This window comes from Lagopus muta, chromosome 12 (genome assembly GCF_023343835.1).
Source record: "Lagopus muta isolate bLagMut1 chromosome 12, bLagMut1 primary, whole genome shotgun sequence".
Lineage (NCBI taxonomy): Eukaryota > Metazoa > Chordata > Aves > Galliformes > Phasianidae > Lagopus > Lagopus muta.
This window is the reverse complement of record NC_064444.1, coordinates 12,193,967-12,418,797: the sequence shown is the minus strand read 5'-3', so window position 1 is coordinate 12,418,797 and position 224,831 is coordinate 12,193,967. Positions and strand designations below refer to the sequence as shown.

General features: G+C 36.2%; 2 protein-coding genes and 2 long non-coding RNA genes across 15 annotated transcripts; 2 read left to right on the top strand and 2 right to left on the bottom strand.

Annotated features, from left to right (window-relative positions):
* Positions 1-16,711: 16,711 nt before the first annotated feature.
* LOC125699149 (uncharacterized) lies at positions 16,712-60,757 on the bottom strand. 3 transcript variants are annotated; one of them, XR_007379457.1, is made up of 4 exons: positions 60,564-60,668; positions 31,176-31,226; positions 23,834-23,918; positions 16,712-16,766 (listed from the first exon to the last, which is right to left on the bottom strand). It is a non-coding gene; the product is annotated as an uncharacterized LOC125699149 (long non-coding RNA). The 3 variants fall into 3 exon arrangements; XR_007379458.1 differs by lacking the exons at positions 16,712-16,766; positions 60,564-60,668 and adding exons at positions 17,383-18,561; positions 60,675-60,757; XR_007379456.1 differs by lacking the exon at positions 16,712-16,766 and adding an exon at positions 17,383-18,561.
* A 45-nt stretch (positions 60,758-60,802) lies between these two features.
* Positions 60,803-71,671, top strand: LOC125699147 (uncharacterized). 4 transcript variants are annotated; one of them, XR_007379451.1, is made up of 4 exons: positions 60,803-60,916; positions 62,627-62,728; positions 64,429-64,583; positions 67,027-71,671. It is a non-coding gene; the product is annotated as an uncharacterized LOC125699147 (long non-coding RNA). The 4 variants fall into 4 exon arrangements; XR_007379452.1 differs by lacking the exon at positions 60,803-60,916 and adding an exon at positions 60,936-61,075; XR_007379454.1 differs by lacking the exon at positions 60,803-60,916 and adding an exon at positions 61,059-61,075 and having other exon boundaries at positions 62,624-62,728.
* Positions 71,672-80,957: 9,286 nt separating this feature from the next.
* Positions 80,958-149,497, bottom strand: PHKB (phosphorylase kinase regulatory subunit beta). Of its 6 annotated transcripts, none has more exons than XM_048958746.1 (33): positions 149,282-149,394; positions 146,650-146,762; positions 142,599-142,616; positions 140,860-140,949; positions 139,853-139,991; positions 137,253-137,352; positions 134,248-134,355; positions 131,897-131,977; positions 126,337-126,452; positions 122,774-122,837; positions 119,860-119,955; positions 118,015-118,212; positions 117,340-117,397; positions 114,856-114,933; positions 112,951-113,109; positions 109,405-109,499; positions 104,195-104,250; positions 103,937-104,030; positions 100,830-100,913; positions 100,273-100,377; positions 99,386-99,468; positions 99,216-99,306; positions 96,451-96,512; positions 96,199-96,361; positions 95,369-95,450; positions 92,950-93,007; positions 91,652-91,742; positions 89,783-89,985; positions 86,648-86,782; positions 85,702-85,831; positions 85,253-85,360; positions 83,438-83,578; positions 80,958-81,993 (listed from the first exon to the last, which is right to left on the bottom strand). In XM_048958746.1, exons 2-33 carry the CDS (start codon positions 146,702-146,704, stop codon positions 81,856-81,858), a joined length of 3,279 nt encoding a protein of 1,092 aa, XP_048814703.1. In that variant the 5' UTR covers positions 146,705-146,762; positions 149,282-149,394; the 3' UTR covers positions 80,958-81,855. The 6 variants fall into 6 exon arrangements, with proteins under 6 accessions (XP_048814703.1, XP_048814704.1, XP_048814706.1 ...); XM_048958747.1 differs by having other exon boundaries at positions 146,650-146,744; positions 149,282-149,385; XM_048958749.1 differs by lacking the exon at positions 142,599-142,616 and having other exon boundaries at positions 146,650-146,744; positions 149,282-149,385.
* Positions 149,498-149,585: 88 nt separating this feature from the next.
* Positions 149,586-219,003, top strand: ITFG1 (integrin alpha FG-GAP repeat containing 1). Of its 2 annotated transcripts, none has more exons than XM_048958756.1 (18): positions 149,586-149,783; positions 152,390-152,462; positions 152,886-153,031; positions 154,643-154,700; positions 155,724-155,798; positions 157,920-158,014; positions 172,328-172,383; positions 173,539-173,623; positions 186,179-186,273; positions 188,980-189,152; positions 195,964-196,114; positions 196,596-196,704; positions 200,090-200,133; positions 202,141-202,219; positions 212,252-212,376; positions 213,242-213,324; positions 214,757-214,874; positions 218,249-219,003. In XM_048958756.1, the coding sequence occupies exons 1-18, from the start codon at positions 149,594-149,596 to the stop codon at positions 218,306-218,308; spliced, it is 1,815 nt and encodes a 604-aa protein (XP_048814713.1). In that variant the 5' UTR covers positions 149,586-149,593; the 3' UTR covers positions 218,309-219,003. The 2 variants fall into 2 exon arrangements, with proteins under 2 accessions (XP_048814713.1, XP_048814714.1); XM_048958757.1 differs by lacking the exon at positions 149,586-149,783 and adding an exon at positions 151,042-151,065.
* The last annotated feature ends 5,828 nt before the right edge of the window (positions 219,004-224,831 follow it).

Sequence of the window (224,831 nt, the reverse complement as noted above, 5' to 3'; positions counted from 1 at the left end):
AGATGTTCATTTTCTTTCTTCTCTTCTGCCCCTTTACTGGTAATCCCTATTGTTCACAAGCCCTCGCTTGTGAAGGTCCTGCAGCTATGTTCTGATACTCAATCTGTCATCAAACTTTCCCTTTCTCATATTGTTTTTAGTTTACACTTACAGACTTTGATGCAGTGGTGTTCTGTAGGAATTATTTCTTGCTAGTCTCAACTGCTATGTCTGTGAATGAAAGAAAAAAACTGTCAATTTTCTTTCCAAATTCTTCTCTACAAAAATTGAGCTTCTCCTAACAAACATATAATCTGTTTTCCCTTGCAAGAAAGTACTTAAGCATACTGCTTTAATATGTAAATTGTTGCTTTGAATTAGTCCAACCTGTATTTTTATACATCAGTTAATAGAAAGAATAAAAAATACGCAAGACTAGTGCAGATAAAAGGACTTACTGTCAGGATTTCACAATACAGCTGATAAACTATGTAGATTTTGCATTCTTACCAGGTGAGAGATTCTATGGAAGCACTGTCCATTCCCTATGCATAAGACGAACCACACAAATCAACTGTTCATTCAACTATTTCCCATTAAATTATTTTTAGTGTATGTTCTTCCAAGTGCTGCATGAACTCTGATGATTCCTAGCTTCCCTAGCATCTTGGCTTGCATCATCAACTCTTCGAAACTTTTAACTAGAAAGTACTAGAAGGTAAAATTATGCAAGCTACTCAAAGTTATACCAGAATGTAACTTAATTGTATTTAAAAGTTCATTTGTTTCTAATGTCTAATTTTTCTTCTAGTTTTACAGAGGAAATTTTTAAATCTGTTGGGTTTTTTTTAGGCTGTATCACGTATCATTAATCATTCTTTCTTCACACAAAAGAATCCGATTTTTCCACTCCAAGCTTGATCAAAAAGCTACCAGTTGGTTATGCAAGTTCAGCAGATGGAACAGATGCCAAGAATTGCTGGCAGAACATTACTGACTATGAGAGTGTGAGACCTTTTGGAAATTTCTAAAGCTGTGAGTAGGACTTTCATGGTAATTGTAAAATGCATTTTACAGTTGGTAACAGACCTCACAAGAACAACTGAACTTAGACACTTCATCTTCTACTCAGAAGTGAGAGGTCCAATGAAAAGAAGAAAAATTAAGAAAATTAAGAAGAAAATTCAAACACTGTTCAGATTTGAAACTTGGGCTAGAATAGTGTAGCCCTTGCCTGTCTGGTTAGGCAAGAAAAGATCTTCACAACAGATAAATTTCACAGAAATAATGAGAATTCAGAAGAATTTCTGCATGACAGGAAACGCCCACAAGAAATTAAAGAAATAGAGTCAGTACAGCTGTGCTGATTAACACTCACAATGTCACACTGCCTAGGTATTTTTTTTCCCCTTTAATTTGCACACTGCCAAATCATCCTTTTTATGGGAACTGTTAATGAGAAAGAAAAAAATTTCCTTTACATAATTTAACTGAATGAATGAGCTGAGCTGGACAGGTTTGAGGTTCATGTAACTTCAGCATACTTTTGTAAGCTCTGACCCCTTTTTTATTTAATTGTTACTCTAAAAGGAAACAAGCCCAGAAAGTAGCCAACAAACATGAGATAAAACATAGAAAATACTGCAGTTATTGCTGTGGCTTATTTGAAGTAAATAACTCTCCTGAGTCAAATGCAACCATATTCATAAGTCCATGTTTTAATGAAGTAACAGTTTGAAAGAGCTGTAGAATCACCTTCTTGTATTCCTCTTATCAGATAAAACATTTTCCATTTTCCAAAGGAATGTTTGCTGACTGCAATCTAAAATTAGTGTGCTAATATTCTGTAATACTTTGGAGGTTTCCCTTTTAAAAAATCCACACTCTGGGGGACAGTAGAGTTCTTAAGCCTGCTTTTCACTTTTATTATGTAGACAAAATTGTAGTATTAAGATGAATGCGAATTCTGCCTACATCTTATCAACTACTTAATATTCTGTTATGGAAGAAGACCTGAAAATCTTGCAGAGTCCAGACCAGCAGATAAAATAAATGCTCTGAATCTGGGTTTTCTACATTCTTTTATGAACCAGAGTCAATCTCATGCTATCAATTTAAGATGCTACTAACAAACTAGTCTTTCTATATTTTTGCATGTGTTGACTCCATGGGGGGCTTAGCATAGATTGAGGAACTGTAGTTTCCAAATGATGCACCCTACCACCTAGATGGTGTTTGGCTGGGTAGGCTAGCTAATTTTCCTTTTCAGCATATAAATCAAGTCTTTGGCTTTTGCTTCTAGCTCTTGTAATAGTGCTGCTTTAACAGGAGGGAATGGAATACCAGTGCCAAAAAGCTCACAAGATAGATGTGGCAGTAGGCCTGGCTGCTGGGGAAGCAAAGGACAGTATAACCCCTACAACACAAACAGGAAGAATACAAAATAGCAGGCAGTAAAGGAAATGATCAACAGAAGAAACAGGCAACTGAGATAAGAGACACAGTAAGTACTAAGGATGAAGAGACAATATAAAAGGAGAAAGATAGGAAACAAGAATGCCTTGCATTGCACCTCTTACAGTCTGTCAAATTCTGCTATTTCTTTCTGAGACCTGCTTATTGCACTGCCTCACATTTGGGTGTAATAAGTAACATGAAATATAAAATCTCCTACTCTTGTTCTTATTCCTCCTTTAACATCACTTGCAATGTTTGTGATTAAGTAGTATTTCTTGACTCCATTTACTGCCCCCCCCCCCCCTTTTTTTTTTTCCTAAATCATTTGATTGCAAAAGTACTGCTAACCAGCTTCAACTTCTGAGCTGTTCAGCAGTCTTTGCATGCATTTAATGTACTTTCAGTCCTATCTGGTATTGTATTTTGCCTTGAAATTCCCTTTTCCTCCCACTTTCATTGTAGTTCTGTTCTTCCTTTCTCCTCTTCATCTTGCAATATGATGTGCTTTCTATCATATCCATTCAGAGACAAACTCTGGGTAGTCTACCTGCCCTGGATTTAGACACTTCTCTGTGTTTTTACAGTTTGATAACACATCATCTGCACTCTGTATGCCAACTCAAGAATGTTTCACTTCCTGATCCTAAAGAGGACTTCCTACACAAAGATCATCTTTTTCACACTGGTCAACTCTTTGCAATTATTTCTTCACACATCCGTTTGGCAGAATCAGTGCTACATAAACATGCAGTTGTTCATTACTGGTTTTGGCCATCATCATAACTAGAGTCATTAGCCAAAATTTTATCCATAATTTCATGTTTACAAAAATATTTTTAAGATGCCAAGTATCATAAAAATTGTTTCAGCTGCATTGATTTAAAGCCACTAAGTAATCGTAACTGCATACTCCCTGAGGATGTTTCAAGAAATAATATACCAGAACCAATTTCCTCTCTAATACAGTTGTCTAAATTCAGGTCAAGTAGCCACTGACCTCATTTGCTTGAAATTCTGAAATCTTCTGACTGAAACATATCACAGGTATGCAGCAACCACCCACTCTTCTACTTCGTTCTGATTTCTTTAATGTACGTAAGTTAAAAACAAAAATCTTGTTTTTCATAGAAATGATTGTATTAGCTAAGCATGGCAGAACCTACATTTTAATCTAGTTGGCTGTCTAATAAAATACTGTGATATAGGATATTATGATACAGGATATAAAAAACATTGCAGATATTCCTCTGGTTATTTTTACTTATTCCCTTGTTTTTTGTTAAATTTGTGTGTAAAAATTCTTCTTTGGCATCTATTATAAAATTTGAGATGTTTATCAATATCAAAAAGGTCCCAGTTGTTACAAAAAACCTGCTGTAAAAAGGGACGTGAAGAAATGAAACAACTGCCAAGAGATATTACAATGCATACATGAGGTATCTCTGCATTTTCTGGTTGCTGGGGAGGCAAAGGACAGTATAACCCCTACAACAAGCATGAGATGGTAGCCTCCCTTTTCCTTCTCTTTTAAGGGAGAAACAAACTGTTTTATGTATATATTTACAACCCTTTACTTTTTCAAAAAAACAACTTTTTTTTTTTAGATACCAAATTTGAATAAAAATTACAGTTTTTATTCAAAGTCAGGATGCCTCACTATTTTACTCCAAATACAGGGAATACTATCCTTTAGTCTCATCTGCCTCAACAGCAGTATTTATAAACCACTTATTGGTGATGTGTCACTATATAGCGAACACTCCAGTAAGTCAATACAAAAGAACTCCTTCAGGAACAGCTTTAAAAGCCCACAAACAAAAAAGGTTTACAAAACCCAAAAACCCACACTCTACAGAACTGATCTTACTACTATTACTACTGCTACAAGAGTTTTACTTCTTATTTAGGACTAGCACAATGTGGAAGAACCTGTAGTCTGAAGTCTTTTATTTGTATGGCAGACTAACAAAAGTTGAGCAACACACTGCAGGTTAATGTAGCGTTGATATTAAAATGTCCAACACCAGGTGGCGCAAGTAGTGCTTAGAGTGAGTATTTCATGATCTTTCTGATTTAATTCCAATAGTAATTAAAAATCTTTTAAAGTACAATTGTTATTGCAAAGCAAATACCAATGCATTTTAAATGAATAATTATTTTTTATTCGTAGTGGCTACATGAAAAACAAGAAGGGAAAAAAATAGCAAAGTAGCTTTCCAGGAAAGTAGCCTACAGGAAATTAACTGACAAGACGTGACAACAGCTAAATTAAAAAAAAAAAAAAAAAAAAAAAAAAAAAAAAAAAAAAAAAAAAACAGATTCTATGAATACTGATGTAGAAGAAAGTACGCTTCCCCTGCTTCTTTTAACGCATGCAATTCAGGATAAAATATTCAAGCATTTTTTCAAAGTCTTAGCCTTAGCTCACAAAAGAGGTCACAATTAATATATATTGAATAGTCAGCTTGTTTCATTAAATTTGCCTGTGACATCTAGTCCTATTCATGAAAAATAAGTTGCTTCAGACATACTAGATTTCTATGTTTCAGGGACATTTTAGCTTTTTCTTCACAGGTTAAAATGACAGAAGCACAATATCTGATATAAAATGCTGCTATTTCTTTATAGGAACCATGCCAACTCCTCACACCTTTCTCATGAATGCTATTGTAGCGTAAATAATTTAAGACAGATTTCTTGCCTGTTTAAAAGATGGGCAGATATTTGGAAATCATAAAAAGCTCAAACTAAAGCAGTATGAAGAGATGACAATGCAAATACTTCAAACATTAATGTGACTTTTTCCATGCTGTCATCATATACATGCTCTAGTAAATTAGTGTCAATTCCGTTATTAACTCTAGTGATGTGTTTTATCAGTCAGTTGGAAGGGATGTCTAGAGAAGCCTAGTATATAAACACAGCTCAAAACAGGATCAACCAAAGTATGCTGCATCATCAATTGGATTTTGAGCATCTCAAGCCTTGTTCCACTTGCTCACTAGCCAGTCTACTCCAGCATTTGGTCACACTCATAGATTTTCTTCCTGCTTAAACAGAAACTGTTATCCCAGTTTCGCCCACTGACACTTCTCCCTTTGCTGGGCATCACAACCTTGAGTCTGGATTCATCTTTTCATCCTCCCATCAAGTATTTACATATTTTGGTAACATCTCTCCAAGCCTTCTCTTTTCCCATACTGAAGAGCACCAGACATTAGGTGCTCCAAATACTCAACCTTCACATCCATTTGCTAGACTCAAACCAGCATGTCGACATCTGTCTTGCACTGAAGAGCCCAGAAATGGACACAGCACTCCATACCTACCGGTACTGAGGAAAGGGGAAGCACCACCTCCTTGCACCTGCTAGCAGCACACCTTCCACCATGAAGTCCAGCTTCATAATGCAGCCTTGCTATAGTATGAAATCAAGATGAGAAACATGAAAATCTCTGGAGTACTGAATGCCATCCTTTTTTCCCCAATTGGCAGCTACTTCTCTTTACTGAAATGATGAACAAGAGATCCTCACAGAAAGGAAAACTGCACCACATTGAGAATTTCAACAGAGTAGGAGTCTGAAAACATCCCCTAAGAAGTCTGTTCTTCTGTCCCTAATAGCTTACAGCTCAAATTCTCCCAGAAAATAATATTTCATGGAAAAGATACCAAAAAAATTGTAAGACAAAACATGTCGCAAAAGCAAGCAAAGTAGTTTTCACATTTTCACCTTGCAGAATCACACTTGAAATTTCATGTTAAAATGTGCTCCAAATTTAGTTTTGAAGACGACTTGCTAAAACATAAAGCTGTCAAGAAGCTTGCACTTTAGCTGAACATACGAGGCCACGTGACACACAGTCAGGAATATTTCATCAGAAAACAGAGAAAGACCAAGGTAGCTCCTCTTTCCAACACTTTTTACAACACCAGCATCCTTTAGTCAGTATAATTCTCTGTTCTTGTACTATAATCATTTTCCCTACACTCAAAATCTTTGCTGTATTTTTATCAGTTGCTGTGGTACAGCCCAAAAAATCTATTTCAAGAAAAATGAACGATGTGACTTCAACATGAATACATGTGTCTGAATCAAGTAATTGGCTGCTCGTTCATTAGCATAACAATTATAAATGGTACACCGTTAACTAGGAGAGAATTTCTGGTATCTAGTCTCACAGTCAGCAACAATAGATCTCTAAATATTTAATCATTTAATTTTAATTATGATTTATATTCATTTAATATTTAATTAACATAATTAATATTTATGGAGATTGGAAGGAGCTGTGCCTTGATCAAATATGCAGATGATAAAAACTCCAAGGAGGAAAAAGATATAGAACCTGATACAAGGGAATTACAGTGACAGAGAAACACTAGAAAACAAGTAGGAAACTACAGAATTTCTGGAGTATTTGTAAATACGTGTCTGTGTATGTAGGTATGCATTTTAAAATATTAATTTTTCACATGCATGCATGCATACACACACACACACACACACACACACACACCCTTCTGTAACTTCAGCTGTTACAGAAATGAAAATAGAGAAACTTCTGTAGCCTAGGCAGAAGCCTGATGTATCACTCAATATTTTTGTATTTTAAACTTAGACATAAGAGCATTATACAACAGCCAAACCACTGACAATGTAGAAAACAGTTAGGAGCATCAACATATCTTTTAAAATCCTCAAAAAACAAAACATAACAAAAGCACTTTGTAATGCAGCTAAGCATATTTTCTTATATTCATATGCATAACACAAAGTCAAACAGATCTGTAATACAGTTGCACAAACAGGGCAGAAAAAAAATGTCTTCAAGCAGCAAGATCTACATGAAGGACAAAGAAAATAAGTGGGCAGAAAAAACAGCCTGTGAAACCAGAATTTATCCTGCAGAAAACGCAGTGTCTGACAAAACCAGAGTAATAAGAGAAAAATAAGCTAGAAAGATGCCTGACCCAAAGACTACAAGTCCTTCTTCTCCCCTCCATCCTCTCACCCCCAGAAAAGAAACAAAACAATGACATGTCAGAACTGCGGTGAGAAGCATGAAATACTAAGATCAGAGGAGAGGTGGGGAAAGTAACATCCCCTTCACTTCCAGCTCTCCTTGTTGAAGAGTTTCTAATTCTGATTATCTTGAACTCAGCAATCAGTACTAACCATAGACAGACAGGTCCACGGTTGGTTTTTTTTTTGTTGTTGTTTTTTTTTTTTTTACATTCAGCTAGTTCACAAGATTGTTAAGGAGCAACAGAAATAGCTTTCTGAATGTCCACTGCCTGTGATTAAGGACTAACCACTGGCAATGTGTACAGCCAAATGTCAGTGGAGAAAAATATTGACTGGAAGGTTGAAACTAGTCTAATTTATTGGTCCTGTACATGCTCACATCAGTGGGATTCCTAAGTCCCCACCAGTTAAGATACACACATATAAATATATGCATGTTAACATACACAATTGGAACATGTATCACTAAGTCCCTGTTAATAACATTTCCTCACAACTGGAAAAGTCTTAGGAAGTTTGCCACCAGGTTTAAATAGTTTCTTTAAAATTGTTAAAATTAATTTTGCACATTCTTAATTTTTTGTTCCAAGGAAAATCTGATAAGAAACTCTGGAAATGGAATGCCAGCATACTGATTAATCCAGTAGAAAAGAGGCAGATGGACAATTAAATAAAACCTTCACAACTAGGAACAGAATTTAAAAACTGATTTCCATCCAAAACAAAGTCAAATCTGTTTGTATTTGAGAAATAAGAAGAAGCATACAGAACAACTGAAATTTCTTTATCTGGATCATCATAAAATATTGTGTCTTGTGCACTTTTCTTAACAGGGTCAAAGCATTGTCAACATAATCTTTAACCACAGCCTGAGCTGAGTTAAACTCTTAGGATATGACATCTCAGCAATGTTGAAAGGTAACGTGAACGTACACACTGATGCTCTCTGCGTGCCCTCTGGCGGTATGAGGGGGATTCTGGTTATTTCTAGCAAATGCCAGTTGACTTCAAGAAGCAGAAGCTTCTTCAGCTCACAGAAGCAGAGCAGACAGCATGCAATGATGGAAAGAAGTTCTTAGCCCATGAACATGGCCTTACCATTAATTACTAAGTGGTGTTTTCAGGTTGTCTATCAAAGCTCCTGAGAAATGCATGATGGTCTTTGAGCGTCCAAAGATCTTTATACACTTCAGAACACAATTCTCCCATTGTTAAAATTTATAAGATCAAGCTGACAACGACAAAAAACAAACATGGCAAATATGTTTGTTCCCATCTGTTACATACCTTTGGCTTTTACCCTCAACAAAGGATATATATGCAGCATTACCGGATAGCCTACCACCATTATGATATTATAACAGCACAGACAGAACGGCAGTACTACTTCAGTTCTAGCCAATTACTACTGCAGGATTCCTATTTTCTGGAGTTACTGATGATTGGAGATACATGCTAGCTTGAAGAATTTATATAGATTAGCAGCAGCAAAGAAGTTTGTACTGTGTTATCATCTTATTCAGCACAGGATTGACAGAATAATAAAATAAAAATGGTGGGAGGAGAAGAACATAAAAAGGCAAGTAGGAATTCTGCATAAACAGAAAAACAACAAAATAAATATGAAAGCAAAAATAAAAAAAGGTTTGCCTCATCTATTTTTTCAGTGTTGTGGAACAATCTCTAGTCTCTACCCATAAAATGAAAGAGGCTGTGAAGAATTATTCTCAAAATTCAGCAATTTGCATATGCCTTCAGCCAAAGTAGCATGTGGCCCTAATCAAAAACTAGCAGAAGCCTTAAATTGCTTTTGTGTAAGTTGAATCCAATCCAGATGTCCTTTTCCTGATTGGCACGAACATTGAAGATGACAGTAAAATATATTTATAACCCAAAATTCATGTTTATGGAGTAGGATCAGATGCAAAGAATATTATAGCATCAAGTCCAAAGTATTGCAAAGCTCTGTGAAAGGAAATGAGTTTTACATTTGGTATTAACCTGAGGAAAGTTTGGTTTCCAGTGCTGGAAATTGACATTCATTTCAACTTAATATTATCACTCTATGACTTCACTCCAGAGATTGAAGAAAAAAAAAAAACCACCATGTTTTCACCCTATTCCACTGTGGCCTACATTTAGCTCAAAAATTAAGACTGTGTCTTTGTGAAACAAATTCTCAATTAATGATTCATTTTAATAATTTCCTAAAGGAATCATTTTGCATAAAGAATTCTTTCCATGAGCTGTTGCTCTATGAAAATGTGTCCAGGCTCCTAAAGATGCCTTCACATGAACTGACAGAGTAAGGCAATAAATTTTATTATTCAAGCATTTCTTACATAAGCATCTCACATATTAACAGGACCTTTTTTCTTTTTTTTTAACCTCCACAGGTAATGTGAACATTCTGATTTTCATCAACACCCAGCCGGGACCTTCATAGCAATGCAAGAGTAAGCACTGCTCACATAATAAGCAATTATTTTACGAGGACCTGTGGACTGTCACCAAGGATCTTCAAAGCAACTCATCTTGAAATCACCTTTAAATATTGAAGTTAAAAAATCAGTTAAATTTTGCTCTCAGTGTAGTTCCATTATTGCTGAAATTTCTGAAAGCAGAATACGTTACCCATGATTTCTGTGGTGAAGATTTCCAATTCCATTGTAATAAAATCTCATACTACAAAAACCCTAAAGAAATAAAGACTTTCATGTGAAAAGAGCTGCTTCATATTTTCAGGAGCTCTAATTTTTCTATATTTGAATGCAAACCTGTTTCATATCTAATCAAGCCGTTAACACGGAGGGTCATTTGGTTTTGATTTTTTTCCCATATTCACTTGTTAGAAGACAATGACAGGTACAGAAAGGCAACCTCAACTAACATTCTTAATGACTGACAGAATACTGTTTTAAGTACAGAAATGTAATAGAAGTCACAGGAATAAATGAATATCCAATAATGAATACAGATGTGCATGTGCTTGAAAATATGAACATCAGAAGAGAAATATCACTTAAAGCATCACTAAAACACTGCACAGTTTATATCATTTCTATGTTACAACAAAATTATCTCCACTGTTGTTCATTCTTGGTCAGATATTTTAGTACTGTGGAAATAATTTTAAATCATTTTAACAAATTCACTGCAGACTAAGATGGTTAAACTCTGCTATTTTTTACTACCAGCAATTTCAATAAGTTAAATGGGTGCAAATGCTAAGATTTTAACACAGATTAAATGGATGATAAAGCACTCTTGGGAAATATCTTCAGCAACAGCAATCAAATGAAAAATTGTAATTTTGAAGTAGCATACTTTAAAACTGTGGTTGTCCAACACGAGAAGGCTCTCAGAAAGAGCACACGTTATTGCAGTTTTTTGAAACAATGGAGGTGTTGTTTGTTTTTTTTTAAAAAAGCTTCATTTCCCTATTCCAGTCAGATGATCATCAGTCCTTGAACAATCCCACTTACCTTCTCCTTGCTTTTTTTATCTGTTAAATAACTGCCAATCTTCTTGAACCACACAGGTGTTCTTTAACTAAGCCGTGCATAATTAACTCACTTAATCTCATAAATTATTTCCTTACTCTCCAAATAGTTTTTGATGCTATTTCTCCCAAATCGGCCATCCTTAGAAGTTGGTAGGTGAGGAGGAACTCAATCTTTTTGGAGCTTACTTTTTGTAAATTGAAGGAAGACAGCAAGTCCTGAATGTGTTGGTCTTAAGGAGTAAATATGATGCCTTAAAAAATGTGGTCACAAGATCAGATTGTATTAAGTTACATTTCTGGGTGAACATGAATACTTACCTTCAAATGGAGTGGAAAACAAATACAGAATGGTAGGATAAATAAAGAGATGTAACATTTTGGGTAATATGCAGTAAAGGACAGTTCTCATTTTTGGCCTAATTGGTAAAGAAGAATTGTATGTACACAGAGAGCAGAATAGTCATATAGTCATACATGTGTGCTTTGTTAAAAATGACAAAAATAGAGACATTCTGAATTGAATAAAGATGAAAGGATACTGAACACAACAAAAAAAAGGGAAATTAGTAGATCGAGCAAGCAGACGCTTGTCTCAGACTAAGTTAACTTGCAAAAGAAATAATGGCTGTTAAAACATGATGAAACAAGCAAAATTATTAGTTTGGTAAATTTGTATCCTGATCTGTAAGGCAAACTAATGCTTAATAGGAAGAAAACCTGCGCACTGTACTTCTGATAATTTTGAGATAGAAATTACATAGAATTTTACATAAAACGCAGTTCTAACATTGTAAAATAACATCAAGCATCACGAAAAGAGTGAAAATAAGTTTTCAGAAAGTTTGTCTTGCAGTGTATGTATTTGCTTAAAATATGTTATTAGTGTCTTCTTCCATTTAAAATACAAGATGCAAATTGTTTACTTATTTTGTTGTTATACAAAATATACAGTTAACAGTACACAAAATAGGAGTTCACTTCATGCATGCAAAACAATCACAACATCATGAAGGAAAATCAGTAAAGGACATTTTGCCTGATAGAATGATCAGCACTTCTATTTTGTAATGCTTTAAAAAAAAATTTCCAAGATCTTTAACTCTTTGTATTTTGCAAGTACACAAAACATAGAAAAGAACCTTTTGGAAATCACAGGATATTTACAGAGTGTAAATGTTGCTCTGACAATTATTGTGTGTAGTACTGGCTACTGTCCTGAAACTAACTGCATCAGTAGTATGGAGACCGTTAGTTTCTATTTTTTACTTTCCACCTCCAAAGAGACACCTGTTGTTTTTCTTCCTAGTCCCTCACAGGGAGGCTTTGGTTTTGGTTTTAATAAATCCCTTTAAATTTAGGTGGTTTTTGTTGGGTTTTTTTTTTTTTTGGTTTTGTTTGTTTGTTTGTTTTTTCCACTATTTGTACTAAATGATAGTTCCCAAATGGCCACAGCTTAACTACTCCCCTGAGCAGCTTGCATGGGACCCCGAAGCAAGAATGATTACTATTAAATTCTTCATGATAAATATGAAGCTGATAAACAAAGGTGATTACTAATTGCAGCAATTTCTAAATGAAGATAAACATTCTTTTTTCTTAATTTTTAATAACATCTAAGTGGATGTTTGGAATCATTGACCTTGTAATACTAATTTACAAGGTTCAGCTCTGACCAGAGAAAAATTGCAGCTATCAATTATGAAGCACTAAATCTCATTCCTGTCCTAGGAAAACACCTAATTCATTTTTAAGAGGCATTGAGCACAGTCTCACTTTGAAGCTGAAAAGAGTTAGATGCTTGCTAATACACGCTCACTAGCAAGAAACCTGAAAAGTTTACTTAAAGAAATGGCAGGGAATACTGAGCAAAACAGGGAATTGCACATGATTTACTTGTATTTTTGTTGGACTTCTTATAAAGCATTAAACAGGTAGCAAGTGAGAGTAAAAAAAAAAAAAAAAAAATACCTTAAGTAGTAATATAATAAAATGGGAGAGAATTGGCTGGCAAGAAGAGTTACGGTTAAAAGAACAAGTGCTTTCTTCATCTAATTTCACCCACATTACTTGCAGAAAGAGTTTGCCTCAGGGAATCCTAATGATCACAAAGTAATGTACCAGAAGTCTCAGCGAAAAAACTGCTGCTATTCAGATATTCATTAGGGCCTTGAAAAATTAAATGGTTACATTGGATTTAACCACAGAGGTCGCATTTCTTTAAAAAGACACACATTAATGGTATGCACTTCTGCTCTATTGTATTTTAAAATAAATACTACTTTTTTTTTTTTAAACCACTGAATTCTTTTCTCCTTTTATTTTTCTAGGGTATTTATTAAGCACAATTTCCACGCTTAACCTACTGCTAATTTTCAATTGCTGTCTTACTTTCCTCAGTGAAAAGAACAACAAAGCTTAGGTGTGTTTTCTCTGTTTTTGTTTTGTAATAATCTCCATACTACCAACTAGCTCTCAAAAAGCTAGAGATCTTGCTTTCAAATAATAAATTAAAAAAAATACATTTAGAAGTGTTTATCAAAGAAGTCCACACAGTTAAACAGACTTCAAAATGGTTGATACAGTTGTACTATTTAAACTTCAAAGGTTTCAATGAACTACTTTTAAAATTTAAACTTTGTGTGTGAGCACATGTATTCTAAGTGCATGGCAATTTGGTGGCATGTTTGTTTTTGTTTTTTTTTAAACACTGGTGAGTTTGCCTCTAAGAATCTCAAATAAGCCATGAAGTATCGATGTCTTTTCAAGGTAGCGCTACATATGAAGAGACACAACTTTTACTATCTTAATATTTTTCTTATAGTCTTGTGAATAAAGTTACATCACATACTCTCATACATTAGCTAAGATGGTAAAATTAAATCATGAAATATGCAGAGGTTCACTCAGCTTTTACAGCAAGCAGTGCCCTACAGCAGACCCAGGAGACAGACAGTATTCTCTTCTACTATTTCAGCACCCATGGGTTTGTGCAGTCCCTGTCAGCCATTTGGAGTCCAGCAACAAGGGCCAGTGTCTCAGCTGTAGTAAACCAAAGTGAACATATAGCTACACTATTTTATACCAATATCTCTCACCATACTTATGTCAGTTATTTCCAAAAGATAAGTTAACTGTAAAATTGTCTTTTTCTCTCCTGATCCTGTAAGATTCTGACTATGTGTAAGGGCAAACATTTTCAAGTGTGTTAAAGGCAGTCGCACACTTCCTTTAAGCGACTAATCCTTGATTTGCATTTAGGGATTCAAAATGCAGATGAAAAATGTTACAGTATAAAATTATACTACAGCTGATTAAGTTAATTCAGCTACTAGAAAGGTATGCATTTCAAATTATACAGCAGTTCTAATAATCAGAGTAAATGCTAATGTGATCAGTCACAAAGCTGATGCAATCATGTATCAAGATAGCACCTTGTTACACAGGCTTTTTCCACCCTCAGGATTTCGTCTTTCTCTTTCAAAAATGTAATAGAATGAAAATGACCCACTTTCAAACATCAGAAGACAGACCACCTCTAGGTCAGTTTATAATAGACGAGCTATCCACACACCTACCTTACTCTGTCTAATGTCCTCCTCTCTTAGTTGGAGAGATAGGTGTCAATAGGACACAACTACACAGAAGTTTCATAATTTTTCACCTCTAGAATTCCCTTTAAAGCTTAGATATTAATTTCTTAATGGATACGTAGTAGTTAAACAGCTGATATCTACAACTTCATTTCAGATTTGGCAAAGACTGATTTAAGCTCTTCACAGGCTGAAACTCATCCTCACTGACAGCTACATTAATTTGCCTCATACACAATCCCAGACTTCTGAATTTCTACAGCTTCAGTGGACCAGCAGAACCAGGTTTATGCTCAAATAAATATCTCAATAACAGTGAGCTATTTACTGTGCTTTAAGCACCTCCAACCCACTAAGCCACAACCTTTTTATGCCCCTGAGCACACAGTTGAAGCATAGATGTTTTAGTTCAGAACTACGGATGGAATTTCTCAATGCTTACTTTCTTACAACCCTGGAAGAGAAATATTCTCTCTGCTCCATCACTACTCTTCTCCTTCCGTATTTACATGGCAAAAAAACATTCTGTTCTATTTTTCCAAGATTTTTCTTTATAGCTTTATAAAAGCAAACTGCCAGCATGTGGTACACAAATCAACATATGCTGACTAGAAAGATAAGCTAGAAAAGACTGTTCTATACTAATCAAAAAGTCCTACACTAATCAAGAATAGGAACATATCTTAGAGTAATAGATCAATAGAGTAATGCATCAAAGGCTCAACTAATGTGACAGTAAGGTTAGAGAGATACAAAAAAAGGCAGCATCTACAACACAGGAGGATCCTAAAAGAATAATCTGCCAGCTATCTATTGATCTGGCATGATTTAATAGTTAGAAACAAGCACAACGCAGAACAATAAAAAGAATAACACATGCATAACTTGGTGGATTTAACACTGATGGATTTAACATTGATGGATTTATCTTAACTAATCCTTTCCTTTGTATTTCAGCTGACCACCTTATCATTTCTGGTTGCACTTTAACAGCAGTGCTTACTTCCACAGTGCAGGGTTGCAGATAAAAACCAGTACCCTTCATGTATTTTATGATTAAACACTTTCTCCTAAGAATACATCTGTGTTCATCTACTGCATATGTTGTCCTTCATTAGCAAAAAAACCTGCAAGCCTATCTGTATGAAGTCACGAAAGTATGAAATATGTGTTTTGGGGATGACTGTAAGAGATCTGCCACAGAGCAGAATATTAACGTCAACAACCATTCAAACAGTACGACTCAGTCTCCTCAGTTAATTCTTTTGCAAGATTTTTATTAAGGAATCAGTGGAGATAATATCACCACTGAAAGATTGTAGATTAAGGGCACTGCACAAGGGAATATAGTAGGACTACAGAAGCAAGTGGGAATGGCCTCAAGTTGCACCAAGGAAGGATCAGATTGGCTATTAGGAAAAATTTCTTTTCTGAAAGAGTGACCAGGTGCTGGAACAGGCTGCCCAGGCTGTTGGTGAAGTCACAATCCCTGGAGATGTTCATGAAATGATTAGAAGTTGTACTAAGGGACGTGGTTTAGTGGGGAAATATTGGTGGTAGGTGGACTAAATGATCTTGGAGGTCTTTTCCAACCCTGGTGATTCTACAGAAGAAAAACTATTCAAGTGAGACAGCTTTTAATTCCATTATAAAAGCAGAATCAATCACGCTTTGAAAAATTCTACCCTCTAGTTCAATTCAGAAACACAAAGGGAAAAATTGAGTTTAACTATTTTAACAAAGAACAAAACTTGGGCTGTGTATTTCTTTTTATTGACTTTTTGTTTTGTCAAGGATGAGGAAGAAAAAAAAAAAATCTAGTAGTCTGTATGCAGGCCTAAATGTATCCATCATTCTTACTAAGTGCATATGATTTAAACAATTTTTTAGTCATTCAGTAGCTATTATAAAGCTGGAAGGAGTATTTGCTAAGAGCTGTCTTACAGCAAGGGTTCTACAAATCAGCAAGTACATTTGACAAATGTTCCTATGAAATAACACAGAAGTTCTTTTTTCTCATTCTTGTGCTAAAATATGCTTAGTCTCATCAAATGGAAAGTGAAGTATTGAAAGACAAAAGTAAAATTTAGGTCAAAATGTGTTTTTTAGATGGTGAAACTAAACATGGTAAACCTTTATATAAAACACTTACCTCAAATAAACAAAAGTACAAAAAAGCTGCAGTTCAATGCAGAAAATGTAGCACCTGTACAAATAAAGATCTTTGTATAAATCCTACAGATGCAACCCTCAAAGGCTTTTTTCTACATGAAGCGCAATAAAGATACACTATGCACGAAACTTCCCAAAGCTGCTTTAAACAAACCATTTTTCTTCAGACTCTAAATTCATGTTATTGATTTTAAAAGAAAGAATTGTAATTCTGTTCCACTTCAGGGGGTCACGCCATCTTCCTTTCCTATTTACTGTATAAGTGAAGATAATAGATTCAACTCATGCGTTTAAAAAAATCTTCTTAAAAAAAAAAAAAAAAGGAAAAACAGCATTTGAGTCATAAAACGTGTGGTAAAGTACTCGAGTAACCCTACGACATACTTCTATTGATCAATCCATAGAATCAGCATGGTGGCTGTGATCACATTAAGTATCATTAAAGGCTTAATTTTTATGTTGACAACATTAAGGGATGTTTCTATATTACACAACAATTTATTTTATAAATTAAAGCAACTACTTTTAAAATTTATGTTTAGTAGAGAATATTTATTTAATATTAGTTTAGTAAGACTTCCTTAACAGTTTCTGAAGAAAAACAAACCTCATAGCTGAAATTCATCCCATCTTGAGATAAAATGCCTGAAGTATGTTACAAGAACAGTTTTCTAGAAGTGTATACTTGACTGCTTGTAAGGAGAGCTCAGATAACAGACAGTTACAGACATGTACATTACAGATACTTGAAGATTATATGAATCTAAGACTTTTTCTAAAACAATGAATGATCAGATAGGCAGTATTATCTCTAAAAAGATTTAAATCAGTTAACCTTCATAAGGACTCTAAACTTTCTGAAGCAAAAAGATGTCCATAAATAGTAACTATCACTCTGTGCAACCTACATCTGTAATAGCAGCTTTAATCTGCTGTAACTTCAGTTGCTATTATCTGTGTACAAGTCACAGTTGAGTAGAGGTAGTACAATTTTGCTATGAAGTCATCAAATTCTTGATATTCTGACCCTCATGCATTTATTTTGTTTTACTGAAGGAAAACAACAAAGACTTAAAGACATTTATTTTACTTTCAAGATCATTACTTAACTTTCAAAACCTGCTTTACTACTGATGATGTTGTAAAAGCTATAATAAAATTGTTTGCTGTTCCTGTAATTTTAATCTTGGCCAAGATTAAAGCTATTGTCTGCATTACTACATAAATTCTAACTACAATAAAAGGCAAAGACTTGTGATTCCGCTCTTTCCTTTGTCCACAGATCACAGAGTCCAACAGGCTTCTTAGATGCAACTCCCACTGGCAGGCTAATGAACCATTTTCCTAATAATATAGATGAATTGGTCATGAGCCTCCCACTTCATGCTGAGTACTTTTTGCAGGAGTTTAAAGTATTCTTTATTCCAGTCATAACAACTCATGTTTTTTCTTTTCTGCAAATCAAAGTTGCTATCAGCTATTATTTTTGTTTTGTTTAAAAGCAAGCTAATGTAAATTTCTTTCAAGATATTAAATTACTCTTTGTTTGAACAATAAAAACTTATAACTGTCTTATTTTATTCAAAAAACTTCAGATCTGCAGATTCATTTGTAAAGGCTGAGTTAGAAGCTGGAAACTGTGGAACCAAGACTCTTAAATAGCAAGCACATCCAACACAGCAAGCCCTCAATTGTTGTTTTATATAAAGGGCTCATTGAGTCGTCGGTTAAACCATTTTTTCTTAATGTAGCTAAGTCTCTTCAACTGTGGAGGATGAGATGACAGTTACATGTCAGATGTTACTGCTTGTTCACTCAGAGTCCCACAGCTAGCAACAAAGACACAGAAATATGGAACATTAGCAGGAGCAGCAAGTGAGAGAGCAATCCGCAATGCAAAAATACAGCAAATTCAAAGATACCACCTTACATTCAGCCACAATTTCAAAGAGGTTTAGGAAGAATTCAGGTCTTCTGTTTTTTTCCGTGAAAGGCAGATGCTTGATTAGGTATATTGCTATTCCTCAGCCTACTCTCCCCTTCTGACAATAATAATTTTAGCATTATAATTATTTTTCTGGTATGTATTGCCATACTTTAATGTTCATATTCCATCACATTATTTTGTGCTCTTCTGTTAGTAATACTGAGATTTCACAGGGTGAGAATCTTGCATAATCTCATTAGTAATGCATTATGCATACTGAAACACAACAGGAGATTCTGAGTACTTCATTACTATTTCTTTATGCTAAAACCTTCAGGGTGGAGTCTAAAAAGTAGGTATAAAAGTGACAGGTTACAGAATTAGGTACAGAAGTTGCCACAGTAAAACTGTCAAGTGACCTGAGAGAAATGGAAGGGAACTCAAAAGTGGTAACTACTCCTCTAAAGAAGAGATGCCATTTTAAGATAGACTGCTAAAATTAGTATTTCTGGAAACTGCATGCAAGAACACTGTTCTAAATTCCTACTGCTCTACCAAATCCAGATAAAATTGCTGTCACTGTGCCCAGGAAATACAGGGACTACCTTCATGTAGGCTTCTGGAGATGCATGATATTTACTGTAAAAAAAAAAAAAAAAAAAAGAAGAAAAAGCCACAGTCTGAATTTTCTCTAAATTGAAAGCAGAACTCAGCTGATACGAAAAGCAGATACTGAAAGAATATATAGAGTTCTGCATTCATGGACATTCAAGCCAAATTATACTGCATAAATGTGAGAGCTGTTAGCTCACATATTGAAAAGCTTCAGATCAAATTGCTTGACATGAGTCAATACTGTTACAAAATTACTGGCTGTGATTTGCACCCACTGCTTTTACTGGCACATAAGATTGGTGTACTGTATTTCCTTTGTGTTGCAGAGTTTTTCTGAGAGCTAATCAAGAACTGAAAATAATGGAAAACAGCAGATCACCGCTTAGCCTCATATATTCTTCTGTGCAAAGTAATTTGTGTTTATTACAGAAAAGATGACTATATCAAACAATCACAAATTCTTTGTTTCATTTTTTCTCCAATTTAGATAGGTAACACTGCCTTCAGATGGAGCTGATTTTAGATACTACAGGCTGGTAACCCAAGTGACTTAGATGAAACCTTGACAGGGTGATAAAAGAATGTCTTCAACAAAGTTATCATGCTGTACAAGCAGAAACAATCCTGTAGGTTTTTATATTTAGAAAATGAGAAGCCCACAAGAAAGCTGCTGGTTTCTACTACAGATCAGAAGAATTTCTCAAATACCATTAAATTCCCTCTCACTGTGCCAAATTTTAAACACAGCTTTTAAACTTTTACCTTTGTGTTTTAAGCAATTTCTAGAACTTTAAAAGAGAAAGAGTTCGGTGACTCATCAGCAGGGTCCTAACACAACCTGTACTGCTGTATTTATCACTGAGGAAGCTACCCATCCCAAAGAGTTTGAAGGTACGAGTACATAAAGGAACAGAATGCATTAGATGGGATTTGTTTAAGCTAGTAATCTAATGATCCATTAACTGATACCATTCTAATCTAAAAGGAACATACAATCAATGTGCTTTTGAATGCTTACAATCGAGCATCATGAAGTCCAGAGGCAATCGCTCTGTGCAATCTTCAGTATCCATACTCTCACAGAATTTACCTTTCAGTGTGTGTACTGAAAGGAAGGTTTATCCACCAGTCTGAGCTGGTAAACAAGACATTTTATTACTATACCAAATACTAGTCCTCTCGTACAGACTCCTGTATTTAGTAAAGAGAAAATATTAAGTATGTTCAAGAAAATTGCTTCTCAAACTAATAGCTGAAAATATAGAGAATCTTTTAGGAAACACGTTCACCAAGCGGCAAGCAGAGGTCCAAGTCCCCTGATCACATGAAAACAGAGTAATAAGAGCACCTGACCTACCAGATTTGCTTTGGAACTTAGTATTTCACTTCAAAAATGTAGCACTCTGAACTGGTTCTTTATAATTTGCATCCAGATGTGGAATTTTTAGTACAGAATACACAGAGCTGCTGGAGTGTGTCCAGAGGAGACCACAAAAACGATCCATGGAATGGAATGAGGACAGGCTGAGAGAGCTGTGGCTGTTCGGCCTGGATAAGAGAAGGCTGTGAAGTGACCTGATAGCAGTCTTTCAGTATCTAAAGGAGAGCCATAGGACAGAAAGGTACAGACTCTACAGCAGGGTTTGTGGTGATAGAAAAAAGAGAAATAGCTTCGAGCACAAAGAGGTAGATTTAGGTTAGATATAAGGAAAAAATCCTTTACAGTGAGGGTGGTGAAGCACTGGAACAAGTTGCCTGGTGTTGTGCTTGATGCCCTGTCTGTGGAGACTTTCAAGGTGAGGCTGGATAAGGCCCTGGGCAACCTGATCTACCTGTGGTGTCCCTGTTCACTGCAGGGGAGTTGGACTAGACATCCCAACTCTAAGGACTCTATGATTCTATGAACATACTTGCTTCAGTCAATTTGCACAGTATTTTGAATAAAAACATTCATGAAGCTTATGTTAAAACCAGCACTTCAACTGATGTGAAACTTCAATTATATTGAACCTACTTTAGAAAAAACTGCATCCATTTCAGGTACAAAAAGTTAAAGTAAATGCCAAACATGTTTCTTTTACTCAGCTGTGCATCACACTGGTTTGCATTTTGAACTGATATCCTCATCAGCTTTGTGACCTTGACAGGCATTATTAGTTTGTTTAGAGCCCTTTACCTATAAGCACTGCATGGAAAGGCTTCATGTTATCCTACCAGGTAAAATATTCACAGGTTGATGTCACCAAATTATACTATTAAATGTAGTTCTCTCATTTTAGCCACTGCTTATACCACACAGTTCAAGACAAAATCATCTGGGCCACCTACTACTGTGCTTTTTATTGGACAGCATCCTGCCACCGTATCAATGGAGGAATGAGGTAAAAGGCCAAACTCTGGAAAGAGCTCTTGTACAACAAAGTGTTGTATGAACTCACTTGCAATATCTTTTCAAAATTAGATTAAAAGTCTTTCATTTATTAAATGGCAAAACTAAGATTTTATTTCATTTTGTAAGTGCTTCACATTTTGTACAATATACTCCAATTTTCATTACCATCTTTATGTACTATTGAATTTTTGAAAAACTAATTATTCTAAACTTAGAGTTTATATATCCTAAATAACACTTAGTTTTGTTATGAAAAGGGTTGGGTTTTTTGTTTTTGTTTTTTTGGTTGTTTTTTTTTTTTTAAGAAAAAATTGGTTTGCTTCATAGCATAAAAGAAAACAGAAGTGCCTACTTCATAAGAAATGGAAGTGTTATTTGTCTTAAACATCACCTTTTTACAATCTCAGGGTATCGCATCAGTTACCTTTTTATTTTATTTTTTTATATATATTTGCAAGTATTTCTAATCATAATAAAATGCTGATATGCAATAAACACTTTTCTCAGACTAGCTTTCTTCACCTTAGCCTATCACTTCTTAAAATTCAAGCATATCACAAACTAGCATAAAGGAATAAACACAACAGTAACACTATTACAGGATTGTTAGAATATATATATTTAGTTAAAATTTCACAGTAACTATACTACTTACTGCACTTCATTAGCTACGCAATATCTCCTTTTAGTGAGAAGAGATGCCAGAAAAACAAAGGACTTCACATCAAACTGTGAAAGTTATTTTTCTAGCTACTGCAGCTTGGCAGTCACCACAGGCAGTTATAATAGCTTAGAAATTGCCTCGGGGTCTATCACTGAATTCTGTTGTTGATGAGCTTTATATTGCTTCATTCTTAAGCAGCCTTTTACTTTGATTAGTCACTTTTCTTACCCCAACAGAGCTATTATAGATAAAAATGAACAAAAGTGATCTTCCAATAATTACACCTGATGTTTTTCCTGGTTAAATTGTAGCTGAGCAGACCTCATCAGGTGTGTGTAAGAATAGGAACTGAATCATACAATTTTTTACTTCAGTTGAACAATGGAATATGCCCTGATAAGAGATACCTGTAGATGTGACAGTCAGCTTATACAAATACATTAAATTCTGTTAAAATATAAGAGTGTTAAAGATACAGTGCATGCATTAAATAATACACTTTTCCCCACTTCTGAGAAATATTCCTGATGTTCCAAAATATTGAGAGAAATCATATTTAAAGGTTTTCAAAACAAAGAAAAGCAGCCCATAGGTTCTCACAAGCTTAAATATCAAACATGGTGCTTAAGAAACCATCAGCTTCAGAAAGGCACGTTCTGATAAGATCCAACAAACAAGGAAGTCCTCATTTCTTTGTTTTCTTGTTCCACATAATACAATATTTCTCAACTGTATCTAGAACTGCAGGACATTATCTGGAAACTATGATTTTATTCTGTCAAGAACCACAGTACATAATGCACTAAAATGGCATACAACAACTGTAAAAATGTTACCTTAAGGAAAAAACACAGCACTGCATCTAGGGCAGCCCATATATGTTAATGAATGATACCGGGAAAACAGAGATTACTAATGTATGTTAAACAGTACGTAAATATGGCAGCATTAGCATAGGATGTCAGTGCACATAATCAGATCTGGTATCACAACGCAACATTTCATTATGCCATGTAAACAATCTATAGGATAGGAGATTTAGAAGTGCCATCTTTAATTTTCCACAAACTGAAAATAATGTTGCCTACTCAGCAAATAATGAAAATGTTATCCTAGCACATTGATATCTGTCCATTTGCAGTTGAACAAACATCGCAGGTTAAATCAGATTTTAGAATCTTTAATCGATTAAAAAACATTTAAGAATTTGTGAATTGTCATGGACATTTCTAAACTGTCAGTTCTGAAACAGCCTAACAAGCTATTGACAGTTTGCTGTATATTAATTTTATTTTGTACATCATCCTACAAGAGGGGAAATAACTGCCTCAGTTCCACTTTTATATTAAAACTACTTACCTAAAGATCACAAACCTGAGCAGCTTTCAGCAGAATTTCAAATACCACCTTTATTATAATCCCATTTTAATTTTAAGAAGCACTTATTAACATCTTCAATGTACAACTTGCAGAAAGCAAGCAGAACAAGCAAATTTCACATACCATAATACGGTACATTCCTCTCACACTCCAAATGACAGATGTGGCATGATGACACGATCTTGTGCTCAGGCCAGTTACATTTTATCTGTAAGAAAAATAAAAGTATAGATATTCAGTCACAGGACTGCCAGCACAGACCCTGCTCCTTTGCACAGTGTCTACTATGAATAACTACTTAAAACATCATTCCATGTTACATTTTCTGCAGACAAGTCTCCATTAGAAATGGAGTTAGCACAGTTTTGACTAGAAGAAGCAACTTCTGGTACAATCCTGGTGGGCAGCTCTGAAATCTGTACAGTTTCTTACACTGTTCTTAATGTTCTTGCTTTCCTGTTGCAAACTCTTATTCCTCAAGAATGTATCCAGTCCAATAATGACAGTTTTTATGATCACCAACTCACATTTTTCCCAAAGGATTAATAAAAACAAGTGTTAGTGTACACTTTAATTTGCAGTACTGTTATAGAAGCTCTAATTCCCATTATCTAAGCTCAGTTTTTTCCAATGCTACTTCAGCTGAGATCCAAACTTCATTATATGGCTTTAAGGTGAAGACTGCAAGCTATAAACAACTGAAGCAAAACCAAGGCTGGGAAAAAGTACTAGCACTCATAACAGTTGGCCTGTTTCTGCTTTCCAAGTGACTTTGTCAGGAGTATACCTCAAGTTTATACAATCTGAAGCAAAGCTGGAAACTAAATGCAAACCTCATTAGCATTTGCCTCGGCATCCACAATGAACAAGATTTTGAGAACTACTACAAAAGCTATTTCAAAATATATGAAATATCAATTTTTTTTTTAATAGTAGAAATATTATTTCACTATGGATGGGTGGGCCAGTTTCAAGAAATCTCCCTGCTTTAAGAATTATGTCACCATGTACCACAACACACCGGGTTACTGAGCTGTTATTTTATGCTAAGTATTTTCCAACATGCTTTTTCTCCTCATTGTAACTGATAATCACTCTTCTTCCATGCTAGACTAACTGAAAGGGTAAACTTACACAACCTCTGGCCTTCCATTTCAATAGTTTCAAGGTGTTCAAGGTACATGCACTTACATTCAGAACTGAGAGTAATGGCATCTAAACACAGAAGAAATTAATGAATGCCAGGTTCTCACCTCTCCCCTCTCCTCCCCCCCCTTTTGAAGTCTTACCTAGTAACTGCTAGTACCCACTTCATTTTCACAAGACTGTCAGTGTCATCTCTCATATTGTTATGCATGCTTGGAATACCTTGCTCACTTTGTTGTCAAAGTTACTGTTGCCCGTATTATGACCTTTATAAACCTACCTTCATAATATACTATCCTTGCAGAAACATTAATCAGACAGGTAAATGCAGCCATTCTCGGAAGTGCAGCAAGGATTAATTAGCTAAGATTGCTTGCAGGAAGCTAACACTTGAGAAAAAGATAGCTATTTCTTGAGAATAGTAATGATTCCTTAAGTGTTAATAGCTAGTCATTGGGAAACCAGGTTATTTTTCCTATTAAAACTCCATAAGTATTTGAGCACAGAAAAATTTGAAATAGAATGAAAATACTGTACTAAAATGCATAGCAAAGATTTGATCACTCCAACAAATCGTTAAAGATAACTTAGTACTTTGGCCCTACTATCTTGCATTTTCACCTCTCTGAAGTCTAATTCTTCATCCTTCAGATACAATGTAGTTCCTTTAGGTAACTGTATAGCTGATCAGATCTGGCAAGTACTTGAAAGAATGTTTTCTGAATTCTTTGTTTTTATTTTTGGGTTTTCAAGTCAGCTTATTTTCTGATAAGAAGTACTAAATTGAATTGAAATACTCTACTTCATGGCCTCTATTCTTATCCAAATTAGCTTTATACGGAAATGAATGGAGAAACAGGCCTGTTTATAATGAAACCACTTTCTTCTAACTTGCTGGTAGCTGAGTTTGGGAAGACATTGCTTCAAATCAAATTCTAAATGAACATTGCTTACAATCCCACACTGTAATCAGACTGAAAGGTGTTACTGTAGTGTTGCAATACATGTCATAACTCATGTAACACTGTTCTTAAACTTCCCTGTGATCAAAATCACATTACACAAGCTACCTAAATACAGAAATTGTTTAATCAAACTGAAATTCACTGCTAATTGTTCCAAATCACTTAACACTTCAAGTGCCAATATCTGTCCTGCTTCTTTTACGCTAGGGATACATGAAGTGCCAGGCAGCCCCAATAGCTGCTCAGCATCAATCACAATCTGAGCAGCTAGCACAAGAGCACACAACAAGACGATGTTTAGCAAAACCTTCCTGACGTTTCTGTTCTATTTACAGAATTTTTATCCAACCTAACTGACACAGAGATCAGCAAAGCCTCCAACTATATTTCCTTCAAGCAGCTGTACACTCTATAAATTTCATACAAACAGAACCATGATTACAGTTCTCCTGACTTTTGCTCATCTTTCCTCAGGGCTCTTCAGGCCCTTTTCAAGTTCTGAGGCTCAGCAGATATAGGTGGAACAGCCTGCTTCAGATCATGGAGATCCCTCTGCTGAAAACTCCAAATCATCTAACATTTAGTACTGCAGGACAAAACAGAGCACAGCTTTTCATTAGGGGGAAGAAAATACTATATATATCCATCTCCAGAAAACAACTCATATTCATTAAGTTGGCATTGCCTATAGTTTAACATAGATACTATTAAAGTGAATTTCTGTTGCTTGATACCAAACAGGAAATAGCATGCATGGAGCAGCTAGGTTTCATTTTATTTCGTTAATTAAGCTGTATCTTTTTCTAATTTTGTCTCTAGACTGTGGTAAGGGAACAGAGGCAATCTTTTTACACAAGTATTTGCTCTCAGAAGCCAGCACTATTGTTTTAATTCACTACAGTTTTAAAGTGTAGCTTTATTTCTGGTTTTCTTCTCCTACCAACCATCTGAAAGATGTGCTACACACAACTTACACAGTAGTTCTCTATCATAGCTACAAATTGAATGATAAAATACAAAGTCAAGAAATAGAATACTCCTCCATCACAAATCACTACCTGCTAAAGGTGAACATAAACACTAGCGGTCTGTTGCACGCACACCAACCCATGTGACCAGAGCACATACACACCACATGAAAATAATACTACAGCATCTGCCATTTCTAGATTCAAGCCCCACTTAAATGACAGATAGATTTCTCTACTAATTTATGTAAAAATGATCAGACTGATTCTCCACTTTAGTTTCTTTTTGTCTATCACAGGCTAGATTTACTTAACCCCAAACCCAAATACCCAGCATATAGAACCTTCAGCTTTCCCACAGATTATCATTCTCCACCCTTTCATCTTCCCACTTCGATCCTGCATGTAGAGATTCTCAGAAGGTAAATATGAGACAATTGCTCCTGACAAAACACTAACACAGCCAAAAAAACTTCCCAGCCTTTTCCAATCAGTCTTGTAATGCTGCTTCCCTCTGCTCATGATCAAATTTGGCAGCTACACCTACTCCACATTCTTACCTTTCACAGAGCTCACCAGACCTCTCCTCTGCTAGCACCAACAGTAAAACAAAGCTGCCCAGCCACCAGCCACTAAAATCACCTGCTCCCATCAATTTACAACACAGACTGTTATTTTATTTCTGTTTGCCCCAAGATTACAAACATGTAAATCTTCACACCACCATGTAGCACCTTCCCAGGTGTAGATCAGTATGGTATGTTCAACAATGATGAGACGGGCTGGAATTAAAAAAACTTATTTAAAACAAATAGTCAATTTCTTCCTGAGTTAAATATACTCTTTCATTAGCTAACCTCACTTGACTGGACTAATTGGCATAAAAATTACATATTTCTGTGCTTAGATCTGGCTGAATGAATGTAACATTGTCAGCATTAATTAAGTGTAGATCAAGAGCCATAGTTCCACTACTCCAAATGTAAATTTCCTCAAAAGAATTCTAAATAAGAGGTTCCTGCTTTATGCTACACATAACTGTAATTGGGCAAACTTTCAGAATCAAAGAGCTAATTTCACAGAGCCCTTGACAAGTCACAGTTGGACTAAAGAAGAAAAATATACATCTGCTTCTTGCTTATCAGTAGTCAGCATGGTACACTACATGGTACACTACACCTCATTAGCAAACTTATTTTAAAAAGGGAATCAAACACAGCTTCAAAAGTCTTGATTTGATATATTTTGTGTGTGGCTAGATTTTCAGAATCGCCAACACCTGCATCTGTATATACACAACAGGAATCAATTCAAAGAGGACAGAACTCATTTCCAGTTTCAGTACTGAAATGAGGTTAAACTTTCTCAACTCAGCACTTCCCACCATGACATTGGGAAGGTTTTTTCAAAAGAACTCAGAAAAGTTATATTAAAAATCTATTCTTAGCCATTTATCCTGCAAAAATGCTAGAAGTTCCAAGATAAAAACAGACTGAAATGGTCTTGCAGGCATTTTACTCTTGTGAATTGTTTCACAAAAATCTACAGGACTGTCTACAACCTCAAGCAGATAAGGCTACGTCATATCAGATAAAATAACAAACAAGAACAGGGTACAAGTGTCATTTTCTAGCTCTTCCCCCAGTGGAACTGCCTACATCTTTGTGAGCTGGTGGGAGATGTATAGTGACTGCATACCAGCACAGAACTGAAGCATAAGAACTTGCAAGATGGTTCTCTTTAATGTAAACAAATAGGCAGTCTAGATAAACAGGTAAGCAACTGAATTGCAACAGTCTTAACTGAGAAAAGAAATGCATTCCAAGGACAAAGGAGATAACCATTCTGAATTATAAGCAGCTCTCATATATTCCATCAAGGCCAAAAGCAGCACACAGATGTGAAGTAATGCATAAAATTTATGCAAAACTTCAGACCCAGTCCATGAACCTGGTCATCTCACCAGAGAAGATCAGGTTTGTCAGGCAGGACCTGCTTTTCTTATTTCCATGCTGACTGGATCTGAGCACCCACTTCTGCCATGCATGCCATGTGATGGCTTAACCTGATCCGCTGCTAGACCTTCCCTGGCCCTAAGGCCAGACTGACAGGTCTGTAACTCCAGTGCTCCTCCTTCCCACCCTTCCTGTTTGAGCATTATCACGTTTGCCAGCCTCCAGTCAAATGGGACCTCCCAGATAGCCAGGACTGCTGAAAAATTACTCTGAGCAGCTTGGAAAGCATTGCCACAACTCCTGGATAGATCCCACCTAGTCCAACAGATCTGTGGGTGTACAGGTGAATAATTGGTAGGTTGCTAACCACTTCTCCTGGCCTCATTCTGCTTCCTGCCTCCCTGCTTAGCCACAGGACATCTTTGTCCTTCTTCGAAAGGTCATAAACTCTTTTTCTTCCAGAGTTGCAGAAAAAACTCCGTTCAGCCAGGATGGGCTCTCTGCACTGGCTCATCTCTCAGCACACAGGGACAGTGTGTTTCTGTGCCTACATCTTATTCTGTAATAGTGCTCAACCCTTCTGGACCCTCTGCCCCTTAGAACTGCCTCTCAAGGAACTGTCAACCGTACCTCCATGGGCCAAAACCTGCCCTACAAAAATCCACAGTATCATATCACATGCAACTTTATATCTTGATTTCTAATATTACTCATATCAAGCTGCATATTGTGTTTCTTCAGATGCTGAGATATTGAGCTTAAGACTTCCTCTGGAGTTTGCAATCAAATACACATAAGATCATTCAGCAGAAAATATTATGTACTGTAGCATTTAACTGAATTATAGCAGTCCTACAGCCATCATTATGGAATTATTCCATGCTTGATCAGAAAGCCTCTCTCTCTGCCTCCTGCCCTCCAAACACCAGGACTTTGCTCTATTTTCAGAGCTGGGTATCTTCCAGCCACTAGATGTTGCTCTGGTTAGAGGAAACAGAACACTCAGAACCATGAAAAAGAACTCAGTGACCACTGCAAGGCAAAAAACCTATGGCTGAAGTATTTAATTTTCTACTCTGCTCTTCTCTTTGCAAAACAACTCGGGTATTTCTTTTTTGTGTGCAATTTCTTTGTTGCTTTATTTTATTATTTCTAGACTAGTTCACCCAGGTCTAGACAAAAAAAAAAAAATGAAACTCTTCATATATTCAAGTCTGAGATGTCACAGATCTTTTATGAGCTATTAAGAATGGCAGCATAAAACTTGATTTTGTTCCTAATTTTTTCCTCATTTACATTACAGCAAGTAAAAATATATCGAAGCCCTTCATCTTTACACTGAATTCTCAGATTTTAAGGGTCTTAACATTTTAAGCACTGAGATTATTTTTACAAAATAATTTTCTTGATCAAGTTTCTGGAATTATTTAACTACTGAGGTAGTTTAAAATGGAGTTAGCAAGAGTTTTTTTTATATAAATTCAATGAAGTCCTAACAACATGATTCCAGCTTTTTCATTTTCTCATCACAAATTGTTCCTTGATTGACTTCAGTATATAAAAAGAATCATTTCCTGGTTTAATCAGAAGATTTAAGAAGCCTACAGAAAAAAAGAAGACATTAAATAATTGACAAAGAGGAAGCAAAGAGGAAGTAATGTAACAATTAGTTCTGGGGTAAAAAAAAGCCTAACCTTCAACTCAAAATGACATTAAGCTCCACAGTCAACAATTTAAAAAAGAGGGTTGGGGTTTCCTCGCATGCAATTATCAGCATTCCAGTCTGAAAAGCAAGCTCTGGATTTGGCACTGGGAGCAATACCAGCTGTCTCAATAATCACCTCAGAGAAAGCATTTACTTCTTCATAAATAAAATGCAAATATACTTTATAAAAGGTAAAATAGGTTAAAAAAAACCAAAAAAACAGGAACAAGCCATTTTATTTATGAATGCTTGTAATATCCTATCTCCATGCTTTCCTGGGTTCAGGAGTCTTTTGTTTGTTTAGAGAACAAAGTTCAACCACTGCAGTTTTGAATTACTGCCCATAACCTAATCTGAAACCCAAATGGAGATGCAGTGGTGTGAACATACATACATACACATACATCTGTAATCATAAGTACATAAAGTCACATATTCACTGACAGAGCTAGACGTATATATCACATATATCAGTATAGATGTAACATTTATCTGAACTAACTAGTAGATAAGCATTCTGCATTCAGAGTAAATATTCCTTAGGGCTCAGATTTCATTTTGCTATGAATTTACCTTGTAAATTTACATTTACTGTGTAGGAAAACAGAATACATCATGTGAAATTTTCCATTAGTATTTGGGTAATAACACTCTGAATTCAGATCATAACTCATGGCTACTTGCCCAAAATCTACTGTAATTTGTACAAAATTGAATAACACAGACCTTGACTGAAGCGATACTTTGTGGGACTGGGCACTGAGAAAGGAATTGCACCTGCAAGAAATCAAGAAATAATGTTATGACCTAAACCGAATCAACAGTAAAACAAACAGATAAAACAAAGAACACACCAATAAATAAATCACCTAACATATTAGCACCCAAACTACTTATTTATATATTATACCAGTATTTTCTTACTAGCTATAACCTTCCCTTGCATTTTTCATGGGAATTGAAATGCAAATATTTTATACGTTATCTAAATGCAACCCTACTTTTTAACCATTCCAGGAGAACAAAGATGTAAATTTAGCAACTTTGTCTGCTGTTACCATGTCTAAAAGTATATACATTTTTGGCTCCAAGAGACCTTTGCATGTCACTAGTTTATTTTAAGACTACATTTTGGGAGCAGAAGAAAGTGTCAGATTGTAAACAGCCAAAAACCAAGAGCAAGGACAAATAACAGCAAGAGGAGGAATATTAAATGAGGACACTAAGTCTTTTTGCATAGAAACTGCATACAATACCCTTCTTACTACTACAGAGAATTAAGCAGAGCGCATTATAGAAAATAAAAATTATTCACTTGAAACACACAAAATGGAGACTCGTCCTTTTTATAAAGCTGGACAAACAAACAAACTATGGACAAACTATGACTGGGAGCTAAATTCTACCCCAACATTGTAGGTATAGTAATTCCACATCTATGTAGCAGATGATAAAATATCAGTTTTGGGGCTAGCTTTGAAGCTAGCATGTGTGATACCTGACTAAAGACTAAGCAACAACAAAAACAGGCAAACTGGTACCCAAATCTTAGCTAGGCCACCAAAAATTTTTATTTTGCCAGTTTGGAGCCTCCCAGAATGAATGACTGGGGGAGCACAAACCTCTAATGCTCATAGACTCAAGTTTAGGTTGGATATCAAGAAAAACTTCTCCCCAGGGAGGTGGTTGAGTCACCACCCCTGATTGTGTTTAAAATCCACTTAGATGTGGTGCTCGGAGACAAAATTCAGGTGACCTTTCACTAAAACATTTCACATATATCAGTACAATTTGCAACTGCTGGTAAACTGAATTCCCATTTTATTGAATCTAATACAGCAGTAATCTGGTAGCAGAGACACAGTTTTACATCAGGAAGTCATAGTTAAATACAGGAAAAGCCCTATACATGTTTTCAGATTATGAACTACCTGTTTTTAATCTCCTAAAAAAAAAAAAAAAAAAAAAAACACCCACAGACAAGATTTAAGTATTTCAGTATAACGAGGGCAGCTGCATCACACTGTCACCTAAATACTGACTGCCATTCTTGAGTAAGGTAGAAGCAGCAGCATTACACACCTATACTTCCTCTGCACAACCTTCCAAAAGGAAAACGATTCAGTGGTCAGATAAATTTCTTCTAAGATAGCTTTGTCCACCAGATATGCATGAGAACATAAGCTAGAAGACTATGAATCTCTTTCCAGCTAATTTGCCTATTGATACCTTTTTTTTTTTTTCAGTCACCCCAGAATCAAACCTTTGACTTGTACTGCGAGAGAAGCTGAGGCAGGTTGTGTTACATACACTTAATCAAGGACAGCAAATAATTTCTAGTTACATTGTTACCATGCTTTTGTCTCATTTCAAGCTTCTAAAACCAACTTACATTTAGTAATGCCTGAATATCTATCTGATATGCAACAGAGGTATAACGTGTCTCTCTAACTCACATTTGATTGATGTTGCCAAGCCTGTGGGAATAAGAACCATATGGCTGTGGATGCAGACAGCTCTATTACTTGATTTACCCCTATTCATTATGTTCAAATGGCAGCTCCACAGCTCCACGCTATTTGGAGAAGAAAACTGGAAAGAGATGCCTGGGACGCCTTCAAGTGCTTGCCTTTCCTAGCCTCAGCATTCAGTCTGTAAAGGAGTCCTCTGAGAGATCTGTTATTTTCTTGTATCCACGCAGATTTAAGTTTATTTAGGAGCAAATGAATAAAAACAAAATGAGCATGTCAAAGTCCTGCTAGGAAAAAACCCTTAATGTCCTGGCTCCTTCACCAAAGCACATGATGTGGATTTTGACATTTAATCTCAGAACTCCAGAAAGACAGCCTCCTTATGTATTTCTTGTGTTCCACCTCCAAAACTTCATACTTCCTTTATTTGAAGGAGTTCATTCTACCCTGAGTGTTTGACAAAGCCACGTACCTGCTTTCAGGATCCTCATCCAAAACAACAAAATAATGTCCACAGATGTGGTCTAGAGCTTTTGTCATGAAAGCCAAGAAAAACCTCATCCATTCCCATGACTTGTCTTGTGCTCAACAGTAATTTTTTCTTCCCATTCACCATCTACTGCAATGGGAGGTTTATGAGAGATTTTTATTTATTTTAATAGGTTTTAAGGGTTTCCTTTTTATTGTTCTTTTTCTACTTTTAAATGAAAGAACGTGATGAAGAAAAAGTAACAACCAACAGCCAGAATAACTGCAGAAAGTCATCTACAACTACAGATTGTAACTCAGTTCTCACCTTGTTTATCCATATTTCCCAGTGCCTACAAACAATCATGAGTACAGAAAAAAGTAAGGAAAAGGCAGAAGTCTTTTTCTGTTCTTTTTTCATTCTGTTTTGGTCTTGGGGTTTTGTTTTAAATAGTAATACTAGTGACAGCCATAAGGCAAGGCATTCCATCTCATCCTAGGTGGCTCAGACCAGAAGTTACATCTTAAGATAAAGCCTTCCTATTTAATAACCTAACAAATTAGGTGTTTCTACACCTGGCAATCACAAATACTATTTTTTATGTTCCATGGAATTAAAAAAATTATAATTAAAAAAAACTTGCACTTCACTGGCAAAACAAAAAGGTCAGGCAAAGAGGGAGAAAGGTTATTTTCAGACTCTTCCTTGATAAGCATACAAGCACATATATAGAACCCATGTTCATCACCCTTAGGTAAAAAAAAATATATATATAAAATCCAGATTCTCAGCAGTTTAACTTCAAGGAGCAATACTTACACAAATACTTGGCCCTTATTCAAGAAGTAAGATCAGAGAATCTCTATGCACTGCACACTATTACAAGATGAATTCTTACGATCACTTGTCTCACTAAAGCACAACGCATTTCAGATGAATTAATGATGTGATGACATAACTCAAAATATACTGGCCAACCCTGAAAGGAAGGGTCAATTCTGCACCCAAGAATGTTGACCTCAGTTCAAATCAAATTACATATTATGAGCTAGCTCTCTTGTTAAAATTATTTGGTTTTGAAATCGTTTGACCTCTGTAAAGTTGTTACATATCTCAGGAACCTGCCTACCTTCAGGCAGCAGCAGGAGGATCATCTGGAAAAGGTAGAAACCATAAAAAGGCAAACAATTTAGAGGAGCTGATTCCCCAATCTCCCTTTTTCTATTAAGAAGGTGCAATAAGGAATAGCCTGAGGATAGTTTCAAACAATACAAACCCACATCACTGTTGCCTATAGAATGGCTTGGTTACTGTTTTCAGTCTCACAAAGATAGTTCAAATCTGCCTACACTATCCTCACCAATCATCCCTACTGGCAGAAAAGTCACCTAATGCACAGCTCTGTATGTTTTTGGATCTAATCTAAACATTCAGCTTTGAAATCCTACAGAAAGTGGAAAACATTAGAATACTACTAGGGAGCTGTATTTCAAACTTAAGTGTGTTGATATTACAAATAGTCAAGCAAGATCTCTTGATCTTAACAATTTATTCTTTTATCTCTTTCCCTTAGCCTATATAACAAGCCATATTAAGTCAGGATTCTGCTTACGGGATTATTGGAAGGCAAAGCTCTCCTTACTGCTAAGATATTTGGTAGAATCTAGTTTGAGAAAACAAGCATTCCACTACACAGTGCTTCATTTTCAAAGGAGCCTTATGAAATAATGAGACATCTCTTTCCATACTCTATTCTCCAGCACTAGGTAATCAGTAAATACTCTACAGACAAGTAGAACAGAGCTTCTTTGTGATAAAGCCAAGATCCAAAATGCATAAGTTCAAATTCTAAGGACTTCCCTGCATCAATGTTCTACAGCATAAATTTTCAGCCTAGACATTTAGAATATGATACAGAGGTTTATAAAGGTTTACATCTTCCTTTCCTTTCACAATACAGCTGGAAAATGATAGACACAGACAAAGAAGAATGTGGTGAGAGACTAGCAGAGAAAACTCAGAAAATACAGAAAAAAATAGGAAAGAAATCTGTAAAATAGACTGCAAAAGAACAAGAGTTATATTTGCAAGAACTATGATTTTGAGGAGTATCAAATAAAAAGTAGCGAATCAGTAGCAGTGTTGGAGATGGTACAGCTGTTGAGTTGGACACATGCACTACAAGTGTCTGGAGCCGTGGAAGTAAGAAAGATAAGAGAAAAAACAACAGGTTCTGAGGATGCATCTTGGTAAGAAACAGCACTGTTTACTTAAATCCCTATGATCTTGATAAAAAAAAGTAGCAATATGAACTAACTGCTAAAAGAACATTCCTTCATAAAGCAGATGGTGAGACTCCAGTGGCTGAGATCCTGGGCAACATTATCTTCAAGGCATTCACCAAATTATTTGTTCAAAGATCCCTCCTTCCTCTTCACCGCTGGATTGCCCAAGAACAGCTTGCTTAGGCATCTTTCAGAAACATGACCATGCAAGTCCCCTATGATACTTCCAGGATTATGAACTATTGGAAGATAACACTCGTAAGATTATGTTTTTTAAAGCTTGATGAAGCAAAAATATCTCAACTGTACTAAAGTTCATTGTCTACACTGCAAAGCACAACAGTTGCTTGTAAACTCATTAGAGTTCCTACACTATCTCCTATCTCAGTGTATGAGATAACAGAACAACAACAGAACTTCCACTTGCAAATCTGACAGGGAAAATCATAGGAGAAAATGAATATGCATTTGTAAGCAGTGTTACAAACCAAAATAAATCAGTTAGATCACAGTGTGTGAAAAGAATGAACTCACCATGCCCTCCCTCCCTGCCTCTAAAACAACTGGTTGGCTTTTGAAAATACTGTAAGCTTCAGCTAGAATACAAATAGTCAAATTCATTTTCTTCTTCTGTGGAAAATTGTGTCAAATGCATTGAGCTTTGCCTATGCAGTGCACTGTTAAAAACAACTATCATCCATACCAATTATTTTTCTTCAAGACGTTAACATCTTGACCACCAAATAAAGATATACGCTGAAAGCCTGCATGAACATCGCTGAATGCTTCTCCTGTTTCTGTTTGAGGCATGGTGATTGATACCATCTCAAGATGGGAGAGAAAATGTTTCTATTTTTTTTCCTGATGTTACTTTGTAACTTTAAAGTACAGTAACACTGAAAAATATTTGAAACACTACGTTAAGTAAACTCACTGCACTGTACTGGCTTCATGATTTATAATCACAACAAAACCATACAATAAAGAAAAACAAAGGCACAGAACAACAGAAAAACACACCACATGTTTCTCCAGGATGTAGACGATCGCAGCACTCCCTAGGAGGTCCACAATCAGTGCAGCTGTACAACTAATGCTCCTTCTGCAATTTGCTTGCAAGTGTAGCTGGACTAACCTGCAGCTATAGAAATTTACAGTATCTGCAACAGCCACCTGGAATCACTAATCTCCATGGAAAATCTTCATCCTTCAGTAGCTGGACTGGTGTGAAGCTGTTCCAGAACAAGTAGAACAAAGAAGTGGCTTAACTCTCTCCTTAAAACAGGTTCCAGATCAGGCTTAACCAAAAAGCCACAACCTGGGAAAAAGCAGTCTCCTAGAAAAAGCTGTAAAGACTTACTGGCTTTAATTTAATATGAATATGCTTTTCATCTACATAGGCTGCCACTTTTACTAAGGACTCCTAATTATCCTAAATAGTTCACTTGGAATACTGCAACTTCTTGCAGAGAAGATGCTTATTTTCACCTCGGAAAATAGAATTTGAAAAAAAGCACTGGAACTTTAGAGTATTACTGGATCACATTCATATTCATTTATTCCTACAACAATAGATCAAATCTCTCCAAAGGATGCACATTATTCTATTATTGCCAAATCTCTAGCTAAATTATTTTTTTTTTAACTGATGCAGTAATTCAATAATAAATTTTACTAGAACAGTAGTATTTGATAGCCTTGTTTCTCATTCTCAGCTAATATGTGGTAACTGAAATCCAAACTTTTCTTTTCAAGGAAAGCTTGAAATTGTTAACAGCTATTATTCTGTTAATTGAAGTCAGATGACCTGAAATTAAGAAAATACATCACTCAGCCAGAATTGTCACTGCAGCAAATACTTATGGAAAATACCCAAGCAGCATTACTGTTTACCAATAGAAAGTCAGTCCCAACTTCCAGCCACTCAAAACTGACACTTCCAAGGTCCTCATAGGAATTAAAGTAGCATGGTCAGAAATGGAGAACTCGTTTCTTAGTGAAATAACAGAACATTACTTAAAGACCTAGCAGGATTTAAAATTGACAACTACCATTACCTACAGAGCTCTTTTCCCTAACACTCAAAGTAACAGCAGCAATTTTTCTTTTTTTTTTTTGCACAAGGTTTTTTTTATCCTTTCACTGAAATGCTTGACATCAAGTGTCAATAAGTCTCATACAGATTCCAAATCAAAATTTATTATTACTTGTATTTTTTGCTTGTACTGCTTTATTTTTTCTTCCTCAGCTTTGTATCTCTTGGAATTGTTTAGCAATTACTTTCTCTATTGTGTTCCCTTTCCTCATCTTAGCCTTTCTCAGAATGTTCAGTTATAAACCCATTGTGCTAGCACTACTGGCACTCACACTATTACATTTTGGCCTGAATATTATAATTCAAACATGCCTGTAGCAAATAAAATAATGCTATGCATGTGTCTTTATACAGGCAGTAAAACAAAACAAAACACACCAATTCCTTTGCAATTGAAAGGAGAAAGTTAATTTACAAGATTGCTGAGAACATAAAACATAATTTCATCCCTTTCAGACTAGAACAATTCTTATTTCTAAGTGCAAAAATGTATTAATTTAACTTTTTAACTCTTTAACAGGAGAATTTACTGTGAGATTTGTGGGTCTGACTATTAAAAGTGTTTGAAACAAGAATTCTGTGAGTTAAGCTTTCATCTTCTAAATACCTTCTCTACCTCTTGAGATTTCTCCCTTTAAAGTTACACTGATAGAACTATTTATAAAAGCCATGGAAGATGCATTAAAAAGTTTAAAAAGCTCTTGCAATAAACACCGTCACTTAGATGTAAAAATGAAACAAATTTACATCTTCTTACAATTGTTTTGAGTGGAATCTTTGGTATTTTTCTTTCCATTATGATGGCACTGAAGGGGATGTTACAGAAATAAACAAGAATACTTGATTTATTATGAACTCACATGGCAGATCATACTCTGTACTGTTCTTTGGGCAACACTAGAACAATAAAATAACTAAAGTGAGATATTATATATGTGAGATAGTAAGATATAAAGTGAAATCTTTTTGCACCTTTTGAAGTTGTTCAAGCTGGAAAGAACACTGAATAAACTGAAGAAGATAAAATGCTTAAGTCTCAGAAGCTGTGATTTTCCCATACAGGTAGATGAGATCCAATAAAAAGTCTGAAGTGTGTATAAATGGTTTTTATTGCAAAAATACCTTAATCAGAGGAAGCCACACTTTCATACGCCAAAAAACCAAGGTGGAAAACTGACAAATGCTTTATCAGCTATCTGTAAGACTTGTCATGTAGCCAACAATGGCAACGCCAACACCAACTACATTTGATTTTACTTCCTAGGCTACGCACCAATCTCCCTCAAATCAGAACACAGGAAAATTGGAGGGCTATGATTTTTTCCACAATAGATTGTGCCATTTGAAGAACAATAAGAAATAGCACCTACCTGAATAAAGCACTGGCTTTGCAGGACTAATCCCTGCCAGTTTTTCAGTGACTATCATTTCACATGCAATGAACAAATTAAAACTGAAATAACTGCACCATGCATAGGCTTCTGTTCATGCTCAGTGAACATGAGCTCTATGAAAGTTAATCATATATTAAACAGAAGTGAAAGGAAAGTTTTATGTGGAATTTAGACACATTTTGACATTTCTTACTTAATAATGAAGAGTTTCAGACAAAATCCAAGTATCTGTCAAGAGGTCCAACACTTATTTGCTGAGAACAAAATAGGTAATTGTTTAGGATTCACTCAAGTGCGTTACCAGTAAATAAAACAAAGTGCATTTACTTCAAATTGCGGTACCTTCAAACCTTCACACACTCCTTAGCCTTCTGTCAGACTAATAATGGCACAGCCAGACACTCCTGTTGCAAAGCTAAGAAACATAAGCTTGGAACTCGTTGTATGAGAAGGTAACGTTTCCAGAAGTGTTCCCTAAGTATGGTTAACAAATTTAACACAGTCAATACATAATTCCTCAGAATTATCAGTGCCATCCATTCTAACTAAAAATCAGCAACTTGGGATTTGCTCAAGTTAAACAGCAGCTGCTTACGGCAACACTGAGAACACATACTTGCTTTGTTTGTTTGAAAACAAAACTTCTTCCTAACTACTCTTCATGCAATGCCTGCATTTCCCACAGGCACAGTATGCTTTAGCACTTCATTAGATGGACAACATTGAGCTTATTTAAAAACAGGCAAGCAGTGTCACAGTTCATTTGCTCTGATGCAATTGTCAGAAGGTAGTTACAGCCTGCATGCCCAACCACAGGGAACATTTGGCATAAAAAGACACAGCAGGAACCATGTTTTTTAATATAACAAAACAATGGTTTGGCAGAGGGAGGTTTTCATGCTACAGGCAAATGGTAACCTACTCCCCCTGTTGTTCCTAGCAAAGCATTAGCACTGAAATTTAGATGTGACACTCAAACCATTTGGCAAGTTTTAATGAAGTCGGAGCCACCCAAGTTGTTTCTTTTTGACTAGCAGAATCTTCCTGCATGAAATGGTACTAACTTAAATGAACCCCAGCAGTGCTAACAATTGTCCTGAGCTATTTCAAGTTCCTCAACAAATCCACAAGGTAGCAATACTCAGCAGAGACTCACAAAACAATAGTCCAGTCACAATGCAAACATTTAAATTTGAAATGTCAATATTGTCAATCAGATCTGTAACTGCATCTGTAGTTTTCCTGTTTCACACCACTCTTCCCTGCTTTCACTACACAACTGACAAAATCAAGAAATAGAACCGCATACCTGAAGAGTCCTTACACTCTAGAATTATTAAGTATATAACAATACGACATGAATATGAAATATTTGAGCCTTGATGCTTCACTGAGACGCAGTAGGTTCACTGGAAGCTCAATTCCATCAATTTGATGGCAGAACTGACAGAATCCTGACAGAGGATTTATCCAGCTTTATCCAGGAATTGTAGTACTTGGGAAGATGCATGATGCACCTTCTTCAGGAAGGCATACACATGTAGTCTGCCTCCAGATATGGGTCTCTGAAATCTGCTGCAATCAGCTAACAAGTATGCCCAAAATAATAAGCCTATTAGCATGCTATTGACAATGTCTTAATGAAACTAAGGTGACACCACATTCACCAACCACCTCCATGGTTACTGGAGCTGCCAATTAAGAAACTAATAGTGTTTAGGAAGAATCTCATGAATCAAACAGTAAGATTTTCAGGTTTTTGGTTCTTTTCTGGACCACAAGCAGAATCACTGCCTCAAACATCACAGGAAATCTCTCTCTAGGAGAGTAAACAGGATTTTCTTGTCCGCTTGTAAGGCAATTAGGTTAAGTGGGGAAATATGCTTTTATGTAAAATCATATCCAGTTACACATCTGTCATCTGTGACAAAGTATATTAGTCAGTCACTTCCTGGGTATCACATGATTGAGCACTTCCTCCTCAACTTTTGGTGTTCTCAGAATATCAGCCAACATTACCTACAGGCACATGAGAAAATCTGAAGAAAAGGGTATGTGACTTTTGCTGCACTGCTCTTTTTTTATGCTTTACATTCATTGGGATAGTCACATCTCTAACTGGAATTAATGCACACCCCCAAACACATTTAACAGACCTTCACAGAAGCCAACAATACTGACATTTACTTTACCATTTCTGCATTTAAGGTCATCTTCAATAATATATCAATACAAGTCTCACACACTGATTAAATTCAGAAATTAATTCAAGCTTTTGAATTCACATCGAACTTCTTCATAAAGTTTGACATTGTATGCAGTATTTGCTTTATCACAGGAAATAATTTCTCTATTTCTGCTTCATTTTACTGATAAGACAGAAAAAAAAATATTAACATGACTCGAAAGAGCAAATAACACAAAGCAAACTCTGAGATTCTGGCATGAACACCAACACCCTGCAAATTTGAGCTGATGCTCCAAAGTCCTCCATGTAGTTTCTCTCAACCTATTAAAATACCTGAATGAAGTGCTACACAATTGGAGTGCAAATGTCCAGTGAGAATAAGGAAAGTTCTGACAGTTGCCTTTTTCTTGATTCAGAGTTGTTTCCTATGAGAGTTTCCAGAGATTAAGGAGTTTGTACATCTATAGAAAGTTACACGGTTCTGGCTTTCCAAAAACAAAAGAGAACTCTGAAGAAAAGGTTAAGTTATTTTAATAACCAGTGTCCAAAGCAATTCTGTGTCATAGCAGCTGGTGCTTAAGTTGCTAGAACAGTCATTAACATGTAAGAAGTTTCTTGCTTATGAAATCTATTATAATAAAGGAACTTTAAATCTGTCCATTAGTAACAAGAGATTTAAAACTAACTTCATAAAGAGAGTTCTCCTAGAATTTGTCTGATATGGCTTCTGTAAACAGAAGTTCTAGATAACGGGTTCTGATAACTGCTGTTTCAACCTGCCTAGGTGATTGATTTGAGTTAATCGGGAACTTAAGCACTCTTATGAAGCATATCCTAAGGAACTGACACACAGCAGTGCTTGATAACTCAAAGGTATTACCCACAGACCTTCCAAAACTTCTTCCAAAACTTCTTCCAAAATAAGCCTCCACTTACCATGTGCTGCTGTACTAAACAGATCTGGGGATTGCATTTGGTCATAGCATATAGCCTTCAAAGAATTAGAAAATCCTTGAGGTTTGTTTTTTTTTTGTGTTTGTTTTTTTTTTTTTTTTTTTTTTTTTTGAGGCAAGGGAGAAGGGTGAGGGGGATGTATGGTTACGTACAAGTGCAAACTGGGTTCCTATGTATGTATAATGAAAATTGACTCCTTGTCAGTATATTAATATTTACCCGTCTACATTAAAGCCATCTGGATACAATTCTTCAAAACGTGCTGCAGAAACATCCTTGTTGTCTATGTTTTTAGAAGCACTCAACAGTATTCTAGTAGTAAAAAGTTAAAATAATCAAGAGAAGAGGTGCATATGTAGGATACAAATCTCCATGTTTCTCTGCTCTTTGAACTACTTTGTCATCTTCACAGATCTGTGAGTAAGTGACTAAGATGGGATGACAGGAGAAGAGAAAACAACAGCAACAAAACGACCAAGAGCATTGAAACAACAAAATAGTGGGGGAAGCTGCAAGGATTTTGAATACATTTAACAAGACTCCAAGGATTAAGAAGATAAAGATTTAAGGATACACAGTGTATAAATAAATATTCACACCATGCTTGAATTCACTTAAGTGCTCCAATATAGAACAGCAACACTGCAATATCTTAAATATTCTCTTTCCTCAGGAGCTTTTCTGACTATTGCTTAAAAATCACCCTTTAAACACAGTGAACTTGCAATAAGTTCATTGGGTTTTCCATTCAGTAGTGCCAGAAAACTACTTTGCATTTATGCAGCTGACAAGCTAAATGTACAAATTGAGCATTTAATTGAGAAACAAACAGTGGAGATGTTTGTCTGCCCTACTATACATTGACAGACAGAAAAATTTCCTCCGTTTCCTAATATGATTTAGAATCTACTACAGATTTACTTTGAAATATCTATTTCACATCCTTAACATATTTTGTACAATATACAGAAATACTACACAGTAAAGTGAAGGACCAAATTCCTTTGCAAAGATAGAGATAGCTTTCAACCTCATGAAATATATATTTCTTGATATTTTAAATCTTTTGCAGATTTACCTTGAAATATCGCTCACGTCCTTCATGTCCTTTTGTACAAGGCACAGAAATACTACACAGTAAGCTGAAACAACAAATTCCTTTGCAAAGATAACTTTCAACTTCATGGAATATATATTTTTGCACTGTTTCTCACATTTTTTCCCCAAACTGTTTGATGTGTATGTGAGTTTCTTAGTACTGCAATGAGCATGAAATGTATGTTCAGAAGGGAGAAATGTGAAGAATTACAAGAGCTTAGTGAACAGTATAAAAATATAAAAATATAGCTGCAGGCAAGATTTTGCACAGAAGCACCAGTGATAATCTCCTAAAAAGAAACAAAAGAAGATTTAATAATACTGTGAAAACAGTTTTTAGATTAGATGTTTAAAAAAAAAAAAAAAAGAAAAGACTGAAACCTTACAAAATGCAGAAAGGTAACAAATCCCTGAGGTCGTACATTGTAACACAGACATAGAAACTGTCGGCATCACGGGACGAAAAGAGAGTCAATAGAATGGCTGGGTTGGAAGGGACCTCAAGGATCATCAAGTTCCAACCCCCCTGCTTCAGACAGGGGTGCCAGTTCCTGGACCAAGTACCAGAAGAGATGGGCCAGGGCTTCATTCAACCTGGCTTTAAACACCTTTAATGATGGTGCCATCCACAAGCTCTTGAGCAGTCTCCAGCACCTCATCACTCAGTAAAAAGCTTCCCCTGGCATCCGATTTCCCTTCCTTTAGTTTAAAACCATATCCCTCATCCTATCACTATTTACCCATATAAAACATTGATTTCCCTCATGTTTGTGAGCTCCCTTTAAATACTGAAAGGCCATAGTAAGTTCTCCTAACAACCTTCTCTTCTCCAGGCTGAGTAAGCCCAGTTTCCTCAGCCTGCCATCAGAGAGGCTCCAGCCCTTGGCCCATCTTTGTGGCCCTCCTCTGGACCCTATTCAAAAGCTCCACATCCTGCCCATGCTGGGGACTCCAGACTTGGATGCAGTACTCCACCTGGGGTCTCACAAGGTCAGAACAGAAGGTGACAATCACCATTCTCACCCTGCTGTTCATTCCTCTTCTGATAAAACCTAAGACACCATTGGCCTTCTGGGTTGCAAGCATATACTGCTGATTCACAAAATTTTTCTTCAACCAGGACCTTTAAGCCCTTCTCAGCAGGGCTACTCTCAATGAGTTCTTCTCCCTGTTTATACGCATGCCTGGGATTACTTTGACCCAAGTGCGAAGCCTTGCACTTTGCTATGTTGAACTTCATTAGGTTCACAAGGGCCCAGCCTTCAAGTTCATCAAGGTCCCCTTGGATGGTATCCCCCCCCCTTCTGCTTTATCAACCACACCACCCATCCTTGCATCATCAGCAAACTTGCTGAGTGTGCACTCATCATCCCATCATCTATGTCATTGACAAAGATGTTGTAACAGCTATGAATCTGTAATGCAATTAGATGACAGGTTAATTGAGGAGTATCATGTATATATACGTTTCATTGATAGTTTGAAGTTCTGAGAAATAGCCATCTAATCCACAAGGCCAGATAAAAGAAAAATACCAAGGTTCTCAAAATTAGAAGAAAGCAGATTAATCAAGATCCTGAAGTTTCCAACACAGATTTTCTTCACTGCCATCGCCGTTACCACCCCTGCCTGAAAATCTCCTGACAGTTTACAGACGAAACTCTGATAGTTCATACATTACACTGGGCAAATTTATATTGTCAGCAAGAACCGTAGCAAAGTAAACTTATTCCATGTCTAAAATGCATATTGTAGGAGCCTGTCACATCCCCAGCTGGCATACGGAAACCACAACATTGAGTGTCTTTAGACTTTTGTTCTGAATGTCAAAACTTCAGTGACTGAGTTTTCACAATTGTCTTATCAGCAGACTGCTGATGGATTATGTTTCAGTCCTGTTCCACAAAGTAAGAAGAGGGACTGCTTTATCGAATTTGCAGTTACTCAGTATTCATTCTCTAGTTATTCCTTCCAGTTTCCTTCCCCGCTTGTTTTTTCTATCTACTCTACAACTAGGTATCTGAAAAATAGAGCTTTTATAAACAGCAGAAATCAGAGACAGCACTATGTTTATTTGCTGAAGTGAAACAGTAAGAATAAAAAACAAGTCTCAAAGTGACAGACAAATCAAAATTGAGACAACGTTCCAGCAATCCCATGTTTGCTCGCAATTTTTCATTATGACAAAAGTTACAAGAAGAAACATTTACTGCCTTCAGAGTAAGGGAACAGAAAAACTAAACTTCATCCACAGACATTTCTAATGTAGAAATCCAATCTCTTGGAATCATCCACATTGGAGGAACTTTTTGCACACCATCTAAGCCCAAATTCCTGCTCAAAACAGGATAACCACCAAATTCTGACCAGGTTGCTTAGGGCTTAGTTTAACATTAGATTTGAAGACTTCCCAAGGCGAAGACTCCCCCACCTCCTCTAGAAAATGCAATCCAACTTCCCTCAGTCTCCAACCTCCCCCAAAACACAACTCAGCCATTAGCTTCTCAGTGACATCAGCCAGTTCTCTCAGCCTTCTACGATGCAACCCTATGATGGATCTTACAGGTCTGTCAAGAATTTAAAATTAAGACTAAAGTTCTAGTAAAGTGCTTTTAAGTTCATATTTCTAATAAAACATTGGCTTTAAAGATTAAATTTGTTGTTAATATTTGTACTTAGAGATAGTGCCTAAAGGCTGCAATGGTAAATGGAACATCTTTTATAACTGTAACTGAAACAACAGCACAGAATTGAGAGCCCTAAAGATTGTCCCCAGCTCAGTCAAAAATAAAATGGAAAATTATGAAGTATAATAGATACTGAGAAGTACTGGCAATGATCCACACACACTGCGGCAAGAATACTACAACTAATTACAGTCTAATGATGGTCAAGAGATTTCAGTACAACACTTCAAATGTTACCAGTCTAATAAGGCTGGATGCAGCCTTGGTAGCCCAAGAGTCCTTAAAATAGCTCATATTCTGACATTACTCTCATGAAGTAGGATCCTGTATTTCATCCACCAAATGGACAAAAAGCAATAATCATATCTGCTTACTTTACAATATATTCATTTCAGAGTGAAACTGGCCATGAAAAGTTCAGTTCTTCCACTTTTACCAAAGCAAAAAAGATTTAACAGAAAAATCAGTTCTTGCGGTTCTCACTTAAGTACAAAATATTCTTATCTATGCAGAATAAGATTATTGTTCAAATTCTGTAAGTGACTTCATTATTCTGCCTTCTTACTGTCAGTTCTCATTATTCTAATTAAGAAATTAAGTTAACAGCACCTTCAAAGAAAGGAAATACTGCAAACTAATGTGAAGAATGAATCTTTAGACACCAGGAACTACAGTAAAGTAGCACAGAATGTATTAACCTCAAACGGATGGCACGAAGACAATTTTGACATATAATCCAACATAGCATAAACTAGATGACCACTGTGGGACCAAGAAATTACAGTTCCACGTGCTTGTTATGCCAAATCAGAGATTATCATCAAGTTTGTCAAATAACTTATAATAATTTATTACCTAAGAAGTAGGACATCGCGATTCTTCAGAAAGGTGGAGAACCTACCAAAGAAGTTAAAACAAAATTAGCTCAACACCTGCTATGCTGCAAAGAACACACCATTGACATCTTTATAAATCAGTGCTGTCAGAAGATTGTATTAAATGAAATAAAGCATTAACAAAATAGGCATTGTGGGTCAGCATTACATAAACTCAGAGGGGCAAATCACTAAAATCAGTCCCTAAAACATCCAGGAATCATGGATGGTGATAAACTGTGGTCAGCTGTTCATACATTAAAGCATTTTGTACGTAACCATCAATTACTTCACCACAATAGGGATTCCTATCCAGATCTATTTGGCAACAAGGAGCGTTGAAAATAAAATTTCCTTGATCATTAAGTTAGCCTTAAAATGGCAATAGCAATGAAACTGGAGTTAATTACCCAATTCTTATAAGTCCTAGTAAAGAAATCTAAGCAGATAATCCTAAAACACTCAAAATAGAAAACATTGTAGACAACTATTTTTCTCTAAAAGATATAAGTAGGTGACGGAATTACAAAGTCTGATCTGAGAACAGCAGATGGGAAACTGGCATTTTTCAAATAAGAACATTTTAGAGAAAGTGCTAAATGGAAGCAGCAGCTCACCAACAGGACATGCAAACAAAACCCAGTGAAGTGATAGTCTGGCCTGGAAAGTGCAAATCTCAGTCATTTTGTCACATCTGAGTACCACAAGCTGAATAGGCAACAGGCTTTGATACTTCCTGCTTCTTATCCTTCCCTTTTCCCCTCTCCTAGAACACTGACTGAGCTCAATTCTTAGCTAAAATATTTCAAAAGTTTTAAAACTAAGTTCTTGCTCAAGGGAAGTCCAGATCAAAAATGCAAATTCAGTTCTCCACTGAGTGAAGTTGGAAAGAAACCAAAAATTTCATAAGAAAATCCATCTTAGCAAATTTATGTTGTGCCATCTCCTGTATGGAGACGTAAATGGTCATAAATAGGGACTACTTACACAACACTAATTAGAATTAAGGTAGAATGCTCTTCTTGATCAATACCTTCATTCAACTCAAATTAACCTAATCAATGAAGAGATGAGCACAAGCATTATAAACAAAATTAATCTTAGTGTCTTAAGATTAAATCTTAATCATCTCTGAATAGACCAACTCATAGCATTTGCATTCATTCCAACTGAACAGTTTGATGTAAATAAGACTTGAGATCACGTAATTTTATTATCTCATTTTGTCTGGAAATATTCTTTTAGAATTAGTACGCTGACCAAAAAAAAAAGGCATGCCTATGTTAATAGTTAAACTTTGAACAGTACCTTTGTCCCATCTTTCTGTGACTTCTCAAAGTACACAGGTCTCTCTGGAATTAATATTTCCTATTTATTGTCCAGGTATCTTCACCAGCTATGAACAATAGCCTGCATGCCGCACTTGTAAAAGTCTGCATGATAATCTGAAACATTGCTGTCACCACTGCTGAAACACACCACTTACCACCTCATGGTTACTGTTTGGTATCCCTAACTATGTTCAGCACTAATGAGTGCCAGTGGGTGCAGTTTTTCCCACAGGGAGGAATTCAATTCCACACCTTTGCTTTATATACACATCCATGTCAGACATTTTGTCAGACTGCCCCTTTGCCACCATCAGTTGCACGGTGATGGAACACAGGTGGGAAGGTTCAACCACCACTGCCATATCACCAACACCCAACTCTGATATCATGGGCCAACATAATAAAATAGGAGGCTTTACTTTTGGTTCAGTACAATTTATATAGTATTCTACAATTTATTTCACATTCCAGCTACTCTGACCTAATAGGGCACCTATGTTGCCACCAGCAAATTTAGTCATTTCAATTCATTTACTGGTACTCTGCAATTTCTTAATTACGTTCCTTTTTCTGCTTTTTAAGCTCCCTTGTACTAGATTTGATGTGTGTATTTAAAAACAAAACCAAACTCAATACACAACTCTCATCCAAGCACTATAAATAGCAGATACACAAACTCTATACAGAAGACAGAATTAACAGTCTTGATGTCAAGAGCTACACAATGACCTGCATGGCACAACTCATCTATTTCAACAGTCACGTTGTGATTTTGAGTCCTAAACTCTAGACTAACATAACAGGAATAGCACCACATGGACTGAAATATATAATAGCCATAAAGATGTTGATGACTCACTACAACACTCTCAGACATTGTAATTTAACTGTATTTACACAAAGTAACTAAAAAAAAAAAAAAAAAAAAAAAAAATCTGTCTCCAGCAACACATGAAAGCCTGTGAAAACCACTCAACTAACAATAGCTAGCTTAAAAGCATGCAGCTACACATCAGAATTATTTTCCAAAACATTCACCTACGATATTAACACAGGACTACAAAGGTAATACACAAAGACATGCTCAGACATACTGCAGGAATGCTGAAGAATGGACAAACTTCTGATAAATTTGCTTTAGCTTTATAAATCTAGTCATAATCTGAACACCCAGTATTTGATGCCCTGACAAACCAGGAAGTGCACAAAATGAAAAACAAAGCAGACAACAATTAAGAATTTCTGATAATGTGTAATTCATTAAATATAATTATAATAGTAGGTAAAACCTCTCATTTAAGTATTTATTACAACTGTTAATCCCACACGGCATGAACGGATGTCCTAGATCAGCATTCATTTACTTCTGCTTTAAGATTTCTTTACATTCACAAGTCTTGCCACAGGGCAAAGAATCAGACATGGAGTGACTACTGATCAGCAACGCAGCAGAGCAGATACATATCAAATCACAGAGACTCTTAGGCACTGGATGCTGATCAGAGCCTGCCAAGCCTGAAGTCACTTCTCCGTTGCATTTTGAATACTTCTCTGATCAGGAAGCGTTGGCAATTTGTTGAGTTACCTTTTATTGAGGAACTGTCAAGACTGCTATTTAAAACCGTAACTTTCTTTGTCATCATGTCCCTTCCCATCTCACCTGCTCTCAAGATGAATGACTAATAGACAAGGGTCATAAAATGCAATAAACAGCTAGATTTAAAAAAGACGACAAGATCATGGTTTGGGAAAATGAGTATATGAAAATATTAAGACTAAAACTTTTCTCTTTTCTGATCAGCAGCCTCTCAGTGCAATACAAAGCATCCTTCCAGAACAGTGCTTAGAACACACTACAAGAAATGGTCTTCACACAGGCTTGAACTTGTGCTTGAAATAACTCTTGCAATCAGACACAAGACAGTGTAATCCAGCATTTGTGATGGCAAACCAGTAGTAGAGCAAAACAGGCAAGTATGCAGAAATAGCTAAAAAATTAAAACAGATTATCAAGAGTCACCCAGCTTATATTCAACTAATTTCTTCCGTGGAGTCAGATTTCTTCTCGTGATATAATAAAGAACAAGTTAATACAGATCCCTTCAGTAATAATCCAAGTGAGCTCAGACGTTCATTACAGACCAAAAGCATCAAGGATATTATAAGATGCTGTTTGCTTTCTTTATTTACATGGAACCTGAACTGCTATTTACCCATTTCAATTTAAATGAGAGCCCTAGTGTATTTAAATTCCCCTGATTCAACTTAAGTGGAAGTATACTGACAGCAAGTATCTATTCTAACAAACAAAAGAAAAAAACCACAACACTGCCTTATTGATTCCTTCATATCAGCTCCTCAGGCCCCAAGGATCATGCAGATAATAGACAGAACACCCAAGCATCACATAATGATGAGAATAAATGAATGAAGTAGTTACTATGTCCAAAAGGAAGTTATCAAGCTTGCAGCTCATTCAAATTTGCTGTTATGAATTCCCTGCGTACGTTTCATATTTCATTAAATACAAGGGCTTAGAAAATGACCTAACGTGAGGAGAACATGCGTCTCTCCAGTGAGCTAAGTGTGAAATGACAAACTGCCCCAGTGCTGACACAAAATAAACATTCAGCATCCATCAATCCATAAATTTGTCAAGAGCTAATGTAAGAGTTGTGAATAAGAGCTTTACAAAGACTAACAAGAACTTCAGAAATAGCCCTTTTTTCTTCAACAGTCAGTATTGCACTACATCACATGAAAAGAAACATGACTGTCTTCACAGATAAACAAAGCACCACAGGTCTTAATTCCACTTGTAAGATATTGAGCAATAAATTTTCATTGAAATGAATAGGAACGCCTGCATGAAAGACTCATATGAACATTAGCAAAGGTCATTTATCTATAGTTCTGTGACAAAGAGAGTGTTTGTTGAGGAATAATCATAGCAGCCAATGCCAACCATATCAAAAGATCTCAGCCTTTTCTTGAGCTACCAAATCTGCTAATTACTATGAGTAAGTCAAAATGAGTAAGAGTACTATGTTACAGAACACTGTTATGAACCTGCTGTTCATAAAAACAAAACAAAACAAAACAAAAAAAAAACTTCTTGTTCTGAAACCTCTGCACCAATTTCAATCTGCACTGCATAACTAAAATTGAAGCCAGCAGGACCAGGGTAAGTTTCTCATCTTGAAAGAGTGCAACCAACAGAAACCCAGGCACTGGACATCACCAAGGAATCCCATGCCTGTACCTTCAAGCCAAGGTAATTTGCAAATGAATCCTCGGTCCTATGTAACGGAAAGGAATTTCTAACAATTCTTCTACCACGCCTCTCTACAGCCGCCTAAATGGTTTATTTTTCTTCATCAGTTTCAAAGTCTACCAGAATTAATGTGAAATTGTAGAAGTCCAGTAAAACTCTGTAAGGAAGAAACCAAGTCTGCACCTAAATACTGGCCTGATGTGAGCTGTGAATATGAAAAACAATGAAGGAATTTTATAGCAACAAAGAGCGTGAATACAGCAGAAAGTAAAGGATTGTTGCCAGAGAAACAGAGATAAGCAAGGACAGCGTTGCTATAGCAACTCTGTGTCTTCCTATTCAGTGCACTGGGTGATAATGAAGTGGCAAAACAGCAGTTTCTCTATCTGCCTGCCCCCTGGAAGTGGGCAGAACCCCAAATTTGATTATTTGACGATTAGAGCACATCTAATTAGGAGGTTTACAGGTTTTTTGACATCACAGTGTTAGATCCTAGTTCCTGCGTGGGAGTCCAAAGAGAGACACATTCACTCCAAAATAAAAGAACAGTCCCCTCTATCCCTCAGGAACAGAACGTTCTGAAAGAATCAGGAAAGTCAAGGAAAAGATAGAAATACAGTCCATCACAGAGATGTGTGCCTCTCAGGGATCATTAGGACACAGCTGATCAGCCAGCTGCACAAGTATAATAAAGGATAAAATAAACCAGGTTGGAAGTCCTGCCAAATTCATGCTTATTTCTTAAGTTTCTACATTTTCCAAGGATAGTGGTGTCTTTTCAAACCACCTAATCACATTGTGAAGAACGCTTTAAAGACACTTTTAGCTTCAATTGCTGCTTTTTTGTTGTTTTTTTTAAGCCTTGTATGGTATTTTGTGCTTGATGAACTCGACACCCTCAATTGCATGTCAGGAGGAAATACACGGAACATAATGGGTAATAAAATAAACAGAAAACCAAAACTGACTCAGGCTTGGAGGAACAAGAAAACACTTAGATGACAACCCCCATATTAGCACCTCAAGCAATAGACACATCTCCAGCTAGGGGGACTTATAATGTCTGTATCACAGGAATGAAGAAACTGTCCTTTCAAAGTTCCCACCTTTACATAGAACAGCCCAATTATTCAAAGAAAGTCACAGATTTCAGCAGCTAAAGGATGCACAGCATACACAATTTCCATGGGAAACCACGATAAATATAACTTCCTCTGCAATCCCTCATGCACTTCAGGATTTTACTAGCTTGTGAAAAGAGGAGAACAGGTAAGGAGAAAGCTTTTCCCTGGGACTAAGAGGCAGAAGAGAAAGGGTACAAATAGAGTGAGATTTCATGAACACAACTCACCTACAAATAGCATCTCTCCTCAAGATATTGCCTTCATACAGTTCTGAACATTATACAACTTGCAAAATAATATCGATCTCAAAAATCAAAGTGGAATTTATGGTCTCTACTAAATTCCCATGAAATCATAGGGAGTCTCAGTTTTATCTACAGAGTGGTGAGGGCTGTAAACAGTTTCTTCATTTGTTAAGCAGGTGACGTATGGAATAACTAAGAAAAGATGAGGCTCGGCATTCCCCACCTGCAAGCCATCTATATCTAATTATTACAACACTAATTAGAATCATTATCAAGCGAAATCGAAGCAACAAAACCCTGACTCTTACAGTATGCTTTGCTGTTTTAGGGCAAGAAGAAAACAAAGGCCACTTCCAATGCAGTTCAAACGAATTAGTTTCAGTTACCTCTCAAACACCTGGCATTTGCTGATAAAGTAATGTTTGTCTTTGCACCACAGCATCTTGGATTTTTTATGGAAATAAGCTATGCAGGCCATATGGAAACAAATTACAAGATATGGCATTTTTTATTATTTCTTAAAGCAGTTCAGATATTTACCTTCTGAACAGACTCACACCTAAAAGCTCTGTGATGCGCCCCTCTGCACAGCTACTGAGTTCAGTACACCAGTTATCTCCATCAGAATCACAGAATTTAGACTGGAGAAGACCCTTGGAATAGATCATCAAGTGCAATCATCAACATAACACTTTCAAGTCTACCACTAAACCATGTCCCTAAAGACCACCACCCACATCTCAAACACCTCCAAACATTACCAGAATATCATACACCATTTTTCTTGCACTCAGCACACACACACTACAGTATATTTCCTTTCTATTCCAAAGAAATCTTGCTTTATGATAGGATATCATTTCATGTTTATTAGCTCTTAGAGAAGCAGCAGGTCAGTTGATCCTTATTCACATTCTCCAATACAAAACTGTTCAGTAGTTCTATGAACAAGAGTGTACCCAGCTGGGATGATGCCACACCATTCCAATAACCAGACCCATGCTGACATACACAAAGATCTCACTTGAAAGCAAAATAACAAAAAACTGACAAAAACACACCAACATTACTTTGTCTTTTCCTAGAATCAGAACTGCACTTTCTAAAAAAGCTGAAAGAAAAAGCAAAGAGAAAATTACTCCGTTATTCACATATTTACTAGTGCCCTACACTCCTATTTCTCAACATTCACTTGCATCATGAGGAATCACTCTAGAATTAGTTAAGTCTGCCCAATTAGGGAAAATAATTTGCCACGAGAATGCTATAGAGACAATCCAGAGAAATGCAGACCTGCAAGAAAATTCTTAAAATTCAGCTATAAATCAAGTTCTAAGGAAGATAAAAACAGGAATATTCACATTGTGATTTCTGATGGCACCCCTGTTATTCTCAGAAGGCCATCTATCAATGCAATCACTGGAGAACTGCAGGAAAAAAAAAGTGGAGTTTGGTGAAGTGGTAAATCAGAACTAGAATAAAAGATTAAATAGTCACACTGCAAATATAGTATTAAAAACTCTTTAATGAAAGTTAGGCATCACCAAGCATAAAACCCATTCAGGACAACTTTCAGACAGAACAGTATAGTTTTTAATGCATGTTTCACACAGGATGTTATTTTGGGTTGCATCATTCTTGTTCACAAAGAAAAGAATAAAAGAAAAACAAAAACCCATTGGTCCTAGATTTATGAACTGTAGCAAGTCCAATGTCTACACAACCTCTACCTGTGAAAAGCAGCAGGTTTTATTGACAGCAAAGCTGTTTATATAGTCATAAAACTTGTCCTTATAACATCCAGTATAGCTTACTTAGATAACATAAGAAGGCATTTTAAACCTTTCCTTTAGTTCAAAGATCTTTTCCAATAACTACAGCCCAACAGAGTAGCAAGGACTTGCTTGTTCTTACCATGGCTTTAAGGAACTGTGAACTGTTGAGGCTCTGTGATAGGATAACTTGTCTGTGTGCTTTCCATATTAATGGCATCACTACAGCCTTCACCTCTCCTCCTTCAGAGCAATCTACCTCATGTATGAAATCATGAGAGAAGTGAATGTACATCAAGATCACATGATGAATACATGCGCAGTCAAAACGTTCTCACTGAAGAAATCTCATCAGGCATAGCTTCAGTGCAAAATATATGGCTCCAGAGATGACAGCCTATGCTGTGTAAACAACTCAAATTTGATCCAAATTCCACCAAAGATATTGACATAAGCAACTAAGATACCTGATGAAAAAACACTGTTTTTCCATGCTGTTGCTGCCATCAAGCAAGGCAGCTGTGAAAATCTTTCAGAAAGTTTCCAAAAGGAAAATCAAGGAAAACTAGAAACAAACTACATTCCCCTGCACAGATTCTTGGAAGGGCTACATCCTCCAGACATCCTAGAAATTCTCTCTCAGAAGACAGAAAACACTGAGCTTGTTTTGAGGATACTGTGAATCAATTCTGATCACTACCAAGAATCACACAGATTCGTCTTTGCCCATCCCATTTACATGAATCGAAGAGCTCAGGCAGAGGACAGAGTTCTATGCTGATAAGACACCATACACTCCTCCAAAAATATATAGAATGATAACATCCATGGGTAATACCTTGAAATACTGAGGGTTAACTGAACTATTTAACATAACCTGAACCGTCGCCAGCGTGTACTCTGGTGTGTAATTATTTAAGTCTGACAATCACCTTTCAACCACGTCCTTTTAAAAACATGATGCCATTAACTTGTTAACCCTCCTCAGAAGACTACTGAAGCTGGAATTATGAAAAGTTGCAGGTTAAAGAATTATGCAAGAATTACACAAGAAAGCAGATGGATATATATCTGATAAAGAAATAGCATGTAGAATAAGAAATTAAGAAAATGACGATAAGCTAATTTGGAAACTCCATCGAACCCCTACAGCATGCACAACCAGCTGCATTGACCTGTATTGCTTTTAAATCGTAATGAAGATGAAATAAACATGCTGCTTAATTGAATGCACTCTGCAAACAAGCCTAATTTAATATTACTGAAAGAGTAAACATGCTTCTTCCCCCTGAAAAAGCCCTCAGCTGCACAGTGTAGCTCTGCACAATGTCAGAAGAACATGCACATAGAAAGAATTGTCCTTAAAGACAAAATAACTATGCTGCACATTGCCTTTTTAGACACTTACCTTTTATCAAAAATTATCAAAGATTTTTTTCTGCATATCAACTGCACAACAAGTTGAGTTTTAAATGGTCACTTATCACTGGAATCAATAGTTCTCTTAAATACCATTGTCACATTAAGAATTTCCCTGGAGTCATGCTTGTAAGAACATTTCTCCAAGACTTTAGGTTTACGTACCATTTGTTAATGATTATACATATTAGAAGAAAATTTTATAAAAACCCCTTAAAAGACTCTGCATGTTTTGACATTTTTATACAAGCATGCATTACGAGTAGGGCTTACATTCTTCTATACTGCTTTGTATGCAGTCTGTGTTTGAAAATACTAATTCTAACCTTCCAGGCTCCAATTCAGCAGCTTTTTCTTTTTTTAAACATTTCTAGCCACATGAGTGTACCTAATGGAACAGAAAAAAACCAGCCTAAAAGTTGGTGGAGTTTTTTTTTTGTTTAAGTTTTCTTTGTTTTGGTGCTGTTTTTCTTTTTAAGGAAACAACATTCCTCTCTAAGATAACATCATTATATTTTTTTTTAATTAATTTTAACTTCACTGATGTATACCTCAATATGCCAAGCCATTTTATTGCTATAGCTCATGTTATTTACTAAGGATTTATCCACTCTAAGATAGTCAAAGATGAGCCTGGCCTCATCATCTAAAAAGCTGGTACCACGACATTTATAACTCTTGCTAAGATGCCCTCTCAGATGTCCTCATTAAACATGTTATTCCTTTAGCTGCCTCTTCAAATCCTCCAGCAATAAGGGCTGCAAATTAAAAAGCAGTTGCAACAAACTGATTTGAAGGTCTGCTTCCACACACACCCAAAAAAGAAACAACAAAGATGCAAACATTAAATGTATTACATTTGAAGCACTTTACCACGAAAGGATAAAAACTAACCAATAAGAATGCCAGTTTTCATACATCAAATAATCAGCTCAATAAAATTGCAGTCTACTATTACTGATAGAATACAATTTGGATTAAATTCTTATCCACTAAATATACACTAGCCATGAACTTTTTAAAATGTAATCAACATGGGCACTACAACAACAGAGCTCAGATGCTTTCTTTGTTCATCTTTCCAACTTCAATTTTTTAATGCCTTGAATGAGACAACTGTAAGTTATGTTAAATGTCCTTTTCCTCAGTGTTTCTATCTGCCTAATCTATGCAGTTGTTGCTATAGATGTAAAAGTAGCAGCAAGCAAGCTTAACTACAAAAGTTGTACTCAAAGAAACAAGAAACTTAATAATTAATGTTGCAGCTTTCTGTTTATTCAGATAAGATTAGATACCAGATCTCAGAGCCTGCAAAGTTGTCTGAACACTCATATAGCATCACAAGACTCAACAAGAGTCTGAACATCCTCAGCCTGCATTCTTCATTCTCTCAGCTGTACTTAAATTATACCAACAGCAGATGCAAACACAACGTGAAGATTTCTTCTTCCAAAATAGCTCTCTAACAACTTAAAAGTCTCAATCCTAAAATGAGATTCTAGGTTCCATCTAGCACCTTAATCTCAAAGATACAATCTCAAACTTGAACACGTGCTATCTGTGAGTACAACAGTTCTGAATTAACATGCAGTTTAACTGCAATAACATTATTAGAAATGTTCCAGATGAACAGTAATTTGGTAACTTGGAGATGGGGGGGGTTGTATATGTTCAAATACACCACAAAATACATGAAGTGGGTGGGTTTCTGTAGGTTTTGGGGTTTTTTTTTTTTGTCTGCTTTCTTTTTAGTCACAATGCATTTTTTCACATATTAAAATAGACACAGAATTTTATTCACCTTCACTATTAGGTGAAGGTGACCTTAGCCACCCCAACTGCCAATGAGAAAGACATCAATATTTACAAGTGAAAGAATCAATTCAAGCACACAAGTAGTTCTAAATGACAAAATAGATGACACTTGCTTAAAATAACTGTCTTTAAGTTTCATTGAAGGGTTAAATGTGCCATTCACAGGCTCTAGAGAAAATATCAAGTTCAAAATATCCAACTTCAAAATATCCAGCTAACAAGAGAATTACTGTACTGAATTCAACAATAAAAATAACCTCAAGAAAGATACTCTGTTCCTCTCAAGACTACCTGGTAATAGAAACTATCTTGCTAATATACACAGAAGAGCTGAGATCAATCTGATGAACTGATTTACATCTGCCTAACAACTGCAAGATAATTCATCCAAAGCAGCAGCAGGAAAGAGATAGTCTTGAAATAAGTTTGGAAAGAGGGGTGGTATGAAAATACAGGAGAAATAAAAGAGTTGATATCAAAATAAAGAGGGAGGGGAAAATAGTCAGTATTTCATTTCTCACATTCTATTTGTCCATACTTCTCTTAATAAAACCTGACATCCCATGAGTAACAGAGAAGCTGCTTTTATTCTCAGAATCAAGAGTAAGAAGAAAAACAGCAGTGCAGTACTGTGAGCAAGAGCTTCTCCATCAAAGCTATTTTCCATCCAGGGAAACTGACAGCTAATGGAGGTTTCTGGAAAATTACACGGTTCACATCAGATACTAACAATTGTATCTATCATTAAGCACAGCAGACACATCAGATGTTTTCAAATGTACTCCATCCAACATTTGCTTTCAAAATATCAAATGTCACATTTTTTCACTCTGCCATTCAGAAAATCAGTCTCAAACACAATAAAAGCACATTTCCACCTTTTTTTCCAGAAGTTCAAAAGCAGTTTCATACTTTCATCATGTTTTCCTCTAGGTTAAAAATCTCTCCACATCTACATCAGAAAAATAACTGTAACACTGCTTTTGCGGTTATCAATTACAAGTATTCCAAATTGCATTTGTGTATACGACAGTTCATCATGATGACAAAGAGCTACTGAAAAAAACATATCAAGATATTAATGAATTATTTCATGAATAAAGAACATATTTTCCTCTTCCTTTATTCCCTCAAACCCAAACCAGACAAAATCTAGGATCAGGAACTCTGCTAAAAGTAACACTTCGAAGTATTAACAACCTGACACCCCAAACTAACCTGTGGGTGACTTATCTGAGGCATGCTTGCCAGCAGCATCAGAGACAAGAACGTACTGGCTATACAAATGCAACTTGTTCTTAAAAACACACTGCTAACACTGGTGCAGCAAGCACTCCTTAGAATAGGTTAGTTGCTCAAAGATAAACATTCAGAAGCCTGGAAAAGAACAAACACGAAATCTCCTTAGTTTGCTTACAATTTGTGGAAGTATCTTGTATAAATGCATTCCTCAAAAATGATTAAATTCCTGCATAAATTAAAATGATAAATGCAAAATGAATATTACTTTGAGGTTCATTTCTTGATATCAAAATACTCCCCCACACTACATTTCTTTAAAATAATTGCAGGTATCACTAAGCAAACAAAGGCACGGCACTCCAAAGCACTGCTTTCTGCAGCAGATGTCTAAGGTCCCATCACCTCACCCCTCCCCATAGACCTAACAGCTGCAGTTTCTTTCTTTCTTCTTTAAATAACACAGTCATTACATTTCTTTAAATCAATCAATTACTTGAGATAACAGAGTTGGCTTCTATTATATCGGCCATAGAGGATTAAAAGCAGTCTTTACCATGCAGTAGGTAACAATTTTATTTTTTGTTTTCAGCAAATAACAATACATCAACATTACAGTTCTCCCCCCTTTTATTTCTACGGGTAACAATTTTCCCTTTGTACTTATATTCAGCAATGTTGTCTTATGAACCACTTTGTTTTGCTGACAAGTATGTCCCCTCCCCTAATGAAAAGATGCGCAATCTGTTGTTCATCCAATCCATTCTGTTTCCAGCAATGACAAAGAACCTACTTTATGTCACATTCCACTGCATGACTAGCAAGAACATACCATTTTAGCTGTACATTTGTATTCTTAGAAGCCTTAAATCAGCACAGTTTTTAATATAACAATAATCCTATTAACATAATTCCCCTGCTTTGGAATGATAACATGCTCAAACAAATTTAAATGGTTTAAATTATAGACTATGTAGACCACTAAAACTATTAAAGACACCACGCTAACTGATCCTTGATCCAAAATTACAGCACACTAGAGTCACCCTTACTGTGGTTTGAATGCAGACCCAAATAACCTGATACAATTATTTCCAATTTGCTGTCTTCCACTACTTTGCAACCTTCATACTATTGCCACAATAATTAATTTTATGCACATGACAACTGAAATTAGAGAACTGCAGAGACACTTGATTGAGTAAGATGTGTTCTAGACACTTACCATCAAGTTTAACAATTGCAGCATAGTAACAGAATCCTCAGGAACAATAATAATTGATTCAGAGAAAAGTTAGATTAATGAAAACTACTGATATTGATATTTAACTTAAATGAAACACTTTCAAATGGGCACTGAAAACATTTTAGGTTCTTACCTGTAGGTAACTTCCAACAAACAAACACAAACATTAGCTCTTTCTCTGAAGAAACGGATCATGCAAATAGCACTCCACCATTCCTTTCTTTCAGTTTGCATCTTTATTTACTGTGAGACATAAGCCAGACACACCTATTTCCTTCTTAAACAACAACTTTCTTTACAACACGAAGACGTAGCACGGGTCCCGCACCCCCACAGAGCTGATGGCCATTGCCTGGGGCCTTGTGAGCCGTTCCCGGCCCCGCCTGCCTCCAGCTGCCCCTCTTCACCTCGTCAGCACCCACCTGACTTCCCTATGCTCCGGGCACCTTCTTAACCGACCAGTGGGGCGAGATCTTCTCAGGAAAGGTGTGGTTTATCATTCTCTTCTAGGTTGTGAGTTCCTGAAGAAGCTAACTAGAAAAAAGGCTGCCTCAAGTTGCTGAGTTGGTTCTACACCCTTACTCGGCGGTTACTGAGGCAAGGCGCTTTCTTCTCTAACGTGGTTTCCCGAGGCAATCTGAGACGGTATTGCTGTTCTGAAAAAGGGACTAGAGAGGGGAAAAAATAATAAATAAAAAAAATAAAAAAAGAGGGGGAGCCTTCAATATCTCGGGATTGTCACAGTGCTCTGATGGGAGCGGGTGTGAGTGCAGCTCGGCCGCCTTGGCTCTCTCATCCTTTGAGGAGCGTTCGGAATGGCGGCGGCTCCTTGCGGCGGGAGCGGGCGTGAAGGCGGCTTCCCGTTTCAGGCAGGAGTGGTGCCTGCCGCCGCGTACTGTAAAGCCCTGACGAAGAGGGCAGTTGGAAATGTCAGTACTCTTCAGCTTAGCTGGAGCACCGTCAGTTTTGTAGGCGTTTTCCTCGGGTTTCTCGAAGCCGCGGGTCTCGCGGCGCGTGGCAGCGGGCGCGTGCCGTGCTGCTCCTCCGACTTTCCCGCCCACCTCGAGCAGAACCCAGCACCGGTGCTGCAGGGTCTTGTCTGCTAGACTGTTCTTCTATCGTGTTTCTCTTAAAACAAGCACAGTACTCGTTCTGGTGGCGTTTTAGCTTCATGCTGCTCGACGAAGTGGGCAGTAGTTACGGTTCGGTTGGAGCTTGGAGTTCCGTAGCACTGTGTCTGCTCGCCCAGCTGAAGAGCCGAGCTTGGGCGGTGCAGCCTGAAAGAAGTGCCTCCTAAGGTCCTCATACACCAGTGCTGTTCTTTCGTGTGCCTGATGCTGCTCAGAGTTGGTTTTGTAGCTAACCAGTTATGTGCATACGGGGCTCATAATACCATGTATGGCATTTCACTTTTATCGATATGTTGCTTTTTTTTTCTTTTCTTTGTTTAAGATATGTGAACGTGTTAAAATATCAGTGGTTGATTTGCATGAGGTATTATAAAGAAAGTTGTGGAATCTAGTTGTAATACTTTAGCTGCAAGAAAAGTTACTTCTGCAAGGGAAAGAGTGAGCCTTTTTTGCTTTGCAGTAACTACTGATTCACTTGGTTGTTAAATGATTCTAATAACATAATCTCCTGAGTAGGTAAAAATCTTGATTTTTGCCCTTTTTTCAAGTTAAGCAGAAGTTCTGTGCTGATAGTCATAATATTGATAAAAAGTAACATAAAAAGTAAATTTGAAGGTTTTATTATTTGTATGTTGGTTTAAGTAAAACCACATTAACGTACTTTTCATGTGTTTATCATTACCAGTATACTGATTCATTTGCAGCATTTGAGTAGCACAGTGCACTGACCTTATCATGGCATCTTACCTTGCAGTTGTGCAAACAGAGCTGTACTGTCTATGTTAGCACTGCTGGCAAGTCCAGGAGACACCTGCTCAGCTGGATGACTTCTGAAAGACCGCTCCAACACCCTTGGCTTGTCATGCTGTGGTTGGCAAACGTGCCACTTTCCTTCTGAGCTGAATTATGGCTAGATGTTGTCTACAATAATTTGAGAAGTTTTATGCTTAATAGCTAGTGATCAGTGCATGCATATACTGCCCATGATGGTTGTCTTGGGAGAGGATAAGAGAAAGGCACAGGGTCCGCAAGCCCTTGCACATCCCCATTTGTCTAAATCCAGCAGGTTCTGCAAGAGGGCTGGAATTTAACTGAAGAATATTGTGGCAAGCACTGATGAGATGGGAAGGCACAACAGTCGTGGGAAGATCAATGGTAGCTGCTTAAGGTAACTTAGGTAGCACAGTTTTTATGTCCTTTCAAGTGAGTTTGTGTGGGAGAGACCTTCATTTTAGAAGTTATTGCTTCTTAAAGTAAATGATTTCTTCTGGAGGTTTTGTTTTCTTTGCTTGTTTCTTTCCCATTACAGGAAGTTCAAGAAGCTTTAGAAAATCCAGGGTAGAATAACTATTATGGAAGATACGTTCCTCCAATTGTATTTTCTGTGACTTATTCATACTGTGCAGACAAATGCACAGAATATTGTAGCTTTTATTCTTAAATAGTTGTCATAGTAATCTCTGAGGAAGTGGATTAATACTAAGAGAGTGAAGTAAACAAGTGGAGATAGAGAATCTGGAACTGTTAAAATAACTTTCTCAATAAATAGCGGAAAAAGTCTAATTCCCTTACATAAGAATACTACTTTGCTTCAGCTAGTGTCTTCAGCTCAGATGAAATAAATGTGGGCTGTGGCAATGTTTGAAACAAGCATATATCTTGATTAATTGCTGAGAAGATGCAAACCTTGAGGAAGAGCGTTCTTCAAAGCGAATAGCTTTTCCTTCTCTAGTATTAGTAATTTATTTTTTTGGCCAGCATAATTTCAAAGAAAAAAAAAAAGTGTTTTCTCTTTCATTTGCAGGTTCTTAACTTTTATTTGCAATTTGATTTATTCTTACCTACTTGCTGTTCTGGGCTCCTTATCTTCTGTACTGTCCTTTTTGTGTGTGTGTGGAATCTTGTATTTTAAAAAGGTGTAAAGCTTTTTCTGACAATTTTTGGATGAATGCTTCTATGCAGAGGGGAATTGAACGAGATTCAAAGAGCAGGTTCTGAATTTGTTTTTTGCTTAGGTGAGCAGTTGTAGTAGTAGAAAGTGCTATTGGCTCTCTAGGCTAGATAATGGAAGAACACTTCTGAATTTGCTAAACTTCAAATATCTAATTCATTTGAGGAGGACCTCATTATGTTTTCCCAGGGTGATTCAAGTCATTTGGATAAAAAGTATGCCTGCTGTGCTTTAGATTATGTTGGAGGAACTCTTCAATTGAGAAAGAGGTTTTAAATTCAAGACCTACCACTCAGAGTCTGCGATGCATGTCTCAACTTAAGATAACAAAACCAACTTTTTCCAGGCAAATTCCATTTAAATAATTAGCAATTCAAAGTTGAGAATATTATTGTAGGCTGGAAAGTCAGTATAATTCTCATGTCAAGTATTTGTGAATGCTTACAGAAAAATAATTTAGAATTATTTGATGGTGCATGCCACGTAGCCTAGGAAGTATTAATCTATATAAAATCCTGTAATGATATTGCAAAGAGACTGATTGAAATACTTTAGACTTTTTTTTCTCTGTAGAAGAGATCTTGTTTGGTAGTCAGATGATATATAAATAATATAGCAATTGTTGATGAAATCTTTAAAGGGAAGCATGAATATTCTCTAGAACATACAGATAAAGAATAAGTTTTAGTGTCAGTGCACAGAAGTACATTCTGATGCATTTGCTTACATGTAAACAGTTTATTTTTTCCCCTTAAGCTGTCTTAGTAGAGTAATAGCCTTTAGAATTAAGCATAGAAACGGCCTGAAAAGAAAGCACTAAAATTGGGTCTGCAGAATGTGGATTCTGTCACCACTGCTGGAATGTGCTTCCACCCACTGCACCACTGTGCTCACACCACTGTTTGGTCTCCATACAGATTCAGCAAGTGTCAGTGAATGTCTGTGGGTGTGAGCTTTTCATCATGGAGGAATTCAGTGAGATACCTTTGCTTCCAGCGCACTTTGATGTCAGATGCCATTTGGTCAGACTGCTGCCATCTGTTGCACATCAACAAAAAGCAATGGAATATTGGTGAGAAAGTTCAGCTTTTACTGCCATACCACCACCATTCACTTCTGAAATTGTGGGCCAACATAATAAAACAGGAAGCTGCTGCCAATGTAGAATGAATGGCTCAGATAATGCATAATGCATAATAAAAACAAAGAAAATAGAATTCTAGGAAGAGCTGTAGTGGCTGTGGAATCATTGTGTAGAACATACCAAGTTAGTAACGTTTTTTGAAGGTTACAGTAGCTGTGTTTCAGATCTATTCACAGCACTTGTTCCATTTTCTGGGAATATTTTTTCTTTCTCCAGCATAGGGTGCTTATTCAATTCCTCTTATTTCCATTGTTCTCATCTGTATTTCTTTGATGAACATTAGTTTTTACAATACCTGCAAGTGTTTGACTTAGGGAATCAAAGAAGAGCTCTAGGTAGAAAATGAGCTTTAGGCACAATGAAAGCACTAAAGTTAAAGAAGAGATCTGATGAAGTTTGATGTGCAGCTCAAAGCTCTGCCTCTATACATGTCCAGAACTGCTTTTGGCATTACGGGCCTCCTGGTGCTTATCTCGCTTCTAAGCTTGATAAGTATCATTATAGTGGCCATTTCCCTGCCTCAATCTAACGCGTATGATCAGTAAGTGCTACAGAGCACACTGAAGTTATGCCGACAGGAGTGAGGCTATGCACAAAACCCAGAAGTATTCTTAATACAAAATCCCACTGCTGTTTCTGATTAAGTCACAGCGTTTGTCTAGAGAGCAAAAAATCAGACCTCTTCTGTCAGTCGAGTTTTAAAATCTCATTTTTTGTTTAATGTTTCAGATTGCTCTGAACAGGATAGAGCAATCTTTTTTATTTAAAAGCACCAAGATGTCTCTGCAATATGATAATGATGAGAACTTGATAAAAGTCTTTTTTATAACACAGAAAATGTTAGATAAAATAGATAAAACTTTTTCAAAATCCAATTGCTACAGCATATACGTGGAGAGAAAAACCTTTTTTACAAGGTAATAACAGAACTAGAAAATGCTTCTCCAGGCCAGAGCTGCATGACAGCTCCCAAGAAAGAGTGGAAGCAACCCAAAGCTGATTTTGAATGTGAGATACCCTCTCATTGACTCCAAAGTTTACTGATACTCATGGTATGTATAAAGTAATTCAGATACCATACTATTGCTAGTAGTGCAATAGCTGAAGTGGTATGTCAAGATCTCAGTAAGTAATGCTTCTGTGCATAGTGTAATTTTTAACTGTATAATGCAGTCCAATGTAATTTTAAATTACCTTGTTTGCCACACAAGCTAAGTGATTACAAAATAATGCTATTAGGAATAAAAAAGTAAAATTGTGAAGGAAATGTTCCCTTTCTGGATATTAGCTTATATCATTTAAGCACTTCTGCGATATAATTTGTATTGGTTTTGTGACCTTTAGCTTTTCTGTCATGCATTTAAACTCTATTCATAATAGTATAATGATGGTGTGCTATCCCTGAGCACCTCAGTGAGTTGAACATTTTTGTGAACAATGACTGCCAGAAAGCACAGGATGACTATGGAGAAAAATGACTCTAGGAAAAGTTCCAAAAGTTCCTATTGCATCTATTAGAGGGAGGTAAAAGCTTGCCTTTGCTGTATAGTTTTGCCGTGCATTTCTATTTTCTATCAGTAGCACTCTTTCAAGGGAAGCAGTGTATATCTGAACCAGCCTTTACTGGTCATTCTGCTACAATGTACTTCTATGGAGTTGTTTGGGATGTTGCCAAAAATGTAAGAATTCTTTACTGCTTTTATAGACTATGGTAACACAATACTCAAAACAACACAGTTGATTAAACTAAATACATGTGGTGATCTGGATAATAGAAGTTTGAATCACTGTTGGAAATGGTAGGTCTAAAATAACTTTTATTGTCTTATTATTTTTTCCCCTCAGTGACATTTGTTTAATTGGCATTAAAGGTTTAGCAAGTAGTATTCTGTCATTCCAACTATTCTTTCCTGGTTTAAACTGGAGGCCAAGCTCAGCTGGTAGATTGGATTTTTGGGCTTGAAATTTTTCCCCTTTCTATTGCCACTGCCATACAAATAATCCTGTTTGATTTGTTTATTCCACGCTGTTTTCTGATACTCTGTCATGAAAAGAAGTACTAGTGCGAAGTACGAGTCAAAGATTTGTGCTTTCGTGTCATAAAGAGCAAATGAGTTCTGACAACATCTGGAAGTGGTATGCCAAGAACAGCTAAGCTACCAGGCAGAGATGCCAGGTGCACTTTCCTGTCTCATATAACCATGGATTTCTTGATGGGTCCCTGATTGTTGTATCGTATGGGTTGATATCAGAGTATCTTTGAGAACTAAGCATTGTAACATCTATGTTCAGCAGATCTGAGTGTTGAACAGTCACTGTGATCTGCTGATGCATTCTACTCAATTAATCTATTTGTTTTGTGCCTTTTTAGATACGCAAGGGGAGTTTTGGAGAACACTGCCAAGCAAAAACTTATCAAGGCTTTCCATATAAAGAGGAGCCCAAAAGAGTAAGATGAAATATTGCTATATGATACATTGAGGATGACAGAGTTTTATGGTTCATATCAAGAATAAGAAAAATATGACAGCAACTAAACATAAAAAGCTGATCTCAGATGACTGGCTGCAGTTTTAAATGAAACATACTGAGACATATCAGTGCAAAAGAATAGATGGATGGCAAGGCTGTTAAACTTCTGTCGTGTATACAAAGTTGAATTAAGTACTGTTCCTCAGTTTGAGTCCTACAAAATGTTCTATGTTGATAATTCAGAATGTCAAACATTTTCAAATAATATTTGGGTAAATGTATCTCAAAATTGTGGAGAAAGAACACTTGCAATTTTTTAATGTAACAGTATGCCTGCAAGTTGCTTCATCTTCAAAATGCTACATTCTCCTTCAGTTTCTACCCATGTTTTTCTTTTTACTTTGTGGTATCTGACTTTCATTACTATTCTTTTTTAACTTGTTTCCTATTAAGTAGTGTTTGCTTTTATTTGATGCATTTCTTAATTGTTCTTCATGAAGATTCTCCTGAGCAATTATGTCACACTATAAACTTCCAAGGAAGAGGTTTAGCACGCAGCATAAGCCAGTGTTCTCCCCTTTCTCTTCTCTTCCTTTGGCTGCTACATTTTATCGGTCTTTCTGGCAGTTTCTCAGTTGGACAAACCAAACAAATAGGGCTGGGTCATTGCTACAAGAGGGGCGTTTGTGTGCATGCACACATTTGCAGGCTTCACTTCATTGTGACTTCTCTGCTGCATACTTGGCCTAATTTAGACATGATGGGGAATACTGGATTCTTTCCTGAATCAGTAGCTACAGGTTTTTTTTGTTTTTTTTTGTTTGTTTGTTTGTTTGTTTTGTTTTGCTGGACCATTGCATTAAATTGATGTTCAGAGAACTGCAAATGCTGTGACCTAAATCATGATAAAAATAGGAAACAGCACAGTAGAACAGAGTAAGATAGGGAATAAGCTGTTAAGTTGCTTACTGAATCTTCTGGAACATCATGATTTTGGAGGAGACATCAGAAATTATCTAAGTAGCTCTGGCTGTTGGTTGTCAGGAAGAGTAGTACAGCCTCCTACTTGGATTAATTCTACCATTCATCATCAGGCTCTAATTCATGTCATGAAATCAGCAGAAATTTGCCTATGAGTATCTTGAAGAAACAAACCTAATGAAGAAACCCAGATGAAGCCAATTAAGTATTTTCTTTGATAGTTTTTCTTTGCCTTAAGTACTGAAAAATAAACCGATGTAAAAAGCATTTTGTATCACTTCAGCGTAAGAAAACTACTTTTAGGGATTTCACAGATGTCAACTCAGGTTCTGTCAAGTCAGTTTGGGTTGTGTCAGTCCCACTCTGTTTCATAACAGGACATGAGCAATGCAAGGTGACATTATGTTGCAGATGGGGAATAATATCTAAGGCTTCCTCAAACTTACAGCAGAATACATGCCATTTTTTCACAAAGCAGATGGATTCAGCAGAGAAGGCTTTTAAACAGAAACAGCTCTGCTGATGTCCTTAGAACTGTTTTCCTGATTTTTTTTTTTTTTTTTTTTTTTTTCCTGTTTATTTGTCTTTAAGGTAATCCTGTCGGTAAATATAGTACAGATAGGAATAGATTTTTAAACCAAACTAAACTGCTACAGTTACCTGAAATGCTGTAGTAAACAGGTAATTACACTTTTTCCTTTTGTTACACAGTAATGTATCCTCCCAAGTGGAACAGCTTTATCAGATGATATACCTGAGGATGATGTGGCTGTAGCATTTTTTTCAAGTCACTTCTAAAAATTTCCTTGCATATTCGTATTTTTTCCCTTCATTTTTCTATTTCAACTTTTAACTCATTAGTTTAAAATAAATTTAAAAAAATATCTAGGAATCCTTATGAGTGCTTAGAGAATTCTGAAGTGTTTTTACTTTTTTATGCTGAGGTTTCATTTTCTTTGCAAGGTGTTTTTAAACTGTCTAAGAAATGCAGCCATACAAACCACTCAGTTGCTCATTTACTCTTTGTCCCTTCATATCTTTATTCTTTTGTTTATGTGTGCACACCATTAGCTGGCCATAGTCTATGACATGCATTACATGTTCCTAGTTCTTGTTCAGAGATTATTCTTGTATCTTTAATGTAATCTGTATCTTTTTTTTTTTTTTTTTGCATTGTCTTTCTGCTCATAATTCTGTATCTACTGAGACACAACTTTATTTTTTCTCTAGAGTCACCCCATAGTTACTGCATGTACTCTAGAATAACATAATTAAGATCTAACGTAGGTTATAGGTTTTCATTGCTACTGTTTGTGAACTGTGGTTTAGCTAAATATGGTATATAATGCACTGAAATAATTCTTTGAGAGCCTGAGAGATTCTCATTTTATGCAGCTGGTTTTCTAATCAACACAGAGCCCCTTCATATGTATTACTTGATTTGGATATTCTGCAAGGAATACCGCTTAGGTTTCCTATACTTCTGGATGTTATCAGGAGTTTACCTTAGGAGGGAGCATGAGAGCTTATAATTCCAAAGCACCTGCTTTTTCTTGCCCTGTCACTCTGTGCACATACAGGTGTGTACTGAGAAAGGAGCATCCAGAAGGCAGATCTGTGTAACAACTGGTGAGAAGGCAAAGAATGACAAGTGAATGTATTGGATGGATCCAGTGAAGTATGATTTGAATGGGACAGGATAGGCTTTTTCTCATTCTGTTTCTTCTTTGAACATCTAATTGATCCCTCTGATTCTCCTTTAAGAGGAATTCTTTCCCAGAGCTGCAAGGCCAGTCTCCTTTCAAGGTTAATTGCAAATGTGGTGAGAGACAGACTAGCTTGGGGCAGCTCCAGTGATACTGTAATTAGTCTCAGAAGGAAGGCAGAAGGGCAACTGCCAGGAAGAGTGTACCCAAATCTATATTGTGCTCAAAGGCCTGCGTCATAGGGGAGATTTTGGCCATACTGCAAATGTGGCACCTGTATTGTCAGAGAAAGCAGGAGTGTGTGTGTGTGCTGCTATGTGGGGTGGCCATGGCTGCCCACTTCTTCCTGTGTTTTCTTTCTCCATGAGTGTTTGGCGGCTCGGGGCTTTGCTGTGATTGCATCATAGTGTGAAGCATTTTTGAAAATAAATTATGTCAATGTAAGCCTGTTTACAGTGTGTCTCAAATCAGCTTGGGAGTAGTGATTGCTTCAGAAAATGTTTGCTCTTTGTGTTTTAAAAAAAAAAAAAGTAATTGGAGTGTTGGGGTTTAATTTGCAGTGCAACAGGTGCTGCAGTTCTGGGCCGTTTTCAATCTCTGCCATCACTGTTGGGCAAATTGACATGGTTCAGTGCTGCAGCACATTGTTTTCTCTTTTGCTTTAATCTGTGTTGCTCTTCTTAATCAAGCTGCAGTTTCCAGATTGTTTTCTGCTATATTTATCAGTTTTGAAATTCAATATTTAGTCTATGGGAGGTCAAACAACATGTATACAGACTTGAAATATTAAAATCTCTTACTGTGTTTTCAAAACATTGATCCAGGAATTCTTCAGGAATTCTCTCTCATCTTTCCAAGCTCAAAAATTATCTACTTAAATGACAATGAAAAATGACTATGTAATAAAAATACAATGTGCTGTCAGCATGCAGTGCATTATTTATCTTGTGCCATTTTTCCTAAATTATATTGGTCTCCACCCCCCTTTTTTCCACTTTTGAGCACTAATCTATTTTTCTGGTATTGAGTCTTCATTTGATTTTTATCAACCATATGTAACAAATGGCATGGAGAGAATAGGAGTTTAATAGAAGGAGGTTTTTGCTATAGTTTTTCTTCTGAAAGCCAAAAATAACTTCAGTAAGTGGATGGTAGTCCCTGTTCATAGGTTTATCTCTATGTTCCTTTGGTTCTGGGTGGTAGGTTTTTACCTCACTTATATTTTCTCACAATACGTATCTATTCAACCACAAATAAAAGTATTACTGTAATTCTGTTTTTTGTGCCAATACCTGCTGCTATCTCAACTATTACTCCCTCTATAATGATGTAAAAGCTGATGCGTTTCACATAACTTGGTTTTTATGAGCTCATTTTCCCACATAGAAGAATGGCTAAGTGGGTAGCCAAAGAGCTTATTCAAGCTAAATATTCCCATGGTTAACTGGTGTTGATGAGGACAGGTACCACGTCTGCTCAGTGTGATGTCTGTCAGTGATGAAAACAAAAATTAGAATTTGTTTACACCTTTTATCTGGTTATCACTACGCATCTCTCATGCATAAAATGCTTTTTTTCTGATTTCCCCAAAATGCTGTTAGTTAAGTATGAAGCATAACAGCTTAAATATTATTTGTAGATTTTTCTGAAGACTTATATTGGATGCCTGACTGCGCTTCAGCAGAAGGCAGAAAAAGTAACTAATGAGATTTTCATTGTAAAACTGCACTATCGGCTGTCAATGGAATTGACTGAGATGCATATAAAAATAAATTAGAATTTCTTGTACATTAAAATTAATGTAGAAATGTCAAAAAGCAAATTTGAGAAGGAAAAACAGGAAATGCAAATAAAAATCCTGAAGGCAAATTTTATCACTAAACTTGATAGAACAGACATTTAAGTATATGCAGCATTTGCTCAAATAACCTGTATTAATGTCTTAATGGCCTCAGCATCTCATTCAAGACAAGATATTATAAGATAATGGGGAAAAAAAAGACATGACCTGAAATTGGTGTACTTTCATTGGGAGTTAGGTTCAATTGTGTTGGTCTGAAAAATTCATTTCACAGCTTTAATGATTTTTTTGTTGTTCCAGGGCATAGTGTGTTTGGGGGTTTTGCTCTTATTTTTGAAAGCTGTAAGGTTATTAAACTAAGACAGTTTCTCTATTGATGTTGTACTTTCTGCTTCCAAGTGTTGGCAGTTGGCCATCCAGCTTGCAAAATCTGGGAACAAATATAAAGCTTTTGGAAGTGGTGTGTTTTTAAACATGGTTATGTTATAACAGATATTCGAGGATGCTTGTATCTGAGTTAGAAAGGGAGGAGCTTACCAAAGGCACGTGTCAATACTGAATGGACTCCAATTCCTCGAATATCTTGGATGAGGAAAATCTTTTCAGTATAATTGCACCTCATCTGCTTTATCTAACACATACCAGTACTTAATGTCATCTTCACAAAATAGTCACCACTGAAACTTGAAAGAAAGAAAATGGAAACCCACAAGTCAAGAATAACTGCAGTATTTTTAAGTACAGAATATGTCAGATCTGATGGTAAAGATAAACTTGTTGTTCCAGTGACAGTATTTAACTAAAACAGGGAATGTTCCAATTGCCTCAGTTTAGGAAATATAAGGGTTGAAGCTCCAGGAGAGGCCAGTTGGGCTTGAGAAAGAGGTCTGACTTCTATGGACTGTGAGTTACTATGTGAGTGGAGAAGAAATTATGGTGGCTTTCTGCTTGATTTGGATGGAATCATACTCTTATCTTGAAACACATTCTGAGCATTCTACCTTCTAATTCACAAGGGAAGCATACTCTATTTTTGAATTTTCTAGATGTTTGAATAGGGACACAGAAGGCAAGTGGATTGAGTAAAGCCTTAAAGAATTACCCTGAAAGGGAGTATGGTATCTAAGCATCCTAACTTCACGCTGTGCTGTTTGCCCCAAAATTCTATTTCTGTGTGCCAAAAAGCACTCTCAAAGCCTCCAGAAGAGACTCTGTAGGTTATAGGAGGTACTGCACAATATATATATGGTTATATAGAGAGATAATAGTAAATAGACGCATATGAGTTACCACAGAGTGATTCACTGAAGCATGGGGTGAAGGATGTTTGTAATGTAGTTTTTACAATTTACATATTAGAATATTAACCTATTGGGCTGTTGGCATTTTCCTGCTTCTGCAAGTTCTGAGGGGCAGCTCCTAAGAAGTCACGCATCTCTCGCGGTTCAGATGAGAAATGGAATAAGAAAATGTCAAGTTACAAATTGACTTGTTTAATTGGAAAGGCTTTTCTTTTGCTGCATCTTAAAAAATATATATATATGAGAACAGGATGCCATTGTTCAACAACTAATCAGAAATACGTTCGCTCTTTCTTGGATAATATTTCTTAATGGCTGTTAAAGTTGTCCTCTTCATACATGGCTTATGATTTTTAGTCTAAAATGCTGCATTGTGTGGAAACAATAATAAAATGACTGTTAAAGGCACTTAAATAGTTCTTCCCTGCTTAGGCACTGAAAGAAGAACGCATGCTGTCGAGACAATTTTTGGAAGTAGTAGAAACCCATTTCATTGCTAGGATATGTTGCCTTGAAGAAAAGCCATTTGAATCCACATGCAGCATGTTTAGTAAATAAATGCAGTTGCTGGCTAGCTTTACCTTTCCTCCTGTATTATGGAATATGAAAAATTCTCTCTGGAAGTGCAAGTAAACAAACAAATTTTTCATGACTAAAGTTTTAAATTCCCTCCATTTATCTAACTGATGTTTACTACTACAGCATGTCATGACAGATAAATTACCTTATATGTTCCTAGGTATCGCCAGCAATCTATAATCATAAGCTTTATAGTGACAGCAAGCTGGTAACATAGTGTGTGACAGGATTATACAGGGAAACGTATCTAGGTTACAGAAATAAATTCTGCTTCCCCAGAATAGCCTGATGCTATTTCAGTCTTCATTTAACTTCAGTAGTTCCTGTCTGGAGTCATTGACACCTTCCACGTTAATATCTTACTTGTATTTAAACCTTGCTGTGCAGACTTGTAATGAATATGTATGTATGTCTCTCTCCCTCTGGACATCAGAAAACTGCAGTAAACTATAAGGAAATACTTGAAAATTTATTAATTATGTTAGAATAATTTTGGTAGCATGTTATATATATTCTTCCTCTTTATGTGGCCTTTCAGAAAGGAAAGAAAAGATGGATATTCCCTGGTTATACTGCATGGACTGGAAAAGAAAATGCAACTGCTATTGAAGCTGTCATATTCCCCTGGGAAACAGACCTTTCCCACAGTCCTCTAGGTCTCTTCTCCTCCTGCCAATACTTGCTGACTCTCATTAACCATGAGTGTAGGGAAAGTCATTTGGAGGGGAACCTCAGCAGTCCTTATTCTCTAAAAACAAATCATGTTTGAGCCTTTTTGTCACCACAGAAATAGGATTTCACGCTTCCCTGCTCCCTTCCTAATTATTATATGCAATGAGTCAGCTTTTCTAATTCCGTTTTTGTGGTTTCCTTTAAAGTATGAGAGGCAGGAGGATTTGTTTCATTTGCCTGATGGAAGTTGTTCTGATTTCAGGTTGCTTGTCATTCCTAGTAGGAAGATTTAGTACTGTTGGATAGCACAGATTCTGCTCAGAATTTGGTCAGAAGCTATTAGAGAACAGACAATCGCCCAGAAGTGTGCCCAAGGACTGGCTTTGCATTAGTAAATGCTAAAAGAAGCCAATTGCATCTGGAGCTTTGAAAAAGGGGACAAATTTAAAATATAGTCTGGCTCCCATCCTAATGCTGAGATCCCAGAGGAGAAGTTAACAAGAAGCAGGACTTGTTTGTGTGTGTGTTAGCTTTTCTCTCTTCCTCCTCTTTCCACAGTGGACGCATGCTCTGGAGACCTGTTTGTGCAAGGAGGTGGGAAGGAGGTGAACTATCCCAGTTCATTTCATGGCTCGATCTAACAGTTTTTTAAAAAAGCTTGTTTTGCATTAATATTTAGTTACTTTTCTGTTACACAAATCTAGCGTAACTTCTGAATCTAATTTGTGTCTTAATTTAGTATGAGGCGTTCAGTCAATAAATATGCATGTTGTGCTAATCACTTCAAAATCAGTTCTGGCAGTCAGTCTACCATGTGCTCTCTAGGGCTGTTTATGCTGCCTGTTTGCCCACCATGTAACTTTGATTTTTGCTATTTCCCAACTGAAAAAGTATGCAACATTTTATTGGGGTAGTGCTCAATGCCCTAATTATGGATTATTATGCCACAGAAAACATAAACATAATTCTTATCCCAAAGAGCCTGAAATTTGAAGTGTAAGACAAGCAAATAAAATGAAAACAGACAGACCAGGGAATTCGAAGAAATGAGATTATATTCATTAACTTGCTGCCAGCCTAATTGTAGTCAGCTTGTGAAAAAGCGATAACACAATCTAAGGGGCAGATTAACAAATTAATCTCTACAGAAACATTCTGAGTATGCAGCCTTCTATGTGTGACAGTCCCAGTAAATGCCTGAGAGCTGGATGAGTGCTTTTGCTAGACTTCTGTATCTCAGCCGTGTCTGCATTTTGCCAATATTTAAGTGAACCCTCTTCAATATGTCGTTCTCATAACAAGTCCAAAGCAAAGATGATGCCCACTCTGAGTCTGAATGGTGGGAAAGGGAAGAGGCTTGAAAATAACAAGTTTACCTAATTTTCAACACAAAAATGGCAGTCAGTCATATTTGCAGGGGAAATTACCTTTAAATAACAGCCGTAGTTGGGTCAAAGAGTGTGTTTAGTGGAATTCTCACCAAGTGCCTCAGGGTAGAAAATGCAGGAGGGGCAATTACTCCAAGTCTTCCTAACTTTAAGTAATTAAAAAAAAAATCTGAAACCACTGGTATGAGCACACAATTTATGTAGCGTGGAGGAAATTGGTGTAAGAGTTTAAGACTGATCACTTATTTAGAGAGTTTATTAGACCCATGGGTTTGGCTGGCTACCAGATGTGGGCTTTAAATTTCTGAATTTCAAATTTTAAGTCACAATGGAGTTAGCAGCTCTCCTGTCATGAAGCATCTGACAAGCTCATCAGCTCTTTTCAGTGCAATTAGTAAGTGGCATATCTATAAGGTAAAATCCAGTGTAGTTTGAAATGAATTTCAGAATAATTTAGCAAATATCTCCTGAACAACTTTGCAGCATTTGTTACTCTCTGAGAAAACAGTGTCTGAGTAGAAAAACACAAACTTTCCTTCCTTGCATTAGTCATGTTTTTTGTCTGCTTAGGCATTGGTACTGAAAGAATAAAGAGGTGTTTTAAATGAAACTTCCCTGTGCACATAAAAACAAATAGTAGCTAACAAAGCTGGTAATGAATTTACCTTTGTGAATACAGCTCCTCTTTGAGATTTTCATTCTCCTTTGTCTTCAGAAGTTAACTGCTAGCAGCCACTTTTTTTGGTTACTTAATATAGTGAAGTAATTAACAGGAGTATTTCCAATGAGTCATGTAGGCATAGGAATTAAAAGTCTTCTTCGTTACATGCTGGCAGTACATTGCTTACTTTGCGTTTCATTTGATTGGTTTGTATCTTGTCCTTGCTTTCATATCCAATGTTGTTTGTTTAAGAAAGTGATCTAGCTTTATTCAGAATTTGTCACGGAGCATTGTATTCTGGGGTCACCAGAAGTGGGCAAGGTGTACCATGTATCTCTTGCCTAAAAGCTAGTTTCCTTTCTCTGTAGTGGCTTTGCTTTGTTGGTGTTTGTGTGTTTTTCCCAGAAAGAAGGTTAGCTTTTTTTTTTTTTTTGTGGTTGCAAAATCATCCATACAACTTGAAACCATTTTTCCTGTATATATTACCATTTTTCTCCTCTTAGTCTTCCTGACCTACAACAAAATGGGAAAATGTTTGCTATATTTATTCTCTTTCATAACTTTCATTTTAGCAATGTTGCAAATGTAGCTGGGCTTTCAACCTGAGAGTTTCAAGATTTCTAACACATCTACTGTCACCAGGTCTTTTGGGAGAGAGGGTGATTTCTTTTTTTTAACTATAATACTCGCTTCAAAATTTCTAATGCTTGTATCCATGGAAACTGGATAATGGGGGAATGCCAGACAGCTGCAGTTGCTCAGACTTTTCTCCTCCAAATTTTTATCTAGGTCTGTCAGCACAAAACTTCACAGGCCATTTCCTAGTCTGCAGCATTGCAGATTGGATCAAACTGCATTTGAGCTTTTCTCTGAAAGACACACCGAGTCTTTTAATGTAATTTTGTTTTTCTAACTCCTTGTAGAGTGTTATTTAACAAACTACCCATTTAAGCTAACAGCCTCAAACAGATAATTGTATGAGCATTTTAACAGCTGGACAGCACGAGGTTGAGACTTGCATAGGATCACAGATGTCAGTTGCAACCCTGAGAGAAGAAAATGAGTAATGCCTAGGGAATTGTTTGCTGTTATTCACACAGAAGCTGATGGAAACTTGACCATTGGTATTATGAGAACAGCATCAAGAATTGAACTGAATACATTTGAAAATCCTCTAGAAATAATTCTCGCTTGCTGGCAGTATGCATTTTTAATAAAACTAGCTTAGTAATGCAGTAATGTTTGTGTCTTGATTGCAACTTCGTGTCAGGTTTTTTAATGAAAATTTGAACTCTTGAGTTCAAAGTATTATCATCTTACACATACATTAAAGGGCAGTTAGTGTACTAAAACTTTTATGTAAAAGCCTTAATCCCACTAATAATTTAATACAGATTTATTGCAGATTTTTATTCAAGAGTAGTCGCAATTAAATCTGTTACTGATCTTACATTTACTGTGTGTGTTAAGGACTGCATAGACAGGATCTGAAATGGAGGTCTGCAGTGCAAACCACAACATGTACAGTCCTTGAGATATGTAGGCTCAAAAGACCAAGCTTTCTGAGGTTTGTGTTACTGTTTTTATTTGACTCTTTGGCCAAAGCAGCTGACTTGAGTGAAAATTTGGAACATGTTTGCTCTGTCTTGAAATGTGGCAGTTGTCAGTGAGGCAATATGGAGCGGTTTCTTTATCTACAAGGCTGTTTTTCTGAAGTCTAAAATTGATTTTAAATCTCCCTGTAAGGAGCTCTGAATAAAACAGATGCATGGCCTTAACCAGATCCCTGACTGGGATGCAAATGAAATGTACTGCATCTTGCCAATGAAATGAATGCAGGAATTATCTTTCTAAGACTGTACTGGAATTCAAAGCACTGATTCTAGAATTATACAGCTCTTAAATATACATTATAATTTCCTAAACAGTAAATGCAGTACTTAAGAAAAATAGATGAAAGACTCCTTTATATATATTTTATATGTGAACTGCATGAGCATTCTGAATTTGGTGATGTCTTTGCAAGATGGGGGCTTGAGTTAACTCAGCCTAGAAGTTAATGCTAAAAAGAGCTAGCCACTGTCATCTTCTGCCAGCTTAAGACTTTCTTTACATGCAGTACATGAGATCAATATGGGATCCCTAGACATGTTAAGAGGGTGATACAGTGTTCAGGCTAGCTATGTCTGGCATTCTTCAGCCCATCCTGAAATACTGTACTGCAATGCAAAGATGTGAGAAGGGGCAGCAGTCAGCTAATGTGAAAATGGGATCTTTGAAGACAAATGCTGACTGTGTGGGATTTTCTATCTGCAGTGTCATGAGAAGATTTGGTGAGGAAAAATGCAACTGAAGATAGAGATAATTTTTAGGATAGACTAGGTGAGTGCTTTTGCCAGTCCAGGTGAGCAAAGCTTGGGTCATTTAGTGGTTAGCGCTAATCTGATGCTCAGGCATTTATACTTTATCTGTGCCTATCCCTGTTCTGTCTGTGCCAAATGCTTTGAGATCTGACTTAAGTGATATGTATGAAATTTGCAAGCTTTTACTCCTGCACGTTTGAAACTGAGATATCTAAAAATTGGTTTAAGAACATGGAGCAATGTGGATCAGGTGATTTTCTTTGTCTGTTTTTCAGTTAATTCCATGTTACTTTCAGGCTTCCTTTCAGTCTCTGAACATTGCTATCAAACACTTAGCAGTTATGCTCTGGTCAGTGAAGGCATAGCTGATTTCATTTCTAAGCAATGAGAATGAGCTGATTTGTCCTCCATCTCCTCTCTTAGATGAAATATTAAAATGTAGAATTCTCACATAAATGGAACAACAAAATATTTTTGAATTTTCACTTATTGAAGCTGGGTACAAAACAGAATTCCAGCATAGTAGGCTTTCTAGATGCAAACTAAATAATAATGTATAATGATATACTAGAAGGGATACCTGGCATGCCAGCTATAAATATTTACCTATGCTTTTGCCATTTTTAGGCAGGTTACATTAATTTTAACAAACTGCTTCTGTCTTTTAAGGCTCTTCTACTTACAAACAGCACTGCAGGTAGGGTAGTGATGGTGCACTGCATATGTGAGGGGATTGTCAGTTTGCCACACAGCACTTTGTAAATGGCTCTCAACATCTGTTATTCATATTCAGTGAAATGCAAGGTATTTTTTCCTGAGTTCTGAAATAAAAGCATTTAAAGCAAATTAGAAGATCAACTACAGTAGAAGACTTGAAAATGTAATCAGATAATACTTCAGCTTGCAATGGGATGTGTAACCTAAAGGCTTCAAGATACAAAATGAGTTCTTACAAGTACATTATTAATCTGATCTCCAAGGTAAGAAATACTCCAGTACTGGGGGCCAGATAATAAGAAAAAAAATGAATTTGTGAAAAGTAAATACATTTTGTCACCTGAGGCTTGACCCAAAGCTCATGTGAACTCATGCAATTGATATGGAAGCTGGTAGACAGGATCTGAAAGCCCGCATTGTAAAGAAAGCTGAGACTTACGAGAGTTAGCAAGCTTTCTCCTTTAGTCTTGACTAATGCCATAAAAAGACAGGAAAGTCAAAATGCTAAGTCAGAATAAGAAGCAAGTTTCAGAAACCAATTTCAAACAAATACTATGATATGTTTTTACATTCTGATACCTCCTACTATCAATTTTTTTGTAAGTATAGTTTTCTGAGATTAAGTCTCACAAGGATGTATTTGAATGTTCAAAGAAAAATTTGCAACAAGCTTTGTCACTCTATGCTACAATATATAGTTCCAATATTTGTTTACAGAAGCCATGAAAAAATTAAGTACCTTTTTTGCCTAAGCTCTGTAGCTATCGGCTGAGTCCGTGCTCTGCTCATAACACCTGCTATAGCAAGGCATATAATCTTCTGACCTGAGCTGAGTGACTGCTAACTTCTGAAGAAGCTATGCCATAGCTTCAAACTGGAATGGAAAGTGTACTTGATTATTTTAGCAATCTTCTTTCAGATTTTCTAGATCTGCTCCAAATATTTTTTCTGTGCTGTGTTTTTTTTTTCCTTTGGGCTTTAGGGCATGCTGGAACAGAATTCATCCTGGAAATAACACCAGAAGTATAATAGTGTTACACTCATTAAAGGAGCTATAAAAGTGTTTCAACTCTGTGAAGAATATGTGCAATGGGGGCTGAAGGCTTATGTCACAGTGAGTAAAATCACATAGATGCTGTTCTGTTTCTACATTTGGCAACTGTTAACGTTTGCCTTGCATTAGTGTTTGGAGGTGAAACAGTGCATCATGAATAGCATTAAAAATGCTTTTGAGGAAATAAGTAGGTGGAAAATGACTAATTATCCACATAGTCTCATGATCTCTCAAAGAGAATGCCAGAAATAGGGGACTTGTGTAAAATAGCATGTTTTGGAAAACATTCTAAGATGCATACTTACTACCTATGTAATCACTGATCTGGGGTCAGCTGTAGCTTTGCATGTAGTTCTGAAAACAACAAAAACCAAGCTCAGCAGGTGGGAGATTGTTGTACCCAATTAACTCCTCAAACAGTTCTGAAATTAAATAAAAAGTTGAAGATCTGATAAATTGCTGTTACACAATATTAAACGTATCAACACAGCACTCTCTATCCAGCAATCACTAAGAGTGTTTCTGCTGCCTTCTCCTTCCCAACCACTGATAAATGTATTCCAGCAGCACAGCAGAAGGTTGCCACTAAAGTCAATGGGACTGTGTATGTAACTCCAAAGTATTTTTATTATTTTTTTTACAGGCATTTGATATTTTAACTTTTATCAAAATAAAGCATTTAGCATACAGTATTTTCACACATTTTGGAGACAGAAAAATTTATTTTGAAGTCCTTCATGCACTGATAGCTCACTTAGAGTTTTTGTCACTGATGTTCATTTTAAATAGGTTTCCTTGCTTTCTTTAAAAAAAAAAAAAAAAAAAGCTACAAAACAATGTTCTCTTACTATCATGTGTTTCCCTTTATGCAGATATTAAACAATTAGGAAAGTAGTTGTGTTTATTGCCGGAGATTAAAAAAGAGTTATTCAGATGCAGTGAAACTTGTGTATCAAGTAATCAAGTTGAAAATTAAAATCCAAACAACAAAGTGTGAATTGTGAATGGAAAAGATAATTTTTATCCAAAAATATAAATTATTTGTAATTTATTTACCTCCATTTTGTGTGTAGAATCAGGAAAAAACAGTAAATCATGGTATTATATTGTTGCAGTTTGTTATGCCTTGATTAATTACATTATTTTGTGAATTGCATTCAGAATTTACAATAAACTTCTTTGTAATTATAAATAGAGGTATAAAAGCAGAATCTTGCATTATATTTCTCAAAGATACCAGATATGGTAAATGCACAATTTAAGATCACAGGTACAATGCCTTTCAACTTAGCCAAATATTATGTGCTTTGAGTGTGCTTTCATGCTGCATAGTTGAGAAATGAAAAATAAGGAGCACTTTGTGTCTCTAATGGCACTTCTTTCAGCAAAGGACAGGATGTATCTGTGTTACTAACCAGGGTTACTATTCAAAACAGTACTTTAATGCATGCCTGAAAACGTTTAACAGTGAATAAAGCAACAATTACTACGTCGTGCTTGAAGCTTTAGCTAATAGTACAAGGATCATCATTGCTTGTTTTCACATCTCCTTCTAGCAATAAACTGATCACAGCCTTACTCAAGTAGCTGCATGTTCCCTTTTTTCCAACTGGATGAGTGTTGTAGAATGCAGTCATGTCATCCTGCAGGACAGGGAAAAGACATTTCTGTGAAATGCTGATTATGAAAAGAAGAAACAGCTAGAATATGAATACGCAAGAAATGCGAATGAGTTACACACTCTGAAGCTATAGCATACTTGTAATCAATTTTCAGAAAACTATTTTTACATTCAATCTGAACATGTGGAGAGGGATTTATAAAACATACTGCATATATTTATTTACTGAGTTTTTCAGTGCTGGACAGACAGTGCCTTTCTCATGTTTTTAAAAATATAATAGATGACAGAACTCTCTTAAAGCATGCAGACAGATGATTACTATGTGGCAACAGTGTGCTACCACAATACCATTATGATCCAGGTCCTTTGGTGTACACAGAGATACAGGCTTTAGATTTATTGAAAAATAAGTAAAATCTAAGAGGCAAATTAGGGTCAGGGGTAGCACATGAATTCAATCAGATAAGATAGGAAATAGATCTGCTTCCATAAACACCTGTTTGGATCAGTTAATGATGTTAAAACAGCTGTTTACTAAAACAGCCAATACATAATTTAAGAATAAAGGTTCATTTCTAATTCAGGAAATGTGACTTCCCAATTACTTTGTTAAATAGCTGAGATTGTGGTGAAAATATTAGACCTTCCACAGTTTTAGGGTATGTTTGAAATTACTGGAGTAAACACCTGTGACACTACATGTTAAAATGGAAAAACGTTCAACATGTTTGCAAATCAGCGTAATGGAAAAACATCATTCAGACAAAATCAGAATCTTAAAACTTCAGAGAAAATAGGATATGATCCTCAACTAATTCATCCCTAAAGAGAGTAACTGAGCAATAGGAACTGCTTTTGCATATCAGTGTTACAAATCAGTAGAACTTTCCAGTCGATGACACCTTTGAATACACTGTGCATAACAGTGCCAGACTGAGCAAGTACAGCCATCCCCAGTAGCAGGGGTGCTTTCCCACTACTTTCACTCATTTCATTCTTCAACCTGTCAAATCAACCTGTCTTTATTATAGGATTTCAGAGCTTTGAAGCATCAATACTTGCAGTGAGAATATTCAAAGGTCCTTAGAGCTTAAAACCTTTAAGGTTTCTCCTTTAATACCATCAATATTTCTTTTGTCACTGCCTTTCTTCATATCTGTGCACATAAGATTCTAGGTTCATGCTTGCTGAGCATTAGGTTTTTATTTTTTACAAGTTTCTCTTATTCTTAACTCTTTTCTGTTCTAGCTTTGTCCTGCAGGTAACTCTTTCCTCTTGTAATGAATATCCTGTTTCAGCTTTACCCACTTCAGAGCTGTGATCCTCTTACCACATGGATTTGAATTTGCAACTCAAAGTGCATGTTTTACCTCTGCTTTTGGCAAATTTATGGTGCGTTATCACATACACAGAATTAATAATTTCAGCTAACTGGAGGTAGAATAGTAAATTGTTTTACTTACTGGGTGTTCATCTCCCTTTGGCCTGTTGTGATCTTTCTGAAAGTCATGAAATGCTTCTTGTACCACTTTGTCCAAGTCTACTTTGTCTTGGAACTCTAGCTCTGGATTTCTCTCCAAAATAACAGATATAACCATCAGCAACTATAAGGCAGAAAAAGACTTAAATTTAATTTGTTAAAGTTCAGGTTCTATAAGCATTGTAAACAAACACATTTGTTTCAAGATGGAAGCAACTTAATAGTAGCACAAGTAATAGCCCACAAATAAGAATTACTGATTATGGATGAAAAAATCATTGAAAAAGCAGGCTTTCATAAAAGATTACTATTGCAGGTGGCATCTAGTTAAAGACAAAACATAAATGACTGACATCAACATCTAACTTCAGGAAGCAGGGAAGTTATTTTCCAGATTATTCATTTCAGGAAGCAACCACAAATAATAGTGGCTCAAGCAGCAGAAAAAAATGAAAAGCAGCACATATTGAACCTTAGCATTTGATGTACAATCATACATGGTATAATTGCACTACAAGCAAATTCATAAAAAGCAAAGCCAACAGATGTAAAAAGTAGTAAGTTCAAGAGAATTTACATTCCCTGTAGCTCAAAGGTTTAAATAGGAAGATGAACATGCTGAGTGACTTGCAGAAGTGGGCAGCAGAATCTAGAGTAACCATCTTTTGTTTGATAACTGTGTTATCTTTTAGCCAAAAGTGGACATATTCCAGCGAGCACCACGACCAGCAGCTGTTAACCTGAACTGAGATGGATTTAAATTATTTTACTGCGCAAAAAAACTCACAGGCACCAGAGATGTAGACTTGGGAACTGACAATGAACACAGCTGACAGCACAGGTGTCAGTTACCAAAGGTACATATGCTCATGATCTGTCCAAAAACTATCCAGTATTAGCTGTACTGAAGAGAAGGCTGCGGGGTGACCTCATTGCAGCCTATCAATACCTGAAGGGAACCTACACCCAGGAGGGGAGTAAACTCTTCAAAAGGGCTGACAACAGCAGGACTAGGGGAAATGGTTTTAAGTTGAAGGAGGGAAGATTTAGGTTGGATGTTAGGGGGAAGTTCTTTACTAGGAGAGTGGTTAGGCCCTGGAACGGGCTGCCCAGGGAGGTTGTGGATGCCCCATCCTTGGACGTGTTTAAGGCCAGGTTGGACGGGGTCCTGGGCAACCTGATCTGAATGTGTATGTTTGGTGGCCCTGCTAGGCAGGGGGGTTGGAACTACATGATCCTTGGGGTCCCTTCCAACCCGGGTGATTCTGTGATTCTGTGTGTGTGTACTGGTAAGAAAAGGAGTTAAAAGAAGCCTTTTGCTTCACATAGGAGACTTTTGCTGGCACACAGAGAGACTGAAAGTTGAGTCAGTAACAAAGGGCAACCTACTAGGCAGCCTCAGCAGTATGGGAAGAAAAATCTATCATAGTGAAAGCTGATGTTTTAGAGCAAGTTTTTTTCTAGACCTGAGAACTTGGTGGGAAAAGGTATGGACTAAGGACTTAATGGAATTAGATATCTCAATAGCTTTTGTTCCCTCTGACCTACATGGATTGGCATTATTATTAATATTTATTTCCCTATTTGCTAAGAAAGAAAAACATCACAGGCTTAGTGTATGCTGAGCATGCTGGCAGCAACTTTTTAAATCACAAAACAATCCATGGAAAAAGCACCGAAATATAAATAATTGTATTTAAAATGCTATTTCTATGAATATTTGAGCATTTAATTTTTTTTTTAATTTGTAACAAACTCATGCACATCACAAAGTTTCTTTTGTTATTAAGACACAGACCTCTACAATGATTTGCCTGTATTCTGGCTGGTCAATATTTTGCAGCATATCTTCAACTAGGAGGGAAAAATTCATTTCGTACATCGTCATATCTGATAAGGTTGGTTGCTGAAAAATAACAAATATTTGTATTGAATGAAGATCATCTGCATTAAAGCGCTCCTCCAAACCCCCCAATATAGGCTGTTTGCTTGTTGAATTAATAATACACAGCCATCAAAAAGGAAGCATATTTTAGAGTCCATGGCAGCACAGCTCTGGAAAGGGTTTTTAGTCTTATGATCCTACAGATGTATTTTAAAGTAACTGACTTCCATTCTACTCTAATTGTATTTTACCCAGTGAAGTGTACTATGTATGGCAACATACAATTAAATATTAGCAATAAAATAGTTCTCCATTAATAGTAAGGTAGAGCAGAAATAATTGAACACCTCAACATGCTTTACCTGTGGTAAAAAACTCCCTGCTACTATTAAACCATTTGGAGTTCTCTCCAAGATTTGCCACACCCTGTCATAGAACCCAGCAGGAGTTCGATTGAGAGAACCATCGATTTGCCGTCGGTTAAGCCAGCCTCTGTGGACAAAGGAAATCATTAACTGCAGGTAATAAAAGCTTCTCGTTCAGAATGAGGACGTATTCTGTGGTGTAAACCATAACATAAGCAGTGATAGCTAATGCCTCCTCATGATGCACATGCAGCGCACGTTGTGCTTCTTGAAAAGTTGTGCTCTAAAGAGGGAATAAAATCCACTTAGTGAAGAACTGCAAAAGTTAGTGTTATTATATGTCAAAAACTAGAAATTTAAGTCTATGGGAGGACTTCTGACTGTAGCCTTACTAATACTGCTAAGTGGAAGTATTGTAATTATAGCTTGTTTTCTTGCACACTAATGCACTTGGATGGGGAACAAGTTAGAGCTTGGAGAAAAGATCACAAGTTTCAGGAAGCAGAACCTCTTAAGCACTGTAGAAAAAAAAAAACATAATGCAAGAAGCTAGAAAAAAGGGCACTGAACAGCATACATGCTATTCTTACAAGTTACTTAAGTAGGTGGTATTGAGTAATTTTGGCTCCTGTCCCTTAACGAGGGCATCAAGGAATATAATGCTTCACAGTACTACCACAGTGTATACATAATTACTAGTAGGTAAGGCTTCCAAAAGGATAGAGGTGAAAAAGGAAGCTGTAATATGAAAGGAGCAATTGTAGAACTTGGTTACAGCTGAGAAAATGAAAAGGTGCATCTTTGCTACCTCTCTAAATAAATCACTACTGAACGTCCATACTTTAGTATGCCTCTTAAATGGGCAGGTATTTCAGAAACGCAAATTACTTGAGCAGTTTAGTATGAATGAGAACAGGTGCCACAAATCCACACATCTCATTACCTCCCTTGCTGCTGTGGCTGAAGAATATCCAACAAAAGCTGCTTCACTTCACTAGGGGACATCTGGTACAAGTCCTTGGCTGGCATATCCCCTGCACGGAATTTCAGTTCATACTTCATGGCATGGATAATCCATCTGAAGTGAAGGGAGGAAAGCATTCCTTAATTAAATGTGATGTTTCAAAGGAGGAAAATTTAGTCTGGTAGAATACCTCAAGAAAATCCCAAGTGATCCCGCTATTATTATTTCACAAGGACATTAAAATAGCATCAAACACACACTGCTGTTTGTACTGTGATGTGGAATTGTTCATTTGTTTGCAGTATGATATAAATTGAAAGCAAAAACGAATAATTTTTACAAATGGGTTGTGAGGCATACTTCTGAAACGATTTCACCACATACATAAAGACAAAAATTTACTTAACTTTTGATGTTGCAATGCCTACTGAGAAGCATGCTCCTGACAGTATGTGTGTTTTGCTGGTGCTTTTAAGAAAAAGCTCAATAATTTTACATTTAAAAAGATTTCAAGGCTTCTTAATAGCTCTAGCCTTTGAAATTCCTTTTTCCTGTCCATCACACTTCATTCTTTTGCTATTTCCTTTTTAAAAAAAGATTTGATTAAATAAAAACATGAAAATTGTGAAGACTTTTCAGCCCTAGGGACTAGGAAGGCAGGAGTTGGCAAATTATTAAAGGGAAAAAGATGATTTTAATTCTACAAATAAAAATAATGCTGCAGATCCTAATACAATATAAAAGACAATATTTATGAAACAGGATAACTGAATGTGGACCTCATTCACTTACCCTTCACACTGTTTCAGTTCAAGTAGCTATTACAATCAAAAGAGAAGAGAAACATATCTAGTTTTTCTTCAAGTAGTCCATCATCTAACACCTCATCAAGTCTAGGATATGTCAAAGAGCTGTTTACTCTCCATCAGAGAAAATGTGAAATATTCCTAAAAGGTTTACCTTGTCACAGTATAGCCACATTTGGCAGGCATTTTATTACTTTGCCTAGAAAGGAAATAATTGTTTCTCTAAGTCAGGTCATGGTCTTTTGGACTGAAGGATTCTTACTAGTTTCATTGGCTTCTGAGATGTCAGGCCAACTAATGCAATCTTGCTTTACATCTGTAGTTTCTAAGACTATTCATTGAAGATACAAGGTACAGCATAATATGAGGCTTCACGGGCATGCTAGATTATCCAGAACATACGTTTTATTTACTTTACTGTGTGAATAAGCATCTTGCTCTTGTTACTAAGATTAAAAGCAAAACCGCTTTGAACTGATTCATTTTTTACTGTCAGTTCAACTGTATCTTTGTGCAAGTTGTTCACTGCACTCTTCTGTTTGCAGTGGCCTATGTGACACAGCAGTGTGAAAAGTGGGCCTCTTACTGAACTCTTCTCAAATAAGGGTGGGTAGAAGTCAGTTGATTAGAAGGTTTTACAGTAATAGGACTGTCAGGAACTTGATATATTTCAACATGAAACACTGAAAACAAATCAATAACAAGACTCTAAATCAAATCATTATCAAACTGGAATGTTCCTTCTGTGAGAAGGTTAAATTTTGCTCACTGAAGTGGGTGATAACACTGGAATAAAAAAAAAATTGAATCTCCAGAATTAACCTTAGAAGGAAAAAAAAAAACTGTAAAAAGGATAAGCTGCAGCTGATGAGAAAGGGGAAGAAGATTAACGTGGATTTGTAAAGGCTACAGAAGAGTATTTAAGTGCAAAAGAACAGATATACTTAAATGTAAAAAAAAGTGATTCAGTTTTCAGTTTCATAATGACCCAAAAGTAATACTAAATTAGAATCAGGAATCTTATATACTAGAAAATAAGATGCGAGTATACAACTTCAGTGCTGAAATGCTACGTTTTCCCTATCAAAAGTATGGTAAATTCTAATCTTAAAACAATTTCAATAATTCTGTAAATCTCAGTCACTAGGACCTGCTGTCTTCAAAGAAGTGCTTATTCAAATGCATGTCTGTTCCTAACTGTGAACAAAACAGTTACTGTAGATAGCAGTGCAAATACAGATATCACAGAATATGATAACATTCAACCTTAAGCTATTTGTAGGCCACACTATCAAAGAATTAAATAGAAAAATCCAGGCTGTAAATGATCTTTCCCACTTCAACCAGGTTTGGAGTTCCTAAGCTCTGTATAGTTTACCTTGGTAAGCAGTCAGTAAGTATTTTGCCTATCCGTAGTAAGGATAGCATCACATTAGAGGCTCAATCGTTACACATTAAGTGTTTTTGTGTAGAGAACTGCTCTTGAACAATGTCTTCTTTCTGCCAGCCATCAGATACACCATCTAGGTGCCTCAGAATGTTCTAGGAAATTCTTTACTGGTATGTGCATTTGAACAACAGAAAACTTTTGTTACCTTAAGTTCCTATTACAGTCAGTGCTAGAGAAGAACAAGCTTTCTTTTTAGGTAGACTGTAGTCCCGCAACAAATATTTTAAGTACCTTGAAACCAAGGTACCAAGGGATTTGTTTCTCGTGGTTACTGGACTCTTAAGATTGATTTAGTCAAAACTGTATTACAAGCTCACTATATTACGTGCTCAGCACTTATTAGAAACACACGTAGGTACTTGCTTTAGTGAGCCAGAAGCTGTGAGAGAAAGGCTTCACTGCCTCAAGGCTGTTAGGTAAGTCAGGAAGAATGTTCTGGCTTTTGGATGCTAGCAGGACTCGGTGACCCAGTGAGAGTACAATTCGTGGAGCCCCTTCGCCAACCAGAAACCCCACTACAGTATTTATGGTTTTGAAGCCCTAACCTGATCATTATCAAGCATTTAAAAATACCACAGTTTACTGTATTAGCTTATAGGAAAGCTTCAAATGAGGTATTACAAAGACTGCCACTCCTCCACTTTACACTGTTCACTGGCAAATTTGAGAGCAGTTTTTTGTGAATTCAGTTCTGGCACACTAATTCAAAGCAGGCTTCTTAGAAATGTAAAGCTGAAGCATACAAATTTTGCTGCATCATCTCATATAAATCTTTTTTTCAGTGTAGCAACAATCTGTGTCGAAGCACATATGTTTACTTGCCATGTTAGCAGTAAGTGCAGTAGATACTGTACTGACCCAATCCGTATCTTCAGCATGCCACTGAAAAGCTCTGGTGAATTTGAGATGATCCAGCCGATATGTATGACAAGTTCCTGCTGAACTACAGCTTCTCTTTCATCTTGTAACTGACATTTTTCATAGATTATGTTCTTAATGACTGCTGGGGATAAGGGATTAGAAATAACTTCTTCCTCATGGCCAAAAGCTCCAAGTGTCACCTACGGTATATTGAAAACAGTTCAGAAGAACGGTTATTCTGAAAGGAATAAAAGCACCACAGAAGCAATTTAGAAACTAAACTTCATGAATTCTGCTTTCTACAGTACAAAAATAATTCAATGTCAATACCTGCCAATTGTTAATACTGTTAGTTGGATAATATTAAATAACAAAATTTAATAAAGACCAAAGAAAATATGGAGAATGTCTGTCCAAAATAAAACTTAAGTGCAAGTCTGCTGCTATGGCTTCAGAATCAGGCATATCATCAAGACTGTACAGCAGGCTTAGATATTCTTTCATTTCTGATATCCCAGCTCCACAGCTGGCACATAAAGCCAGGAACTTAATTCTGAACTTTGTTTTGTTATTTCTGTGAGCATTCTAAAAGCTACAGCCTTCATAATAAGAAACTATTATGTTGCTGTACTGGATTGTTTAACTGCACACACCCTCCAAAAAATCTTTCTATTTATTGTCAGTGAAACACACAGTATCACCATTTTTCCTCATACAATAAGGATCATCATTAAAAAGGACTTAATTAAGACAAGTTTGGTTAAAAACTTGAAAATAAACAGCTGTAAATCATGCTCCATGCAACAAACAAAAACAAACAAACAAAAAACATGACATTCCTCTATAGCTACAGAGCACTAGAAGCACATAACACAGAATGGCCATCAACAGGGAATATAATAAGGACAAATCTGTTACCATAGCATTCTACTTAGGTAAATGTATGCATATTTTATGATAAAAATAAATAATATTCAACTACTGTTATTTGGAGATTGCTCTTATAAACTAAGTTAAAATTCCTGTACTAGCAAATAAAAAGTCCTCCTCAGGAAGGGAAGAAACACTGATGATTAAAATCTATTTGGAGCAGAAACCTGAAATCCTGAAAGACTGTTTCTCAGCTGTCACTCCTTGTGACAAATTAATTGACTCAAGCGCAATGACAAAGAGAGCGATGCTGTAGGCCACAACATTCTTTACTTTAAAAAATCATTTTTACTGATTGATTCCATCTTCTTTTGTGAAATAAAAGAGCATATATAAGCAAACAAAGGAGCGTATGGGAACTGCTGAGTCACGGCCTGAACCTCTGATTGATCACCTGAGGTGAGCCATGAGTCAGCCAGAGGAGCACAGCTGAAGGCAATTCACCTGTGCTGCTGGAAGGGGGGGGAGCCAGGCTCCCCCCCTCCTAGACCTATTTAAGAGCTGGCTACCAGAGGGGAAGGATCTCTTCTGGAGATTGCCTCTCTTGGTGTTTTGTAGTGAGCCCAGCCGAAGGGTAAGCCTCCCATTTTACTCTCTTTTGTTATCATTGTCCACTTTGCCTAACTCTCTTGATTATATTGTAACATCTTGATATCCATTGATTATACAGGAGCTATACAAATCACACCTTATCCAGACATCAAACTGCCTTTTCAAGATCATTCTATCACTACGTGAAAAGAAATTTATTAGCCCATAGTAGATGCAAGTATTAAATATATCTTCACTGATTTTTTTTTTTTTTTCTACAGATAGTGTATTTTACAACTATTGGTTACTTTTAAAAGAAGCATTAGCAAACTTCAAAATGAAAGCAGCCATTTCTCTATTTTCTGTTATCACCCCTTAATACATTTCTGAAAAGTATAGGCTTACCTGTTTACCCTGAACTAAAACATTAGTAATAGATGGTGCAAGGCTGTCCACTAGTTTACCTAAAAGACTTGCTGCGAAGCGCACAACAGACCTGAGGGCAGAAAACAGAGCAATCCCACTACATATCAAAAGCTAGTTTAATGAATTCATGTATAGTTTTGAAGTCTGGCACAGCATTCAGAGATCTCAAAATCAACTGAATACATACATTATTTACAATGTGTTGATGAATAAGTCTTAACATTCCACAGCGTTAGTATTAAATTCAAACAGTTGATGTTGATTCCTGCAAGAACTGCTATGCACTTATCAAGAGACCACGAGCAAAGCATTTCTGAAATGCATTAGCTGACAATATCAAAATGCACATAAGCCAAAAAAATCTCACGGAGTTCTGTTTCAGACTTCTGGGCACTTTACCTGTTTCCCATGTACCAGTAAAGTAGTAATATGTGGGGTTATAGAAGAAGAAAATTTCTGTGCAAATGCAGCACTGTAGCGCAACACCAACCTATATGTATGTCAAATGGCAACCATGGGAGAGAAACAAAAAACAGTTTACGTATTTTGTTTCTAGAAATACTTCTGGTTTTTATTCTTAAAAAAAATATGACCGAGGTATTTTGATTCTATCTTATTATTGGCGAAGGCCCATTTAACTGCAGGAACAAACTAAAACGAAAAGCACCTTTTAAATTTAAAGACTCATCCCGTTAGGAGTAGTCACAGAGAGGGAGAACGTAATTCAGGACAGGCTCAGCTCATGTCTTCAATTTCTCAAGCTTCCAGGCAAAGTAATTAATAAACAACATGTGAACCACCAGTCCAGTTGCTGAGACCTTCTGAAGTTATCATGACAAAGTCAAGCTCAAAGTAAATTGTTTCAAACTGCACGTGCAAACTGCACATGTACAAATATAAACTGAATTATATTTGATCACTAGCCTTGCGACAGAAAGCTATTGGTATTATTTTGCCACACTCTGTAAGAAATAAGAATATTAATATTCTTATTTTTTCTCATTATTTGAATTTAACTACAAATGTATGTCTACATTGGTTCTCATAAAAAAAGTAGCTTAGTATTGTTTACTTTAAAAGATAATGGTAAGAAAGTACTCTTTTTTTAAAGTGTTACAGACAAGATCTTCAGTTGCAGTGAAGCAGTACAATTTTGTCAGAAAAGATGTCCTTTTTTACTCTCCGCTAAGTGCATAAAGAACCACTTTTAGTCATAGTAAGCATAGTAGGAAAAAAAAAGCGTAAACCAGAAGGAATATGTTTATCTATATACAAACCAGAGCTTCTTGCTGCCAGCTCGTCTATAGATTCTTTCAATATGTTCAGCAACAGTACCTGTGTTATAAACACATTTATTCAAGTTACAAAACAACAAAATAACAGCAAAAAAAAAAGAGACATGTAAAAGATGCATTTTCTCATTTAATATAAGGTAATATTGCTGAGATCCACTAATTCTGAATTAGCTCTAGTAAAGCACTTACCTATTGTGATTAACATCTAAAACTTAAAGAGTTTAATCCTCTGTTATTCAGTTATTCTACAAGAGGCAAAAGCCAACTTCAGTTTGATTTCCTGCCCCTGCTCTAGAGAGACTTAGCAGCACCTACTGTTCAGATACCTTAAGAGATCAAGGTGATGATAAAGTACCTCCTCATCAAACTGCAGATTTTACTTTGGATGTGGGATAGAATAGACACTCTTGATGCTCTCTTGCTACTCAGTTGAGATAAAAGCAACAGGCAAGTCTTGTGCTTGACAGCATGGTTCATTCAAGCGATGTTATGTTTGGATACAGGTTGCCATTGCTGATATGCAAGACAGGAGTTCTTTTCAACTTTGTACATAAACAAGACATCACCTGATTCATCATCTTGGACGTGAGGTTTTCAATTGATATGAAGCCAGATATGAAAGATTTTTCTGCACTGTTTTATGGTTCCATCCTGAATAACTACTGAAAGGTACAAAAGCCCTACAAAAGCGATACCAAAGCTACACTGTGAGCTAGCATTGGTTATCTAAGTGCATCACAGTGCTCAGCTAGTGAAGCAAACTATATCACATTTGCGAAGTACAGAGGATATTTGACACACAGACACAACATTAAATTACTGCATACTACTCTCCCTCTCCAAGTTGATTTTCTGTATGCCACAAATCATTTAAATAAGCACTATGCATTAATGTTGTAGAAACGTGACCTAAAAAAATATAAAGTAAGACATAAAATCAAAGCAGACAGCCCAGAATATGGAGAAGACGTGAAGTATAGGTGGATGTTACATTCATAAGAACAACAGATACCATTCTTTTGCCAGCCCACAGTTGATCACAGCGCATTGACTTGGTATACTGACATCTCCTCAGCTGTGTAGGAATCAAGTGTTAAACATACCATTATTTATGCTTCATTTAGCTTCTAGATTCTAAGTTTTCAGATGGAATGCCAGTGATTCTCATGCATGCAATACTACTGGAATTTGATTCTCAAAATCATAGCTCATGTCTATCAGCAGGAATATCTAAGATCCTTCAGCTTTTATTTTCAGATTTATTCATTATCAACTGTGATTATTTAATGTCAGTAATAGTTTCTTCTATTCTCCTGCTGTACAAGGACAGGAACTTTTAGCCAGTGACTCAGCCTGTTTAATGCAAGGTACATATTAAAAAGTTTATCACCATCTACAGCTTCATACTGGATGGTACAAAATGTCTAACCAAATTGGTCCTAAACAGTCCTAGGCCAGTGATCAAATGTGGTTATGCTGGTTGCTTACAGAGTGTAGGAAGTTTACCTCAAGTTGTTCTCAGAGCAAGGAAGAAAGGACAAAACCTACTAAGGGCTGAAGAATACGGAGATTCTCCAAGTCCAAAAATACACGCAGTGGTGACGAAAGCCTTCTTTAGAGGCTGCATGTGCTCCAGTTCTGACCATGACTTTAAACTGACACTGTATTTCAGTAATGCACTGTGAAGTGTCCAACGGATTTTATTCCATCTTACATTGTTTTCCATGACATTCTTAATCGAGTAGAGCTGATATGAATTATGAAGAGGGGATCTACAACATGGAGTGGTAAGTTATACTGATTCTGGAGTACCCAAAAGAATATTATTTATTCATAGTGTTCCTCTTTTTCTGAGAAGTGCTCATATATACCAAAGTAGCTAATAAAAAGTCTGGGGGAAGAAGGGGAGCGGGAAAACAAACAAACAAATAAAAACTGTGCAGCCAAAAGCCACAGGTCCAAGTATCTTATTCTGAATTAATTTACACAAACATAAAGCTTGTGAGCTAATACAAAGCCATAAGATAAAATTTAAGTAGAATGAATCTTTCAGATATACTGAATTAGCACCTCGGGACCTAAAACTAAAATGAAAACAAATATGCAAATTTGTCTTTAGTTTCAGTTTTATATCCAAGGTCAAATCCTCCATTTCTATATATACATATTTGTTCAGATTTAGAAACAGAGCCACTGCAATCTACAAGAGTTCATATAGTTAGCAGCTCATTCCTCACCACACTACGATTTTGCATGTCACATTTAATGCTGAAATTGCTTTAGTTGTAAGGAAGATGGCTACACAACTGCATGTATTCATGGCCCTTATTCATGTTCATTACAACTAAACATACAGCTGCTTCCAGAAATATTCAGAATACTCACATGAAAAAGCTCTTACCTTCCTTGGTGATGAAATCCGGTCCTTCTCTTTTAAGCAATATGCTCAAAAGCAGCGCTTGACTTGCTAGACAATTGCAGTCCTTAAAAAACAGCAACCACATAAGCACAAGTAGCCTTCACGTTTTCAGCAAAGCAAAATCAGAACAATTAAAAAAAATTAATCGAAAAGGCCTTGTTGTTATTGAAGATGTGTATATACATTACTAAAATTTTATTTGTAAAAGAACCTGACCACAAATGTTTAATATCATTTTCACTGCTGCTTGCAGAGACTTCTCCTTGGTTCAAATTTTGATGAAATAAGTTGGCTTCAGAAGTGTTACCCAATTTTCTACTCATGGATCCTGCCATTTACAGCTGAAATACTTATAATGTCTTAGGAAACCGTGAGGAATATTTTGTGTATTCCTGTTGAACGCTGGATCTAGAAATGATCAACACCAGTTTCCTTCTAGATATGGGAAAAATACTAGACAGGAACTTTCCCTTGATAACATTAGGAAATGACCAGTTTATCACAGTGAGTATCAACTGAAGTCTTTTGAGCATTAGTCTGGAAATAAAATATTTATTCATAAGATGCTTGACTAATTGAAGATTTGGATAGCTAGGAAAAATGAAAGCCAACAGTTAGAGCACAACAACCCAGAAAGTTCTGATGAGTATGAAGAGGCACATCACACATTTTATGTTACTAGCCGTATTATTAGCACTAAACCATAGCACTAATCGTGTTGATCTATATGGGTCACTTAAAAATAGCACCAGTAGAAAATATCTCATTTCATGACTGTGAAGTTGCACTGTGTTTTTACCAAGACTTCTTACATCAAGTTTCTGCAGAATCTCATACGTTGACTTGTTTTTCCAGTCATTAATATTTATGTCTGGTTGCTGCTCAAGTTCAGAAGCTTTTGGAGTACTGGACTGTCTCTTGACTTTTGAATGTTTTGGAAGATCCAGCTCCTCCAAACTCTTAAATACAGGAGTCCTACAAAACAAGAATTTCATTTCTTCACATTTCAGAAAACATTTTAATTATCAAAATACTTCTTCATTAGTATTTGCAAATAGCCTTACTCTTCTGCTTCAGTAATTCTTAGGAAGTCAAGTTGCTCCACAACTGCTCCAGATACTAATGTCTGAAATTAAAAAATGATAGTTAAAATTTAAAAAGATGCAGAAATGTACATGAATATATTAGTGGTTTGCCGCATTCTCAATATGTTGCTGCTGGAAAATATGTTGCTATTGGAAAATAGTATATCTACAGTTCCAAATATCCTTACACTTCCACAACATTTCTCTTTTTTCTTGAAATCACACAACTGCAGAAGTCTTAGGGCTGCTCTCTTTTTTGCTGGGGTTCTTCTGTTCCTTTGCCTGCAATGTAGAATTTAACCAGTGCCCACTCCACCATCCCCAAATACTACCTGATGAAATATCTGACATCAAGGTCTCACACTCAAAGTTCAGCTATTGCAAACCTGAAAGAGTGTTTAATTTATCTGATATAGCCCTTACAGTTATAATTCACTCCAAATTCACATAAATTTCACATCTGTATTGTTCCACAGGAAGCATTATACTACAGCATCTTTTATTTTGATTATTCTCTTTAAACAAAATTGAGCGTGCTGCGAACGTTTAAATTTCCTTTTTAATTGTACACCAGTCTGCAGTAAGATACCAATCTGCAAAGCTGCAAGACAATTGAAAATAAAATAAAAACTTGTCTTCCATTGTTAACATTATCATTCTTTCCCTGCTTGAACACATCGTGATGATGGAAACAGACAGTAAAGGTGAAAAGTGACAAAAGTCAGAAAACTGATAAGGGTACACATTTTTCACTGAAATCACATTTTGTGTATTTTACAAGAAAAAAGACCATTCATCCAATTTAAGACACATTCTATGTAAATGCACTGAGACATTATCTAAATGAAGCAGGTAAGTACAATCCACAAAGACTTTTTATATCATTTGTTGGAATAGTTTAAAAAAAACAAAACACTATGAGTTAGACAAATCCCAACTCCTACTTCATAATGAACAAGGAGTGTTTCCAAAACGTGACAGCTGTACATTTGTACTGACAGAGTACTGTAGGGCTTTTTATTTTTAAAAACGTTTCATTCAGAACTCTTATACCAAATATATGACTGTAAGAAAGTTAAATTATAGCACTGTTACATTAATGATTCTCTCGGTAGCAAATCCCTTGGAAGTGATTTCTGCATAATTCTACTCACTGTGTCCATCTACAAAAGTTACAAGCCCTTCACTTCTGGAATATTAGCTGCCATTAACCAAATCTGGCTTCACTTTGCCCTCAAATGTGACTGTTCTGTAATTTTGGGTTACAGTACAGTTATACACAAATGCATGAGAACTGAAGCAGTGACAATGACAAATGAAAATCATGAGGGTAGAAAATGCCTGTGGTGGGCCTGTTGTCAAAAGAATAATCCAAATAACTACAGGACAACAGCTAAAGTTAGGCTAACAGCAATCCTTTCTCCTCTCTCCTATGCAATTCCTTCTGCTAGCTCTGGCACCTGCCTGACACACAGACTACATATGGCTACCTCTAAGCACCTGCAGCAAGGCATTAGAGCTCTTAACTGCACCCTAGTTATTTTTCATGGTAAATCTTTAGGTAAAAAATTTAAGGGAAGTCACAGTACAAAGTTAACATCAGATCTTACACAGTCTTGGTTTTTTTTTCAGTTACATTAAAGCACAAAATTTCATCCTAGTTTTTCCATTATTATTCTTCATGGATAAAAAAAAAAAAGCAGAAGCCAATAACTGCCATCATCATCTTAAATATTTTAAAACTACTAGTTATCTAAATTGATTAAGTATGCAAGGGGAAATGATGACTGTAGCAGTGAAGTGCTCAATATAAAGACACATTATGGAGGTTGAGAAATTTCTTGCCTGGTAATATGTCAGTTTAATCAAATGCAAAGCAGGACGGTCACTGCAGTTACAGTTAAGAATACAAAAACTAGAAAAATGCACATGGACAATCATGGCATTTGCTATTGGATAAGTAAATGCTAACAGGAAACTACATGACCTACAAGTAACCAGTTAGAAACATAAATATTTGAAAGATAGCAAAGGTACTTTATGCCATTAGAGCTCCGAATATTTAATTTACAAATGACTCAGCTGTTCCTCAGATTCATGGCTTTCCAAGGTACAAGAAATCTTATCTCTGTCTTTGGTCTTGTCATCCGTCTTATGAAAAGAGGTATTATTTACTGGCTACAAGCATATATAAATACCTAAAATAGAACCTGACTCAGTAATGTTCACATTTTAATGAAGTAATGTTCCTCTTTAAGATTAATGCAAACAGAAAAGATGTTTAAAAAATAGACCTTTATTCTTCTAAAAATTTTAAAATATGTGAAACACCTTCTTCCTGTTGACTATCTAATCAAAAACCTGTATTTTTGACATGATGGCTTTTCCAGGTATTTTCAGAAGATTTCTGAACATAAAAACTTCTCCTCCCTTCTGAGAATCCGCTGCAAAGATTATTGCTTTTTGAAGTCTCATCAGAACAAGCTAAAGTAAGCCCATGTTTCTTCTGAGATAAAAGAAAAACTGTACCAGATGTCCTCGCTCTTGACTTCTTAATTTTCATCATAGAATCCTTTGAGTTGGAAGGGATCTTTAAAGGTCATCTAGTATGTGATTTTATGACACCAAGTATGTAATTTTATGATACCAAGTAAAATATTTGTAAGTCACACGGAAAACAGAAGTAATAATGCATGTACCAGTACTAGGAGAGAAGAGCACACCATTCAGGAAAAGCAGCATACCTGTACTCTGTCAACATGAACTTTCACTCCTCCAACAATTCCCTTTTTAAAGGCTGCTAGCATATCTAATATTGGATTGAATCTGCTCCCTCTGAAATTTAAACAGAACATCATTAATCTTGTAGCTAGGAAAGAACTACACTGCAAATGATGCTTTTATCTTTCTCTACCTTATATTGTCTTCACGGATAAGTACAACGAACAGTGGACGACCATGCATTTTCCAATACTGCCTGATGAACTGCAGTGCATTCTAGGTAAGAAATACATGTTAGTCACCAAACAATACAGCAGCACAATGTACAAGAATACTAAAAGTAAGCTAAATACTACAAGAGCTATCTTAAAGTAACAGCATTGAAAACCCCAAGAGATTGTAAAAACTTCAGCTAATAATGAAACCACTAATAGTTTCAGATTTCTCCAATGACAATATGTTATTTCAAGTATTCAGATTCTCTGAAAATACTGCTAGCACATACAGACTGAATTGATGGGCCAACTGGTATGTACTGAACTACTTGTAATGACCTAGGAAGCATGCAGAGGAATCCACCTCTGGAGTCACACTCCTTATCACCATCATCACTTTCTATGCACTGGGTACTTACACAGGTAAGCCGCACAATGCTGCCATCCTTAACATTATGGAAGGAAGTCAATTTTTAATAGTTGCACTAAGTCTGGTAATATTTCTCCCAGATGAGGCTTTCATATTTCCCTTAAGCAGAACAGTCTCATTCCTTCCTGCAGCCAAGAATATCTGTTTCCCCAAAGAAACTGAAGGTAGTTGGCTTGCTGTACTAAGCCTATCCCAATCACTTTCAGTTTGTTGGTTTTTTTGTTAGATACAGATACTCACTAGAATTTGTATTCAACTGACAGAATATTCACCTTAATAATCTAAAAAACTGTACTATTTTTACATTAGAAAAATACACATTATAGAGCATTCACCTTTCAGACTTGCATTTTAATCAAACTTCACTTTTTATTCTCCTAGACTCTTATTTTTGTCAGTTTCTCAAAGGAAGAATTACAGATAGATCTGACTTACCTTAATGTCATCAATCAACATCATAACATCCTGAGACATGTAGAAATCACTTAGATCAAAAATAATCGAGTAGCAAACTACAGTCTTTCCCAGTATTCGATAAATCTATTGGGAGATAAAGTTTCAGTTAATCTTTTCTTTAAAACTGTTCAAACATTAAAATAGCTGAAAAGAAAAAAAAAAAACTAGGTTAAAACTATCAAGGAAATAGTTAATATAGAACAGCTGAACTTAAAAAAACCTATAAATTTAAAATAAAACCTATAAATCTAATTCCAAGCACATAGATTTTTGTCAACTGGCTCATGTCAACAATAGCTCTGTTTTGGCCAACTACTACTTGAAATGCATGTTTAGGAAACCTGACAGTTTAATAGCAAGACAGCATGCATCTTCCTAACAGCAAAATATGTTACAAATATTTTAGAAAGTAAATATGAGCATAAAAGAAAATAACACTTAAATTATATTTATAACATTTTAGAGATTAATGCAATGTTTATCTGAAATACACATTAATAACGATATTATAAAAATATAAGTATTTCTTTCACAACCTTTGATGTTCCAAGGCATCCTACAGGCCTGTCTGGTCTTCCAGATAATCCTAGTTTATCATTGATTCCTAACTGGAAGTAGGCCTGTGAGAAATAAACATGAAAACTTAAGGAAACCTCATTACAAGACTTATGTTCATACAGGAAGTTGTGGGCACTCTACTGAGAGCAAGATCCATAAAATATGGTCTCTTTTTTCTTTTTTTAAACAACTCAAACATGCGGGAGGGACTCCTCTTGAAAGCACCACAGTCCTCCCTATCTATACTTTTTCAAAATTCAGCAACAACTTAATCATGTTGTTTTTCCCATCTATAAAATCTGTAGTATTTTTTAGTTCTTCAAATTTTTCTGTAATGCTTTTCTTACGTGGATATAAAACAGTAATAAAGGAGCTATACAAAGATTTTAATTCTAATTTTAGTAAAGGCGTGCAAAGTTAATGCATCAACAACAAACACAAGAGCAAGTTACCCCATTTTCATTGCTTGATTCTGAGTCTTATGAAATTATATACGCCTAATATTAACTCAAATAATATAATTTTCTAAGACTTGCATATTAAAAGAATAATCTTATTTTCTTACAATACAGCAAAATAAACCATAAAAATGCAATTACCTGTAGACAAAGCAATATTAATGTGTCAGTTAAACCAAACTGAAAGCTGTATTTTTTTTCTTAGATGCCTTTATACGTAAAACCCATTATTACCAAAACTTATTTCTCCTTATGATTTCATAAACCAAAATTCCAAACATTTTTCTAAGCTCAATCTTCTTTATAAGAAGATAATTTAAAAAAAAATATGTAAGTGAAGATTTGAATAAACGTTACACTCAGTAGCTTTTCATTGCTGTCAGCTTGGGGCCTTCCTGATACTGCCTATGTTAGTACATAAACATGAAGTGGTATTAAAAAAAAACAATAAGCAAAACTTCCTACATTACACATTCATTCAGACTGGGTATGAATATAGTTATTCCTGTTATCCCAATTGAATGTCACTACTCAAATGGGAAAGGAATGGAAACATCAAGCATAAAAAGCTTTAAATAACCCATCTGTGGATAACAAAATCAAAAGAACGTTAAACCTTTTCTTGTGGTACAGAATGGAGACTAGAAGAATGGTAAGACACAATGCCATAAAGACACAGCCTTTTCTGGAAGCTCACGAGAACAAGGAATTGCATCAGGTTATCTAATATTTTCATGACACGCTTTCCGAAAGTAAATTCTGGCAAGGTAGATTTACCTTCCCACCATGAGAATGAAGAAAACGGCACATTGACAGAATTCTCATCAGCTTTTGAAAATGAAAACACAGCAGTTGTCATAAATAGGAATGTAATTGATAGTAAGAAGACTAAAACATAATTTAAGTATCATCTTTTTCTAAGGGAGACCAAAGAAATGAAGGATGACACAGAGCGAACATACACACATGTATGTATATATAAATGTATGTGTGTGTGTACTTTTATGTAGTGAGTTTATATGTACTTATATGTAGTACATTTATGGGACATCTGTTGAACAAGAATTTCAGGACAAATCAGTCAGAAAAAATCAATTCTGAGAAATACTGTCAAGAAAACAAGCAAGCAAAAATAGATTGAGAAATGAACAAGGCTGAATATAAACAAGGATATTTCTTTCCTCTGTGAATACTTTCAGATGGTAGCGGCAGCCATTGTTTGGGATAATCATTTCTCTGAATAAGCTAGTAAAGTTTTGGTACATCAATCAGCAACATATTTCAGGCAAGCCTGGAGAAGTATTTTCTCTGTTTTTGGTTTTGCTCTTCCCTGAGTCCTACAAGCTTCCAATACCGATAATGGCATCAGTCACACAATCCTGACTTCAGAGGGAGAAACTTGTGTAGCTACAATTGTGAAACTAACCACTAACATCTTCAGGACTGGGATACTCCACACAGGGATTACGCTTTCCCCAAACATTTGGAATTTATCAGGCTTGTTTGAGACTATTTTTGTCATGCAAAGTTCAGCAAGAACTTCATGTACCTGGTCCACAACCAAACTTCATGTGGTGAAGTATAAATACATCAAGAGCACATCTGTGATTCTCTGTGATTCTTGATCACCTTACTTGTCTGACAGCTTCCTGCAGCTTGTTAAGGGCTATTTATGTACAGATGGGACCCTTTTCAAGGTTGTTTTGTTTTGTTTTGTTTTTCTCCCAAAAGGACCAGTTGTAACAGAGATCAAGTATTAAACATACCCAGTAATCATATGGATTTCCATAAGGGACTTTTGATGTGCTTATCTATAATTGCTAATCAAAGCACTTATCATTCACAGCAGCATTTGTCTTCTTGCTTTGAACATGCTTCTAGGACAAATAGCAGCGGATGGCTTGAGGCTCTCACTCAGCACCGTATCTAAAATACTACAAAGGACTGAACAAAGAGAGGCCACAGTAATGCTAAGAGAAGGCTGGAATAGACCTGTGGATGCTGCTCATTTTTTACTACTGGCTTCACATGGCAATGACATCTGCTGGAGTAAATGCATCCGACCTGGCATCGTCAGCTCAGAATGGATAAGAACTGAATGGTCCAAGCCCGTGGAAGTGAAAGGATATGATACTCAAATATAGGACTACGTGCCTGTATAGAAAAAGAAAAAGCTGGAGCTTCTGAACATCTCCTTCACCCCGTTAATTTTCGTCCACAGATCTTTGAACGTGCTGAATTAAATGGGTATATTCAATGAAAGGGACTTGCAGGAGAAACACCATTTTTAGAGGCACTGTCAAATTATATGATGGTTTATGCCTGCTGCCTTAAATCCTTTTCTTTCACCACTGCACGTTTGTTTCTGTTTGTCCATTGTGTTTTCTCTTAGTCCTCTGCACTATTAATATTTTATTCTTTTTTTTTCCTAAATGGCTCAGGTGAACATCTGGGCTTCTCTGCAAGCTCTAACTGACCAGTGTTGGAATATATTGCAAATGAACTAGATGAACTTAAAAAGGCAGATAACAAGCCTAAGAAAATAAAATTCTAGCAGCTTGATATAAATTTGTTTTGTTTAAAAAGATAGATAGGTAGATCGATAATTTTCAGTGCAGACTCCTTACCTTGACAAGTTCCTTCTGAGCCCATATCTGAATTGGTTCCACCTGCTGGGGGGTCTGTGTTTGGATTCCATATGTGTTCAGAAAAACTTGTAGGCTACAAACAAAACAACAAATTTAATCAAGAATTAGTTTTTGCTTTAGCAGTTATCTTGGAGACATGAGCAGCAGTACGAAGTTCAGCATACTTCCCTGAATACCTTTAGCAAATTTAGCCTTCTGAACTTCTTTACTATCCACATTCTTAATACAAGTACCTACCGTTGACTTTCTGCTATCAGGGCCACATGAACTACCAGATCATTTTCCAGAGGTCCCTAGGATATAATGAAACACTGCTTATTAGCATTGTTGCTAACAAGAAAAACATCTATTTAAACAGTTCATGCACATGACAGACATTCATTGTCTGGGTTGCTTTTCCCTACAGTGTAAATAAAATGAAAGAAAAAGTCTTATAAATCTCAACACGCATTTTGAAGAATTCATTATAAACAAGCTTCAGGTATCCATTTCTACTGTTTAATTAAAAAAATAAAATAAAAAACTGAGGTAGGAAAAATATTTTGCATTATACAAAAAATTTAGACATTATACAATCAATATATTTTCAAGTGATATGACATGATATTTTGATAGACAGTTTTGTTAAGAGTGAAGTTTGGGTTTGGGTAACTGATAATATCCAATTCAGAGTAATGATTTGACTTCAACACTGTACTTCGAAATACTTTGATCACAAAGCTACTAAGAGTTATATTCATCTAATAATTTATTTTATGTATACAATATAAAACATAAAAGATATTTAACATGAGATAATAGTATTTCCTTATGCTGTTAATAACAAAGATACTTCATTTTTGAAAACAGTACTGTTATTTTACATCAGTAAGTCATGCAAACCATCAACTCAATGTTCTGGGATCTTGAAACGGCAACTGACTTTTCAATGGCAACACACATAAATAGCTAAAAAAAAAAAAAAAAAAAAAAAAAAAAACGACATCTCTGAGATATTCCCTGTTCATGTCTTCTGTGGAGTCGGATGGCTGCAAAAATCTAAAAGAGCACACACTTTGATACCATACATGTTGGGGTTTTTCTGCCTGCTTTTGTCTAGAAACTAGCAGAACATGAATGAAATAAATAAATACATCCTCCATTCATTGATTAAATAAAAATACAGCATTTTCTAGGCAGGTTGATGGATAGATTTCTAAAAACACCGGTGTTTCTGCCACAGTGTGATGGAAGATGTGCACAAAGAGACCAGATTCAGAAATCAGTAGTTCAAGTTCCTTGTTCCTCCTCAAAATCATGCAATCCATCTTTTAGACACATAGCAAGAAAACACAAACCAGTTCCCCACCATAATCAGTTTCATACCTTTTCTCAAACTAATGGCAACAACTCAGTGACAAAATGAGACATCTCCTCCAAGACAGCCTGAGATCTAACTTGGGAGCTGTCTTCATGTTAAGGTTCAGCTTAGGTATTACTGCATCGCAAAGCCAAACTCAGTCACACTATTAATCAGCCAAACACAAATCTACATATTCCAAATCTCCTTTGAGGCACACCCTGCTTTGATACCAGTGCTAATGCCTCTCAGACACAGATGTATTCCATGACATGGTTCATTTATAGCAGCCAGTAAGTGGTGGTTCTGCCATGGGCCATAACTAAGCAAATGCATCTGCTGCACACCTGGCACATCACCAAATCTGGTTATAAGCTGCTATTCTTAAATAAAAACAAACATTTTTTACTGACTAAGCAAAGGTGGTTTGTAACAGAGTAAACACTCAAGACAGAAGTGAATTTCTTCTCAGAATTAGACTTACACACGTTTGTATTGTTTCCTCCTTGTTCTAATTCCATCATGCCAAAACCTGAGATTTACAGGAACGTATCTTGAAGTATAAGCCTAGATAGAAAGCCTCAGAGCTATGTTCAGATTTACAATGCCTGATTCTTTAAATCTCATTCAAATCTATTTTGTGTTGGGTTTCATGGACTGATGAGCTCAAAATCATTTATTAGCACCTATTGAAGTTGTCTTTTCTAGAAGACATGCAGCTTCCATCATTTTTATTTGGGAAGACATGGCTACATGGAATTGGTAGACTGAAAAATCTAACTGAAATTATTGTGAAACTACAAAAGTGCTGTAATGTTAAATGAAAAGTTACTTTCGTTGTCATTTAACACGTACAGGCCTGAAGGATCACAAGCAATTTGTGGCCTGGATAAGCACAGATAAACTAACAGTCAAACTACTCATGAAAGCATCACCCTTTTCATTAACAATAACTATACATAGCATTCATTAAATATTTAAAAAAAAAAGAGTGGAAAAGCAGACTCCTAAGTATTCCACTAGATAAATCTCATTGCTGTTGAAAGTTCCATTTTTATGTGTTCTGTTTGACTTTTGTCTCCTAACCCCAGCTACGCCGCAGTTCACACAACATCAATCACCCTCTCTCCAAGACACTGCCACAGACCCCCTCCACCCTGGGTTCACCCTTCTGCCTTGCATTTCCTTGTTGGGTAGTGCAGAGCAGGATCTGTTTCAGCTGCGTTCTGCACGCTGTGCAAATGATAAATAGACCCCGGTGTTTTCAGAAGACAAAAAAAAAAAATGACAGATTAGTTTTCCTCCTCTCCAAAAAAGTCATAGTTGTAACAAGGTTAAAAACAAGGCAGGTTGAAGTGCTGTTCCTGGCACTAGAAGAGAAAGCAGCTCAGTATTGGTCTTCTGCTGCACTCTCACTGGACAGATGCTATCACTATATGCCTTTTGCACATATTCCCAGGAAATCTCACAAATCTGAACAAAATCAATCAGTTTTGAACACACATGAAAGTGGCATAGTATTCAAAGGAAACTCAAATTCAAGAACACTGCTTGAAATGGTACGTACTGGGCTTTCTAAGCATATGGAGCAAGAAGAGGAATCTAGAAATAGAATGTAACAAATTTGTAATTAAGCCAAATAATCCACCTTGCTGCTAATAAACTACAACTGAAACAAAACACATCTGCTTCAGAAAGCCTCTAAATGCTGCCTAACAGTTTACGGTCAATGCTACTAACACCCCAGACCTTTCTTAATGAGATACAATATGGACATATGTGTGTCTTAAATTCCAAAGCAACATTTAACCATTTTAGAGCTGTTTTAACTATGGTAGGCAGCTGTACCAGTACACTGGAAGGCGAGAATGTGCTCATAAACAGCATTACAAAATGGATCATCCAACATGATACATCTCTTTAAGCCATCAAAAGTAGACAAGCTGCAATCCTAAACTGGATAATTTACATAGCTGGAAAATCCTAAAATGGCCCAGTCTACACATACTTCATCTTTTTATTTCCTTTTTACATGTTATCTAGTTCTCTGAAAACAGAAGAAATAAGCAGTCTATCATTTCCAGTAGCATAAGTGAAGCCTTCACAAATCATTAAGACTACCATGCAAAACATTACAAGATTATAGTCACTGCACAGAGGACAATAATTTCATTAATTAATTGCAAATCTACACATGTATTTCAAGTTAACCTACAAGATAAATTAGTTTTACTTGGACAATTTAGTATCATTATAACCTTTCATTGAATACAAAAAAGACAGCAATAAATCAGCTTTCATATGCTCCAGGAAAACATAACAAAACCAGAAAGTCCCTACCCCAACTCATGACATTTCTTGTATGTTATTGTTACTTTTCAGACTCTCATATACACTAAATTCTCCACAAGAGAACGCAACTGAAACTGTTATAAATGCCTCTGGATATGGATATGGAGATCCTAAAAATGTTTTTCTAATAACTGAATGCAGTTTTTAAGAGAAATCCCAGTGAAAGAGAGTACCCTTCATTATCTTCTTTCAAGAAAGTAAACGAAGCATGGATAATTCCACTTTTTTTTGTTGTTGTTTGTTTTTTAAATGTGAGAGATATTTAACATGAAACTAAACATTACAAAGCAAATTACACGTGCAAATGAAAACCTGATTGCCACAACATTTAGAGTGTTCTGGAATGAAATCTAGAAGTAACAAGAAGAATCTTCTTGCTGCACCACACTGTTATCTCCTTCAGATGGAACATACCAAGACCTCTCATTAAAATCAGATAACTAATTCTTGTGGGTATTACAGTAGGAGATAAAACATTTCCTTCTAATAGCAGACTACGCATTTCGGTACTAGTGATAACACATGAGACTGTTCTCTTTTCATCAGAAATTGAAAGCAGAGCAATGTGTTCACAGCTGTAATTACACTGATGGTTGAGGTATTAATTCTCCTTTCCAAACTACCTCTGTGGTCCTTCCAATAAACCCTATTTCTGTATGCCTGTTTTTCTATACGGTGCTAAAAGTTTATATGCAGCAAATCTTCCAGTATTGCCTCTTTAGCACAGTAAAACCCTTGTTGACACAAGGATTTAACAGAATTTTGCTTACAGATCCCCATGTCAGTAGTTTGTGTTTATTGTGCTTCACAGATAGGTTGTGCTATCTGATCAGCATCCAGATTTCCTCACTGTGTATTACTGATTCCATAAAGACAGCACACTAGCCTGTTAAATACAGCATTGTTAGCTTAGTGTCTTCTGAAGCAAGTTCAGAAAAGCAAATTAAGAAGCAGCTTGTGTTTGGCCCAAATTACTACCCAGCTGAAATGGACAGAAGCATTTCTTTAGCATGCTGACGATGAACTTTTCTGCTATGCATTCAATAAAGATAAGTATCATTGAAGTATACAAAGTTATACACTAAGCATAAAAGCCCTAGAAATGAAAACACTAATTCGTTTAAGGATAAAATGTTTCTAACATATTAACAGCTGGTAAAAAAAAAAAAACTGGTTTCATTTATTGGATTTTTTTATTGCATGTTTGTACTAAACAAATAGAAATAAAATACATTTCAGAGTAAATTCAAACTGAATTTCAATTTCAGAATAATCACTGCATACCCTCAGTATTATTACTTACTTTCTTTCATTTTCTTGTTTAGAGCTAATAGCAACAGCACCGTCACATTAATGACCACATATTCCTGTATAATAAGCCTGAGCAGTTATTGTAAAAACTGCAAAATCTTAGCAGTGGTTAAAATGCTGCTGGCATATCAGTGCTGCCAGTATTCAAAAGGCCACGCTGAAACACAGGATACCAGAATGTGGCACCTAAGATTTCTTTTCTGACTAGAGTTAAGATGGATGGTGAACAGAGAAATTTGAAGGGGTGACACTAAGAAATCCAAATTAATTGGAATGAACAGAAAAAGCAGGTTCCATCTCACATTCTTCCTGGCACATCTTACAACTCAAAGGAAACATACCTAACAGTAGCTACTTAAACAGATATTTAACTCACCATTTCAGTTGTATCACTTAATGATGATTATTTTTCAGAAAAATACTGTAATGCTAAGCTTATGCTTACCTGATTGGAAAATCTCATACTAACGTTCCGCTGCTCTTGTGGAGGGACATAACGTCCAATAGGGTCAATATCCTTAGGACTCACCAATTTGTCAGCTGAAAGTCAATGATAATAAGGAGGCACATAATCAAGAAGGCACACAAACATTTTATGTAGTCATTTCTGCTGCTACACTCTTTGTTTTAGATCAGTGATATACACATCAAAAGGACAATTTGCAAAATTATATCAATTTTGAAACTAATGACTCAAGAATCATTCTTGCTACAGCTAATTATGATATTGTAGTATTTAAAAACAACACTTCCACAAAAATGATTAAGAACATTATACAGACATCAGATTCCACAACAAGCAAAAGTCACGAAAAAGCTCTCAAGCCACAACTGTGGAATTATTCTAGAACTCCAAGTTCTACAGTTAGGTACAAAAAAATGTGTTTAGTTTTGTTAGTAAAAAGACAGCCGACCTATCTAAAGGTAATCAGAAGACTTGAGTCCTGAAAAGGACACTAGTATTGGATATCTCTCAGTACCATATCCCAAGTAGAAAAACAAACAAAAAATAGACAACACCAACCCTAAACTTTCATTATTTTAAGCTTTCTGTAGAAAGGAGATTAAGTACTCCAATGAAGGTAAGCATATTTTTTCTGAATACTGCACCACATAGTTAATTAAGACAGCAATTTATAAACTCAAAATATGCCCTGGCTCAGGCCTATGAGCTGAAGAGCCATTGCAGTGCAAAGACGACGCAGGGCAGGCATTCCAGCAGGACAGCTCTGTGAACACACCAGGAAGGGCCTGGCACTGCTGGGAGCTGTGCCAGCAGCAACCCTCAGCCCTGAGCTGGGCGAGCTAGATGCTGGGAGCCTCAGCCTTCCGCTGGGAGACTGCAGGTTGGCTCTTGCCAGGAACAGACCTGGCTCCTCTGCTCTGTACTGCTCCTGCAGAGTCAGTCTGTGTCCAGGTGGTTGCATTTTAAAAAAGCAAAAACTGGATTATAGAAAAATTACGAAGAAACATGTAGAGTTTATTAGCATGCTAGCACACGAGTTACCAAAGCACACTTGAAAGGAAACAATCATCCAAAACTACGCATGCAATCGGACTTCTTGTGCTGGTTAAAGGTATGAAGGTTAAATTATTTGCAGTGCTAGTGATGCAATAAAATCAATTAACCAAATGATGGCGAAGTGACGGCCTCTGCCTCACAGTCCTGAAAGGCAAGGGCTGTTCCTAGAATTTTTGCTCCATCTCCACTGTTTTTTACTTTGATTTGCACTGCTCAGAAATTTAAATATATGGTCAAAATCATTTCTTATTGAAGACAGGATAACAATAAAATATTATGAGGTTTAACCTAATTTTCAGTATTGATGCTGTTATTTTAAAGAAGATGCTAAGTGCATATTCATCATTGTCAGAAATACAAGTTTACTGGAATGCAATTTGGTCTGTACTCTAAAAAAAATGCCCCTAAAAACACATACCTTACCTCTAGGAAGCACTGAATCCATAAAAAGAAAGTAAAAATTGTAATAAGAAGTGAAGGAAAGGTAATACATAGCCACTCAGCTGCGTGCATTTTCAATTGCTTAAAACAGCTGAACACCTCACGTCCAGGTATTATTTTCCCTTACTCTAAAATGAAGGCCCTATTTGAAAGCTACACACATGCTCACCTACAGAAGAGAAGCAAGGAGGCTGAGCAAATACAAATTAATTGGTGCCCCGAGGCAACCCGATTTCTGAAATGGATGGTGAAATGGGGAACAAGTAAAACTGAAGTGTTTGGAGTCAGGTTTCCAATTATTAAGTATCAACTAACAAGCAAAGTAACTCGCACACAGACTTTCATCAAGGACAGAGTTTCCACACAGAAAAGAGTGCACCAATTGTAAACTGACTAAATGGAGTCACTGATATCTGATAGCAATCACAGGCAAAGACACCTAGCTTTGTGGAAAAAAAAAAAATCCAACATATATTTTCAATGAGTTTGAGGAAATAAAGAAAATAATATTTGGAAAGGAGAGAAAGAGAGCAAGAAGTATTGAATATGGTGGAGATGAAATTCAAAAAGCAACAAAGGAAACAGCTGTTAGGACAACTACAAAAAAAGCAATGCAAGAAAGCTCAGCAGAGGGAAAAATTGATATGAAGCAAAAGGTTACAACAGTCAACAGCACAGTCAAAGAGCATTTTGCAAACAATAAACAAGGTATTTCACCAGCATTTTTAGGTGCATACTAATACAGATATTAGTATAAGATTAATATTAGCAGAATTACTACAGACTTTTAAGGGTTATTTGGCTAATATAGAGAGGTAAGAGGAAAACTTATTTTGTTAAAGATGAAGTTGCTTGCATTTTGTTTATAGTGCTGGCTGCAATTAATCTGGAAGTTCTAAGGATACAAGCAGTGCTCTGTCCCCCATCTTGAATTTTTCAACTCCCCTTCGATCCTCCTACGCACTTCGAAGAAAAAAAAAAAAGTTTACAGAACTCGGTCCAGTGATTGTCAGCAAAATGCTAGGCATGTTCAACTGAAGTAATACATCTTTCTCCAAAAAGACGTATTAAAAGTGCGTTCTGGGCTAAGAACTGTTTTTGCATTAGTCCTTGAGCCTTCTCAAGTGAGACCAAGAGTTCATTTGTACAAAAATTCACCACAGTGACCTTCAGTGGTTTTCAAAATGCAGTGTCAAGTGATCTTCTAGTTTACTTTAAGTGAAGGATAAAAATAATATACAGTGAAGAAAACACTGGTACTTTTATCTGAGACTGTAACCATTCAAAATTTAAACATGTTCTGTTTAAAGCAATAAATAATTTGAACTAAATGCTTCAGCGCACATATAAACATCATTATTTGGTACAACTTGTATAGAAACAGTTATGCCACGATAAGATACATAAACTAACGTATTTGTAGGACCCAAGGGAAATGGATGGAGCTGAGTCAGGAGAGGTTGCTGCTAGTAAAAGGTTTTTCATAAGGGGGTGGTCAGCAGCAGAACAGGCTGCTCAGGGCAGTGAACACAGCCCAAAGCTGCCAGAGTTTAGAGAGAGTTTGGATAATGCTCTCAGATACAGGGTTTGAGTTTTGGGTGGTCCTGCGTGAAGCCAGGAGCTGAACTCGATGGTCTTTGTGGGTCCCTTCCAACTTGGAATATTTTATAATTCTACAGTTGTGTATGTCCACACAGAAGCAAGGAAATAAGAAAAAAAGTAAGAAAAAGAAATAATTGAGAAACCTATCTTGTTAAAAAGATTTTTGATGTTCTATAATATAATCCAGCAAATGTCACAGCATGCTACATGCAGCATAAAAATTCAACATGAAGAATAAGAAGCAATTTTTGCCTACCAAATGCATGCCAAAGCAGATGACATACATGCTATCCACACTGCCCAGAGTCTATTGAAAACTCAAGCCAGCATGTTCAAACAGATTGAAAAAAAAAAAAACCCATTAACAAATAAATATCCTTCACTTACAACAAATCAAAACCTGATAGAATTTCTTCAGCATCTTACCTAGGAGTTTTGCAATGATATAAACTGCTTGTCCCCACAAGAAAAACCTTCCATCGCGTCCATTGTTACTAGGAAATCGTTTCTGACTGCCAGAGTTCTTCTTTTCCAGTTCAACAAAATCAGCTGGCACATAGTAATATTTGGGTACAACAGGACAACCTATGGAGTTTTAGAATAAAAACATTTAGTAAATGAATTCCATTTTCATTATTATTTGATTGTATTTCCCTAATACAGCTCAAGTGTTAACCTGATAGCTATTTGACTGAGCAGAAAGATTGTTGTCACTCATTTTCTCTCACACCTCAGAGGTAAATTATTTTTCACCAAACACTGCCACACAACTACTTCCCAGAACACACATTCCATCTCTGTTGCACAAAATTTTTTTCACAGAAACCAAAACGCACGACAGATAAGAATCCAGAACCAACAGAAATGAAATCCACATTAAAATGAAACACCTGAGATTTTCTGCTTACATTTAACAGCCATCTTAGTACAAGACAACTATTCGAAATTAAAACGACTAGAAGTAGTCAAATATTAAATAAAAAACATAATTTTCTGCAAGTGCACAATACAAAGTTTAAAACAGCAGCTTGATTTTGGAATGAAATAAAAGAAAGTAACTTCTTCATTTGAAACTAGCATATCTTGTAACTATATTTACATCACAGGTATTATGATCTACTCGTATGATTATCTACTTTGCTTTCAAACATTTTTGGGTGAACAGAATAAGGAATTTAGAAACAATTACAAGTGACTGACTAATATAAAAGCAATCACAGTAATGTGATTACTGCAAAAATAAGTTTCAACTTAGTATTGCTTTAATTTGGAATGTATTTAGATAAAGAACAGGTGATAAAATTAAGCTGCAGTTTCTGACTATTTGCATACACTAAAACCAATAATTGCTGGCAAGAAGCTGAGAAAAACCGAGAAGTGAAAGTAATTTATTAGAGGTAGAATATTCAAATAAGTGACGCAACAAAGGACACACAGAAATTTTAAGACGAAGCATTGACGATGACATTCTATGATAAGAACCACTAAACTAATTTAGAATCCATGCAACTTCATACACTAATTAATCAGAAAAAAGCAAATATCAGTAAAATCAAGAAGTTTTCTATATATTGAATATAGAATCACAGAATTGTTAAGGTTGGAGAAGACCTGTAAGATCAAAATACTGTGCTTGTGTAACAGTACAACAGATGTCAAGAACAGGTGAGTGAAGACACTGAGTTTTAAAACCAGACTGTCAGAATACTGAAGCTTATTTTGCTTTCTGACTATTTTTGCCCCCAGTCAAACTTGTGGTCTTTTCCATTTTTGAAAATGAATTTTGGATGGATTTGCCTGTAGGCCGTCAAAAAACTGGTTGCCACTTCCATGAAAATTCTGAAGCGTACACTTCAAGAGAATTTTTATTAATTTTAAAATGTCACCAGTTTCACTGCTCTAAGCTAGGAAGTGTTTCCTGTGCATACACTAAATTATTTGTTACGTTTTAGAAAGTTGTGTCAACAAATTATTCAAGTAATTCCCAACTGTACCCAGATGGAACACTGAAAATACGTGACTGTGAGTAGTCAGAATGTTCATGGAGCTTCAAGGTGAACTTCATAAAAACATCAAACAGGGAAATGACGAAGGAATGACTTCATACAGTGTAAATCCTATCTCTATTTCTGTATCATTTTTACAGTATCAATATTTTTTTATTTTCACACTTTTATGATGCAATTTGTCTACCTGGAATAGAGTATTTTAATACTTGTGTTTTACAAGAAACATAATTCTGACTGCAATACTCAGTAATGTCAGTAATTTTATGATAAAAGGAAAAATAAAACAAAACAGTGATTTGAAAGAACAATTGTCAAATAATACCTTCAGATGTATGCTGAAGCACAGGATCCAGAAGATCCTGATATTCTTTAACTTGTGCAAGATTTCCTCTAAAAACTCCTATAAAACAAACACAAATAAAAAAAAGGAAAACAGTAATTCATTAATGGAAGAAATAACTTCTATGAACTTAACGTTTGCAGAAGAAAAATACAGTGTTTATTTTTCAGCGGCGCATTGCCAACACACCAAATAGTTCATGAAAAAGTAGAAGATAAACTCTAACTGCATATTTACTGTTCCAGCTAATTACTGCAGAGATCATGAATCAGCCATTGTTTTATTAACTTAAACTGAAATCATTGTCAAGTTGCAGCACATAGCAGAGCTCTGAACTTACATAGGACATAAAGGGGAGTGGAACACAAACACCCTGCCCACCTCGCTCTAATTAACTTCCTTAATTAATGAAGAAAGATGAAGCAGAGCTTGAGTGCCAGGCTGGTTCTAAATAATCAGAACAGAGTTTCAAGCTTATCTAAAAATGAGTTGCCTAAAACTCTCAAGAAATAAGAACAAATGAAATTTGAAGAAGTAAATTGAAAAACTCCCCTCAGAAGATTGCTGGAAGGAATCTTCACCTTGATAAGTTACACAGACATCATATCTTAACATGACAGAGGTTCAGAACAGCTGACATGCCTTGAGATGTTAAATATAATGGTCAACTCTTTATGATGATGCCTCTGGGGAGGAAATGATAACTTAGGGAATATTAGCATCTTAAATATTTTTCTAGTCCAACTTAATTATCTCAAAATTAGTCTGATGAATATTATTACAAGTGTTCAGTTCATCCCCAGTCCTTACATGAAAAGTTGTATCAAAAATAGCATATACATTTCTGTTCAGAGAAAAAGTGGATAAACTTGACAAATCATACAGGTTTTTTTTATAAACTGAAACACCTTGAAACACATAAAGGGAAATAAGTCAAGTGTAATATTTTCACAGTCAATCTTTCACTCCTGTGCATGTCATTTCTTCCCACTGTTTTCCTTTTCATTTACCACATTCTTCCATACTATTGAAAGCAGCCATATTGTTTCCCTCCTTAACTCATCCTATACCATAATCCTCCAGATTCAAATAGACATGTAAAAAAGCTTTCAGAACTGCTATTCAAATACATATTAGCCAAAAAACAATCAGACTGGTTTATTTAGTTCAATCTTTCCCCACAGCTGTGGATGCGTATCTACTATCTACAGAATCCTAAATAATCTCCTTTTAAGAAAAATACCAAAGGGAAATCAGTAGTACAGCAGTCTTTTTGTATTCACAGAAGTGTGAATTTGGAAAGGCAAAGATAAGATAAAGGAAAACCACCAGCAATTAACTCAGTCACTGAAAACAAACATGCCAGAACACCTTATTATAAGAGTTCTGTTATTTCAACAATTTAAGTCGCTCTGCCTGTGCTTCAAATTTTACATGAAAGAAGCTTCTGGATTTGGATACACACGCACAAACTCCACTAACATTTGTTGTATTTGATGAAATTGTGATACAGGGATAAAAACTAAATAAAAAAAATTAAATAACAGTATTTGCAAGGTATTCACTTTGTAATTTTTCCTTACGAAACAAAATAAAACCCCTTTGCTACCTTTAGGTACAGATAACAATATTTTTTGTTCTACTTAAAAATGCAAGAGAGCAGCATGAAGTGACAATGCCTTTCTCTTCGGTTTTAAGCTTCACAGCTTTTGAAAAATGTGACATATTCCTTCAGAAAAAAATCAGTTGTGCAACCTTACTACATGTTCAAATAAAACATCTGAAGCTATGGGTAAGCACACATACACCCAGCAGGTAGCCTCTCACCATCTTCACATGAAAACTATTTCACACACCAGAGGGAATAAACAGAAGCTAGAAAACCCAGCCAGATTTTCATCCATTCACAAGGCTGAAAACAAATGATGGCTTTATGATGGCTGTAATCTGTACTCAGTTGCTTATTTGGACATTCCTTCCATGTGAGTTCTAGCTTCCATCCTGAAATCATCCTGCGGATGTTTCTGCTATATCTTTTAACTACAAGACAAGGTCTGTTGACAGTTGTATTTTTTTTAATATATATTTTTTTTTTTTTCAACCTAACTGGCTATATGTAAAATGGTCAGGAAGCACAGGCATTTCAAAAAAAAAAAAGAAAAAAAAAGAAAAAAAAAAATTCTAGCTGTATTCCAAAACCAGAGTTCACATGACAAATAACAAAATATGGGTGGTTTGGTTTTTAGGTTTCTGATGTTTTGGCTTGAGGGGTATTTTTTTTTTTTTTAGAGTATTCTTTTTGTTGTTTATGTTTTTTAACCTATAAGGGTTAAAAATCTCAGTGAGATATTTAGTGTCACTTCTTACAATTCACTTATGCAGGGCAAAAATATGATTTTATATCTTCTGTCCAAGGGCTTATCTCTGTAATGCCTCTATAGAATAGGAAAATAAAGCCATACTTACCATCAATTATCATGAAAATAAAAAACAGAGGGAATTCACATTCAATGCCATCAAAAAGCTAAAAAGAAGAAAAATCAATCAGATATTTCAGCAATTTTGTTTAACAAAATGTACTTCCATGTTTCATACAACCATTGCAAAGCAACAAGAGACAAAAGTGAATGTCAAAGCATTTTAGGATACCAGCTCTTCATTTAGCTTACAGTCTCTAAATTATACAGGCACTTTAAGTGCCTCAAGCCGAATATTTATATCATTTATGTTTCATTTTCCACTAAGAAACTATTGGTGAGTAAAATATTAAATTTTAATTTGGATACCTTTTACTGATAAACGCTGTGGTCAAAAGCAAAATTGTTTTCTATACACTCAGACTGTAGTCAGCTGTGAAATTAAATAAAATGATAAATAACTTCCTTATTTGTTATGTGAAATCATCTGTATGCTAAATGTAAATGGAAGCACATTCATTACAAAACAAATCAACAGCTAACTTGCTGACTTGGCAGTCTCTCAACACCACACATGCCAAATTACAAAATGCATCTCTTTCATTTGAAGCAATTTGGAATCTCAGATTGCAAATACTAAAAGGGACGTCTGTTTGGCTTTATTTTTTTAAGCATGGCCTAAATATTTTAGAAAACCTAGGTTTGGTATCAGTTACTTCTTTACCTTAATTTCTGCTGGTTTATAATAGCGGCGTGTTTTGTCCTCTAGTGCAGTTCTGTAACCATCTCTCAGAAATCTTTTAAATCCATATTTTCCTTTTAATTTTCTAATAATTTTATCTAGTGTTTGACTGAACAAAACCTCATCATCCAAAGCAAATGCAGGATAACTGATACAGGGCAGAAGAGCTGCATCGGTATTCTGCAAGAGAGGAGAAAAAAACATATTATAAATTCAACTAAATCTCCAACATTTATTGGATGCACAAAGTCTGTTTAAATTACTCAGTAAAGCATACATTTGAAACATAATCTTTACCAAAATCATAATACCAATATTGGGATAACATGCAAAATAAGACCTCTAAAAATGTTTAAGAATAAACTAGAAACCCAGTATTCACATATATGATTTAAAAGACAACTCTTGACTCAAAATGTGACCTACTTTACAGTTCATAATCTGCAGGTGTAAGTGAATACATTGTAAAACTCCAAGTTTCTAGAAACAAATAAACATCCTCCAAGTTATTCTTGGAGGAAACAACAACACTGTTGCATACTATGCTCAAAGAGAATCACAAGAAGTTAACTGTGATTATTGAATCATTGCTGAAAAGGTTTTCCATAAATTTCCTCCAAGTGATGTAACAATAGGCTTTTCTGATTTCATTTCATGAAAAACATTTAAATGACATTGCTCAAGGAACACGTGCAACTACTGTGAATTAAAAACACACCAAAATTACTACCTAGGATATCACCACTACAAGTAAGCTTACAGAAGTACAAAAAGTTAGTTTTAAGTTCTAATTCTTACAGAATCACAGAATGGTTTGGGTTGGAAGGGACCTTAAAGATCATCTAGCTCCTCCCTAACACCATGGGCAGGGACCTCTTTCACTAGGTTAACCAAACCAAGATTCTCTTGTTCCTTCCTGCTGATACATCTAAGACCATTTAAAATACTGCATTTTCAACAGTTTCACTGACGGGAAGCCATAATGGGGTGGTGGTGAGGAGGATATGAAGATTATATAGTACAAATAACTTATGAAATTGGTTCTGTTGGCATATATCAAGTCTCTAACAAATAATAAACAGCAAAGGAGATCTAGAAAAGCATAAAAAATTATCTGACTGTACCTTTTGATTATACAGTATTGTAACTCTGCCATAATTCTTCTACATACTGAGTAAACCATTAATGATGAAGATTAATAGTCTGTTTCGTGAACAAAAATGCTATTAAATCACAGAATGAAAAAGTAGAACACCACTGCTCTTCATTTTTAGGTTTTTTTAATTAATCTATACTTATGTTACTTAGACTTACTAACTGATGAAACATTTACTTGTAGCTGTAGTTTATAATAACAAAAAAATCCTCCATATTCTGCAATTTATGAGAATTAAATCTTAAAGGCCTTTTTTCCTCAACAAAAGAACAAATAAAAGCTAAAAGTTTCTTTTAGCTGCTTCAAAAATGCAGGCAGCAAATTTATAATGGAAACTCAGATACCAGGATAAAAACAAAACAATAAGCAAGACTACAACCCTAAATAACATGCTGCAGACCATCATTGTTTCATTTTGAAATTATTTAGGAAGCTACCAACTGGCTAACATTCTAACCTCAACATACTTAAAGACTGCCATCACAATTCCACTTCAGCGAGGTACTGCATAACAGTCCTGTTTAACAAGCACATATTTAACAACTTAACAAATTCCCATCCTTATTAAGCAGAAGAAAACAGTCATTGTAAAATGAAAAGTTACATTCATATCCATTTATTTTCTCTCCATACTGTTGAGATTTTATTGTTCATTTTCTCTATTTACTTACATGAGACCTTGACTCTCGGGGCAGCAATGAATACAGAGTCTGTCTGTTACGGTTATGGGCATCAAAATCCACAAATATAACAGACCAGGAACAGCCCTGTAAATGCAAATTTGTTTAAAGAGAAGCGAAGAAAGGTTGGCATATCATGGTGAAACTAACTAGCTCTTTGTTCTACCAATGGTAGTACTCTGGTAGCTGGCAATTTTAATCAGGAAATGAACAATATATATTTAAAATATTTTGAGAAAAGAACTTGAAATTCTAAACAAAATTAGCTGTCTTTGTCCACTACTGATTATGAAATGCGTCATGTATCATTATGACACTCAAGCCATAATGTCTTCCATTACTTCTTGATCAGCAATGGCTGTACTGAGGTAAAACAAAAAAGTAGTTTTCCCTCCCTGTGATTGTGGAAATGTTCCAAGTGGAGACGTTGAATATTTCATTGAATGTGCTAGAATACAAATAATTGGATATTCACTTGAGGTATCACTTTGGAAAAGAACTTTGGTAGCAAATAAACATGATTTGCCTTTTGGTTGTTCTGTTGCACTTCATTACTTTTAAGCACAAGCTCACTTTGCAGAAAAATAAAAAAATGTGGCAAAAAAAAAAAAAGCACGTGAAGAACAAAAGTGTTCATGTCTTTATATTGGATGGCACAACCTAAATAAAACATGCATTTAGATTATAGAAAAGATTATTTTCTAGATGTTTTTATTGGGATTTTAAAAGAAGCAATCTGTCTCCAAGATTTGGTTTCTAATCAAATTTCAGTAAGAAAATTACCTCAAATTTTAATCATGCATTTAAGGAGTCCATTTCAGCCACCTTACTACACAATTATGTGTAACTAAGCTAACACACAGCTTGATGCATAAGCCTATTTTACACAAAAGAACATATGTGTAAGAGGATTAGTTCTTTACATACTCATTTTCATTGCAGATACAGTGAAAGGATGCATGCACCATCTCTAAGACATTCTCAAGCCATTCCTCTAAGCAGCACCCAGTTTTGTCAGTGCTACCAGGAGAGGGAGGGAGGGAGTAAGAGCGTTTTTGCCATAGCAGTGACCAAAATCTGGACTTGTAACAAAACTTTCATGGATTTCTATCAAAAAATAACTAAACTAAGCGAAGAAGCAAGTCAGAATGTTAATTTTCTGAGGTTATGTAAGCTGAAAGACAGTCAGATCACACTGCCTCCTAAATATAAAGAATCATGCCCACTTTAACAGTTCTTCCATACCAACCAGTTGTGACAATACAATAATTTTGGGATGTGGCTACAGTCATTGCACAATTGAGAGTAATTAAAGAACTCCTACGCTAGAATAATACATATAGTATATAAACTACTTAATCTAAATTTATAAATATTGTTTCAGATATGCACAATAGACTGGGAATAAATTTAAGAAATTTAGCATAGGATATTGAAGTGAACTAATGAGAAACTAAACAAAGAGACAATTTATCTGTTACATTAAAAATAAATGTGTAAAACATCTTTTGCTGATGAAGCAGTTAGGCTTATACCTTGACTGTATTCTTAAAATTCTCACTTTCTATGAAACAGCATAAATTCTAGGATAATGAAGACAAAAATGAATACCATTATAAAAACATGAGCTCCTCTTTACATTAAAGTATGTAAAATTCTGAGCACATTAAAAGCCAATTCTTTGTTCTTTATTGTACCTAGCACCTAAAAATTACACCAAGAGATGAATTAGAATTATTTGAGTATAAATTAAACAGTGCATTTCTACATTAAAAAATAATTTCGATCTGTTACAGAAATACTTTGTTTTTATTTACTGCTTCTATAATTTTGGTATTTTGGGAGAGAAAAAAAAACAACAGAATAATTCAATGTGATTATCTACCAGTAAGTGAGCATCGAGTCTTCTCTGAATACAACCACAAATGCACAGGGAAACTTCCCTGTCCTGAGATACACAAATGTACAACATACATGCACATATGAAAGACGGATACAGTAACATGCATTTATATTTATTAGGTTCCACAGCATGAGTGGAAAAATCTGCATGGAAAAGCTGAACAGCCTGTAGTTCCCAGTGATGATTTATGCAGGTTGTACTACTGTAGATGCAGATGCAAACAAGTCCCTCCTGAGGAGCTCAGCAGGATTTCTCAAAGCTATTGAAACACAGCTGGAGCTAAGCACAAAGGCAGACTGCTGCTGACTGAAGGTCAAAATGGTTTCTGCTTATGCAAAATATCTTTGGAATAAATTTACAGAGCATTTAAACTGGTTTTGCTTCAGCAATTTATCCATCCATTTTAGAATTTAGTAAAATATTTGAAAAAAAAAAAAAAAAAAAAACAAGCAGCCACATTTACTGGTGCTTGAAATTGCTGGGAAAGTAAAAGTTGCAGATAAATGTTGCTACTGTTATACTGACAATGTATATATATATATATATCATGTCTGATCACTACTTAAGATCCTTATTAGCTCCTAGTTCTTAATGTGTAAAATCAGCTTTTAGGAAAAGAAAACCAACACCAAAACACATGAATGGACATCTTAAAAAAAAAATTATAGCAGGTGCCACAAAGCATGTAAGCATCAGAAATGCTCATTTAGAAGAATCACTTCTTTTACGCCACAAAAGAAGACAAAAGAATCTGACAATAATAGGTGCTACAGCTTTTCATCAACAACATGATTTAAAACACAACACTTTTCATCTCAGGCATTAGAATAGCTCTAAAAATTCCTAGTCAAAACAGGCTTCTTTATTTGTGCATTTATTTCTGTGACTGTGCTATTAAGAAAGTAATTTCTGACCGCTATAAGAAAAGCTTGTGCAACTGACTTTTTTTTTTTCAGATTTTCAAGAAAAAGGAAAAATTTTAAAAACCCTCAATTTTATTACCTGATTTCCAAAGAGATTGAAACCATTAATTGCTTCCAAAGCTGCTTTTGCCAATCCCACAGAGCTGAGGAGAAATAAACAAACAAATTAATAGAGCAAACTATGCATATTGTAATTCAAGTCCAGGCTAATTTAATATGCTTGACAGTTTTCAGAGCTATCATTTTTTCTTGATTTAAATTGTGTGCTTCATCTCTCTTTTAATAAATTGATGATGAAGTAAGGCTTGAGTTATTTCATGGCTTTTTTGAAAACTACTTTTCAGCGTCTTTATCATCAAATGCCAGAGACCATCTGGAAAACCTCTTCTGCTCTCACTTTGCTACTGGACATCTGGCATCACGTATTTCAAGACCTCGTTAACAACGTACCAACAGAACATTTACCTAATCACAATTTTCAATTCAGGTGTCAGGCATTAAACTTGTAATATTTAAAATAACTTTTCAATATAATAACTCGTTGATCTGGATTCACAAAAGGAGGAACGTCTGATTCCAAATGTACCATGAGGATTGACTAACCATGACTCGTGACAAGTAAATCCATAATAACAATTCATGATAACTTCTGTGCATATAGGCTTTTAAACAGGTTTCAAAGGAAAAATATCACTGCATGATCTTTTTCAGGGACTAAGGTAAGGCTTCTAGTTTTCTGATTTCTGTCTTCTCTAAGGTTGAGTGTGACATTAGTCTTTTTTCAAGTGTCAGGGCCCTTTGTAGATGATTGCGATTTCTCATGCATTATCAAGAACTTGGCAATCATAGCTTGCATTTGTCCCAGATGCACATTTGGAGCAGAGGAACCTGAAATTAACCTGAAGAAATTATACTTTCAGTTTGCTGAATGCACTAGTAAATTCACCTAAACAAAACATCATTTGTAATTCTCTGTATCTCAAATTATGCTCTCAGTAAAATACTTGAGGATAAACTCTAGGGATCTAGAGCAACCTACTCTAGGGAACCTGCTTTAGCAGGGCGGTTGGACAAGATGATCTCTAGAGGACCCATCCAACCCCTGTAAAACACTAAAATTTGCATAGTCTTAGCAATTGCTAACGAAAATGCATCTTACAGAAAAATCTTCAAAGAACCTTACACATCTTTAATCCTCCTCCCATTCACAATTTCCCACTTCCATCCAAAAACTTTGCAGTTGATTTGGAACATCAAACACTACCAGCAATGTTAAAAAAAAAAAACACACACACAAGGAATAACAACACTATAGCAACTCTACAGCAAAACAACACCTATACTAGTACACTAGAGATGTGCAAGAACATGTTTTTTGGATTTGGAATGTGGGAATACTGCACTTTGGCAACTTCATTATTCCCACAGTCAAACTGGGGGATGCAAAGACATTTTGCAGATGCCTGGAGAGCTGCTTGATCAGATGGTTATAGGACAAATTAATTTTTCAGAAGTTCAGCCATATGGGAAGGGGACTACACTATAATAAAAGCTGTTAAAAATCTTGTCTCTGAATCAGTAAAAGACATCAATTTACACATATCAGTGAAGACCTGAGTTCACAGAGTGCTTTGCTATTTATCTTATTATTATCTTTATTTATACTATTTGCTATTTACTATTAGAAGTGTTTTGAAATGTATTTAGATAGAATATTAAGACCGTCTAAAGACATAAAACATACACATCTTGTGACAAATGCCACAATTTGCAATCATTATCCACGGGCTTTGTATTATATAATAGCTTCTTTAAAAAGAATGTCACTTTCAATTAAATATGAGAATTAACTTCTAATTCTGAACACAAATACAGGTTCTGTGAGTTTCTAAGTCCAGAAGTCAAGCATTCAGAACACTGAAATTTAAGTGATTCATTCTCAACCCACAACCACTGAGGAAACATAAATACCATGCATGGTCAGCCTCAATACTTTCTAATCACTTCTTGAATTATGTTCTCAGAGATTGCTTAGTAGATACGCCACAGAAATAGCACAAAGAAAGCATAAAGAATATTTTACCATAGCCAGGAGTTTCCTCCACAATACCTAATTACATCTTTTTACACCTACTGATCTTCCGTTATTTTTATGTTTTTGAGACCTTTATTGACCAGAAAAATTTGTCTGCTGGTTCCCTACATTAAAGCAGAGTACAAACATGTACACTAGGAAAGACAAATAGGGGCTATATCTATTTTGGACGATCAAAGTTTACTTCTTAAAAAAAAAATCTCTGTACTTCCTTTCGTGCCAGCTCAGTGATCTGTTAGATTGGCCTATCAATCTCATAAAGCTTCTCCCGCAGAAAAACTGACCTACAAATGCCAGTCTAGATTAAGACAAAACAACATGCCCATTTCCATCTGGCTAGAAAATGTCTCTCCAGTTTTCCCCTCAAGGAACTTCACATATTGAATAATCAGGAAGCTACAAACAGTACAAGATGTAGGAGTTTCAGAGTTCCTTTTGCTAATTTGTATGAGATGAGATGGGGAAGGAGATACATAATTCTCCACATGAAGACTTTAGTAGTCTGGATAATTTAATAGACACAAGAGGGGTAAAAAACAACGAGCGAATAAAACAAATTATATAACTACAATATATACTCCAATATCTTGGAGTATTCAGTTCTCATACCGGTACTACAGCTTTATAAAGGTCCTGAAAAAACATACCCAATTAATTGTTCTACTGCAGTGGCATCACTATATTTACAGTTAGAAACATACATCTGTACTGAACTAATAAAAATTAATTAGAAATGAGGAACATGGATTCATATGGCAACACCTTTAAACGCTGAAAAAAAAGATGCTTTATTTTCAAGCCCATGATAACTATGACAATCAACAACAGGTACAGTCACTTTTATAATTGCTCAAAAAAAAAAAAAAATCAAGAAAACAGTATTCATGCTACAAAAAACAGATATACAGCATATGGGCAATTCCTCTAGAATCAAGTGGATCATTCTAATATTTAAATTTTAACATTAAAACAGTAAGAACATGCTTGGTATTATATGGGGTGGGGTAAGGATACAGTTACTTCTACAGTCTGAAGAACATTCTTTTGGAAATAAACTGTGCACTAACCTATACTTCACAGTGTACAGTGACTTCCTCCCAACATGGCAGAGATGAGAAAATCTAAACCCATGATTCAATACATACTTAAATCAGCGAATTCCTAGGCACTTTTGTGAATTTGATCTACTGCACGTGGCCTGTACATAATTTTCAGAATGATACACATGCAGCTGCACATAATTATTGTAATTTGAATACTCAAACAGCTAAGTATCTATGTGATTAATTCAGTATGCACATGATGATGAAATTATACTTCACATTTTTCCAAAATACATCTTGGTCTTTAGAGAACATTAATTTAGTCACTTTTCATGAACCTTTACCTTCATTTCCTATCCATTTCCTGAAAAGGTGCCAACAGTTATTTTGCATTGTTTGTTTTTGTTTCTTTGGTTTTTTATTGCTTAACTCATTACATCAATTCTTTTTTATTCATAGCACATTCACTCCTTTTATCTGAAAGCACTACATCCTCCCATTTACCTTGAATGTAGCTCTGGGCAGCCATTGTTGTATTTGCTTCCTCTTTCCCAGACACCAAAGTCAGGTACACGATAGGCTCTTTCCACACAGAACACAAGATTTTGAATGAAGGAAACCTATGAGGGGAAAGAAAAAAAAAAAAAAGGCTCAAGAAAACTGAAGCGTATTTTCTGTTGTTCACTTTCTCAGAAAGACAGATTTGCTTCTATCCAAAATTTCTTTCAAAGTTTTGATGCTCCCAAGTTCAGATATTCTCTGTAAAAATGGTTTTCAGTCACTGAACATTAAAATCTGTCTCCAATCTGGTGGCAATGTGATTTATGTGGAAGCCCCTACAGAGCCAGGGACAAAAATGATTTCATATTCAAGACACATATTTGAAGAGCTCCAAAAAGGTGGCAGTTTGATCTTTTAAATCAGATTTCTCCTAAAAATAACTTCAGAGAGCAAGATAAATTAAATCCTTCAAAATGAGGGCACAAATCTTTATGCTACTCCTTAACTCATATGATATGCTGAAAGTTCTACTAAATTAGCTGTAGATAATAATATATATTTATGCAAATTCAAACACACTCCTTTAATAACAAAAATAGAACCGGAACCAATTTATTCTAATTAAAATCCCTTCTTGGATCAACATGTTTCAACTGAATATTCAGGTTACACAACTATAGCTGGGGACTCAGTTAAGCAGACACTTTTTCCTCATTTACGCTATTAAAAGAGACAAACATCTGAGTTGTAGAAACACTGAAATGTTGAAAGGCACTGGCTCCCAGTTTTAAGTAACCTGCACATCTGTTTTGTCTTTTTCTCTATTATTTTCTTTAAATCTTAAAATGTTACTACTTTATGCACTCTTTATGCTAACACCAATCCCCCAGTGATATATAACATTCCAAACTTCCTTGCCTCTATGTATCGTATCACTGCTAAAACAGTGGGATGCTTATAAGTAATTATTTACACACAAGTCTTTTCATAGCTACTACTTTCAAGGAAACAGACTATCTCAGTCTTATGCCCAGTAATGTTCTTTCCAACAATTTAGCATTTGGCTGTATTAAAATGACTTTTGTTTGAATTAAGCTAGAACACTCAGTGACTCAGTGTGGGGCTTCTCTTATTAGTGTCATTAAGCATCACTATAAAACCTTGCTGATAACTTTCCACCAGTGATACTGCTCAGAACTTCAGAGAAAAATGATCAGTTAGATATGTTATGAGACTAACTAGGAGCTTCCAAATAGCAGATTTATGGAAAAGGAAGGAGCAGGTAACTAAAGGGGAAGAAAATGTTTCCAAATGAAACCTTCATAGAACAATTATTCTTATCATGGATATGTACATTTTATAACCAAGTCAGTGCTAAAACACTTACAGAAGTTACGGATTGCATATTAAGCTTATTTATCCATAAGTCAAGTATGTGAAGAGCAAGGTGTAATAAAGAATATGAATGAAGCATCGAAGAATGCAAATACTGTTATTTTTTATACATAGGTGTTTCAATCAAGTTCACTCACTGGCACAGTCATATGCTGCTCTCTTTGCTATGGATGCAAAAATGAGACTGAATTAATTTTTCAACTACACACAGATGCAACTAGAGGATAACTCATTGATAGCTGCAGCGCCTGACAACAAGCAGCCTAGTATACAATGATTTCCTCATAAGCCAAGAGTTCTGTGTATAAACATATCCTTGCAGACAGCCTGCCAAAAATCCACCATCTGTCAGCACCTTCCACGATGCTAGCACTGGCTCAAAACCCACTCTAGGAAAAGAAAGACTAAATAACATCATGCAATTCACAGCAGAATTAAAAAAAAATTGAACACAGATTTCAAAGTAAAAGCATATGCACTATTTAATCTACAAAAGATATTATGGCAATTCATGAAATCTTAACTGTTCTTTTAAATACCAAAGTAAGCAATGAACGAGTGCTCAAAGAAAAACATTTCTATAAAGCAATGGCTGAAGTACACCACTGTACAGCACTGACTGCAACTCCTTGAAACTGCTATGTAGGAAGAATTGACAGGCACATACAATTCCCATTGCAGTACTCTTCCATTCCGTTGTTACTCTCTTCATCATTCTCGAAAATAATAGGATTAAGCAATTAAGAAAACAGCAGTGTGCTCTAAGGTTTGGTCAGTTCTATCCTGTTGTGTCCTCAGGACTTACTTTAAATATTATGTTGAAAAACAGCATAAACCAAGTAGGCAAAAACATAGATACTAATTCCTAGAAAAGAACCTCAGCTAGAAATAACAACTTTGAGCAAAGAGGAATCTGATAAGGTTCAACAAGAGCAAATTCAGAGTCCTGCACCATGGGAGGAATGACCACATGCATCAGTACAGGTTAGGAGCTGACCTGCTGGAAAGGAGCTCTGCGGAGAAGGGCCCGGGTATCCTGGTGTGTAACAAGGTGACTGTGAGCCAGCAGTGTGTCCCTGCAGCCAAGAAGGCCAATTATATCCTGAGGTGCATTAAAAAGAGTGTGGCCAGGATGTCAAAGGAGGTCATCCTTCCTCTCTACTCTGCCCTGATGAGGCCATACCTGGAGTACTGTGCCCAGCTCTTCACTCCTTAGCTCAAGAATAAAACTTCTGGAGAGCGTCCAGCGGAGGGATACAAAGATGACTGGGGCCTGAAGCAACTCCCTTATGAGGAAAGGCTGAGGGACTGTTCAGCCTGGAGAAGTGAAGACTGAAGGAGGATCTCATTAATGCTTATAAATATCTAATCAGTGAGTGTCAAAACAATGAGGCCAGGTTATTTTTGGTGGTGCCCAGAGACAGGAACAAGAAGCAATGGAAACAAATTGGAACACAGAAAGTTCCATAAAAATATGATAATAAACTTCTTTACTTTGAGAGTGACAGAGCACTGGAACAGGCTGCAAGGGGAGGCTGTGGAGTCTCCTCTGGAGATATTCAAAACCCACCTGGACACTTTCCTGCTCAACCTACCATAGGGAAACTACTTTAGCAGGGGGCTGAATGAGATAACCTCCAGAGGTCCCTTCCAACCCTCATGAGTCTGTGATTCCATTTCTTCTTTAAACAGTTCTGAAGACTTTGCTAATGAAGTATGTTGGCAAACAGCAGTAAGCTGTAGAACCATTAAAAATTATTATCTCTCTACTGTAATTTGAGCTGAAAGGTGGAGATAGCTCTTACTCTGCTGGACCATTAAATGTGAGTGACAGGTAACATCTTTCATTCTCCTGTTCAGCAGAAAGTAGATCTAAAAGCCGCTGCTACTTAACTAAAGTAATTTTTGTTAATTTGATTTTGTCCCACCTACTGGTGAGTCCAAATTCTCCAAATGCAAGGAATCATATGCAGCATAACGGTTCCTTCATGATCAAAATTTTTTAGCTTTTCAACACTTGTTAGGTAGTATTTGATTGTTTCAAACATACAACCCTTCCTTTATTTCTACTTTTTTCAGTAATCACTGCTGCCCATCGTTATCCTGATCATTGCCTACTACTCTGCCAACATCTGTTTATGCATGTATTTTACGAGAACGGTGATGCCCTGTTAACATAAAGATGCTATTTCACTGACAAGCGGGAAGTCATTGATTACATTCATGCAGTGCACCAGCAAAATAATATTCATTCAGAAAAAAATGGAACAGAAAAAGGTGGGGGTTTTTTGTGTTCAATAAAGAACTTGAAAATCTGGAAGATAATTTATAAGTTTTATTCACAGGAAAATTTTCATGCACTAGAACTGACAGTGAACTTCCTATTCCACGTTAATTATTCTCAAAAAGCTCAATTATGGAACATGAGATCCCATGAATCCATCCTTTTAAAGACAACATCACTTTTCCAATGAATTATTCAAACATTTCAGAGGGCTGCAGCACCTCTCCTATGAAGAAAATCTGAGATAACTGAGCTTGTTCAGTCTTGTGAAGAGAAGGCTCCAGGGAGATCTCACAGAAGCCTTCCAGTACTTGAAAAGAGCTTAGAAGCAAGAGGGAGATCGACTTTTTCCATTTTCTGATAGTGATAGGACAAGAGTGAATGGTTTTAAACTAAAAGAAGGGAGATTTAGATTAGATATTATGTGGATTTTCTTTCACTCAGAGGGTGGTGAGGCATTGGCATGGACTGCCCAGAAAAGCTGTGGGTGCCTCATCTCTGGAGGCGTTCAAAGCTAGGTCTAACCAGGCCCTGGGCAGCCTGATCTGGTGAATGGCAGCCCTGACCACAGTACAGGGTTGGAACTAAATTAAGGTCCTTTGCAGCCCAAACCATTACATGATTCTATGAAAAATACCTTACTTGTGTATTTGCTTTTCTAGCTGTTAGCCATTGTTGGACTTAAACATGTTGGAGCCACATGTTCTCTGAAAGAACACATAGGACAGAATGTTTACAGAAGATTAATGATCAGAAACCATCCTAAGCTCTTCCATGCAAATTTCACAATTGCTTCAAAGTTACTTAGCAATCTTATCTTACTTTCATAAAGCTGAGCCTTCCAACTCACCACGGAATTCTGACTTTCAAAGAGACAGGCACGCCGAAGATATATGTAAAATTATTCATGAGTGGCAATAAATATAATTTCCATTCTTCTTATACATTACCATTGCCCAAGAAAACTTAACTGGGTGGGTTTTTTTGTTCGTTTGTTTTTATGTTTTTGGGTTTTAAAAACAAAACAAACAAACAAAACCAAAAACCCACAAGCCAAAAGAGGCAAACGTGCAGTTTAGGTGATTTCTTTTTATGTTGTAAAGAAAACGTATCTGCAATAGGTGTGAAAACTTATTTCAATTTTGGAAAAAGAAGCAATAAAAGGAAGACATTTCCTTTTCAAACATTAAAAAAAAAAAATATATATATATATATATATCTCTATCTAAGAACTATTCAGTCAGGTAGCCTAAGCCTGAACTGATACTATATCACAACTGTAACTTCTACAGGTAACAACATAAAAGAGTTTTGTTGTTGTTGTTTAATTAAATGCTGGAAGCAGTGCATTCTGAGGACTTAGATAGCCATAGTTCTATGCATTCATGAATTAAAAATCATGGATTTTCTTCTTCTGGGCTTCTTTTGATACATTTTCACACAGATTACTAGAGTAGATCCCAACAAAACACAAACATCCTGACATTGAAGTGAAGAATATCCACTGAAAGGAGACAGTAGACAATGCTCTTATTTTCTGAAGATTTTGTAATTAAATGAAAATGTCTAGAAGATAATATAATTTACATGTCAAGCTAAATAAATGAGTAATTATATATTCTGCTTCCTCACAGATATAAGAGCAACTGTGAAAAAATAATACAAAGCTATCACATGATCTAAGGTTGTCATGAGAGAGGAGGTAAGTTGCATCTCTTAGTTTCATCTAAAGAGAAGTCATTTATGAACATTTATGTTATAGAAATTTAATTTAATGAGGACCAATAAAAAAAGAAAATATCTACAGTATATTTCCAGAACAACTACTTCAGAGTTGGCAATGACAAGTTAAAGCATGCTATAAGATCAGAAATCATTTTGTACCTCATCTGTGTTGTAGATAATCTGCAGCCCCGAAGAGATCATCTCAACCAAGTAGAGAAGAAATAATGACACAGCATTTATCTGAAGTAATTAAAGACAGAACGGAAACAATAATTATGTTTACTGGAGTCAAACAAAAAAGTTAAATGCAAACTCACTAATAAAGATGGCACTGGTACAACACAGGATTAGTTTTGGTTCTTCAAAAATATTATCCTAATTGTATAACCAAGATGTTATAATCACAATATAATTGTGTATAATCAATAGATATCAAGATGTTATAATCGCAATATAATCAAGAGAGTAAGGCAAAGCAGACAACGATCACAAAAAGAGAATAAGTGGAAGAGCTTACCCTTGGGTTGAGCTCACCAGAAGATACCAAAAAAGGGGATCTCCAGGAGAGATCCTTCCCCTCTGGTAGCCAGCTCTTAAATAGGTCCAGGAGGGGGGGAGCCTGGCTCCACCCCTTCCGGCAGCACAGGTGAATTGCCTTCAGCTGTGCTCCTCTGGCTGACTCATGGCTCACCTCAGGTGATTAATCAGAGGTTCAGGCCGTGATTCAGCAGTTCCCATACACCTAATATATCAATTATCCTATATAAATTGATGTGATAACAATAAAAAAAGTGAAACAACTGAATTATTTATATTGTAAAAAATAAAATACTTTTTACTGTGGAATAATGCTTTGACTGATAGCAAGTCATATCAGTCATAAGTTGCTCAAGTTTACATATGTGGCAATTCACCAAAGGCAAGAAACGTATCAAACAGAACAAACAGCACATCTAAAAAACAGGTCACTTTATCCATAACTGGATCTTTAGCATTATCACATGACAGAAGTATAATTGTAACATTCACAATCTGATGACCTTTATGTAAAACTTTTGTTTTGTTGCAATACATGACACTTACTCCTAACAATAATTACCTTCAATAGCCGTACTGGACGAGCATTATGTTTGTTTACCATGAATCAAAGTAAGAGTCTATCAATGACTCAAAGTAAGACTGCTTTTATTACACAGAACTACAACAAAATTGAGAACCTCTAAATCTTCAATACAGAAGTGTACCTTACTTCAGTGAGATATAAAAACACAACTTCAGTATATGAAATTTTGAGTAACTATCCAGAATATAAATTGAATTCTCATCATAAATCAATCAGATTAATAATATCTTTCAGATTCTATAAGCTCCAAAAGATTTAAAGACCACTAACTTCAGTTTCTTAATACAATCTGAGAAGCATCAAGTACAGCAACATTGGCTGGCCAGCTACTTAGCATTCTCCTTTCTTTCCCACAGTTACCCTCTGACTGCTAGAGATCTCCAGATGACAGAAGGAAATGTGCATTCATATAAAATTGATAATAATAATAATAATGATAATAATAATAATAATAATAATAAAAAAATAGATTCATTACACAACACTTCCCAGGTCCCAAAACTGTTGTTTCCTGCTACAGATAAAAAAAAAAAAACAACAAAAATGCCAGATATGTCAAAATGCCAACTTAGGGTAACTCCCAAATTCATTCTTCTCGGAACTTAAGTTTTCTGAACCCAATACCTCTACTATATTTTGGTGATGTTGGCACCAGGAAATTAAATAATTATCAACTTACTGTCACTTGAGAATAATTTCAGTAGCGGTTTCTGACTTAAGAATACATAGGTTTATGGGAACACAAAAGGACATAGTTAAGAATGCAAAAAGGGGTCTGAAGGTAAGAAGAAAAAAAGTAAATCAACGCTTCAGAAAATTGAAGACAACTGCACAATGAATAGAGCAGTTAGACAATGAATCTGAGTAGAAACCACTGCACAAAATAATAAGCAACAAATCTGTAACTAGACAAAGCAGTGGACAGTATCCATTAAATCTTTGCTATGAATGAAAATTGCTCAGACTTATGGACAATTAAACTGGGAATGTTAAAATAAAAATTAAGAATTCAATGCAAAAATCACACTAAATTTTTCATTTTCCTGACTATTACAAATACTTAAATATTTAATATTTTAATAAAGGATTACTTACTGACAGCTGTCATTTGGTCTCAAAAAGCAGTCTCATTAAAAGGAAACAACCATTCACCTCCAAACTCCCACAGGTATTTCACTACCTTGTGACCAAAATATACCACTGACCCATATCTGAAAACAGTCTGTCCTTTTCATGAAAAGATGCAGAAAGAAATTCAATGTTACAATGGTAACACATCTAACTCAAATCTAAACAAATTCGGAGATGCTCCATCATGAAGGAATTGAGAGTATCATTATTAAAGGTCATCTAGACTTTCATTTACACATGTGCACACACGCTTTACCTGAAGATGACCATATTCATTATGGGAGAAGACTTCATCTCCAGTATGTGCATTGAAAACAGAATGAAGACATGCAGAGGGTTTGGGGTCCTGCTTAAACTGCTGAACCTAAAAGTGAATTAAGACCATAAACATAAAAACAAAGTCAATGATTTCTGTCTGCTTGACAACTGCAAATTCACTATACATATAACTCAGGTGTTTCGAAATTTACTTATATGTGCATCAAGCTATGTGAACTTAGAAATTACAATCCCAATATATATCAGAACCTACATTATACATAAAGTCGACATATAGTGGAACAAAATTTTTCTAATTTATTTTGTTTTAATAGAACAATTATCTTATAGGAAACTCCAGATGCTTATTTATCTTTATTTTCAGGTCAAACACCTCACTGTAAAAGGGCTGAAACTTTTACTAGAAAACATGCTGAAGTATGTCATGTCTACTTTGAAGTCACAGAACTGAAATGTGCTTACAGGATACTGTCTCATAAGCTTCCAGGTGATTCATCAGCTCTCCTTAGGCAATGTATCATGCATTCCATACTCTCCCATATGTGGGGGCGACTCCTCTTCCTCACTTGTCTTTCCTAAAATGCCTGTATCCATCCATCACGTGGATGGATACACAGTTACATGAGCTATCCCACTATGCTTCTGCGATTCCACTGAGATCACAGCCCAAGACCTACACACTCTTATCACTGTTCCTGTTTCTTCCCCACAGTGCAGTGAATGGGCACTTCTGGGAGACATCCAAGCACACTTATTTCTCATTAAGGGCATGAAAGCTTTCCCCTCCATAACGCTGTCCCAAAGGTACCTCCTTATTCACATACATACACTTGGAGCCATTCCACTTGAGCTGATTGCTACATGCCCTCTCTTTACAGCACTCTGGGCCCTTTACCTGCCTAGCATCACTGACCACTTCCTCACTTGACTGCAAAGAACTTTCTCTCTCCCTTAAGACTTTGGTATAAAGCTGCTCTTGCTGGAGGTCGAGAGTCCAAAACTTACATTGGGAATAACAATTAGCATTTTTATGAAACATAATCCATACAACTGAATAAGTCCTGTTGTACCATTTTATGATATTATGCCTCTTAAACTAAAAATAATTTAAAAATAAGTTTATTTGGTGTATGAATGGTGAGATTCTTAGGGAGCATCTGAAAAGCACTGCTGACAGTTCAAAAAGAAGACAAAGATCACAGACGAAAAATAGTACCCCAGATCATAACAACTATAACTCATGGGCACTATCACTGGACCTCAGAATTAGCCACTCAGGTAGTAATTAACTACTGCATTCCTTTTCTAATACAAGAGATTAACAATAAAGGAGTGAAATAAGAACTACAATGGTCTTACAATTAGTTTTGCTTCCTGTCTGGAATGTCAGAGTGTAAGATAAGAAAGGCAGAGAAAAGAAATCTTCCCAGAGAATGAAGGTAATGAAAGAATATCCTTCTCTGTACTTCCTCAAGGCATGCTATGCAGCAGTTCTTTCAATTACTCTAACCAGAATGGACAGCAGCTAGATCCTGTTTCATGACATTTCCCACGCTGACCCGACCTTTATGGAACATACCTTTCCACCAGAAAAAAATACACAGCATACAGTGTAGGGCCCAGTAGAATAAGTGATATCGTATGGAGTTATCATGTCTAGTCAGGGAGCATATTCAATGCATTTCAGCTTATAAGTCAAGTTCATTAGCAATAAAAGACAACATCTGCAATTTCTCTTACAAGTAGCATAACGTATAGAGTCTTAGTCACACCTCACCATTTGGGTATATATAGCTCATGATATTAAAAACTACCATTCCTTAGAATGAGGTCAGCACATACAAAGCCCCTCAGATAAAATCAAATTTGAATTATGTCTGTCAGGTAACTGAGATAGCTTATTACTACACAGCAGGAAAAGGAAACCTTTTACAGTAATGAAAGTGAAAAATGACAACCAGTACATCAACAATTTGACTGCTGTGTTAATTTAATACTTATTAATCATAAATGCATTTATCCTCAAAACAAACTGCTCCATGTAAAAGAGAAAAGTAACAGCTTGAATGTAACAGGATCAATTTAGGTCAAGATTACTTAACGATCTGAGACTACAAGGAAAATGGAAAAAATATGTCAGCATAAGTGCCGCTGGTAACATGGCTGATTTCTTACTATTATTACCACTACTGACACATGCCTACAGATTTTACATTCCAGTTTGTGTACTTATAAGCAATGGGAACTTCACAGTAACGTGAAAATGACTTTTAATAACAGTTTAAACTCAGTGACATGCAACTTAAAATAATTACACAGAATACATATATTTAACTATCTGTAGCATTACTGCTAAGCTAATTACACAAAACTAAACCACTACATCTAAATTTTGACAAGGAGAAGCCTTGTATGCTGACAAGAGGATTACAGGCTGAATACATACATACACAAATTGTAACTGCATTATAACATAAATAAATTAGTATTTCCTCGTTCACTTTGGATTACTGAATTTACAGTATTACATCAAATAAGACTGCTGAAGAAAGCAGCCCAAATAATCCTAATGATCATGTATGTAATGGAAAAAATGCAATAACAAAGTTAACAGTCCAAAGAACCTCTCTAACCTTAGCTAAATGAAATTCTGTATCTTTTCACTCAATAAATCAAAAGGCATTAAACAAAAAATCCCACAGTACAAGCAACCTAATGTTTAAATGAGGTAAATAACTACAAAATGAACCCCAAGAGGTTTCAAATATGCCTTGCTGTTCAATCCCTTTGCAAAATTCTTGTTTCTTTTGTTTCCTAGAACAATGCAAACCTGGCAAAAAAGAAGCAGCTGTTCTTTACTGGACCACACAGTAATATTACATTTTCCTTTTGAATTTTATCTATATTTAGGAGTTAGCATTTACAGCTTAATTAATCCCTTAGAATTAAGCGAGTGCTTCCGTCCACACCACAGTATTTTACCTTATCGGCCTGACGCATGTAGCAGTAGAGAATTCCTCTCATACACTTTATAGCAGAATGCTCCAGTTCATGAGTTCTTCCCTTGTCATCATCAATACGCCTGGTTAAGAGAGATAACTCATAAAACAAATTGGAAATGCATTAGGAAAATAAAAGGCACATTAGTGCTTTGGAAAATTAAGTACTTAATTAACGCTGTCTGGTGCCTTCACTCATATCAACATACTTATAGCCCTACCCATCCTTTTGTCACTAAAGAAAAATTAAAATCTGTATTTTTAGGTTATGTTGCAACTTCCACAAACATTCGTATTTCAAAAAGGCACAAAGGAAAGAAAACACCCTGAAGTTATTATAACATTTCAAGTCAGTGTTCTTTGAGAAATCCAAAACGTAAAAGGACTTTCAATTCTGCAACGCATCTGCCATTCATAACTTAGCACTTATCATGTTAAACTACAGCTATGCATGCAAGTTCTGAAAGTTACCTACACAATGTCCAGAAATGTGCCAAAACACCTCAGTTACTTGATACCATGAAATAAAATAATACTGGCAATTGTTACATCACTGAAGACACACTAAAAACAACACCAACCTGAAACTATTTTAACAAGAAAGGCACTGTGGGTAAACAAGCCTGATGATTGTGTTCACTGGTTAGCCTTCCCCAGCTCTTGATTTCTGACAGAGTTTCTCATAGTGAAAATTAGGTTTTCTCACATACTATACTTAAGAAAGCATTTCTCTGATTCAAATATGCAAAGTACCATAATTTGCATGCTGATATTTCTCTGCCCATTTTATGCATAGGAACCATATCTTTTCCCATCATCAGGAACACAACAGCAGCTTACACTGAAGTTTTGCTACCTATGCTGAAAATTTGAAAGTTAGAGGTAACGTAAAAAATCGCGCATATCCAACATGCTACTTAAATGATAATCCTAGATATAAAATATGTACTTCCTTTCAATTATGAAGCTCACATCAGAGGGTATAGGGGAAACAACAAATTAAAACATAACAAAACAAACAGGGAAACTTTTTGTTCAGCAGTAAGATTTATTCTCTATATTACTATAAATCCAAAGAGCAGTAAAAAGCACAAAAGGCTCTCAAGTCCTCATGTAACAACTTACATTTGTCTTCTTTTATTCACAACAGCAGCACTTGTTTTCATAACAGGTTCTTAGGAGTTTAGCTTTTATTGAACACTACCAGTAGCATGAGTCAAGCAGAGATTTTGGTTTGGTACTCCATGCAGAATGCCACGTAAGCCTTGTATCTTGGCCCATTTTGGATTTTAGCCATACACTTAATTTCAGTCATCAACTTTTGCCCATCAAAGGAAATTCACAGTGCAGCAGTGATGCCCAGGGCCTTGTTCCAAGCGTAAATGGAAGTAAAATAAATGACTTGTCCTGCTACTTTTCCCTTCCTTCAAACTGCAACACATTTTATTTATTATCTTCTCTGATTCTACAAATTGGGAATTCAAGCCCAAATAACTCAAGCAATGCTATGCCATGTTTCTTTCCACAAAGCCCTTTCAGCTGCTTAAAATTCAGAACCGCCACTTCTGCCCCTTTTATTCTTCCTTCTCAAATTTTCCTGTTTTTTTTTTTTCATTTACAAATGCTTTTATTTCACCCAAAGAAAGAGTAATTGAAAGAAAGATGCAAAGATTTCAATATAATGGAAATGAATAACAATTATGCTTTCTGAATATTAATTGCCTCATTTTTGGCCTTTTCAAAAGTAAACACAGACTCGAACTTACAAAGATTTACGTCTTCTGTTTCAAAAAGCTTTATTCTGAAACAACATTTCCTAGGACACAATTTTTAACAAATGTTTTTTTCACATTAATGTCTCAGGTATAGAATCTCAAGTAACAAACAGAGACAAAAAAAGAAACTCAAAACCTTTTTTCCTGCTAAGTAGATCAGGTTTACTACAACAGTAGCAGCTCATACTATTTCTGGCACTACTTCAGTAAAATATACCAGAATTTTGTTAAAGAGCATGATTATTACCTCACCATTAGATGGTAACTAAAAGAGAAAAAAAGGAAATTACTCAATATTTGCACACTATCATCTTTGTTCCAAACGCTACATTTGAGCTGCCTATATATGCTTGAGAGGTTGAGGAAGCAAGGTTAGAGACAATGAACACTTCCTTAACGTTCAGGTAGAACTGGTGATACAACTCTCCCATTAAGACAAATCACGTTATTCATTTCCAGAACCTTTTAATAAGTAACTGCAATGTTAACTGTGAAGCCCCTTGTATTTTATGGTGCCTTCACTCCCGCATATCCTCCACTTCCTCAACAAATGTAACAAGTTATTCTTATGATTTACATCTTGTTTTGTAGTCCCCAATCCTGGAGGTGCTCAAGATCACGTTGGATGGGGCCCTGTGCAGCCTGATGTGGAAGGTGGAAGACTATTCATGGCAGGGGAGTTAGAACTGGATGGGCTTTAAAGGCCCCTTCCAACCCAAGCCATTCTATGATAATCTTTTAAAATATTCCCAGTGTACTGCACAACCAAAAGTAATATGGCAGAGATGTTAACTTAGAAGTTATTCACCTGTAAGCAAGGGCTAATGCCCAGGAGCACGCAGCACAGTAAAGATTGTCATGTACTTTTGCCTTTCGGTTATCTCCATATGTCTTTGTAGGAAACAGACCTGTGGTTGGGCTTTGATGAAGCAATAGTGTGGCCTTAACTGGAAAAAAGGAAAAAGAAATAATAGCGTTAACAATGATGTTCCTTCCAGTTCCTGCATGTGAATAGATCAAGATGGGATAAGTTACAGCAAGCAAAATATAAAGTTCAGGAGAGACACAAAAACCTTTTTTATGCTGCTTGGACAGTCAGATTCTAACTTCTTACAGAAAAAATAAAAAATAATCATCTAATAATCTATGACTATTTCTATAGCAAAAACCACTCTGTACAGAATCTCTCCAACAAAATTCTCTCCCTGACTAGCACACAATAATAAGCTACCATTTTATCACTGTTACATCCAAAAGAATCTTAATTCACTCTTAAAGCTGGGACTGGATTTTCAATATGAATTTTTTGTTTTCAACAAAAAGCACAATTCTGGCCAACCAGTTTTGCTTCTTTCAAACTCCAAGAGAAATTTAGGAAACTATCCCCAGCAGGAACAAAGTAGCAGTGATAATTGGCATGTAAATATCAATTCCAATTCATACCTGGGGTTAGCTGAAGCACTTAAAGATATGAGCAGATTACTTAAATCCCCTCCCCATCTCAGCCTATCAGATGATACTCTGAATTTATTTTACTGTTTGGCAAATGCAGATGATAATTTTGATAAATCATGACTTGTAAATACTGTTCAAGTAATGCATAAAATACATGTATTATACTATCATGGCAAACTTACGAGAAATTGTAATGACAGAACCCTTTGCTTTTCAGAAAGCAGAAATCCTTATTAGAAATTGCATATACCACTTCAACATAAAGCTGCTTACTGTTATAATCTTAATTGTAAAAACTTTCACAAGTTGCAGAGAAAATCTGTCAAGGTAGGAATAACTCTTAATCAATTTTTTACTTACCAATTCTGTAGTAATGATCTAATTTATCCCACAAACTTTCCCCCTCTGCTTTAGGAAGGTTAATACTTTTAAGTGGCTCATAAATTGAACCTAAAGAAAGAAAAGAAAAAAAAACAGATAAAAATTAGTTACATAATTTCTATTACTAAACTACAATATGATTTTTCATGTTAATTAAGCAAAGGCCCAATTCATCTAATTTCAATTGAAACAGAAAATAAGTCATTTCTATAATTTCACAGAACCTAAGATTTCCATCTACATTCTTTCTTCAGTACCTGTCCACACAAACTCTGTGTCCAAGTGGATCCCCAATGCCTCTTATATTTAACTGGAGCAAATGCTACACAAACATATATTTAATTGTTAGAGACAGCATATTAAATGTCAAGAGTTTCCTAAGAACCTTAATTTCTTAGATCTCTCTTTGCAGTGTCTCATACATAGACTACTCCCTATTTGTACCTGACAACGTAGTGGAAGGATAAATTTCTTAAAAATTGCTGAGGTAAACCATTTCCAGCTTCTAAAGTTAAGAGTGACATAACCTTCCATAAATCACTGTGGCTTTATTCAGTGTTCTAGATGGCAAGAACTCCCACAGAGTCATTTGTAACAGGAAGAATGACAATTTCCCCTTTCCGGACTGCACGCTGCCTTTCTGAAAAGCTCAGAGAACGGACTGCCTAGGAAGCCCAGGCAGCCAAGCAGCTCTGGCAGGATGCAGTAGAATACTCCTACTCACATTACTTCTTTTGCACTCCCAGCACATATCCAACTGTTAGGCAATGAGAATGTCCAGATACAGGACTCTCAATCGAACCAAATAAATGTGTGGAGTGGTGACAGAGGCTTTATTAATTAAATCCTGTAGTGAGGAGACTGGGAAATGTTTCTGGTTTCCCTGCTGCTCATTAGTAATCACTTTTGCTTTGGAATAGCAGCACTTAGAAAAAATTCCTTTTCTCCCAGCAAAAAACACCACCTCAGCTTGAACAGAGTCCTGTGTGTCTGTCGCACTGGGTTCTCTGGTAATGTCTAACCACACAGTGGAGCTTCCACTGCCACCTTGCCTTTCCTCATTGGGAGAGATAAGTTGCAAGGAACATGGGAAACGGCCTGAGGGGGAAGCACATAAGACTCACTTGTTTAATTGCCTAAAATAATTTAAAAGACATGAAGTTGCCCTGTAATACGAAAAACAAAACAAAACAAAAACAACTTACATCACAGTTCTTGTATCTTCTGTTTTAAAAAAAAAAAAAAAAACAACAAAAAAACATATTCTGAACTTCTTTTTTTTTTTTCCAAAGCAATATTAATTGGAATTTCTGTGCTTTAGTAGATTCATGACCTATTCCTATTCTAATTCAGTTGTTGAGCAAAAGCACACAATGTTAACCTGCAGTAACAGTATTTTTACAAGGTGACACAGTCAAAATAGGACAGTCTGCATAGGAAAAATCTTTAGTCAGCCACTTCTTTGCATATAAAGTAGCAAGTTTCAGCAACATTTACTTACTAGATTTTCAAAGGCAAAAAAAAAATTCTTACACTTGTTAACTCTGCAACACACACCTATGGCACTGCACACCTATGGTGCACTCTACGCATGAAGCAGGTTCAGAACGCCTGCTTCCTGCAGATCGCTAAGGCCAGCACTGCGCTATGTGAGCATTCACAGGCACACATACACAAACACATAAGGTTTAAATTCTTGTTGTAATTTACATACTTACCAGACAATCTGTGACCATCTGTGGCCAACAGAAAAACAAAGAGTTATCATGAACAAAAAGCATATGCTTGGCTTCTATTTCATAGAATGAAGACTTCAACTTTGGACAGAAAGACCAAACATAATAAAATGCATGCAAAAGTTAAAGCATCAGGACCCACAAACTATATTCTTCCACACATATCAAACTTTACCAGAAGAAATAAATGAAACAGTCAGAATTGACTGTTGATGATACAAAAAGATGAAGGGTGAAGTGGATCAGAGATCAAGAAAATAAGAAAAAGTGTTTATCATTTAAAGAGTACACATATGAGAAATTGTTTAAATGACCACTCAGAACTGAGCTCTTCCTTTCACTTACATACCTACCATAAAGACACAGAATCATTAAGGTTGGAAAAGACCACCAAGCTCATCTAGTTCAACGATCGACCCACCAGCACCATGCCTACTAACCATGTCCCTCAGTGCCACTTCACTCTCCTCTTGAAAACCTCCAGAGAAACACAGACCACGTTCTGTTTGCACGTCCAGAGCATTGTGGTAAATTATGTCTCGTTAGTACCACAATCAAATCGAAAGCAACAAACAGGTAGAACCAACAAGAAGCAAGGTGGATTTATAGTGAGACCAACGCCCACTGGAAGCTGCTAGCAAGTATTTATAGAACAGTTGGAGAAAGAAAAAAAAAAAGGCTGTCTTACTCTTTTCCAGAATCTATTTGACAGTTCATTTCAGCAAGACATGAACATACTACATACAGCTATTTTCAATTACATATTTAACACAGGTTTTTAAAACTGGAAAAAAAACGTGACAGCAAGACTTGAAGACTCTACAGCACTGAAACTGAATGACATATGCAATCCTGTTCTCAGCACTGAGACTGAAGGAATGACACATGCAATTGAGCTCTCTGTTTGCACGTCAGCATTCAGAATAAGGACAGTAATTTCAACGACTATTTTTGATAAATATCTCATTTCATTACAATCATACATTGGGAATTTCATTCAAGGTAAATAAGCGGTATGAAGGAATATGAAAAGTATCTTGTTGACTTAACACAACAACCCTGTACAAAATTTGAATATATGGTAGATGGCATTTTGTTCCCACAAGAATCACAGAAATGAAGTATGCCTACTGTTTCCCTAAATCAGAAGCAGATTGCTGCAAGTCAGTAACTACTTGAAAATGACAAAGAACATTAACAGATAGGAAATTAGAGCTGCTTCCTGCATAAAGACATTCAATGGCTGTTAAAAGAACACTCAAAATCCTTAGCCCAACTCCAATTAGCTATTTTTCTTCATAGTGCACTAAATACACTACATCCATTCTTTGATTGGAAAATGGGAAAATAAATCCTCCTTTATTTCAGAAGTAGTTCCTATCACTTACAAGTTCCAAAGTTTCATCATTCTTCAAGCTGAAGAATTACTAAAGAGGAGTTATTTCCTTCCAAAGGATTAGAAAACAGGAAAAGATCTGGAACAGCACAGTAACTGATGGAAGAGACATCAATTACTAATGAAGACCTACAGTAATAATTCTACAAGATTAAGAATTTCTACAAGACATGGGAACTACACAAAAACATTGACCAGCACATGAAACTCAAACGTACAACAATTTCAGGAAAAATCAACAATTTATTCATCTCTTCTGCTTCGGTTTTGTTCTAGTTATGTACAAGCTTAGCACTAACTGCTCTTCAGGGAAGAGCTGTGAACTGCCGATATATTTAGACTGAAAAGATATACACAGCATTTCAAAATCCTCTTCCCAAATTCTCACCCACACACCTCTGAACCTGGTCTACAGTTTAAAATTTGCCTATTTTAAGAATGGATTGGTGGCTCAACTTTTACAATGTACATAATTAAACCCAACAAGCAACACCCTGAAGTTTAACCACATGTGAATGGAAGCAACATGACAAGAATTTTACTTCTAAGATTTCATCTGCCAGAAAAACACAAGCCAATGTACACTTGGATAACAAATATCAGAACACAACAAACAAAAAAGCATGAAAACGCCAGACTTCCTTCTAGGTTTGATTTATGGCATGAGAATCAAAAGTGACTGCAATCCTTTAATGCAACACTCGTTCTGGATGTAATGCAACACTTGAGCTGTGGGCAAGTTCTGGATCTCAGATCACAGCAATATTACTGCCTGATATTAGTACTGGTAATAACATCTTCACATTACAGTATTTGGGACCAAGAGGATTTTATTTCTTCACGTAGTGAAGCTTAAGAATAATTCTGCATTATCAACAAATCATATCCTCCAATGTTCTTCTCATCCCCATCCTCTCTCCTGAGCTGAGGGTACTGAAGAGAAATGCTAGAAGTAGTACTTCAATAGTTATCCGCCAGGAAATACACCTGATTTAAAGCTCCAATTCATGGAGTTGGGCAAGGCAAGATGGGAAAATAACTTTCAGAAGCAAGAAACAGGTTTATCTTCCATTAGAAGGAAAATTCATTTCTCGTATTTACATATCTGAAATGAATAATTCCACAAACTTTACATGTAAATACTGTACTTCTGGTGCTCATACAGTTCATACAGGAGCAAACTGTGAGCTGACCCTCCTCTGAGCAAGAAACCAGAACAGCAGAACTCCTGACATCCCTTCCAAACTGAGCAGTTCTGCACTTCAGTGAAAATACCATAAGAAATCCCTAGAGGTAAAAAATTAAAAAGAAAATAGAGAAAAGGTATTAAGGTGTAAAGGTACTCCTGTGCCTGAACAAAAATTACAAGTAAACACAAGAGATGAAGCATTATTGAGACTGAGCAACAGCAGCACAGGTACAAATGAGTAAAACTTTGTTTAATTTGAATGTTTTAAAGTGACAAAACTCATCAATTACTATTTACCAATAAAAATCTTATGTTCAACAGTGCAGTTAACTGTAAAGAATTTGAACTAATTTAGAATTTCATGGAAAGAGAAATAAATATGTCTTTTCTCTATTCCTAATTATCTGAAGTAATCTCTTGTTTGTCCATTATAATTAATGGACAAAATCCTTATTTCAGAATTTTAAACAAAAAAGCCACTGAAGACCACAAATAAAAACTGCCTGCCACACCAGCTCACAGGAGCTTCACATAGCTAAAATACACCAAAATGCCACCACCTGCCACACAAACCTTGTAAACACTACAGGCAAGGTGAGAAGCTCTTCTGGATATTCAAGGTAATCATCATTTCTCAGCCTGAGAACTCAAAGCATTGCCTCCTAAAACTACTGAAATCATTTATTTTGTATCTTAACTAGCAATGGAAATATGAAAGAGCAACAAGATAATTAGCAAAGAGCTTTTTTTTTTATTAATTAAAATATCAAAATTCCAGGTCTGTTGGTGTTGAAAGGGGAAATGCCATGGGCAGGGCAGTTCAAGTGGCAAAGGCCAGCTGAAATCCTCTTATCTGATAACTCTCACTTATACTGTACTGCTGATGTGTTTCAGCACAGTCAAAACAAGAGTCCTTCAGAGGGTTTTCCCAGATTGGCTTCTTCACATATACTGACACATTTGTTCCTGTCAAACACTTTTCAAAATATATTAAGCTAAAAATTGTAATAGTCTCAATTGTTTCATGTACATGAGCTTATACCTAAAGAGAAGCTGTGCCATGGGGCTTTATTTTGCTACCATTTAACTTCCAAAAGTCAATCTTTAGAACCAGTACTGACTTATAGGAAATTCTACTCCTTCCCTCTAAACAAGTCCTGTTGCTTTCCTTGTAAGAAATTAAACCTTAACACCATTATTTGCACACTTTTCACATAACCACCATCTTAAAAATTCAGTTCAGAGACTGTTATCCTTACAAGAACACACACACACAAAAGAACACCAAAACCAAGGAGGAAGAGCTGAGCAGTAGATTTCAATTTCCAGAGTTTTTAAGTTACACAGTTTAAAAAAGCTGCAAACACAAAACACTGCATGAAACACAAAGCAATTATTTTTTGTTGGGTTCGACAGCCACAAATAAAAACACAGAACTGCACACTTACCAAATTTTAAAAAAGCATGCGCAGATGAGGTTCTGTCATCATCCAAACTGGCCATTTCAAATTGGTGCAGCTAATCACAAACGTCTCAGGCTAAGCTACAGCAATTTTCAAAACTGTTTAGTAAATGTTAAAGGCAACCAGCATTAAATTAAGTGAAAGCAATGTTAGTGGAATTATTAAAATGACAGACTGTACAGAGCACAAAGGGTAGTACCATTTTGTTATATTTTATGCTTTCCCTCTTCCACTGTACAAATCATTTTTATTTTTCCTCCAATAAAACTTAACTAAGTAAAATGGCACAGGCTACACAAACTCCATCTTTTGGACATTCCACAGAAAATTTTTTTGTTTCATACAAAAACTGCTACTAAAATCCATAGATGATGAATAAGATCTATATTAAATATCTCAGGATTGTATAAAAACAATTAATTAATACATATAAAAGTGTGAAGCAAAACTAAGTGCAGAGCTAAAATTCTGCTTATGCATAGTGTTGCCTTTATCTACATGGAATTTACATTGGGATGCTCCTTTCAGTCATAAATTGCTTATTGTACTGAATGTCTGTAACCTGATGTAGAACTGCCAGTTGGAAGGTACAATAAGAAAACACCACTTGAAGCCAACATGACAAGTTGTTCCAAATCCTTAAAGCAGCTTATGCTCTTTACATTAGCTACAGTTTCAGAGGTTGCAGGCTGGACAGTTTGCTGAACACCATTATGGTCTGCTTCTGTTAATTATCAGTAGCAACGAATGATACAACACTTAATCACTTTGGGAAGAAAAAATCTCAGTAAAGCTTGTTTCTACTGGCCAAAATGTAATTCAGGTTTTAACATACATAAGCATTATCTCCTACAGGACTGGGTCTTGAATGATACCTTGCTCCCAGTTGTGAAGCGTGAAGCACTCATGCATTTAACACACATGAGCCCAAACACATAGATAGGTTCCATACTTATTTATCTTACTCCCAGCACCACATTAAAAATAGAAGCAGTGCTGTTAGTAAACTGGGACTCAGCATAGATTTCACTCAACTCAGGGCAGGCTGGGGGCACTGCAGCCGCTCCCCATGACAATAACAGCCACAGTCCTTCTGACTGCCAGATATTAAGCGTGAGAGCTTTTAAGCTACATACATTTCTGAACAGTTATAAAAAATGTAGGAGTAAATTTGAGGAACAAGAACATGACTTTTATTCTTAGGTTAGAATGTTACCTGAACTAGAACATAGAAAATTTAACTTCAGAACCAACTCATTTACCAGAAAGATGTTTATACTAAAATCAAGTTTATTTATTCAGTAAATAAATTTATTCCGATTCTAAGTGACAAAACCTCTGAACAGGAAAAGAAGCAACTGAACTCCAATAACAGCCTATCACTACAGCAGAAGAGACTTTCATACACATTTAATTAAAAAGCAGAAGGTAGCAGCAAAGAAAATGTCAAGCATTTAAAATCAGCCAAATGCCTACAGCAGCAGAGCCCATTGTGCACAGGGTCCCCCAGCCAGCACACAGCCCTCAGGGTGACTCAGGGTTCACACACTCAAGCACACAGGACCCAAGCTTTATCTTGTGCTCTATGGCTATGTTCACAAATCAGTTTGCAGACAGCAGCACTGTGTAATCTGTATTGGCTGTCACATAACGATTCATCCCATGGGCATCCTTTAATAACGGTAGCTTGATGATCAGTACTATGCATAAGTAGAATATGTCAAGTCCCATCCATGCCAGCATTCTGTAATCGGTCCCTTTGCTGTGAGCACTCCTGAAGGCCCACCTTCCTCGCCCGCTGTCTGACCCTCATTACCACAGCATAAACCCAAAAATCCTGTTTGAGCTTCGAAAGAGTGCTTAACAAACACAGAAGCACCAGGGATGCTTTGGGAAACTGTTTCCAGAACAGCACTGCCGGGTGAGGCCCTCCTAGTCCTGCATTTAGAAACAAAAACTAAACCAAAAACAGCAGGGGTTCAGAAGCCCAGGGCCCCACAGCGCACCTCATCCTGCCAGCCAGTGGGCTGAGGCAGAACCCAGCTGCCTGCGCTCCAAGTTCTGCACGAGGAATCCTCACGTTAAAATCAACAAAGCTTTACCCTAGGGACACCGGGCAAAAATTGGGACTTCATTTTTTAAGCCTTCGTCTGCCAAACCGCCAAACAGCACCACAGCACTACCCTCAGAAACAGCTTCCCCCAACGCCGTGCCGTCCAGCACCCGGCCCCCTCCGTCCCTCCGAGGGCCCGTAGGCTCAAGCAGCCGAAATTCGGGGCTCGCGACCCCGTGTGAGGGTGAAAGCGGCTCCGCGCCCGGTGAGGGGCGGCTGCAGAGCGGGGCAGCCCGGCCCGGCCAAGCGGGGCTCCCGAGGCTTGGGGCACGCGCCGGCAACAGGTGCGCGGCGGGACGGAGCGGCTCGGGGCGGCCGGGCCCGCGCTGAGTGACGCGCGAAGCTGTGGGAGAAGAACGGCCGAGGGAAGGAGACGGCAGCGAGGCGAAGGAGGGCGGGCTGCGCGAGAGAGAAAAGAGCGGGGCGAGGGCGGTTAGTGAGGGGGAGAGGCGCCGGCGAGGAGGGGGCGCGGAGCCGTCCCGGGACGGAGCCGAGCGGTCAGACCTGAACGCTTGGTGCGAGCCCGCAGCTCCAGCATCTTCCAGCTGACGTCGGCCATATGGGCCGCCGCCGCGGCCACCGCCGCCATCCCGACGAGCCGCCTCCGCTCCCGCCGCTCCGCTCAAACCGGGACGCCACCGTCCCCTCGGCACCGCGGCGGCGATCTCCGCCCGGTTACCACTACCAGCCGTAAGCCCCCGCGCGGCCCGTCGCGGCGCCGTCGCAAAGCCGCCGGGTCAGCGGCGCCGGGCACGCCCCGAGCTGCCGTAAAGTGTGGCGGGCGGAGCGGCGGGAGCCGGAGCGGCGCGGCGCAGCATGGCGGGGTGCCGCCTCGCGCCGGGGCTGGCGCTGCTGGCGCTGCTCGCGCTGCTCGCCCTGGCGGGGCGCGGCGCCGCGCTGCAGAACGTCACGGCGCAGCTGTTCGGCGCCGAGGCCTACGGCACGCCGGCGGCCTTCGGAGACTTCAACTCGGACAAGCAGACGGACCTGTTCGTGCTGCGCGGCGGTGAGCGCGAGGCGGTGCCGGGGTGGGGCCGTGTCTGGTGCGGGGCTACGCGCTCCCGCTGCGGGTCGGGCCGTGTGAGCGCCGGGCTGCGCCTGGCAGCTGCTGTCCGTGCTCGCGTCGTCGCTGGGGTCGCGCTGGAGGGAGAGCGGTGAATAGGGAATGCTTCTCCAGGGTAACGCTGTTGGTTGTGTTACCTCCGAGGTGCTTCCGGTGTGGTAAATGGTGTTTGCGATACGGCACGGCTGCGGTTAGAAGTTGGCCTTAAAACTGGGGTAAAGCCCTCATCCTACGGAGGTGATGGCCGCAGTGTGAGATTTGTTCCTACGGTCTGTTTTCTCGTGCTGTCGTGGTGTTTTGGGATGCAGAGGTACAGAACGCTTCACTCTTGAACATAGGACGGTCACACGTCAGCTTGTTTTGAGTGCAGTTGTGGTGCTGGGCCGAGTGAAGACTCATGTAGAAATAAGGCTGTCGGCTCCCTCGGTCCGTGCCCAGCTGAAGGGAGGGCCCAAATCACTGCACACCTGTGATCAGCGCTGCCTGGAAACACTCAGGCAGGTGGGAAAGCCCACACCTGTTATTCGTTTAATCCACCTTTTGCTTATGTTTGATGCCTCTGCCAATGCAGGGCAATGTAGAGTTGTTCCCTTGGTACATTTCAGTGGAGAGTTTTGGAAACTTCACTGGTATCCTTGCTCAGATTTTCAGATAGTGAATTTCACAGCTGCTTAGTTGTTGTTTTTCCTTTAACCTCTTGTATACGCTTTCTCCTTTCTTCTGTACTCTTTGAGGACAAGCAGTCAACACCAAGGATGTGTGGGCCGCAGGTTGATGTAGAGGTATCTCAATTATAGGTTGTCCTCTGATAATTCCTAGTAGTCTGTTTGTTTTCACTGCTAATGAACACTGCGCCAAACTTTAGATAAATCTGTTCTTAGTGGCTGTAAAAAGTCATTTAGCAAAGCGTAATTAACTTGGAACATGATGTGTGTAAAGATGCATCTACTTCAGTGCTGTTATTTTACCACCTAGATGAGAAGAGTCCATGGTGTGTGAATGGGAACTGTTAAGTTGTGGTCTGAACCAGTGACTGAGCACCTGGTGAAGGGCTGTAGCCAGCCCTGGAGCACAGGTGGAAGCAATTCACCTGTGCAACTGGAAGGGATGGACTCAGTCTCCACCCCTTGCTAATCTTGTTTAAGAGCTGGCTGTCACAAGGGACGCATCTCCACTTAGAGATTATCTCTTCTAGAGTATGTAGTGAGCCCTGACCCTTAGAAAGGTGTGAGTGATTTCTTCTTTATTACTGGATTGTGACCTCTGCTTTTCTTGAGTGATCCATAACTGGTTTAAAGCAGCTGTATCTGCTATTCCTATTGTTACAGCATGAAATCAATATTAGGAGTTTCAGCAGTTGACCTACATCTTTATTATCAGACACTCCACTAGCCAGCAGGCTTCTTCCTCTCGTGTGCCAGCCTCATTCATCTGTGAATGTATCATGCAACCCTGGCTGTATTAGCTTGCCAGATGGGACTGTGCTGGTTGCCTCTATCTATTTGGAAGGGGTTTGTTTTCATTTACTCATTTGTTGGCATCTTCTCCTTTGCAAACACATTTATGGCAGCTATCCTTTCGTTTCATACCTAGGAAATTTTTATTCTGCCCTTTCACAGCTTTGATCTTTGCTGCTGAATTATGCCCTTGAAATATGCTCTAGTAGTTCCAGTTTAGAGCTATAGGATTATTTTCATGTGGGTATCCTAGTTCTTATATGTTGGGATGCTACAGGTGAGCTTATTAGAGAATTAAGGAAATAAATATAATGAAAGATGAGTAAGGACATTGTGTTTTTTTTCTTTTAATTCTGAGCTGTGATTTTATACTTGTAAAAGTATAAGGACTGCTTACAAAGTAATGTCTCCAAGTTTAATGTGTCAGCCCACAATGTCGGAGGTGGATGTGGTTGGTGTGGCAGTAGATGTAATGGGGTATTGGCAGGAGGACTTAACGTTTTGTTGCTGTGTAACAGATGGCAGCAGAAGGGCAATCTAACAGAATGCCATCTGACATTGAAGTGCAGTTGAAGCAACTGAAAGTCTGTGGCTAGTGTTATTGCAAATGAGGAAGTTCTGCTGGGGGTCAGGTTACTTCTCTGAGTTTCTTAACCTGCTTTTGTGGGGAGAGTAGGCAAAAAATCCTGCTGTGTCAGAGACAATGTTACAATAATTCGTTCAAGTTTATTTTTTTGTATATAACTGATGCCTAATATTTTTCCTCAGGTAGTATTTGCTAATTCAGTATAGGAAGTTTAAAACAATATGATAGCAGTAGCAAAGAGAAAGGTTTAATGCCAAGCCCTAAAGGACAGTCTTGAATTAGCATTCCTCTGATGCTAGTAGATGATGTCAATGATACAATTAAGTTTTTAGTATTATACTGAGGAAGTATTTCTTTTGCTTCCTTTCTAATGAGGAAGAAGTGGTTGTATTTTTGATTCTGTGAGGAATTCCATTTGTAGAGTAACTCCTTAAGCATTGTTTTTTATATAAGCCATTTATGATCCTTATCTATGAAGTTTATACGTTGCCTTATTTGCTTTGCAGGAAATGAATTGATTATCTTTTTGGCAGACCAAAAGGAACCTTACTTTAAGCCCCGTGTTAAGTTACCGATGAAGTAAGTGTTGGTATTGAATGGTGAAACAATTCACCATTCAGTTTTTGTTTTTGTTTTTTTCTTTTTAAGGGGAGGGATGGGAAGTGCATCTTCACAGTCAGTCAGGACTAGAACCTTTGTGGTTCGGCTTGTGCTTAGGTGAGCTCTTTGAGCAAGAGGTTTGTTCAGTAATTTCTGGTACCCTTTTGTTTTCCTTTTTTAATTTTGTGGTTCATGTGGCATAAAATCTGGAAACAAGTTTTGTCATGCACGCAACTAAGTAGTAGATGTGACTTTACACAAGTCACATCTACTTACACAATTTGTAACCCCTTACAGAACTTGTGTGCTTTGATTTTGCTTTGTACTTGTATTTGGTTTTTATGTACACATTAGTCCTGTTATTTGCATTTGAGGCCTTTTAAAATTTGTTTTTAATTCTAGGTCTCTAGGTGTTATCATAACCAGTGTAGTTCCAGGAGACTATGATGGTGACTCACAAATGGATGTCCTCCTGACTACCCGCACACAAAATCATGGCAAAGATGAACTTTCAGTGTTCATTTTCTGGGGACACAACCAAACATTAGGTGAGTCCTGAGACTTGTTAACAAGATTTTTGGATTTCTTAGTAACTCCAAGTATTTTCAGAAAGTTGTGCCATGTTACATTTATGCTTAAAGTAATGATTAGCAGCTGTGTAGCTTCATACCCATGTAGTATTTTGCTATTAAACACTATTTAGTAATTAATGTAAGAAAACAAAACTATGATAAGAAACCAATGCTTTTATATCATGCAACATGTATAACCAAACAATATTACAGATTGATAGTAACTGACTATCTAAAGGGTGACTTGTTGCAGCTTCCCCATTACACATGTCAGTTTCACAAGGATTATCCCTAAAGACTACCATATTTGATTATAGAATGTGCTAAGAACTTAGTGTACACTTGAGAGCTTACATTTTCAAAATGTCATACCTAAACTGACCCACGTTAATATAACTCTCATATTGCTGTTAAAACCAGATTCGTTTAAGACAGATTGACTCTGAAATAGGTTTTGGGGAAGAAGTTGTGAAGTCTCTGTCACTGGGAGTTTTCAAGAACCTTAGACAGTCATCTTTCAGCTGTGTTCTAGGTATCTAGCAGTGGTCTGATTGTATTTTAGTCATAGACTATGTGACTACTTGAAGTCTTTATTTTCTGTTGAGCTTGCTAGAAAAGCTTTTTGGGAAGAGTTTACACTTGAAAGAAGGACCAAAAAGCCACAGAAAATCATCTTAATTGTACAAAACATATTGGAAAATACTATTATGAACAATTACATTATAAAATAGTCATGGATGATGCAAATGATGGGTGGCATTAGAGGCTGTTGGTTCTGGCTTTATCCAGAGAAGCATTGAGCAGCGCAGAAAACTTCACTGGATCAAGTGTTGAGAGAAGAATGAAGTTGTAGTGTTAGGAAGAATGTGAAGGATTTAGGTGAACTTGTGCTGTCTTATGACTAAACAAACTCTGGGAGAGGCACAAGTGGAGCTTAGAAAGGAGTCAGAGGCTGGTATGCAGTGAGGCTACTGGAAAGGTGTACTGGTGCTTACCTGAATAATGGAAGTATGACAAATCAAGAGCAGGATAATGTGGAGACTGGAGTTAAGACAAAAAGTACAGGGAGACAGGGGAACTGGCATGATGTGGCAAAGAGCTGGGATTAGAAGTGAAAGTCAAGTCTTAGAGGTGATTGAGACTTAAAATCCTCATTTCCCATTTAAACCGTCTAGCTCTAATGTTAATTTCAGATGTGCGGTGGATCTTGTTAGCAGTGTATTTTATAGTAATAAAATGTTAAGCAGAAGTCCTGTGTGCAGTGATAAATTTGGAGTATCTTCATCCCAGCTAGTTCAGATTTCATATGAGAATGGTTTTTCATGAAATAAATTTCACTGAGATCTGTTTGTTTATTGAAAGTTTCAGTGTGGAGAGAAGCAGCTTCAGCATTTGAGCTAGTACTTACCTGTCCAAAATTAAAAGCTTAAACTTATCTTTTATCTCCAGGAGCATTTTCTTTTGTATCTTATATATTTTTTTCTTATCAAAAAGTTAATAACTCTAATAGAAAAAGGATTATATTTGCTAAATGTTACTGCCATAACGTATCCGTAACTTAATAGAATGAATATTTCCTGTTTTCAGATCTTAACCATAAAACTATGATAAATAAGACTTTTCATGATGAGCCTCTAGTAATGGAGTAAGTATCACCTACCTTTTAATTAAAATGTTTTGTACTAGTGACTAATAGCAACTTAATAGGTATGTTTTAACACTAAAATTTAAAAGCTGCTCCTCTCAAGAAGAGGATGGCTTGTCGTTTGTCAAGTGACCTAATAAAGGATGACAAAACAGATATGTAAAAATGGTTGATATAATATATGTATGTATATAAATACATATCAGCCTGGCCACAGCAATTAAATAAACTTTGACATTTCTTAATTTCAGTGCTCAGTGTTGTATGCAAAAAAAAAAAAAAAAAGACATTTATTTGTAGTGAATTTCAAAGGAAAAAACCACAACCACCTTACTGGCTTATCCCAGTGTGAAAGTATTTGTTCCTCAGCTTGAATGAAGAATATGTGGAAAATCTAGCAGGAGGGTCAGGCAGCAGGTACTTATTGGGGAGAAGCAAGTTTCTGCTCTTTCTGTACTTCTACATCTTGTAAGCAATGTATATTTGCATACTGTATTTTCGGTTTATATTGATGCCTTATTTACAATGTCAAATAAGATGCATTTAGTTGGTTATGCTGCTGAGACCTGAGATCATCTTCCAGTGGCAATGAAATTCAAACCTTGTTCACAAAACTCCTGTTCGTGTGAGTGTATAGTTATACAAGAACTATATATGTATCTGGAAATTGGAGAATCCTTGTTTTGGGAAGAGTGGCGTGGGTAAGAGACTTGAGTGAGAAGTTTTTGATCAGTTCTGCCTTCTTATATTTGAAGAAGTTTTTAAGGAAAATAACTAGAAATATTTTTTTCTTGTTAAGTAACATGAAGTGACTTATACAACTAGGAAGTCAAATGCATGGCATGGTTTAAAGTACTCAGTGGCCTTTGCATTACTGCTGGCAGCTCAGAGAAGAGCTTCCACAGCTGAAAATTATTAACTGCCTGTTGGGAAAATGCTAAGTAAATACAGGATAGTAAAGAATGGTCAGTTTTCACTCCTGGAATGAGTTAAAGTAATACTGACACTGTTTTTCACTTTCAGCTTTAACGGTGATTTGATTCCTGATGTCTTTGGTGTCACAGGTGATTCAGATAAGCCACAGATACTGATAGGCGGGTAAGCTAAGTGTTTATTAGCGTGAATTTCAGTAACTTGTGAGTTCTCTTCTATTTAGTGACACAAGACTGGAGCTGTGTGCACTCGAGTCTTTTTCCACATGTATATACGAACATTTTATTACATCACCTAATTGTGTTAGGCTGTTTATTAAGAAAACATTTGGTATGCTTCATGGGTTTCTTAAAAAGATTTTTGCAAAAGGCAGTAACGATACAAGATTGCATGCCAGTGATGTCCTCTGTATTGCATTTTCTGCTTTAAGGAGTACTTAAGGCCATTTTGCAGCACTCAAGTGTTGTCAGGAGTTTTGTGTGATGGAATTGCAGTGGAAGGAGCTAAGTTTTTGATTGAAGTTTCTGCTAGCCCTGGGATTTCTAGTATGGGACTAGCTAGCAGCTGCTGGGATAAAAAGAGGTTTAATGGGGAATCTCAACAACTGGTAAGGAATATGAAAAAGAGTATTTTTAACTCTTAAGAATGCTCTAAGATTTAACAATTTTGCTGTTAATCTCTAAAATTAAACAATAACATTTGACAATGAATTACTGGGGGGGAAAAATCCAGGACTATGCTTGTTTATTCTTACAGGGTTGGACCTTCAAAGATTTTAATTCTAGCTTGATATTTTGCAGCTTTTAAGTGGAACTGGATAATGTCTTGAATGCTGTTTAGTAATGCTAACATAGAAACTTGCAGCTCCCTGTGTTGCATAAGAAATGCAGGTGTTGATGTAGCCACTCATTCAAGTTCCTGTACAATCAATATTAGTTTGTTCTAAAAGAAAGCCTTAGGAATTCTTTGTGTTCCCATGTGGTTTTCTTGAGCTATTGTTTTAAGAGGTCTGTTAACACAGGAGAAAGCAATCAGATGATTGCTCTGTCTCTATAGCAACTATACATCAGCTTCTATTGTGCATTTTCATGGCCCCTAAGAAATGTTTTTGGTTTATTTTCCACCATCATCAAGTATTACCTTGCCAAGTGTATTTAACAAGTCTATACCTGTTGCTGATTACTGGTGATTTTCATTTCCTCAGAAGTGATTTGGAAGTAACATAGGGCAAGTAGCATTTAAATTGTAGTTGAAAACTATATACCCTTCTTGGCAATGTGGGTTTTGTTCATTAATCCTAAGTTGAATTTCATTGTGTTTTTTTTAGTAGATGGCTCGTGGAACAGAACTTTCACTTTTATGACACCTTCTGAAAATAACAGTAGATATTGAAAAATTCAAGTTTTGGAAGAAAGGAAAATAGGGGTCAGATGTTTCTTTTTTTTTTTTTTTTGAAATCTTTTTACTAGTAAGTTGATACAAATGAGCTGACTGAGGTCAAAATAAAACTGAGCTGTACGTAACTACATGTCTTACATGGGGGAAAAAGCTTTATTTCATTGCTCAGAAAAACATTTTTCCACATCAAATTTAAAAACATTTTAAATTATAGTAGAGCTGCTTAACTTTCTTAACTTACTAACTTCAAAAACAAGTACCTCAGAAGAACTAGAAAATACTTCATTATTTCTGTAAGGGGGCAGGAGATGGTTTTAGTTCAATTGTGCTTTTCTTTGTTATTTTTCTAGTTTATTTTTTATTCTAAACTTTCAGGAAAAGACAAGAAGTTGTATCACCTCCTTGGGAAATGACATCGTTAGCATATAGTCTATCCTGTGTGGCAGGCATGAGCTTATTTCAGCAGCATGTGATTGTGTCCATTTCTTTCATCTGTTGGTCCAAAGGACATTTCTTAAGTACTGATAGTAAAACTGCAGGAGGAAAAGGGAAGGGAAATGAAGTTTTTCAGGATTTCTAGTGGTGGAATCCAGGCTGTTTCACTTTGTGCATGATGATGCTTTTCTGTACGAATAAACTTATTTTAGAAAGTTAGTATAATCTCACTGAAGCCTTTCCTCTGTGAATCATCTTTTAGAAAACATTTCAAGCAGTTACTTACTACTCATTTAGTGTATTGTAAGCTAAGTTGTAATGTTCATTTAATGGTAAAAGAATGCAATTGATGTTCAGTTTTGTTGTGTTTGTTGTTTTTTTTAAAGGTGTATTTATCATGGTTAAGTCTGTCAGCACTGCTGAAATGCGCTGCTTTTCCTTCTTGCCTTGTAGGAACTTATCGCGGCACGCTGCACTGGACACCCAGAGTAGAATGTATGTGCCACACTCTCATGCATTCATAGACTTAAATAATGACTTCACAGCTGGTAAGTCATAAAAGTGCTAAATACTTTCCTAATATTATTTATCACTTTAATTTGTTAAGTTATTGAATTATTAATATACAGGTTAAATATTAACTTATAAATTATTAACTTATCACAATATTATATATTGTATGTATCTTTCTAACATTTGGGGCGTTTTCATTGACAGTTGTTCTAGAATGCTCTGTTCAGTAACTATGACCTTGCTATTTGTGATTTTTAATCACTACCTACACTTCAAATAATGTTGTTTTTTAAATAAAAAAAAATACCAGAATGAATAATTTTCTGTTTTATAATTTAATGAATAATAATGCTTGTTCTCAATAATTGTTTGCCATCAGAACATCTTCCTCTTAGAGATGTTTCTCTGCTATTCAGAGTTTGCAGCTCTGTCACTGCTTACCGCACTTCCTCCTTTTTCATTTTGAAAGTAGTTCATTCAGAGACGTGTTTTCAACACTGGACTTAACTCATGATTTCTTTCTTAGAGAGGTCAATGTGATTTCGTTCTGCTTTGCTATAGTTTATTCTAGCACTGAGAAAACCACATGTGAGACTTACTCTATTACAACCTGAACATTCCTATAAGCTATTTATAACTCAGTATACACAAAAAATACTGGAGACAATTTTGTTGTGGTAGATAAAAAAATGTATTCTTGTTTTGTGGTGATTGATGGTTTGATGGTGATTTTGTTTTGTTTAATGTTTGTTTAGGTCAAATATGTAATGCATCTTAGCCTTCAATTAACAGATATCTATTTATCACTTCTGTGGTTCATATCTCAAAGCATATTTAAACACCTTGATAAACTTCATTTACTTTCTTAAAACACTAAATGGGTTTTGAACTGCTTTCTCTTTTGCTAGTTGTGCTTTATAGATCAATTCACGTATGGTAGTTTGGGTAGGAGAGATGATTTTTTTTCCCCTTTTTAGTATTATGGGAGTGAGAGAGGAAAGAGTTCATAAACTTAATTAACATGCTTTTCATTTCTAGGGATTAAGTTAATTACTTCAGTGCTTAGTCAAACTGTAATACTCATTTCTGGCACACTGCTGCATGAAGCTGTCAAGTGGAAATTCCAACTGGAAAATTAGGTATATGGTTGCTTACTGTAATCAGTGTCATGTCAATAACCAGTGCTAAGGCACTTAGCTATATACACCCTTTGGAATTTTGTCTGGGCAGCGAAGAGGTTCATTCCAGGTAATTTTTTAAAGATGAGTATGTGGGCATATAAGTTCACAGGTACATAAAGGTAGGAACTCCTAAGTTATTCCTATGGATCAGTCACAGTTAGAGTTTTGGCAAGTGTACTCAGAGCTATCTATGACAGCCAAGTTAGCCTACAAAATGTCAAGAAAGTTCCAGTTAGTGCTGATGATACATGGAAAATTTATCCATTCAATACAAATAGATGGCAGTATCTGTATGGGGAGTACTGGGAGCTGTTATTTTCATATCTGGATATGTGAATAGAAGCTTCTGGGAAATCTCCCCACTCAAAGACACAGATTTTTCTTTCCTTCTAGCAGCACAAATACAAATCCTCAGGCTGGAATCTATGGACCAAAACAGCCTGTAAACTGTTGACAGTTATGTTAGAGCAATCTAAGGAAAACTTTAAGAAAAATAATTCATTCTGAGAAAAAAATATGGAAAAAATATTGCTATTAAATTATTTTCTTTGAAGTAACTGTTTGTTAGTAATATGGGAAGCTGCTTTCGCTAGCCCTATGAAAGCTAGATCAGCAGTCAGCAAAGCATACGTTGCAGAAAAATAATACTTTATCAGTGATATTTGATATTTCATGGCTGACGTGTTATTGCAGGACTGCCTGCTGCCAAAACAAAAAGCCGCCTGGTCCTGACTGTACATTTATGGCAGTTCGCTCTCATCTGCTCTAGTAACTGTATGAGGGAGAGGGTGTGGAACATGATTCATTTTCACTTGAGTTATTAAGCTGATGCAAGTTATCACGGAGCTTCAGGGTTACCAGAGCTAGTGTAAGCACGGAGAGAAAATAGACTCCTCTTTCTAGTAGCAGCAGATGTACATAGTTTGCCTATAGTCAAGCATGGAATTGCACCTCAGGACTCATTGTTCCTCTTTAAAAAAATATATATATACTTGTTTAGTATCCTCACAGTGTCATCTTTAATTTGTGCTAGGCTGTACAGAGTTTGGCAGATGACTCATGGAAGTAATGATGAAAGTAGTTCAGCTCTGATGTGGTTTTGTTTACTTTTTGTTTTGCGTTTAGTTAAAAACAAACAAACAAAACAACCACCAACCCATATGTAACTGCATACCTGGTACTGGCAATAATGGGATTCCAAATGCCTTCTGCCAAACAGTGCCAAAATAATGTGCTGAAGTGTGCACACAACCACCCTGTGCCCCTGCGCAGTGAGGGTAGACTTCACGGGGCAGTTCCTTGTTTCTCCTATTTGTTTAGCTCTGTCAGCGTAGCTGGGGCAGCACAGCCTTATGGCACCAGGCAACATTCTTGCTGTGTTATTTCTCAGTGCAATCTGTTATTTGTTGGTTGATCGAGGCAGAGCTAGTGAAAATGAGAGATTCTTGTAATAATCATAACATGCACTGCCATTCTTGGTTAGGAACAAAATTTGTTAAGGATAGGTTTTGGTCCATGTTAAAATCCTATTAATTACAAGGGAGGAATTGATGAGGATGCAGAAGTTTAGTCTGCATGCTGAAGTCCAAAAGACTTAATACTATTACAGCATTCAGTACTGCTGTGGTGCTTTTTAACTGAAAAAATCAAGTCTTTACTTGTGACAGTGCCACTGTTTATGATTATGAAGATAAAAGCCATTCAGAATGCCCAGTGTTCACTTTTTTTTTTTTAAGACATTTTTCTAATGTTCTGAAATGTTTTGGGGGCTTTGTATTGTACAACAGATGCAGCCAATTCAGTGGTTTTTATGCTAGGCTATTTTTGGTAACTTCATTACTATAAAAAGCTTAGGAGATTTAAAGTGTGCTTTATGTTAAAAATAATAGTAATAATAAAATCAAAAATCCTCTCTGAGCTGAGAATCTTTTCTGCTAGTTTATTGTCTAATCCATTTTCAACCTGCCAAGATATAAACACTCAAAACAGATTTTAATTGGCACATTTCTCCTGCTCTGGGTGCAACAAAGTCAAATCGTTCTGATTTCATTATATGAGAGCATGTTCATGAAGATGTTTTTAATCCCTAACAATGCTTCATGAAAGGCTAACTGTGTAAGGATTTTACAAATCCAAAAATCCACTAACCAGAACAAAGATAATGCTAATCTTTCTTGGTGAGATTTAAACTATGTTGTTTCAGATAGTAATGCTGCTGCTGTTTTTCAATTAAACCATCATTGTTCTATTTTTATCATTTTTAATTCGGTAAGTAAATTTAACTTGGGCTAGGAATATTAAATAATCCATGTAGAAATATGCAGTATAATTTTTTTCCCGAAGGGTTTGTTTGTGCTTTGTGGATAAGAAAAAGATACAAATTTTTTAAGCATCCTCTTCATGCGTACAAAGTGTGTGCTTCTCCAGGGAAGAGTATCTAGTTCACAGAATGGCTGCATTTGGACAGGGTGTCTGAATCACACAGAATCACAGAATCACCAAGGTTGGAAAAGACCTACAAGATCATCCAGTCCAACCATCCTTCTATCACCAATAGTTTTCACTAAACCATAGCCCTCAACACAGAATCTGGAATCTGGAGACTGTCTAGTTCAACCTGCCCAACACAGGATTAGAGCAGGTTGTTTGGGGTTATGTCCAGTTGTCTTTTGAATGTCTCCAAGGACAGAAGCTCTGCAACCTCCCTGGGCAATGTTTTCTAGCATTTAACTACTCTGACAACAGAAGAAGAGTTACATTTAAGTAGAAGTAGTTTGAAATAGTTAAGTGGAATTTCTTGTATTTCAGTTTGTACCTATTGTCTTTCATTCTGTTAACTAGGTCCCAACCAGAGAAGAATCTGGCTTTGCCAGACCTTGTCTCTACGTATGCACATATGTTATCAGAAAGCAATTTAATTTTAAATATTGTATCTTAATGTTTTTAAAACAGTACAAGAAGTTGTATAGTATATAATGTAGTGCTCATTTTCAACTCATAGTTATACTTCATAATACCTCAACCTTAATAAAGTCACGCGCTTCAGTAGTGCAGTGTGCCTTACTGAAGTGGTACAAAAGAAATGTATGGCCTTTGAAAAATGTTCTACTTGTTTAAAAACAACGCTGAAATTAACATTGAACTTGAGATAAGAATAGTGACAATTTGTGCCCTTTGCTCGGTTTATCAGTATGTGCATTTCAGTGATGTAGCTGAATCTTTCTTCAGCAGTTCATTAAAGAGTTTCATAACTTAGTGAAAAAATAAAATGTAACTGGGTAAAAAACACTCATTTAACTGTGCATCCACATATGAAGTTTGATCATTTTTCAAGAATGAAAGTATATTTATTTCGAAGTGTGATGGTGGTGTTTTTCACCTCGGAATTTAAATTTCAAGGTCTTAATGACTTCAGTGTGGAGCAAATGATAAGTACATGTAATTGCAGGGTTTTATAGTTCTAGACGTATGAGACACTGGCTATATTTTAAAATGTTGTATTCATTTGCTTTTTCCCAGCTTTATTCCAGAACCCATTTTTTATTTGTGAAGGATCTGAACTTTCAGCCCAGACATTTGAGGTCAAATTGCATCTTACATCTATGTCATATTTTCCACATGCCCTGAAATAGACTGAAAGATGAGAAAAATGTGGCGACCTTTGTTAGAATGGGGTTACTGGGTGTCTAGGAGTACATAATCACAGTTATTAGCTAGTTTAAGAACATAATCTTGAAGTTAATAACAATAGGCTTGTCTGGACAGATTAAGGTGTGTTTTATAGAGCAGGACTGCGTAAATGAGCATTTGCAAAGGACACTCCATGAGTAAGAGACCTGTCTTAAAAATGTCATATCCTCAGGCTGGAAGGTAGACATCACATAATGTAAGTATTTAACTCTTACAGCTTCCTGTAAGATAAAAAGTAACTTCCTTTTGCATTCATCCTCTCAGTTCAAAGTTGATAGGAACTCAGTATTTCTCAGAAATGTGAATCAGACGTGTTACTCAAGAGATGGAGGTAGTACTGTTTCACTGAGTAAACAGTGTTCCCAAAATGGTCATCATACTGAAAACTTTACAGTTGAAAAATGTAAAATCAGAGATAGAAGTATTACAGCTGGAAACTGAGGCCAAGAAGAGTAAAAAGCACTTGATGAAGGACATCCAGAACTGCTGTATAGCTGGGTACTGATTAGAAAGCATCTATTTCAAACTAGATAACAGAAAGATATTTTGGTTTTGTCATTTTTTTGAATCAGTCAGCAATTTCAGATGAATAACTTGCACCAAGCAAAGGCTTAAATTAAGCAATTGAGCATAGATACTAGATAAATACTGATTAAACTGTCTTAATGTGAGCTCTCACAGGTAAAGCCAGTGCTGTCTCTGAAGACAAAATTTTTAGGATAGTATTATTTAGCTTTGTGTGTTTTTTCTTTTTTCTTTTTTTTTTTTTAACTTGATGGTTGCTAATTCAAACTTACTAAACATTAGATGTTCAGTTAGGGTTATTGGTTTCTTTCTTTCTAAGCCAATGTATTTAAGTACTGTTACAAAAGTATTCCTGATGAACCTGTATTTACAGTAACTGTTAAGCTTACAAGTCTTCTATTAAGAAATAGGCCATATCTCTGCAAATATTTAAAAACAAAAAAAGTTCAAATCTGAGAGGAAAAACTACCTTGGACTCTTAATCATACTGCAGCTTCTATCATGGTGACAGATGTATCATTGAGTGCTATGAAAGATATCTAATGTACTAAATATTTTGTGCCTTATTTGGTTCTGTGATTCAAAAGTTTGGAAATAGTGCTTTTGCAGCCTGTCTTGTGTTGAGCACCAGCACATGGTGTGCATAATTGCACATTTCTGGAACTGTTTTGAGATAGTGAAGGAAAAATCATAAATTTGATTTTGGGAAGAGTAAAGTGGAAACAGTCATTAGTCAGAAACAGCTTGCTATAAGCTAATTGCCAGTCTCTTTACTGGTTTCTGAAGGTTAATTTTCTTATATTATTTTGCTTTAGGAATCTAGAAACCTCATGTCCCAGAACATTTACAATGTGTTTTCACTTTGATTCCTATTTATTTTAAGCACATACATGTAGACAGCTTTCTTCTTGGAAAAACATTCATCCAGTTCTGAAGTCATTTTTCTGTGTAATCAGTGAAATCTTGATTCTGAAGGTACTGTAAACCTTGATGTCACATTCTTATTCAGTTAGATATTTTTTGGTGAGTTGCATCTTGATAGAAGGTAGTAACCCCTCTGCATATTATGTATCATTAAAGCTTATTTTATGCAGTAGATGCGTGCTTATTTTCTATCAAAACAACCAGGCTCATTATGTTTGTAAACAAATTATCTAGCCTTTTAAAGCTTAGCTCAAATGACATTTTAAAAATGTGCAGTGTGTATATTTTTGTGTATATACAGGAATGTGTGCACACTGTCTTTGTTTGAAGTCTTTTCAACAGACATTCTATAGAAGCTTTGTGGGTTTTATGTTTATTTTAAAAAATATTTCTACTATTTAAAAATTAGTTACCTCTTTGAATTTCCCGCGTGATGTGGCCTTCTGTTACCTCTTATTTCTCTTGGTATTGGGCACTGGCAGGAACATGGGCAGTTCCTGCTACCTTTTTTAAGACAAAACCAGAGTTGGTTAAATAACTAACTACGTGTTCTTTTTATGCTGCTGCAATTGGTCTGTCTTTGCCATTGCTACTTTAATTATATTGATGGGGTAAGCTATAAATAATAGTAAGTAAGGATCTCTATAGAGAAGAGACAGCTATTTTATCTTGTTTTGGCCGATCTTTCTAAAAGATTACCACCACCTTTGCTACCTGTTTAATTAAAATTACCATAATGCATTTTCTTTTTCAAATTTGTAATTATATACTGATGTATTGATATATTAATGTTTTTCTATGGGAATCAGTAACTTCATAGAGGTGAGAAGTAAACTGGTTCTGCCCAATCAGCATTTAGTTGATGAAGCATTGAATGCAAAAATAGATTTGGAAAATACTCTTAGCACTGAAAGTGGTTATCTTATATTTCTTGAAACAATATTGTTGGCTTCATAATGAGAATAAACACGTCTGAGATGTCTGAGAACTTGCAATTCAAGTACTAAAACCCATAGGAATAGTCCCTCGTGGTCTGCGTATTCAAATGCATATCTGTTCAGCATACAATTACTTTAAGACTTGGTGAAAGAGGGAATAGCTGTATTTTGTTTAGACCTTAGACTTTGGGGGCATTTAATGATTTTTAATACAGTTGTCACTTAACCATCCTGTCAGTGCTTGAGTTTTAGTTCAGCACATTGTTTATATTTACCAATATGCACAACCAGACATACCCACAAGTAACTTCCAGTTTAATGTTGTGCATGTTAGAAATACACACAGACAACCGCGTTCTTCAACATAAATCTTTTGAGGCACATTTGGCATGTATGCATGTTTTTTCTATCTGGTTGATATCTTATTTTGTAAGGAGGAGGCTCGGACTTGATGCATTTTGATAGTGTTTAAAAAAATATGAGCTTTTCCTCTTTATTAACCTGAGTTCTGAAGCAAATGTGAAATGAAACTGTAATTTAAGAATATTGCTTATGCCTTGGCGGTTTCTGAAGATAACTGTAGTTGCTGAAGGTTTTAATTTTGCAATAAAGCCCTCTGACATTAAACAGAAAGGTCAAATCAGTTATTAGTGAAATGAACACTCCATCTATAAATAGTATTGTTTTTTATAACTCTTAAAAGTGAACAGAAATAACAAGCTTAATTAAAAGTGAACTTGAAGCAGATTCTGTATAGACTGCCTTTGTTGCAATTTCCTAGTAGTGCTAATAAGTAAAAGTAATATTTGGAAGTAGGTTTTGTAATACTGTTTGCTTCAGTAAGATTATCTGAATTATTCCAGTTGGGCTGAAGTCTTCTAAGCTGTCTGTCTACCTCTGTGCTGAACTTGTTCCAACCTTAGTTATGCTTACTTGGCCTCTTTTACCAACTGAAACTGGTTTAGTACTTGGTAAACTAAGGCAGATTTTCCCAGAATGACCTAGTACTTGTCTTGAAACATCCTTCCTGAGAGACAGTGTGGTCATTTTGCTTTTGTTGTTTTAATTAAAAACCTACATAAAATTTAGCCAGCTTGAAACTTGTTTTGGAAATATCAGCTGCTTTTTTTTTTATTTTGTCTTCCTCCTCCTAACCTGCTATTACTGAGATCTAAAGCATCCATGTGTAGTGAAAATTGTCAGGGATTAATGAAGCTTTTCGTTCCATGCAGTCAAAATTAAAAAAAAAAAAGGTAGACATTGTAGGAATAGTAGAAATGCTTTCATGTTCAAGGAGTTTAAATCCTGTTCTGCATTTTTAATGTATCTTTTGTGTGGAATTCCATGTTGTGCCAGTTCTAATGTGCTGTAATTGAATGCTGGATGCTCAGCATGTGATTTCTACTGGGCGTCCTTATTTTAAGTCGTCTGAAACCCTGTAGCAAGAATGCTGTAGTTCTGGTGCCCCCAAATGGGTGATCAAAACTGTTAGCAGTTGTATGATGTCTTATGAGATGTACTACACAAAAAAATTGTCAGCCGTGGTTCTAACTCAAGTTATGCATGCTTGATGTTGAAGTTATTTCACTATATGCAGACGTATGTGTTGTGGCCTTGGCATCAATACAAGGTAGATCTGAAATCCCTAAAGCTGATGCTTTCTAATTGTATAAGTTTTACTGATCTTCCTCATGAGGTTTTTCATTCATAACTGGGCTGTATTTTGATACAATGCCAAAACTAGCTGATCCCATCAAATAAAGGTGGGTGGAACCACAGTCATTCCTATGTAATGCGCTTGTAGTTCATTAATGCTTATTAAATTGAAGTATTGCTGACTTTTGTCACCAAGTCACTTGTTAGGGAAAGTGAGGCTGTGAATAGAATGCTAGTAGCTGTGTGTCACAGCCTCTGCCAGATGTCTTCTGTATTATATGTTTGCTTACATTGGTTTTCAGTCTCATGGATCTAAAATGGCAGGTAGCCTCCTCAATTCTTTAACTTACTGGTAGATTGTTCACTTCCATTTATGAATTTTCTTCTTACTTGCATTGTTCTTGTTAACAACTCCCTGGGGGTAAATGAAAAGTAACAAAACATACTTAATGCAAACACACTTCTCTTTGCATGTGTTTAAGAGATACGCTTCCTCTCTGATGAGAATGCTTTTCTTACTTCTAGCCATTCAGTTACACTGCAGGCATTAAATTTTGGGAGACCTCCTTGAATCTATTGTGAGCATCTCCCACCATCCCAGTGACCAAAGACTTGACTCATCTTTCTTATGTCATGAAATAAGAACAGCAGAACTCCTCCTGCAGACCTAGTGTAGTGGTCCATCCAATGATCCCTGTGCTCTTTCTCTGGCAGTAACTCCTACTGATGGCCAGACTGATTTTCCTTTTTTGATTCTGTGGTCCATTTTCATTGTATATGTCCAGTATCTACAACTGTCAGAGTGTTAAAGATAAATCCATGCCTATTCTGTTTAGTATCCGTTTATGCACTGATGATCTAATGAAAGTATCCAGAGTAACATTCTTGTATTCTGCAAATAATATAGTCAATAATGAGCTAGAGTTTATTTTATTTTATAACCTTGGGTTGTAAATATCTGGTATTGCACTGCTGTTGGGTTTGTTAGCAGTTGAACAGAGTGGTCCAGCACACCATACTTGATCTGTGTTTTTTCAGCTTATAGATACGTGTGTGCAGATAGTTTTGTTTTCTTCAGCTGAAGTAGCTACCACAGCTGCCTCCCAAAGGCAATGTGGCAGCATGTCTTTAAACAAGTGACATTTCCCTGGCTTTTGTAATATGAAATACATTCCTTGTAGGAAGGAGGTGTTCAATTTTCTTGACTTTGCCAGAAGCAGAACAGAATTGTTGCGGTTTTCAAGATGATTAGTGTATTAAAATACAAAAAGTATAGAAATGAACTGTGTATGCTGTCATGCCATTCAAGTACTAAACATACATATCCTATCACGTTTGTTTGTTCCATGTTTTTTCCTGCAGCCTTCATATAGTAAAGAAGGTAACAATGATAGACCAAGGAAAGTAATAGCAACGGTTGTAAAATACACCTGCTGTGGACGCTTCTCCTTTAGAAAGGAGGTGCTTGCATATTGCTTGCTATGGTTATATGGGAAAATATACTTACAGATATTAAATACGCTTATTGAAGAAGGAACCATTAAGAAATAGTTCTTGTTCCTAAGCACCAAAAGCATACGTGATAAAGTCAGAATCTTAGATAGGTTAGGTCTGAAGTAACCTTTGGAAATTGTGTGATCTAAAAGACTGCACCAGGAAGAGTTTGTTTTTTCTAAGGCTTGGTTTCTTATAGATATTTGCAGTTCCAAACTATTCAAGTTTGTATCTTGTTATTTGGGGTGTCTCAGTTGCATTGTTTGAGGTATTTTTACACTGCCATTGCAGCAAATGCTTTTATGCTTGCTTTGAAATCTGTTATTCTTGTTCTAAATGGAAGACTTCTTTCAAATATTTAAGCCCTGCTTTTCTTCGGTGCCCAAGAAATTATTCCCAAAAATAGGCATGAGAATTTGAGATATGCAGTTTCTAAGCAGGCTTAAAGACAAAAAGGACAATTTGTATTAACATACCAAGTTGGTTCAGCTGGTTCTAGAACTACAGGTGATGTTGCTGTAGTGTTGTTAGCTTGCCTTAAGGGATATCTCAGCTTGTTTCTTTAACTTTGGAGCAGTGTGGCACTAGCTCATCTGCTATTTATGGAAGATGATCTGCAATCCTGATCTGCCTTCGTGCTTTTACCAGCACACTGTAATATGGCAGTAAGCTTGAAGCTGCCTTGGTGCCTTGATTCCACTAGCTGTATATAGAGTTACAAGCCTCAGGTTAGCGGAAAGGAGGGACAGAGGAATATATCAAAGAGAAAAAAGGGCAAAAGTAATTTAATTGCTGAATATAGATGCTGTTCTGAGGGCTTTCTTTAGAGAGGGGAGTAAAGTTCGGTGTGAAATGGACATGTTGCTGAGTTTAATCATCGTAATGCTACTGTAGCAGGTGATATTCAGTACCTGGTTTGTACTGTGGCTGAAAGCTTTAAATCTGTGAACACCTCTATTTTCTTAGCCTAGTAAACATTTTAGACATCTTGAATTATTGCCTTTGTACTAGCTCTTTGTAGTTTGACTTAGATTTAGTGTCGTGATTTATTCCTCCTACGCTGCAGATAGCTAAATGCATTCCTTGTATTTATTACAGTATGACATACCAGCCACTGTGGTGTTCTCTCCAGTTCCCCCCACCTTTTGTTGTTTATCTGAAAGCAACTTTTGAGTCTGATCCTCACATCTAAGATTTTATATACCTATTCTTCCTTGTCTTTCTATATTGTTTCCATTCCCTTTGCAGTTACACTTCTGAGTATTTCTATATTCTTACTATGAAATCAGATTAAGGAGAGGGAAGGGCAACAAGGAGACAAATATAATCTGTTTCTGACTGAAAACTGAGGGGAAAAACTGGTTCTTTTAAAGCATAAAGGAAATCTACCTCAAACTACTTTTTTTTTTTTTTGCACATTTTTATAAAGTAGATGCAAACATGTGTTAGAGTATGCACGGGTACTCCATTACAAGTAATTCACTCATATTTGAATGAGCTGGTAGTGGCTGCTGCTGCAGATCATGATGGGTGTGCGGCTTACTTGGCTGTCCTTTTTGTCCAGTCACTGCTGAGTGCTTAACTTCCTGACACTTGTTTTAATCTGTCTGGGCTAAACAGTATGGAATTGACAGTATGTCAGACATGGCCATTAAGCTCTCTGAGGAGCAGTAACTGATGCATTTATTCTGTGAAGCACAAATGAAAATGAGATATATTTCTACTTATGAGTAGTTTAATTCATACTAATGTTTATGTAACTTCCCATTAATATGTTAAGAACATTCATTTCTCTTTTCTATATTTCTTCTAATTTAAGGATACTGCAGGTGCTACAATATTTACCCATTGAAGGAAATATTATTTTTTTGACTGGGAAGTTGACATAGCATACTGCTCCGGCATAGGCTTTTACAGTAAGAATGAAACTCCATATAAATTAAGTGAAACCCCATTACATGTTGAATTAATTGAGATAATGCTGTTTCACTTTTGCTATTCTTACTTTGAACAAATTTTGTTTTAACCTTGGATGATGTAAGGAGCTGAGGACTTCATAGTACTTGTAGCATAACTCACATCTGCCTTTGTATTTGTACTTCTTTCCTCCCCAGAAGTGTAACTGTGTTGTGTTTATTTAACCAAGCAGTTGTTCAGAGCTGGGCTTTCAGCATAATACCACTAGCTGAATTTTGACTTGTGTTAGCAGTTGTGTCGTTTTGTCTAATTCTGGAATAGAGTCACAAAACATGTAAGCATGGCATTCTCCAGTGGGAATGCTGTATTCATGCTCCCCAGGATCTCTCCTAGTGCAGAGGATTGGGCAGGGAGAGGATTGGCTTGGCAGATAAATGTGAGAGGTCAGATCTGTGAGATGTGAAACTGAGTCAGAGATGTTTTGGGAAAACAGGTACAGTGCCAGTCAAAGTTCCTGCTAATGATTAGCCAACCGATTCTATTTTTTTTAATCAAATACTGTTCATATGCTGTATGTTTAAATAGAACATGGAAAGACCTGTTGTCATAACCTGTATATGGTATAGCTCATAATGAATTGCAAATTATAGTACAGGTTACAGCGCAGGCATACTACTGCTATGTAGAATACTTATTTGAAACTAAAAAACTCTGTAAAAAGATGTAAAAGCTCCAATTTTTCCATATTTTCCTCTCTCCTTGTCCCCCACCTATTCAAAGCCCCCCAAATGTATTATTTGAGTATTTTTATGGTTTAGATCCATGTTAATGAACAGTGTTGAACAGACCTCCTTCTACATGCACAGTTATCACAGAATTATAGGGACTGGACGGGACCTCCAGAGATCGAGTCCAACCCCCCCTGCCAGAGCAGGTTCCTGCACCAAGTAGGTGTCCAGGCAGGTCTTGAACATCTGCAGAGAAGGAGACTCCACCACCTCCCTGGGCAGCCTGTTCCAGTGCTCCGTCACCTCACTGTAAAGAAGTTCTTGCACATGTTTGTGCAGAACTTCCTATGCTGCAGAATGTACGTTTGGAACTTATAAATGCTCTCTGTCTTCGGACTGTTTTCATGACTTCTGACTCTCTTGAAGAAATGCTTAAGCAGCAATAAAATTCATTCCAATGCAGCACATTATCATGATAATCCTTTTTATGTGAGTGCTCTAAAGGAAATTGCCATTTCGCATATTGAGGAGAATAAAATTAAACTGTACAGCTTTCACGGTACAGGATAGGGAAGAAGGAACCTGTAAACAAAATCTTTCATTTTATTTCATGTGGGGTTTTGGTGGTGGTTTGTGTTTGAGTGTTTATTTTTTTTGGGGGGTGGTGGTGTTGTTTTGTTTGGAGGTTTTTGTTTGTGGCATCTGAAGCTCCTTGTACAGCTGTCCACCTGCTTATTCAGTAGAACCTGAGGGTATGGCGTTATCTTTTAAATGCTTTAAATTCATCTTTTTCTACTCAGAGTAATCATTGTCTCCCATCTCTGATAGTATTATTTTTAACCGGAGAGAAAAGAAGGACAGTAGAACAGAAAACAAGTGCTTAAACCGAAAGGATGGTTTTCTTAAAATCATTTGTATGCTACGCTTCATCCTTTTTTTTTCTTTTGACATCTTTAATACACCTCTTTGTTTCCCTTCTCTTGAATGAGTTCTACTTTAAGCAGACATGATCAGATAAATCCTCTAAAGCACTCTTTCATACTGTTGTAATATTTAAGAGAATTTAAGTGCATGTGAAGCCTGAAACATCTTTTTTTCTTCTGCAGTCAAGAGTGTAGATATTGCTTAACTTAATGGATCCAAAATAAAAAGATGATGGGTTTTTATTTTAATTCTGACTTACTAAAAATGCAGTGATGCATACTACTTTGTTTGAAACCTGTTTCTATCTTTATTCTTAAGAAATGTTCTTCAGTTAGTGTGAAATATTTTATTTCTCTTGTTTTTATTCTCAGACTTATTCCTTACTACCTCAAATCCTGACATTCAGTTTGAGACTTGGATAAATAAGGTAAGAGAGAAGACTGAAGTAACCATGATACTCAAATGCAGAAGCATCAAACAAAACAATAAAAGGCTGTCTGATGTTCCTGGTTTGAGGAACAAATCACTCAAGATCTTTTACTCAGCACAAGTTTCTCTGCGGGTTTTTCAATAGGACTACAAAGGAAAGCAGACTACTTTCAGACGCTCAGCAGGACCCCTGCTGTGTCATCAGCTGTTGTAGGAAGTTACTAGCACTTAGCACAGTGCTTTCTGATGAAGTGGCCGATCAGATTTTTTTGTTCTTGTTGTCTCAAAGATTTAATCTCTATAAGCAAGCTTTCTTAGAACTGTGACCAGATCATGGGTGAGATTTTGTGGGACAGAGGTTCAGAATCTCACTTGTAACCATTAGAATACGTACACAGGTTGCAACTGGAAAAATTGCAAGTCCTACATTAACCAGATATCACCAATGTAATTCAAGGTTGGGCAGGAACAGATCAAGTAATTATTTATTTATTTTTATGTACTCCGTTGTTAACAACAACAAATAACATTAATTGATTTGAAACTGGGTGCATCCCTTATGCTAAGTATGTTCTCGAAAAGGACTATTGCTAGCAATATCAGCATCTATGCATCAAAAAAATATCTTTTGTTATTACAGAAAATGCTTACTGTGTTTCTTATTGTCTAAGGAGTGAATCTTTTGAGGCCATATGTACCTGAAAACGTATCCATTGTATCACAGTGAATCACTGTGAAATTGGGAATGTGGTCTCGTCACGTGTCAACACGGCCATCTTCAGCCCGCTGCTGACATGGAACTATGAAAAGCTCATCTGCCAGAAATTATCCAAATACTGACTTTGGCATAAGTAATGAAAGCTGTATTGAGAAACATTTTTAAAGCAGTGGATTACTTTTATTTTTAGATCTTTTAATTCTTAAAATCTAATACTTGTATTTTATACAAGCAGTGTTACTATTGGATTTCCATGGGACTCCTTGAAGGATTAGAACTGAAAAAAATCTCCTTTTCCAAACGGCATTTTTTCTGTAGCTACGTTTCTTATCTATGTAAACTATTCTTTATTTCTGTGTTTGTTTGTTTTTTGTTCAAAAATGAAGCTTTGTCACTTGATCTGCAATTCACTTTCTCCTTCATCTTGTTTGATAGGATGGGAACTTCTCTAAACCTGAAAAAAGTAAAGCAAAGCCTAGTGGTGCAGTGGTTGTTGGACAGTCTGTATTTGCAGATTTTGGTGAGTGTTATTTTTTAAAAACTACTCATATTCCAAGTGTTTCTTTTTCACAATATAGTTAGCTGTTCTACATCAAAGAATGAAGCTGTTTAAAGTATGTTTAATTCTAAAGTTATTTTCTGTTTTTTTTTTGTTTGTTTGGTTTTTTTTTTTTAAGATTTTAAATGTGTGACTGTAGATCCTGAAAATTCTGGGAGTAATTTATGAATAAACACAACTAAATTTGACTTCAGCTATTTCGGTGCATTCTGTGTCATACTTCTTTTCTGAGGGCACACTTGTGAATGTGTACTGTGTGTTTCATGCATGGTACAAATATCAAACCAGTTATTACCAGTTATCTTATTTTTGTGATTTTGTGGTTTTATTGTGTTTGTTTTACCTGAACCAGGCAAAACTGCCTACAGTCCATTATGGCCTTTCAATGTGTGTGTTCTGTTGCAGACAGCAGGAAATGTTTATTTTGTAATTCAAAAAATATTACTTTTGCGTGTGCTCTAAACTAAAATAATTGTGACCCAAGAGAAAATAGTTCAGGACTAATTCTGCTGATGTTACTGAATATCAATTTTTTTTAAAGAATGAATTAATTCCTTATATATCGCATTTCATTGTGAGACTGAGCCTATCTTTAAACATAGCCCAGTGTTAACTTTGTTGGATCATTTTGACTTAAATATTGAGAATAAAGAATGACCATTTTTTAAATTCAAAGTCAGACTGCATTAGCCTAAGTTTCCAGTTCTTTCTCTCTGCTCCTACTTCCAAGTATTCAGAAAAATTCTAGAACATTTCCAAAAAAAAAAAAACCCCTGTTTCCTGACGTTCATCTGGAAAACATTTCTGCTGGTTAGCATTTCTTAGTCCTTTCTACAGCAGCTGTGAATGAGTTTACATATCACTAGGAAGTAAAGGTAAAACTTCAGCAGTGCTTTAGGTTCTTCTGTGAAATTCTTACCATGTTTTGTGAAATCTTTTATTGTTTATCTACAAATACAAGCACTTAAATATAAATAGTACATCTTTTGCAATTCAAAGTACTTGTAAATACGTTGAATTTTTTGTAACTATTTTTCAAGCTCATGTTCTGATAAATGTCTTAATACATGTTTAGTATATAGTGGATATTTTTTTTATGACACTGTGTAAGGCAATCTTTATGTAGGATATATTCATCTCTGCGTTGGGTAGCTAATAAGTCCAAATGTTTACATAGAAATTTACCATAATGAGATCTTAAAAAATCCTGAGGCATCTTTGCAAAGAGGAGTATAACTGGTCAGAGATCAAAACTATGATTTTAAAGAATGGAGTGAAGTGGTGCACGCTGACAGAACAGTGCAGTGCGCTGTCTGGATTTGGTGCAGTCAGGGCTGTGGAAGATGGCCGGTGTGGTTGTGCAGCAGCAGGGAGCTGCCATTGGTTTGGAGCTCCATCACAATTTGTAGAATGCTCTGCTCAGCCAATTGTCATCGAGCAACAACATGAGACAACAGGAGAACAAAATTTCTAGTAAAAATACAGTGAGGGAGAAGATGTGTAAGGACTTGAGAAACATGCAGAAATAAATGCAGAGGGACAGTGAGTCTGGCAGAGAGAACAAAGGTAGGTAATAATCCGTGTCATCTACGGAAGGAGATGCTGACTTTTTTGGACCTGGTTATTCTGGGAGATCTCAATAATTTCATCTGCAAGAGAGAACTCTCACCCACCCACATCCTGCAGTATGTCTTCCTCAGCATTCTCATTACCATCTTTATCTTTGCAGATGAATTCACATCACACAAATCCATCCAGTGTGAAAGGGGCAACTTCTGATGTTGTTTCTTTTTTCCACCATCTCTTCAAAGGTGGAACATATTTGGCCGGATCTCTTGCTACTCAGGTTTTTCATGAAACTTTTAGAAATGCTGTTCATTAGACATCAGTGCATTTCTTGGCTGGTATGAGCTGATGTTCTCAAAATCATTAGAGGAGACATGTTTTTGTTTTGTTTTGCTAAAGGATTAGCCTTGGGTCATTTGTAGGTCACTTCTATGCTCTCTTTTTTTTCTAGAGCTTTTCATGGCTGAGCACAGGTATGTCTTTCAGTCACTTATAATTAGTGTGAGAAAATGAAGCGTAGAGAAAACTGATGCAAGGCCTCCTATGTTTATGGAGCGCTTAAAGGATAACTGAAATTTAGAAGACATTCTAAACTGGCAGTATATACACAGATACAGAAAAATGACCTCTGTGTTGAAAAATGACTCTGTCATATTCTGTTCAGCTGCAGAAACTGAAAATTTTGTGGGAAAAATAATGCAGGTATCTGTTGTCTTTGTTTTGAGATAAAGAGGTCTTTTTAATTGAAACTGCATAGGAAAAACGTGGCTTCTAAGTCAGCTTTATACAGTATTTGAGAGAAAAGGATGGAAGAAAGTTTGGGGGACTTAGTGGGGTTTTTGAGGGATTTGGGGGGATTTTTTTTTTTTTTTGCTAAATGCTTTGTGGACTTTCAAGTAAGGGTTGGTTGTAAGAGGTTTTAGATTGCCCTCTTGGCTTCAGAGAATAATTTGTTTAAGAAGTTTGAATCTCTGTGTGTAGAAGATAAGGAAAAATTGTCACCTGTAATTATGTCTGAAGGAATAAACTTGACAGAAGCTTAATATGGATTGTGAATGGCTGTATCCTAGCTGGAAACATTTTGATGAATGAAAATAGGTACAAAGAGATTTGTGTTTCCTCATTTCCGTCATTGATGTGCATGCACTTTCTAAGGATTGTGTTTGAATCAGGCATTAAGGTTGCATGGATCTTCCCATGTCAAGATGTTGCTGATGCATGCTTTAATTTTCTTGAGGAAAAGGAGTGCTGTAAGTGTGTGCATGTGTATTTTGATCAAGGAACAAAGATTATTCTGACAGTTAAAAAAATACATACAACTATGATTTAGAAATTACTGCTTGAGAACTACTGTGGCTTAAATCACAGTTGAATTCATCCTTCTGTTGTAACAGTTGGTAGGAAATTGAATAATGCATCAATTTTTTTAAAATTCATCTCCCCAGAATTTCTCTAAAACAACAAATAATCCTTTTCTTATTGAAGAAATTTGTAGAGAATTCTGAAGTACTAAAATAGTGTGTATAAGTAATGAAGATATATAAATTAAATTCCATGCCTTTCTATGAAGAGCAGTCTGATAGAATTTGAATAATATCCCTACCACCTCCCCAGAAATTCTACCTAAACCTAAATGCCTGTACCTAACTGCAGTCACCCACTTGGCTATGTCTGCACATTTCGAGGTGCTTCAAAAAGTAGGCATTTATTGCCCAAGGTCTGGGTGTAGTGAGCTGAAGTTAAAGGAAACGCCTTATTATGAATAGTTTATCAGACTTGAACATCTTTTTTCAGTTTTGTTTCAAAAGTGATGAGAAAACAATTGCCATAAATCAAAAGGAAGTTTAGTTATGAGGGTTATGATGGTTTGCAATTTTAAATTGTATTTCGGGGCTCTGTAATAGCACCTGAAAAAAGTTTCACTGGCTAACAAATCAGAATAGCAGAATGAGAAAATGTAAACGTAAAAGGTTGCACTACTTTTTGCCTAAGTAGGTTTTGTCAATGTGTATGATGGGCTAAGCAGAACCCACCATTGCTCTCACACCCTGCGCACACTGTGTTCACTATTAAGACTGTTACATTCTCATTCCACGTTGCTTTCTGCATTGCCTGCCTCTTTTCTTCCCTTTTCTCCATGTTTTCTGCATCTCATTGCTTATCTACAGGGCTCACTGTTCCACAGACATCTCAAAGAATTACTTCTCTGCACTTTCAATTGTTTGGCCACTTCTTACTTAACTGTGTGCACATCAGACTGTACAGCTACATCCAGTCCAGGCAAGAGCTTGGGAGTACTGTTTCATTTGAGCTGCCTGCTTTAGCTTTAATTCCGATTTTCCTGTTTGTGCACTGTTGTACTTCTGCAGCCCCAGGATTGTGATTTACGGATCACATATAGATCTTAAAGTGTTTTGTTAAAAGGGTGAGCTTGTCTGACATTGTCTGCTTCCAAAATTTTCATTTGATCTTTCCTTTGCAGCTGTAAGTTTGAATCCATTATTTGAAGAAGAAATGGCAGAAAATAAATAAAAGGAGATGTATTTGAGTAAGGTCTTGACTAGTGGGTGATTTGGGATAAACTTTGCTTTTTTAAATTAAGAAAGCAAGTTGAGCAATAGATATTATTTTGATAAATGAAGCTGAAAACAATAACAATTAGATGTTTGTCCAACCTTAGCACAAAATATTTCTAAAGCACTCAGATACTGAATTTCGTTTTTTTTTCCATGAAAAAATGTATATTTGCATGTGTCTAAGGTCTACTACACTTCCACATATACTTATTTATAAATATATGCTATATATACTCACTTTAACATTTTCATTTAAAAAATTGACAAATGTAGGTATGTGAATATATTTTAATGTAGTGGACCACAACTTGTCTAAATCAAAACCTCTCAAATAAGTAGCACCCCCTGTTATGTCACAGCAGTGGTTTGTGTATTAATCTGGTCAAAGAACAGTGAACGATCAACAAAGTTGTGTTGGCCTTTTTAAAATAAATCAAGAATGCTTTGTGACATCTCTATTACAAATGGTATTGCAGTTGGTTAAGGCGAATAGAGCTGGGCAGTAGAGAATTCTGCACTTATTTGGCAGGCACGTTACTCCTACAAGTAAGTGCTCTTCATTCATTATTACTTTTTCTATTCTTCTCATGTCACTATGGTAATTGCAGTGCAGTGGTTGCTATAGCAAAAATGATTAATCCTCCGTTGCTGTTGTCTGTGTGCTAGCAGAGGCTTTTTATACAATATGCGTGTACTCATTTTAAAGGAAATAAAAATGTTGGAATTCTGTTAAGTAACTACAATTAAAAATTGTTTTCATAATTGTATTTGAAATTTTGGAGAAAAAATGATTTGTTTAAGAAGTGTAAGGATTTTAGTGAAGCATTCTGAAAACTAGACCAATTTTTTTCGAGCAATGAAATGAATGTGAACCGTATCTGGACACACAAACCTGTTATTTTCTTGGTGCACTGAAGATAAATGAAATGTCTTAAAGAGAATGACCCAAAAGCAATTAGCATAGAATGTTATGCTGTTGATACAGTCTAATCATTCATTTTTATCGTGAACTAATTTTATAACTGCTGTTGACCTATGGTTGGTTCAGTGGAGATTGATAAATCATCCTTTCTGATATCTGACAGAAGAATTGAAAGGTTTCATTCTTTGGTCATTGATTTTTGCTTGGTTTGGTGAGGAGATAGGGGAAAAATTGCTGTTTAATTGTGAAGATCTTTCCAAAAAGTAACTAGATGATATTGTTGATAGTGTCCTCGTGAATAAATACCATAATAAATACATCTCAAACTTTCTCAGGGTTGCATTTAGCCAGCTTTTTATTTGCTTTTTTTTTTTTAGTTGCTGCTCAGTTGTCTTTGTGGTCTTCTCTAACTTCTGAAATCATATTATGTGAACTTGCTTTTTGACAAAGCACAGATTGGGATTATTAAAGTTCTACTGAAGTATTTCAAAGACTTAAATCAATTTTTTCTTGTTTTTAGAATCTAATCATCCAACTTGTAATTATAAAACAGCTTTCTCTGTTTTTCTGCTTACCAAGTAACCAAGTTTTTCATGTGTCTTTCTTGAATGTTAGATGGTAGTAATTGTCATTTTCCTCACAGGTGATGATAGCTTGTTACTGCCTGCTCATTTTATTTAAGCACTATAACAGAGCCTAACCTTTGTTTTTCCTTAAATTGCACTATACAAAACACTTCTTGTTGAGAGATCTTTAGTTTATCGCAGACTTTGATTGTCCTCCAGCCAATATTACCTTAATTGTGCTGATTTTATGCCTGTGGAGTTGCATTACAATTCTCCTGCTTTTACTTTTGTATCTCAACTTTTGTTTAGAATATAAATGTCCTTATGTTTTTCCTTCAGAATGTCAAGTTACGTATCAAACAAAATGATGCATTTTGCTAAATGACACCTTTACAAAGTACTTGTCCTTTGAGCACTGTGTTCCTTTAGCCGATAAAAGGACCCTGTGAGATTAAGATGCAGGAAGACAGTACTTATGTGTTTTGAAATACTCTGCAGCTGAGGAAAACTATAATTACTGTGATAAGTGTAGGTGAAAATATGTTTTAAAGAATACTGAGGCACCTTAGATAAGGAAGTTGGTTTTGTAATAGATGTGCTTTAGTTCATCTGAAACAGTGGTATACAGAAGCATTTCACATTAAATGCTGTTGGTGTTTGTGCACCGTCAACTTCCAGACCATAAACTCCAATCCAAAAAGTCATGGTTTTTCCTCACCTTGACTTGGATACCAGACATAATTTTTGTCCACATAGTTACAAATGTAGCTCCAAAGCAGTGCTCGTTTCTGGGGGAAAAAATGTTTCCCAACTTGTGATGTGTTCTTTCACATTTTGCTAGAAATGATGACGTATTTTGGGGGATAAAAAAAATAAGTGTTGCATAATACTATTTTTTGTAAAACGGGCTTGTGCATTAAGAATTAGTTTGCCTTCTTTCCAATAATAAAATTATAGGGGCAGTATGCATGCTGTCTCTATCTTCATTCCTTGTTGAACAACTCAGCATTGTAGTTTTATTTCACAATATTCGTGGTTAATAGAACAAAATCTCCGTAACCAAAATGTAGTCATATGGGTGCATTTCCTTAAATGGTGTAAACCAATCCCCCGTGCTGCAACCATTTGTTAGCAAGTGAAAGTTTGGTACCACGTGCTTTTTAAATGTGTATGATTAGATAATTCCAGGCAGTCTAAGTCATAGTCAGTTGTACATTGTGAGACAATTGGAATGAGTAGATTGCAGCACGAACTACAATAGGGATTTCAACACTAATTGCTGTTTAGTGTGCAGGACATTTTGTTTTTAATCTCATATCGTATTTTAACTCATTTTCCTTTCCGGTTTGGATTTATTGTATTTTTGAATGTGGGGAAGTCTTTTTGTGCAGTTTACTTATGTTCTGCTTAAATATTTTTCTTTCTATGGAGATCTTAATATGGAAGGATATAGACAAACATAAAATCAGAATTTTAACATGAAGAATGGTGTTATTAAGATATTTTTTAGTGTTCACAGAACTTTGAATCATCCTTTAGAGTTCCTAGCACCTGTTTTTTGAAGTTGTGATTCATATTTTCTAAAAGCAGCTGACACTGAGTATTTTAATAATGTGTAATTATCTTAGTAATTTATGATAATTATCTCTGTCATGACCATCTATTTGAATGCCTAAAGGAATATAGTGACAAAAGAATTCCAGTCATTTTATTACTTCAGAAGATAAACTTCAGATAATGAGCTTTGAAGCAAAATAAAGTTGGCTTGAATATCAAAGTCAATTATATTGGACATTAGAAGTCTCGAGTATATTAACCACATCCAGTGCTATGAAGTGCACTGAAATTACAAGTAAGGGTAACTTAGAGATTTCCAGCAACTTAAACTGAAATAGTTTAAAATCCATGCGGTTGCCCAAAGATAGACTAGTAGGCCTTGAGACCTGAGTAAAGATTCTCTTCAATCTCTACAAATAAATGTCATGACTGATTGAAACATCTATTTCTCGTGGTTAGTAGGTGTATATCTGTTCCATTCTACTACATGTTGCTCTTACAGTATTTCTGTACTACGTTCTGTACATCTTATGAACCCTGTGTATATTGTCTGTTTGACCAACGAAGGCGTTTCACTTGCAAGATGAAGTGTAAATCTTATGAGCCACTAGGCCATACAGAAATTGTTTGCACAGTTACCAAGAGAATACATACTTGTGTTTAAACATTAGTAAATCTCTTATGTAACTAGGAAAACTTATCGTACAAGTGTGAACTGAAACTGCGTTCAGTTTTATGTACCCTTGTACCTGAGCTAGTTTGGAAATGTACTGTGCTCATAAAATGTGAGAATAAGCAGTCAAGATCCTCCTAAAAGAGACAGAAGTGAACATTGCTCTGGTGGTGACTAAAGTAAAGTTTACTTGCAGGTTCCCAGAAAGAATTTTGAAAATGGTCGTATTGATTGAAAAATAGTAGGATATGCTACGTGGATATCAGGTTTAGCTAACTGTAGATTACAGTACGTTATTGAGTAATGTTATATAAGGTGTTATTTTGCTTTTTGGTGGTGGTGGTGGTTTTGTTTGTTTTGTTTTTTTTTAAGCTGAAACTTGTGTAACTTATTTCATTTTATCTAATGAGCTCATCCAGTCATTGTCACCAATGTCGTGCTCATTAGTAAATACAGCAGAGCTTCACACACATTCTTTTCACCTGTGAAAACCTGATCAAGCTGCAGCAAGTGTGCTAATGATGCTCCTTTTCTGTTTCTGGCTTCCTCCTCCTTTGTGGAGGAATTTAAATTCAAGATTACCTTTGAAAGTTGAAGTATGTTTATTTAAATTAAGAGTTAAACCAAGCATGAAGATGAGAAGAGATAGCACTGTGTGTCCAAGGTTAGGTTATTATTACAGTGAGATTGAGCTGTTCTGTGAGCGGCTCCTGGGGTATTTTTGTGTGGTCTTCAAGGTCTGTAGGGTTATGCCAAAACTTGGCATTTTAGCTGGCGCTTCAAGGTGGGAATGACACAAGAATCAATTTATTTTCTTTCAAAACTGGAAAGTCTGCTGTATCCGTTTGTTAGTTTCACACAGTGCCTTTGGAAAGGCTTCAGAAATACAGGAGACGTTGGTATTTCGAGTTACTACAGACTGGGACAATGCAAAATAGACATATAACACTGGATAATGAAACATGCTGCTTTAGACTTGTGCTTAGGGCTGGTTTTTAGGGAGGAGTTTGTTGTTGGGCTTATTTAACAAAGACTGAGGCAAAAACTGCATTTAAATACAATATTCACCAATACTTTGGGTGGGTTTTATCCTTATCCTTTGGTTTTTTTTATCCAAAATAACTGCTGTAAATGATTAGGAAAACCTAATCTTTTTCAACAATATAATTTTTCTTCTGAAAATTACTTCTGATCAAATAATCTCAATAGTAATGGAAAGATGTGTATACTGTATAAGATATGCGTTAGAAATAAGAACTAGAGAAGAAATGCAAAATTAGTATGACAGACATGAATGCTGGGCTGTCTCTTGATTGCTACTACTCTATAATACAGTATTTAACTAATTGTTAATTTCTTAAACTATTCTGCTACAACTCAGAAGATATTCTTGTTTCGTTGATATCCTATTTCCAGCTACATTCTCACTGCTTGTGCTTGACTTGCTGCCTTTAAAGTTTAAGATTTGTACTGCCAGCTCTGCAGCATGAATATGTACCTAGCCTCTTTTGTTTTATTTTTGGATGCGAGATATTAATGGTAGTGAAGTTCTTCAGTGAGGAAGATTCATTAACTACTCCTGTGCTCTAAATGTTGCCAGTGTTTGTTGCGAAGTTAGATGTTTTAGTTGTCCCAGCTTTCTTATGCTGTTTTCTTCCTAGTCATTAAGGAGGTTAGAAATAATGGGTACAATTCTCATTCACAGCATTTAAAACATTTATCTTGAATAATGTCCAAATAAATACGAATAAATATGTACAAAAAATATAAAAAGTCCAAATTAAAAAATGATATTTTTGTGTGTTAGTTATATAGCAAACAAAATTTATGTAGCCATACTTTAATCACTCAATATGACAAATAAGCAAATTATTGAAGTCATTTCCACATACAACAGGTACCACATCAGAAGCACTGTTCGTTCTTTAAATGTTTGAAGTGAATAGGAAATACTTTAAAGACTATATGGTTAGGAGCCACTTGAAGAACTTTCAATGGAGGTGCTTTATTTAGGTTCTCCTTTCTGGTATCTGCCTTTGAAGCTGGTGATTTTTTTGTCTCTTAACTGTGAATTTAATCTTCAACATACTAAGCACTTCCAGGTAAAAATTTATGTGGTCCAGCCTTGTAATTTGTTTTCCCTGTTGCTATATATCTGTTTTCTTCCATTTGCTGGTACTAGTTTTTACCTGGTTACACAGTAAGCAGTTCTAGAGCTATGCCAGCTGATGGGATTGTGTGTTTCAGAGGAGGGAGGAAAGAAAGGAAGTGGTTTTAGACTGTTCAGCATCCTTTAATTGAGCCTCACAAGCTTTATCACTTGAGGTGGAAAAAATAAAAAAGCTTTACTATAAAGCAGTAGTTGTGTAGAGCAATGTAAAATGGCTCTAGAAAAATATATTAATTGAAAACTGTTAATTGTCTTAAGGAATTAGAAGTTTACAATAACATAAAGTTTGGTTTAAGATTTATACTTGAGATGTACATAGGCTGCTCTTGCAAGTACACTGCGGTATTACTGAACTCTAATTAACCAAGATTATCAGTCACCAACTGAAGATAAATGTTTGTGATTTAAGTAGAATCAAGCATGTTATATTCTCCTCTGCTTCACAGCATAACTTAAAATGAGACTGTCTTTATGCCTTTGTAACTAACCAAGAGCAAGACGAGTTGATATCTTAAAATTCTTTGTCCTCATGAGTTAATGAAAATAGCCTAATATTACTTCAGGCTGAAACTTCTGTGGAAGTGTGATTAGATGATTGGCTTAATTCAAAGTAATGTTTCACCAAGCACATGCATCTTTACCAAGTATCTCCGCAACTTATATCTTCCCTAGTAAAGGTTTCAGTGTTTCTGTAGTTGATAACCTGCAAATTAGAGTTTATCCCATTTTAAGTTCTAAAAGAGCCTGCTGTCTGTGTAGTATTTTATCCTAGTTCATGTAAGCAAAAACTAAAGCAAGTGACTAGTTTCAATTATTCTATTTGAATGATGCAGAAGGAGAACAAACCAGCTTTGTAAGTTGGTGCTGATTTAAGACCTGTCAAATTCACTGCTCGTTAATTTCTCCGGTCACAGGTAATTTACTTTCCACTCTTTGGATGCTGACGTACTGAATTCCTGCTACCTATTATTCTTAATTGTTTGTGCTGCCGTTAAAATCTGGGAGGGGCTTTACTGTGAGGTAGAATAATTTGAGAGGCAGATGGTAAGTAGAGAACTAGAGAAGGTGACAGTTTGGCTTTATCACTTGGAGGTACTTGGGGATGTTTGATATTTTCTTCACTCTTCCTCCCTGTTTATAGCCCTGTTTTCCAGCTCTCAGCTTCCTTACACAATTAGAGACAGACCTACAAAGCTTAACTGTACTTAGATGTATATACTAAAAAATGGTTCCACTTCATAGAAATATAATTTGCATGCTGAGAAAGCATTAATTATGGTATAGGTAAAGCATGACAAAATATTTAGGTTGTGGTCAGTGGTATATTTGGAAATAATTAGGGATACGTTAACTTCTAAGGGTGATCTAGTTTTTATGTAATCAACTAAGGAGAGTTTGTCAAGCAACTGTACAAAATCCAATTAAAATATTAATACTGTGATGTTCAAAACTTTGTAACGGATACGGGGTGATTTGGAAAGCTGACTTTTCTATTACAGTGGGTTTTTTTGTATTACGGTTGTTGCTTGTTGGTTTTTCTTATTACATCTTTATAGCCTGGAAAAGCAGATTGTCTATATTTTTCTCTGGGCTGGAGTATAGCATCTCTTTAACAAGTCACATTTGACATATTTGTTTGCAGTTGTGACTTGCAGTGCTAATCTTTAAAGCAGCAATTCTGATTTCTCTCTGGCTGCTTACCATCAGCTGTTCACTGTTCTTACTACTCAGCCCATATGAGGAATATGTGAGGAAAGGCTGCAAGGTCAAAATCATATAATGTGAACATAGGAATTTCTCCTGGATCAGAGAATGGAAAGTCAATCTGCTTGTTATTATACACTGTGTCAGAATTCTAGAGGCAAATATATGTTGCTTTTTTAAACATGCAAAAGGTTATCATTCTACTGAAGTTACTGGAAATGAATGTGCCAGAAGAACATTCCTAAAGATCTGTAGTTTACTCAGATTTGCCTAATTCTGAAGGCCTGGAACTTAGTAGCCATTCTGTTGGACAACTTCCCTCTGTTGTTGTTTTTACCTGTTAATATAAATTAATGTATTACATGTGGACTCCAGAGGCTTAGTCTTTCTGACAGTGCAGGAGTTGAAAAAGAGTTGAAAAACTATTAGTTTGTACAGTGGGTTTGAGGTGGTGGATCTATAGAAAACATAATCTTCCCCAGAGGGGCTGGGAAAATTACTAAGTATTTGTTCTTCTAAGTATCTTATTTAACATGAGAAATAAAATCTGAAACTTCCTCTCTGCTATGGGTCAATATGAAAATACATGAGCAAAGATGACCTTCAAACAAAGAACCCAAATTAGATGATTGCAATAGCTAAGGATTTTTTAAATTCTCCATTCTATCTTGGTCTAACTTTTCACCTTTAAAAAGAATAAATAATTCCCAGCTGATCATCTCTTGCATGCAGAGTTTCTGAGCTCACAAATACAAGTGGACTTTTTCTGTTCTCTTTGGCAGATGGTGATGGACGAAGTGAACATTTATTACCAGTATGTGAAGATGTAAACTGTCAAAAAAGTGCCATCTACTTAACTAAGCTAGGAATGGATCAGGTATTGTTACTTTGAAATTGTCAAGGCGAAGGACTATGCTGTGTTTCGAGTTAATAAGAAATAAGAGAAGCACATTTTCTCTTCTGAGTAGTCAAACTTCTTCACCTGCAAAGATACTGCGTAAAAGATTTTTATGTATGTATTTTTTATTTATGAAATTATGGTTTTGGCAGAAAAACTTGCATACCTAGAAAACTATATAATGGATAATTCACAATGGAAAATACCCAAGAAAATTACAGAGACTTCTGGTGAGTCTTTTGCTTGAGTACAGAACAGTGCAACCTAAGCACCAAAGCTGCTCTAGCGATAGATAAAAAAAAATAGATGAAAGTATTCCATTAAGGTTTGGAAATAGAGCTAAATTCAAATAAGTGTCTTCATGTCAGTTTAAATTAGAGAGTTATTTCTGTTGTAAAAAAATAATTTAAAAAAAAATCATCTAATTGAACCAGCCCACACCTCCTAACCCACAGTTCTACAGCATCTTTCATAGTTTGTAACAAAGCACATTTCTAAATGGTATCTGAGGATTGCTTTCACTGAGTATCTTCAAGGTTGGGTTTCTAATAAACTAATTCAACTTTGTTTGGGCAAGATTTTTCTTGTTTTGAATGACATAGTCATAAAACTAATTCAGCATATTTTGTTACTATGTATTAATTTATTTTAAAGTTCTGGTTCTATCCTTCCTTATCACTGCTTGTTTATTGTGACATTTAATGAAAGAAAATGAAAAGCAGTTAAAACAGTTCCATGATAGCATATGATGTAATAAGTAGAAACATGTAGCAATTGAAAATAGATGTCTGTAGAATTTGTGGTTCTGAGCAGTTATGCCGTGGAGAGGCATGCAGTGGCACGTGAGGCTTTGGAGTTGTTGCTCTGTTAAGATTTTGTTTTGATAGATGTCTCTTAGTCTGCAGCGTATTTACTTCTTGTGCTCTTTTTGGCACAGCTGGATGGTTATTAGAAAGCCAAGCAGATCTAAGAGAATGATTTCAAAGATGAACTTATTTCATATAGGTTTTACATAACATAATGATTTAATCTTTTAAACTGAGAAATTTTCTCTTGGATGATGTGGCCAAAGGACAGGCCAAGTTACATTTGAGTGACAGGCAGAGATTGAGATGTACTAACAGTTTGAAAGAAGCAACCAGAAGAATTGCTACCAGACCTTAAGTACAATCCCATACACTGTATCATATCATGGTTGGTGTTTGGCCATCACAGGCTTTTTTACCTTCATCTGCAATAGCTACAGACTAATATAGTTGCTGATCTAGTTTTCTTTACCTATTAATTTATATGTTTGCATTTCATTGTAGACTTTACAGTTGTGAAATGGCTTTTTTATGAATCCTGAAGTAAAAAACATGCAAATTTAATATAATCTTAAAAAATTCATTTTGAATTTTGTTTCTTTAAAATAGTGTTACCATATGTGGGATCATATAGAAAGTACACGATTACATACAAATATATTTTAATGCAATGGCTTTGTTGGTCGTTCCATGCAAAGTAAAAACTATATTTTATTTAGTGTTTCTGATTCCAATCTGTTTTTCAAAGTTATAGTACTTCTCAACATCATTGATCTTTTTCATGAGAGTGAAATGATAAGAAGTCACCCCTTGAAAATTTTCTCAGTCTTTTTTCAAATTTATATAATTTTCTTAGATTTTTCAAACCAGCAGCTAACAGTAACTAAATAGGCACACATATTTTGGAAAGCAAAGGTAGAATATGACAAAGTATGTATAATCTCAAGAGTTTCCTGCAGTGGTGTTATGGATCTTCTTAACATTTGAAACGCTGTGACTCATGCAGGCAAAAATGCATTATATGCATGTCTTGTTGATGTGTTCCAGGCTTCCAAGCTGTCTGTGATAACTAGAAAGAGTTCAGCTTAATGAACGTTCTAAGTAATTCTTGGGGCTTTTCTAAAGTGTGTAGCTGTGTGGAATCTCAAGAGACCAGTCCAAGTGAGCAGACAATTGCCACATGGCTGGAATGTTGCTGTGTGCAGGATTGCATAGTGAGGGAGTTTCTCCACAGCAGGAAACAATGCTGTCAGGGATCTCACTCTGGTTCCTGAAATAGCTAAGTTAGGGCTTGGGTGAGAGACATTTAAGATGCTCTTAAGTGCTATTGACATTGCTGGTAGTGATCCTTTAGGATGCCACACTTCCGTTCTTTTGAAGACATTATCAGTTAATTGACCTAGAAAATTCTGGCTTTAAAAATGCACTGAATTTTTCTGTAGAATTGAAATGTTAACTCTTGTACTTCAGTTTCTTACCCATTTGTGAAATTACTTCGATTTTAATTAAGTTAAATTCCTATTTAGCACCTGTGTAGCCCTTTGTGGTAAGTGCAGATAGATTCTGTTTCTTACGAAGGAGAAATTATACTTTGCATTTCCTTTGTACTTTCACAAATTTGATGACAGTACAGTCCTAGTTTTGTGGGCTTTTTATGCATGTGTTCTGGAATAACCAAGTACATTGAAAAGATTTCATATTACATTGTACATTTGGCGTCAGAGTTAGGAAATAATCTTTATTGTCTCTTGAAAATTTGCAAACTGCTTCAGAGTCCTGACTCAGCACAGAATTGTCAGTTGTTGTAAATAGAGATAGGTATTCTTCATAAATGAAATGGATTTTCTTACCTATCTGTTCTTTTCTAACTTTTTCACAGTGGATTCCAGTCTTGCAAGACTTCAGAAATAAAGACACGCTTTGGGGCTTTGTAAAAAATCAAACTGATAAAACTACATCAGAAGTTTCATTTCCAATGACTCTTCATATTGGAGATTACAACATGGATGGCTACCCAGATGCCCTTGCTATACTAAAGAACACATCTGGAAGGTAATGACCATTATATAGATGTTAGATCTTCAGTCATACAGATTATTAATTTTAGTGCATCTTGTTCATTTTATGAAGTGAACAACATGTCTGATCTCAGCCCATGGCAGTACGAAGTGCTATTTTAGGCTTTCCTCCCTGGTCGCAGGCTCTCCTTGTCCTTTCCCATCTTCTGTAAAAGAACACTTGCAATGTTAGCTAGTAACATCAGTCTGCTGAGAGTTCAGGGAAACCCATTCCACGTCATATCCCAGTTTATGTCCTCTGAATGGAGATTGCTGAAATATGTGATTGTGTGCTTTGCTCCTTCTGAGATCCTGATGTTTTAGATGCACCAGTTTGGTTACTGGTCACTTTATATTATCCAATTTCAATCGGAATAGAATCATAGAATCATGTTGTTTTTCTCCTTTGAAAAATTGTTAAGTCACTTGTATAATGGCATTTTCTTTTCTCATGGTGTGCTGTGATGCACAATTGGCAAGGTGGTATATGTAATATTTATTAAAGATACTTGTGTGCAAAGAATCTTTGCCATTCACTTCAGGTAAAGTTTTGATGTTTACAGTGTTTTAGCCTATATATTAAAGGCAAGCTACAAGTACTAGTTTCATTTCAGCTTAATTTTTCTTTTGTATTGAATTTTTCTTGCCTGCATTTTTGTATTGAATTCTTCTTGCCTGCATTTTTTTCTGTTTTTTGTATCAATCTATATCTAACTTTTTTTATGAAGTAAGCTTAGTTTTTTTCCCCCTCTTCTGGGTGCCTCCAGAACAGTTCTTTCACATTTAAACTTCACTACTGAAATGTACCACGATAAAATCGCTTTTTCCCTGATGAATACATGGTTATTGGATTCCTTGCTGTGTGAATGTCATGTACATTTCTTTTCTTGATTTCATCTTGCTTTCAGGATGTTTAATGAGGCTACTTTCATTACCTTTCCCTGTTGCTGATAGTTTACTTTGCTCCTCCTTATTTGTTTGGATGTTCTGTATAGTTTTTGTCCTCAGTAGGAAATGGCAGTACTTCTCAGCATTGCTGCAGTTTCAATTGATCTGTTCAAATCTCTTAAAGTTTTTTGAGCCATTTTGCCAATTGATCCCTTTTCATGGAAGGCCAAGCAACTTGTTGTTCAAAGATGAAATGTTCTGGTTTTTTAAAACGTTTTCTCGTGTTGCATATGCTTAAGTGATCAGAAGGTAATGGATGCCCCACTGAGAGTAGCTGGGATTTATCTAGTACTTAGTAGATCATCATCGCTCGTGATTTAGCTGAGGCAATAAAATTATCTTGAGCTCATGTAGGATGTGTGTAGAAATCAATTAGGCTTTTTCTTTTTTTTATATTAGAGAGGGATATTTGTATTAGCAGGAGGAGTCTATGTTTGTTTCAAAGCACAGTAGAGGAATTTTTTTATTATTATTTTCTGGGGAGGAAAGAGAAGAAGCTGCCATGGCAGAGTGTATGAGGATGAGGACCATTTCTGATTCAGTTTTTCAAACATCAGTTTATTAATGTATGCTGTCAAAATCTCATACATCTCTGCAATCACTGAAATTAGTCAAAACCTACTAGGTCACAGCCAGAAAATGTGTGCCATCAGTGGAATATATACTGCAGTGTTTTAAGTCTTAGAGGGAAGGAAAATAAAAGCTTCTAATGTTCCCTATTAACTTTGTCAGTGTACTTGTTCTCCTACTTTGCTTCATTGTTTGCCTTCCAGCCCTTTGTCTTGCTGCAGTCTGGTGTTGCGGCAGGTGTAGTGATCCAAGCTGGGAGACTGCTGTACATCGCGGAGTTAGTGATCCGCATAACTGTTGACCTGAGTTACAAGCATGCCTGTGCTGTTCTGCACATATCACTTGGCTGCAGGACAAACTTAGCAGCTAACAGAGAAGCCTGTGGGCAGCTCCCACTTGGCACCTGGTGATGGTCCCACTGGCGTGTCCTTGTCTTTACCTTGAAGTGATGTGTGTTTTGTGAACATCGTTTCAGTTGACAGTGGAAATGATGAATAGAATTGTTTACTTTTCAGAAAAATCTAAAGGAGCTCTGGAGACCATAATGCCAATGAACCTCACTACTGATAGGATATGCACAGTATGCTGTGCCCTGTCCTTCATTCTGTCTAGTACTGCACAATTTGTGTTTTCCAGCACCTGAAGAGCTCTAAGATGATCCATGCTAGTCACTTTTTCTCTCTCATGTCACCTCCTCTAAAAGGTATTTTAATCAATACCATATGAAGTCTTAAAATCTTTCTCATTGGGATCTATGATGAATACTTGCACTAGTACATTACTGGGAAAAATCAAGTCTGTCACGGTCGTATTTATTATCTAGCTGTGTATGTTTTATGAGAGTTGGGTGCAGGTTCATAGTTTCAATTAATTCTAGACGTGAAAATAACAGAATCTCACTTTAGTGCTTAGAAGAGTAGATAGACAGAATTTAGATTCTTAAGTCAGTATTAATTCAGATCCTCCAGTGGTTGCATAAACATGAGTGACTCACTGACATTTTTGTGTTTGAGCTCCTTGCATACTGACACATGCCTAAAACTGAAGAGCTGTGTGCTTATATTCTTCCTACACAGTGTTGTGATTCAGACACAGAGCAGTGAGCAACAGAGCTCTGCCACTACTTCTGAGCTTTAAGATAACTAGTATAGCTGTTGTTCTGTTTGGGTTTTTTTCAGTTGTTGTTGTGAATGTTGTTTTTCAAATGTGTCAGAGAAGCTGGTGATTCTGTTACTGCCCAGAATCTACATAGACAAAGTTAAACCACTCAGACTGTGAATGTTGTTTTTTTTCCTCCATAGCCTCTCTTAGTTGTGATTTTGCATCTTCTTTTCAGCATCACCGAAATAATATTAAAAAGTCTACACTAGCAAATTTTTACTTAAGGCCCATAAATCTTGGTTTAGGGTCCGTATTGAGTATGTATCATGATGGTTAGGATATTTCAAAAGGACTTCAAGAAGAGTTCAGAAGTTCAGAAGTGGAGGGAAGATTAAGTTACCTTTTAATGTTATTGGGCATCTCTCTTCTCTGCCAGGATTATGCTTAGGGCAGGCTAATAATACGTAAATGTTTACATAGTTCATAAGTAATTACTCCTACAAAAGCCCAGGGTGTTGCCTGTCTGACTGCAGTGAATTACTGTGCTACACTTGTCTTTATTTTCTTTGCTTCTGAAATTTCTTATTCAGTTGGGTGTGCCTTAGAAGTTATTTCGAAACTTGACTTCAAAGTTGAATGGCACATTGTTATGCATAAGGACTGAGAGGACTGGCAGGTGATTTGACAGGCTGCACAAAGTAAGGTTCAGAGAGATGAGGAAGTCTGGAAAAAAAAGTAACTAAGGAATAAACTGTATGTTAACACTGTATATTCCCAATATTAATATGAAAGTAACGAAAAGATGTTCTATACCAGTTATCAAATATCACTTTCACAGTACCATGAAGTCACTGTTTCTGAGAAACGCAAGCAAATGCTTCCTTTTAAAATGTGTAACTGGGTTATAGAGTAGAGAGAGTTAAACGTGTGGGAACTAAATTAGAAGCTCGTCTTAAATCAGAGCAAGTTAAAATGGAAGCCTTATTTAATTGATTTTAAACACTTCCGAATCAAGCTGTTTATTTCTTTCTCTGAAGCCTTTCATGCTACATCTACAAATCTAATTTCTGTGATTGATTACTGTGATCAAATGATAAAGCATTTTTGTCAACTCTTGACCTCAATCTGTGCTGTAGTTTAGAAAGCCTAGCTTCTAGATGCTAACTGAAGGAAATTAAAAGAGGCAAAAACCATTGTATTCATCTGAAAATATACTGATACATGATGATGGAAGAATATCATTAAAATAATTGTTATACTTCTGGAAAGTACTTTCAGAACAATTCTTTTAAATGCCTACAAAACAGTGAAATAAAGACATCTATTGTAGTTAGGAATAACTTTGGCTTGCTGGCTGTCCTGGTGAGCAAGTTCAGAAAATGATAACTTCAAATATTCATAGAGCTGCCATAAGACCACAGTGTTTCATCTCCTGCTGTATCCTGTATTTCCAATAAAGGCATGTAATGTTCTTTTGACTTGAGTGAAAACCTCCTCAATAGAATTCCAGTCTGTAGATTTCTCTTTAGGCTACATACGTGAATATTTCTTCCTTCTAGTTATGGCTATACTGGGGTGTGTATAGAATAACAGGTATTTTTATCTGTAGTTCCTGGTTTGTCTCTATTTGCTGTCTTATCTAAATTTATTAATTTTTTCACTTCTTGGTTTTAAATTCGTAGTGTTGAAAAAGGATTGCATATAAACCTATAAATGCTTATCTTTCATTCTGCCACATAATTAGATGAAACATTTTTTAATCATTTGTTTCCAACTTGTTTTAATTAGATACTAATAATTGGCATCTTGAATTGCAAACATGTAATCCAAGGAATCATTTTTTTAGTGAGGCTTTCATTCAGAGGGAATGCTTTCACTGGTAAATACTGTATTCCCCAGTATGCCATTACTTTATCACAGGCTTCGGTGATAAACAGTAGTAAAATTGGAGATATGGAGATAGTAAGAAACTGAGTACGGACAGTTGAAAGAACAGTTTTGAGTGTAATACACTTGTATGAAATTATCCAGGCACAGTTTAAAATCAATGTGTGCGTATATATGTGTGTGTGTGCGTATATATATATATATATATATATATATATATATATATATATATTCCACAGATATATATTCAATATATGTATATTAGTTCTTTGCACGTGTCTACTTGTAAGAACTCTAATTAGACTAGATCACCTTTGCCTAAATCATGGTTAGTTTCATCGCCTGTCAGAGGCAAAGCCAGGTAAACAACTTGTTTAAGGCATAGTATTTATGAGCCAACCTACAGTTACGCATTGTCTTAAAAATAGTTTTTTTGTTTGTCTTTGTGTTTGTTTCTGATGTGGAAGGGTGAAGGAAATTGGCATTTCCCTTTTAAATGATGCTTTGATTTATATCTTCCCTTATTCTCCCAATGCATTTGGTATTATTTTGATGTTTTCAAAGTCTTTGAATGCACATTACCAAGGAAAGGAGAATAAAAAGCTTCCTACAGTGAATAACCTTGTCTATCCATTCAAAAGGCTTATCATTTAGACTACAACAATATTCTGTATATAAGTGTAATGCCATGTTTTCATCTTTGTTTTTGAAATAACGTGATAATTTCTAGCTGTTTGAAAAATGAGAATGGAAAGAAAGCATCTTTTTAAAAGTTTATGCAATTCTTTTTAAAAGAGTATGTCGAAGTGATGAGAGAGAAATTGAAAGAATTTGCTTAGCTCGAGTTGTCACCTTTTATAGTTGGATAATTTCACATGATACTGATATAATGCATGACATTAAATGCTCACATTCATTTTAAGTTGCAGTTATGAGTTCTCAGGTTCAGGTAATACACTGTCCTAAACATTGTAGATAGTCTAATTTGATTTATGACTGAGCATTAATTCTATGTGCTTGCACTTTTAACAGTGAAATTACAAAAAGGTTTTTTCATATTAAGGTCCAGTCAAATTCAGGCATAGGGCAGAAAAACAGAGACCTTTCTTTTGTTTTTCACAGAAGTTCAAGAAACATGATTGTATTGTTTTGGGGAAAGTATTTTAATATCCCATTTTATTTTTTATGCATTTTTGATGCCAGTGCAAGTTTTGAAATACTGATGCTGTGCAAAGAAACTTACTTACTTCAGCATCAGAAGTATTTTTTCACAAGGTAAAGGTTTTGTCCTCCTCTAACTCTGAAATTGAGGGAATTCACAGAAATGTGAATATTGTGAGTTTTGATTCTTCTTATTAGCAAATATTCCATGGAAATAAAGAAAACCAGAAACTTTTGTAAGGAGAAATGCTGAAGTTGCTTCTGCTTTTGACTGCATCCTGGTAGCCTTGGATGCTGTTAAATATGGAAAAACACCTTCTCATCACCCTCTGTGATGGCGTTACGTTCAAGGTCATAATGAAGAAATGCTTTTGATTATTGCCCTTGGCTCTAACATGCATAGCTAGCCTTGCAGAATGCTGGCTATTTCGTCTCCTGGCTCCCTTCAGAGAAAGAGGAGGAAACTTCATCTGTTCCCAGTGATGGATCCCTGTGGGCTTCCAGGGTAGTAACTGCGACTTGCCAAGCAATCAGATACACAGCTGGTCAAGTCCTGAAGGTTTTCACAGTCCTAGTGAGGGTGGTGGTCTTATGGTATCATGGACTGGGTATACACTGTTAGCCATCAGAGTACGTGTGAGGCCTGTGTCACTCATTGGTGTTTCCCAGTGAACAGTTAATGTATATTAGATGACTTCTTCAAAAATGAGATTCTTTGCTATACTACACCTAGCAACATGATCTGTTTGTATCAATATTCTAGCCCTTCTTGTCCTAAAATAACAAAAAAGCACCAATTTGTTTTAGGGAGTACATAAGCTGAAAGACCACGGTGAGGGATTACGGAAAGCAGCAGATAGGTACACTTGTACTTGAGTCGGAATAAAGTAAGAAGAACAAAGTTATTCCTGCTGTTTTGAACCTATTTATTTAACATATTCATTAGTTTAAATCAGGCATGACATGAGTTTTGTGACTGTAAGGCTAGAATAAATGCTTATTAATTTTTAAATGTCTGCTAGCTTCTTGAGTGATTTTTTAAATTGAATATATATTTCAGTTGGTTTCAAAATTACAAAGATATTGTAATTTATTATTTTATAGGAATTAAATTGTTATTTATACATAATGTCTTACAGCAATCAACAAGCATTTTTACTAGAAAATGTCCCATGCAATAATGCAAGCTGCAAGAGTGCACGTCGTATGTTTAAAGTTTTTTGGGAGCTCTCTGACCTAAATCAAATCAAAGACGCAGTCGTAGCAACCTTCTTTGATATCTACGAAGATGTAAGTTCAACTCTTTACTGCAGCAAAGTGTCACTCCTGTGCTGCTGTATATGTTTTGTGTTATTCTTACACTGCCTTGTACAAACATTGGCTTTACAGCACGTGGCAGGCAGTGCTTTCAGACTGGGATGTTTCTGCATGCTGTTGAAATGCTCTCTGGAAGATGGGCAGGTAGCAGCAGCCCATTCACAGACTAAAAGTTTGCCAGCCTTCCATTTGCTGTTTGAACTGCCCTCTTCAGTGCCATGGAAGACACAAACCTCGTGTATTATCCTTGTTATGTGTGGATGGAGGGTCTAATATTGCCATAGATTAATATAATACTAAATATATTATAACTGGTAGAGGAAAAGTAAATTTTGCTGCACGCTTTTTTCCTTTTCCTTTGTGTCTCTAAGGGAATTTGTTTACTGAATTTAGATGCTATGTAAAGTAAATCAGTGTTCTCATTCCTAACTCAAATTTTTTTTTTCCTCTCTAGGGAATCTTGGATATCATTGTAGTAAGCAAGGGCCACTCCAGTGAAGACTTTGCTATCCATACATTAAAAAACAACTTTGAAGCAGATGCATATTTTGTTAAAGTTATTGGTAAGTTATTACCATAAAATCAGGTCAAAATCAGATCTTGAGGGGAATGTGAATATTTGATCCTCTGTACATGATAACATTATGGTAATGCAGTGTGCATGGCAGTACTAGAAAAAAAAATACGGCATGGAAAATGTTAGGGCCTGTAGAAAGAGATTGCAGAATCTATACTTGGATAATTCATTTTTGTTTGGTTTCAAAGGTTGGGGTTTTTTCCTAATTTTAAGTTAGCATACTTGATTTCCGAGCAATTCTGTCCACTATTCTCCGTACTTCTGTTCTAATATCACTTCACCAGTTTTTAATAACAGTTTTGACCACGATGTCCTTCAAGTAAATAAGTGTTCATTATCTCTGGGTGTGTGCTTTTACTTAGAAAGCAGGTCATATCTCACTTGTTAACTAGAGGCGGGCTAAATCCTTCCTTTCATTTTGAAGCTTTGGTTCTTCACTTCTGCATCTTAGCAAAATCCTAAAGACAGATACTAGATCTTTAAAAGATCTTCTGGCTTTCAGAGGAAAACTAATTATGAAATGTCAAAAATTATGATCTGCAGGGAAACTGAGTTATTCATTCTAAAAGTGAAATGTGAAGAAATTCATGTCTTCAATCCATGGTAATATATAACCATAGGGGAACAAGTGTGTGGCTTTCTGTTGTCCATGCCTTCTGTGATGGATATGACAGAAATTAACAAACTTACAACAAGAGTAAATAGTAAGAGTAATTTCCTAAACAGCAACTTTTGAAGTACTAATATAAATTCCTGGAGAAGCTGCAGAGTTTCCATCATTGGAGACTTATACAACTAGATTGAACAAACTATGTAGTATATCTGTTTTTGAGGGAAAGGGCTGGACTTGGCTGACCTCAAGGGCTCCCTTTTGTGAATCTTCTATATAGTACTTTCACTTATCTCCAATTGTAACATAGCGCTGTCACTGTAAAAGCAACATAATTCTACACATATCTATTCTTCAGCATAGACTTTAATGTCTCATGATATTTAAAGTTTAGAGGAAGATCAGCCTATTAGTCACTGACTAATAAAAATGTAATTATACTTATAGGTATGTGTGCCATAACAATTCAGAAGAGATCCATAAGACATTAAAGCCGCATTGGCTTGAAGGAATGGGCTTTGTCTGTCCACCATGACTGTTTTTTTATCTTGGCTATTTTCAGAATTTAGGCAAGAAACAAGAAACAAATATATTTATTTTCATTTGTGCCTTGAGTGGTTGTGCTATTTTCTTTCCAACAAGGACTTCTGTCCTAATTTACTGGAGTTTCTCTTCCCATATCCTTTGGAAATGATGCAGAATCTAGGCCAAAATGAACTAGTTTCATTTCAGTGATCTTCTGCATGGAGCATATTTCATGTTCTGCATGATCTATTCTGAGAGTATGTTTCCATGTCTCAGTCAGTTTCATGTTTTCAGCCTAAATTTATGTATTACATGGCATGAAATACATCTTAACAGAACAATTTAGGATGACAGATAGCATGGCAAGGATGTGTGAATTAATTAAAGCATTGGTTTAAAAGGCTGTTGTTACGCTATGATATTTGTAATTGAGAGTAATTAGGTTTTCAAATTGCCCTACCATGTTTTTCCAGACTGCAGAGGTGTTGAGCTTTGAGCTCATTGCTTGGCTGCCCTCCTTCATTTCTGAGGAGGGATAAAAGGTAAAGCTGTAAGTGAACTCAGAGAAAACCAAACAGGAAGAACAGGAAGTTCGCTGTGGAGAAATTGTTTGCCTTTGTGTTATTTAAATATACGTAATGATTCTGAACATGCATTCTGCATGCTGTAAGATGAACAGAATTGCATCTACTGGGGGCTGATTCATGTGTTAGTTACTCTGTAGTTTGGCCTTTATTTTCATCATATTAGACTACAATGATTTGTCATGCTGATGGAAGATGTACTCTTTTTAAATAATACTGAGTATGGATAGTTTAATAATCACAAGCATGAAGAAAACTTTCTAGAAAAATGCTTATTTCACAAAGCTACATTAGACAGACAATTGTGTGATATTTTGAATGGGTAAAAGAATAATTTTCAGCATCGGTATTACATATATCTTAAAATTGTTTTGCTTTGATTTTTAGCACTGTACTTGGTATGCTCATGTTTTTGTAGAAACCCCAGAAAATGGAAATTAGAGTAGCTTAAAAACATTTCTGCTGTGTCACAGGAGGGAGTATTTATAGTAAAACAGGCTTTATACCCATTGGTGTATCACTAAATGCACTGTGTTCATTTATTTGGTATGTGGACAATGAAAGTAGTCAAATGAACTTGGTCAGGTTATTTGTTCCCACAGTGAAATTGAACAGCAAATTGCCATGTGCTGTTTTGCATCAAAATAGGAAGAGATGGCTCCACTTGAACATGCATTTTTGTCCAACATACAACATAATTTGTAGGTTGTTGTCCATTATTAGATACAGGCACCATCTTCAAGTTGTACTTTGCCATACCGTCACCTTAATTGTCCAGACTTTCTTTTTGACTGTATGGATACAGATTTTTCTCTGTTTGGATGTTTAAAGATGTTAAGTCACAAACTAAAAATTTTAACTTTGAAATAATTTCCATTCAGATTTTTACAGAAAATACAAATAGTCCTTATTATACTAGTTTGGGATGATTTTTGATCAGACACACCGCTTAGTGCCTCGCTGTCACTGCACATTTGGTACCCGAGATTTTGTGCATCTAATATTTAATGTGACAGGATGTTCTAGGTTACAGAACAGATGGCTTTCATTGTCCCTTAGTTGATTATAAATGTTCAACATTTCTATAGTCAGCTGATTTTTCAAGCTGACAAGTAATTCAACAACTGTCATATGCTTTAGGTATTAAGAAGCATTATGCACATCTGCTTATAATACTCCTGAATAACACAGAATAAACAGGTAATGGGACTTGATTTGAATCAAGTTTAAAGCCTGTATTTGGGGAAAAGCCTTTACTTTGCTCTTTTCCAGTTAAAAAAAAAAAAGTAAAGCTGAATTTCTGACAAGTATATTTTAAATGGTTAGAAGTGTAATGAGTAAAATGTACAGTCCACTATGTTGTAACATTTTTTAATTTGGATTTTTTTCAACTGACAAATGTGTCTTTAGGAAGCAAGCTAACCAGTGAGGTATGAGAAAACAGTGATTAGCTGATTAATTTCTGCAAAGTAATATACTTAAGCAAATTAGCATTCTTGTAGTGCGTAAGTCGTAATGAATAAGATCTGTTTTGTTTATCTATCTTAATGGATACGTGACATCTAGTAGTATGCTTCAACAGATTTTTGAGGCTGTGCTTGTAAGATGGCTTCTTAATATAAATACTGTAAGCTTACTTTCTGTTCTTGCAGTTCTCAGTGGCCTTTGTTCTAATGACTGTCCTCAGAAAATAACAGTAAGTATAACTGTGTCTTTATAATACTGTTTAGGTTTAAATAAGCTGGGGTCTAATTATGCTGACAAACGTTCACATACATAACTAGGACAGTTACTGACTAGAAGAATGTATGATCCAAAGATCGACGGGCCAAGTGGTGCATGTTTGAGACTGTCTGTCTTCAGTTGTCTCCATTGACTGATTCTGCAGTGAGATTTGTTATGCAGCATCACAGGGGCTGGGTTATGTCAGGTACAAGAAAAACGTGTAATACTGCTGGATACCTAATCCATGAAATGTGCCACGTCTTGATCAGGACAGTCATAAAGGTCAGGTAAAACACTGTGGGACAAATTCAGCTCTTGGGTGCTAGGTTGCAATTTCTGGGCTAAAGTCAGGTACATGGGTACAAGGAAGGAGGAGGAAGAAAGAGAAAGAAATGTACTTGGTTTTGATGGTTCTGCAGATTAGCTACATGTAGATGTCTTAATTCTATTTCAAATCTTTTAATAATCTCCAGAGACCCTGAAAGCCACCTGTTTTCTGTTAACTTTCAATTAGCAAATGACAGTATTCACAGAGAGAGGCCTGAAAGGGGAACTCGGGAATCAAAGTTATTTTTGCAGAGCTGAATTGCAAAAGCTGTGAACTTAAAATTTAGTTTGAAAACTAAAAAACAACCTGCTTCGAAAGAAACCATCCTTTTCTTCAAGCCTATTTTAAGACATCAGATTAATTTCTGATAAAAGATATTAAGAAGTTTTTGGTAGTATTATTAGCTTAATTACCAAGATGAGGAGAAGGTTTAGAAAGCAGATGTTAAACAGATGTTGAATACTTGATAGTCAAGATTATTTCAATGATACTATTTCAAAGTACTATTGCCTTCACTGTAAAAAAAAGAAAAGAAGAAAAGAAAAAAAACCCAACAAACTAACATACAAAACTTAGTGTCATGAGGTGTATTATGTCAGAATACAAATACTTGGCCAAGACAATAATAACGCACATTTTACCATCAAAGAAGGTTCATCTTTCACAGTTCTGCATTAACATCATCTTTTCTGTCTCCTTATGCTTCACTCTGGCCAATTACTGTTTTCCAAGATTTGATACTGGCTTTCATCATCATTACTTATTTCTTACGGTTTACAACTTACTATTTTTTGAGGCATGATGCAAAACATTCATCATCTCTTCTTCAGTGAACTTTCTGCATCTCATCTGAAAGGACTTTTTACTGAACTCGATGTCATAATATCGGCTTGAATTCACTGTTTGACGAGAAAGAAAAAAGAAAAATGCCTTATTTAAAATCTTCTCTTGTAGCTGTTCCCTGTTCCTCCCTTAACAGATAATTCCCCCCCCACATATGCTCCTCCTATTCTCACGTAGCTACATGACACGGTTCATCACTCAGTAATCCACAACTCCCTTTGATTTTCCTTCCTTTTTTTTTTTACCCCCATAACTGTACTTTGATGTTTAAGCACATCTTCTGTGAAAATAATTTATTTAAAATAGATATTGGTACCTGAAAATTAACTGTTCAGCTGTTTTAATTAAATAAAACATTGCTGAATATTGATAATAATTTTGAATTTCTATTCTATTTTCAGATTAAGAAACTCCATCAGAATGGAGCATTCTCAGAAAAATCTTGAATGAGTCCTCTTGTTTTTTTGGTTTGTTTTTTTTTTCAGAACATGCAGTTACAATTTGAGGTTTTAGATTTTTAATATATTTAAAGCTCTGTAGGAAATATTCAACCTTTTGCCGTAGGACTGAATAGCTTTGCTTTCTTCATGAGAAACAGAATGGTACTTAGACAACTGATTAGCCTTATTTTGAAAATGAATTTCCATGTATTGCTATGGGCAGCGTAAGAGCAAGACTTCAAAATAATCTATCCTGCAGAAATCATTAATCTGTAAAAGTTTGTCTTTGCTTTCATATTTTTATTATCAGAGCTTTGTCTGTTCCTAAAGTTTTGCCTGCTTCTTTTCCCTCCCCTCTCACTTTTAGCCTTTTGGTGTTAATCAGCCTGGTCCTTACATCATGTATACAACTGTTGATGCAAATGGATACTTGAAAAATGGGTCAGGTAAGACAATCTCTTAAGAATAGACATTGCTAACTAATGACAATAATCTAAGGAAAGAGATGTGGGCGTTTTGGGTCCTAAATCAGTGTTAATGCTCTCACTCTGAGCACTGTGCTCAGAACTGTTTATTCTACCCTAGGAAATACAGAGAAATAACATGACGTTAAATGTGTGCCAGATAGCTGCAAATATTCTGATACTCTGTAGTACTTCTGCATTCATACATGCTTAAAGTTGGGCTTGAAATTATAAGGCTACGTTTTTGTTCAAGCTAGTAATTACTGCCCATATATGAACATGCAGAGTATTTTTTTCTAACTGTACAAGTTCAGTTTTACAAACTAATCCTCTAGTTTTGCTCTTGGCATCATTGCTCTGAAAGGTTTCTTCATAAGCTAAATCTAAGAGCTTACTTAGTTAGGAACACTTAAAGCACCACAGTAAATCTAGAGATGTGTAGTTAATCTAAGAGGAGAGCACAGTGCATCAGGCCATGTCCTTAGGCAGGCAGTGCTGCTGGGTAACAGCTAGCATATCATTATTGGCAGTTGCCAAGATGACGGCTGGCAAACTTTGTCAGTGCCGAGTCACTGTAGAGCCTCTCTTGTTAACCATACAAAAAAAAATACTGGCAAAGGTTTGTACAAGATCTCTCTCTTTTTCCCTGGATTCCTGTGGATGTGAAACTTACTTCAGTATGCTGTCTTTTTGGTTATTTGTAGTCCTAAATAACTTGAATGCACTAGCCTACTGAAGCGAAGCATAATTGAAGAATATGTGCTGCAAATAAAACTACCGGTTCTGTAAAATTCAACAGTTAAGTAGAAAACAAAATTCCATGTGAGAAAAAACTCTTTTAAGTAGAGATCAACAGCTATTTATAATGTTTTGACCTCTGACTGGCCGTTTGGTCAGTGTACAGTTGGAATTAGCCATAGCTTGAAATGTTCCTGCCCAAGCAGTGGGAAAGGAGTACAGCAGGGAAAAAAAAAGAAAAGAAAAAAAAGCTTAGTGTACTCTGGAGAAGTTATGAAGAAACAGAAGAGAAGTCTGAAAGATGTTGCACGTTCCAGGCAGGAAGTAGGCCTGCTTGTGGGAGGGTGCAGGATTTCTCACCATGCAAATCCAGACGTGTTTTGTTTCACACTTTGCCTTGGTTTTGAAGGCAATTTAATTAAAGACAGGTTTTTAGAGATTGATACTGTGTTGTCCAGTGTACTTTAATGCTCACTGGTGTACCTTTTCTGCTCTGTACTTTTTAATGACTGAATATCTTGTTTTGAGTAATTTTGCTTCCATTTTGCATATTGACTGTAGACTTTGTGAGTGAGTTCTGTGGAGTATACTAAGAATGCTAAGAATACTACATAAGAATACTGTTGAAGATGAGCAATTTTATTGTACCTATCCCTTTCTTCAAAGACTTAAGTGCTTGCTTTTCAACACAGCAAAACTGCAAACAGCTTGTAATTATCTTCATATCTTAATAAAAACTCTTCTTTCTTTCCACAAATTTGTTTAATAAAAATTAATCTCTTCTTTCTGCTGTTATCTAAGCTACTTGCAGTTGACTGCTGCACCTCTACTCTTCAGGGCTATCTTCTGAGAATATGGATATCAGGTATCAAATAAAGCTGCTTTTGACAGCTGTTGGTAGAGTTGCTGGAAACTACTGTAATTTCTAGATTACAGAATTTCTTTCCAGCCTGCCAGTAGAAGTTAGTTTGGTGCATTCTTTGAATGAACATGCATCTAAATGAAGAGGTCAGTGAGTTTAAGGAAGTGTACTGTATTTATTCCTCCAGGCTCCCTTGTACTTAATGTGCCTGCCTAAATTTAGTACACCTGCTGAAGGAAAAAACAGCTTCATAATCCCTTTGGCCATGTGTATTTTCAGTAGATATCTATGCACAATCGTATTATCAGAAGTACAGATAGCAACAAAAAAGACTTTTTTGCATAAATAAAGAAATGCATTAGTGGCACCATCAAACTGATCTTTTCTTCATTAGCGAAGAGCTACAAAATGACTATAAATCAAATCAGCTATAACACAATCTCTGCTGAGATCTAATTATACTCATCTAGATGCAACGTTCATGTAGTCAGAGCAGTTTTTCATTCTGTTTATTTGTACTTAAAACTATCTCAGACTTAGAAGTCTGATATTTCAAGTGAAGTCATACTATACATTTATAAGACTGCATCTAACAGCTAGTAGAATCTATATTATCCAATTCCTTAAAGCACTTTCTATTTGGGATACCAGAAATTGTAACTGTAGAGGATTAGAGGTTGGCAGACCTGGATGGTTGATCACAGAAACTCACGGTTGGAAAAGACCTACAGGATCATCCAGTATGCTGCTTTTTAAAATAAACTTAATTTGTATAAATCAAGATAGTTTAAATAAGTTCATTTGAAACTTATCTTAAGGAAACAGAGAATTACAAGTTTAGATGGGATTGGTTTGTGTGCACTCATTATTTCAGCAATCTTATAAGCCAGTGGGAAAATAAAGATGTTCCAACTACTGACCTCTGTGTCATAGAAGAATGCTACTAACTTACAAATTCCCTGTATCTGCAGGGGAATGAAGCTGATTTAAAATTCGGACCTATTTTACGTGTCATTTTCGTAATCTTGGGGAGTTGGTGATGTTGGTTGTTTTTATTTGTTTTCTGATCTCTTTTTTAAAATGATTGTCCTAGGGTTTGGTAGTTCTTTTCAGGAGGGTTGATTTAGGAATGCAAAGTTCAATTTATTTACAGTTTACTATGGGAAATATCTATCAAATATGATTTCATACTGCTATAGTACTCTCACTCTTCACTACTACTATATTTGCAATAATAAAAACCTAACAGAGCCCAATCATGATTATTTCCTTTTCTGTTCTGACATGAAATAACAGTAATGAATTCCAAGTGCATTTATGACCCTCACAGTACTGCTAGAGGGAATTTTGTAATACTCTTTGATCAACTTCTCAGCTGTAATGTGTTAATAGATTTTTTTGAATCTGTGTAATTCCTGCAAGTACTTCTCAGTCACATTTTCTGAACCTATTATATTAAGTTTTTAGCTAAAGTTTCTTCTTTCTTAAGTCCTACTTGTAAAATTCAGTACATGTACTTGTAACTGGAATTATTGGCCTACAGGTTATTATTTTGATATGCATTGTGTTACAGCCAAATCATATTCTATCTGACTGCCAAGGAAAACCACAAGCGACGCTTTCATATATATGTATTGGCTGACAGTACCAAACCCAGATGGCATTTTTGGGCCATGTATAAACCTAAGAAACGTCTTTTCCACATTGAGCTTTGAAAGTATGGCATCTGTATAACATCTTAAAACTAATTTTTATCAACTTATTTCCATTTTTTTAATATAATACATATCCATAGCTATATCCAAAGCTTTTAATTTTATGAAACCAATAATGAAAGAATCTTATAGTTTATAATTACCTTTTCTGTATATCTATATATACCAGTATATATTCTATGTGTCTATATAATCTCTTTCCAAAAAAGTAATATGTAACAATGTCGTTCTTTTTCTAATGAAAAGAACATTCCACGTTCAGTTTGTTTTCCTGTCACTGTTGTTATTTGCTGTCTTTACCAGAAGTTTTACCAGTTATTGGTTGGACCATCTGAAACCAAACTAAAGAAGAAGAATGGTGGACATTTCTATTTCTGATGTTCCTAATTCTGCAGGTCTTTAGTTGTGAAATACAGTATCTTTTATGAATGCAATATTCATGCAAGCAGTAGAATAACAAGGCACATACGGCTGTCCTTATCAAATTCATTTTGAAGTTCTTTGATCTGCCAAGTCTTAACTACAGTAAATTTGCATAATTGAGAGGGTTTTTTAAAACGTTGTTAGAATTATTCTCTCTACTGTTAACATTCCAGTATGTTGTTAAAAGATAGCAGAATAATAATTAGCGTGTGTTCAGTGCTTTTTACTTCTATACTCCTCAATTTGCCTGTAATCTTACAACAAGAAATATTGTTAAATTAACTAAAAGGAATAGCAATTGCCAAAATGAGCATAAGTATTGGGTCTTACATCTTCTGTGAACATCTCCACAGACCTTCTCTGAGAAGCAATTCAGGTGCAACAGCTTTTTATATTGAATGCATTTTATGATCAGATCAGGTTCTGGTGTAAATCTGGGAGAGGTGGGTAAACTAATTTCAGCCATGTCTTCTGATCCTGCAACCTGCCTTTTCCCTTTCTTTTTCTCTTGGAGTTTCTATTTTTCAGGAGTCTCAGCTCCACATCTGTATTTCCAGGTTTTTATTTGCTTCCAAGGATCTTATAATATTGTTCTGAGAGAGTTTTTCAGCTGAATCCTTCAACCAGGAGTACCTGGAGTAAGCTAGAATACAATAGCAGAACTTGAGCATAGAGTAAATTAAAGCTATTTCTGTGGCATGGTGGAGGTGCGTGAGCTGAATCTATTTACTAACAGTTCTACCATGGCTAAACTTAAAATGTGACATTTTTGCCAGCTGTTGTACTTTGCAAATAATGACCTTTTGTGTTTTCTTGAAAAGACTACTTACTCAACAAGTTTGATTCTATTTATTTTGTTATCAACTGAGTTTCTTAGAATTAATATCCTTGTGGGCTCAAAATAATGTAAATTGGAACAGATACTTTATATAGAGCAGCTGGTTAATTTACTGAAGTATTTTGAGAAACTGCACAAGGACAATTTCATGCTGTAGCACCAGCACAAGAAGCATTTTACATCTGTTATTAGGTAGTTGCAAAGGCTGAACAGCTCTGTAGAAACATCATACCATGAACACCAAGCTACCTTTAGCTATCACCTTCTTTTTATTCAGTTTTCTCTCTGCTACCTTTTCACTACACTCCAATTTTTCTGTCTTCCTGCTTTTTCTCCCTCTGCCATGCAACATCTGAGCCCTCAAATACCTTCACTTTCTCTCCTTTGTAGGCGAGAAGCCTTGAAGCGTGTCTGTCTGCTGCTTTGCACTGACAGATAGGACTGGCAGCTCTGCACGTCCATAACCTGAGCAGGACTTGGCTGACTCCTTGGCATGCTGACTAGGCAGACAGCTGAGGGAAAATAGAGCTCTCTGTAGATATTTTTGTGATAAGGGCACCTCTGGCAGAGAGGGCCTGTTATGAAAAGCTTTTTGAGATGTTTTTTGATGTATGTAGCAAGTACCAAACACGGCGGGAGCGTCAAGTTGATACGTACTTGTCTGCAAGTTGATACTGCAGTTGATACTGTTTTGTCTGCAGCTTCTGCCATGGACTTCATAATTTTCTCTCTTGAAGTTAAAATAGATGTATATCTGATTTTATACTTAATATGGGTTATTGTTGCAGTTTGTATCTACCAAAAATTTTATGACTGCGGCCAAGAGCCACAGAACAGTAAATTTTTTGTGTTTACTCACAGATGAATATTCATGACTATCCGTTATATTATCCCGTGAACACCTTCATTGGGTTGCTTATATGGATCAAGTTGTAATTTGCTTAAGCAGCTGCCTGAAGTTCTGTGCTCTGATAAATACTGCATCTCATTTTAGAGCTCTGGTTTTGTTTTAAGCTTCCCATGACAGAAGGAAGGATAAGTCCTGGATAAGTCCTGCCTTCCTGGCTTAGTGAAATCTGTTTACTCTTTGTTGTTGCATTATGTTCTCATGTGTGTTCACCTCACATCCAATTTAGTTAAACAGCATGACTAGCAGTTTTCATAGTAGTCTATTACAGTGTAAACACTGAGGAATATCCCAGATAAAAGCAAACAAAGCTTTATATCAGTAGATACTTGACATTGTAGAATTCATTATATAGAATTCTACTATATAGAAAATGGTATAGATGGAAGAACCTTGAGTCATTTAATAATTGAATATCTGAATTCTGTTAGGAGATATTTTGGTTGCTACAGGTGGAGGTGACTGTAGTATGTTTTTCTATGTAACTTTTTGTATAGAAACCTTTCTTGAACTCTTAATATTGCATGCAATACTATCAAACTTTAAATATTCAGGCATTATAAATAAGACAACTTTACTTGTGCAAAGGGTTTGAATATCAAAAACATGGTCATATAATTTTTGCTTTTCTTAAAAGGTTGGTTATTCTGCCTTTACTCTGTAAATTTTGTGGTGAAATTTGTTATTAATGAAGACATGTTCCAGTATAATTGGATCATTGGTGCATGGGCTGGCGGAAGTATCGCAGATGTTAGCAGCACCGAAGGCATCTAAGTTGCAATTACACAAATTCAGTCCACTTCCATGCTTTCTCTGGAACTCCAGGAAAAAAAGAATACTGTAGAAAAAGGCAAGAGATAAAGTTGTGCTGTGCTTATCTAGGATTTCCTTAGCAAACACCCAAGTCACAAGAAGGAAATACCCTCAGCGCTTCAGAAGCTCAGGTTGCCATTCTGCGTATCACTACCAAAAAAGGAGCTCTTACTCCACTGTATTTCTTTGTTCTCTCATCAGTGGGCTGTAACTCCAAATGCAGTAATAAGGGAACGAAACTAAAGCTTTCAATGAGAGCTGAGGAAATTCAGTTTTCCAACTCTTTGAAAGCTTTCCAGTTCTGTCAGAAAAGATGTTTGCTGCAATAAAGTGTTTGGTTGGGGTTGTTTTTTTTTTGTTTTTTTGGTTTTTGTTTCTGTTTTTCACCAGAAAAGCCACCTAAATTTTTAAGGGGTAAAAAGAATGTATGCCTGAAACTAAGCAACTCTTTGTTACAGTTTTGTAAGACGTGCATGGTTGGGTTTTTTTTAACGAGTTAATACATCACAAATACTATTCATAGTATTCACGGTTACTATTTATGTACATACATATATAACAGCGTTTGACAAATACACCATTTCTCCAATTAGAGGAAAACATAGCAACAGGAAGAAACAGTGTAATATTTTCTTGTATGAAAATATATTTGGCTATTCAGTCCTCTAATAGATCAAATCTGGGGGGCTTTTGAAAGCCTAAATATTTTTACTGTATTTTAAATTAATCTGAATGGCTTTAATAATTTGGATCTGCAAGTGAAGCTTTGTAATTAAAGTTTAATAATTAAAAAAGAGAGAAAGACTGCAGGTCTGAAATGGAGGCTTCCATTAATTGGCAGGTTTTTTTTAGCACTCATATATTCTGCTCTGTATTTCCTCAAAATTTGTTTAAACTGATTGAAAAACATCAGCATTGTGCACCTAGCTGTGTAGGTTCAACTAAGCTGGTTCGGATGTCCTGCTTCACACATAATCAGTTCTGTTTTAAAAAAAAAAACAAAACAGCATTGCATCTACATGTAAATGCAATCACCTTCCATTAATAAAGTTCAATTGGTTTCATTTTAGCAGTTATGCTGCTTAGGTGAAGTCACCCTGAAGTAAGCTGTTGAGGACATTCAGGAAGTTTATGTCAGCATAATGGAAATAGAAGGAATACGTCTTCATTCAGATATAACAGAACAAGTTCTGTATGTGTTACAGACAACACATAATTCAGTGTTCAGACAAGACTTTCAAAAGGTTAATGGTATGGATTGCTTCAAATTTTATATGCCAGACTTTGAAAATAAGGAGATAGATATGGAGATGATCAGAGCAATTTTTCAATATCAAACTGCAAGAATTTTGTGAGGTTTGGCTGCCTAACATCGTGAACTTTTTCATAAAAATTCAGGCTGACAGGCTGAAACCACTGAAAACCGTATCTGAAAATGGTGTTTTCTTACTCCAAGCTTTTTGAAGCAATGAACTTACTGACTTTCAATTTAGAACCGAAACATTTATGACAACGCCATATTCTGAGTTCATAGCACATGGTATAACTGAGTGCTTCCAGATAGCTTGTTTTTTAAAAAAAAAAACATCTGCAAGAAAAGACTGTGTGCGCTGTTAATAAGAAAATTTAGGTGTTGAAGTCTTTAAAGGAGAATTGATACACAGCATGTACAGGTGAAGGCTGCTTTGTGTCTTTTTTTTTTTTTAATAAAAGTCTTGTTTATAGTACCAGTTTTATTGGTCAAGTGAAGAAAACTGTGAAGCAACAACTCCTTTCTCCATCTTGCTTGCTTACACTTCAGAAGCTTAAAGAACAATCTTAATGTAAGCAGTAAATCTCACCCTTCTACTGAAGATTGAATGGTATTTTCAGATTTTCTTGGTATAAGTAGAAATCTGTCCACAATAATTTTACAACATAGCAAATATTAGAGTTGCAGTTTAAATTAAATTTGAAATATTTTCATAAGTAAATTAATTATTGGTAACTGCAAACTTCAGATGACTACTAATTAAACATAAAAATAAATTAAGCAATAAATTGCTAACAGTAGTCTGTCATTTTTTATTTTTAATTGTTGCTCGAGGTTTTTATGCTTCTCAGATAAACATTTGTCCTTTTTATTACTTTTTGCAGTTCTAACTGGAGCACTTACAGTAACTACCAAACCTTCATGGGAATTGATAGATGCAAGTGGAATAAAGCAAGAAATCATTTCAGTGATCTCCCATATTTATAGTCAGTCCACTTTAAAATAAACTAGAACCTTTTACTTGCCATCCTCCCAAGTCCTGCTTAGCTAATTTCTCTTCATTTTAAGGCAGGTTAACTAAAAGCATTTGTACTGTGTAGTGGGAAGCGTTTCTTTCTGACCTTTGCATATGATTTACTTACATCTTGAAGCATAAGATTTCATCATCCTTATCCAAGTAGGCATAAGAATCAGTATTAGAGGCCATGAAATTATTCAGTGCTTTTAAGAATTCTAATGCAGTATCTAACTCTCTAAACTCTTTAAAGGCTGACTGCACACACTGTATGACATTTTCCTTTATTTCCTTTAATTTAGTTGACATTCATTTCATTTGTATAATGAAAAAAAAAAAAAAAAAAGGAAGACCTAAGTTACAGTCTCCTTATAATCCTAAGTATTTCACTCAAAAGTCATTTGAAAAACCTTTCAATATGAAGTATCACACCTTGTCCTTCAGAAATCAGCATTACTGAGACAGCTTTTTAAAGAAAATCCTTTGTTGTGTTACAGCATGAAAGAGTATTGGATATTTTGTTTGTTTTTAAAACAAAGCCAAAGTTAATGAGAAAAATGTGGCATTAAAAAAATCCTGACACTGCTGTCATATTTAAAAACAACACCAGTAACAACAACAAAAACTGTCTGTTGAGCACGTCATTTGGTTTGCGGTGCTGGAGTATGCTTTAAACTTCTCAGTCTGTGAAGGGCTGAATTCACTGTGGTTTTTGAGATGCTGATATCATACCATGGCATCAGACCACTTGCTAAGAAGCCATCTAGGGAGTGAACAAAGAGTCCACAAAGGATCTGGATCAGTTTGCTGGACATTAAGATTACAAGGTTTTATTTAAATGAAGTAATTGGCCACCTTGAAATGGCATGTTAGTGAACTTGTAGGTAACTGCATGTTTCTGTTTTCCTACTGTCTTTTCTGGTGGGAAACAATGTTATTTTTACCATCTAGTCTCTCATTCAGTTCTTTATTATTACGCGCCCTGGATAGGATGTAACTTGCAACAGCTGTTATCCCATCGTCATTAAATCAAATTATGATGTGAGAATTTGTTTGTGAGCATTTTCTCTGCTGACTGTGTGACACAAGAAAAAACATTAATTGCTGATTACTATTAGCAAGAGTTAAAGTGAGCCTCTGGGCTTTTGAGTGGAGCAGTAAATGGGGATCCTTGCTGCCAGCCATGCCTAAATAAATATGAATAACTCATTTCACCTCAACTTGTAACAAATAGCAGTTTGACACATAAAAGGTGCTTGAAAGAATTCTCTTACCTAGAAATCTGAAGTATTTAAGAAACATTACAATTAAGTGCCCATTAACAGTTGGGAAATGTGGGACTGAGACATTAAAAATGTTAAAAATCACACTTCTATAATTGCCCCTGAAACGTGCTTGCATAGAAGGGTTTTTTCCAAAAGCTTATTTCTTATTTTCTAATTTCATTGCAGCTGGACAGCTGAGCCAGTCAGCACATTTTGCTCTCCAGTTGCCATACAATGTTCTGGGCTTGGGACGTAGTGCTAACTTCCTTGACCATTTGTATGTTGGAATTCCTCGTCCTTTAGGAGAAAAGGTGAGCTGAAATTCATGATTCTCAAGCTAATATTTCTGGTATTATCTTTCATAATAGAGAAAATGAATACGAAAATTGCTAATGACACTTATTTCATAAGTATGAATATCAAGGTAAATTTGAATACAGAAAAGGGTTTGCCAAAAAAAATACACTGATACCTTGCACATGTGGTTTTTAAGGTGGGTGTAAGCTCCAATGCCAACAATGAAACTAAAGGATAACTGAAGCTGTGCATAAGCATTAGTCATATGGTGCTTGTTTAAATGATAAATGTGTATTAGACCTGGTGGCCCAATTATTATGGTCTCAGCTGTAAGATTTCCCTGGGGCTGCTCTGGCTGGTCTGTAAACTCACACAATCCATTCTACCTCAGTGATGGCACCATGATCAATATGACAGGAGGTAGAGGTTACTGCATCGTCTAATCTTGAGGTGAAACATTAAAGGCTCCTGACTGTCCAGAGTCCTTAAAAAAATCTGATTATATTGCTTTAAAAAATGAGGTACTTGTATCAGTGTACCCATGATATTCTGGTTTAGATAATTGGTAAAATTCCTTTGTAAAACTGGTTCTTTTTTTCCTTGGCTGTTATGTTGTTGCGTTGTATCTGCGTTTTGAGCAGATACTGTGTTTCATGTCAACAGCACTTCTCTTGCTTTAGACTTTGTTGTTTTTAAAGTGCTTTGGAGCTTTCAGAATGAAAGACTTACATAAACATAAGGGAAAAAGTCACTTAAAAAAAAAAAGCAATCACTTCTGAGGTTTTCTTTTTTCCTTTTCCACATTTCAACAGAGAAAAGACTTCGCTTTTAAGTGTGGTGACTTGTTAGGAATTGACATAGCCTTTGTTTTACTTTCAGTCCATAAGGAAACAAGAATGGACAGCTATCATACCAAATTCCCAGCTTATAGTCATCCCATATCCTCATAATGTTCCTCGAAGGTAATTTCTTTATTCTGAATTGCACATCACAAAATTACATAATGCCTAATTTAAAATCTGTGTTCTTTTTTCTTCTCCTTTTTTCTTTTAAGTTGTGTAGAAAGTGGGTCTAAAAGCAATGAAGGAGAGGGACTCAGTTCTGGTACTGTTGTTGCCACTATGACTGGACAGAATATATTTGAGTATTTACATACAATTTTATGTAGTAACCATAAGCAGTTGAAATCTATTACCAGCTGAACTCCTGTAAATAATAACATATTTGCTGGGTTTACCAGCTTTTTTTTTTTGCTTTTTTTTTTGCTTTTTTTTTTACAAATTGTAAGCATGGTAATGATTGAAGCAAGCATTTTGGTTTCACCAAACATGCAATTTCTGCCCAGTTGTACATAAAAGCTTCAGTTTAGCCCTTCTGATCACGCTATCTATTGCCACAGGTATGAATATTTTCCCTTAAGTAAAGGTGAAGGAGTTACTTACATAAGCTTTTCAACATTGAATTCATTTGGAAATTAAAATGTTTGTCTCAGAAATGAAGCATGTTTCTGTCGTTGCTGTTAGAGAAAACATTGGTCGCATTACAGCTGCGTTTTGCCGCTTGATCTACTAGTGAGGTCAGCTGCATTTATCATGCAGGAATGATTCTGACATCAGTTTCAGCAGCTAATTTTACAGAGTACTACAGAACAAATAACAGTTGAGAAGTGATGTGCCACTTGAGTTACTAATTAACAACCACAGGAATAACATCTGGCAGATGGAGAACATTTAGTTGCAGTGTTAAGGTATTTAAAGGTATGCATTATGAAGAATTTTCTCAGTCATCCATAAGCTATTTCTGCTTTTTTTAGAGAGCAAGTTTATGGCCACTGAACTGTGGTGAATAGAATTCCAAAAGAATTAAGATTTCCTAAAAAACACTTCTTAATTTATAATTCCTTTTAATATAAATATGCAGTTTCCTGTGAGGACTTGGTACTGCCTCAGTATAAAGGATCATGCTGATAGCTTTCCCATGACAAGAAGTCTGAAGGATAAAAAGAGTGTTACTGAGCCTTGGAACCCCACAACATTCTAGGGATGCCTTCCAGAAGTCCTTCAAGTGCCTTGTTTCGTTGCTTTCCAGTATTTTTCTGCCATAGCCAACTGGTTCTGCTGCCTACAACTAGTATAAAAGTCAGTCTCTGAGGATGCTCATAGCATTCCTGGATAAATAAGCTCAATTTCAATGGCAATGCTTGAAAATAATTGTTATGCATTTCCAAGTAAACACCATTAAGCTCCAGTCTCCAAGTACAGCCACTGGGTTTTTATGGACCAGGCTGCTACTTATCTCAATACTAGCAAGTTATTTTGATCTTCGTAAGTGAAATGTTTTCTACTTCCTAATTAAGGGTATTAATATTTCCTTGGATTTTCCTCTTTTGTGCAGCTGGAGTGCCAAGCTGTATCTGACCCCGAGTAACATAGTGCTGCTAACAGCTATAGCCTTAATTGGTGTCTGTGTTTTTATCCTGGCAATAATTGGCATATTACACTGGCAAGAAAAGGTAAGTTTAATTAGCTGTATTTTTCTGTATTTTCTATGCTATTTAACATTTCCTTATATCTTATAGGCTTGTACATCTTTGAGCAGCTTTATATAATTTCTGACACAGACTGCATTAATTCCCTAAAGGTGTGGATTTGTCATTAATTTGGTATTTATTGCAAGCTTAAAAATTGGCATTGTTTCTACTTAAGCTTGAAGGCACTTGAAAAGGGAAATGAAGAAAGGATTGATAAGCTTTTGCCATTAAACTGTTATTGCCAACAAAATGAGAAGTTTTTGGTTCATATCTAAGCTTTCTACGTTGCAGTTTTTAGAAGTACAATATTAGAAAAAGGGAACATAAATTCAATTTACTTAGTTTGAGTTGCTGGTAATCTAAAAAAGAGGAAAAACATTTCTTTTTTCTGTAACTATCTTTGCTGATTGCATTCACATTAGCATTCAAGAGTGTATAGGGAGACAATTGTGTGCATATTGGCTGCTTTGCTCTATGTGTCTGAATTATACATGCAGTGTGTAGAAATCTATTGATTTGAAGAAGCATTTTGAAAGGGGCCTTTCATGTCACAAAAGAAATGCATTCCCATTTTTCTTAACTATGCAGTTCGCAATCATATCCAACTGGCAGGATTGCCAATAAATGCTACTGCATACCCAAACCATAATCTTAGCTGTCAAATACAATTACTGCACATTTTGACATGGTAGAACTGTTTGTTATTTTGTGCTTGTGAAAATAAAATGACCTTGTTAAACATTCAGATAGGCTTTGCGCATGCTTCGTATTTAAATGTTACTTGTCTGTCATTCTCCACTCTTCACAATGTTAAATATGGTCTCCAAATCACAGTGATGCTGGGAACGCAACACACACAGCAAGGAAATACAAATGTTGTGATGACTGCCCTTAACGTGTCCTAATGTACCAGGAAAGCATTACTAAGTGATAGCTTGGACTGTCACTGCCTGGCTTTAACTCTGTCTCCAATACGTCTAAAGCAACAGGAGTAAAAAAAAATGTTTGGTCTCTGTGTTGTGAAGGACTATGTATAATTCCATCTGGAGAAACTGAGATTCAACAACAATGTTTAAAGCTTTCTTTGCTAACAAAAATTTCTTTATTTCAATATAAAGAAGCACTCAACCTGGAGTGGGTGCTTTCTGAGCCATTTCAAGCCCCCTTCATTAAGCGTGTGTGAATAAAGTGGTGTTGGTCATGTGTTAAACTCCTTTGCAACAGCCTGCACCTTGCACAAAATAGGCACACATATTTGGTTAAATTGTGTATTTTTAGATCACTGTGTAAACAGTTGTTAATTCCTTTAATTTTCAAATGCCCTTCCCATTGATTTTTACCTTCCCAGTTTTAGAAAAAAGTGGTTGAGGTACAGAACAAGTGAAAGTCCTGACCAAGGCAGTATTGTGAGCCAGTGGCATGACTGGGACTGTTTTCTGCCTCTTCCAGTAATCCTTTCATGAGAATACTGTTCTGCCTCAATGCTGTTTTCCCTGCAGACTTCTAGAGTACCTATCACAAAGAAAGAAAGGGGAAATGCACTGGCAGCTGCAATCTCTCCTTTTTCCCCTGAGGATGTATCTGTATGTAAGCTGCCATGCTTTACTCAGCAGTTAAAAGAAAGCATGTACTTTGACCTCTGCAGATAAGGAGCAGCAGAAGTCCTTTGTCTGCAATAGTTCTTAGGCATTCAGCTGCCAGCCGTTATTGTGCTGTTTAAATAACTGTAGTATTTGGGGATACTATGTTGCTCTGGCATTCCTTAGACATTTTTGATCCATTACAAAAAAATGAATGGCTTTGAGTTATTAGTGTTTACTTTTGATACATCAGATAAAAGAGAAGCTGAGGAAGAATTGAAGCCGTTATTTCATCTTATAACAGTATAGTCTGCCACATTTCCTGTATTTTGATTCTTTTTAATTTGCTTTGTGAACTTGGGACTAGTCAGGTGAACACCAGGCATTGATGATAATCCTTGCTAGGGAAGTTTTGATGAGTTCATCACAATGTCAGTTACCGACAAATTTTGAAGTCGTATTTTTTTCATGAAGCAGACAAGAAATGGAGTGAAAATTGCTTTCTAAGTGAGCCTGCATAGCACTGTGGAATGTGACAAGCATTTTAATTTAGCAAAGTATGCCACTCCCCTTTTCCCACCCCATTTTTGACATTCAGAATACTACTGGCATTGATAAAGACCCTGCCAAAAAGCCAGGCAGATGTACCTTAAACCTCACTGACAGCCATGCTGCTGCCACAAAATGCCATAAAATGCAATAGTTAGATGACAGCTCGACTGCTGCCACAGAACGCAGTAAAATCCACAGTTAGCCCACTGGAATCACTGTCATACATAAACAGTGTGTGATGAGGAAATCTCTGGCCTTGAGCCAGAGCAGATGACGAACTTTAATGGCAGAACACATGCACTGCTTTCTACCAAAATCATCATGTATATGTATCAACTTGGGTACAAATCTGAATGCCCACACAACAGCATACTGTAAAGGCTTATCTTCATTTTACTCATTCACCAAAAAAAGCATTTACATTTGTTTTGCTGCATTTTCTTATACTGGGATTTATAGGGACTGTCTGTCATGAGAAAAACACCGGTTGCTCTAAAGGTTTGCTGTGCACTCCAAGCTCCTGAGAGAGGAGCTCTCCTCTTCTGTCACTGCTTTCAAACACAGGGGAGGCAGGGGGGAGAGCACGTGCTATAGCACCTTCCATGGGTTCTAGGTGCCGTTTCGCTGTGCGTCTCTTCTCCAAGCACAATCCAAGCTGCTCTTTCAGCAGATCAATGTGTGTTCCACATCAATAAGTGGGGAAATACATCCTCTCACATTTTCTGAACACAAAAACATGGAACAGTCCTCTTTTTTTTAGCCTACTTGGTGCTGTTAATTGTTAGTTGGACTGCTGTCTTTGTCTGAATTTGTATTTAACATTTCAATTTAAAAAATCTAATTTTAAGTGTAATGTAGATGACAACATTTACAGTTAATCCAAAGTGATTTTATCTTGTATTAGGCTAAATACGTACACACCAGGAACCGTCCTTCGGTTTTGAAATATTCCTCTCATAAAAGCATTATTAGAACAAGAGAAAATAATGGGTCATAAATGCTAAAACAGCTGAGTATTAACAGCAGAAGCCAATTTTGAGTCGATTATTGCTATTACAAACTGACATCATTTGAAAGCTAATTATTGAGGTTTTACTAAGCTTTTTGCCTTTTGTCAGATGAATGGCTTGGGAAAAAAAATGAACCGTTCTCTGACATTTGACAACACGTTTCTGTAACAGCATTGCTCTGAATCCCACAAACTGCTTTTATTTTATTTTTCAGAAAGCAGATGACAGAGAGAAGCGACAGGAAGCTCATCGGTTCCATTTTGATGCTATGTGACATGCCTTAATATTTATGGAGGAGCTGCTATTCGTTTGCTTAATTGAAATACTAAATTCTGATTTGTAAAATGATTACTATGGAAAATACTGCTGGTGTGCTATTTGTAAATGTTGCATTATTTGGTATTTATTTGGAACATATTAAAAATAGACCTGAATGTCTCTTAAGGCCTTCCAGAAAAAAACTAAAACAAAAACAAAAAAAGCCTGTATATAATAGCATTTGGTCTTTATTTAACAGAAGTGTACATTAATTTTTCATAGTAAAAGGGATAATTTTGCATGTACCGTTGTTTACATACCACCAGCTCTTTAGTAATATATTTGATAGAAAGCTGTGTAAATAAAGGTTAGTATTTTAGTGAGCAGAATACTTTGTACCACTGACATTGGTATTGTTATTTACACATTCCTGCAAAGTAAACTGCATTTCTGAAAATTAATCTTGAGCAATTTCTCAGATGATATAATCATTAATTGATTGCTTAACTGAAAGTATTCTGTATTTCTCATTGTTTAAGTTCATATGTGCAATTGCTAAAGAATTTGGGACTTGGGAAACTCAAAGAAACCTTCAGTGTTGATGGTAGTTCAGTACTTGTGGGATAGATGCGGTATTTATACGTTAGTTCTACAAAGATGATGGCACATTAAAAAGAACTGAAGTAATAAAATGTATCAGTGTGACACAAAGTGCTTTTGTAATTATACCATAACCTTAGGTCTTTTAGAAAGGCCTAACGACATGAAAATAACTTCTGTGGGTTCTGCTCTTATAAAAAGGGTGGGGGGCTTTGTATTTGGCTGGTGCTCAGGCTTTTTTAAAGACATGAGAAGAAGAATTCTGGAGGGGAAGGAGAATGAGGATTGACGCCCTAGAATTCATGATTAATGGATGAAATGTACAGAGATTAAATAGCATAGGACACTCAGAGTAAGCAGTGCCTAAATATCATGAGGCTGTAATAACTACAGAAGCAGAAGGGCTCAATTCTATATAGATGGTGATAATGTTACCCTTGCTCGATATAATTTAATTCCTGACATAGTCTCTAAAAATAATCATGCTTGCATTTAATAGTTGTTCCTATATTCTCAGTGAGTTTACATGATTTATTGTACATTTAAAGCTGTCAGCTGGCATTCCTAATAAATCCCATTTGATATATAGAATACACTTTATCATCAAACTAAAAAGTGTTGTTCTTACAGGCAGTCACCTCAGTAGAGATAGTGGCCAGTGAGAACTCTTATCTCCTCCACCCGGGCACCTGTCCTGTAACCTTACATACATGTGTCAATACAGGAAGAGTAAAGGGAGAGCAGGTACAAAGCTTGAACTGATTCAGTCCTCCCTGAAGTGCTGTTCAAGCTATTTGTTACCACAGCAGTGCTGAAGGGACCCACTGTAACAGCAGCTCCAAGTCAAAAATCTGAAAGGTACTGAAAAGCTACTAAGTTCTGTAGTTTTTACAAGATACTTGTAATTTGAACTGATCCGATTCTCACAAAGCAGACTTTCAAATTACATTTCCCTTAGTTTTCAGGAAAGCGTATTTCTTTAATACACACCTTTAATATTTCTCTTAGAGTAGTGTGGAAAGGTAGATTATTCAGATAAACCCTTCGGGGTATTGTACTTTTTAAACCCCACTGCTAGAATTCTCTCCCATCAGCAAAAGTAATAACAGGTTTCATAATCAAGAGGAAGCACAATCTAATGTGATCTCTGTGTTTTTCGGATGGTTGGAGAATAAGGCTAAATGCATAATGCCACTGTGGCTCCAAAGTCATCTGCAGCCCTCTATCGCAATATAATAAACATACATTAGCCTCCTTATGTTTTTTGGAAAAAATAATTAGGAATGAAATAACCTCATGCTGACATTTAAGCTGTTACCCAGTTAACGAAGCAATGAACTCAGCATCTCGTGCTTTAAGGTGGTTTGCATGCTCAGTAGTGCATTCTTACACCACTTCATGTACAATACTTTCTTGGAGCTTTAATAGCTTTCTTATAATAAACTGTGACAGGTTGTGACTATTCACAGCTTGGCTTATAACACCGATGCATACTATTCTGAATTAAGGCATTAAATGGTGTTAAACCTCTTGTCAAACGTTTCACATCATATTTGACTTTCATGGACATCAAAAATTTGTATTGTTAAGGTTGTTACCCTTCTATCAGTAAGTTTTAGAAAGCAACGTTCATTAGAACGTGTGTTTCCAGGTAATCTTCAGTGTAGCTGAGAACTGAGAAACAGCTTTAACTGCATACATTTTCAAAATGCATCCACCATAATACAGCCCTGGTAAGAAATGCTATTGGAAGGCTTCTTCAGTGTGAAATCTCACCTATATAAAAATACTGTTGACATGCCAACTGACAGATGGCTGTTGAAATACCAGCCTGCTTTGTTCTCATTTTCCATGAGAAGCTTTAAGACTGAATCTTCCTACTAAATTTATCATTAATGCAGTATAATCCCCAACAAAAGAACCAACTCTTCTGCTGCAGATTAATAGGCATATTCTATATAGTGTGATATCTCTCCAATGATCATGTGGCCATCCTTAGTAACAGAAAGCTGCTCTAAAAAGATTTGCTACAACTAATTAAAGTAATCATTATAAAAGCACTGAGTCAATTCAGGACTCCTGTAACTCCTTTCAGACAAATGCCATTTACATAGAAGAGAACAATTCAACCCTGTAAGTTTCTACTGCATTAGTGTACAGTCATCAGAGCTTAGTTTTGTTGAAGCAGTGTAAAAACCTAAAGTGGGGTGTAAAAAAGCTGAGGATGAACTCTTTGGCAGGGTCTGTTGTGATAAAGGGGAAATGGTTTCAAACTGAAAGAGGGGAGATTTAGATTGGAGGAAAAGGTTTTTTAGAATAAGTGTGGCGAAGCACTGCAATGTGTTGCTGAGAGAGGTGGTAGGTGCCTGTTCCTGGAGATGTTTGAGGTCAGGCTGGACCAGGCTCTGAGCAACCTGCCTCGCTGTAGGTGTCCCCGTTCAGTGCAGGAGAGTTGGACTAGATGACCTTTAAAGATCTGTTCCAACTCAAACAGTTCTCTGATAATTCTATGATAGATATTTTGATCAAAAACAGACTAACATCAAGAAATTGAGCTGTATTTCTTTAGGCTGCTGTGCTGTTTCAGTAGCCGTTCTATTATTTCTTCCCCCTGATTTTGGCAACTGGAATTTTGTATTGAGGCTCTGGTGATACGGGCTGCCGCTGCCACTTAGAAAGTATCAGCCATGCAGTACAGTTATTATAATCAACTCCTGTTTTCGGTGAATAATGAAATCCCTTGTCTGATACCTTAAAAAACAAAACAAAACAAAAACAACAACAAGAAGATGCTAACCTTATTGCATGATTTGAGATAGAATATATCCACAAATCTCTCTAATACTCTGATCTAATAGTATTATGTAGCAAATACAAAAATGTGCAGGAAACTTTCTGAAGACAATCAGTATTCTTAACAGATTATTAGAAAGTTTGCACTATTCTTCTTTCTCAGTAGTAAATAACAGAAGTCGGTTATGTGTTCATGTATGATTACATATGATATGACCACAATAAGAGGTCCTTCATTTTCCATCATTTTTCTAATTAAAAATTATACATAGGTTGCTCCTAAAGTAATGAGCACAAAGAGCACAATAACACAGTTTGAGCAAATTCTCAGCTATAAAACATCGTTGTTTAACACAGTCATCACCTTCACTATGCATTTTCACCAGCCATGAAGAAGAGCCTGCATGCTGTGCTTGTAAAAGTTGTCCACTGTCTTGGTCATCACTGGTAAAACACACCTCCCACTGCCTCACACCCACACTTTGGTCTCCTTAAACATTCCACCAGAGTCAATGAATGTCAGTGGGTGCCATTTTTTCAACATGGAGAATTTCAGTGAGGCTCCTTTGCTTCATATGCATCTCCACGTCAGACACCATTCTGTCAGACTGCCCCTCTGCTGCCATCTGTCACACGGCAGCAACACGTAGTGGAATATTGTTGGGAAGGTTCAGCCTCTGCTGCCGTACACCAACATAACAAAACAGGAGGTATTACTTATGTAGCAGACCTTGTATAAAATTACCAAAAGCACTTAATCCTACTGACAAACGTAAGTAACAGAACAGTTAAAATGTTAATCCGAACTTCTTTTCATAACAATTCACTTTTAGCATCTGTATTTTTGCAAACTCTTTTAAAAACAATACACAGGTGACCCCAAACAAAGCCAAAACCTGACTGCTGGGGAAGGCTGCTTGTGATGTGCAATCTGCTACCAGGGAGTAGAGGCAAATTCGTGAGGCAATATTAAAATTTAAGCTTCTAGGAAAAAGAGTAATTTAAAAGTTTTAAGGAAGGAAGAACTTGAAAAGAATCGGAATCAGTTCTAATAATGGAAATGTGGAAATGTAAGCCTTATTCAGGCAGCTATTAACTATACCAGAATGAGTGGCCTCATTGCCTCGCATGAACTGCTCCTGCTCAGAAATAATGACAACTCAGTAGAGCAGCAGAATACACAACCGGTCATCCCAAAGCAGTTTTCAATCTTTGTTCACTCCAAAACTCACGTTTAATTAACTGAAGCTTAGTGCCAATCTGACCTGATGGCACAACATTTTCTTCCCTGGAAGCCAGCATCCTGCAGGCTCAGAAAATGGGAACTGAAAGTTTCTCTGACCTGTCACTAATTCACTATATAATAATTGAAAGCACCACCTATAATGAGAACTGTAACAAGACAAAGAAACAGGGATGTCCAGATAAGGAATTCTACTGAAAGCAGCAGTAAATGATGGCAGAATGTGCCCAAACTCTCGAGCTAATGCTTATAGCCATGTCTCCCACACTGACAGCTTGATGCAGCCCTGGGATAAGAGAAGGCAATACTGCACTCCCCAAGTGTGTAACAGCTCTGTGTAACCTCCTAATGGACAAACTGGAAGTGGAACTTTCAGTTAAATGCACTGTAGCAGAGTGGTTCTTTGCAGCTACCGCCAATGTGTCCTGAGCATGAGACATTTCTATTTTTCCTCCTATTTCTTTTCTGTGCAATAATTGACTACAAATCACTTCCTTGAATGCACATTCAGCTTGCAGCTTGAGAATCACACTACTTCTCTCTTGTATCGTGAGTAATAAAAATACCTGAGCCAGATTTTGCCCTCAGCTCCACTGTGCATTCCAAACAAAAGCAACCCCAGCTCCCAGCAGTCTGCACAGCAGCACCATCCGTTTTCATTTTGTGCTCATGTGCTGCAGAGAGGATAAAGAACTGTGCATGCTGCACAGAAATGGTAGAAATTATTGCTCTGTTAAGCATTTGCTAGGGTTGCTACGGCAAACATTTCTTTGAGCAGAGAAGAAAAATACAAAGCAGATCCACCTAATGAGGATATATCTTCATACAGGAATGTTCGCTGTGGAGTTTGCCGTTTCATCATACCACTATAAAAACACACAGTTATGAAGTGGGTACAAAGACATCGCTTTATCCATTGCTGGAATGCAGCAGCTATTTAGCAATTCATGGGAAAACAACCCTTTGAGGAGCAACTGGATCATCTCTGCTTGAAATTGAAAGGACAATTCGAGTAAGCGGAATAATATAATTATGTAACTTGGGATTTTGCAACAGCACTGAGCTTAATACTTCATCAAGCTTCTTAGAACGCTGAAATGGATCTCTAATGCCCAGAAAGCTCCGGCCCTTTGTTTACAGGTCTCAGCTGCCCCTTCGGGCCGGCGCTGGGAGGAACAAGGGCCCCCGCACCCCCCACCCCGGTGCCTCCCGCCGCCCACCGGAGCTGGCAATCGCGCCGACTCGAAGAGCCCGAACCGTTTAAGTGCTAAGCTGGAACAGAGTGACCTTTTCTAACAGGATATGCTGACCTTTGAGCGTCGTAGGAAGAACTCATTCAAACACAAAGCACCAAACCACGAGGGAATCAGCTTCCCATCTTACAACCACGTTCGAGAGCGGCCCTCTCGCTCGCGCAGCCGGAGCTGCAAGTTGCAGTTCTGCATCTATTGTTGTCAGTCGGATGGGTTCCACATCGCCCCTGCGAGGCCTCCGAGCCCCGGCCGCCCCCGCCAGCCGCCGGGAGCCGCATAGAGGCGCCGCGAGGAGCACTCGGCCCCGAGCATCCCTGTATGGCGATTCGGGACCCCGAACACACCGCAGCCCCACCGATCGGCGGCGCGGGGAAAAGCCTTCCTGCGCCGAGATTCCCGTGCTGCCTACGGGAAAGTTGAAAAAATCGTCCCCTCGACAGCGGCGGCCAGCCCCGCCGTGCCACTGCCCTACCTCGGGCTATTCCCCGAGTGCCAGCTCCCCTACAGCTAACACGCCGTGATGGATCGCCGCGGGGATGGCAAGCGATGGGCTGGGTGCGCCTTTTTATTAACTTCTCGAAAGTAATAGCTCCATTTGAGCTGTCGCTTGCCAGACGACAGCAGCACAATAGAGTGTGATGGACTCGTAG

Excerpts from the sequence above, each read along its gene's own strand:
- PHKB (XM_048958745.1), bottom strand. The coding sequence starts at position 149,366 with ATGGCGGCGGTGGCCGCGGCGGCGGCCCATATGGCCGACGTCAGCTGG. Across the intron at positions 86,783-89,782 it reads ATGCTGAAGATACGGATTGG|ATGGATTATCCATGCCATGA; the intron begins GTCAGTACAGTA and ends CCTTCACTTCAG. Across the intron at positions 85,832-86,647 it reads CAGCCACAGCAGCAAGGGAG|AGGCTGGCTTAACCGACGGC; the intron begins GTAATGAGATGT and ends CTTTGTCCACAG.
- ITFG1 (XM_048958756.1), top strand. The coding sequence starts at position 149,594 with ATGGCGGGGTGCCGCCTCGCGCCGGGGCTGGCGCTGCTGGCGCTGCTC. Across the intron at positions 152,463-152,885 it reads CGTGTTAAGTTACCGATGAA|GTCTCTAGGTGTTATCATAA; the intron begins GTAAGTGTTGGT and ends TTTTAATTCTAG. Across the intron at positions 172,384-173,538 it reads TTGAGACTTGGATAAATAAG|GATGGGAACTTCTCTAAACC; the intron begins GTAAGAGAGAAG and ends CTTGTTTGATAG.